The 288358-nt window shown below is 37.8% G+C and overlaps 1 protein-coding gene across 1 annotated transcript; it reads right to left on the reverse strand.

Annotated features, from left to right (window-relative positions):
• Positions 1-58515: 58515 nt before the first annotated feature.
• MLIP (muscular LMNA interacting protein) lies at positions 58516-176617 on the reverse strand. The gene is made up of 15 exons (XM_047103022.1): positions 176522-176617; positions 168897-169052; positions 164768-165160; positions 146728-148293; positions 134512-134583; positions 119101-119166; positions 118934-119017; positions 118767-118826; positions 104579-104623; positions 94074-94118; positions 82351-82479; positions 66261-66486; positions 61209-61287; positions 59199-59646; positions 58516-58674 (listed from the first exon to the last, which is right to left on the reverse strand). The coding sequence occupies exons 1-15, from the start codon at positions 176615-176617 to the stop codon at positions 58516-58518; spliced, it is 3624 nt and encodes a 1207-aa protein (XP_046958978.1).
• Between the last annotated feature and the right edge of the window lie 111741 nt (positions 176618-288358).

Raw genomic sequence — 288358 nt, forward strand, 5'->3', positions numbered from 1 at the left:
GAGGCTTAGTGGAGCCTAATTCAGCTAGAAATTCCCTGAGGGTGACCTTAGTTCTTTCCACCCAGGTTCCTACTTGGCAGTGGTGTAGGAACCTGCAGTACCTGGAAGACGTGTTATAGTCAAGAAAAGTCAATCTCTATGCTGCTTAAAAAAAAAAAGAAAGAAAAAAAAGAAACTGCCAGGGGAGGGAGTCATGAAGGGAACCCAAAGGTCAAGATGTCTTTAGTGTTTCTGTAGAGCTGTGCATTTACAGTGGGTTTTGTTATGCTGTGTTTATTCATTAACTACAATAGCTCTCTTTGGATTTGGGATAAGTAACCAGTGGACGATGATTCAGCACAAGTGGCTGGATGGCCTAGCAGAAAGGACTTGTCTTGACAATCAGGAAACCTGGACTCTGGTCCCTGGCTACTGTTTAATTGGCTTTATGACTTTGGGTTCACAATTTCCTTCTCTGGTCCTCAGTTATTTTCCTATAAAACAAGGATCTTCTCCAAAGCGAATTCATCATTCCAACTCCTCAGACTTGTTCCCTGACTTTGCCCCATAAATTATACAATTCGCACGACATTCACTCATATTTTCTTGCCCCTTCCTCTCTGGCTATAAACTAGTGCAAGTCCCTTTATGTTTTTTGCTTCAAATTTGCATGATCTTGGCATCACTCTCCATAATCACTCTCATATCCCAAAATGAGTCACCAAACTACAGCAAAATTCTGTCAACGTTCTCACCACAAGTGACCAATGGACCCCCTAATTTCCAATTCCCATACACCTGTGCCCATCGTTAGCATACATGAATCTTCTGCAGCATTTGGCACTATATTACAAACTGGAGCCTAAGAGACTAATAATGGAGTTCAAATCTTGTGTCACCACACTAGCAGCATGTCTTTGGCTTCATCTCTCTATGCCTCAGTTTACTCACCTGTAAAATTTGAATTTATTTAAACTGTCATGTGGGTGGCAGATTGAAATGAGGTAATACCCAAAGTACCTGGCACAATCACACATGCTAAATAAATGAAACCCACCATTAATAAGTATATTGTCTGCCTAGGAACTCTTTTCTCCCTTAACCTTATTCTTTCCTGACTCTCCTCCCATTATTTATAAGGCTTTATAGCTGCTTACTCTTGAATTCCCTTTCCTTTTCAGTGATGATATAAATTTATTTTTGAGTGAGACAGCCTAAGTGGGGGAGGGTCAGAGAGAGGGACAGATGATCTGAAGTGGGCTCTGTACTGTCCACACAGAGCGCGATGTGGGGCTCGAACTCACAAATGGTGAGTTCATGACCTGGGCCAAAGTCAGACGCTCAGCTGACTGAGCCACACAGTGCCCCTTCAGTGTTGATTTAAACTATGTGTTCATCAATGTTCTCAATTCTTTTCTTCTCTAGTCCTCATACCTCATCTTCCCTCAAACAATTCCAACACCAAATGAACCTAAAAGCCATGGACTATAAGACCTTCTACAAGATGGACCTCTACGTTTGCTGTCTCTCTGGCTCAATTTAAATCACTTTACCCCTTGTTCATCTTCATCCAAATGATCACACTATCCTTGCCATTCCTCAACATGTGGACCACACTCCTATCTTAGGATTTCTACACTTGTGTTTCTCTCTGCCTGAAACATGCTTAACAGATATCCATTTGGCACCATTGCTCACCTCTTTCAAGTATTTTTTTCAGATGAAGCTTTTCAGAAAAACCTTGTCAACACTGTCTAAAATGACACTTTCTCAAGGCGCCTGAGTGGCTCAGTCGGTTAAGCAATTTTGACTCAGGTAATGATCTCACGGTTGTGGGTTGGAGCCCCTCATTGGACTCTGTGCTGACAGCTCAGAGGCTGGAGCCTGCTTCAGATTCTGTGTGTGTGTGTCTCTCTCTGTCCCTCCCCCACCCATGGTCTCTCACTCTCTGTCTCTCAAAAATGAATAAACATTAAAAAAATAAAATAAAATAAAATAAAATAAAATAAAATAAAATAAAATAAAATAAAATGACACTTTGTCTCCAGCCCTAGCATTCAATATCCCCATTGTCTGTGCTTAACACTAATATACTATAATTTAATTCACTGATCTTATTTTCTGTATTTTCCCTCCAGAATGTTAAGTTCTACAAAATCACAGAATTTTTATTTATCTGTAATTTGCCTGTTAACTGTTTTATCTCTAGCACTTTGTGCTTGACACATATTAGGCACTCAGTAAATATTTATCCAATAAATCAATGAATCCTACAATGTGCTTTTTCTGCCCTTGTCACACATCTACTGAGTATTGTTGGAGATGATCCAAGGGCCCATAGAATTGGTGCCACTACAAATTTTTGTATTCTTGTCTCAGCTAAGCTCTTAAATACTACTCATATTTCTTTAAACTATCTCCCATTTCCCTTAGTGGCCATTACAAACCTTACTTTCCTAACTTACTAGAGATCATCATTTTCTAGGGATGACCTCCTCTCTGAGGTTACCAAGAAAACAAAGAGAAAAAATGTTCATCATACACCTTCCTGTAATCAAACCCATAAACCTATCTATATTTTCAGCCATCTTTCCCATCTTCCTTCCAGACTCATAACATAAAGTATCATCCTGTTCTTAGGCAATTCTTCCACCTATAATTTCTAGTCTGCTGCCTTTATCTTATTCCTTCCCTTATCTCTTGGTTTCTATACATCAACCTCTCTATCATCCAATTCCTTAAATTTGTTAGTAGGATTGTATCATACATTGTTTTCACTCTGCCCATATTCCTACCATCCTTACCATTTTAGGACAAGAGAGCTGACATTCCCACTATATGAGTTAATGGCCAGAGCCCACTCCTTCCCCACCACCCCACTGCATAACAAGTCAGAAGTAACAAAGAATTAATACCCTCGGTGTGACCCAGAAGCAATCTCTAAACAATGCCTAGAGGAGTTGGTGTATAAGCACCCTACTTTCCTCACTCTTTGGAAGAGTTATCTCTGATATCTACATGTATATAGCCCTTCTCGTAAGGCAAGAGTGGGAGTTCCATAATCAGAAGAGATGGATGGTGGCTCCTTAACTTTTTCTTTATAGCATATGGCTAAATAACTGTAGTTTACCACCATCTGGTGAGTGTATCTAACAGAATTATAATATCTTGCTTTTACCAACCCATCTTCTCTATGTTGACAAAAGCTTTAAAATATCTCTGCAAAGTAACTTCACAATGAAAGAACATATTTGACACAAGTTCTATTACCAATGTATTCTTTTAGACCAGTGGTTCCAACAGGGGTAACTTTGCCTCCCAGGAGAAGTTTAACAGTATCTAAAGATAGTTTCTACTGACCTGACTGAAGAGGCTCCACAAACATCCAATGGGTAGAGCCTAGGGATGCTGCTGAACATCTTAGAATGCACAAGACTGAACCCGCAACAAAGAATTGTCTGACCAAAACCATCAGTAATGACACCATTGATAAACACATATTGTTTATCACATTTACACATATTGTTGCAGGATTTTTTTACCTCAATACCCAGGGTTCAGTGTCTTGCCACTTTGGAGAATGGACGCAAAATGAGCAGCAGGCAAAAGTTTATTAGAGTGTAAGATCAGAAAGTAAGAATAGTATGAAGTCTCTTTATAAAGAGGGGGCATTGGAAGGTGAATACCCATGACTATAGGCAAGGGCTTTTGTTTTATAAGATTCTGGTCACCCCTTCATTCCCTTCCCCCTTGATCCTTCTCAGGTTCTACCCTGACTGGATGGATAACTCTGGGTACTGGGTTGTTCCTTCTTGATTGGCTCTACTCCATTGTGTGAGGAGTTAGACTGGTCATTCTGTTCCTCATATAACATAAGTTTTATGGTTTCCTTTTTTTAGTTAGATATTTTGATTGTCAAATTCCTGAGGGTAACCTGAGGGGGAATAGGTGGTGTCTGTTACATTCTTAAGAGGGACTTTATGCCTGAGATGGTTTGTTTTGGTCAGATGCTCCCAGCATTATTCCAAAATATGTGTTTTTCCCCACCCAGGGTCCTCAGGTCCTAACCTTTCCCTCTCTTCCTCCTGAATCCTATATTTTCCTATCATAATATTACAAAAAATTTTCAGAGAACAGGAAATCAGAAAAAATAAAATTATTATGTTTACTTGCAATTTGGATTGATATAAATGTTGATCATTTGGACCTCAAATAAATGGTCACTTTGAGATAACAGCTAACGACAGCAGTATATATATAGAGAGAGCTGTTATATAATATATATATATATATTATATGTTATATAATATATATATATGTTATATTGTGTGTATATATATATATATATATATATACACACACACACAGAGAGGTGTTATTTCAACCTGTATATATATATATATATATATATATATATATATATATACACAGAGAGAGAGAGAGAGAGGTGTTATTTCAACCTGTATATATATATATATATATATATATATATATATATATATATATATATACAGAGAGAGAGAGAGAGAGAGAGAGGTGTTAGAGTACACAATGCCACATCCTCTTCCAACTTGACCATTATCCTTGGATGAACTATATTTTAGATAAGAAAAGTGCCACATTCCTTTCTGTGATTTTTATAACCTCCATTGCACAAAGAAGAATGGAGAGAATCAGAACCTTCTGATTTTTCCTTGGGAATAATGAAGTAAATCAAATAACTTTCTTAACACAAGATATTGGATATTGTGAAAATGGCCTGGACACTGGAAATTTTAGTTATTTTCATAAATGAAAGTTTGCAGGTATGCTTAAATCCATGAAATACAAACTTGAATGGGAGGGGGGAAGAAAGGGGAGGAGAGACAGAGAACAGAAAGGGGGCTTGCTGAAAATAATTTATCCTATTGGCTTAAATTCTATCATTAGATATTTATTCCTGTGAATTACGGAGTCTGCAAAAATGTCCAGTGGTATTAAGTGCTCTTTGGTGAAGTACTTAAGTAACATTAACTCCTCTTTGAGGGTTTGGGGCTTGAACCCTTCACCTTGATAAGAGACTTAGATGGTCTCATGAGGGACTGGTGAGGGTGTAAGAAAGGATAGAGATAAGACTTGCTAAAAATGAAGTGTTCTTTCTTCACACATTGGGCCATCAATTAATTATTTGAAGCTAACATCTTTTTATTTCTACTCCACTGAGTTCATTTAAATTTTAGAATAAAGGATTTCAAAGAAACAGAAAGAAAACTTCTGACCACAAGGTACAGTTGTCTTTGGATCAGGCTGTGAGACATATTGGAGGACTTGACACATTATAATTACCATATACATTTATTATACATATATATGTCTGTATAAAACACAATGCATATGGTATGTTAGTGTATGCACACAATTTCTTTGATCCTTGCAACCATCCTTAATGGCAGCAGTTATAATTATTATCCTTACAATAGTTTATTTTTATTTTTTAGAATGTGAGTGGGGGAGAGGGGCAGAGAGAGAAAGAGAGAGAGAGACAGAGAATCTTAAGCAGGCTCCATGCTCAGTGCAGAGCCTGAAGTGGGGCTCTATCCCACAACTCTGAGATCATGACATGAGTTGAAATTGAGTCTGACAACCAACTGAGCCGCCCAGGCACCCCCCTGCCCCATATTAGTTTTTAATACATGAAGGCCTGAGGCTCAAGTGACTATGCAAGGCACACAGCCAGTGATGGAGTGTTTGACTCCAAGCTCAGTGCATATTTCCCTGCCCCATCCAGCCTTTCTAAATGTTCACCTTGTCTAAATCCTGGAGAAAGTATGTGAGGGAGTAAAGATCTAGGGAAGGATCATAGAGCTTCTCACTGATTTAATATCCATTGTAAAAACACTCAAGTGAAACTCCACTCTTCTGTGAAGTTTACCTATTAATGCAGATTTGGTCTGTAATGATACATTACTAAGAACACTGAAAAGAATGAAAAATGTTGCAGATCCATGAAATGGAAAAGAGGATCTTGCAATAGGTCCCCAACTGACTCTAGGCCCAGGTCCAGGCTTTAGAAATTTTGCTCAAAACCTTCTAACCTTTTACAGTAATTAAATACACTTACTTTTCTCTTGCTTTTTACTTTTTTGAAAAATAGCAATTTTAACATCCTTTTCCGTTTTTTTTTTTTAATTTTCAAACATAGAATTTTATTTGCAGATTAAGATAGCTAGAGAGGATATTTTACGTAGACCATCAGGCACCAAAGGAAACCTCTAATGAGCCATGAGATACATCCATTTGGGCCTGGAAGCAAGAGAGAGAGAAGTCCTGATGAAGGCCTTATTTTACCCCCCACCACGTCTCCACTCTGGTTCAAGACCTCCTACATAGGTTATGTTGCCAGTTCTTTGTCTTGATGTGGACAAGGGAGGAGCCATCCAAACCTTATAATGACCAGACCCAAAAATAAACTTTAAAAAAAAAAGGAAAAATAAAGGAAAATGCATGAAGGCAAAGGGGATAGTAAGAAACTACAATGGAGAAAAAGCTAACAGGGAAAAAAAAGTTATTAGATGAAGAAGTTGTGCATGTGAGTAGAAACAAATTTTTCTTTCACATAAAAACTCTAATTTCAATATATTTAAACAGGAAACAATGGAGAATGCTAAAAACTACCTCCAGAACTAATAAAACATTAAATTTTTATTTCACAATAGGCACTTAAAACACACAGGCCTGATCATTCTCTTAGTGCACTTCTAGCCGTGTAGCTTTGAGGAAAGGCAGTTATATTCACTCACTCTCTTAAAAAAAAATATATGTTGAACTCCAAATGTATTCTAGATATAGCTAAATTCTGCAAATACAGATTAATAAAACCTAATCCCAATACTTAAAGAACAACCCAGTATTGCCAGGGAAGATAACTTGTTCAAACAAACAAACATTTATTGCAGTGAGACTTGTTAAGTGTTATAGGGACATAAAGAGGATTTAATGAGAGTAAAAAGAAGGTAGTGGTCAATCCTTCCAGGTAGAATTAGGCAAGACAATACTGAGGAAATTACAGTTCAGGGGAGTCTTAAAGAGCAAGTAGGGATATTTGTCATGTAAAGTGTTTCAAAATTATAGACTGAGAAACAGAAAACACATGATATATTTGAAAAACTGGTAGGGGCCAGATCATTTTAGACCTTGAATGACAAGAATATACTAAGCATAGACTTGACTTTAAAAATGAAAGGGGATAGGAGTCAGTTGTTTTTGCTCACCCAACAATTCATAAAGTAACAGTATAAACTTTCCTTTGGAGGTCTGCTCTTCTCCCATTCCATGTAGTCCTGGTGAAACAATCAGTCTTTTTTAACTTCACCACCTCCCAAAGGTCTCCAACGATGTAAGCTGAGCCAGTCACTTTCCCCTAAGAATTTGAATTTTGACTGGAGTGGTGGTATATAGATCAGATAGAACTGAGCCATTCAGATACTGAGACTCCCCAAACTGCCCATGAATTACTAAGATCCCTGATCAGTTTTTCCTTAATTTCTGTTAATATCACTATCCTTCAAAAATCCTTTTGGGGGAACTTTAACCAGTCAGTGTCTGATACTTGTAAATAAAGAATCCTTGCAATAGGAAGTTATTCCAGATCCATAACAAGACAAAGATGTAGCCAGGATAGCATTTTTGGTAGATAATTATGTTAGAATAGAAGTTGGATCGGATGAGGGTGGCATTGAAGGCTGGGAGATTAGTCCAGAAACTACCATAGTCATCTAGGCAAAAGATCATGGGAACTTGCCCTTGAGAAATGGTTCTGAAATAGAAAGTAAATAAGAGACATATAAAGGAGCTAATGCTTATAAATTATCTAAATGTATATGGGAATAAAGTAATAGGGGTTGTCTAGCATGAGTTTCAGATTTCTGGTGTAAATGACCAGATAGTAGCATTAGCTATAGAAGAAGCAGTTTCGGGCAAAGTTTAGCTCAGTTTGCAAGTTACTGTTTGATTTTCTGATGAGTTATCCAGATGAAGATGTCTAATGAGGAGCTGGCTTCCGTCTTTGCTAAGTGTCATTTTGGAAGTCATCAACATACAGTTGATGGTCAAAGTCATGAAAGTGAATGACATTACCTATCGTCAGGCAGGGCTGAAGCATGACTCTGTAAGATATTTGAATAGTCTAAATGTGTTTGTAAACAATTTTATTTTAGAATTTCATGGACCCCACTGAAAGTTTCCTTAATTGCTTTTTTTTTCATGAACTGTAAGAAATTCCAAATGTCCCTGATGCATTTTTATGAGAGACATCAAGGTAGATGAGAATGATTCTAAGCTTTGGATTCGAATCAGAATGAAATTGAAATTCCTTACCAGACATTGGTCAAGTTCTTATAATTTTGCTTAACTCAAATATCAAAGTAGTAATCTTACAAAGGTGCTTTGAGGATTAAATAAAATGATCTATAAGAGTAGTGTAATCATGCAGAAGCTCCTTTACTTGCAAAGAATTAGGTTGCACAACGTTGATCTTAGGTCAATGTGTTTAAAATCCAAAGAGACTCCAAGGTTTTAGTTTGCAGTCCTAGACACATTTCCCTAAAATAACTTAAAACTAAACATAATCTTACCTTCTTTGCCAATATATATATTCAGTTGGAAATCTTTTTCAAAATATGACTATTGAATCTATATGAAAATACGTCAATAAGATGAACCACTTTCATGATGATCTGTACACAGGTGAAAGAAAATTTATTAGCATATGGCAATAGTATTTACTGCCTCATCACTGGTTTTAAATTGTGAAATTTGGGGCGCCTCGGTGGCGCAGTCGGTTAAGCGTCCGACTTCAGCCAGGTCACGATCTCGCGGTCCGTGAGTTCGAGCCCCGCGTCAGGCTCTGGGCTGATGGCTCGGAGCCTGGAGCCTGTTTCCGATTCTGTGTCTCCCTCTCTCTCTGCCCCTCCCCCGTTCATGCTCTGTCTCTCTCTGTCCCAAAAATAAATAAACGTTGAAAAAAAAATTTTTAATTGTGAAATTTGAAGGAGCTTCAAGCCTGTAGAATCTCTACCAGCCTGCGGGGATCACCCTAACTTTACAACAGAGCACACTCAATGCTTAAAGCCCTTTCATTTACAAATCCATGGCCTCACTTCTGAACTCCTAACTCAGTAGTTTGCATGTTGGTTGCAGATTACAGTCACCTGGAAAGTAAAAATTATAAAGAATAAAAGCAAGCCAGTCTGAAGGTCTTATCCTGAGAAATTATGATGGGAGATAGGGTCAGGCTGAAAAACAACTGCTGGAGCCATATGCCCAAACACTGTTCCATTTTTTTCAATCACTTTTCCTCATCTCTTGTCTATTAATTTCAATGGTACAGACACAGGGCTTTCAAGTATTTTATGATTTGTGATAGTCCTTTGGATTCATTCTTACTGAAAAATGAGTCATTTCATACACTTATGCAATACTTATCGATCTCTTTATCACTTTTAATTTATAAAAATTATATCTACTTTCCATCCCATCATGAATTTTCTTTTTGGCACTTATTTTGCATTATCTGCTATGATGGGGTTAATCATGATCATAAATTATCTCAAAACTAACACATGCAAGGCAGACTTCCTGTCTAGGATTCAAGAAATACAATGACTAACATGACCTAACATTACTACCTCCCCCATCTATTGGTGGTGGGTGCTTTTAATTGCAGCATAATTTTGTTCACATAATAAGAGCCCATAAATTGAAAATTTATAAGTAGAAAAGTTCTTGTACCAGATACAAACAGGCACTCCATATATATTAGTTTCCTCTCTAAATTATTTTCTTGCTCTGCCCCTCCCTTTCCTATCATTCACTTTTGGATAATAAATGCACAAGGCAGATCTTGTCTAATCTCTGAATTCTAATCTCTGGTGAGCTATTAATATTCAGCAACTGTATTTCTTCCCTTTGTAGAATGGGAGAGAGTTTGCATTCATGAGCGAGGATCCTCAGGGTATTCACATCCCATTTACTCACAGAGACAGCGATAACGACCCATTCAAAAAGCATGATGTTTAATCAGAACAGAATGACAAAAATGACATGAAACATGGAGTGAGATAGATGTGTGTGGGTTGAGAAAGGGATGATGGTTCCAGACAAGGACAGGGCTCCTTTTTTCCCCCCCCATCAGAAAGAGGTAACTTTTGGTGCCTTATTCCAGGGTTGGATCTTTCCTCCACACCATGAGGCAGGAACCACTTCTGACTGGAAGCTGAGTCATTCTGAGCAGCTGCTCTAGCGAAGACCAGAAGAGGGAGAAGGAAAGTGTTTCCATGATCGCAAACAAAAGGGAAAATGGAAACTAACACATCTTTCTAAAATGTTTCAAAGCTCCAAGGATGGGAGGGAGGGAGGGAGGGAGGGAAGGAAGGAAGGAAGGAAGGAAGGAAGGAAGGGAGGGAGGGAGGGGAACACATCTCTTACGACAATACAGAGGGATATACATAACACATGTGAAATGACTTCATTTAAAACAGTGTGGTCAAGAAAAGAAAGTGTGGCATTTGGAATCAAAGAAAACCAAACCTGAGCTTCAGCTTTGGCCGTTATATTTTGTTCCATTCCTTTTACAGGTCACTTAATCTTTCTGTGACTCAATTTTTCAGTGAAATGATAATAAATACAAATATAAAATACAACTATAAAAAACGTAGGTTATCTGTGTCAGGGACATCAACAGTTTAGTCCACATTTAGGGCGAACCAAGCAGAAACGACTTCGTTTCTTCCACTCTTGCAACATGGTGCAAATCTCATGCACGTACATTTTTGCTTCTGAACTCAGAGTCATTTTAGCGTCTAGTGACTAATGTTAAGCAGGAATGAAACGTACATATGAACAATAATAGGCAAGAGTTCAAGAACAGTGCAGGCTGAATTTATAGCAGATCTGGTCTTATATTTCTATCCCCCCAAAGCAAAAAAAAAAAAAAAAAAAAAAAAAAAAAAACAACCAAAAAAAAAAAAACCAAAAAACGGTAGCATTATAAAGCCTATTCCAATCATACAAAATTTACATTACCAAAAACCTCTCATAGCTTCTGTGTCTAAAATAGCAACATTCAGATGAATTTATAGTTGTCAACAGCAATGTATTGGTACTTATTTTACATTTGTGCAACCAAAGGATCCCTTTAGATAATTTTTCAAAACAACTTCTAATTGGACTTTGAGACATAACTTCAAGGAAGATAGAAACTGATTGCAGGTTTTTAATGATAATTGTTTGGCTTGCTTGCTCTGCTATGAAGTTGACTCTTCTACTTACATTCAAGCACGGCACCCTGATGCCTACGGTATGATGAAGTAGGAAAAAAAACAGCTGTATAATGTATGATGATATTGAGATTGGCTTATGTAATATATGTAATTTTAAAAGTAAAGGATAAAGTTTTCTGGAATTCCATTGCTTTCTAAAAGGGACCAAAAAAGACCATGCAGAGGAAAATAATATGCTCAGATCATTTTAGATTGCAGTGTTTAAGAATCTCATCCCTCACATTACTTCATTTATTGGCTATTGTGCCTTTCCAAATCTGTTTCTCCAGCATAGATTTTGCTTCAAATGCCTTGTCCACACTTTAACTGCATATTGGACATGTCTACTTAAATATTTCTCAGTTATCTTGAATCCAACATTGTAATTTTTTAAGTTTATTTATTTTGAGAGAGACAGAGACAGTGCGAGTGGGGGAGGACCAAAGAGAGAGGGAGAGAGAGAGAATCCCAAGCAGGTTTCACCCTGCTAGCACAGAGTTCAATGCGGGGCTCAAACTCATGAAACCGTAAGATCATAACCTGAGCCCAAACCAAGAGTCAGACATTTATCTGACTGAGCTACCCAGTCGCCCCTTGGACTCAACATTTTAAAAACTCAATTTGCATTCTGCCTTTTCCACTCCCCTGTGTGTCCCCTGCCACACACACACACATACACACCATGACACAGGTGAAGTGGGAGTTACAGTATTTGTCAGGACAGACTAGCCTTATTCTGTGAGTACAAACAGCCTCCAAATCTAGAAGCATACCACTGTAAAGTTTATCGCCAGCTCACACAAGATCCTTCTCTCTTGACTGGGCAACAATCCAAAGCAGCTGTCCTCCATGGAGTGATTCGGGGGTCTCAGCTGCGTTGATTATGTGGCTCAATCATCTCAACATATGGCCCTCCTGCTTCTCACCAAAGAGGAATTAAAAGACGAGAGAATGGCACAGGGGTTTCCATTGCCTCATCCCGGAAATAGCATACATCGCTTCCATCCATATTTCCTTAGCCAGAGATAGTTACATGGTCCCTCCTTATCGCGAGGCTGTGGCCAAATATAGATGTTGGCGTGTCAGAAAGAAGGAATAGGGCATGAACACCACATGGCATTGTCTTTAGCCAAATTTCCTAGTTTGGATTCCCAGATCAGAAACTATGGTTTGATCTATCTTTCTCCATCACCCCCACATTCCATCAATCAATAAGTACATACCATTAATTCTGCTTTCTCTTTAATTCTGCTTTCTCTGTATCTCCTGAATCAGTTCACTTTTCTTTATTCCCACCTCCACTTTATAAATCCAAACTCTCCTCAGGTCTCTCTCTGATGACTGCGACAACTTCCTTGCAGACCTCCCCATCTTCAGGATTCTCTCTCAAATCAATTCTCTACACAGCTGCCATAGTGATCTTTTTCAAATGCAAACATGATTGTATACACTTAAGCTCCTGCTTAAAACCTTTCCATAGCTCCCTGTTTCTTTAAAAAAAAAAAAAAGAAAAAAAAAGAAAGAAAGTGCCCAAATCTGTAAACATGATTTCTAAGGCCCTGCATTACCTGGTCAGTGGCTTACTTCTCTAAATTCAGCTTTTGCGAACATGCCCGTTGTAGTGATGTGCCGCCCAGGCTCCCCCTTCAACTCTGAGGCACTTATTTCTCCAAATACTGAAATGTTGCCAACTGATAGCTCACAGCTGAAACCCTTTTCCAGAAATTGCTTTCCACCAAAGGAAGTTGCCTCACCCAAAGTTAAGCCTTCATCTTTGTGGCAACCTTTATCCAAGGTCAATGGAGAATGCAAAAGCCCTCCCCTTGCTTCAATTTGTGACTAATTTAAAGAGCCATCCCAGTTCCAGTAGTCACTAAGGGACAGCCTGAGATTTCTGCCATAACTGCTCATGATTCAGCTTCTCCCACTTCTACCCACCCCTCCCCCAACTCCCTGACAGGTGTTGTGAATTAAAAGCATTGCTCCTTAACCTCCTATGCAGACATCTCTGTCCTAGAGTCTGTTTCCTGCGGAACTTAAAACATGCCTCAAACTCTGTGCGGCAACCATTTGCTATTCAGTACCAGGGCGTCTGGTGGCTCAGTCGTTCAAGCATTCAATTTTAGCTGAGATTATGATCTCAAGGTTTGTGAATTCGAGCCCTACATCAAGCTCTGTGTTGATGGCTCAGAGCCTGGAGCCTGCTTCATATTCTGTGTCTCCCTCTCTCTCTGCTCCTCCCCACTCATGCTCTCTCTGTGTGTGTCTCAAAAATAAATAAATATTGAAATGCAGCACCAAGAATATGTCCTTCCTTGTAGACCTTTGCTCATGTGGTGTCTGAGACCTGGAATGCCAATCCCACCTCCCTAATTTTCCCCAAATAATTCCTACTTATCCTTAAAGACTTGGCCATCACATCGTGTCAACAAAGAACGTTCCATCTACAAAGAAGTCCTCTTGTCAAGTCCATATTAGGGACTACATATGTATCTTCCCTCTGCAAAACCCTACTCTCAGATATAAAATGACATTTAGTTTTAGGCAACGTGATATACCTACCATAAAAACCTGAGATCCCAGTTATTTGGCTCTGGCCTTGAAGCCCAGAATACATAGGTTGTTTGTTTGTTTGTTTTGTTCTGATGTGTCCCTTACAGCTCTCCAGGATCATTAGCACCTCCTATTAATCTGGGAACCTCTGAATCCCCTGAACTCTGCAGTGGAGCCTTGGGGAGATGGAGTTCTGCCTGGATTCCTTCTGCGGCCACCTCCACCCAATCACTTACAGACCATGTGGCAACAAGCTGAAGGCTAGGATTCTTCAGAATCTTCAGCTTCGCCCATGTTACATCTTTTCCTTTTCTTCTCTCACTGACCTCAATGTCAGGGGCTGACTCACTACATCCTCCCAAACATGCTGAGACCTCTCTACCCCTGGCACAGAGAATCTACCTTTTCAATCCAATCTTTCGTTTACCTCTTGGTTCATAAGGAAAGGATAAAGTAATTTAGATAATGATTTCCTCTCTTATGATCTGTTACAGAGCTACTAACTTCCAAAAAGGGTCAAGAAAGTCAACTGTAAAATTTAAGACTAATCAGTGGCCTCTTTTCTAAGCAATACCCTCCTTTTCATTCCCCTGAGCAGGAAGCCTGGTAACTCAGCTTGATGTGGGGGGAGGCTGCAGGAAACACACACACACACACACACACACACACACTTAGAAATAATATGAAAATGTGGGGGTTTAATATTTGCCAAGAATTACCCCCCCCCCATCACATCTATTCATGTGTCTGCCACTCCAGAGTGTTTCCTGTCAGCTGTAAGTATTTTTATTTGTCTTTGCAAATTCAGTGACTAATATAGTGCACAGCACATGGCAGGTGGTCAAACATTATTTGTTGAAAGACATTCAGAGTATCTCTACCTCCAAGTGCGGGTCTATCATGTATGATGCTTCTCTTGTCCCAAAGACCTCCATCTGTTTATCTTTTTAAACTCTTGCCTCTATTCTCTTTTAATTTCAGTAAAATTCATCCTCTGTGGACAACATCTCCTCCGTTTTCACCAGCCATCCACACATTTGAATATACAGTGTAACAAAAGTAGGCTAGATCTTTGTACATATGTAAACACACTGTTAATTTTTAGCACTGGTTTACACTTGTGGCATATATTTTATGTACTTATTTTTGATATTTATTAATTATTTATTTTTTCATCTTCTTCAACTATTGCACCAGAGTTTCCATTCGACTCTAAACTGCTAAAGATAGAAAATTAAATTTTCTTCTTTTGTATCATCTGTCTGTGGTATAAATTTTTTGAAGTTTATTTATTTTGAAAGAGAGCAAGGCAGAGGGAGCAGGGGAGGGGCAGAGAGAGAGGGATAGACAGAATACCAAACAGGCTTCCCACTGCCAGCATGGAGCCCAAAGTGGTGCTCAAACTCACAAATCATGAGTTCACAACCCAAGCTGGAATCAAGAGTGGGACACTTAACCAACTGAGCCACGCAGGTGCACTGGTATAATTTTTTTTAAGTTTATTTATTTATTTTGAGAGAAATACAGAGAGAGAGAGACGACACAAGCAGAGGAGGGACAGAGAGAGAGGGAGTCAGGAAATCCCAAGCAAGCTCCATGCTATCAGCATGGAGCCCGACGTGCAGCTCAATTTCATCAACTATGAGATCATGACCTAAGCCAAAATCAAGAGCTGGAGGCTTAACAGATGGAACCACCCAGGTGACCCTAATTTTTTTTTAAGTTTAAAATCTAATGCTAACCAGCACACAGAAATATATATGTATGGGGATTAGACTTCAGAATTATAAATAACTTCCAGACATTTATTCCAATTAGGTACTGAGGTATGCAAGAATTCTTAACCCTGGCTAAGACTACATAGTTGTAATAATAAAATTAATAGCAAACATTGATTGAGTTATGACTTACTATAAGCCTGTCTACTATTTATTTATTTATCTATGTAGAGCACAAGTAAGCAGAAAAGGGGCAGGGAGAAAGGGAGAAAGAGAATACCAAGCAGGCTCTGTGCTGACAGATGTTTGATGCAGGGCTCAAACTCACAAACCGGGAGATCATGACCTGAGCCGAAACCTAGAGTCAGAAGCTTAACCCACTAAGCCACCCAGGTGCCCTGAGCCACTCTACTTATTAAGAATACTACCTCACAGCATCTTAGAAGATTACTATTGTAGACGGTCCCATTTTACAGGTGAGTTGAAATAACGTGTCCAAAAGAACACAGTTGCTAAGTGTCAAAATCATAATTCAAACTAAGACAGGGTGGTCCAGAATTCATACTTTTACTGCAGTACAACACCAGCTACTTTCTGCATATCTGAGTGACCTGTTATTACTATGAAACACTCTTTCTACTCTTTCTATCATGTTAGTTTTCTAACATGATAGAAGGGTTATGGTTGTCACACACTATGGTTGCTTAAATGGATCCTAAGAATATAGTACTTGAGCTCCATTTAGAGTCTTCTGCTTTAAACCCAGGTGAATTCTTCTTAGGGCATGCTTTAACAGAACTTTCCACAAAGCATTCCAATTTACTCCTAACCTCAATCCTTAATAAGTCTAAGCTAAGCTAAAGTGCACTGGAAAACCTGATTCGAACATCACTAGAACCATACTTACTAGGAGTAAAGAATGATGCTGGAAACAATACACAATGAAATCTACAGAAAGGTACCCTTTGTCTCTAGGTGTGCAGTGGCCACCCAGACTAGCAGGCTGTGTTTTAATATCATATCAGTCAGTTTCACTTCTTTTAGTTACAAGTAACAGAATTCAACTTGAACTAGCTTAAGCAAAAATAAAGACATTCATCAGAAGGGTGCGTGGAGAGTTTATGAAGGCAGGGAGCCAGGTAGCCCTTTGGAAATCAATGGAACCGGTGGCTAGGAGGCTAGAAGCAATTCAGATGAACTATTTTCATCTCTATTTCTTTCCATGCATTGCCTTCTTTCGACTCTCACTGCAAATCACATTTTTGTTGTTTTATTTACCTACATCCACTGTGAGAAACAGCTCGGAAAACTTTTGAGATTGTCCGATATCTAGCCACCACATCTCTGGAGAAGTTGATTGATCTGGCCTGAGACTTGTACACATCACGACCAATTAAATATGGACTGAGCTAGGTTCTTGAGTGGGGGTTTCATTTCTGTACAGTCAAATGGTGACCTGTGGACATCATCATAACACATATATGCACACCACAGCTCCCACAATGACTGTGTAGTGAATCAGTGTACAAGGGTTGGGGAATTCCTAGAAAGGAGGGTATGAGATAGTAAATTAATAGGTGTTCTGCTCAAACAGGGAAAAGGAAAGTACACCTATAATTCTCAAACATGCCTAGGTATGTTGTAGATATTGGAGGCGTAAAAGAAGAATGATATTCTAAAGCACAACTTCAAACACCATTTTCCTGAGCATGAATGAGCATTTACATAGGGTTCCTCTTCCTTCACTTGGGCTACTCTCTTAATGCAGAATTTGGCTGAGTATGAGTAAGGCCCAAATAAAAACAAAGGATAAAGACTTCTACTGGGGCTTGTTCTTAGTAATGTTATTAGTAATATAAAGAAAGGCACAGAAAACCAGTCTTAATCCTCAAACAACACTAAAAAGTATTCTGTAATATCTCCATTTAGTAGATGTGAAAACAGAGACTCAGACACACAGTAACTTCCCCAAAATCTAATAAGTAAAAAAAGAGAATTTAAATGCAGTCCAGACTTAGCCCAAACACTGTCCTTCTGGTTTGATTGTTTTGACCACAGAAATGCACTGTAGAATATAAAAGGGGGGAAAAAAAAAACTCAAGCTCTGAAGAATTTTGGGGAGAAAGTATAAAATACAAATAATATAATAAATCATATGGGGGAAGAAAATATCAGCATCTGAGCAAAGAAGGAGAGGGGGAAAGCTCTGAGGTAATAAGGCTCATGAAGTAGAACTTCAAAAGCAAGAGTGACCAGATGGGTAACTGTGTGTAGTGTTGGAACCTCTAAGACATACTTATTCAAAAATTCCATTAAACAGTGCCTAGGAAAATAATGTAATATAACACAAGACTTGGATAGCTTGGTTAATGAATAGTTTCTAGTGAACTTTGAAGCTTTGACCACAGTTCCCTGAGCCTACTGGACAGGGTTAACAACTTCATACAATCATTTATGTTTAGCAAAATGTAGTTAGTACATATTAATCAGATAATCTCAGAGTATAAATTCCAGGAAGGTTCTGAGGTGTCACTTGATAAGGGAGGGGTGGAATACTCACTTCACAGACAAGGCAACTGAGGCCCAAGTCGAGCCAGTGAGTTGGCCACACTCACACCAAGAATCAGAGGTACAGTGTCCTAACTTCTACCCAGTCCACCAAGAAGACGTCTCTGTGAGAGGACGGAGCCAGGCTGTCAAGTATTCGGAGACAAGCCCAAACCACAATCAGGGCCGAGCCTAAGGCAGGACAAGAGTGTCCCCAAATAGAGGGCAAGACTGTGCCAGCAGGGGTGGGGCCCCTGGACTTGTGAGCCTTCATGTGGCCTGAGGGGACTTCCCTCAAATTAGCCACCTGAGTTTAAGCAAGCTATTAAAATACAACTCAGCCTCTAGATGTACTTAGACTTTATGAAACTGTCATGTTCAACTTTTGTTCAGTTCTGAGAATAGTCTAATGTTCTTATGTTGGTAAAAACAATTGAAACTTTCAATTTACCAAGGGCAATCTTTCTCAATACAAATTGTTGCCATGTACCCATCCAGACTCTCAAGTCCCTCCAGTGGTAAGAACTTGTTACAACAACCCTCACTTTTGAGACGTTTTTAATGTTTGTTTGTTTGTTTGTTTGTTTGTTTTGAGAGAGAGAGAACAAGTGTGGGAGAGATAGAGAGAGAGAGAGGGAGAGAATCCCAAGAAGGTTCCATGCTGTCAGAACGAAGCCAGACACAGGGCTCGATCTTACATGACCTGAGCAGAAATCAAGAGTCAGATTCTTAACGAACTGAGCCACCCAGATGCCCTCTTCTGAACCTCTTAATAATACAATAAAACATGACTGTGTGAACTCCCTCACTCTGGCACTAATCCAGCCCTCTGGTTCCACATTGAACAAGTCTAGATATATAGGTACACCTCAGAGATACTGCAGATTCAATTCCAGACCACTGTTAATAAAGCAAATATCACAATAAAGTGAGTCAAATAAATTTTTTGGCTTCCTAGTGAATATAAAAGTTGTATTTATACGGTATCTATTAAGTATGCAATAGTGTTATATCTGAAAAACAATGTTCATACCTTAATTTAAAAATACCTTATTGCTAAAAAACGCTAACCATAATCTGAGTTTTCAGCAAGTCATATATATATATATATATATATATATATATATATATTTTTTTTTTTTTTTTTTTTGCTGGTGGAGGGTCTTGCCTTGATTTTGATAGCTACTGACTGATCAGGGTTGTGGTTGCTAAAGACTATGATGGCTGCTGTAATTTATTAATATAAAATAACATTGAGTGGGGGTGCCTGGGTGGTTCAGTCGGTTAAGCATCCGACTCCTCTGATTTTGGCTCAGGTCATGATCTCATGGTTGGTGAGACTGAGACCCCCATCGGGCTCTGTGCTGAGTGTAGAGCCTGCTTGGGATTCTCTCTCTCCTCTCACTCTGCCCTTTGCCCACCAGCATTCTTCCTCTGTCTCTCAAAATAAATAAAAAATAAGCATTTTATTTTTAAAAAATAAACAAAATAATAGTGAAGTTTGCCGCATCGACTAACTCTATGTTTCAGGAATGATTTCTCTGTAGCATGTCATGTTGTTTGATAGCATTGTCCCTACAGTGAAAATTATTTTAATATTGGAATCAACCCTGTCAAGCCCCGCCTACTGCTTTATCAACTAAGTTTAGGTACTATTCTAAATACTTAGCTCTCAACTATCTTCTTAGCACCTTCACCAGGAGTATATTCCGTCTCAAGATACCGCTTTCTTTGCTCACCCATAGAAAGCAACTCTGTATCCACTCAAGTTTCATCAAGAGCTTGCAACAATTCAGGCACATCTTCAGGCTCCACTTCCAATCCTAGTTCTCTTGCTGTTTCTACCAAATCTGCACTTACTTCCTCCATAGAAGTCTTGAACCCCTCAAAGGCATCCATGATGGTTGGAATCCACTTTCTCCAAACTCCTGTTAGTTTTGATATTTTTACCTCTGCCCATGAATCACAAATGTTCTTAATGACATCTAGAATGGTGAATCCTTTCCAGAAGTTTTTCAATTAATTTGCCCAGATACATAAGAGAAATCACTATCTATGGCAGCTACATCCTTACAAAATATATTTCTTAAATAATAAGACTTGAGGGGTGCCTGGGTGGCTCAGTCGGTTAAGTGTCCGACTTCGGCTCAGGTCATGATCTTGTGGTCCGTGAGTTCGAGCCCCGCATCAGGCTCTGTGCTGACAGCTCAGAGCCTGGAGCCTGTTTCAGATTCTGTGTCTCCCTCTCTCTCGGACCCTCCCCTGTTCATGCTCTGTCTCTCTCTGTCTCAAAAATAAATAAATGTTAAAAAAAATTAAAAAAAGACTTGAAAGGCAAAATTACTCCTTGATCCATGGGCTGCAGAATGCGGTGTTAGCAGACATGAAAATAGTGTTAATCTCATTGTACATTTTCATAAGAGCTCTTGGATAACCAGGTATATAGTCAATGAGTGGTGATATTTTGAAAGAAATCTTTTTTTTTTCCTTTCTGAGTATTAGTCTCAGTAGTATACTTTCAATATCAAGTAAACCATGTCATAAACACATGTGCTGTCGTTCAGGCTTTGTTGTTCCATTTATAGAGCACAGGAAAAGTAGATCTAGCAGAATTCTTAAGAGCCCTAGGATTTTTGCAAATGGTCAATGAGCACTGACTTCAACCTAAAGTCATCAGCTGCATTAGCTCCTAACAAGGGAGTCGGTCTGTCCTTGGAAGCTTTGAAGCCAGGCATTGACTTCTCCTCTCTAGCTATGTAAGTACTAGATGGAACCTTATTCCAAAATAAGGCTGTTTCATCTACATTGAAAATCTGTTGTTTACTGTAGCCACCACCATTAATTAGGTAGATCTTCTGAACAATTTGCTGCAACATCTACATCACTTGTTGCTTCACCTTGTACTTTGATGTTATGGAGATGGGTTCTTCCCTTACTCCTCATGAACCAACCTCTGATAGCTTTAAACTCTGCTTCTGCAGCTGCCTCATCTCTCTCAGCTTTTACAGAATTTAAGAGGGTTAGGGTCTTGCTCTGAACCTAGGCTTTGGCTTAAGGGAACATTGTGGCTGGATTGATCTTCTATCCAGACCACAAACATGTTCTCTACATCCGCAATAAGGCTGCTTTGCTTTCTTATTATGAGTGTATTTGCTGAAGTAGCACTTTTTATTTCCTTCAAGAACTTTTCCTTTACATTCATTCACAACTTGGCCAACTATTTGGTGCAAGAGACCTAACTTTCAACATATCTTGATTTTTGACATGTCTTACTCATTTCTAGCTTTGATTTAAAGTGAGAGATGTATGACTCTTCCTTTCACCTGAACACTTAGAGGCCAGTGGAGCACTCAGAACACATATAACATTGATTTATTGAGTTTGCCATCTTATTTGGGTGTGGTTCATGGCACCCCAAAACAATTACAAAAGTAACATCAAAGATCACTGATCATAGATAACCATAGTAAATATAAAAATAATGAAACCATTTGAAGTATTGTGAGAATTACCAAAATGCTACACAGAGACACAAAGTGAACAAATGCTGTTAGGAAAATGGTACAAGAGACTTGCTTGATGCAGGGTGGCCACAAGCCTACAATTTTTAAGAAACACAATACCTGTGGAGCACAATAAAGCAAAAAACAATAAAATGAGGTAGGCCTGTACCCATCAACAGTTTTGTTTTTCACTTTTAGTATAGTATTCAATAAATTACATGAGATACTCAGCACTTTACTATAAAACACACAGTGTTAGGTGTTCTTTCCCAATTTTAGGCTAATGTAAGTGTTCAACGCACATTTAAGATAGACTAGGTTAAGCTTTGATGTTTTCTAGATTAGGTGTATTAAATACAATTTCGACGTAGGATGTTTTCAACTAACAAGGGAAGTTGTAACTTGTTTCCCTTTTTAAGAGCTAAAAAATCCTTACTAGAAGGCCCCAAGTAGACTTTTTCCTTAATCTCATTGACCTGAATTAGGTCAATGTCCCTTCTTAAGAAATCAATGATGGTGGATTCCAATAACACCAAGAACTAGGACAAGTAAGTTTTAATTTTGGAAGCAAAAATATTGGGAAAGAATATTTCTTTTCTTTGGTAAAAAGGGGGGGTTAGAAATTAGTAGGAAGGAAAGATGCAGTATAACACAAATGATGTTATTACAGGAAGGCTGTGGGGAAGCCTTCATCTAAATAAGAAACTGGAGTCAGCAAAAATCAGCATCTCAGCACCATGTAAGTGTCCAATCTTGCATGATTCTGTGAAAGAAATAACACATAAGGCAGCCAGAGTGGTCTGCTCACCAGATCACTCTCCTAGAACTAGGGTCTGCCACAGGACCATGAGGCACCCCAGAGTACCTGGTGGACCCAAGCATAAGATAGAGAGTCAAGATACACTGAATGGGGGAAAGAAAAAATAGGGATGAAGGGAATGAAGTTTCTTCTACAAATTTAGGAGGCCTGGTTTGAGTGGTATTGATGACTCTGACTCATTGCAGCAATGAAACAGGAGTTGAGACATTTTTTTTGAGGAAAGGACCCCAAAGCTCATTTTCCTACAGTGCAGAGCCCAAGTCATTAACCCCACTTGCCCAGGGATAAACGGAGTACTGGGGATCTGAGTTGGTTTAGACAAGAAGAGAGAATGACTCGTGAAGAAAAAGAAGAGTACGGAGGAAAGAACTGTCAAAGGGCTAACTTGAGACACTTCAGAGCATGGGCCATAACACATTTCATTTTGAATGTAAACTACCATTTAATTATGGCTTCCTGGAAATCTGAATGGAGATTCTGAAGCCAAATCTAAACTCCATAGCTCAAGACAATGATCTGGAAAGGATTCTTCCATGAGAACAAATGGGAGATGGTGGGGGGAGATTATATCAGAGGTTTACCATTCTGGCAGAAAAGAGTTATCTGAAAACTTTACACCTTGTATATCTTCAAAGACTTACATATACCATCACACTGGTGTTCACTGGTCTGTCCTAAAATATTTGAAAGGAAGTTTGGATTATTCTAGAGCCACCAGAATGAAAAAAAGAGTACTTACAATTCAGCTGCTAGTGATAAAGTATAGGAGTGTGTCTATTTGTGTGTGTGTGTATATGAGGAAAAGAAAGTGTGTGTGTGTGTGTGTGTGTGTGTGTGTGTGTGTGTGTGAACTGGGAAGTAATTTTGGAAGCACTTAGAGACTGGTGGAATATGACTGGATTAAAAATGAAAGTCTCACTTGACAGCCCATCTTCTTTTGTTCCCTTGGCCACTCAACTCCCATCCCTGAATCTGGTGAAGGTGCTAACAGGCCATGACACTGCCAGAGCCCCAGTCATGAGATGACTGACTAATCAGTTCTCAAGCCCTGAGAGGTGGCTGGGAAGTGTTTGCCAGGAAAACCTTCACTGAGCTTGTGTCCGGCTGACCTCAAAGAGAAGTTCTCCTTGTAGGAAATATCTGAAATTCGTTTTCTTGGGTAGTTCAACAAACAGAAGCTTATCAAGTGAACAGAGCACATTTTCTTAGTAAAGTTCTGGCTCTAAGAATAAATGGAAGTCGGATGCAAACTGAAAGGACCATTCAGTCAGCTGCAGGTTTCCATTTATATGTTTTATTAATTGTAGAGATAAAGCATTTACCAAGGAAATGGTCTGACATGTAATATTTTTAATAAGCCTAAAAAGATGTCTTATGAAACAAAAATGACTTTGGGTTGCAGAGCTGATAGGCAAACCTTAGCCTCACATATTCTTTTCCATTTAAATCCTCTAAAGTAGGTACAACTCTCGCGTCGCCAGTCAATAGAAACTGAAAAGTTTTCTGGGCATTTTTCCAGAAAGTCAAGTGCATTTTCACTCAACAGCACTTTTCACTGTTTCTCCCAATATTACTACCTATTTCTAAGATAGAGTGGACAGCATGGGTCACCTTCAACATAGCTTATTATTCATATGTAACTCCAGTTACATATTGCTGTACACAATTGAGACTCCCAAATGGTTCAGGTCTCATGAGGCCCTGCCCCTTTCCTGTGTGGGTTGGTGCTGGGGACTGAATCCCCACAGCTGCATCAGAGACCAGAATATGACAAATTTTCTAGATTATAGGTCCACAGTGTTAAGGGATGAGCACCTGAGGGAAGTGTCAGCTTAGAACCCAGGATGCGATTCAGACCCAAATTGCTATTGGAAGGAAGCCTGACAATGAGAGAGAGTCTGGACATGTCAGTGACCAAGTGGATTAAGAAGGTGGAAGGTTTAAGGGTAAAAGGGCCTGAAGAGCAACTTGTCATGGAAACCCTGTATCCACTTACTGCCTCCTTGGGCAGAGGATGCCCGAACAAACAACTCCAGAGAACACAAACACAGTAGTTTTGTTTTTGTTTTTGTTTTTACTGTGAAGGTTCCAATTCACTTACATTTTGTAATATTTTCACTTTATCTAACGGAAGAAGAAGGGGAAAAAGCTATGGTAGACTTCTGGCTGAAATTTTTGGATGCTACTTTCTTCATACTTATGGTATAAATTATTATTATTATTTTACCTCCGGGAGGGGCTCAGAGGAAAGAAACCGTATTTATTTAAGAAAATCAATAAGTTATTTGGCTGGGTGGGGAGAAGACCTGTAAAAGAGATATTAAAATAGGTGCATAAAAATGAAGAAAAAAATCTGAGCATGGAATGGGGCTAGGGGACAGAAAATAGAAGAAGGACCCCAAACTCCAAGGTAGAAACTGAAGACACCAATTTGGTGTAAGTGGTTTATTCCATTTCAGGAACAGGGAAGTCTAAAATCCAAAATTCAATAGTCTGCCATTTGACAACATGCTATATGTCCTTGTCTCCCCCATCCCTCAACATTAACCCACAAATCTCCAGTAAATGACCACTGCATACCTTGTCGAAGGGGACTTTTTGGCCAGACATTATCAAGTAAATAGATTGTGACCCACACTGAAGACACACTAAGAGCCTAGCAGCAAGATAAAGAGTAGAGCGTGAATATTCCATAGAAGCTGGGAATTTGCTCTAGAGGAGGTTATGAAAAATATATGTCCTTGAGAATTTATAGAAATCTTGGAGAGGGCATTGAATTTCTTTTTTCAAGTAGGTATGTGTTCAAGCCAGGCTTAACTAGAGGTGGCATTCTATATATACTATTGAGATTGACTTTGCAAATGTGTTCTGAAATGGTAAATGAATCACACCAGGCTTTCTTGACTCTTCATGGAACAGTGTAGTGTAACAGCAGTTTTCAACATCAGAGTGGTGAAGCATCTGAGAAAAAGGAGTGAAAGACAGCTGGCACACCACTGAAATATATATAATCTCTAAATCCTCTTCTATCATGATGGAGTACTAAGTGAGGCAGAATTTCTTTAAAAACAAAATGAAATATATTAGTTCTCCATAATTTAAGAAACAAGTCACCATGAGGCAGATTTTGCTAACTGGGGAAGAACTGCTTGATCAAATATTCTGCCCATGAAGATGGGCTTAGAGAAGTGGAAGCTAAGTTCCCAAAGGGGGTTCATCTTACTTGAAGGAGACTGTGGGCAAAGGGAACCAAAGCACAATGTCAAGAAATGGGTATTCAGGTTTTTTACACAGAGGGCAAGTGCAGACTTGAGCTACCAATTGGAAACTATTTGCAACCCAAGCTGGTGGAGAGGTTCCCACCTCTTATGATCTCTATTCAGTAGTTCCTGGTGATGTGTCCTTAAAGAAGGCGGCATGTTTTCCAAAGGAGTATTCTCTGGCATGTAGCAGGGAAAAAAATGCAAAAACATGTATACAATGTAAAGAAATTTGGAGGAACAACCAAAAAAAGACCAAAAGTCAAATCCAATCCTGCCACGTCCTATGTAGCTTTGAGATTTAATTTCACTCAGCTTCAGCTTACTTCTCATTGTTACTGAGGCAATACTGTTCACCTTGTATGATTCTGGGAATGCTTAAACTGAAATGAGGTAAAATATATAGATGAGTCTGTCTCTGATCTTGGGCCTAGATGTTAGTTCTTTCCTTTCTTAGTCCCAATTGGCATATCAAAGGATAATAAAGAACATAAACTGTTCCCTCTAATTATTCCAGGTTTCCATTGTGTATATTTGACTTAAGATCCATTCTGAATTATTAATATTTACAACCCAAACAATGGTGGGTCCTTTTTGCTTCTGCAAAATTCAGTACTACATTGACAGTTTTAGATCACTTATTAGTTCTATCATATACTTAGCATAACTGTACTCAGTTTGACTATATTATTCACCCTTATTTGACTGATGTAAAAACACTTAATATAGGTTCTCTCTTTTTGCCCTCCCGCTGCCAGTAAAACAAACAACGTCCTAACATGCTTACCCTAATCATATGGAACATCCTCATTCTTCCGGCTTACCTATTTACTGATCCAAGAATCTATGGTTATCAGAAGTTTGCCTGCATGATAATAACACATAGATCTTATTTAAAAAGCAAATTTCTGGGCCCCACTTACTATATTCTAATTCAATAGCTATGGAAAAGGAACGGCTTTTTAAAAAAGTACCCTCACTCATTCTGATACAAGTGGTCTTGATCACTCTGAAAGATACAGCTAGGACTGTAACAGACCCATAGAGCTGAAACATAATGCCATGTTCCCCAAATTATTCTGTTCCTCAATTTTAGAATGTAGAGGTGATTTTCCTAAAACTGAGTGACAAATTTGCATACTTATTTTAGTTGAAAGGAAACCAAGAGAAGAAAAAGCTAGTCTGAAACATATTTTGCAGATGGAAAAACAAGGCTCATAAAGACTGATAAGTACCCAAGAAGTCACAGCTAGTTTATCTTGAAAGTTTTCACCTAAGACTGCTCCATTTTCTTTCCTACATGAGCATGGCATCTTAACATCCATGTTTGCAATAAATAGAACCTTAGGAATAATTGTGTGTGCGTGCATGCGTGTGTGTGTGCATGAAAGGTGAAATCTCTAGGCAAGCTCAAAACATTAAAAATAATTAAACATTTTCAACTTAAAATGCACTCTAATACTATAAATATTGGCTGCTCTAAGCTAAATGTTGCTTTCAAATGACTTACTTCACATGCCTTTTCATTGTTTTATCAACATGATGAAGTTATTTTTTTTTTCTTTTCCTCCTTGAGTAAAAGAAAAAACCAAGTGGAACTATAATTTTCAATTTTTGTTTTTAGAAACACTAAAGATGTTGTACTCTAAAACTCCTCCATTTATCCCAGGTCAGGGCAGGTCATTCAACAAAAATTACTGTAGCAGTTCAATACATTTCTATTTAGAGATTCAGCTCTTTTTTTTGCAAGTAAAATCTGTGCTTAGTGGTAGGACTGAAAACTTGGAGGAAACATACATATTTAAATTTTCTCCCCCTTAGGAAAATGTCATTAATTTTGTGCAAAAAAAAAAAAGTGTAGACAAGAAATCTTCCCCTAGGATTACAAACTCAGAATATAATAATTAACAAGAGCTTAAGTTCTTGGTGGTATAACTTCCCCAAATTCTGTTGAATTCACCTATAACTGGAGACCAACTTTACAAAAAAAAAAAAAAAAAATCAGAGCACCGCCTACCACATCCTCTTCCAAATCTCCCTAATTTTCTAATCAAATGACTTAAGTAAAAAGTTTGACATATACTTTATCTGTACATCAGGAAACAACACATGTCATTAAACTATCCTTAATTTCTCCATATTTTCTACAATTTTACCTACACTTGTAACAATTTAAATTTTTAAAATGCTACAGTTTTTACCTAAACTAGTATTGATTTAAATTTTTTAAAAATGCTGAACTATGATCCAAAAACAGAGTTGGCAAAATTGCTGGAATCCCTACACTCTCGAGTAAAATAGTTCAGCTCAAGGTTATTTAAAAATGCTTCCTCCATGGTGAGGAGGGCACCTTTTGGGATGAGCACTGGGTGTTGTATGGAAACCAATTTGTCAATAAATTTCATATATATGTAAAAAAAAAAAACTACCCAAAAAGAAAATAAATAAATAAATAAATAAATAAATAAAATAAAAATGCTTCCTCAACTGTGTGAGCAATAATTTCCAGTCCCAGTCCCATTCCCATTACTATCTCAATTGTTAGCCCTTCTGTTAGTACTATTTCTACTTCCACAAAGCATGTTCTTAGCTAAATATTACATATGGATTTCACTTTTCTTTCTTTCTTCTATTTTTTTCTTAGTTGAATCATCCATTGTTTTTATTTGCTAATTTCTGTTCAATATTTCTGAGTCACCATTGGCAGCCCGCTGGAAATTTTTGTCATTTGTATTTTTTTTAATTTACTAAACTTCCTTGACCTATTGTGCAGTTTCAGTTTTTAAATTTATCCCCAGAGTTTTCAGTTAAGGAAAATCTGGACTTAAGTGCTTAACTGATGCTGAACAATTCCAAATAAATCCATTAGAAAATGTTCATGAGAAATTAAGGTGTACTCATTAAAGTATAAAATAAAGAAAAAAATCAAATTTCTGGTTCAATAAACTGATAATAACATTCTAAAACATGAGGGGAAAATTATGTTTAATTTTACAACATACCACAGAAACATATGGAAAGTCCCCAACATGTAATATATATTTTAAACAAATTCAGTAATATTTCCTAATTACTATTCAATTATTCCAAGACCTCTAGACTTGCTCTAAGCAAAAAAATCTTTTCTTCTTACAAATGAAGTTATCCTCTCACACAGTTGATTTAATTTCTAGGAGATAAATATTCTTTCAAATGTGGAAATACAAGGCAGTCTAGTAAAAGAAGGATTTTTGTTCCTAGTCTTAATTGTAGAAATTTTTGTTTGTCCAATAAATAAAATTCTGAAAATATTCCTTTATTACTTAAGCTTTCAACTAACTCTTCCTTTTTGCACTTTACTTCAGAGACCATAAAGAACAATATTCAATAGACTTTCCATTTTTTCCAAATTAAAATACCACAAGAAAATAATGAGTCCTATTAGGTTTGCACAATGAAAAGTCAAAAAAAAAAAAAAAAGCTTTACAAAGAAATACGTTATGGCTCTGTAAAGGTTGTGAGTCAAACTTTAGAATAATTACCCCAATTTCCTTTCCTCTGAGTTGAATTAACTCGGAGACATGTTCAACATTGTATCTTTGCAGTCCCCATGGGAATGAGCTCCAGTTGCCTTTGCAATAACTGGCTTCATAATGGATTCTGGTTCCTTCTCTTCCCTAACTTACTTCATCATACCCTCCCCAGTATTCCCTGTGATCATCTTCCAAAGAAACTATTTACACTAAATCTTTGTCTCAGAATCTGCTTCCCAGGGAACCCAAATCGACAGCCTCAATATCTGTCCATTCCATATCACTGTTCTCACCCCCTTCCCCCTCACAGACAGCCATTGTGCTCTAAGCAACTCAGGGCACTAAATGCTGGTATTAACTGAACCAAAAAGCACCCAATTAATTCTCCAAGTTCTCTCCACAATCAGCATTTGCCCCTCCTGTACTCATGCTCTTAAGACTGATTTTGCTGAGAAACTGATCAAATAGGTTAGACCATGATGTTCAGTTGCAACTTTTGGCAGAAACAACACAATAGGAAATCAAAAGACTGTGTTCTTTGTTTACCATTCTCTAATTTGGTGACCTCAGTCAAATAACTCTTGGAGTTCAAGTTTTTTGTGAGCACTAGGTGTTGTATGTTAAGCCAATTTGACAATAAATTATATGACAGAAAGAAAGAGAAAGAAAGAAAGAAAGAAAGAAAGAAAGAAAGAAAGAAAGAAAGAAGGAAGGAAGGAAAGAAAGAAATGGAGCCCATATCTGACTGACAACTGCAATGAGTTGGAGTATAAAAAGTCTCTGAGATTTGGAAAACTTAGGATAAAAAGGACATCATTTCAAACCAACCTCCCATCTTAGAGGATGCCTTAGTGATAATATAGCTTATTTCAAAGTTCAGACCTTCACAGGTGGAGAAGAACACAGGGATATAAACAGACCTAATGTATTTTTCCTAGTCCGTACGTCCACTCTAAAGAGCAGCATTCTGAACAGACTTAGTCAAATTAAATACATGTATATTTATGATTAAACAATTCAAGTCCTGGGTATATATTCCAGAGAAATTCTTCACAAAGATCTACAAGGGAGTACATGCAAGGTTGTGCATCACAACCATATCTGGCAGAGGAAAACAACCTGAAAGACCACCAGTGGACAGGTGGGTAGGTGACATGTGATGAAAGCATACCACATTGTTTTCCGGTGGAAAACAATCCACTTGACATTTACAGAGCATTGTGAATAGAGCTTAAAAACCATAGTGCTGGATGAAAAAAAAAAAAAAAAGAAACAGAACATAAACAATATCATTTACATTTCTTATAAATGCAGGCAAAACCAACGCACATCTTCAAAATGTGTAATTAAAGAAGATGAGAATATACATCAAACACATAAGAACATGTGCTTATAGCATGGGAAGGGAAGATAGTTATAAAAAAATAATCGATCATCTGCATAGAAGGACTTGCCCAAACTTATAATAGCAGTCTATCATAAATTTGGGGGGGCAGCTCTACACTGAAAGCACAGAGCCTGCTTGGGATTCTCTCCCTCCCTCTCTGCCCCTTCTCTGCTCATGTTCTCTTTCTCTCAAAATAAAGAAATAAACATTTTTCAAAAATGAATGAATGGAATGAATGGCTCAATAAATGGCTAGTGTTCAAGTCAGAGTATCTGGATTTGAATTCCGCCTCTACCACTTACTAGCTTGATTTAATCTTTTGGAAAACGTTCTCGCAAACATAAAATATGAGTAATAATATTACCTACCTTGCAGGCTCATTGTGAAGGTTAAGTTAAATTCATATGAAGCACTGCGGCACCTGGGAGGCTCAGTCCGTTAAGTGCCTGGCTTTTGGTTTCGGCTCAGGTCGTGATTTCACAGTTTATGAGTTCAAGCCCCATGTCAGGCTCCACGCTGACAGCACAGAGCCGGCTTGAGATTCTCTCTCTCTCTCTCTCTCTCTGCCCCTCCCCTGCTCACACATACACACTCTCTCTCTCTGAAAATAAATAAACTTTAAAAATTCACATGAAGCATTTGGTGTGAGGCTGACACATGATAGAACGCAGTGAATACTAGAGATTTGTTATTAATAATCTAAAGTGATGCCTCACACAGTTTAGCAGGTTGATAGAGAAGTAGTTTTGTTTGCTTGTTTGCTTGTTTGTTTGGGGGAGAGAGATGAGCAGAGACCTTTACTGAAGCTCTCCTGTGCCTCATACACTAATGGAGAAAATATGAGAACTTTATATTTCCAGGTGCCAGTTGATGACTGACAACAGATCATTCCAAAATGGCAGGTGGAGAATGAGAAAGGCCAGTTACTCGTCTGTAAACAACTTTCCCTGCCTTGCCTTATCCCAGGATAATGGGGTAATGAAGCACTTGTCTGAGAGAGCTGTGACTCAAACAGAGCTGGCTACAAGGGAGCAAGGATTACGTGCAAGAAGTAAGTAAAGGAGCCAATAGCAAGGCTCACCTGCTACCAGGAGCTCTCTGTCTAGAATTGCCATGGTTTCTCCATTAGTGTGTTTTGCCCTAGGCTTCCCAGCTGGACAGAAGGCTATAAAAAGGAAACCACGTAGACAAGGCTAGGACAGACTACTTGAGATGAAAGAACTTGAGCACGGCCAATATGGTGAGCACCGGGTTCACAGAAGGGTGGGCTCCCAGGATTGTCATCACAGCGTGGGTTTGTTCTATGGTCTTTACTGCTCCCAAGATTATCAGTAGGAACTGATTCTGAATCACAAGAATCATGTGACAACAAACCAAGAAACCAGAGAGTCGAGGACATCCCCACAACGTGATGCTCAACATCACTGGGCTGCCCGAGCACAGAGTCTGTCCTGAACCCAAACACGACAGGAAACCAGGGTGTGTTATGTGAAATACCAACTTTCTCATGTTCAAGGTCACCCCAATGAACCCCTCAATATCAGTATCTCCTGAAGGCAGGCATGGGCTTATTTTTTTAAGTTGTTCATTTTCTTTACATGTAAAACAAATATATCAAAAGGGAAATAAGACCGGATTCAGTAAGTAATGTGTGCCTTAAATAATACTGGTGTTGAAAAATAGTCACAACCGCTCTTCTATTTACCCATGATTCTTCTTTATTTTGCTGCTAAATATAGGGGCATGTTAGTATTGCTGTCAGCTTAATAGAAGGCATTAAAGGCTCTAACAGTGGTGCGAGAAGCTGTGGATAAATCTTTCCTGTGCTGAAGGTTAGTAGGGTACTGTGATGCTATATGTCTACAGGACCTTTTTTTTTTTTTTTTTTTTACTTCCACTTCTGCACTGCAGTTCATCAAGGAAACAGTCATACTGGAAAAAAGAAATTACACATCAAATCTAGCAAGTGATTAGCACCAGCATTCCAGAAAACTTCAGCTTGGCCTGTGTTTTCAGCTTCTGCTCCAACTTCATTGCTGCAAGATAAGAGAAAATAATAGTCAGCTTAATGAGATAAATAACATGTTAAAAATCTGAAAATTATATATTAATATTAATATATTAATTATATATTATATATTAATATTTGGGCATGGAGTCTCATATTAAAAAATATTTACAGTAGGAATTTTCCCCCCCTTGGGAGCTTTCTTATTCCACAATTAATGGCATAACAAAGACCTGTAGCTGTACAGGTACAGCTGTACCTTCACATCAGACTGATCTCTTGAGAGCTCAGAAGAGCAGCTCTGGCCTCGTTCAAGGGGTTACAATGGCTTTGAGGGGCTGGTGCAGCCTTAAGGTACAGCGTTGCCATATCCCACCCACAAGCTCTCACCTGCCAATCACTTGGCTGCTACCCTTTCCTTTAGCACTGATGACTGCATCATTCCCTAGAATGTAACATCTCAAACAAGGAGGTAAAGTGAAGTGGGATTGGAATAAGTCCCAGCTTTTGCAAAATGGAACACTACAAAAGACAGAGACCGCAAATGAACCTTCTGTTGTTTTCATTTCATATATTGAGTCAGTTGGCTTGATAATGCTGCTGTGTGGCACAGGAGGGATTTTCATAATCTCTTGATCCATCAATCTCTCCATGTTCCTATTTGACAGGGTTAGAGTCTCTCGAACAGGTGACGTAAACTAAACTGAGTGGGCTGGATATCAGTAGATTATACAAGTCAAGAAAGAAAGTTTAAAAGAAAGTATCAGAGATGAGGGCAGAAGAAAAATTTACTTCTCAAACATTACTCTGAACCAACATTGTGACAGAATGGCACCAATGGAGAAAAATGACCATAACTTTATACTTCCAGGTGTCAGTGGAGCATTCCAAAATGGCAGGTGGAGAAGCAAAGAGGTCCACTGCTCTTCTATAAGTAACTCTGCCTGCTATGCTCTGGTCTGGATCATAGGGTGATGACACAGTGGTCTGGGAAAGCTGGCTCCAAGAGAAATGCGAGCTATGTGTAAGAGGTAAGCAAAGCAGATAGAAAATCTCAGTACAATATGGCCAGGCAGCTAGGCAGGATTGGGAAACGTGGTTATAGTCTGTATCATTTAGGAGAAACCACATTTGTTAGATGAGAAGGAGGAGGTAAGGAAAATGCTACTAAAACAAGGGGGTACCTGCACTAATGTACTGATTTGTTCTGGCTACAGAAAATCAGTCATAAAATAAGTAAGTTGTAGCCTTCATCATCTGCGATTCTGTGAAGCTTTAAAATAAAAGGAGAAAATGACTAAATCGCATCTCCTCCTTTTCTTTCTAACAAAGAAAAACTACCATTTTTTTTATTTTCCCGAAAGCACTGACATTTGGTAGCTAATACTACAAGAGATTTAAAGGAATCATCATCCTTTAGCTAATGCTTATGAAGTGTTATGTATTTTATATGCTAAGCACTTTGCATGCATAAATGCAGATCTTCTCCATTATCCCTTGATCTCATTTTACAGAGAATGAAACTGAGGCCCACAAAGATTAAATAGCATGGCCAAGCCACAGCATTTGAAACTAAACCCTAGCCCGTCCAGTGTTTTCTATTTGTCTTTGCTGCTGGTGTAGTTATTAGTGTGTCACAGCCATCTACGGAAACCCACATTATGTTTGGCTTGTAAATGATCAACCGTCTGTCATCAGAAGTATTTAAACAGAAGATGCGTAAGGATATAATTGCAGACAGGATCATAACATTCAGTAAAATATTGGACGAAATGCCCTCGGAATTCTCTTTCCAATATAAGATTCATCATCACATAAATAGTTGAGTCAGATGGAAGAGGAACAGGTAGTCCATCGTCTGTTGTCACACTGGCAAACTCAGCACTATTTCTCAGTTCTTCCTGAACCCACTGGCAGATCAAAGTAACATTTGGCATCACAATCGAGCAGCTGGTTTGAAATGATACATTATCCTATGACAGGCGGAGTCAGGATTTTCAACATTTCATGAAGTTCCTAGTTTCCCTTGCCCATCTCAGTATATAAGGCGTCAAGTAACTTGGGAAAAACAGAGGTCCAACATTTCAGAAAGATGAAGTTCATTAATAAAATAAATCAATCAATCCTTATTTTTCAGACTAGCACTAAGTCTCAGGATTTTTTATCATGCTGCCAGTTGAACAACACACTTATTTTGGAAATAAGAAAATATAAATAAGAGCTGAAGGCATTTTTAAAAATCATAATTCTGAAGGGACTCGAATTCCAATTGTTTTATTTGTTTTGGGTGAACTTTGGATAATAAGTCATGTAGTGCTGTAAAACTTTAAGCCAATGTTACAGAAAGCATTTCTTAGAAGAATGTGCTGTGTAAATTTTTTATTCCCTTTTTATACAAAACCATTCATGTATACTCTTCTCTGCCAAATGAAAGCAAAATGACCTCCATACGTGTCCTTGTAAGTATGAAGCCATATTTCATGTATCCAGAAAAAAAGCCATTTCTGGGAAATGTGTATAATATTATTGCTGCATACTCACTTTTTTTCTGAAAGATTTTAAATGTGTTTTGGACATTGACGTAACTACTAACTCTGGTGTGAGAACACAAGATCTAGTATGAGAATTCATTATCCAGAAGCCAGAAGCTATAAAATGTTCAGTAATTAGCAGTGCTATAAACGTAGCTTGATAGATAGAGAAGGTAGGTATAAGGGAGGCTAGAGAGCAAAACATTGAATCTGAGGTCAAAACACTTAATATCTGGATGACCCTAGCTCCAAATAGTGATTAGCCCGATCTTATTTTGTTTGTTTATCCTGAAAAATTAGCACATGCAGGAATGGAAGTCCAAGGAGTTTCTGACTTGTTCAGCTTTACCATGACTCACTCCTATACAAAACCCAACATGAATATATTGAGACGACTTGGAAGGAGAGCCCCCAAAATTGTCAACCCTGCACCTCTCACATAGTATATTCAACTGCATCCCTAGAGAAGAAATAATAAGTAAGACCTGTGTCTTTTTAATGACTACTTAGAGTAATACTCTCTCAGATTTCAGTTCTGCCCCCTTGTCAACCAAGTGTAAGAACAAAGAGAAATTAAAAAGAAGAGACTTCAGGAATGCCTGGCTGACTTAGTTGGTTAAGCATCCAACTGCAGTTCAGGTCATGATCTCATGGTTCTTGAGTTCAAGGCCCATGTCAGGCTCTGTGCTGACAGTTCAGAGCCTGGAACCTGCCTCAGATTCTGTGTCTCCCTCTCTCTTTGCCCCTCCTCCCTCATACTCTCTCTCTCTCTCTCTCTCTCTCTGTCTCAAAAATAAACATTAAAAAATTTTTTAATAAAAACAAAAAAAAGAAAAAGAAAAGACTTCATTCTCCATGTTGAAAATAAGGGAAGCAATTTCCATCTCTCCTTCATAGAGCATTTACTTTAAAAACTTGTTGCAGGGGCGCCTGGGTGGCTCAGTTGGTTGGGCGGCCAACTACAGCTCAGGTCATGATCTCGCACTCTGAGTTTGAGCCTCATGTCAGGTCTGTTCTGAGCACTCAGAGCCAGGAGCCTGCTTCTGATTCTGTGTCTCCTTCTCTCTCTGCCCCTTCTCTGCTTGCTCTCAGTCTCTCTCTCTCTCTCTCTCTCTCTCTCTCAAAAACAACTAAAAAATCTTTTAAAAAAACCTTGTTGCTGTAAATACATTCTCCTCTTGTTGAAATGTATATAAATTCTTCTGAAATTTAGACAGGAATTCTGTCAGCTTTAAGACCTAGGAATGTCTTTCTCAAGACTTTGAGAACCATGTCCTTTGAATGTAAATGTCCAAGTGAGATAGCACTCACATTTCCTAGTTTCTGAGAGAGGATAAGAGCCTACCCAGCTGATTCCTACCTCCTGTTATAAAGACGTGAAAAGTGTATTGTAGCTTTATGTAAAGCTGATTAACTAACACAGGTAGTAACCCCAATTGCTACTGCCCAATCTTACTTGAGGATGAATTGAATTATGGTTTATCTTGAGAACATATATATAATGGGTTATATCTACTTGGCTGTATGCAGGGTGAGATTTCTTCCTGTCTTTGCAATCTCCGTGTGATTGCGATACATATATCACATTCTGGTTTAATGCTTATTCAATAACAAAATTGTTTCCTTCCTCTACTATCTTTAAGATGATTTCTGGATTGGCAGAATTTTTAAAAATTATGTTTCCCTAAAACAGGCAGGAGGCTTACAACCCAGGAAAGTCATTTTGATGGGTTCCAGTTCTGCCACACCTGGAGGTAGGAATGTCCTTCTGGTTATCACTGCCTTGTCTACCTGGATGCCTGGGCAGGGGGGCTACCCATTCAGGCGTTCACAGTAGGTGTGTTTATAAGATAAATTTACCCTGTCCCTCTAGCCAGCTGTCTTTCAAAGCATAGGAATTTTATTTTAATCAACATTTAATAATATCCAGATTCTGAGTTGTCTGAGATTACAACCTTGAACTCAGCAATCCAAAATTTATCAAAGCCTGATTTTGAGAAATAACATTTATGAGAAATTGCCTGAAGGGAGTAGAGGGGGCCCATTCTTCTTGATAATTTCATTTTTACCCTTGAATCAAACCAGAAAATGAGAGTGGCTTCCATGGACAAGACACTGATTTCCCCTTTTCTATGTTCTCATCTGGAGGATAAAGATAAAGGAACAAGATGTGTGTTCCCTAAGATTAGAACTTTAAACATCAATAGAGGTTCTGGAATTCAAAATAAAATGAACACAAAAAGGCTTATATGCACCACAGCAGCCAGAAAGTCTTAGTCACCTTGCTAGCACTATTGTTATCTTGCTAACTCTTAAATGTCTAAAAAATCTGCAGAGAGAAGGATGAGAAAATAGGAGAAGAATTTGCCTTGTGTGTGTTTATGGGCAGCTGGTGAATGATTAGCTCTCAAGTTGTGTTATTAGCAAGTGGATCCAAAAGGTCAGAATCAACTGCATCTAATCATGTTTTTGGAAATCAATCGACCCTCAAGTTAAAAATAAAATAGGCCTAGGGCTGCATGTAGCAGGCGATGCGAGGAGCAGCAGGTCTCTTTCTATCTCATTCCCCAGTATGACTTTCACAATTAAGCCTGTGGAAGGACAAGTGGGTCATAGAATGGTTGTGGATCAAAGTGTTGCTAAATTCACAAGACATGATGAATACAATCAGAAATAATTGTTGCTACTAGAATTTAATTTCTTTGAAGTAACTCTACTCAGAAATCGTTTACCTCACGCAGGGAGTTTGCTATAAATTAGATGGTGTTATACACCTACTTGGAAACTACTGTATTGGTGTGAACAATTGACGTGTATGAAAGTGACCTCCTTTGCTTGTATAACAGCTCATCATTAGCCAACTATTTTTAAAAGTGCCATATAGAATGCTAAAAAAAAATTCTTTGGAATGTAATACCTCCACCCCACCCTCACACTCAGCTTGTGCCAAATGCTATCCCCTGCCCAGCCTATGGGTTTTCCAAAGCTTGTGGGGACTATCAAAGAAAATAGAAAGAAATATTAGGTTTTACTAAAGAAATTGCAGTGAATCTCAACATAGAGCAGAGCTCTCAAAGTTAATCTACCAGGTTAAAGCACAGGTTAAATCTTTATGACACTAGACAGAAAGATGTGACCAGATTTTTAATTAATTCAAAGCATTCTCCAAAACAAACTTTTGTAATGATTCTCCTGCTTTTACTTTCTTTTTTTTTTAAGTTTATTTATTTTTGGGACAGAGAGAGACAGAGCATGAACGGGTGAGGGGCAGAGAGAGAGGGAGACACAGAATCGGAAACAGGCTCCAGGCTCCGAGCCATCAGCCCAGAGCCTGACGCGGGGCTCGAACTCACAGACCGCGAGATCGTGACCTGGCTGAAGTCGGACGCTTAACCGACTGCGCCACCCAGGCGCCCCTCCTGCTTTTACTTTCAAATGTTGGTTTCCAAGATTGAATAACTTATTCAATTTGCCCTCCTAAACTACCAATAAAGGAGCTAGAATTTGAGGATCTCAACTACTGTTGTTCATTTGAATCACCGGGAGAGATTTTTCAAACAATCAATGTCTTTACCCACCTCCAGAGATCCTTTACTTAATTTGCCTGGAGTGGAACCCTGCTACTGAGGCTTTTAAAAAGTCCCAGTGAATTCTAATGTTCAGACAGAGTTGAGAACCACTGAATTAGATTGTAAGTGAAATGTTGTTTTGAGTTAGTTCTTTTAAAAGTTATTTTATAAATCGTATGATTTATAAAAACAAGGAGCAAATCAAATCAGATATATTTGAGGTCTGTTTGTTTTTAAATGAATTTCAAAGCAAATTTTAAAAACTAGTATCTACAAATAACATGATTGAAAGAAAATACTAGGTGGGATTCTCTGGCAGTAAGAAAGACAAGCCGCTACCTTCAGAAATGAAGGAAAAACCAAGGGGGAAATTCTGAGATCCAGTCAAGGTTCTTCCATAATTCGTTATTTGCACTGCATATATAACTGGAATGGTTTACTCCTTAGGCCATAAAGTCATAAGAATGGAATTGTTTTAGGGGCACCTGAGTGGCTCAGTTGGTTGAGTGACTGTCGTGAGCTCATCTTAGGTCATGTTCTCATGGTTCATGAGAACGAGCCCCATGTTGGGCTCCAGGCTGAGCCCAGAGCCTGCTTGGGATTCCCTCTCTCCTTCTCTCTCTGCCCCTCTTCCCCCTCTCAAAATAAATGAATAAAAACTTTTAAAAGAAGAATGGAATTGTTGTATAAAAACAGATCGTTTTCTTGGTTGATGCTTTGCAGGTAAATAAATAAAAAGAGAGGGTTTGAGGAAAATATATGGGTCAATATTACAGTCTGACCACATATCATAAGGAGTTATAAAAAGTTGTCAAACTGCTTCCAAACATGCCAGTATTACCAACAAGTAAAACACAGCACACTGGGAGCATAAAATGGTCTTTTGCTTAATTATTTACATGTCTTTTAACACCAACAGTAACTATCTCACAAATGTTAAACTTCAAACTTTAGTTTCCTTTATGTTGTTTCCCATATGTTTGAAATCTGAGGTTGAAATCACTTTTGGTTAATCTTATCCACTAGCTTGATTTTAAGTTTGTCCCTAGAATTATGATATTTGATGCAAAAAATACAAATATGATATCGAAGCTATCCTTTTCTGCAACACGTTCAAAGGTTCTTAATTCAGCACTTACTAGCTGAACTGGATGCCTTTGTTATTTAAATAACCAGCTGATTTTTCTACTACTCTGTAGAAACACTCTTATTGCATAGAAACAGGCTATTTGAGTTGAAGCCAAAATTATTATGTTTGAAAGAAAGAAAGAAACCATTTGATTGTCACTATTGTTTTTTACATTCCTCTGAAATGTGCAAAATTTGGGGGCACCTGGCTGGCTCAGTTGGTAGAGTGCATGACTCTGGATCTTGGTGTTGTGAGTTCGAGCCCCACGTTGAATGTAGAGATTATTTTTAAAACTTTTTTTAATGTTTATTTATTTTTGAGGGAGAGAGACAGTGCGAGTGGGTAGGGTCATAGAGAGAGGGATGTAGAGATTACTTAAAAAAGAAAAAAAGATCAGATGACAGAAGGAATGGCTTAAGAGCTGGAGAGAAGCTAAGCCTCTGCAGGTTACTGAAGTCAAGAAGCTAATTAATCAGTGACAAGAAATGCAGAGCAGGCTGTCAACTCAATGGCCGAATGGGAAAGTTATGAAAACACTCACCGAAATCAGTGTAAAATTTATTCAGTCATTCCACCTTTGGACATAATGGTTCGTCTGATTTCTTACTGTTACACAATTTGCCACTATCACCCTAAAAGGGCTAGCACACTGACAAAGAGTGAATATCTTTAATATAAAGGGAGTTCACAAGTCAATAAGAATACCAGTAGATAAACGCATCATGCATAAACAAAACAGACAAAAATCACAGAAAAGTCCAGAATTTTTACAATGCAAATAATGTGATGAAAGATAATTTCTTCTCTTAAATTATTAATATTCTAAAATAGGACTTTAAAAGGAAGCAAGATTTCTATAGGATAGAGAGATTTAGGTAGAGAGCTGGACAGAGTAGTAGAGCACTTAAGAGCTCAGGCTTTAGGCGGTCAGATCTGGATTCAATTCCTGTTGGAGCAGACCCTTCCCAGCTATTTGGTTCTAGGCAATATAATGATTTCCCTCAGCCTCAGTTTCCTCACCTGTAAAATGGGAACAATAATAGTACGTATCTTTGTTTTGTGAAGATTAAGTAAAATAAAGCATGTAAAGTGCATAATACTTTTTAACGTATAGTAAGCTCTCAAGAAATTGCCAATTATGATAATTCTCAATGCTGGCAAGAATATGCGAAAACAGCTATAAAAACAGGCTCCTCCTGGGGTAAATTGTTACAATTTTTTAGGAACGCAATTTGGCTATATGTATTAAAATTTTTCCATATGTCCATAGTCATTGAACCAATAATCCTATTTAAAAATAATCAAAGAAGTGTTCAAGGGTAGAAATCCACACTTATTCATAACACAGTTTTATGTTTTAATGACTAATGTTATAGCAGAGAGCCACATGGTCTCATATGAGAAAAGTTTTCAAATTTGCAGAAATAGGAATTTCAGTTTAAGAAAAGTGGGTAATGTGCCCTAAATTGTACAAAATACGCTTTGGGAAAAGTTACATTTTATTTGCAGTTGTATTATTCATACTTCTCTTTTGTATTATGCTTATTTTTTTCTAAATTTGGCGGCTGCATAAGTCACTATCCAAGGGTATCTGAAATGAGAGCATGAGATATCTCACCCCCTTCTTAAAAGCCCTTTAAAAATTACTTATTTTCCCTCACATTTACCACTTTGAGAGGATGTAGAAGAAGAAAACATTATTCAATTATCCTTGCTCTTGATTAAGAGAAAATTAAAAATTTCTGCACACAATTTTTCCTTGCCTCTTTGGCACAGCATTTATAAAAATACAAAAAAAATTTAAGTTTATTTATTTTGACACACACACACAGAGAGAGAGAGAGAGAGAGAGAGAGTAAGAGAGAACAGGGGAAGGGCAAAGAGAGAGGAGAGACAGAGAATCCCAAGCAGGCTCCACACTGTCAGCCCAGAGCCTGAACCTGGGCTAAAACCCATGAACCGTGACATCATGACCTGAGCTGAAATCAGGAGTCAGACGCTTAACAGACTGAGCCACCCAGGTGCCCCTACGAAGAGGGGCACAAAATGTGAAGTGACTGCACATTTGTATGAAAATTGACAGGTATGTTTCAACTGGTATGCTTTTGCCTATATGCTACCTGCCCTGAGCAGAATTTACCAGGGGATCAGGGGCAGTGTTCAGTGAGCTCACCAGACACCTTCCAATGAGCTATAACTGAGACACCGTGAGACGTTGGGGCTGCTGATTCACAACACCCACCATAAGTATTATGGGCACTCTTTGACGGTCGAGACAGGACAACAGTGTTTCACATATGTATCCGAAGTGGAAATCTCAAAGACAGATATTGGGATAGAAAGAGTTGTTTATGATCAAGGTGCTACACACATGGGGACCTCTAGAACCACCTTTCACATCGACAAGCAGCAAGAATGTACTTACTCAGCTATCAATTGCTTCTGAACAACACAAAGTGGGCCAGTTAGTTTTTTTCTTTTTTAAAAAATGTAAATATTGGGGTGCCTGGGTGGCTCAGTCGGTTAGGCCTCCGACTTTGGCTCAGGTCATGATCTCGTGGTCCGTGAGTTCAAGCCCCGAGTCGGGCTCTGTACTGACAGCTCAGAGCCTGGAGCCTGCTTTGGATTCTGTGTCTCCCTCTCTCTCTGCCCCTCCCCTGCTCATCCTCTGTCTCTCTCTCTCAAAAAAAAATAAACATTTAAAAAATTAAAATTTAGATATTTAAATTTAATATTTAAATAATTTAATAATATTTAAATAATTTCAATATTAAAAATACTTTATTAATATTTTTTAAAATAAGATTTATTTCCACAACCTAATATTACATGGAAATGGATAACTATATCTTTAATCGTATCTTACATTTACCTCTTTGGAATCAAGAATTTCATGTTCAGGAATAGCCACCATTGGATGACTCAGCTTCACAGAAAAGTTGCCCAGGATATGATCAGGGGTAGGAGTAAGGAGAAATAAATGTTTAAATTTCATTTAAATAGATATTTAAGCAATGACATAAGTATATTATCGCTGACCACAGTAGATTCTTCCAAATGTAAACATTTGATTTGAATTTAAATTTGATTTGATTTGTTATTAAAAACATGGGCAGATATTCTTGACATAGAAAAAAAGTGTCAGTGGCGAATACATTGAGCATGAGACCATATCTTATTTATCTTTGTGTCTCACATAAACTCTTAACAGTGTTTGGCATATAGCATAGATAGTTATTAATTATTTATTGAATAAATGAATTGTTAAAACACATGGCAGATTTCACAGAGAGGAAACAAAGTTATATTTATGTCTCAATCCTCACAATAGGCCTCAAACTGAAAAGCTCCAAAAGCGAAAGAAACCAATCATGCTCAGATCCCAGTATATGCAGATGTGTCTACAGAGAGTAAATGCTTCCTCAGAATATAAAGCATTGGTATTGCAAACATTAAGAATCTCAATGTATAGGGACTTCATAAGCATTGCAATCTTACAGGATGAGGGTATTACAATTACTTTACAACACAGTGCCATTTTAATAGGAGAGAGGCTTTTTGCTTATATAGAAATGTTTATTGTTGCAGGGGTCTTCTAAGCATTATACATACATTTAAACCTATTAAGATAGAAAAAGGCAAAGGTAATGCAGGAAAAGAGAGAGGCAGAATGAGGGACCCACATACATGAAGGGCAGGGATGAGCTATCATTCATAATAAATCTGCCCCCCTTTTTTCACCATCTCTCCTCATTTCAACTTCGGGAGAACCACAGTACCTGATTTGCCAGAGCATTCCTTGTTCCTACTATTGTACTGGGCAAATCAGGATTATAAAAATAATTGCCCCCCTTTCACTCTCACTAGGGTCCTGCTTTGGTCAGTAAATCAGTAGAGCAGTGACTAGTTCCTAATCCTCCAGTAAAATTCAGAGGAGCCCAACAATCTGGCCTTGGCCCAGGGAGGGTGCCATCATTGGCTGCTAGGATAGCCAAGGAGGTCCTGTTCCACATCTCCTCAGGCTTCCCTCCCTCTGTTCCAGCAGATTTTCACAAATGGAGCCTGCTTTTATTTAAAGCTATAGTTTCACTAAATCCCAAACATTACATCTGTTCCCAACTATGAAATCCTCTGGGTATCGTAACATCAAGACTCCTAGCTGCCTAAGACCATCGCTTTAAATAGAAGCATGATCTGGTCCCAGAGCCAACTAGAGATCTAAATAGCATTCCAGAAATCATCTGGAAGTGCTTAGTTCTCATTCATTGAGGTCTCCTGAGATCCTAAGTATGGCTCAGGACTGGACTCTATGTACCATTTCAAACCTTCGACCCAGGTAATTGGTCCTGGAGGCAGCAGAATCTTTAGCATACCTAGGCCAAGCTCTAGGGTAATTATATAAATCATTAGAGTTTGCACAATGGCAAATTTTCATTCTCCTAGTCGCTTAAGATATAATAGGATAAATATCCCAAAATTTTAAAATGTTGGAAACCTTCCAATAAAATTTTCAGCTAAGATTACAAAAGTAATTGAATAATTATGTAATACCTATTTTTATACCATTCCTTCTTTCCAATATAGGCACTCATTCATTTATATCCATTTCATTTTAATCTTTAATTTCAGAAACTGTGTGTTAACTACCCTAATCAACAGACGAGAACAGAAAATGACGAATCCAAATTAACTGGTATTTCCCTAATCATTTATGTTTGGCTTTGGAATGCTTTCTTCTCTTTATGATTTTTTTTTTATCACAGTGGGTTTGCCTTTGTATTATCCTCAAGCTGACTAAAAATGTAAAATAAAGTGTGATAATAATATCTTTGAAGGTTAATGGATTTAGCCATAACAATTTATTATGCACTCACATGACGAATTCCTTACACATATTAGTTTACTTTTCACAACACTCTAGTGAGCACTGGTATTACCCTGTTTCACAGATGAGGAAATTAAAGCACTCAGAGACAGAATGACTTAGTCCAGGTCCAGAACTAGAAAGCGGCAGAACCATGACTGGAATCCAGGATGAAAGTTTCAGAGACTGTGCTTTCAAAGCAAGGGTACAGTGGTAATATGCCGGGAAGTTACTCAGGAGACAGGACAGGGTGCCAGGGTAAGGGAGTGGGGTGCATCATTTTGCAAAAGCAACAGCCACATATTGAAGACATGAGTGCCTCATTCAGAGATCAGAAGCAGTCGGGAGTGTCTGGTATAGTTATGAAAGGCCACACCGGAGACATAATACAATGGAGCTTATGTGTCAGATGAGGAGTCTGACTTCATTCTCCAGGCAATGAGAAACCAGTGAAGTACTTTAAGCAAGAAAGGGGCATGTGTGATCAGATTTTCATTAAAAAAAAAAAAAAAGAAGAAGAGAGAAAGTCATTGTGACTGATGTGCAAAATATGGAAGGCTGTGGAAGTGGAGTGAGAGGTCGGGGGGCTTGGAAGATTTATGTAATCCAAGAGAGAATAAAGAAGAAGGTTTATATTAAAGCATTGCCTTACAGTGTGGAACAGACTCAAGATTTTCCTGGGTGACTCTAGACCCCCTATGCCCTAGGATGAGTGAAGAAGCATCAGATAGACACGTTGATATGACTTCCCTACTGATTAGGGAAGACACACTGAAAAGCCTTGGAGAAAATTAATGTTGAGTGTTGATATCTCTGCTGAATAGAGAGACTTTGTACCGCATGAGGGCTAGAGATGCTAAGTGCAGAGGACAATAAAATATTGTGTGAAAATCTTCTCACAATAAGAATGGTAACAATGAAGCTAAACCATTAAAATAAATTCTACAGGGGTACCTGGGCTAGCTCAGTCGGTAGAATGAGTGACTCTTGATCTCAGGGTCATGAGTTTGAGCCCCGTGTTGGGCATAGAACCTACTTAAAAAATAAAACAAAATAAATTCTACATAGGTGAGTGGCTTGCTATGCAGTGAGTAGGTGTATGGTGAAGGACAGAGTCATTCAAGACTGTTTATTTGGTGCTAAGTGTTCTGGAAAGCATATTACTATTATGCCTGAAAAAAAACTGAAAAGTTAGTAATTTTATCATCAGAGCATTATTCAGCATAGAAGGATGAGTGAGATAGAAAGCTCAGGTGAAATGAGACACAACATACTTTTATCCTGGATGCAAACTCATGTCCTGGATATTGTATCACAGATTAATTGGACCTTTGCTCACTCACTACTGTGGGATAATCAACAAGTGGCATTTGAACACAATATTCAGTTGATTTTTATTACACTCTTGATCCCAGCTGCCACCACACTAATATAAAGCCTTATGAAGTGTTTGTTACCAGTGTGGGGCTTTCTCATAAATGTCACTTCTTCTCCCAAGGTAACACGAACTTCTCTAACAAAGACAGATAAGTGAGCTCAAACCAACTGAAGAAATCAGAACCCTGACAACCAGAAAAAAAGAAAACATGCAAAATGTGGTTAAACCACTTCTTTAAGTCTTGACTCCACATGAGAAATGGAATTCAAAGCTCTAACTTTGGTGGCCTCCCACATGAAGATGAAGGTGGTTTTCTTGGCTACCAGAAATTATGAAGCAGAGGAAGATTTGTGAGAAATGTTAACATTTTAAAATTGGCAAGAGTGCTACAAATGCTATTCAGAATTCAGTCCTTTGAGATTGCTTCTTAGCTGAGCTATATCTTCTCCTAAATCTCCTTCTCTCCATTCATCTTTGGTAAACGGTAACTTCCACTTCCGTTTCCTGGTGTAGACTTGTGAACTACTCAAGTTACAGTGTAACCGTCTGAAGAACATCCCTCAAAATAGATGTGACAAACTATTTTAGCAATACCTACAGCAAATCGTGTATTTCATAGGTATATAATGCTGTCATTATGAAAGTGTAAGCCTTTGGGCATCACGTGGATTGTGTCATTCAGTTTTAGGACCTTTACACTTGGCACAGGACCTGCTCAGCACAGAGTACAAGCAAATGATTACTGGGTAAATAAATTAAGGAAAGAAAGAATGAATGAGATGGCTATGGAAAAGAGGATTTTCTGACTTGCAAAATTAAAGAATTCTGAATTAGTGAAGAATTGGGATGCATTTAGTGCATTCCTAAAGAACTCATTTGTATGAAATTTTGCAAGTCAAGGGAATTCTGAGCTGGAACTATCATGCACATGTGTTCTATTTGACCCTCACAATTTTTTCTTTAAATTTTTTCTTATTTTTTTTTAATGTTTATTTATTTTTGAGTGACAGAGAGAGAAAGAGCATGAGCAGAGGAGGGGCAGAGAGAGAGAGAGGAAGACACAGAATCCAAAGCAGGCTCCAGGCTGTGAGCTGTCAACACAGAGACTTATGTGGGGCTCAAACCCATGAACCTTGAGATCATGACGTGATCCAAAGTAGGACACTTGACCGACTGAGCCACTCAGGCACCCTAACACTCACAATTCTTTTGCCCAAAAAGGAAATGAATTTAGTTGTGTTTGAGGCTACCAACTCTACCTGCAGGTTTGTATTTCTAGTTTCTCTTGAACTGCTTAAATGCCTTGCAAACTTCTTCTCAGGCACTACCTCCACTTATGATGTAAAGGTGGAAGTCCTTCAAAATGCTCGGTAAGGGAATGAAGAGTACGAAATATGGGTTTGTCTTATTTCCCATAAAGACTTCGAGCTGCTGGAGGGTAGGACCCATCATACCCTAGCAGTTGTATACCAAACACTGGATCCGCTTTATTGCTCGAGTCTATGCCTTTGGCATCTGCGTGGCTCAGTTGGTTGAGCGTGGTTGGTTGAGCTCAGATCATGATCTCATGGTTCATGGGTCCAAGCCCCACACTGGGCTCTGTGCTGACAGCTCAGAGCCTGGAGCCTGCTTTGGATTCCGTGTCTCCCTCTCTCTCCGCCCCTCCCCCCACTCACGCTTTGTCTTTCTCTCTCAAAAATAAATAAACATTAAAAAATTTTTTAAAAAGTCTATGCCTTGAACAAAACATGGGAGTGATCCAAGTTTTCTGTTACTGAGGGCAGTTTATGACATGTGCTATGAGGAAAAACCTGCTCTCAATGACAGGGAGAAATATACTACTCCTACCCATATGTCTTAAAGAGCTCTTCTGCACTAGCCTGAAAAATTACCTACAGAATATCAGTAATTTAAATATTTATTTTTAGAATTTAAAGATGCAGCATCTCTTTTTTGGTGATGCTGAAAAGTATTAAAAATTTTCCCATGCCAGGGGTGACTGGCTGGCTCAGCTGGTAGACCATGTGACTCTTGATCTTGGGGTAGTAAGTTCAAGTCCCATGCTGGTGTAGAGATTACTCAAAAATAAAATCTTTAATTTTTTTTTTCCTATGCCACTAACCCCTTGTGTGACTTAGGGAACATCACTTTCGCTCTGGGCCTTGGTTTCCTCATCTTTAAACTCTGGGCCCTAACTAGATGAGTTCTGGTACCTCCTCTACTCAGATAACTTGGTGAGTCTGTGACATATAAAAGGATCTCTGTTGATGGATAAATGATGCTGTCTCAGAAAAAAAAAAATTGCTTCTTTCTTGGAATCTCCTGTACTGAGCCACAGCTGAGCTAGAAGCTGTACCTCCATCAATGGTAAAGATGAACTCTCCATAGAATCTCAACTGGAGGGGCACCTGGATGACTCAGTTAGTTAACCGTCCAGCTCTTGATTTCAGCTCACGTCATGATCTTGCAGTTCTTGGGATTGAGCCCCGCATCTGTCTCTGCACTGTCAGATTCTCCCTCTCCCTCTCTCTCTGCCGCTCCCTGCTTGTGCTCTCTCTCTCCCTCTCCCTCCTTCTCTCTCTCTCTCTCTCAAAAATAAATAAACATTAAAAATTAAAACTAAAAAAGAATCTTATCTGGAATCCTTAATATCAGTTCTTAACTGTGCTACTTGCTCCTTGTATGTATGAACTTTTATAAATACTACGAAGTTTCACAACATCCCTCTGTGTATTCCCTGAGTATTGTCATATACTCAGTTGGCATTTGGTATATTTTCATTGTTTTATAAACCCAGAGAAAACTTCCTATTGAGCGTTGATCATTAATATCATTATTTTGGGGTCTAAGTACCAGTAAATCTAATACCAGTAAGAAAACAGGAATTTTCTGCTTTGATCTTTGTAATAAGTCTTTTTAGATACGGTTGAAAATTTCCAAATTAAACTATTTTTATTGTTTGCCTTTTCTCTTTCATCCCAGGAGGGATAGACTTGGGACAGTTAGAATTCCTTCCTCTAAAGACCACTTTCTAAAGGGCAGTTTAATGGAATTTTTTTTTCTCATCTACTCTGTGTTCAACCTGTTTTGAAAACAAATACCACTTCCCTGTGTTTATTCACATTTTTCATCTAGACTTCCTTCTTTCTCAACTAGAAAATGACTTCCCTAAGGGGTTGAACTACACCATTCACTTTTTTCATTGCACAGCTCCCAGGTTGTAATGAAAATGGAACAACATCTATATTCCAACACCATTCAAATTCGGGATTCAAATTTGGGAAACTGAAATACGAATTGACAAGGAAGCATATTTGTTCTCTGTCTTTCCTCTAACCTTCAAGGGCACAATTATTTGCTTAGTACTACAAGCAAAACATTGCTTTCAATTGTTGTTGATATCATACTCATTCTAATACAATCATAAACCAAAAGACTCTTTCTTCACAAAAGATAATGTTGGTGGAATATTTTTCTCCCCTGTTCTTTCTTTTCCATAGAACATAAGGGCTATTAGCTATTATATTCCAATGGGACAAATAATAAAAAATACAGCTCGGTATTAAGGTTCAGCCTCATAAATATTTTTCAGTCCAATTCCAGCTGTTCCTAATTTGCAACTAGTTATTCCCAAGTTGCAAGAAACCTATCCCAGGACCCAGGAGTGTGTCAACAGATGTCAATCGATGTATTACAAAAATTTGGAAAAGTGTTTCTTAGGAGGAACAGTCACAAACATGATGGGGTCAAACTGTGTTCTCCCCGACTTCCAAACACCCCCCTACCAGACCCCATTCTGCTCTCCCCTAACACTCCACTCCCAGCAGCATCTTTGAGAATGTAAGGAGGAGAGGTTGAAGTGGAAGAGAGCAAATGAGCTGAGGACTGTATGACTTAAGATCGGGAGAGCAAGGCTGTCAGAATATGTCGGGAATGGCTGCAATCTAAGACCAAGTTACAATAGGCACTGCAGGATGTAGGTGGGGCAAGATGGGGGACTAGGCAGTGAGTGTAGTGACAGTTTCAAGGTATACGGAAGACAAGGTAAGAGTGTTAGGAGGGGCTCATGTCATTCCTGAAATGTACTGTGAAGCAGTGTATATAAAGATGGAGGAATGGGGTCCACCTCCAAGGAAGTGGGGCAGACAGGCTACATACTGGAAGCAGCCCTCGTCCCTGGAGAATCTCATCTCTAAAATCTCATCCCTGGAGAATCTGTCTCCTTTTACTCCTTGCTATCTTCCCGGCAAAAGCACATTCTAACAGCTATGGTAGTTTTTATTCAAACTTCAAACCATAATGGATGTGGTATTTACTAAGTTAGAAGTCCATAGAAAACCCCTATGTTTGGTTATGTTATGTTAGTAGGTTTTAGCCATTCCAAAGAGTGAGATCTTTTGCAAATTAGGATAAAAATTCTTATAATAACTACATATTTGTCTAATATTTTTATCACCTACAGTTTGATAAACTGTTAAAATGTTATTGAAATTTTGAAGCATAAAATGCATTCTCAGGCATACAAAGCTTCAGAATATTTGCCAAATAAGGACCGCTTTAAAGGCCTTCTTAGATCAAGAAGAGAAACAAATGCAGGAGGGTGAAGTAGGAAATTCAGGAAGGTAGGGTAATAAAGCACTCTGAGTATGGTTTTGCCATTAAAAAAAGAAAATAGAAAAAAGAAAGACCATGTAAAAGACAGAAATTATAACCATAAAATGGCAGAAATAAAAATTGAGAATGAAATATATCAACATGATGAGAGGTAATGGAAGGGGCAAGATGAGACTTGTCTTACTAGAAGATTTAGATATTAATAAGGATATATGAACATGAATGTGGACCCTAAGTTAAGGGTAATCATAACAACAAAATAGAATGAATCACTTTTAAACTAGTAAACTAAAACCAAATCTCTTGGGTGGAAAGCTGGAGAGAAAAGAAATTGTAGTAATGGAAAATGTAAAATAATATGACAATATTAAGGTCATGTAGTGAGATAATCTCATACATTAAGAGAAATCTCTATAGGCACAATTAAAAATCAAGACCAGAGAATATTTGGTCAATAAAAAATACACACACACAAGAAAACGTATAAAAATTGAAAATAAGAGGAAAAGATGAGACAAAATAAAACTGGAATAGCAATGTTATATTTATAAATGGATGCACCTTAAGAAAAAAATTATAAGAGACAAGAAAATACATTATATACTAGTAAACAAAAAACTCAATGGACAAGAAGATCTGACCATCATAAGTATATATTCTTAATAATACAAAGTATTGAGATTAGTGGTTGACCTCTGATTCTTTGAGGGCAAAGGAGAGACCTTATGCTTCATTTTAATGCTTCAATAGAACTAAGATAGTGTTTCAATGACCAATGGGAGCTAAGTAAATATTTTTAAACAACCTGAAGAAGGGTCCAACCCCATGGTCATATCTTCCTTCCACAAAAGGTTTCTACTTGATTCACAGAACATATGGAACATAAGGCTTATTGAGGGCAAATGGGTACTATTATTTGATAGCTGTAAAGGAAATGTTCTGAGTTGTATTGAATCAGTCACACGTGGGTAAACTTCAACAAATTGAAAAATCTGAAAAAATGTTCTGCTTATATTTTAGTGAAAGGAGTAAAACAGTGATCACATTAAGCAAGATGAAGCCACATAGGAACATTCTGCCCTGAAGTTTCAAAATAAGAGACTCCTCCATGATGCACATCCCACATGGTATATGTGGTTTTTGTTACATTGAGTAAAAGAATAATGAAATGAATTAAAGCAATGAGACAAAAAAGTAGGTTGAACCATATCAAACTGATAACATTGATGTTCTTGTAGGTCAAGAACTGTTGGATGTGGATCAACCTCATACAAAAGACATTTGAAAAATAAGTCATAGCATTAAAGGAAGTTTAGACAAACAACTGTGCTCAAAGATAAACATATATATGTATGTGTGTGTGTGTGTATATATATATATATGGAGACTCAATTTATAAAAACTCGGTTTACAAAGATGAATGCCTCCACAAGGGTTTTCATCATTTTTCAGGGCCTACAGCTGCCTCCTTCTATAGACCATTGCCCTCAGTTGAGGATACCAGGCCTTAGCCCTCAGCTGAGTTTCTTGACACTCTCCCACATCATGGTCCACAACCAAAGATTGACTGACAGTGGGGATCAAAGTTCAGCACCTTTTCCACAAGGGTGGATAACTTTGCAATCTATGCTACCCTCCCTATGAGTTAGGCCAAGGCTCACCTCTACCTGAGAACACATTTGCTCTGCTACTTGTCCTTCTCAATGAGGATTCACTCTCTCTTTTACAGGAAATAGCACAAACTCAGTAAATCACAAACACCTGAACCCTTGTCTCAGGCTCTGTTTCCAAGGAAACAGCTCTAGATACCATGCACTGGGGAAGAGGCAGGTGGCAGCTGAGTGCTCTGATATACAAGGAACTCATTTTTCCTTTGTGCCTCTATCTGAACAAGGTGCAACTTGATGGCAGTTTATTTTCTTTATGCCTATAAAACACAAGTATGGTCAATAGATTCTAAGGAGCCAGTATGTTTTTTATAAGAGCGTTAAAAATCATCTTTGTCCAAGTGTACCTTTCCTCACTAAAATTGCCATCCAGCCTGCCTCCTACTGCACAGTTCTTATGAATTAGTAAGTTCTTAATTTTTAAAATGATTTTATTAAAAATGTTACAATGAAAAAATTCAGCTATAGATGACAACAAATGAGCTCAGAGACAGAGGTATAAGAATTGATTGTTCTTGATTTCCTGGAAGAAATTTAAAAGTCAACTGTTTGTGATTACACTAAGTACATTTTAAGAATGAACACTGGCAATTAGATAACCTGAAACATGCCTGGTCTCAAATGCCAGCCTGTCATTAAGGCATCTGTTGTGTTGAAATGTCCTTCTTGCCCTCTAGTGGAGAACCTAACTAAATATGATTGATACTTGATTTTTCAGAACTGTTTCTCTTAAGATACCTGCTCCCTGGCATTCACTTTTAATGTTAAAAGCCCAATTAATTTGCATTTACCCATTTTGAACAGAATGTTCTTTATGAACATATACAGATTCATCCATTCTGAAAACAATTTGGCATAGGCAAACAGTGCCCCTGTTTTGGTTTCCTGAAAAATCTAAAAACATTAAAAACCAATTTTGAGTTGGCTTTTTCTCCTATTCCGCCCACCTCAAAGGTTTTCTATTCTACAGTATCAGAATAGTTATCCAATTCCCAGAAACTCCCAAAGTTTCCAGAAAAGTTTTGGAATTGAGAGCAAGGTGGCTTATCTCTCTGGGATGATAGAAAATAAATTTTCTTGGTTTATTCACACAGAAGGGTTTCTAATTATGTAGATGAAACAAAAACAGATATTATCAAGGAGGAGGATAAAATGAGGTTTTTGCCTCTAAAGTTCAAGATGACTTCTTTTTTTTTAAATTTTTTTAACATTTATTTATTTCTGAGAAAGAGAGAGAGAGCACGAGTTGGGGAGGTACTGCCAGAGGGAGACACAGAATCCGAAGCAGGCTCCAGGCTCTGAGCTGTCAGCACAGAGCCTGATACAGGGCTGGAACCCACAAAATGTGAGATCATGACCTGAGCCAAAGTCAGATGCTTAACCAACCGAGCCACCCAGGGGCCCCTCAAGATGACTTCTTTCAGTAAATATGGCGGCCTCAGTCTGTCAAAGTATGAGATGTACAGTGGTTCTCTTAGGCACTAACCTTTGAGTCTGCTGCAGAAACATGGTTGCAGTCTGGGGTTGTAAGGTGAAAAGCACTGTGGCCTTTCATGATAAACCCAGTCTCTTCCAATAACTCACATCGTCATGGCCTTGGGTGTGTTAGGAGTATTATTCTGCAACATTTGTCTCCAGTTTCCTCATCTGTGAACTGAAGGAAGGCGCATGACCTCAGTGGTTAGTTCCTCTCCTGAGGTAAATGGCTCTGTTATTTGGCCAGACAGAAGTCTATGATTCCAGAGTGGTGGTATTGGTGAAGTTGATGATGCTTTCCTTGATAGTTTTTTGTTTTGTTTTGTTTTGAAGGGGGAGTGTTAAGAAAAATTAGTCAAGTGCCAGCTTTTGAGCTAGTCTGCTGGAATTTTATACAAATTATTTACACTTTCTGAGCCCAGTTTCTTTGTATGTGAAATAAAGGGGATAAAACCTACTTTATTATGCTTTGAAATTTAACTAAAATGCTGTCTATAAAGTGGCATGTTATTTGCAACGACATGGATGGATCTTGAGGGTATAATTCTTAGTAAAATAAGTCAGCCAGAGAAAGGCAAATCCATATGATTTCACTAATATGTGGGTTATAAGAAACAAAACAAAGAAAAACAAAAACTCTAAAAATTAGAGAACTGGTGATTACCAGAGAGGAGGTGGGGTGAAATAGGTGAAAGCAATTAAGCGTGCACTCAGCGTGGTGAGCTCTGAGTACTGTAAGACCTGTTGAATCACTAAAGTGTATACCTGAAACTAATATGACTGTATGTTAACTATACGGAAATTAAAAAGTTAAATTAAAAAATTAAAATAAAATAAAATAAAATAAAATAAAATAAAATAAAATAAACATAAATAAATAAAGTGGAACGTATGCCTACTTTTTCCCAGTATGAATTTCTTTCTTACAAAACTTCAGTGACCCCTCAACTCACTCCCTGCCTTCTGCTCACATATCCAGCTAAGCCAGTGCCCCCAGGGATGCAGAAGCTGTCTGAAAGTCTTACTTCTGGCTAACTTCAAACGATAGGTCTTGGTTGCAGTTGCTTCTTCAATACGCTGGCCTGCTTCCATTTCCTCACGCTTGGCCCTGTTCCTTTTCTTTCCCGCCTGGAAAACTTCCTGCTGTTCCTTCTAACTGGAGTGCCCAGCAGGCCCCCAAATGGCTTCTTTTTAGACCTGGATTCAGACACCGTGGCCTCATTACGTCTTTCTGGATTCATCAGACTAGAGCAGGACTTCTGTAACAGATACTCATAACTACTTGATTGTCTTCTACGTGACACTTGCCACAATGATCATTAAGTAATGGGCTTTTTTTGCATATTTAATTTCTGCTTCTCCCAAGTAGAGAAGAACGTACCTGGCAAAGGCCCCTCACATTTCTCTGACCTTGATCTCCGTGTATGGCCAGCAGAGACACCTAAGGGATACTTAGTAAATCTTTGTGAAATAAGTAATTTGTCAATTTCCTGACTCCAGGGTTCCGAGACCTCATGTTGGAATAAAAAAGCTGCAAAATTTATGCTCCTTATTACCAGTAGGGAGTTAGGCTCTTACTTAAACAAGGTTTTTGTAACCTTGAACCAAATCACTTAACTTAGTGCTCATTTTCTCATTTTGAAGCTAGGTGCAATTGTAAATGGCTTCTCTCAAAGGAGTGTTGCTTTATTCTTAAAATACATCTGGAAAAGACTTTTCACATCTTTAGATCTAAATATTTACAGCTTACCTTAGAAAAACAAATTTTTATTTCAAAGCCCCCTCAGCCTTTGAACCAGTAGGTGAAGGTTAGAATTGCTTTAGATTTTCCCTTCTGTAGCTAAATCACAATCTGCTTTAACTTCTGTTGATTAATTTCTGTTGAAATATCAGAGGAAGTCTCAAAAAAAAATCTCCTTTCAGATGAGCTACTAAAAAATTTAACCCACGTTGGAAACATGCCTATATTAAAATTTTAATTCACTTATCACATGTCTGTAGATTCATAGAGTCAGTTTTCTGAGTAGCCATGCAATGATATCACCAGTTAAGATAGTCTCAATAATGGACACAATAGAAACTTTACAAGTTGACTGAATTTGAAAATAAATAAGTAGGAGAACAAATGGAGGAAAAGAAAGTGAGAAAATTCAACATTTCTAGGATGAATGACCCAACGGGTTTAAAGGAAGCATGCTCTTGACGTAGGAACAAGCTAAAGCCATTTTACGGAGGATCCTTTCCTACCTACCCATTCTGGATATAAAAGTTGCCTTCCTTTCTTCTGTCTTCCTAGTTCATTCACATAGTACAGCACTACCAGGAAACCTCATCAGAGGTTCCAGAGTCCATTGCCAACCCCTAATACTCCATTTTGTGAAAATAAAAGACAATAGAGCTTGAATCTCCTGATAAGTTCACTGTCTATTACATTTAGGTGTAACATTCCTATGCCTATTCCCTAAACTGTGTATTTCTTATCCATAATACATTTGGCTAAAAAGGTTCCCACACCATTCTAATAACTGTCTCTCACTTTCGGCTCATTCTGAGTGATCCTTTATGTAGAAAAAAACAAATAATGAATGGAATTGGACTGAAATATCCCCATTGTGTTCACTCTCCGCTCATTTTGTCATTGCAGACAAGTTATATTTCCTCTTCATTCTTAATCTATAATCTCAAGAGCAGCTGCTTGGAAAAGAGGCTAATAAAAACGGATCAGTAAATACTGTGTTGACACATCATAAAGATAAGATACATTTCAAGTTAAATGTTTCACCTCTCTTAGCAAGAACATAATTCTAATATAAAGGATCGGTATATTCTAAAATCTCATTTTATGAAAAAGGCATTTTAATTTCTTAAAAAGTAAATCATAAAGTACATGTTGGCAGCTACAGTACTTTTTCAAAGAGAAATGACTTTTAATAATTGAGCAGTGTTCTGGGGAAATAAAAAATGTACCTTCTGATTCAGTTAAGCCCATGAATACTGGACGTATAAACACTCAGCCCAATGGTAAATGTTACAAGCACATGGGAGCAATTTTGATTAAGAATTCAACCTAACATTTATGACTTTCTTTAATTAAGGAAAAAAATCCTGTGACCTAAGGTAGTATATATACCATTTAATACTTGTGTCTCCTTTTACTTGATAAAAGTTTTATGTGAAAAATCAACCATTATAATCAAGCACTTTTTAACATGTTGATATAGTTTTTCTTTGTAAATTTATTTCTCATAATGAAGTTTATCTTCTTGCTGAATCATTATAGAATTTAAAAGATGAAAGAGGAATAATTTGCTACCATAGGGAAAGCTCAAAATTTTCAGAAACGTAAAAACTGTTAAGATCATCCAGTCCAGTGGAAGTTATGAGTTTAGGAGTGTTTTGTTGTTTTTTTGGTTTTTTTGTTTTTGCTTTTTGGGTTTTTTTGCTAAGCTTATCCATCTATTTTGGGAAAGAGAGAGAGGGAGAGAGAGAGAGACAGAGAGTGTATGTGCGAGTAGGGGAGAGGCAGAGAGAGAGGGAGAGAGAGAGAATCCCACACAGGCTGTACATTGCCAGCACAGAGTCCAATGAGGGGTTTAAACCATGAGATCATGACCTGAGCCAAAATCAAGAGTCAGAAACTTAACCCACTGAGCCACTCAGGTGCCCCTGAGTTTAGGAGTTTTAAGTAGGTCTCAGGAATCTGCATTCTTCTGAAGCTCCCCATATAATTCTCATGAAATACAGCCCAGTTTTGATCTTAGAGTAAGAGTTTTAGAACCAAACCCAATATCCTACTATTCCAGAGGAAAAAGAAACTCACGGAAAAAGAGTGACCTGTGTCAACAATATCATTTCTGTAAATTAAATGTACACAAAATAATAATGCAATATTCGGAAGAAAATATGCAAACAAATGAAAAATAGTATAGTAGACTATGAAGAAAAAGGAAAGGGGAGTGAGAAATCAGAGGTAAAGCAAATACATATGGGAATAAACTTGAAAGCATTAAAGGAATGAATAGGTTGTAATACAAGGAAAAAACACATTATAGATGAGAGTAATGTCCTCCCAGTTATATCGATGGATTGTTTCTTCACTCCAGCACCAAAATTCCACAAACAACAGGTAGCATGCTGAAAAAATATATAAAACTGAGAACTTAAGTTGGAACATGAAAGTTTCAGGTTGCCACTTGATCTTGGTAAAAATCCTATGATAGAGATTCTATTTTTTTTACATTTTTTTAAATTTCTTTAAGTAATCTCTGCACCCAAAGTGGGGCTTGAACTCATGACCCCGAGATCAACAGCTGCATGTTCTATCTACTATGCCAGCCAGGTGCCGCTAGAGATTCTATTTTTATTGCTATTTTATAAATAAGGAAACTAAAGCAAGAGTGTGGATTACTTTTCTAAACATGGCCATAGAACAATTCATTTATTCAACAAGATTAATTCAGCAACTGATGTCTTACTTGTTTAGAGGCTACAGTTTTGTTGCTCTAGGTCTACTTACTGATCAAACTGGACACTTCTAATAATGACAAGGAGCAAAGAAATAATTGAAATCATATAATATTAAAACTATTTATTAACAAATGGTTTGTTACACTAGTAGATCTATAAGATATTTATTTTCAAAAAAAACTACTTTTAAAAGTATTTTTTTCCAAAACAATAGGAAAAATAGAATAGATACGCTTTTACAAAAATGTCCAGGACGGATCAGGACACGTGTCATCTTCCACAGGAATATATGTTTTCCTCTCTCCATGAAAGATCTTCACATCTTGCCCTGACCCCCAGCAGTCCTGATCACAGCCTGGGGTCTGCAAGCTGGAGTGATCAGGGCTGGGAGGGTCCTGGGCAGGAAGAACAGAGGTAGGAGATGAATAGCTAATGCTCTCCTGCTCTGAAGTAAAAGCTATTTTTCAAGGGGCTACTCCAGAGATAAGTACTGAAATACTCCAATTGAATGTGTTAGAAAAAGCTGGCTCCAACACATGCATAGAAAATATACAGTAGAGGGGCACCTGGGTGGCTCAGTCGGTTGAGCGTCCGACTTCGGCTCAGGTCATGATCTCGCGGTCCTTGAGTTCGAGCCCCGCATCAGGCTCTGTGCTGACAGCTCAGATCCTGGAGCCTGTTTCAGATTCTATGTCTCCCTCTCTCTCTGACCCTACCCCCTTCATGCTCTGTTTCTCTCTGTCTCAAAAATAAATAAATGTTAAAAAAAAAAAAAGAAAGAAAATATACAGTAGAATTTAATAGCAGTGGAACCAATGGGGGGATACCTATGTGAGAAAACCTGCCACACTTATCTCTTTGATGAGACAGAAGCAGACTAGAAATAAAAGAAAATGGTAAATGGCCACAAACAAAGTACAAGGATCATGCGTTTTAGGAAACCAAAAGTGAATAAAATGGCTGCACAGTCACAAATTAGGCCTCCAGATAACACAATTTTTTGAAAACTGAAAGAGAAGAGGTCCTCAGAATGGCTGTCAATGTTCTCCTGAGGCTTCAAAGCTGTCTCTCTGTCTATAAAGATGCTGTTCTCACGGATAAAGCCTTGCAAGCTTTCACTGTAAATAGAGCCTTCCTGAGTAAGAAATCCCAGCCTCACTCCTGCCAGCACATCAGAAAAATCATCCTGACTGTGAAGGTCTAGTTCTCCTTCCCTCCTCTCAGTACTATTCATAGGTCCGCCATGTGTTTTCTTGTTCGTTTCTACTGCAAGTGGGAAGAAGAGCGACCCCGGGGAGATGGCAGTAAGAGAGAACTTCCTGTCCACATGGCCTGTGGTTGTGCTAAAAACAAGGTAGAAAATGGAGCTGGGATAAGAAAAGAGGAAAAAATACAGAAAACTGAGTGCGTAAGTGGGAAAAAGGAAAGTAAGCCAGAAGAATTGGGATTTGGGTTTGACTTAAAAATTAAAAAGTGAGCTGCGCCTCAGAGATAATGGGAATACAACACAGAAGAAATGAGGCAGAGGATGAAGAAAGAATAAAGGTTATGAAGAGTGATCAGCTTTCAGTTACATACCTTATGTGCAGATTAGTTTTCTTACTTGATGGCCAGGAGAGTAGTTGAGACCTCTGTGGTGATGTCTGAGTGGTGCTTAGAAAAAGTAATCTTTCTAAAAGAACTGAATTCTCAAAAATAGAGGGCATGGGTTCCTGACAGCACAGTCAGCTAAGTGACCAGCCCTTGATTTTGGCTCAGGTCATGATCTCATGGTTTGTGAGATCAAGCCCTGTGTCAAGTTCCATGCCGACAGCATGGAGCCTGCTTGGGATTCTTTCTCCCTCTCTCTCTCTGCCTCTCTCTCTCTTTCTCAATCTCTCTCAAAAATAAATAACAAACAAACAAACAAACAAAAAATAGAGGGTGGATCCACTAGGCTGTGAGCTAGACATCAGCAGATATGCTGTGGAAGGTGTTATTAACTTTGAAGATAAACATTTTTATATAAATTACAAAATAGAGGAAAAATTGGTAAAATGACTGGGGATGAGATAGTTGTAAGATAATGACCCTCCACACCCAGACCTATAACTCCTCTGTACCCTTTATTGTATCAGCAATGATATATGGCCCACGGCATAATATGTCAAAATTAAAGAAAATTCTCTTGCATTCTGATAGCCAAAGTTTTGATTTACAGGATCCTGGACCCCACATTTAGAACATAAACATAAGATTTGTGAATATATATAAAATATAAATTACTGTCATACCTATGTCATCTCGGGCCTTAACATTTTATTACCAGACTCTGAACTTCATTTGACTAGTCCCTGCTTTTCTTTTCCTGAGAGCTCTTCTGCGATTAATGCTCCCATCCCATAGGCACAACCCTCAAACAAAGACAAGCAGGATTCCCCACCCTGCCCGCCCTCCCCCCCACACTCCACCTCAGATTGCCTCACTCTGAGTTGTCCACATTGGCTCCTAGAATTCACCAGCAAACTCAAGCTCTAATTCCCACATGGTAACTTGCTTGATGATACACCCTTTATTCGACACCTTCTCCTTGTCTCAGTTCCCTACTTCCTTAACTGGTGTTTCCTAGAACCACCTCCCAAACTAACTACTCATACATGAAACTTCTTCTCAGGGAAACCAAAAAAGACACAATTGATTCTCATTATTCACAATAGTTATGTTGTATTAAGTCACTGCAAATATGGAATTAGCAAATCCTGAACCACTGCTCCAGGATGAAATATAAGATTAAGTTCCTGCGAGTCTGATTACGTTTTCATCAGTCAGTCATATATAGTCTTGTTTAATGTGTCTTTCTGTTTAAAGATATCTTATTTAATATATTATTATTCATTAACATTGAACCTACAGCTAACAGCCCTATAATTCATGCCTAAAGAAAGCTTACCTGACATGTATAGTTTCTCTGCGAGGCACATCATAGCCTTCTAATGTATAGAACGCCAAACAGAACTTCAGCACTATGCCTGAGAGGCCATTTTAAATAGTGAAATCACCAAGAAAAAGCACAGAAATTCAAAATCTGTGGTACTAAGACATGGAGAGAATGATTGCTTATAGCATGAGAGCTAAAACAAGAAAATAGAACATCACCTTGTTCACCCCACTGGGAACATGTGCACAGGCCAATCAAATATTGCATTGTTCTTCACATGTCCACAGATGACCACAAAAGTGCAGTGAGTATTGCTTTCAGGGTTACCAATAAATTCTAGTGGGTAGGCAAATTCTTAAGTACGGACTCCTAGAATTTTCTACAAACAAGGGGGCAGGAAAAGAAGAGTAAAGAAGGATATGTAGATTATCTAAATAGATGATTCTAAGAGGACCTCACAGAATTTACCTGCTCCCAAGATGCGGGTAACTGTGTTTTCCCCGTATACTATAGGGGCTCAGAAGTAACTAATCTAGAACCAATGAGGGCGTGCCATTTAGGTGAAGAAAGGAGGAAACAGCAGTGTATTATATGACTGATGGTCATATACCAGACAGGACTGAAAACACCCCAGTAGATACCAGAGCCCGCATATGGCAAAGAAAGATCAGATGCCCCCTGCCTCCACCTCCCCACCCCACCTATGTTCCTATGTTGAAGCACTCCATAAACACCCTGGAAATTGCACACAACCCAAGAAAAAGGGAGTTCCTCAACTGAGTGAAATTGTATTAAATGTACTGATAAATCCATAAATTGACTCATATTTAGTTTCTACTTAAAATGGAAATAATCCCAAATATTCAAGCATCTTAGGCTCCTAGTGAATAACCTGCATCATTTTAGGATTTGTTCATCATGAACACACATTTATTTATGGCTATACCTACAATGTGAAAAGTATCATATTAAGCATGTCACGCCCTAGATGGACACTAGGACAATCACAACAAATGAATACAAGGTAACTTGTAATATACAGGAGATACGTTGGCACAGGCAAGGATTATAAAAATTAAAAGGAGAAAAACATCCCTGAATGTTGATGAATGGGGAAACTTCACAGAGGAGCAGGGATGGTTTGACTAGTCTCTAAAGGATGAGAATGGTTTGCCTTGCACAAGTAAAGTGAAAAACAGGAAGGTATTTTACATGAGGAGAATGCAGGAGCAAGTTAAACAGTAAGAAATTCCCAAGGCATGCCTGGAGGGAAAGAAGTCGATTGGTTAGGAAAGTAGAATCATAAGAAAGAGTAGGGAGAGATAACAACATGACAGACATAACAAAAGAAGAATCCATTCAATTTGGTGAATGATCAACTATGAGGTCAAAGCAGAAAAAGGATAATGGCTGAATCAAGTTTTGAGTTTGAGGACTGAGTACTGTGTTATGAACGACAGAAGTAAGGAAGCCAGAACAGAACTCGTTCGAGGCATAATGAATGATGAGTTTGAAGTGACAACATGACATCCGAGGGGAACTGACAAGAGAGCAGCTGAAGATATAAAACTAAATCTCAGAGGAGAAACAGAATAGGAAATGTGGATTTGAGAATGATCAGGACTAAGATAATCACAGAAGCCTGTGAGTGGGTGGGTATCTGAAGGGAGGCAATTAGAGAGAAGGGGTAGAGGAAGAAGAAGTGTCCACAAGAAAACAAAGAAGGAGCAGTCAGGGAGTTGGAATGTAGACATGATCCCAAGAGTAGGATGAGGAGGGAGATTCAAAAGGGCATGATCAACTGTGTCAGCTGCTGCAAGGGATAAAAGAGACAGAGGACTGAGGAAATTCAGCTGAGTTTGCTGACAAGCAGTTTATCTCCAGAGAGCAGTTTCAATAGAGTGGTTGAAACAAAAAGACAGAATGCTTTCAAGAGTGGGTTAAAGCGCGAATTTATAGAGGGAGAATGAAGATAATGGCTATTGATCACTTTGAGAGAAAGAAAGTCTTGAAATTACTACGCTTGTGGCACTATCAAGGAAAAGGAGGGAGATGTGTTCATTTTGTCTTTTTTTTTTTTTTTTTTTTTTTAGGTGTCTGCATACAAAAGGGAAAGCGTCCAATGAATACAGGACAAATGAAGATTCAAGAGAATGCTAAGAATGGCACTCCAAGAAGGTGTAATAAAATCTAATTCTTATATGGTTGTTATGTCCCAGATACTACCAGTATCAGTGCTTTGCATCAATTAGTACATCTTAATCTCATAATACTCTAGTAAGGTGTGTACTAGTATCATCCTCATTTTGCAGGTGAGTAAATGGAGGCATGCATAGCCTAAATGACTTAACCAACATCACTCTCTGGAAGGAGTGGGGTCAAGAAATGAACTTAGACAGACGGTCCAGAGACATCTTGCTCTTATCCACTGGGCAATATTACTTTGAGGGATTAAAGAAAGAAGAGTAATAACTCCCTTCATGAGAACTCAAGAAAAAGAGGACCCCCTAATTTATTCCAAGATGAAAAGGAAAGTACCTGAGCATCATCACATGTGATATGACATCATATGATGGAGCTCTGTCTTGAAACTAAGAGAAGATAGGGATTAAGGTAAAGATATAGGACACGCGGAGTGGGATGAAGATTTAGAAGAAAGAAGGTAGTACAGATTCAACAGAAGAATAATAAAACCTGTTAAACACCTTTGGTAGCCCCAGTTGATGAGGGACCATCAAAGGTAGTTAAGTCAAGTTCAGTGTGGCTCTCCAGGGGGATATATGGGAAGATTTGAGTTTGGAGATAAACCTAGTAGTTAATGTTGGGAACCAGGTGTGGCAATGACATTAGGTATTGAAGAGAAGGTAATTTAGATAGCAGATGTTTTACAGTTGCAGGCAAGAAACTATTTCAAGTAAAAAAACCAATTCTTGAAACCTGGTATGCTACTGGCCCAATATTTATGACACAAAATTTGTAAACATGGATATCAAATTGGGTAATCTGTATATTTTGATGGGAACAATTAAAGTATAAGGCTATTAGATGTTCTGAATCTTCCATCAAGAAATATTGTCTTACACTATGATTATATTATTATTATTTCTGATGTTATTGTTTATTCAGTATCAATAAATCTCAGACTCTGAAAGACAAAATCTATTATGAAGATTGTATAAAATGAAAACAGTTGTCCAACCTCATATCACTTTTCTATATTGTTCTTTACAACCTCACTAGTACAGGTTAAAATACGGATGAAATACTGACCCTATCCTTGAACCTCCGTGAATGTTGAATGGTTCTAGAAAACAGCACCAAAATATCAAAAGAATGAGCTACTTAATGCAATTGATATCTATAAAATACAATTATAATCCCATCATAGATGATAATTTATAAGACAATTGTTATGTTATTTTCAGAATCATTAACTCTATAGCTAAAAGGATTTCATAAATGTTGGCAAGGATTAAATCAGGAACAATTTCAAATAATAGAAAATATTTTAAGAATATTATACTTTCCCTGAAATATTTGTTTTTTCTAAACCAAGTGTAAGAAACAAATAAAAGTCATAAAAATGTCATCCTGAACCTCGTCTAAAAACATTCTGTTATCAGAAAATGGATATTTTAAAGTTTAATTCAGGGTTGATCATTCACTAATGATAGATGCTATTAAATATGAAAGATAAAATATTATTCATATAGTAATATTCACTTTTTAGATGACTGACTCTCTTTAGACTGAGTTTATGAACATTTCCTCAAAAAAAATGGGGGCCCAAGGAATATTGTACAACTACACTCTGGAACATATTGATTCTGGCCTTTATTGATTTCCAAGTACAGGGGTATATTCCATTAGATATAGAGAATTTGCAAAATAAATGGTTTTAAACAAGATTTTGAGTTTTACAAAAAAAAATTAATTGCAGGTTAAATTTAACGAATCAATTCTTTCATAAAGTTTTCAGAATCTGAGAGTCTGTAAGTAGCTAGGATGTCCTTACGGTAATGGTCAGAAGAGCAACAGGTACTTTTATATAAAAGCTTTGTGCGGCACCGTTGACTGCTTGCTTCTAATACAACATTTGTGATTGCATTCCAAAGCCAACTATAAATATTTTTCACTTAAAATACATTGTATGTATTTAGGGGCGCCTGGGTGGCTCAGTCGGTTAAGTGTCTGACTTCAGCTCAGGTCATGATCTCACAGCTTGTGGGTTCGAGACCCACGTCAGACTCTGTGCTGACAGCTGAGAGCCTGGAGCCTGCTTCAGATTCTGTGTCTCCCTCTCTCTCTCTGCCCCTCCCCCACTCACACTCTGTCTCTTTCTCTCTCAAAAAATAAATAAACACTTAAAAAATAAATTAAGTATATTATATGTATTTGAGTATATATAGATATATAAAATATTTATATATGTAATATATATACGTGTGTAATATGTATACATATATACATATTTTAAGGTACCAAACACCTCATTTTACATATCCCATCACTATGCGTTGTGAGGCAGATAGACACATTTTAAAATAAAATGTTAATAGCATAAGGTATAAACTTGTTGAAACACTCTGCTGTATACCTGAAATTAATGTAACATTGTGTCAACTATACTCAAATAAAAAATAAAATAAAATAAGATGTTAATATTACTTTACAGATATTCGTAGAAATTCTAATTATTTCATTGCTCATTCGCTGTGATAGTGCCTCCTGATTAAGGCACCGCAATTTAAAGAAGCTTTTTAAAGAACATTGAACTGAGACTATAAGATATATTAATAACGGCACCTTGTAAGGTTCTGGAAAATTTCTCAGGATTTCCACTTTGGGGTTTGCACAAGAGGCAAGGAGGAATACAAAACCAGGAAATGACTTTGAAAGCAAAAATAAATACTTACTAACTTCTCAAGGTTAATTATTATCTTTTTGTAAGGTCGTGGGCTTTAACACAAGTAATTAACAGTCTTAATATATATGTTTCTACACTTAAGTTTTAAAAAGCTAAGCATAAAGAAGTTTCACAGCACAGAACAGAACAGCTCCCACCTTGGCAGGGAATTCTCACCTTATTATATGTGTTGCCACTAAACAGGGTGTGAGAATTCCCCTGTTCATCACTCAGTGAGAAGGAGGACAAATGACTGAAGGGTCCTGGGGTAAGACAGTCAGCGTGTGAGAGAGTCTGTGGAGGCAGCAGGGACTTAGCAGAAGGATAGAGTCTAGTCTGATATAAAGGGTGGAGAGAAACAGGCTTGTGAGGAACTGTCACATCCTGGGAACAAGAAAGGTATAAAGAACATGTTAGTGGACAAAAGTCAAGCTCACTTGGAATTAAGTCTAAGTATATTAGACGTTATGTTAGAATCTCTTACTACTGGGAAGCCTGGGTGGCTCAGCCAGTTAAGCGTCCCAACTCTTAATCCTGGCCCAGGTCATGATCTTACAGTTCGTGGGTTCAAGCCCTGAGTCTGGCTCTGTGCTGACAGCAAAGAGTCTCCTTGGGATTCTCTCCCTCTCCCTCTCTCCCTGCCCCTCCCCTGCTCACTCTCTTTCTCTCTCAAAATAAATAAATAAACTTAAAAAAAAATATCTTACTAGTAAGAAGGAAACCTCTCCTCATAGTTGGACCCTTCTCCAGACACCTGCTTTCATAGTATATGGTTTGTCTCTTTCAATAATTCCTGTCAGTCTCCTCCTCCAGCCTCTTCTGCCAAACTAAACAAGCACCTGTAGTGTCGCCTGAAGGGTGTCAAGGTTGTTATTTTTGAAAGTATCAAGAGGAGAAAAGTTTAAGGAAGGAGAGAGATCCCAGAGGTGATAGGATGAGATTGAAAAAGTCTTCATTGAAGAGGTAGGTAACAGTGGAAGTTATTTTAAGAGGACTTGTGATCTGGTCGGGAAGAAATGGGGGACACAGAGGAGCGCATCGTAGAGGATATCAATGCGCAAGCCGCGGAGCAGAAGTGTTGGTTTAATTCGTGGTACAGTAAGTGGCCAAATTGGGCCGAGGACCGGCAAGGGATCAGGATACGCAAGAATGGAAAGAACCATGAGTTCTATGCCAGGCAGTGTGTTGCTTTGGAGAGAAACTGGAGACTGTGCATGCAGATAAGTTCAAGTGTAGAGAGAGGGAATGGGGTCTTACCTTGGGTGAGTCTTTAACCTGGAAAGGAGATGGATGTGAAAGACTTTGAGGAAGTAGGACCAGAGATAAGACCAGGCATTGTGAAAGGGGCAAGGAAGCCATAAGAGTGGGAAGTCTTGAGCCTACAAAGAAAAGCTGCAGAAAGGGCCCAGATATGTATGTATCTGTGAAAGATAGGGCTGCTTTTTTGCAGATAAATAAGCACCTCTTATATTTCTGAAATTGTTCATGTAAGGAAATAAATTGGCAGTGATTGTTCTATAGTAAAAACCCTCAGGACATGAATTTTATAAAATGAAATCTGCTTTACTCACTTTTGTGGCCTCAGAGTCAAGTACAATGCCTAATACAATAGATGCTTAATGCATTAATGGCTGAAATTTCAGAGGAATGTAATGTTTTCTATGAGTTCAATAATGTATTCAGTTATTTCTCTACTCCATGAGCAATGAATGAGTATATTTGGTTTTGTGTGAAATGGAAATTTGGTACAAAGTAATACACATTGTTCAAAATTATATTTAGCATGCAAGTAAATTCAACTTTAAAACTGTACACTTAATATTTTGTTATGTAGGTTTAGTTCATTTTTTCCAATAATGTATTTTTAAGGCACTGATTGGCTTTCTAAAATGTACCTTGATGTGTTTGCTGCATCAGTAGATGTATTAGTTCTTTTTTTAAGCATTAAATTCAAAACTGACTTTAAAAAACTCAGAAAATTTAAAGTTAGAAAATTATAATTCTAGATCTTTTAACTTTGCAGAAATGAGAGGTTATAACCCTCTGAACCTTGAAATGGTGACTAATTAGTATCTTGTTTGTGCTGCAATATTTATTTTACATATCAAGCCAATACAAATATTTTCACTCATAGACCCTACAAGCATACATAATTATAAAAAAAAGATAGCATCCTATTTACGACATTCTACATATTATTTCTCTGTATTTTCCCCCAACTTAACAACAGCTTTGGTATATTTCTATGTCAGTACGTGAAAGCTTTGGATGTCCTACCAAAACACATTACTGAGTTATCTCACGGATGTAATTGTCACTCAGTGAATTCTCGTGGAAGCTCCAGGTATATTACCCAAAATAGCAAATCACTTAACATTGTGATAAATTTACCACCTCTTTGCCAGGTTTTACACTTGTAATTCCTTTCTTTTGTCTAATTCCATTGGCCAATACTGCTAACATTATTAAATAATAGTCATGTTATTGTGCAACTTTAATGGAATGCTTGTAGTATTCCATTAAAGATGGAATTAGAGATGGCTTTTAGATTGAAATGTATTCTAATTTTGTTTTATTTCTCAATCAACTATTCCATTATTTTATCAACAATTAATTACACTTCTTAATCAGGGTGGGAAGTGATTAATCTGAAAACTGAGTAGCAAACACAAAGACTAGCTGTGTAAAAAAAAAAAAAAAGGTGACATTATTATTGACAGTTGACAGTGCTTAGGAAAAGGTAATCAGAACAGTCTGGTTTATATTCTGGCCTCAACTTTTCTTGGAGGGTTCAAGATCCATTGTGAGGATGTCAGAAGCCACGTCTGTAGTCATGCAGGGGAAGCAGAGGGTTTCTTATATGGGGGAAATCTGGCAGGGCTAAGGCCTAATCAATCAGGCAGCAAACATTTCCTGTTTCTACGCTCACTATGGCCAACCTCCATCTCTCAGGAGTCGGTCAACTCTGCAATTCTGTGGGGTCAGATGATACCAGCTATTTCAGGCCGCTCGGACGGGAGAGGACAGCAGAATTGTATCTGCACTTGGACAGGTCATAGAGAGCTAGGAATCTTGGCCAGGCTCACTTGAGCACTGTCTGGTTGATAATACAGTGCAGAGGAGAAGGGATTCTTGGTGGTGACAGCCTCCACATCTATGTCACCTGAGGCACCAATCTGTGCTAGTTGTCTTCTATGCTTTTCTGAAGTTGTTATCCTGCAATTCTCTTTACCATCACCTTGGAAATGTTCTTTGCCTATCTGTTATGTGCCATCTGCTGTTTCCAGTATGCCAGGCCTTTCTTGCTTTCCTCTCATATTCACTGGGCCCTAAAGGAGCTTCGGGGGGGGGGGGGAATGGAATATTAGAAGAAAAGTTTTGACCTTTGCATGTTGAAAATTTTGTTCTGCCCTTACATTTAATTTTCTGGATATAGGATTCTAAGTTGCAGAATAATTTCTTTCAGAATTTTGAAAGTATTTTTACAATTTCTGTGTTACTCTACTGCTACTATTTTATAGGTATTGTCCCAAAACATTTTATGTTTATGATTTCTATGGCCTTTCTGATTTCCAGTTTTCTTTTGCCAATTCTTATAAATTTATTTCTCTTGTTTTCCTTATGCATAGGAAACTTTATTGTTCTTAAATTCTATACATTGTATACCTTATTGATTTATTTTTATTCTCTTTTTAATTCATTAACCATGTTTAGAGTTGCACGTTTTCTCCCAAGGACTATTTTAACTGTATTCCATAAGTTCTAATAGACAATAGTTTCATTACTTTTTTTTTCATTTCTTCCCAGGTAGGAATTTTATTTTGAATTTCCTCTTTAATCAAAATTTTGTTGAAAAACAAATCTTTCACTATACAGATGGCCAGGAAACCCAAATTGTCATAATGTATCTTGAAGTTTGTTGCTTTTTAAAATACTTTGTCATAAGATAACTTTAGAACCTCCGAATGACTCCAAAGATTTTATTGGAGTCTCATCTCATTATTATAAATATACAATATTATGTATTTAATATATATTACATATATAATCTCCATCTCATTATTATAAAGATATACATACACATAGCTTTATCCCTATGTTTCTATTACTATATATAGGAATCTTGACTATATATTAATGTAACATATATAACAGGCTCTCTGTATTCATAGTGCATGCGTGTGCACATCTACATCATCCTTGTCATCATAACTATCTGTGGATGTTGATGTAACTTCAACTTCATACCTACAATGTTTTCATATACTCTATTGCTGATTATACATTCACAGTTTTCCCATAGAACTGTAATTTTATTATAAAGAAGTCACTCGTTTTAGGGAGTAAATTTTCTCTGACTTATTTCTCTTTTAGGTCCCCAAAGTGTCACTTTCTTTTTATTTTATATCTAGAACACAAATGCTATATAATGAGACTAGTTTTAAATCTATACTTTAATCTAACTGCATCATAAAATTACAATATAGTGTCATTTGCTCACTACTTACTGCTTTAAATATTCAGAGATGTTTTCAAAGCATTTTCAAAGCATTTCTAATGGTATCAAAGGAATGAATTTCAGTGTATCATTCTATAGTTTTCTGTGTATTATTTTACAGTATTTTATGCAGCAGGAAGAACATATATATTTCCAATTAAATTGGGTTTTTAATTTTTCCTTTATGAATATTCCTCAAAAAAGATGCTTATCACTGACTTCCATAAAACTTTAAACATTGTAATATTAAATACCTCATGTCTTTAAACATTACTGAAATTACACAGCTTCTCCATGTCCTGATGCCTACTCTGTAACTATCTTATGATGCCATCATATAATTATTAGTTAAAACTCAAGACAAAACTATAAATGTAGGAATGGGTATATTATTATTAATAATGAATTAATAATATGGCTATTAACAAAGCTTATACTACATATAGATATTATATCATCTCTGCCATGTCTTGCTCTGTATTCCTATATTAGTGGTATATTCAATTTAGATTATTTTGTGGGAGATTTTTTTTTTTAATTTTTTTTTCAACGTTTATTTATTTTTGGGACAGAGAGAGACAGAGCATGAACGGGGGAGGGGCAGAGAGAGAGGGAGACACAGAATCGGAAACAGGCTCCAGGCTCTGAGCCATCAGCCCAGAGCCTGACGCAGGGCTCGAACTCACGGACCGCGAGATCGTGACCTGGCTGAAGTCGGACGCTTAACCGACTGCGCCACCCAGGCGCCCCAATGTGGGAGATTTTTTTTTAAGTAAAGTCACTTGTTAATTTTATGAGGATTCTTTTACTTAAAAATAGTTAATGTGATAAATCATATGTCCAACTGGGCACATGAACTTCCATCAAGGACAAAAGGCTTAAGCAACAGCCAAGTGAGGGCTCTCTGTTCAATGCACCAAACTGGAGAGCTGACACTTTCCCAGAAATCTCACTTTAAAAATGCATACGTTGTGACTATCTGGCTCTCAGGCTTACAAAGGACACCATTGTAAGCCCATATAAATCAGCAAAGCTTAAAATATTTCCTATAATTCTAAGTCAGGAAGTGGCCAACTCTTTCTGTGAAGGTCCACTTAGTATATGTAGTAGGTTTTACAAACCATATATTCTGTCACAATTACCATGGTAGCATGAAAGCATCCTTGGGTAATACATAATGAGTAGACATAGTTGTATGCCAAGAAAATTTTATTTATAGGAACAGGCGGTAGACCAGATCTGGCCCACAGGTAATAGTTTGTGACCCCTGTTTTAGATTGAAAAAGTCAATAAAATCTTTACCATGTCTGACTCATACCCCATCTCCACCCCAATGAATTATCTTGAGGTTGGTAGATACTACTTTGGAGATCACTATTCTAAATGATTCCTGAAAATGAACATCATCTACCCTGCTTTAGCATTCAATAGATGAATCTTTTAATGTTCTAGTTTTTGAGGGAATCACAAAATTTATGACAGGAGTCATAAAATTGTCTCATACGTATTTCTATCAGTGAGATATGTTAACAGTTATTTCTAATAAAATGCTGTAAACTGTTTTTCATTTACTTGCGAATTGTCATTTTCAATATAAAAATAGCACAAATTTTTTCAGAGTAAAATAAGCTTTACTTAGGAGCTTGGTTTTTAAAAAAGGATTAATTATTTTGGTTGATTATATCATATCCTAAAAACCTTAAAGATCACAAGAAGTTATGAAACAATAATACCTTGGTTCATTAGAGAAAAATTTAGCAGACAATATGCAGTGAATACATTAATTTTGCTGTGTCTATTAAGAGAACTGGAGATACTGAAGAATTAAGTATTGACACAGACATCCAAAAATGAATGCTATAGCCATATCGACTGCATTTGCCACTCTAGAAAAAGCCTACTTTCTATTCAGCCATCAAGTCAAACTATTTAACTTCAAAAGCTGTTTTCATTGCAACACCAAAGGGCATTTTTAAGGCACTATGGGCTCTTTTCATTAAAGCCTGCACATCTGAGACTCTTTTGTTCCATCCTGGCATTTGAAAGCTACCCCCTTTTCTGTGGTTCCAAAGTAAAGGGTGAAAATCTACTTTCTCTCTGCTCCTTCTGTCCCCACTTCACACATGCAGCTATTTGTGCCCCTGGAAACTCAGAGCACCACTGGGTGACATTGCTGGAGCCTTTAACCACATCCTCTCTCCCTTCTATCTCTTATTTTTAAATACAGCCCTTGTTTTCAGTTTTCCTTTCCTGCCTGGAGCTTGTAACAATTTAAAAATCAGGATTATAGCATTTCTGCTACAGTTTCGGTTTGAAACAACACCCTCCCCCTTCATAAAGTCAAGAACAGTTACAACGTATTTCGTACCCAGTGACTCCTTCAGCCAAAGGCGTATCAGCATTTTACAGACACTGTCACAGAAACCCCAAATTACCAAGAAGAGACTGTAATTATCTACATTCCCCGAAGATCAAGCCAAGATAAATTAGGTCTCTTAATTTTGAACATATGGCATAACTTCTTGTTTATCAGTCCTAATTCTGAAGAATTCATATGCATTTTAAAAACAGACGTACTTAAAGCCACACTTATCTATTTCAAATCTTCATTTGAACCAAAAAAATGTAAACTTGCGAAGTATGAAAAGACATAGCATATGCTTAGCTTTTTCAAATCCCCTTCACCAAAAAAAGTTTTTAAATGATTAAAATATAATTTTGAAGATAGGCTTTGGATTATTTAGGGCTTAGAGTCTGTGACTGTCTAACAGCAAGCTTCACAGAGCAGATGAACTAGATCAGCGTGAAGATATTTGATGGCGACGTGTTCAAAGGACAAGGAAGAAAATATTCTGTAATCAATCGCAGTGGGCACTAGAGCGTTAAAATGCTGAGTCTTATGTTTTTCTATACACATAGTTTAATTCTTGTCTTAGGTTGCCCGCCTACATGTATTTGGTGGAGAGGAACAACTTATATTGAAGAAGTCAAAAAGCAACATAGAAGAGAGACTTCTGTGACTTCTCCCAACAGTGGGGAGAAGGAGAACCTATTTGGTGACACTTTAGCAAGGAGTCAGTGCCCTTCTTCCAAAATTATAGTGATCTTAAAGGAAACAATAACAATAAATATTTCAAATGTGCACTCCCTTGAAAGTGTCCAGAGCCCTTTTGCAGTGACTATTTCATGGAATCATAAACGGGTATTAATACGCATACCATTACAAATGGAACTTGTAGTCCCATTTTTCTAGGATGAAATTGAAGTTCACAGTTTCTAGGCTCACATAGAATCCATGTTCTTTCCAGTGCATTCTATCATAAAGTTTCCTTTGCAGGAAGCAGAAGAGTCAAGGACTGCAGTTACTAGCAGTCAAGATCAGTCCCTTAATGGATCAGAGGACCAGAGGAGCAGCCCACGGCAGGTGCAGCCTGAGTGCGCAGTGGACAGTTATGAGTGAGGAGGTATGGAGGATTGCAGAGAAGGTTAAGAGTGGCCAAAAGAGGCTGAGGTCAGAGTTCAGAGTATGTAGAATCCCCTAGAATCTAAGCTTCATGCTGCAGGGATATTATCTGCTCCTTTTCCAGTAGAGTCACTCCTATCTATTGCAGAGCCTGGCACAAACATTAAAAGGTTGGATGCAATGAGTAGAGAGAAAGGAATGAGTGTGGAGAGAAGCTGCAACACCATTCATCAGGAAACCATAGCACTGCAGGGACTGCATGCTAGGCAATAAGAACAATTTGTTATGATTTTGACCTAAGCAGGAGAGTAGAAGACTTTCCATCTCTCCAAAGGTATGACCTAAGTAACACTTGCTCTTTTTTTCTTTTCCTTTTTCAAATCACCTAAGGATGAGAAATATCATGTAATAGTATTTAAACAGTATTTAATAATAGTATTTATCATATTATAATAATATTTAAGTAATATTTAATACTATTTACTATATTATAATAATATTTAAGGACATAGACACAGAATTTCAGGGTAAGAGGGCACTGTTGAAAGTATTTTGTACAATGCCCACGTTTTGCAGGTATGTAATGAGGCCCAGGATCAGGAATGACTCCATCCAACAGCATGCATTTTTCATACAGACTGGCTGATATTCAAAAATTTCTCCTTTTGTTTGATTTTCTTGAAATCTAACAAGTGGGGAAATACAAGAATGAGGAATAAATGTCTGGGAAGATGGGGAAGCCATAACGTTGCTGAAATATCTAGAGCCAATGAAAATGTATTCCCTTTATCTAACAGGGCTATCATTACAAGTAGAGGCTACATGGAACGTGGGAGATTCCATAAATGGAGGCTTACTTACCTCCTTTGTACAAATCAAATAGGGAAAAATTCTTAGTTAAGACACAAAAAGAAGACACCTAGTCACTGTCAGTTGAACTGAAATGCCCTTAGTAGGGGTATAATTGAGCTTCATTAGTCATAGTATTCTTGAAGCTGGAAGGGAACCAAGAAATGGTCTGGTCCAGGATTTCTCGATTCCAGCACTACTGACATTTCAGGCAGGAAAATTCTTTGTTGTGGGAGACTGTCCTGTATATTGTAGAATGTTTAATAGCATTTCTGGTCTCTACCCACTAAATGCCAGAGGCATCCCTGGTTGTGACAACCAATAACGTTTAGGGCAATGTCACCCCAGTTGAGAACCACTGGGCTCACCCAATCCCCTTACTTCATGGATGAGTTTCCTGATTCACAAATGCAAAGGGTAGAGCTGGTTAATCACACTTCCACAACTACAAACCAGATTTCAGAACTCTTCCAGCAAAACCAAGCTGTTCTAGTTTTCTTTTGATTCAATTATACATCAGAACGAATAAGGTCATCAGGTCCTGCCTGGATGGGGATTCTAAATTCAGAGGTGAAACTAGCCTGACCCTACAATACCCTGTAAAAGGCCAGTTCTTCTATCAAATGCAATTCGTGAGAACCCAATATTTTCCAGAAATGGATTAGCCAAAGATTGAAAAAAAAAAAAAAAAAAAAAAAAACCTCTATTTTTCCGAACGCACCAAATGCAATGGATATCATATACACTTGGTTTTATTTGAACAGGTAAAGTATGTTAAGCCTCTCAGCTCTACTAGATAAAGATAACCAACAATCCAGCTTCTCATGAGTTGTTTATTTTAAGACCAAATGCAATTTTCTATTTTCAAGAAAGAGTAAAGATTAAAAAAAAAACATATTACATGTCTAAAGGTCCATTAGACAAATTGATATTTGGATGGCCTGGCTACAAGAGATTATATTTCTCTTAGGATGTCCATATTTGGAGATTAGAACATTATTTCAAAAAAGTCAAAAAACCTGTCAGCTCTTTCATCCCTAAGGAATCACCAATTTTGAATTTATAAATTTACTACAGATCTTCCTTTCCATGTAGACTTTGAAATAAAGAAAACTACATTTTTGCATTTGTATAATGTATTCCATTTTCTTTTTCCTATATATTTTTTTGTAAATGACCTGTTTCACCAGCCTGAATTCAATTTTCCATATGCTGGACTTCTCACTCAGGCTGTGTTTGGCTCTTTAATGAAATTCAAAAAGCCATTTTTTTTTTACCACTTTTATCTCTGATTCATTCTCTCCAAACATTCTTTTGGTTGCTCTTCTCATTTGGATTTGTTGTTTTCTCTGCCTAAATTACCCACCTTAAATTATTTTATCTTGGATCACAGAAAAGAGAAGGTTTCCAACTCTCTTCACATAACTCATTTTCAGACTTATATATCTTGCTGTGACCTTTACATTTGTCATCAAAGACTGTCTAATCTCACCCACACTTTAAAATAAGCAACAATGTCCCTAGTGCTTTAGAGAGTATAATGTGTTTCAAACACATCAATCTTAGCATTTATATTTAGATAATACATCCAACTTTTACTAGGTCCCCCTCTATGCTTTCTACCTTGATTCTACTTGTCATGGGTCAAAGAAAATTGTTCAAGAGAGAAAAGAAAATCAAAAGGCTCTCACTCTGATTGCATTTCCTAAGGATATTTATTGTTAAATAACAAAATTCAATCAAGAAAATTTTAAAGATTTGGTTGGCTTTATTAAATGATTCTTGAACCGGGCAGCACTCCATCTAGCAAGTAGAGGGGAGCTCTAAGGAGTTCTACAAAAGGGAAGCCTTTTATAAGAAGGGTGGGGCAAGAACATTACTAGCAAAAGAAAAGGAATGTTCCTTGGAGGTGGCTTTCAAGGGAAAAGCAAGGTATCCTTATCATGCATATTACTTCCCCTTTCACTGGTGGGTGGAAATGATTCCAGAGGCACTCATTGACACAGATTGAAAAATTCTTGACTGGCAAGGTAAGACTACATTTTCCAGGGAGGTTGAAACTACAAATCACTTACATGTTAAGCAGGGGTTTGGAAACTCTAAGTGATACCATTTTGGGCCTCGGGTTTTATTTTTGTTTGTAACACTATTAATAACTACCCTCCAAACCATTTTAAGGCAGTTGTAGAACCGAAAGTTTGTAAGGAGAGAAGGAGGGGAGTATTGTAGACAGTGTCCTGGTTGAGGAGCACTAGTTTTACCAGACTGTCTTGAATGCCAGAAGACAAAACCATGCCAAAGGCCTGTGATTGTTACCATCTAGAGTTCTACCTACAGGCTGACCTTGACTCAAAGCTCAGGGAGTTTACTTCTGTAAAGTAAAGCATAAGAATGTATCTTTTTCCTTGCCAGTAAATACAATTTTCTAATCTCTAACTAACGTTTACTCTGGATATTACTTAAAATATTTTTACACAGCTACCTTCTCTCTTTTGACATTCATCAGAGAAAAATAACACAGAATATTTAATTTGCACAAGACCTTATCTTAAAACTGGAACATGATTTACATGAGAGTTTCTAAATAAGGCAGTGCCATTCCTCTTAAATAAAGATAGATGGGGACATCGTGAATTAACAAAACATCAAAGACCACATTTGCATAAAGCTTTCAGATTGTCTTTGTTTCCCTGGTAGATTAGGGTATGGTCAGATACCCCATATCTACCAATATTTGTTAAGCAACTATTGCCTCAGAGTTTAATTATTAGAATTCAGTTGCTTAACTAATTATTAGAATTATTAGAATAATTCTATCTATTATGATCAAAGTGGCAATGGGTCCTCTTTGTGTGTTTGCTTGTTTTAAAGCAAGTAAGAATCTCTTCTAGACTTTAACCCTACAGAAGGCAAAGGAAGGGGGACAGGAAAATAAGTTTCTCTTAGCTTGTAGACAACTGCAACAGAAAATTGCAACCCTGATTCCAGTCTCCCAACTTCAATAATTACACAAGTTCAAGAGAAAGCTTAAACCAAAAAAAAAAAAAAAGGGAGAGATGAAATTTTTAATTTGAAGAGGTGATCCTATTTGATTACATTCCAGAGAAAAAGCAAATTGTCTCTCTAGAACACTTTTTTAAAAGAAAAGAAAAACAGTTTATTATATTGATAAACTATCTATTACATGCAGTATACTACCTATTTATGATAAATTGTCTATTACCTATTACATATACAGGAAGGAAGGACGGAAGGAAGGAAGGAAGGGAGGGAGGGAGGAAGGGAGGGAGGGAGGGAGGGAGGAAGGAAATAAGAAAGAAAGGGAGGGAGGAAGACAAAACAAAGAAGAAAAAACTCACAAAGATTTCATTACTTGAATAAACTTACTAAAATGTGGAGAAACCAAATCTCTGGTCTTAACCCTTCCAAAAGAAATGTAACACAAGGAATTTCAATTCTCCCTCCCTTAAAACAATTCAGAAAACCACTTAATCACTTCTAGACCTAAATAGGTTAAACATTTTAAATTCAAAAATATTTCTAATTAAAGGTTAGCAAAGATAAAAGATGTTTTTATGACAAAAAAAGCACGCCATCTTGATTGAGAAACAGTTATTGAAAAAGCAGCAATTTATGACAAAGCCAGAAGTCATTTGGAATAAAAGGCGGTATTGTCAGTTTCACCTAGGACAACGGTGAGTACTTGCTCTGTAATATTAACATGTGCATGACACAAGGAAGTGAAAGGGAAGGTCACAGTAGAAATCCAACTTTATGAATAATTAGATAGAAATGTGAAAGTCACCCACATAATCATCAAAGCTGAATGTCAAACAGAGAGTTTGGTAGGGAAGTCAGATGTCTAAGAAAAATCAGAAGAAAAGAAAGACTGAAAATACTGCAAAAAAGAAAATTCCTTATAATTATTCCTTTATGTTCTCTGTGAAGTGGTGTGGAGGAAATTCACTAAATGGTCATTTTCACACAAAACATGTTCTTTTGCTTATTGAAGCAAATTAGAAGGAAAATAAAAATGAAGAGGCACACGTCTGGGAAGTGTTCTTCCTCATTAAAAAGAAAATTTCCAGGAAAATCAGATGAGTTAACAATATTTCCTCCTTAATTCTGTTCAAAGCTTTCTTTTATATAATTCTCTAAGGTTTAAGAAGAAAATGACATATTTAACATTATGGATTCAGTTACTAATTTATATAGAACGCAAGAGAATATTCCATATAACATTCTATACAAGTGAGGTTAGCAATTGCTCTTTATACTAAATTGAGGATCTTAAGTGAAGAAATCACCTTTATCTAATTAGATACACTAAATGACCAGAAAACAATCAATGTATTTTGCCAACTCACAAATAGTCAGACAAACTAAAACTCATTGGTCTCCTTAGTATCTTAATTCTCATCAGTGAATTGATTTTCTAAGCCTCAGTGTCTTCTGGATGCCCATTTGTCCAATCAATTCTGTTAATTACTTTCCAACTCTGACCTTGATCATCCATAGAGTATGCTTCAAAGTACATCACCATAGTTTTAAGTACAAACGTGGAGTGTGAGATATTTTGCAATAAGTCAAAAGGACCACAGATTGATACAATAATGGATTTAAAGGTAATTTCAAAAAAGCATAAGCTTCATTCTGAAGAGTCTTTGTTACAAAACCCATCTAATACAGAATGATGCTTCCTGGCCTATGCCATTTTGATGTAAAAGCTGTTGATTAATAATTCTCAATTATTTGATTATGCATTTGGTTTCAAACTTTGCTTTTAGTACTCAGAGGCTGTCTCCAGGCACATTTTCAGTTCATTATCAGTTCAAAAGGCTGCCTGCTTGTACCTTCTTAAGCTACAGTAAATACATTTCCGTCTGGTCTCATCATCTTTAGTGTCTGACATTTTGTAACAGAGAGTTTTGAAATCATATTTTATGGCAGTGAAGCTGTTAGGGGAAATTTATTGACTTAACAATCCCATCCAGCATCTCCTGTCATGTGGAACTGTCCCCAGTACAAGGCAGATTAGTGAATGTGAGCTGCTTCAATTTGGCCCAACTGTCTGGCTAAAGAATTTTCCATTACATGGGTGGGTGAGATCAACTGAGTTTAGAACCATTCAATTTATTCTGTGGCAGTAGTAAAGGAGAACACAATAGTGACTGGTGAACTTGAGTGCACTGTCTTCTATTCAACTTCTAATGAAGTGGCAATGCTGAGATTATAAATTGCTCTTACTCAATTGATAGTTTAAGTAGATCTAAGCATCTGCGCTTGCGATGTGCCTTTGCTATCTTTCTCCATCGTAGATTCTGGACACACCAAGATGGTAGTTAGAACTCAATATAAAGAGACCAGTTGATAGTACATGTAGTTGCCCAGTATGCAAGGACCCCGAGTTTCTATTATTTTCCCTCTCATACAAGGTTAATGAGTAAGACCAGGCAATGTTTGGAATTCACTTTTAAGTAGTATGCCATACTTCTTTCAATTCTGACAGCCTGCAGATCCCTTTTTATGTTCCACAAAGAGGTTGGGATATAAACAAGAATAAATTGATTGAAAAAATATATATAAATACGATTATGTCTATGGCACCTCCATATTTGCAAAAGAATTCAAATTTTCCACAAATTATCTGGAAATTCATAGGCTTATGTTGTACATAAACAGAGCTTTAAACTTGCTGTATAGTTAGGAAAAGCAATGAAAAGAAATGGCAACTCCTTTTAGTGACAATTTCTTAAACTTGAAAATAGAATTTATCATTTCTGAAGACAGCAAATTGTGATAAATAGATAACCTGATATTCTACAATGAGTTTTGTTTAAAGTAAAATGTATAAATTTGAAATTATACTAAATAAAAGGACAAAATCATTATTTTACAGCATTAGATGGTATTTTGAAGAATGTAAGTTACATGGATAATATGTGAAGTTTATTTTAACTGTTGGCATTTTTGTCATTTGACTACATTATTTTTTATACTTTTTATAATGATCCCATACTGTCTAAAATGTCACATTAAGCCTCTAACATATTTGTGTCATGCAAGCAATAGATATTTAACAAGTGTTTTTGTTAATGATGAATTTTCATTTCTGTTACATGTAGAATTAGTGATAACAATCCTATTTATATCAATAAGATTTCTCTAACTTAAATTGACTACTATATTTGATTCTATATAATGAAAATAACTGCCTTTAATTATCATATTCAATGATATTAGTGCCTTCTAAAATGTTTAATTATCAAATCATATCAGTCTTTACAAAATACATGTAAATAAACAGGAAATATCACCTCCATTTTATAAGTAAAAAGTATAACAATTTATGGTGAATTTTTATAAGGCTACTCAGGGACCTCTGACACAATCAGTGTTAATCTTAGATTTTAAGAAACCCAGATTTTTTAATTTGAAGGATCTTTAAAAAGTACCTGATCTGAATGCCTCATGTTATACACGAAGAAACTGACGGCTAGAGAGATGTTATAGAGCTCGTATGTGGAAGATAAGATATTCCTTATGATTCACAAATATTTCAAGAATATTCTTAATTATCATTTCCAAAGTGAAATTTAAAAGGAGTATATCACCTTATATTCCTTCATAAGTATATTTCATTACACATTACCAAGGGTAGTGTTTTTGCATTCCTTGGTTGTATTGGGAAAGGTTTCTAGATTGCTTCCACTGCTTATCCATAGAATGGTATTTGAGATATAAAATATACAACCCATGCCTATTTGTTGCATTTTAATAGGATAAATAAAGATGCAGAGTTCCTCTCTGAAATAATTTATGGACTTTTATACTACATAAATGTGTATTTTCATATGTTTCCCTAATAGCTTACAAAGTACCATCAAAAATCTTCCATTATACCTCCTCCAACGTATAAGATATATAAGAGGAAGACAATATACCTTTTTTACATATAAACCAAATGACCAAAAAAGCCTTAAAATATATTAAACTCCTATCCCCTATTACTGCTCAATCTAGGGGTTCGTATCATCTCTACTGTGTTACTATGCATCTGTACAATAGATCCTTTGCTAAATATCAAATATTGCAGCTCTTAAAAAAAGATGCAGGAATTTAAAAATAAGAATGCAACACCTATATGACCCATCCAACCAGTGACTTCATGATGCCTTTTTTTTATGGAGAGTGGTTCCCAAAACAATGCCAGCAGTAGGTAGAAAAAACTTTTTTTTTTTAATTTGAAGTACTTCAAGATATAATCCTAGGAATATATGAATTTCTTTTTATTATGCAAAAATTAGAACTTTTCTTATTACTAAGGATACTCCAATCAAATGAACATTTTCTTGCACATACTATACTCAAGAGGCATCTCCATTACTTATACAGTTATTTGTCAAAATATCAAAGACTTTGTCTTATGTATGCTCACCTGCTCAGAAAAGAAGTCGCTATCATCTTCTAGGTATTTACTGAAAGGGTTGGGTTCATAAATTTCCTCCTCTTTTTTCAGTAATATTTTGGATTTTACAGGTACTGGGCGAATCACTCCAGGCTTAGTCTTCATGAATGTCAAATAACATTTTTAAAAAATAAAGAAATAAATACCATTAAAATGAGTGAATATGTATATCATTAAGTTATTCAAACGTTCTCACAAAAAAATGATAATTTTTAAATTTTAAAATGATTTTACCGATACATAGATCAGCTTAGAAATCAAATGATTTTAACTAAAATAACTTTAAAGTTAACCATTACATCAATGAACTCATAAAGATCTATTATCATGACATTCAAAATGCAAAAACCTTCCTCATTTATCTAGCCAAATGTGTTCCGATATCCTCACCAGTTCATTCAGCCAATAAATACTTCATCTGACAAATATTTATGAAGAATGTCCTTAGCACCAGGCAGCATTCTCATTCTGGTAAGGAGAGATGAATTTGGCACAGTCTCAAAGCCTTTAACAATTTATTTTTCTGGAAACTACCCCCCATGCCCCAACATCCACAGAGCTGGGTCCCTGGAAACTATGTTCATTTTATGTATAATGAAACCAGGGATGGCCTTCTGACCTAAAAGGCTAGGGAGGTGAAACCAGATTTTCTCTTCCAAGAATGTGGAAAAGGAATAGACCATTCTGAAATTTCTTGGGAAGGTTGAAATTATAATATGTCAATTTGGGAACTATAAGAAAGACTTAATCTGCCATAAAAAGCATATCAGATGAGATCAAGAAAGAGAGCAAAGTGCATGGAGCCTAGAGAGAAGAGACACTAGGGGGCTTTCCAGAACTGAATTCTAAAACATTCCTGGGGCCCAGCTGAATTTCTTGTCCTGAGGCTCCCTGAGACTTTCCTTTTTTTTTTTTTTTTTTTTTAATTTTTTTTTTCAACGTTTATTTATTTATTTTTGGGACAGAGAGAGACAGAGCATGAACGGGGGAGCGGAAGAGAGAGAGGGAGACACAGAATCGGAAACAGGCTCAAGGCTCCGAGCCATCAGCCCAGAGCCTGACGCGGGGCTCGAACTCATGGACCGCGAGATCGTGACCTGGCTGAAGTCGGACGCTTAACCGACTGTGCCACCCAGGCGCCCCAAGACTTTCCTTTTTTTAACATAAGATTTTCTACTTTTTAAAACTCAAATTTACTTCTGTAACTTGAAACCAAAAGAGTTTTAGCTAGACTAGTCATTCAAGATTCATAAACTTGTACGCAATGTCAGTTTGATGAGAGAGACAGAGAAATCTACTTTGGGGCAATTTCAGAATGATGTTTCACAAACACCAAAACCTTGTTACACTGTAAAATGTCACAAAATGATTGATAAATTTACAAAAACATCCCAAACAACAATTCAATAAAAAGTTGTGACACTTTCTCTGGCTGAGCATTTTGCCGTAATCATTCTTCTCAACACCATTTCCTTTCTGAATATAGTAAATTAGCTCTCCTCAATCAACACTGATGCTCACAATTTAAGCCTTAAGGGACTATGTCTATCTCTCTGCTCTATAAACCACCTGATACATTTTGAGGCTTGAATAAATGCCACTCTGCAATACTTTTTCAATCGATATTTTCCCAGTTGCCTTTCATATTTATGTCAACTAGGGAAGTACAGAGTGAGAAAAGTCTCTATCTTCCCCAGGCTGAGAAATATTTCCCACTTAAGAAACTCTGATTTCTCTCAAGAGGGAAAAAAATGAGCAAGTAACATCCAATTATGCATGAAGTCGCACCGTGGAGTATATGTATGAGAGCAGTATCCCTGCAGTAAACTCAGCATAAGAACAAAGCCTCAGCAGCTACTGATTTCTATAACCACCTATAATGAGGGAGACACCTGATATTTGAGTCATGATCCTAAGTTGTCCAGATTTCTTGTCTCTCTTTTTCACTTGACTTCCTGTTTTATTTCCCCTTCCTTCTCCTACTCTACTTTCTCCTTCTCTTCTGCTCCTTTGCGAGGTAGGAAATCAATGCAACAACTCTAGTACTCGGGGCCCACCAGGTTCTAAAACCAACATGGAGCTTTAGGAACTAAGCGTGGTGGGAGTAGGCAAAAAGATGAAGGCAGAGAGGAGAAATGTCACCAAATTCACTTGATATGCTAAGAGAATCCCTCTGCCAGAGACCCTGACCCTTGTATTGCTGGCAGGATGATAATCTGGGTTATCCTAGCCTGGAGACTTTCACTCAGATCTTCTCTCTTGGGATCATCAACCTCCAGGGTGAGACCAAAAAAGAAACTCCTCTAGATAGCAAGTAGCTTTAGTATCAGAATCATCACCCATGTTTCATATATGTTTCCTTACCAGCCTTTATGCTCCTTAGTTCCTATGAATTTCCTGAATTTGATGGTTGTCTGATAATTTGACAATAATTATTTCCCTATTTCCTCTACTCTATTGGATGTCCCACATGCTCTTTTCTTGGACTCTGTGTCCCTGAAGTCTGAGGCTTCCTCATTCTAGTTTGCCTACTTGGCCTTGGTAGACTTGTCCTGATTCTTACACTGTATTTGTCACTTCTTTCCTCAGTCCTGTTTTTTCTCCTGCATCTTAACTTGGTGTCACTCAGTAGTATTTTATAGAGACGGAAGCCAACTCTGAGCATAAAACTAGACATAGTTTGCCTTGGACATTGTTCACATTTCCCATTCTGTAAATTTTAACCATATCCTCCTCACCCAGAGATCAGTATTTGGTCACTATGGTCAAGTTGGAAATTGAACACTGGTGGCCCAATTCTGAACCTCATGCACTATCCATAAATCATAGTACATGGACAAGTCATATTCATGACAGCCTCTACACCTTGCTCATACCATTTCACATGCTTTGAAATCAATATCAAAATCCTTGAAGACTCATTGCAGATAATGACACCATCATTCTCCCATATATCCAGATTCTATATCTTACCTATATGTGATCAGGCTCTATATTCAGTATTTTAGATAGATTATCTCATCAATTCCCTACAAAAAACCCTGTGAGAGACTTAGAGAAAATAAGTTACATGCCAAAGTCAATCAGTTAATATGTGAAGAAGTCAGATTTAAATCCAGGTCAGATCTAATCATCAAACCCATGATTTTAATTACTCCTATGCCTACTGTAAGACAGAAACATATGGAGAAACAGCATAGACAGAGACTTAAAATCATTTTTAAATACCCACCTCCATAATTTCTTCTGTCCAATCAATAACAAAGTTCCAATATTTTTATATTTTTGATTTCTTTTAAATTTATTGCTTCTGTTTTATTTCTACTGTCCATTGACACATACTTGACTTTGGCCACGATTACTTCATTTGATGTCATTTTACCTTTCTTTTCACTAGTCTTACTAAATCCGGTTTTTCTTTCTTTAAATGTGGCATATAAAAAAGTTCCTGCCAAAAGACCATTCCTAAAATACTGTAGGATATGATGTTTTCTTATTCAATATACACATCCATACATCCTCCTTTCACCCCCCCCACACACACAACACACACACACACACACACACACCCCATACCAAATTGCATTTACTAAAGCACTCTGTAGTTTGCATGGCCAAGACATAAAATTTGTACTGATGTCTCTCTCTGGACTTGGTTAAAAATACATTCACAGAAAACAGCATGATATTGCCAGGAGGAGGGCATCAAGCTTATAGACTTTAATTTTTGCAATAGTGTTCATAGACTGTATGACCTTGAAAAAGCTGTTCGAGGTACCTTCTCCATCCTTTCCCTGTCTGGACCTTCAACTAAAGGATTATAATCATCCATGAGTAGGTCCTTTAATAATGAGTAATGGCACATTTATTATTTACATTCCTGTCCTCTCCGTCATCATACCACATAGAGTTTTTACATAAGTCTTGTCTCTGCATATGCAAACCCATCACCCAAACAAGTGTCTCAAGGTGCCTTTTAGAACATCTATAAAATAGCCTAGGTAAAGCAACCAGTGCTGTTGCTGGCAAGGTAAGGATCTCTTGGAATATTAGTTAATTTCTTCTCTGCACTTCTTGTCTGCTGGTTCCTCAATGTCAAATGCTTATGTAATCTGTATCTGTTGAAGATTAAATTGCCAACACAAAGTAAACTAATGGATCTATCCAAATAAGGTTCTGCTAGCACTGTGCCACTCAAGATGGGGTATTTAAACCAGCAGCATCTGCATCACTTGGGAACCTGTTAGAAGTGCGGGATCTCAGGCACTACCCCAGAACTACTGAATCATAATCTTCATTTTAACAAAATCTCTAGGTGATTCATGTGCCCTCAACTAGAACTCATTCCACTAAAATGTTGTGCAACCCACCTAAAGATAGATCTTCCTTGGTCTGCCATCCCAGAGACATCTGCTTAACTTTGAGCTTTGCCTCCAGACTAAAAGAAAGCCTTTAGAGGAGAATGTCTTTTATTGATTTCTAATCTACATTGCATCCTTGCATAAACCCCCCTGATATCTTTAGACTTCAAGTAGACTTTTGTTCTCTAATTCTGGCATAAGTTTGTGTCCAAACAAAAATAAAGGTAATTACATTAATCAAGTTGGAAGAGTCTGTTAAGGTGAGCTACTATAAGATTGTCATTGCCAGCAACTAAACAAGCCCAAAGTGGCCCTTCTTTCATTTTTCTCTAAATAGAATCCATAGATCCAGCTAGACTCATGACTAATACACGTAACTGTTATTCTTATGATGCCAGGAAAAGCAACTCCATAATTTCCTTACCAGCCTAAGTGGAGAAATAAAAACAGGCAATGACTCCCATAGTTAACAAAAAAGGAACAGAAAGAATAACGAGAAATTTCCCTAAATGGCAAATTTCAATCCTTTATGATGAACCTACTGAGAGAGAACTGATCTACACTGAATATAAGACATTTTTGAAGCACCTCAAAGACAAAATAACCATTGTTTTGGATCTGTGAAGCACACATCTATCAGACGTTCTCTGGAGCCATTTTGCCAACTGCGACCTAATCTATGTCAGGAAGTATAGTGTGTATAACTCTTGTTCTCAGAGGGCTGACAACTCAGTTGAGTAAGCCACCAAATAATCACACTATGAGTCAAGTCGTGTCACTTGACTCCTCTCCAAGCTCTCTAATGCCTCACTTTCTCACATAGAGTGAAAGCCAAAACCCTTGCTATGCCTGTAAGGTAATGCCTACCAAGTGCTATATGACCTAATCGTTCCTATGCCCCACTAGCCTCTCTCTTCCCAATCTTATCTGCTGCTGTGATCCCTCTCACGTCCCCACCACTCTCCCCACTCTAGCACAGACACTATGATACTCTCCCCCCAGAGAGTTTACACTTGGGCTCTTTGCTTTTTCCAGAACTCTTTTCTCCCTGGAATGCCAATTTCCCCTTCCCTCCCTTACTAATTTTATTTTTTTTTCCATAGAACTTATTGTAATATGACATTTGTTTATGTGTCTATTGTTTTCCTTTCTTCGCTAGAATGTAAGCTTTATGAGGACAGAGATGATTACTTTGTTCACTGTGGTATCTCCAACACCTAGAACTGTGCCTGGAACCTAGAAGGAGCTAAATCATTACTTAAAGAATGAATACATTAATTGACAGCCAGAAAAAGCTCAGGATGCTGGCTATTATCCAATATGAAGGCCTCAAGGGGTGTTGGCTGTCAGCTTGGGGTCTCCCATTACTTTTTCTGGATTGACTTTTTGATTTCAGTATAACTCAGGAAGAGAGAAATCCTCAGGCTAGAAGATCCATATGGTCTTTCACCAATAGAGGACCAGAAGAAGGGAAGTGGATTGATGAGTTCCACCGTCAGAGGTAAGAGTAGAGGCTGAAGTTCCCATCTCTGATGGATATGAGAAGTCAAAGCCAGAGATCACTTCTTTGGGAACTTTACAAGATTTTCAACTTCTCCATTTAAAACAATTGTTGTTGTTCCTCCCGTTTGCTTATAGCGATACCGATAAAAGTTTTAATACCAAAAGAGAAAGATATCAGCTCTTTTGAAGAATTTGAGGGTGGGGTACAAGTAAGGAGATCACATTTAAACCTACTGCTAATTTTGAGGGGGAAAAAGTCCAGAGTATGTAGAGTTCCTGGGGCCTGTGAAAGGTTTCAAAGGCCCATGGGACACTGGTCTGAGCCTGCTGTTAATTTGTCTTTATAACTCATCAAGTGTACACTTGTGCTGGAACATTGCTACTCCAGGGCACCATGAAAATAAACATTATTTCTGTCCTTTGGAACTTGAAATCATAATTCTAGGACAACAAGTTGGTACTGCCTCTGGCTGGAGACCAAAGTTGAAAATTAGCTGCCAGCACTGACCTGGAGAATCCATTATTAATATTTTAAAATAATGGCTTCTTAGAGCAAGCTTCTTCTTAAATTAGTAACTTCAACTATTGGACTGTGTTTAATTGCCTTTGATGACAGTATTAAGCCCTGCAGTGGTGTAATGAGGGAAGAACAGAAATAAAGAACAGGGTCTCCATTCTTCTGGGTTTATTTTTATCTTTTAGAAGAAATAAAATGTACAATAAAAAGCAAGAACGTAATAAACACAGCATATAGCAGACTCTGTGAACTGGCTAGAAATTCTACTAATTTGATGGATCCAAAGAGCTAGTGAAAGTACCACAGTGTTTCTTTTACCCATTTGCTTCCGTCTTGTCTTTAGTCCCCAGTGTTTTATACATATGCATATATTCTAGAATTTCTGTGGCAACCAGCTCATAGCAACTCAAAAACATACTACCAGTCAAAACTGTTGACAAAAGCAATATTCTCTAAATGATTTAGCTGGTTCACTCGTTCAATTAATAAATGTTGATTAGCTTTCATTCTTTTAAGATCAATAATATTATATGCTTGAAGCAAACAATTAAGCCTTTTCTACCCCTTGAATAAATATCCCATATTTCAAAACACTATAGTGCAGAGCAAAATTTTCAAGACTGTGGGAAAAAGAAAGATTTTTATAGCACCCATGAGCTATGGGACTACTGACACACAACTGTAGATATGCGGACTTCAGTTTTTTTTCATCAAAATAACGGAATAATAATTCCTGCCAATTGCGAGAATCTAACAGGATAATGTTCATGACAGAATTTTGTCAAGAAAAAAAAACACCAGGGGCGCCTGGGTGGCGCAGTCGGTTAAGCGTCTGACTTCAGCCAGGTCACGATCTCGCGGTCCGTGAGTTCGAGCCCCGCGTCAGGCTCTGTGCTGACAGCTCAGAGCCTGGATCCTGTTTTAGTTTCTGTGTCTCCCTCTCTCTCTGCCCCTCCCCCGTTCATGCTCTGTCTCTCTCTGTCCCAAAAATAAATAAACGTTGAAAAAAAAAATTAAAAAAAAAGAAAAGAAAAAAAAACACCATAAAATAAATTTGAAAGGGAAAAACTTTCCTCTTCTTTTTGCATTTATAATATAAAGTATTGATTCTAAATGGTCTACACCATCCAGCAAAGTACCTACCTAAAATATTTTTTAAAAAATAAAAACATACATAGGACTCCAATTATTGTAAACCACATCCCCTAGCTCAAGAAACATTTGATGGAATGTGTACAACAACACAGATTGGCTGGGTTGAAGTATTCCAATGGTTGAAGAAAAGACAATACCGTGACTCAAAATGTAAGAGGTGTAGATGATAAATGCTGTAGCACTTAAGTGTGTTGTGTCAAGGAAAACTGGTCAAGGACAAACCTCCTTTCAGCTTGAAGAAGACATCAGTTCTACACAAAAGCTTTCAGAGCTGCACTTTCTGAACAACAGTGACCTCAAGGGCCCTCAGAACAATGACTCATGCACCACTAAAGCAGGACACATCAGCTGGCATTCAGAACTGGGAACAAAGTATCTGAAAGCTTAAGCACTCTTCTTTATAATGTTCCAGTAAGCAGCATTTTGCTTTTACCTGTATATAGCCATGTGGCTCATTTTTTTAAACTATTGTTTTGTACTCTCCAGATTCAGTATTCATCTTGGGCAACAATGAACATTTTGTAATGGCATTAAATATCAAAATCAAAAGCCATATGTCTTCTAAACCAAGCTTCCCTACCTACCACCAAAGGAGGCCAGTGTCTTACCCATCCTGGAGAACCTAAACTATTTTCTCATCCAAAGAAAAGGCCCCACTGGCCTCTGTTAATATTGTGAGGACTCAGCTCAGGAATTAGCAAAGCTTTGTATGCTATATCCCTCCTTTCCTTTTGCTCCCATTATTATGCTAGGAGTAGTCTACTTACAGGTGTGAAATATCCACATCCAAATTGACCCCACCCAGTCTCCTCCTCTTTCATAAGTGATCATATCTTTTCAGGCTATGGGAAAATGCTAGAACAGGGCCCACACTGGAAGTGCCCAATGAATTTCATACTTCTGTGGAGGCCAAATTCCCCAATTCCTTCATCAACCTTTCCTTATTCTTTTTTAATTATCTAAAATTCATAATGATTTGTTTGAAAGTCACCCAGAACAAAAATGGTCACTATCGCTGTGATATGAGATAATCCATTTAAACTCTGTGTGAGCCTCTGTTTCTTTATCCATAAAAAATATTATCTTTGAGATCATACTTCAGAGGTCATGTGTGCAATAATAACACCTCTCATAGGTACCAGGCTATATTAGCAACCTCACATATTATGATACATGAGCCTTGCCGTCCCCCTGTGGGTTGACAGAGTAGTTATTCCAACCTCCCATTTTATAGATGGGTGTTTCCAACACCCTCATCTCTAAGCCCCTTTCTTGTTTTCATGCACGGTGATGCTGTTTAACAGAAGAGAAACTGAGGCACAGTTGGTGAACTTTTTCCATATCCATTCCATTCTCCTGAGCTGAATACTAAATAGTTTGGCTTCCAGAGTAAACAATGGGAATATCTTAAGAATAAGGGACACAGGGACATGGTCATTTCTTTTTTTCTTTCAAATGTTGAATTGGCACAATTGCAGTGTAAACAAACAACTAGGTAGCCAAGTTAAAAGAAAAAAGTATGAAAAATTTGCATATCCTGAAAATGCCAAATCTCAAAAGCAAAATGGTTTCTGTATTAAGCTTGTATCACCACAGTGATTTCTCGTATATTTTCACTTCAACCAATTTATTATATTTTTTCCCTAAAATAGGACTAAAATAATTTTAACTAATGGCTTATTTTATATAAAACATATTTACTTACATAATTTAACTATAATCTATCATATGTTCCCCAAAATTTTGTTTTTATGTGCTACATACACACACACATTTTATAAAAAGCAATGTATAATATCAAATTACCTATTATATGGCACCTATATGTGTGATGCTATAAACAAATGCACATATGTGTGTGTGTGTGTGTGTGTGTGTAGTTTTGTTTTCCAAAGGCATTCTCACTTACTCAAATTATTTAGAAGTTAATACTAAAGAGGGTTTGAGATGGCAAATATTGGAAATTCATTCATAAAAATGAAAACTTATAATTTCATTCATATATTACTTAAGAGCAAAAATATCATAAATCCCTAAAGAAACAAATGTCATATGGCATTCCTTGCATACAATTATTTTTATCCTATTCCGTCCCCAAGTAACGAAACACAGGGTTAGTATCATGAAATAGAAGTCAAAGTGATTAAATTGAATGATTATATCAATCCAGATGTTCCTTTTTGTGTGTGATAAGCTTGCTTGATAATAATCCCTTCACAAACAAACCTATATCTCAAGGGAATTTGGGGATTAAAACTTAATTTAAAACTTGGTTAAGAAATTCCTTGAACTCTTTAGAGAAAGAGTCTAAAGCAAATGCAAAGAAATTATCATTAAAGTCAGTCAAAGCAGTGCTTTGTATTTTTCTCCCTAAAGAACACAAACTTAAAATTCACAGAATTATTTTATTAGGCAAGAAACGGTTTATTTATTACATTTACAGTGAGTTGTTTTTATGTGTCTCTTTTCATGAAGTCATTATATATATTTGCCTCTTTGAAATAGTTTCTTATAATATTAAGCCAAGAACTGAGATATATGTGTATGTGTGTATATGTATATATATTTTTCACTCATTTATCTCAAGAAACAAGTATATCATTATTTTAAATATTAAAATAGCTGTGGTAATATTTCCATATATAAACTGGGAAACCATTCAACTTTATTATGTTATTTCAATGCTTGTTTCCATGGCAACTCCTTCACATCACACTGGTAGTAATCATAGACTCACAGTGCTGGAAGGGTTTGGAAAGCAGGTAATAGAATGCTCTTGTTGCTCATTTAGGAAACTGAGGACTAGATTTCAGATTTGTGACTTATCCACTGTCAGCCCAGTAGCTAGTGTCAGAGAAGGAATAAAAGATGGTTCTTCTGGCCCCCATTCCAGCATGCTTTCACCTATACTATGCCGCCAGCCACTCTTCTAAACTAATGGACACTATTTATACACGGACACACACATACACATGCAAACACACCCCGTATATACACCATATGTATAAACATGAATATACTCAAGCAGTTTGTTTAATCAGGCTATTTTTAAGAGTCAAACTATACTTTTTATGGGTTTTCAGTATTACAAATGAAAATAATATCATTTTGGCATAACAATGACAAGATGACTTGTTGGCTATGGATGTAGAACACAAAAACAATTGCTTAAAAAGGGGAAAAATCAGTATTAAACAGTGGTTTTGCCTTCTTAGTATCTCAAACTGCTTTACTAGCAATTTTTGTAATTCTACTGAAGGTGCCTATTGTTCAGGAATTCATAATTATAAATAATAAAGATTAAAAGATATAAAGCAATCTTTAGTAATGTCTAGGCAACTTACTTCATGGTTTCAATTTGCTAACCACTGTAAAAGAATAGAAAATACAAAACCCTATGATGAAAAGTAATTCTATGTAATCAAATTTGCATCTATAAATAACAGATTCTAGAGTTTAGATCAGTACTAACACATTAGCCCGTAGCCCTTTGTTAAGCCAATGAAATATGGTTACTCCAAATTGAGATGTGCTGTACATGTGAAATACATAGCATATTTCAAAGACTTAGCCTCCAAAAAGGAATATAAAATATCTCATTTATACTGATTATTTGGTGAAATGGTATTTGCCTATCACTAAATAAAATACATTATTGAAATAAATGTGGTCTGTGTTTTACTTTTTACTCTTTTAATGTGGCTACTAGAAAATTTTAAATTACATTTGTGGCTTGCCATTGTGGTTCACATGATATTTCTCCTGCTCATTACTGATCTACACCATTTACATGCTAGCCTTCCTGTCTGAAATATCCCATTTCTCATTTCTTGAAGTCCAGAACCTGCCCTACATCATCAAACATGACCTGTCCTTGAATGTTTTTTGCCTCTGTCCTATCAGGAAGTAAGCGCTCTCCCTCTCTAAACTACTAAGATGCAAGTTCCTGGCAAATAAGGTCTATGTATGGTTTTTATATATGTTGGTAAGCTACAAAACAACCACCATGCAACTACAGTAAAGCATCAGTAAAATTTTGTTAGGCAAACAAATATATGCAGTAAATGTATTCTCTGTTCACTTTCACTCAGAAAAATCTGTCTTGAGAGATCAGAATTTTTGAAAGTAGGTCCATGACTTAATAAGAGGATACATACCAGCTGACTCTCAGATACTGTAGAGGATGGGGAGGACAGGTTTGCCTGAAAAATTAGAAACATGGTGTTTATTTAGTGAACTTCATAATTTCACAAAAATCCATATTTTTAAGTTCTTTGAAGTTCTTTTATTATTAAAGAACACATGTCCATTGTAGAATTTTGAAAAGAATAAGGTAAAAGGAAAAGTATCATCACCAGAAAATGTTGAACATTTTTTGTACATTGCCTTACAATATTTTTCCTATGTTTTCTTATGCAGCTCATATAATAGCATGATGTTTTATGTGTTACTTCTCCTTAACATCTTAACATAAGCACTATCACAAGACATCAAAAATTCTTCAAGATGACATAATATTTCAGTCTCTGTATATACTCCACATTTTGCTTAAACATACTAGCATTGGGGCGCCTGGGTGGCTCAGTCGGTTGAGCGTCCCACTTCAGCTCAGGTCACGATCTCGCGGTCCGTGAGTTCGAGCCCCGCGTCAGGCTCTGGGCTGATGGCTCAGAGCCTGGAGCCTGCTTCCGATTCTGTGTCTCCCTCTCTCTCTGCCCCTCCCCCGTTCATGCTTTGTCTCTCTCTGTCTCAAAAATAAATAAATGTTAAAAAAAATTAAAAAAAAAAACATACTAGCATTGTTGGATATTTATATTTGTTTCCAGCAAATCGACACAAATAACAGATGTTCACTTAAAGTATCTTCATATACAAAGGAAAGTTTTCATGCTTTGGAAAAGAAAACAATTTAGTTTTTAAAATTGTTTTCCAGTAAATAGGAGGCTAATATTATTTCTTCAGCCTTGGTTCCTGAATTTCACTCCATCTGGATTTGGTTTCCTTCTTACTGAAGTAAATGCTGTGGTCGTTCTTTCAGACCTTATTGTCCTGACTTTGTCTGAAAATGTTTCTATTTTGTTCTCATTCTTCGACAAGAGTTCTGGACACATTATTTTCGGTGAATAGTTATTATCTCGCAGCATTTTGAAGACACTACCCCACTAGCTCTGGCGTCTGTCACAGCTGTCATTCTAAATGTCATAACTTTGGTGGATCATCTGTCTTCACATTTGGTTAGTGTTTAAGATGTTCCTCCATGACATTCCGCAACTTCACTATGATGTATCTGAGGGTGGATTTCTTTTTAGGTGCCTTTTTTGGGATTTGGTGTAGTCCTTCATTTGGAATATGCATATCCTTCAATTCTGGAAAATCTTCCATGAATACCTCTTCAAATATTGCTTTGCTTACATTATAGCTCATCTCTGTTTATGAAGTTTCTAATAAATATATATGTAGTCTGCTCAATCCATCCCCCATTTCTATAAAATTTCCTTTCATATTTTTTGTTTCTTTATGCTGCATTCTGAATCCTTTCTACATACAAGTTTAACCGTTAACTAATTTCTCTTCCATTGTATATTAACACATTCAACATGACAATTGAATTTTATGTTTTGATGGCTTTATTTTAACTTCTGGAAGTTCTACTTGGTTCTTTTTCAAGTAATTTTGATGGCATCAATAACTCCTTTTAACTCTTTTAGCGTTTTTACTATAGCAATTAATTCATTTCAGATTTACCTATAATTCCTTATTGCTAAATCTCCCGTTTCTTGTATCGGCTGACTCTCCCTCATGCCTCTCCTCCGTGATGTTCTTTAGCCATTTTATGGCTATTTATTTTTGATTTTGAACTCATTTTCAGTCAAGATAATGTTTGTGATGATTTCTATATGTACCTGAGAAGTCCTGGACGGGGAAACCGTGCCTACAGTACATTTTATGTTTGTCTTGTGGGAACTCTAGGACTTTCACTGCTTTCCATTTTATTTCATCATCTTAATATTCCTAAACTTAAAGAGTGGTAGAACCTGACATCTTCATGTTCCAGAAGTTTAGAACCATTTTCTCATTGATGGCTCTTTTACCAACTAAGGGTGTTGGATGAGATGGTGGAAGCATTTATACTTTTTTTTTTTATTCCATGCTTCATGGCCAAAGTGGACTTCTGGGCTCCTGAATGTATACAAAGGATGCATTTACAAGTTTTAGACTTCCTAAATACTGAAAGTTAAAATCTGAGCTCCTGGCTCCTAGCACATAGGTTCTGATGCGCCTACATTCTGCTAGAGCTTTAGCTTCTTCTTAACACCCCCACTTGGAGTTACCATTCCATTTCTGGCATTCAAACATTTCTCTTTCTTTACTTTAGATTGGGTTACATAAACTTGTTTTTTTTCTTTTTTTGAGAGAGAGAGAGAGAGTATGAGTTGGGGAGAGGGGAAGAGGGAGGGAGAGAGAGAATCTTCAGCAGGTTCCACACTCAGCACAGACCCCACTGTGGGGCTCAATCCCATGACCCTGAGATCATGACTTGAGCCGAAATCAAGAGTTAGATGTTCAACAGACTGAGCCACCCAGGCACTCCACATAAACATTTTTAACAATTACATTTTATCAAGCATTTCAGCATTTAAATGGGAGGCTGAGCTTCCACATCAACAGCCTTCAACTTTGACAGGAAATAGTCAACATACAAATGCTTAATTACAAGTATACTTGGCTGAAATATGATAAAGTTGTGTTCCTAAGATATTTACATTCTTGTTGAAATTGCAGATGTTTTCGGGGCGCCTGGGTGGCGCAGTCGGTTAAGCGTCCGACTTCAGCCAGGTCACGATCTCGCGGTCTGTGAGTTCGAGCCCCACGTCAGGCTCTGGGCTGATGGCTCAGAGCCTGGAGCCTGTTTCCGATTCTGCGTCTCCCTCTCTCTCTGCCCCTCCCCCGTTCATGCTCTGTCTCTCTCTGTCCCAAAAATAAATAAACGTTGAAAAAAAAAATTAAAAAAAAAAAAAAAGAAATTGCAAATGTTTTCAAGGTTTGTTAGAGGTGTGTCAATACTGTTTTTACTCTCTGAGATATGAATGATAACAGCAAACTGAGAGCTTAGTGGTTCTTATGGTATTGCCAAGTATATAGAAGTATGAATCACCAAACATACTCACAAGGCACCTGCAGCCCTTCTCACCCTGTGCCTAGCATTGTTTGTTTTCTGCTTTTTCACTCATGCCTTTCTTCATAAGGACTATCATTGTTTGCTGTCATACATGGTTGGTCTATGGCAGCAGGGTATTTTGGCTAAATGTTCCCCATCTCTAATTGCTGGTGACCAGGCAAGTGTACACAGAGGTTTATGGCTATTCTGTGCTGCAGAAAACTGCCTTTTAGAATGCCCATCACATTCAGTTCACCTGGGGATTCGCTTTTAACCTCACGATGCAATATAAGCAATAATTATTTCCTCTAAAGTCTTACTGTTTCCCTATAGCTAATTTTTCATTATTGCAATAATGAGACAATAATCTATGGATCCCCTAAGTTAAATTAGTAGCTCCTGTGAAATATGCTAAATTGAATGTGGGTATCTTGACTAAAGCACAACACAGCTAAATTTTCATCCGATAAATATAGGAAAGAAGAGGTTACACGTTAAAAACAAAATATTTGTACAATTTAACTACATTACTAACATTTAGTAGTATGTGGTGCTAAATAATACCAAGTGATCATAGGGAAAAAATAAAATGCTCAAGAAAAACATTAATTAAATTAGGGGAAAACCCAAATATCTTTGTATTCAGTCTCCATAAGTCCCTCAAATTCCATCATTAGGAATTACAATGTTATAATAAGATGCTTTAGGCATCCCCATTCCATTTTTATTTTATCTAATATAATGGGTTTCACATCACTTTTATGATAAACTATTCCTAGAGAAAGGATAGAATTAAATGTGAACCTCAGGGTGGAGTAAATACTTATAAAGCCACTAGAGATCCTTTATCCAAGAAAAAGAATATTGGCTTATGTGTTTAATGAGTATAACCAGATTCTTTCAACCAACCTAACCATGTCAAGCCCTTTGAGAAGCCTTGCTTTGCTTTCCTAATACAGGTTAGCAGTGTTTATTCAATGCTGCATCTATAACTATGTTATTAATACTGTAGCAAATATTTTCCGAAAAGTGAGGAAAGATTGTCTGGTGAGCTAAGATTAGAGCAGTGAAAGGTGGGAGAAGGCAGCTCTATCTGAACCACTGTTCACAGGTTAGCTAAATGAAGGTAGAGAAGCAACTTGATGTACCTAAAACTAAACTGGAAATTGTATTGGAACAACACTAAAGATTTTAGTTATTCATGTCTATCCACATTAATACTAACTGTGAGGAACTATGATACTGTGGAATGTAAGAATGGCTGTTGTGCGAAACAAAATCCTATAATCTATTCTATGGCCTCTAACATCATTTTAACCATAAAAGGAAAGGAAAGTGTAAGAAAGGAGGATCTATGTTAACCAATGTACCGTCATCTTAAAAACTGAGAAACCAACAGTCAAAAAAATGTGAAAGTCAAAATTTCTTACCTCAAAGAAAATGTATTAAAGAGTTAGATTACATGGAAAGCAAACGAGTTAGACAAAGAAAAGAAAGGAGAATTTGAAGTCCACTGAAAAATAAATTCCTACAGAAGGCCACCACTGTGCCAAGCCAACTTTGGAGAAACCATTTTGCTTTTCCAAAGACTTGATATCGAGGCTCAGGAAGTACAATGAAGCTCCTTTGTCAGTGTCTAGATTGCTTTTGCTTGCAATGTGCAGCTTTTCCCCATTCATGACACATGTCCTTTTGACTGGTATCACACCAGCTCCCTCCCCGGGGTCTGGAACAAGATCAAGTGGTTCCAGTTGCCTTTGCCTTCTGCACTCTACACTTCCACTTTTGGCTTGTTGGGTTTTTTTGTTTGTTTTTTCCCCCCCTGTCAGCAGCCACATCCCTCTCACCTGAATATAACAACCAGTTCAATATCACTAAAATGTCTTTCTTCTACCTTTTCTCTGTTGACTAATTAACCTGTATTTCCTTTTCTCATGGCTCAAAGAACTGTAATTAGTGATAATGTGTTAACTAAATACTTGTCCCAGGCAAGACTACTCTACACATGGGCAGTAAGACAAATTTTAAAATATTAACGGAGCACTTAATAATCACTGAATACTGAGATTGGTATTGAGGAAATATAAAATGATAAAATGATAAAATACTGTCTTTCCCTTCACCTAGCAAGTGTTCCTATTATTTGTACATAAGTCGCGATGGACACAAAAGAATGAATCCAGTGTTATGCATGTTAGGCACCAAGCCCCTAGACATACATTATGAGGCATCATATCTTTCTTGCTTCACATTATTTATTCTAACTATCTATAGACATTACCCTGTATGACTATCTCATTAGAAACCATTTTATAAGTTAGTAATACATTCCTAAAAGACCTACATACAAAAAGTAGATTTGAAAGTGTTTAAAAAGTTTGAGTCTTTATGCTAAGGAATGATGATTCCATCTTATCGTGAACATAATTAATAGGCAGGATAAGTGGGCATAGTGACCAGTGACAGACACTGTTTATATGTGCAAATGAGGAGATAAAAGGTCACATCAAGGGGAAGTTTGGCTGAAATATGGCACCTTTGTGTTTGGTAAAGTCTAAAATGATGATGACAAGGATGCAAGACATAAAGAGTGTCTCGTTAAATCTTCTCTCTTCCTCCTCACTTACTAGAACCCAGATAATTATTTTTAATTCTTTCTTCATCCCTTTTCACATAAGCATACGTTAGAAATATTTCTGAACGAAAAAAAGAAGTAAATGAGAATAATCAGAAGAGTGGAATTTCTTGCTTGAAGTGTTCACAATTCTTCCTGTAACTCATCAAATCTTTGGTCACATCCTACGGAAGCAGATCTGGACTGAGGTCTGGATTGAAATGGACTAGATTGAAGTCTCCTCTTACCTTAAGATCTGTGACTACATTAAGCATGCAGCGCCTGTGGAACACTCCAGCATAGCAACATTTCCAAGTATAGCAACAAAGGGAGTATGTGAGCTGACTAAATTGGAGACTGTGACCTTTATTTGAATACCTGTATATATAGTGGGGAATATTCTCAATAAAGTTTGACACATTTTTAATACATTGTGATATTTTGAAAGCAATATGCTTCCATTGTTATGAATTTTTTCTGTCCCTCAGGCTCATTAAAATGGGATCTTACCTGTTTACCATATAATATTCAATAGACCTATCTCTGTTATTTCTCTGGCTCTTAAAAGTAACTCATGAAATGTAAAGAGTTGATAAAATAAGTTTTTATCTATAGATTTTGATTCCAACTAAGGGTTTTTTGATACACTAGTAATAGGACTAATACTTGCCTTATTTTCTGAGTTTGCTCTTTATTAGGAAAGCATACTGTGACTTTGAATTACTTGAATGAAATAATTTATACCAGTAGTAGTTAATGAAAAATAAATATTTACTAAGACAAATGTAATGCAAAAGCAAAAAGGACATTCCTCTTCAAAGGTGGTAAAGTGAAAACAGAATAAAATAGAAATTCAAATAGAAAATCCATTCTGTTACATAAAGGGAAAGAAATTTTTTTAAAGTGTCATAAAAAACAGTACCTCTTAAACATTATCTGATAAACTATGAATTAATTTATATGAGAGTGATTTAAAACGTTAGAAATATAGTAAACATCATTTTAGATATTGTCACTAAATTTGAAAACATTCAAAGTTTACCCTGAAGATTACTGAACATGAAGAAATAATTTCGACCCAGAATATAAATACTAATGGATAAAATATTTAAGGAAAACAAACTATTCCCATATTCTTGTACTTCTCACACAAGTATTTTTTTAATGTTTTCAATCTTTATTTATTATTGACAAGGCATGAGCAGGGGAAGAACAGAGAGAGTGTGAGACACAGACTCTGAAGCAGGGTCCAGGCTCTGAGCTGTCAGCACAGAGCCTGACGCAGGGCTCAAAGTCATGAACCATGAGATCATGACCTGAAGCAAAGTTGGATGCTCAACTGACTGAGCCATCCAGGGGCCCCAATTCTCACACAAGTGTTAATGGTAAGGGCTTTGACATGAGGGAGACCTGGGTAGGATTTTGCCTACTCTGACTTCTAAGACTTGGTTTCCTCCTTTATAATATGAAGATCTTAAAATAATAATACCCACTTCATAAGACTGGTATAAGGTTAAATGGAATACTTAAACTTCACTTGAAAGATAAGAGCTCAAACCAATTGAAAGTAATATTAATAACAAATTAAGATAATCAATCTTGCAATTGACCTGTGGAGATCACTGTAACTCGACATGTTGTTAACCTAGTTTAAATTCTATTACACTTAAGAAAAGTTCAATTAAATTACTTTAAAATAACTTGCAATTCAAGTACACCATGAATTGAAGAAAGCTTTGACTAATTAGACTGAATTGATGGTGCTTTTCCTGCATCTGTCTCATCCTAGAAAACAGACTATGTGAAATGTAACAGTATGTACAATAAAGAATAAGAAGAGGAAACTAACTGATTTGCATTTTGGTTTCCCCTTCTTCTTCTTTTTTTTTCCCCCATGGAGAAAAGGCACCCTTTCACCAAAAGCCCCAGAAAGAGGAATTAGTCATACAAATTCTCGTTATTTAATAAAGCCATTATAATCTTCCCAGGAAAACTGGAAATCCAATAGGTATACGAATACATTGAAAACTAGTAACTTTGTAAGTCTGCTTTCACACATCAGTCAGTTCTATGGCCAGCTCTTCTCTAATTTCTACAAGAAAGTATCTTGCTCATTTACTATTGTAAGTGTTTACTATCTCCCCCATTATATGCTGCAGAAATGGGGATCTTATTATTGGGTTGCTCCCTCACCCCAGTAACTTCTCAGTGAGTACTAGGACATAGTAGACACTCAGTAACTATTTGTTGAATCAATGAGCAAAAGCTCATTGAATAATAGAGCTGAACAATTCTGACTATATTTTCTACTAGTTATGAATCATAGATTGTATACTATACTTTTAGAGAGCCCCCAGAGGTCAGAATTTTGAGCAGTCTGTGCTAATCTACTTGAGAATACCCTGAAACGTCACAAAACTTTGTTTCTTGGCTTGAATTTAAGTCTTCTCTTTTTTTTCCTCTGTGGTGCAGGAGTTGGTAAACTATGTGATCTCTGTTTTTGAATCTAATCTAAGAATTTCTACAAAGTCAATGACACACCAAGTCCCAGCAGCTACATACTGTGAAGATGTCTAGTTTCTTCAAAGTGTGAAGAGAGACCATGAGATACTGTGAAAAGACCTCTCAGATTTGCTTTCGAGCTTCCACGGGAGAGAAAGAGAAATATATAGGAAAAGATTAATTAATTAATTAATTAATTAAGTCAAATCTTTTCAAGTCACACGTAAGGTGAGGCATCTTGTAGCTCAGCAAATACGAATATTAGAATTTCTAGAAGAAAGAACATATAAAATCAGAACATACTGTATTTAAAATTGATTGTTCACCTAAGACCAACAACACTTAGAGCTGAAATTTCATTTTTTTCTCCTCAAAGTAAATGTATCAGACATCACTTAGTAAATGTAATAACTGCAGCCAAATATTTACAAGTGTGACTTCCTTATGCCTTGGCACCAAAAAACTGGGTTTTACATTCCATTGTAAAATTATCCTTTATCATCTTCCAAAAGAGACAGACATATTTGAGGTGTCACAAAGAACAATTCAAATGTCACATTGTAAGAGAAAGCAAAAAACAAAGCTTATCACTCAAGAAACCAAATTTAATCAAAGCCAAAAATCTTATCTGAATCAGAGTTCATATTTGCTCTAGTCTACACTCAATCTATTTGATGACTCAATGTTAACTTTCAGTGACTCAGATGCTCTCACAAAGTTTGGGGCAAATGTTAACCTATTTTAATTAAGTTTGATAACTGATTGAAGAATAATTTGAAATAAACTCTAACTATGGAGATTGAAGCAGCCCCTCCAACTTTGATTCCAACTGCTATCAAATTAACCACCCCTGGGGAGGGGTGAGAGGAAGTATCAGCCCCTTACCACCTTACTGTAAATGAGTCTCAATCAGAGGCACTTTGGTGACAGATAGGAATAGGTGAGAAAGGAAGATGAGAGAGTAAAACATTTCAGCTATTTTTTCTTAGGTCTGGCTCTTGTAGCATGCGTGAGTCACAAAAAGTATTGAAACATCTTTAGAGAACTTTCTTTTCTTGCACCCAACTTTAGAATCAAGGAAGTCTGCTAAATCATGGTGCTTCTACTCTTCCCAAGATAGGGAGGAAGAAGAGAAAGGGGGAGGCATAGATGCAGAGGAAATCAAAGGAAGAAAAGAGGAAAAAAGGGAAGAACTATTATTTATTCCTGTATGTCAGAACCACATTAAGGGCTTTTCATATACTAACCAATATAAATTGTACATCAGGCAATTATTAGTTTCCCAATTTTATAGATGAAAAAACTAAGGCATAGAAGTTAAGTGACTTTCTAGGATCAGACAGTTAGCAAACAGCCATGCTGTGATTTAAACTTGGTTACAGCCTACCAAATGTCTCTACTCTTATGTTACTCCAAATGGCTTCCAATAAAAACAAAACATAAGAATGAAAATACTCTAAGCAGTGTTCCTATCCATACCTTCTATATGTCATTTCCTGAGTAGGATAAAATTCAGTGATTTCATCCAACTTATTATTTTCCTTAGGGAGACCCAAATAAAGACAGAAATACATAAATTGGAAAGAAGATATATCACAAAATATATAATAAATATTCATTCTTTGACGATGATGATGATGATGATGATGATGATGAAAAAAAGCATAGTAGAAAATTTAAGGCATAACCTAAAAGAAAACATTTACTGGTTTTTTATTTAACTAAAAACTAAACACTTGCTTAGGAGACAATCTTGTTTCTGTTGAATACAGTTGATCAGAAACAGAAGTGGGCCACATGGTGGATCATGAGGTGAATAAAGAGTAGGAATGAAGTGAGGCTACATCTGTATTCCTAAGACATTCAGAGACAGCTCCATATAATTGATCAAGTATGTGAGGCTGTATCTACCCATCTATTAGTCAATTTTTGCTCATAAGTAGAAATTAGTTTATTTGACAATAATTTAAATGCAAGAAAGCAACAAATGAGTCAAAACCAACAAAACTGGCAATCCCATTGGAAATAGACAAATCTTAATGTTTCGAGTATATGTGCTGGCTCATTTATAATAAGCACAATAAACCATTACAAAAATGAAAATGTCGTCTAAGCTTCGATAATTAGAAAGACAGCAAGCAGGTGTTGGAGTTCTGCTTTATTTAGCCAAGCTAATCAAACTAGACCTCACTTAAGATGGAATTTATTCAATAAACTTACCTGACATAACCTGATTTTCCACATCTGGACCAATCACACCATCCTATCCCTTTCCACTTATGAAAAAATCAACTAATTCAATTTTAATGACCGTATAATTGAGTTCCCTTCAAAGCATACACATGTACCATTAAAAAAACAGGATGTATCATTATGAAGGGACTTACATATTTGGTTTCTCGACCAGCTGCTCTCGGAAGAGTTGTAGGCATCTGTAAAAAAATAAAAATAAGTATACTACTGAAGTAACCACAAAAATACTAAAAGTAATTCAACTTCTGGGATAAGCGTTCACCTTTTGTTGCTATTAAGACTTTCTAAACATTCTTGTCTCTTTTCTATACAAAAGCCTTGTCCCTTTGAAAATTGTTTTATTAAACTATGTCACTTCATTATTCTTTTTATTGCCATTATCTATCAGCTTGCTGGTAAATTTTGCCTTATTTATTGATTACATCCATTCATGGATCATAATGGACCCTCATGTGATTTTTGCCATTTTCAAAATGTACACGGAAGTCTCTACCCCTCTCACTTATTTTGAGCTTTCCAACTCCAAATGTATTCTCATCCATTCCATTTCACTCATCCACTCTCAAAGCCATTCCTAGACTTTGCCTTCACAAATAAAATGGGATATCTGTGAAATTTCAATTTTTAGCATCCTACCCTGAGAACTCTAGCTCCTATTCACCATCTTCACTTCTCAAATGTCCCCAGCGCAATGTCCCTCATTGAGACTTCGAAATTAATGAGCTTTACCAGTTCCATTGTGGTGTTATTACCTCTTAGTTTACATATATTTCATATTCTCAGTTGTTTTAACACCTTAATTTCTCTTGCCTCTCTCTCTCCTTGTGACAAACTCACCTTTAAAAGAAAGCAAAAGAAAAGAAAACAACAACCCTGGATAGACTTTATCATCCATTTTCTCTAAACTTGAGAAGCAAAACATTCCTGAGGAAACTCTCTCAACCAAGCTAATTGATTTCATTATAAATTAATGGTCATTAGCCTTAAGTGAGCATTTAATTCTGCCTAGTGAGCCCATAATTTTTCTCTTGTAGGCCCACTTTCTCACTTTTTGACATGAGATGGCCTATTTGATTCATTCATCTCCTTAGTAAATACTTACTGTATATCTACTGTGTGCCAGGAACTATTCTACACCCTGTATCTTATCAGTAAACAAAATAGACAAAGATTCCCTATGCTTGGTAAGCTTACATTCTAGCAGGAGAGAAGACAAACAATATAATAATAAATAAGTACATTGTACCATATGTTAGAAAAAAACATACCGCATATTACATCATATGTTATACAACAACAACAACAAAAGAATAGAAATAATTTGAAGCCTCAGGTAATATATTCTTCCAGAGAAAATCTTCTTTGTTTCTGCCAAATAGCTTACTTCTTTTAGACAACCCAGATATGAAGAAGGTCAAGAGTGCTGAGGGTTTACAATTTCAAATAGGAGGGTCAGTCTAGAGAAGGTGACATTTGGGCTAAGATTTGAAGGAACTGAGGGAGCTGGAGATGTGAACATCTAAACAAAGAGCATTTCAACTAGGTGGAGCAAATTAAAAGTGCTCAAAGATAATTTCCACATCTGAGAATGGTGGCTCAAGAACTCAAAGCAATCCTTCCAAAACGGACAAAAGATGGGTAAAATATTTAAAACAATATTGACATATTATTTATTAAAAATGTCAATGAGCTAACAAGAGAATAAAGAATGTGGGGGCAAGATAAGGAGAAGATGGAAATCCAAAGAGAGGACTCAAGTATTTGAGACCAGCTTTTGACCTAGAGATGTTTGACAATAACGATGAGTTGCTCGAGAAGCTGATCCAAACTTTTGACAATTTCAGAGATATAGGGAGATAAAAGTCAGAATCCATGACCCACCAAAATTAGATTGAGCCCCAGGAGTAAGACTGATCTAGAAGACCTCATATAGTCTTCAGCTTGGCCTCAAACCATTGACAACTGTTGATAAAAAATTAACCCAAAACTTTAAATTAAATTAATTTATCCTTCTTTGCTAGTGCTCCTGGTGTCTAATAGAAGCAAAGAAAAGACTATCCATAGTAAGATAATATCATATTAGCCCTCAAATAATTTATTTAAATAAACTTCCAAGTAGCATATCCAACACACAATCGGATTCAGATACACAAACAGGTAAGACAATGTGAGAATGGGAAGAAGTAAAGAACAACCAAAAAACACCCACAGAGAATCCAGAAATTTGTTTTCTTTGAGCCAGACCAAAAACAACCATACTTAATCGTGCTTCCTTTGAGATAAAAGTTAAGCTTGCGAATGTTTACAAGGAACTAAAAACTATAAAAAGTGACACAACTGATTTGAAGAAAGAACAAAATGTGCCAAGGCAGGAGCATGCCTGGCACATTCGAGGCCACGGCAAGGAATCAGGCAGGGCTGGGGTGTTGTGAGGAAAGCAGGAGAGCAGGGGAGGGGCTGATGGAAGGTTCCAGAGACTAGAGCATAGAGGCCCTTCCAAGAACTTGTAAGGACTCTGGTTTATAGCTACAGGAAATGTGTAGGTACTGCTGGTTTTAAGCCAAGGGGAGCCATAATCTGACTTATGCTTTAAAAGGATCTCACTCTTTGATATGTTCAAAATGAATTATAGTGAGGCAAGGGTCGAAGGGGAAAAACTATTGCACTATCCAGCAAAACATGACAATGGCTCAGCAGTACAGAAGTTATGAAATAATCATATTCTACATGTATTTTTAATCGATGGCAACAGGGTTTCTAATAGAGATGTGGAATATGAGAGAAAGAGAAAATTAGAACTTGACACCAAAGTTTCTGGCCTTGAGCAAATGAAAGATGAGAAGTCTATAGATAGACATGGGTAGGCAGGATATGGAATAGTTGTGTTTTTTTTTAATGTTTGTTTGTTTTTTTTGTTTATTGAGAGAGAGAGAGAGAACACAAGCAGAGGAGACAGAGAGAGAGAGAGAGAGAGAGAGAGAGAGAGAGAGAGAATCCGAAACAGGCTCCAGGCTCTGAGCTGTCAGCACAGAGCCTGACATGGGCTCAAACCCACGAACTGTGACATCATGACCTGAGCCGAAGTCAGATGCTTTACTGACGGAGCCACCCAGGCGCCCCTGGAAGTTTTTGTGGGAAGAAATCTAGACTAAATTTTTCAGATATTGATTAGAAATCTAAATGAAAATGGACAGTGGGTATTTGGGAGCTGGAGTTTGGGAGGTAATCCTGGACTTGAGATATAAAGTTGAGAGTTCTCAGCATACAGTTGATCTTCAGAACACCAAAGGAGTAAATGTAGAGAGGAAGGAGAAGCCCAAAGATAGAGTCCTGGAGCACTCCAGCATTAATAGTTTGGGGAAGAAGAGGAAGAATCTTCAAAGGAGCCTAAGAAATAATACTGACGAGTGAGATAGGACAAAAGCTGAGAGAGCAGGGTGTCCTAGAAGGCACTAGAGGAATGTGTGCCAAAGAGGAGGGAGTATCACCTGTCTCATTTTCTGTGGGTATGACAGCCCGACCAGGGCTGAGTTTATAGTAATGGGAACCTGGGGAAAGTAGTTTGGGTAGTGCAGTAGGGGCAAAGCCTGAATGGAAGGGATTTATGAGGGAATGAGAGAAGAATCGAAAGCAGAACACATAATGGTTTTCAACTTTTCCTTTTTCAAGCTCTTCCCCATCATATGGTTGCTTTTTAATCTCAGTTAATAATCTTAAACCTTTCTTCACTGAAAACTGAGTTGCAAAATTCTTCATTTTGCCATCAGCCACCTACAAACATGCTTTGCACCTGTATCTGACATGTCCTCTGTTTTCTGTCCTATTACAATAGTGGATATTCCCAGCTTTTTTTATTTGAAGTTTATTTATTTATTTATTTTTTATTCAGAGAGAGAGAAAGAAAGAAAGCAGGGGAGGGGCAGAGAGAAAGGGAGATAGAATCCCAAGCAGGCTCAGCACTGTCAGCCCAGAGCCCGATGTGGCACCTAACTCACTCACAAACCATGAGATAATGACCTGAGGTGAAATCAAGAATGGGACGCTTAACCTACGGGGCCACCCAGGTACCCCTCCAGCTTTTTATCAAAGGACATTTATTTTAATCAGGCTGTAAGTTCCGTGTCCTTCTGAGGACTTTTCATCCTTCAGGGTCTCCCTTTCTTTTGCATAATCAGCACCTCCCTCTAGTGCATCTACCCCATTAGCATGCCAACTTGCTCTTGCCATTTTCAGCTTTAAAAAGCAAACCAAAAGTTCTTCTTTGACCCGTTCCCCACCCTCCCAGACCCAATCTCCTTCCCCCTTTCACAGCCCAACCTTTCAAACTGGTTGTTTTTGTCTGTGTGTTTGTTTTACATACTGTGTCTCTGCCTTCTCACTTCACAACACTTTCCAACATCAGAGATGAGGAGAGCAGAGGGGTAATGTGAGGGATCAAAATGTGAGGGTGGTGAAAAGAAGTATCTGTGAGAACAATATCAAGGTGGTCCTTCAGCTTGGCTGGGGAGAAGGGGACAGTTAAGCATAGGTTTGGTCAACTCCTGATGCTTCTCTCAGGGAAGACAATGGGAACAGCTATTTGAAGAAGAGTCTGGAAGGTACGGGGGGGGGGGGGGCAAAGATGAGGGATACTGTGACCAGGGTGGTGGGAGAGCGGTGTGGGAGAAATGGTTGACATCAGATATTTTTTACAGCCTGAGACTCATGTTCCTTCTGTTCTTCATAAAACATAAACAAAAGACAAAACTCAGCAGGACTGGTAAATCCTAGGCACCAAGCTTTAGTATCTGGCATCTCAGACATCAGGCATATTTGCAGCCAAGGTAGCTTATATGCTCAGAGAACTTTGAGTCCCCATGGAAAAACAGTAAGACATCTGAAAAATGGAAATACTGCAGGAAAAAACAATGGTTCAGTCATTCCTCTCCTAGGTTTTTACCCAAGAGAAATGAAAGCACATGTGCGTACAAAACCTTGTTGATAAGTGTTCTTAGCAGCTCTATTCATAACAGAATCTGAGTAGAAATATCCCAGTTGTCCATCACTGGTGAATAGTTAACATATGGTACAACCATACAATGAAATACCACTCAACAGTGGAGTACAAATGAACTATTGATACATGCAAAAACATGGATGAATCTCAACTGCCTTGTCAAAAGACTACACGCTGTATGATTCTATTTATATGACATTCTTGCAAAGGCAAAAGTATAGAAACAGAGAAAAAAATCAGTAGTTGTACAGAATCTGGGTTAGAGGGAGGGATGTACTATAAAGGAGCACAAGAGAACTTTTACATTTGATGGAAGTGTTTTGTACCTCAGACGTGGTAGTTGTTGCACAACTGTATTATGCTTTGTGAAAATGCATAGAACTATACACTGAAAGGGTAAATTTAACAGTGGGTAAACTACACCTCAATAAACATGACTTTTTAAAAAAAAATAATGTTTATTTATTTTTGAGAGAGACAGAGCATGAGCAGAGGAGGGGTAGAGAAAGAGGGAGACACAGAATCTGAAACAGGCCCCAGGCTCTGAGCTGTCAGCACAGAGCCAAATATAGGGCTTAACTCTGGAACGACGAGATCATGACCTAGGCCAAAGTCAGATGCTTAACTGACTGAGCCACCCAGGTGCCCCTAAACATGACTTTAAAAAGGAAAACTATAGGGGCGCCTGGGTGGCTCAGTTGGTTAGTCTGACTCTTGGTTTTGACTCAGGTCATGATCTCAGGGTTTATGAGTTCGAGCCCTACATTGGGCTCCATGCTGACAGTGTGAAGCCTGCTTGGGATTCTCTCTCTCCCTCTGCCTCTGCCCCTCCCTGACTTGTGTTCTCTGCCTCTCTCTCAAAATAAATAAATAAACTTAAAAAAATGGAGAACTATATCCAACATAATAACACAGGGATTAAAGGACAGAAGAGACACTGAACAAATTCTAGAACTGAAATATCACATCAAGGAATCCCCTTGAAGGAATTAGGAAACAATAAATAGAAAAAATATATATAAAGATTCAGATTTAAAGAATACAGAAGCAAAAGTGACAAAATCACTTTATGAGTCCCAAGAGGAAGAAACATTTGAAAAATTAGTGACTAAAATTTATCCTGAATCTGAGGAGCAGAAAAGATTGAAGACTTCATAGGAGAAGTCACAGAGAGTACCAATCCAGATAAACAAGAGAAAAAATGCATCCTTGCATTATAGGAAAAATCAGTAACATTATAAAGATAAAATTCTATAAACCAAGAAACAGACTCTTAATTCCAGAGAACACACTGATGGTTACCAGAGGGGAAGGGAGTGGGGGAATGGGTTAAATAGGTGATGGGGATTAAGGAGGGCACCTGTCATGATGACCACTGAGTAATGTATAGAACTACATTGTATACATATTCAGATTCTGTATCTCCCTCTCTCTTTGTCCCTCTCCTGCTTGCACTCTGTCTCTTTCTCTCTGTCAAAAATAAGGATTAAAAAAAATTAAAAATGGAGCACATGAGTGGCTCAGTCGGTTGGGTGTCCAACTTCAGCTCAGGTCATGAACTCACTGTTGCCGAGTTTGAGCCCTGCTTTGGGATCTGTGCTGACAGCTCTGAGCCTGGAGCCTGCTTTGGATTCTGTGTCTCCCTCTCTCTCTGTTCCTCCCCAGCTTGCACTCTGTCTCTCTCTTTCTCTGTCAAAAATAAATAAAGGTAACAAAAATTAAAAAAAAAAAAACCTACAATGTTTACCTAAAACTAGTATAACACTGTATGTTAACTATAATGGAATTAAAATAAAAAACTTAATAAGAGGTAAGAACTGGATAGCCAAAAAAAAAAAAAAAATTCTAAAAGATTACAGAGCCCCTCTGTAAGCCACCACTCTGTAACAGAGGAGTAAATATCATCCTGGCAAAATACTTTACAAATATGTTGTTGAAGAAAAAGAACCAAGGGAAAAAAAGTGCTGAAGAGATGGGACCTATAGTTTTCTGTTCAACAGAACTATACTTTAAATGAAAGGGCAAAATAAAGATATTCTCAAAAACATAGGCCATAGAATCAACACAAAAATACCTTGTTGTATATAATTTTCAGCAAGATTCTACCAAAGAAAAAAAATAAATCTGGGAGAAAGCTACGCATGTGTGAGAAATCAGGATCTAAATAAAGACGAGATCAAGAAACATAACCATAAAAATTCAGTTAAAAAAGTCAAAACAATACTAACAAATGATGTCTGTGTGTATCTTAATTAAAAATGAATGGAAGGAAAAAGTGCTATAGTATTTTCCTAACTTTAAACAAAGATATTATAAGCTTTAAAATTAATAGGAAAATAAACATAATTATTACCTTTGAAAATTTATGTGTAACTAAGAAAAGTAACAAAAATGTAAGGAAAATAGTCAAAAATTTAAAAAAATTCAAATTAGTAAATGTCAAATATCAGAAGGAAAGCAGGAAAGTAAAAAAAAAAAAATTAAGCTCCCAGGTAAATAGACTTTTGGATTGAACAAACATGAAATCCAGAAATAAGTCGTTCTGAAAATAATAAGATGAAAGGGGACAAGAAGATTTTTAACTAGTAAAAATAGTAAAAAATAAGGAAAAAAGTAATATAAAATGGTGACAAAAGCTATATCTAAGAAAACATGAATTTATATACACTATATATATATATATATATATATATATACACACATATATATGTATATATGTGTGTGTGTGTATATATATATATATATAACCTACAGGGGTCACCATTTTCTTACTGGATGAAGAAGAACAACCTCAGATTCAAAAGGATTATATATGCTGGTAAAGGTAATAAAATCAAAAGGACAAGAATGAACACCAACACATAAGCAACAGCGATGTAGCTTCAGAATATACAAGTCAAACCTAATAAACACTACTCCAGCTTTCTCTTTGTCTTCCTCTTGGCAGAAGTTACCACGATTACATTCTCTTCAGTACTGTCCTCTTGTAGCTTCCATGTTACCACACTGTTCTGATTTTCCTCTTACAACAATGGACATTTCTTTTCATTGTCCCCTATTGGCTCCCCGCCACCTCCTTCATTGGACCTGCCGTGTTTTGCTCCTTGGAGCTCTGCGTAGGGCTCTTGCAACATTGATGTGCACATCATCCTCGGCTCCCTCCTAGCTCCAGACACAAAGTTTAAGTCTCTCTGATACGCATTTCAAAGTCAGCGTGTCCAAAATGAACATAACCCTCTTCCCTCCATCTCACTATGCCCTTCCACATAGTCGTCTACGCTCAAGGCAGAGACCTGGAGCCCATCCACGATTCTCGTCTCATTGACCACTCACATCCAAACCCACAGCAAGTCTAAAATGTCTCTCACAAACCCACATGCTTCTCTCTAGCTCTCCTGGGCCCACCCCATCCAGGCCGTCCTCACTGACAGCCCTCGAACCTCAGTGGCCTATTCACAGTAGCCATCATGATCATTTCCATATGGCCTCATATTATTCCCCCATGTTTTTATATCTTCCCATTTTCCTGGAAATCCAAACTTCACACCATGACAAAAACAAGCATACCTTGTTTTATTGTGCTTTACTTCATTGTTCTTTGTAGATATTGTGTGCTTCACAAATTGAAGGTCTGTGGCAGCTCTGTGAACCCCAAGTCTATCAGCACCATTTTCCAACATTTGCTACTTTGCATCTCTGTGCCACATATTGGTAACTCTTGCAATACTTCAGACTTTTTCATTACGATTATATTTGCTATGGCAATCTGTGATCTATATTTGTTTTGGGGTGCCACGAACAATGCCCATTTAAGATGGCAAACTTAATCTATAAATGTTGAGTGTGTTCTGACCGCTCCACTAACACCCATTCCCCAATACCTCTCTCTCCTCTTGGGCCTCCCTCTTGCACAAGACAAACATTACTGAAATTAGGCCAACCGAAAACCCTACAATGACCTCTATGTGTTCAGGTGAAAGGGAGAGTTGCACATCTCTCACTTTGAATCAAAGCAAGAAATGATTAAGTTTAGTGAGGAAGGCATGTCAAAAGCCAGGATAGGACAAAAGCTAGACCCCTTGTGCCAAACAGCCAAGGTGTGACTGCAAAGGAAAAGTTCTTGAAGGAAGTTAAAAGTGCTGCTCCAGTGAACACATGAGGGATAAGAAAGAGAAACAGCCTTATTGCTGATGTGGAGAAAGAGTTTGAGATCAAACCAGCCATTCACATTCCCTTAAATCATAGCCCAATCCAGAGCAAGGCCCTATCTCTCTTCAATTCTGTGAAGGCTGAGAGAGGTGAGGAAACTGCAGAAGAAAAGTTGGAAGCCAGCAGAGGTTGGTTCATGACATATAAGGAAAGAAGCCAGCTCCATAACACTAAAGTGCCAGGTGAAGCAGCAGGTGCTGATATAGAAGCTGTGGGTCATGCAGAGGCTCCAGCCGAGTTAATTAATGATAGTGGCCATACCAAATCACAGATTTTCAGTGCAGATAAAACAGCTTCTATTGGAAGAAGGTGCCAGTTAGGACTTTCATAGTTGGAGAGGAGAAGTCAGTGTCTGCCTTCAAAGCTTCCAAGGACAGTCCGACTCTTCTGTTAGGGGCCAATGCAGCTGGTGATTTTAAACTGAAGACTATGCTCATGGATGATTCTGAAAATTCTAGGAATAATTCTTGAGAAGTAAATTAGGCTCAATTTACTTTGGCTGTGCTCTATAAACAGAACAACAAGGCCTGGATGATAGCACATCTGTTTATAACATGACTTGCTGCACATTTTAAGCCCACTATTGAGACCCACTGCTTAGGAAGAAAGATTCCTTTCAAAATATCACTACTCATTGACAAAGTACTTGGTCACCCAAGAGCTTTGATGAAGATGTTCAACAAGATGAATGCTGTTGTCATGACTGCTAATATAACATCCATTCTTTAGGTCATGGATCAAGGAGTAATGTTGACTTTGAAGTCTTATGTCATTTGTAACAATATGGATGGACCTAGAGGGTATTATGCTAAGTGAAATAAATGAGACAAAGACAAATACCATATGATTTCATTCATATGTGGAATTTAAAAAACAAATGAACAAACAAACAAAAGCAGTAAAAGACTTTTAAATACAGAGAACAAACGGATGGTTGCCAGAGGAGAGGGGGAAGAGGGAAGGGCAGAATGGGTTAAGGGGCGTGGGAGATACAGGCTTCCAGTTATAGAATGAATAAATCACTGGAAGAAAAGATACAGCACAGGAAATACAGTCAGTGGTACCATAACAGCACTGTATGATGACAGATGGTAGCTACTCTCGTGGTCACAGAGCATAATATCTAGAATTGTCAAATCATGATGTTGTAACCCAAGATTAATGTAATAATATGTATCACCTCTGTTGCAGTTTTTTTTTTTTTTAAGCGGGGGGAAAAGAAAATTTTCCGGAAAGGATTCACCATTCTTGGTATCTTTAAGAATATCCGTGACTCATGGGAAGAGACAAGACTATCAACATTCACAAGAGTTTGGAAGAAGTGGATTCTAACCCTCATAGATGACTTTGAGGGGTTCAAGACTTCCGTGGAGGAAGTAAGTGCAGATGTGGTAGAAACAGCAAGAGAACTAGAATTAGAAGTTGAGCCTGAAGATGTGACTGAAATGCTGCCAGCTCATGATGAAACCTGAGTGGATAAGGAGTTACTTCCTATGGATGAGCAAAGAAAGCAGTTTCTTGAAATGGAATCTACTACTGGTGAAGATGCCAGGAACATTGTTGAAACGAGAATTAAGGAATTAGAATAGGACCTAAACTTAGTTGATAAAGCAGTAGCAGGGCTTGACAGGATTGACTCCAATGTTAAAATATTTCCACTATGGGGACAATGCTGTCAAACAACATCACATGCCACAGAGAAATCATTCCTGAAACATAGACTTAATGGATGTGCCACACTTCACTATTAATTTATTTTATTTTATTTTACTTTAAATGGTTATTTTTTAAATTTATTTTGAGAGAGAGAGGAAGAGTGCTGGTGGGGAGGAGCAGAGAGAGAGGAGAGAGAGAATCCCAAGCAGGCTCTATCTATGCTCAGCCCAGAGCCTGACACGGGGCTCAATCTCATGAACAACGAGATCATGACCTGAGCCGATATCAGAAGTCAGATGCTTAACTGACTGAGCCACCCAGACACCCCAACTCACTATCATTTTACATTAATAAATTGCCACAGCCACCAAAGCCTTCAGCATCCACCAACCTGATCAGTCAGTAGCCATCAACATCAAAGCAAGATCCTCCACCAGCAAAAAGAAGTGACTGCAGACATGGTACAAATAGCAAGAGAATGAGCATTAAAAGTGGAGCCTGAAGATGTGCCTGAATTGCTGCAATCTTATGATCAAACTTGAACAGATGAAGAGCTGCTTCTTATGGATGAGCACGGAAAGTGGTTTCTTGAGATGGAATCTACTCCTGGTGAAGATGCCGGGAAGACTGTTGAAATGACAACAAAGGATTTAGAGTGTGACCTACACTTAGTTGATAAAGCTGTGGCAGGATTTGAGAGGACTGACTCTCATTTTGAAAGAAATTCTACCGTGGGTAAAATGCTATCAAACGGCATCACACGCTACAGAGAAATCATTCGTGAAAGCAAGAGTCTGTTGATGCAGCAAACTTCATTGTTGTCCTATTTTGAGAAATTGCCACAGCCGCCCCAGCCTTCAGCAACCACCACTCTGATCAGTCAGCCACCATGAACATCAAGGCGAGACCCTTTACCCACAAAAAGATTATGACACGCTGAAAGTTCTAAGGATGGTTAGCATTTTTAGCAATAAAGTATTCTTAATTAAGATAGGTACATTGTTTTTTAGACATAATGTTCTTGCACGCTTAGCAGACTATGGTATAGTACGAACATAAATTTTGTATGCATTGGGGAACTAAAAAATTGATTTGATTCACTTTACTGTAATATTCCCTTTATCGCAGTGGTCCAGAGTTGAACCAGCAATATCTCCAAGGTGTGCGTTAACTATCACTATCCCTCGCCCACCCTTCTCATCCGACACACTTCATCCCTGGCTCACTATACTGAAGCCATGCTGGCCTTCACCTTCATGCACACGAAGTTCCTTCCTGTCTCAGGAAATGTGCACATGCTTTACACCTCTGCTTGAGGGCTAATCTCCCTGATCTTTCTATGGAGGATGCTTTCATTTTTGCTGTCAGCTTGAAGTCCACTTTCTGATCACTATAGCCAAAGTATCCCCCTTAGGTTCCCCTTAGGTTACTTTGTCTTGCTCGCCATTATCTCCCCAATGCCTCACGGCACCAGGCCACAGAAGGCACTTAATAAATACTTGTTAGAATGAAATAGTTATCTTAAATTTAGTTACCTAGAATAATTATTTTTAATACCATGAGCATTAAATGTTTGTTAAATAAATCAATAATATATATTATTATTCACATATTACCACTTAAGTCTTATTTTTATTATAAAATATAATATAAAATACTTTTTTCCTTTTTTAAAAAAATGTTTATTTTGGAGAGAGAGAGAGAGAGAGAGGGAGCACATGCAGGGGAGGGGCAGAGACAAAGGGAGGCAGAGAATCAGTGCACATTCAGTGCTGTCAGTGCAGAGCCTGATGCAGGGCTCAAACTCATGAACCATGAGATCATCACCTGAGTTGAAATCCAGAGTCAGATGCTTAACCAACTGAGCCACCCAGGTGCCCCTAATGTACTTTTTATATGTCTAACAAATGGAATAAAAAATACATTTTAAAATTTATATAGTCTCTGGCAAATCAATGTTTCATATTTTTAGATTAAATGATTTAAAGAATACACAATGAAATAGATAAATACAAAACCACAATTCTCCATTTGTAGGTACTCCCCACTAAAATATAATTTCTTAATATTGATGATTATTGGTTACTGAGTTTCTAAGTCATTATTAATGGATAATTGTCTATGATACTCTAATTAAAATTACTCTTTTAGTTATAAGCAATTCTGTATATTTATTTTTTTAAGTTTATTTATTTATTTTGAGAGAGAGAGAGCACAAGCAGGGAAGGGGCAGAGAGAGAGAGGGAGAGGGAGAACCCCAACAGGCTTCATGCTGTCAGCACAGAGCCAGACACGGGGCTTGAACTCATGAACTGTGAGATCATTACCTGAGCCAAAACCAAGTCAGATGCTTAACTGACTGAGCCACCCAGGCACCCCAGCAATTCTGTACATTTAAAACCTGTTTTGGGGGTGCCTGGGTGGCTCAGTCGGTTGAGTGTCCAACTTTGGCTCAGGTCATGATCTCGCGGTCCATGGGTTCAAGCCCTGCATCAGGCTCTGTGCTGACAGCTTAGCGCCTAGAGCCTGCTTCATATTCTGTGTCTCCCTCTCTCTCTGCCCCTCCTTCATTAGTTTTTTTTAAGAAATAAAACCTGCTTTGTATACACAATGTACAAGTTTTAAGAGGAACATGAAAAAAGCATTAATACTAATTCCAAGAGTAAAAATAGGGCTGACAAAAAAGAAAAAAATCCTGACAATTATAAAGAAAAAAAAAAAAACACAGCCATTTTGAAAATTTGATGAGTAGATCTGTATTAAGCATCCAGAAAATAGTAATTTGGGGAAATGTAGTCTTTTATTCCAACAATTGAAAATGGCTACATTACAAGAAGGAAATAATTAAATACTCAATTACAACAATTAATGACTTAGTAGTATCCTAACCATCTAAAGCATCCAGGTTTCTGTCCCTCTGAGTCAAAGAACAATGAATAAACTTAGTCAACAAAAAGAAAAAAAATTCCAGGAATAACAACTGTGTCAAAAGTTCTTAGCCTGATGTAACTTCAGACTACTTCCTTTTCCACTTCTGTAATTCTAAGTGATAATCAATTACTAACTACTGAAAATATGGTATGAGATAAGAATAAGCCACAAATTCTATATGCTGTTCTTAAGATGCTTTCTAAAATGCCAGCAAAAAGGACATAGTCTAATACTTTGACTTTCAAACTGTCTTGAACTTAAGCCATAGTTAGAAATAAATTTACTTTGCAACCCTGTACACACATACTTCTATACGTACACTAAACAAATTGAAACATATGTAAATAATACCCACTCACTACTTGGAACAGAGTCTGGTATTTTACATTCTTACTGTTCTTTTTTTAAAACGCTGGTTGATATTCAACTAAATTAACTTCCCAATTCACTATGGAGCCTCAACCTGCAGTTTAAAACTACTGATCTGCTAACTCTTAAGTTTCAGTAAATTATATTAAATATATACATACTTTCATTGTGTCAGAAACCAACAATGTCTGTGAGGAACTTGAAGGAGAATCAGAAGAATTCTGGAAAAAAAAAAAGGACAAGCCTATGATACAGCTTACTCAAAAAGAGGAAAATGAAGAGAAGCAAAGCAAATGTTTGAATTGCACATTCTAGTCTAAGGCATTACCATAGACAAGGAATCCTGTAAGACCTTATCAATGGTAGCACAGAGCTCTTCAGTTTGCTGTCTGAGCTGTGCAGGGAAACAAAACTGGAAGAATTGAAACCAGTACTGAGTTAGCAATGAGTTTCGGGATCTTTGTTTCAAAAGCATGGGTAGTCTGAAGTCATTACCTCCAGAGGCGGGTCTAATGTGTTGTCCTTGAAGACACTTTCAGTCTTGGCTGGCTCATCGAGTGCCTAGTGATAAATGAAATAGTTCTCATGTGAGGCTTTTAGTCAAATACAGAAGTAGTAGAAAAGTATCTTCAAAGAAAGCCCTGTAGTTCTCAACATCTCAAAAAAGAAAAAAAATATGTTTGAATCATTTGATGAGCTATTATTTGGCATGGAAGCATTTTCCATATTTGTCTAGTTTCTCCAACGTAATTAATATCTCCAATATAAGTTTCTGAAATAAAGAAAGGTGGCTGAGATTTTAAACATACAAACTTGAACTTGGACATCTTGTATATCCAAATGAGCCTGTCCCCTTCAAAGAAGTCACTTTGGGAAGCCACACACAGAAACAATGATGTAGCCGTTTCTTATTATGTTATAAAAACTGTGAGGAAATGCTTCAGAGCCAGTTTACAAAAAACATGCACACACAAGAAAAAAAAACCTGCCTCATTTCTAAAAAATTTTAAATGTTTATTTTTGAAAGGAAGACAGAGCATGAGCAGGGGAGGAGCAGAGAGAGAGGGAGACACAGGATCCAAAGGAGGCTCCAGGCTCTGAGCTGTCAGCACAGAGCCCGACGCGGGACTTGAACTCACAAACTGTGAGATCATGACCTGAGCTGAAGTTGGATGCTCAACCGACTGAGTCACCCAGATGCCCCAAACCTGCCTCATTTTTAATCATTTATATCCAAAAAGTCTTGGTTACCTTATTCACCAGATTTGGACTCAAATGACACTCAAACCTCTTTTGAAACATACTTTTTTATTTATTGTGATGTACTTCAGATATATAAATGGAGAAAATAAGATGGCCCTCTGTATAGTGTACCTACTCCATTGAGAATGAGAAGTAAAGCATTACAAAATATTAGAGGCCATATATATTTACTGGTTATTCATGTTTTCTTTTATATATTTGCTCATTGTTCTGTTGGGTGATCTGATTTTTATTCATTTGTTGGAAAATGTGATATAATCTGCAAAATATTTGTCAATTAGATATCATGGAAACATCTTCAAAGTCTTGGCTCCCCTTTTCATGATTGTCATGATGTCTTTTGTCAACACATGTAAGTTCTCATTGCAGTGTGGTCAAGTTTTCATCATTTTCCTTTGTGGTTGGTGTTTCCTTTCAGAAACTCCTTCCTAATCTAATAAGTCACTCACTCCCTTGGGCGAGAGTCTTAAAAGTAGGGGTGTTAGATATGTGTTCTAAACCCTTCATGCCACAGTGGGGAGGTGGGGGTTCTCTCCCAATTGCATGGAGCTATGCCAGGATTAGAGTTTTTAAGGAGAGTGTGTTTCAGCCTTCTTTCTTTATTTATTTATTTTTACCTGTTTTTGATAGTGTCATTCATCCAGTATGTTGGAGTCACTCACAGAATCGCTGGACTTCTCTCAGAGAAAGTGCTCCATGTATAGCTAGCTGTATATTGGGTGTGTCTGTGGGAGGAGGGAAGTTCAGAAGTCTCCTAGGTCACCATCTTGGCCCCACACCTTTATCATTTCTCATATTTATTTGCATCTACCTACTTTTAAAAAAAATCAATTTCTCCAGAGAATGATCAATTCCTACTCTCTTAGACTAAGTTTTAGCCTTGAATTTCTTTGGCATACTCATATCCCATTTCAGTAATATCTGTTCACATCTTTACTGTTTCCTTCCTTCTATTGTTTTTGGGTTTATCCTGATTTTCCTCATTGTATTCCTTTTGTTTCATATCACAAGTTAAAATATGTAGTGTGATCATTGCCATTCATTCTCAATACATCTTTAAATATTACTGTTAAGATTGCTTAGATTCATGGGTTATTTAAAAGTAGTTTTCCCTTTTAATTTTTAAAAATATGAGGATTTTTTCCAATTTCAGAATTACCTACTAATTTAGTTATGTTATGGCCAAGGAACTTGTTCATAATAGGAAGTTGCTGTGAAGTTTGGGATTTATGGCGTAAGACATAGTGTTTGTAAATATTTCATTTATATTTAAGAAAATATCTATTTTCCAGAGGTTGTCTGTGGGATTCTGTGTGTGTGTGTGTGTGTGTGTGTGTGTGTGTGTGTGATCAAAATTATTCATTGTTCTGTTCAAATTATCTCTAGTTTTACTGGGTTTTCTACATACTTATTCTATCAGTAACTGAAGATGTCATCATCAAATCTCAGGGAATTATAATGGGTCCGTTAATTTCTCCGTGATACCAGCAATTTTTGCTCAACATAGTTTGAAGCCATTTTATTAGCTACATTCATAATTAGAAGTATTCTTCCCTCATGAATTAAATATTTACCATTACGAAGTGACCCTCTATCTCCCCAGTAATGCTTGATGTCTTAATATCTATTTTGCCTGATACAACCAAATGCTTTAATTAGCATTTTACTAGTTTATCAGTTTTTGCCTCTTTATTTTCAACATCCTGCATTCGAACATTAAAAATCAGTGGTTTATAAAAAGCAGATGTCTAGAATTCATTTTTTGATTCAGTCTCATCTCCATTGTTTTTTAATTAAAGAGGTTAACGTTTCTTTTATTACAATTATTTACACATTGGGGCGCCTGGGTGGCGCAGTCGGTTAAGCGGCCGACTTCAGCCAGGTCACGATCTCGCGGTCCACGAGTTCGAGCCCCGCGTCGGGCTCTGGGCTGATGGCTCAGAGCCTGGAGCCTGCTTCCGATTCTGTGTCTCCCTCTCTCTCTGCCCCTCCCCCGTTCATGCTCTGTCTCTCTCTGTCCCAAAAATAAATAAACGTTGAAAAAAAAAAATTTAAAAAAAATAAAAAAAAAAAAAAAAAAAAAAAAAAAAAAAAATTATTTACACATTTAAATGTTTCCAACATATCTGTTTTATTTTTGTTTCACTTTTTCTATTTCATTTTTATTCAATTTTTGAATGTTTTAACTGATTAAATTTTTGGGGTTTTTACTTACTCATTTTTCCCTCCACCAATTTGGACATTGTGGCAGACACTGTTAGGTGTTCACCAAGTACTTTGATTTTTTTCGAACACAGAAATACATTTCCTTGGTCTCAAGAGTTTAGGTATGAGCTTGTAACTAATCCTTGCTAAATAAATGTGAGTAGAAGTCATATATAACCTGTGTTAAGGTTGCATCTACCTACTTACCTCTGGCACAAGGCGGCTAGAAACAGATATGGCTTCTCTCTTTTCACCTTCAGATAACTAAGATGCAAGATGGAAGCAGGTTACATCCCCGAATCACTCAATTACTGAGGCTTATGTGAGAGAGCCAAAATGAACTCTACCAAACTGTGACATGGGAAGGAAATAAGCAATGATTGTGCTAAGCCACTGAAATATCAGGGTCTGTCCACTGTGGCAGTGAGTATGGCTTACATTAAAACTAATACAAATATTATAGGCTGGTTTTTACAAATTAGTCTTGGAAAGTTTTCCATTCGTCCTAAGGTCTAAACCAAGCAATACAAAATCTAGATTTAATTCACATACTATACAAGAATACATGTAGTCTTCACCCCCTACCCTGGTTTTTATGTTCCAATTGCCTTAAATACATTTAATTATGCTACAAACATATCATCATGTTAAAATTTTTGCTTTAAATAGTTATAGGTATTTCAAAGGAATTTTTGAAAATTGTGGTTACCCACATATTTATTATTTCCCATGCTCTGCATTCCTTCCTGCAGTTCTGAGTTTCTATTCAACATTATTTGTCTCCAGCTTGGCAAACTTCCTTCAGCATACTTTGTCATACAAATCTGTATGATTTATTAATAAATTTTACTTATAAAGTTTATAAAATTTATTTAATTTATAAAATTTATTAATAAATTTTCTTAGTTTTCTTTTAGTTGAAAATGTCTTCATTTTGTCTTCATTCTTGAAGGAATTTTCCCTGGCTACACAATTTAGTTTTCTTTTTCTCTCTCAGCATTTAAAGGTGTCATTCTGTTGTCTTCTGGCCTCCACTGTTTCTTAGGAGAAGTTAGCCATCATCGTATTGTTCTTCCTCTGTATGTAATGCATTATTTTCCCCTAATTGCTTCCAAGATCTCCTCTTTATATTTAATTTGTAGAAGTTGAATTGTGATATGCTCAGTCATGGTTTTCTTTGAATCAAACACTTTGGAGACTATCTGAGCTTCTTAAAACTATACATTTATATCTTTTACTAGATTTGGAGAGATTTTGATTATTAGTTATTCAAATATTTTCTCTGCTCCATTCTCTCTCTCATCTCCCTCTGAGACTCTAATTACATTTTGATACCATCCTACAGGTCATTGGAACTCTTTTCATTTACTTAATTGTGTTCCCTTTTTATTCAGATCAGATCATTTCTAGCAATTTATCTTCAGTTTCACCAACACATCTGCTTCTCCAGTTTTATCTTAAACCAATCCAGGGAATTTTCTATTTCCAATATTTCCTTTTTCTTTTTTTCTTTTTTTCTGTTTATTTATTTATTTTGAGAGAGAGAGAGAGAGAGAGCAAGCAGGAGAGGAGCAGAGAGAGAGAGAGAGAGAGAGAGAGAGAGAGAATCTCAATCAGGCTCCACACTGCCAGTACAGAACCCGACTCAGGGCTTGAACTCACGAACTGTGAGATCGTGACCTGAACCAAAACCAAGAGCTAGCTGGACGTTTAAACAACTGAGCCACCCAGTTGCCTCATCAATATTTCATCTTTCAATCCTAGAATTTCCATTTGAGTATATTTTATAGTTTCTAGTTTTGGAAAGTCCTATATAATTCATTATTAACATATTTTCCTTTATACCCTTGAGAATAGCTTTAAAATCCTTGCTAGCTAACTGCAACACCTGGAAGATCTTTGGGTCAATCTTTGTGACTTATACTTTCTCTGTGAGTATAGTTTACATTATCCTGTTCCTTTGTATGTCCAGAGATTAGAAATGTTTGTAGCCTAGCTATCTTGAATGACATGTTATAAAGACTCCAAATTCTATTATGGTACCCTGAAGAGTCTTTTTGTCACTGTTGCTTAGTTTTAGCAGATGGTTAATTTGGCTCCAAATTCTGCCTTCCTGCTGGTGGGCAGCAGCTAGAATCTCCATTCAGGTAATTTATCCTTACCTCGACTTAGCTGGGCTTAACGGGCACATGTGTAACTCAGTGGTCATCCACGGGTATGGGCAGAGTTTATATGCAACATATGGAGCTTCTTTTCTGTGACTCATTCTTTTCCTGGCTTCTCCCCTCACTTTTTAGCTCCTGTGTAACCTTATGTTGTCTTCTCTGATTCCTCGTTCGGTAAGTCTGCTGGTTTCTTGCTGAGTTTTAGTTGCTCCATGGTAGAGCTTCCCTTAGGTGCAAAACTCATAAAATCTCAAAAAACATTCAATTCCATTATGTCTTTACAAGCATGGACTCTACTGCAGTTTCTACTGATCACTTGGTCCAGTACTTTTGAACAATTTTATTTTTTGTATTTTGCCCACAGTTTATCATTGTTATCCACAAGAGTTGGTCCAATTCAAGCTACTCTTCAATTTCTATAAGCATCATGAGATAAACTAATTTTAATTTTTCAGCACAAATTTTCCTTATTAGCAGAGATTATGTAAGTTCAAATCTCAAACCCACTTCGGGGTAGGCTTGGGGTTAAAGATTCCTTTTTCCTACACTGAGTCCAGATGATATAAGAATATTTACTTGTCATTTCCCTTTGCAATTTTCTTCTTATCCATCTTGTAATTTAGAGGGTAACCCTTCAAAGATCCTGGCTTTATGACAAGGAGGCAATTCCAGTCCTCATATCACTCAGCTCCAAATCTTTCTCTCCCTTCACTGAGTTCATAGTAAAACGCAATCCCTGCAGTTAGTGAGCATGATACCGGCAGAATAACCAAACATTCTGAATTTCAGCTTGCTTTTGGTATTCAACCCATGAGGATTTCCCCTAATTTTTGTGAATTCAGCATTATATTTGGGATGAACCACATAAAAATGTTGTATTCAACTGAAAATTATAGGCTGCCCTGTCCTCTTCTTTAGATTTACTTCTGTTCCTCACTTTTTCATTATCAGTCGATATATCCATTTCCTGACCAGAAAGTGTCACATCAGCTGTGGAACCATGGAATCTAAGGCTCAGCAGAATCAATTTTTCCTCTTCTAACAGAGCCAGTGATATAACAGACCCAGAACTATTAATCTTCACCAACAAGAACCATGTCCACATGCTAGTTGTCTTTTTGGCCTAGAATATACCTCCTAAGAATTCAGAAAAGTTACATCTAAAAATAAGAATTTATCATCTTCTTATTTCAATAACTCACAAAGCAAAATATTGTCTGGAACTTTTTTTTTGCAAAATTTACTATTCTGCATTAAATAACAAAATATAAAACATTGTCTATGATAACTTAATAGAAACATGTGAGATTTCCTCTTTCTTATCATAAGAATTTCTATTTCACTTTCCTCCTTTGTCCCCTAAACTTACTAGTCATGAGCAATGAATAGCAGGAACAGAAAATTTTGTAAAGATAACTCCTAGCTGGTGTTCAGATAGTTTAATTTTTCCCTGACACAGCGTTACAATCATCTATTTACCCTGTCAGTGAGTAAGGAGGAAGGGTCCCAACCTTACTGTTATAGGGATGGCCAAATACCTGACCTCTACCACTGGGCAGATAGAATCAACAACAGTTTATTAGTCACATGTACTCACAGCCCAGGGGAAGGGAATGCTGCACAGCACGCTCAGCCACATGAGGGTTGTGCTCAGGAACAAAGTATATAACTAGGGGGAAGCAGGCTTCGTAGTATAAGAGGGTGACATACATGTCCCCTGGTTTGCAGAAGGCTGTGACTGGCTTGTCTGAATCAGCAGGAACTTCACCTGGTCAGCTTGATAAGGAGGGTTAGGGGACCTTATCTGTGGGTGGAAAGTGGGAGGGGAACTTGCAATTAGGCTACTTGAGGCCCCTCTTTCACTATATGTCAAGATGGCACATAAGATGGGGTCTTAATTTTAAACTTCATGTCACACATGGCTTCTAATTATAATGATAATTATGGAGAAGAAAAAAGTCTGAAATTAAGGACAAGGACTAAGAACAAACTCCTCAGGAGAGAAGCTTGATCTAGCCCTTCCTCCCCTTTCCAGCCATGCCTTCCACCTACTCCTCACTTGCATGCTGTCCTTCAATCACAAAAAACCACTGGAGTCCTTTGACCTTGTGGTCACCTTCTAACTTCATGTTACTAACTCCACCTGGATTGTCCTTCCTTCACTCCCAGCTCACTTAGAAAACTCCTATGCATCCTAAAGATCCTAATCAAATTCTCTTTTGATGTATTTTTTGGACTTCATACCAGGAAAAGTCTGTCATTTCCTCCTCAGGCACCATATCATTTCTGACATACTCTAAGCATATAATTGCATAATTACTTTTCAACAGTATCTATACCCAGCTCAACCATTTGTCTCCATCACAGTCAGAAAAATATGGTATTTATCATTGCAGCCCCAGGTTACAGCCAATGAAATGTAATCAATAAAGATTTTAGGATGAATTGAAAGGGTAAACTAACAACTGAATGGAATGAAATGAATAAATGAATCATACAAATAACACGATTTTAATACTCAGCAACATGCTCTAGAGAAATGGCTTAAACTATTTGAATATTTTAAATAACAAATACATTAGTTTTTTTCCTGCATTTCAGTTAAATTTGTTACCATTAAAGATCTGAGCATATGATCCGTGTTAGTGTAATGAGCAGGTATTTTTCCAGCCAAAATCAAATAAGGTTAACATCTTAGTTACTCTGTGAGAACTTACAGTAGGCAAACACAACTTTCAATAGGCTATTTAAAATATTGAAATTTACTCAAAAAATGAAAAAACTACTCAGAGCCCTTGGAAAATCAAGAAAGATAACTGGTATTAGGTGAATAATGCTGCAACTTTGAAATAGAGCAATACTCAGACTGCATTAAAATTTGGATGAAAGGTTATTTCAAGTTTAAATAGCTTAGAAGTTTACTAAAATTGATTTTTTTTAAATTGATGAGTAGTTATTTGTCAAATGTATCATCTTGATTCACTCCTTCTAGCAGCCACAAAGAGTAGGGTTTTTTCTCTGCAATACAAAATATATTTTAATAAAAATATATTAAATCTCCATTAAAAAGAACTGTAACCATAAATTGCTTTTTGACACCTTAGCCAGCAGGAGTGTATTGATGGGGTTTTTTTTAGATTTATTAATTTGAATAAAGTTGTGTCAGAACATTCTCCAATAAAATATTTTTATTAAAAACATATATTTTCTGCCAGATTGGACTACAACCAAGTGAGACATAAATGGCACATGCTTTGAATTCTATTTTTAAAGATTCTTAACTAATGTAAGTTATCAGTAATATTGTCATTAAAAGTCATTATATTTTGTGCAGAATAACCAACCGTGGGGCCCTGTTTTCAAAATGAGAGCTAGTAAATCGCATTTTTGGTAGAAAATAGTTTCTGAGCTCAGCACTACATTACAACTAAGAGCCAAGGACTGTGACCAAGCACTGTAAATCAAAGTTCTTATGGGAATTTATGCCAATAAACTATCATGGGTGTTTCTCACCTGAAAGGAGATCTCTGATGGAACTTTAAGCACTCTTAAGTCAGAGATATCTAATCAGTCTAACCTCCGCTCTGGAAGTAGGATTAAGGTCTAAAAATCTGAAGACAGAATGAATCAGTTGTACTCTAAATGAAGTTAGAAAGTAAACTACTTCTTTTTTTTTTTTTTTTCAACGTTTATTTATTTTTGGGACAGAGAGAGACAGAGCATGAACGGGGGAGGGGCAGAGAGAGAGGGAGACACAGAATCAGAAACAGGCTCCAGGCTCTGAGCCATCAGCCCAGAGCCTGACGCGGGGCTCGAACTCACGGAGCGCGAGATCGTGACCTGGCTGAAGTGGGATGCTTAACTGACTGCGCCACCCAGGCGCCCCGAAAGTAAACTACTTCTAAAGGGAGAATAATCGAACAGGGCTCATAAACTTTTTGTGATGCCTAAACTATCTAATTAGTTTGGATTTCAAAGATTTCATGGGCTGGTGACTCTGTTTTAGTCATGATCAAATTAATCACCCCCAAAATGATTCATGCTAAACCTAAGCACTCCTATACTTTGTTAATCTGACCAGCTATGTATTTGGTAAAATAAATCCTCTGAAGACTACAAAAGCCTTGTTTGATTTTCGATCATTAGTACAAAACCATTTGTAGGATTAGAGATAGTCTCAGGAAAATAAATCTCACTTTGATTATATAGTTGGAGATTCAGATCTGAATAGCATTCAGATCTGAAGAAAAAGGGGAAATGTACACTGTAAGACGAAAGGGCTTTCTATTTATATTTAAAAGCACAGCTTCTTTAAAGATATAGAGATATTTATCATTACATTATTTTCATGAGTGGTGTAAAAGCTTCAACAATTGAGGAAATCTACTTGGCTTTTATAATCCCAAAATCTTTGAAGGGTTGACTGTCTGTCCCTACCAGACAGAAGGAAGGGAGTTTGTGCAAACCATTACAGCCTTTTAAAAACCCATTCATCTAGGCTCAGAGGCAGAAGAATTCATACTTTTCCTTCATTTAATTAAGGATGTAAGAAAGGTGTGCCTGTTTCCAGCCCAAACCTCTTTCACTGGAATGCGCTTCATCTCTTTCAGTAACTCAAGGGATTGAGCTAGTTTGTAAACCTCCCTTACTCAAGTCTCAGAGCTAAGTAATTTCCAAGTCTCTTTAATTGTTCCTCATTAAAAAACAAAGAAGATTTGGTTTCTAATTGGATGAGGATTTAAATATATTTTAGCAAGTAATAAAAGAAAGTATTGTAGACAGAAATCCAAAATCATCGTTTCTTGGTCAATATTTCACTTTAGCTGGTCACTGTCACTGTTGCCTGGTGAACAGGGAAAGGCTGGGAGATAATCACATAAAGTCCAATTCAGTAACTTAAGAGCTCTGCTGCTTTGGGGAATTTACTTGGTATCTTTGAACATCAAAATCTTCACAGAGTTGTGAGGACAGTAAAGTATTTAGCTGAGTGCCAGATTCACTAGAATATTCAATATGGCAAGTATTGTGATTGTATTTCTAATTGTTAAAAGTTATCAAATCTAAAATCAACTCAATTCCCTTATAGAAAAAGGTTCTTTATAGTTTTTCCATGGAAGTAGAATTTATGAAGCTTATTCCACCCTAAAGAAAGATTTTTAATTATCATTGTCTCAGTTATCAAATACTAAGCTCCTTGATTTTTATAATCCTCTGAGTAAAAATTTGCCTTATAATCCTATGAAATAAAATTGGAAATTTTAGAGACCTACCCAGTTGCAAACCAAAGTAATTCATTCAATGGACATTTAACAAAAAACTACTATATTTTCTCAAATAGTTCGTAGTGGGGGAAAAAAAACCACCAACATGCATAATTATGGTTTGGCAAGTGCTTTAAAAGAGATATGTGCATGGTATACAACTGCCTGAGGAGAACCAACTGGAATACTTGTGGGTCCTGGGCACTTTTCCATCAAGTAAGAGATGTCTCTCTAGTATAGGCCATATGCTAAGCTAGCAACCAGATTTTGTTAAATTTTTGAGACATTCAGAGACCTTAAAATATTCTCACCCAAAGACGTATGCTTAATCAGATTAAAGTTTACCAACTCATGTTTAAAAAATTTAAGCTGGCAATTTAGAATAAATTGATTTGAAAACTGACAAGACATCTCAAATCTTTACCTTTCCATTTTTATAGCACAGTTTTTACAATTGTCTTCAAAATGGCTCTCTTTAACTTCCTTCTACCAGGAAAAATAAAATTATTTTTATACCTTAACTTTTATTTAAATAATTAACCCTACAATTTATATGTGCTATTTATAAAATTGAGCTACCCTATCATTCTTCTTTCAAACTCACACAGTTTATGAATTAAATGTGTCTTGAAATTGGCAGATAGTAATGCTATTTGTTGGAAAATTGTACCTAACTCTAACCTTGATTTTATCCTGAGGAATACTTGTGCAGAAAGGAACGGAGAACTTCAACTGCTCTAAAAAAAAAAAAAAAAAGTGCTTTCCTGGAAAAATATTAATCACTTGTGAAACAATAAAGATGCATACTATTTTATTTTGTGTAAATACTCCTTTCTTCATCTTTCCTTAATATATTTTCAGAATAAAAATAAAAAGCCATTAATTAGAATACTAACATGAGTCCTTCAGTTTAATTTTAACTGTTTACCTATTGCTATCAGGCTCAGATGAGAAGAAGAAAAATTAGTCAATAAGAGAAAGACCTTTGACACTCTCTGAACAGAACAATAGTACACATAACAAGACGAAATAGTAATGTATAAAGTTGTTTCCTCTATTATATTGTTGAATATATCGTAATAAGGTTCATGGACAGTCACAAATGTAAGCTGATCTGATTACTTTGTTCCTGCTTTGTAATCACTTGTATTTCATCCTTATCTCAGTCTTGGAGAAGATGATTATTGGCAGGAGATGAAGCCAGAGACTCTGAAGCTAACACGTTAAAATATGTCTTACATTTATCTCTTCTTATAAAGCCTTAGTTAAGCTAAAAATGCTTTCTTCCTAAATGTTCACGAGGAGAAAAATTATAGAATACAGAATAAGCTATAAATTTAAGTTTTGATGCAGACAATAAATTACAAAACAGAAATACCAGAAACCTCAGGTCTGCTGCCAACAAAATGTACTCTTTTGAAAATTATGGATTTCGTCTAGGAGTGATTAAAGCTGAAACCAATCCAGTGATTCCATGAGAATTTAATATCTGATTGAAAAGGATGCCTGTATTTCAATGTGGAGAAAACCTTGCGTTTTAAAAAGATAGCATTAGGGGCGCCTGGGTGGCGCAGTCGGTTAAGCGTCCGACTTCAGCCAGGTCACGATCTCGCGGTCCGTGAGTTCGAGCCCCGCGTCGGGCTCTGGGCTGATGGCTCAGAGCCTGGAGCCTGTTTCCGATTCTGTGTCTCCCTCTCTCTCTGCCCCTCCCCCGTTCATGCTCTGTCTCTCTCTGTCCCAAAAATAAATAAACGTTGAAAAAAAAAAAAATTAAAAAAAAAAAAAAAGATAGCATTATTTTTTAAAGTGATTCTGATTCCTCATTAATTATACCATATACTATGAAACAAAATGTGGTATAAAATATCAACCATGAGTTTAATCTGGTTAGGGGAGAGAATAATTGTTAAACTGAATTAAATACATTGGCTCTATCTTTAAGGCATTCCACCGCGTAAATCCTAACAGAATACTATAATGGGACTGCAGCACCCTTCCTTTTGTGGTACTCTGTGTGATAGTAAAGGGATCTCAGAAAATATTCCAAAGTGTTAATCCTTCCCAAAATAGATGAGTTTCTGCTAAGTATAGTCTTAATTTTCCTACTCAATTCAGAAATAAGTCCCTTTAATTTTAACTGCATAGAAAGAGTTCTATTATATAAACAGATGGATAAAAAGACCTACGTTATCAGATTTATTTATTATTTTTTTAATTTTTTTAATGTCTATTTTTGAGAGAGACAGAGTGTGAGTAGGGAAGGGGCAGAGAGAGAAAGGGAGACACAGACTCTCAAACAGGCTCCAGGTTCTGAGCGGTCAGCACAGAACCGGATGTGGAGCTGGAACTCAAAAGGAGATCATGACTTAGGCTGAAGCTGGATGCTTAACCGACTAAGCCACCCAGGTGACCCCCAGATTTTTTTTTTCTTAAAGCTACAGAACATGAAAGGAGCACCATAATATCATTCAAGAAATATTAGTGAAAATGGAAATAAATGCTGATAAAATATAAAGATAAGACTTTTGTTATTTAAAAATTCTTACAAATTAAAATTCCTCATTAAGGAACACACGTCATGGAAAAGCCAACAATAAATAAATTAAATTATACAAAGGCTCTAAAGAAAAAACAGACATATGCCAAGTTTCATGACCTTTGAACAATTCAAGTATTTATGGTCCAAAACCAACTTATCTTAGCCAAAAGACAATTACCCACACTAGTGTTTCTACACTAGTGTTTCAATTCTCCCTAGAAAAACACTATTTTTAATTAGACATCATGACATTTATATTCTGTTGTGCTAAAAATAAAAAATAAAAATATGCTTCCTAAAAGAGTAGGTCTTTTGGGGAGTGAGGGTGGGGGAGAGGGAAAAACGGGTGATGGACATTGAGGAGGGCACTTGTTAGGATGAGCACTGGGTGTTGTATGTAAGTGATGAACCCCAGGAATCTACCCCCAAAACCAGGAGAACACTTTACACACTGTATATTCGCCAATTTGACAATAAATTATAAAATTTAAAAATTAAATAAATAAATAAATTTTGACTTAAAAATAAATGAAGAAAAATATTATGAAACATAGACTTCTATTTTAAAATGGTATTGCAGTTCTGTTTCATTAAAAAGAATAAATTATGTAGACAATATCCTTAAACATAAATACATACATAAATAAAACACAAAACCTCTCCTATATGAAACTGCATCAGGCTCAATACATAGTGATGCCACAGTACACATTTATGGAATGGGTTTGTGATGAAATTGGAAATTAAACTAATGGTTTTTCATTTTTAATGACCAACTAATAGGTTATAACCCCTAAAATCCATTTAATTGGAAGAAAAGAGAGCTGGTAGACAGAGATTCTGGAACCAATAATGATATCCAGCCTTATCTTACAAAAGTCTTCCAAGAAGAAGTAACTGTTATTTCTCTAAACAGAAAATGGATACAGTGGTAGCACACAGGTACGGGAGAATGTGCTAGGGTAGGTAAGACAAGTATGATGGAGGGACACCGACAGGTGTCTATTCCCTTTGCCTGGCCAGCTGCTGGGAGGAGAGTTTCTCCCATTTCTGTGGAGGGAGACACTGTGACCAGATTTCAGAAACTGTCCATCTAAAATGGGCAGAGGGTCTGCGGTGAGAAAATATTGCCGCTATGACTCAACGTGACAACCTAAGACAATAGGATAAGGGACAACTGGCAAAAGTATCACCTCCTGCATCCTCCTGAGCCTCCTAAAGTCACTGTTTTAGGCCCATCTCATCTTTTCATGAGCTAAGAAAGGTAGAGATTCAGAAGAGAAGCTGGAGAAAATGTTGCAGATCTCTCTGCAGCCCAGCAACTCCTCAACCCCCTAGTTGAAAGCATTCAGACATATAGAGCATAGACTCTGGGCCACACGTGGATAATTGGGAATTAGCTCTCAGAGATATATGACAGCAGAGGTGCTGCCCACCAATGCCCACCTATATGCTACAAAGCATCTCCCACTAACAGTTACTACATTTTAGACAAGAGATCATGCAAAGATTTTATTTCCCAGATCATACTGACATAACAAGAAAGTATATTCATAAATCAGTGGTCAAAATACCACCTGGTTGGCAAGCATTAACATTTTGACAAATGATAATAACAGTATTTGAAATACTATAATTACACCGAAGAAAATAGGCTTAATGCACTGAGAGGTAAATTGCTTAAATAAATATCATAAAAATAACATGGAATGAATAATTTCATACACTTGGTAATTGATTTCACTTCCATTCTGATATAATCCTCCATGTGGCTTTCATTTGAGCATATGTAATGTGCTTATTAAACAAGAGGCTTTAATTTAATTTACCTACTGAAGCAGGAGCCTGTAATTTTATAATTAATGACTTTTAATAGCAAAGCAAAAATGCCCTAAAGGCATGTGAAAGCAGCTGGGTCACTAGAAGTGATCTCAATCCTCCCTCCCGTTCATGGAAGGAGGACCAATGGCTGGTGAGAATGGACAAAGAGGTTTAGCCCATGCCAGGATCAAAGCTGTTACATTGGATACTCAGCTAATACATTTCCACCCTATGGAAGCCACTACCAGTGACCAAGTCTTGACCAAGTCGCCCACATGTAACCCCATTTTACCTCCACTCTTTTGATCAATGTGAAAAGAGGTGGAAGCTCTTAAATACAACAATCGCTTAAAATTCCAAAGGACAGGGATGTATCAAAATCTGCATCAGGTTTTCATGACTGGTTTACAATGAACTGGACAATTCTGGGCTCATATTTAGCCTCTGGTGATAAATTCTAGGCTCATATTTAGCGGCTGGTGATAAAGCAATGATGTGTCAAATTCTATTCACCAAGATGCTTTCATCATGTCACCCTAAACTAAGAGCAAATTTTAGTAAAAGCAGAACTTTAAAACAGACATTTTTAGAACATATAACAAAACTGACACTAGAAACATAAAATTCCCTCTGCTTTTGAACCAACACTGACCTTCTGTTCCAAAAGCAATGTGTTTGTAGGGATTGCTGCAAAAGCCTTGTAGCTTGACTTGGTCTTGTATTGCTAGAATGAGTAACCAGAAAGCAAGAGTGGAGATGAAAAGAGGGAAGAATAGAACATAATTTTAGACTAGTGCTACCAAGTTAAATGACAGGTTATCAAATGAAGAAAACAGTTATTACAACTTGTTTTTGACAGAAAACAAATTAGCTTACCATGTTAATATTTTATTAGAATGAGAAAAAAAGAAACATCACGGTAAAATATCAGCCTAGGGATTATAGGCAATTATGTGCTATACAGTTTCAGAACTTAAAAACATCCATTTCTGCAAAGTTATATATAAATATCTCATGAGCAGTGTGCCCCTCATAGTCTATAAATGTGAGTGGGCTTTTTTTCCTTGATCCTCAAAGGAAATTGGTTCTTTTTTATAGTGCCATAATTAACAAACATTCTTCCAACAAACTTAATTGAACTCTTGATACATTCTCTTGCATCATTCATAAAAACAAGGGTCAGAAGACATAAAATTTACCATCAGTGGTTATTAAGTAGCATATTGTGAATAGAGGTAATATCAGCAATTTAATTCCATAATGAAAAAGCTAAAAGGCCAAACTTCTGATCATAAATTCACCTTTTTATTTTTTTATTAAAAAAATTTTTTAATCTTTTTTTCATTTTTGAGAGAGAAACAGTGTGAGCAGGGAAGGAGCAGAGAGAGAGGGAGACACAGAATCCGAAGCAGGCTCCAGGCCCCGAGCCATCAGCACAGAGCCCAACGCGGGGCTCGAACCCACAAACCGTGAAATCATGACCTGAGCTGAAGTTGGACGCTCAACCAACTGAGCCATTCAGGTACCCCATAAATTCACCTTTTTAAACTTCATCATCTCCTGCTCTTTCTAATACAATTATATTAATGAATCAAATGCTAAAACATCCTGAGCTTTTAATAAAACTCAGAGTAATATAGTTTGGGAGTATTTGAGAGAGAGGGTAGAGCATGAGGAAGTTGTATGCATCAGGATACTATGCATAATCAAAAGCCCAGTTTTAATATTGCTCTGGGTCCCAAGCCGCTTAACTAAGTTCAAGGCTCCTATCACTTCAAAAGCCCCTGTCTCAGGCAGCTTCCCCAGGGGGCCCAGACCCAGCTAGAAATTGGCACGCAGCTCTAAGCTGTCTTAGTCCCCTGGAAAGCAGACCACAGGATCTACAGAAGAAGACATGATAGTCAAATAAAATAAAACCTGTGAGTTTTATAGATATAATTGAAGCAATCTTCCATTAAAATAGTGTGAGGAAGGTAAGAGGCTGGCACATTCATTTTCCTTATAAAGAGGGTGAAGTAGAGAAAAATCAAAATGCCAGACTTGGAGGAAAAAAGTCTCAGGGCCCTTCAAGCCCTGGTCTCTATACTGACCTTGCACTGCTATAATCTACATAGGACATATTTTGGATAAGAACTGAAAATGAAATGCCATCTCTTTGTGCAGAATAACAGCTGGCACTTATTACTAGGCAAATTAATTTTACATTTACTTTTACAGAAGCCCTATAACTACAGAACCATTAGGGAAAGGAGGCATAGTGTGGCTAAGTGACTTGCCTAAGATAGACAGTCCATAAAGAACAGAAACAGGTATGGAACTCAGGCCTTTTTGCCTCCTTTAGAAGATATATTTGCTTCCTCTAGAAGATAACATTTTCTCTCAAAGTATACCTAAGCAGACAAGTAATACATAACATTATAGCATTAATACTCCATGATGGTTTTATGAATACTTAACTCTAATAATAGTTGTAATAATAATAATAATAATAATAATAATAATAGCTAATAATCACTATGAGCCAGGTACCATTCTAAAAGCTTTATGTGTATTATCTCTTTTAATTATCACAACCAAGCTATTAGATTATATTATATCCAGTTTATATATGGAAACTAAAATACACAGATGTTAACTAACTTATTTAAGGTCACTAGGTAGTAAGTCATAGCTGGGATTTGGATGCAGGCACACTAGTCAACAATTGTGCAATTATCTACCATATGCCCTTGCCTCTCATTGCAGGACACACAATAATTTACAATGTTTGTTCTTCTATCCCCAAATGCCCTAAAGTATATAGTTGGACAAGCCTTTACAAAGAGATATATTGTTATCACACACATAATGCCACCGAATCTTAGAATTAGATGTGATCCTGAGGGCCATCTGGCTTAACACCCTCATCTAAGACATGTATCTCTTTGATCAATCCTCTGTTCAGCTACCACATGAACACTTGTCTATCTCCCAAGACAACATGTTTAGGCCTCATTGTTGGAATTGGTACAAAATTCTCCCTTATACTGAGCCAGATGTACTTCCTGCTACCTTACTCCATTGGTCCTTTCTCCCCACCTTAGAATGATGACACATGTGAAGAGCTCCCTTCTGCATGAGAGTGGTAATGCTGTTTCCTCCAACCCATCCTCACTGATCCTCAGTTGAAGATTTCACTATCCTCATCACTTTCTTCTGTCAACATTCCTTTACATTTTGAAAATGTGTGCACTTAGCGAGATGTATTTTTAACACAAAATAGAATATAATCATCACCTCCGTGACATCTATTGATAATAAACTCAGTTAATACAATGAAGATGATAGTAACTGGAACTGTCTCCTTGCTTTTGTCATAAGTGAAGAATATACATACAGGAGAGTGAAGTTGGAGTCATTTCATATTGTTGGATCACACTGAGTATGCTACCACCTAAAATCTCTAATCCTTTCATCTTTTTTGTTTAACATTTGTTGAAATTAAACTCCATCCTGCAGTTATGTTATTCTTCTCTAGATCCCAAAATAGTACTTCAGGCATTATCTCTATCCCATTTCATCTGATCAGTTTTGGTTTGTTATTGTAAACTATGAAGATAAGAATTTTTATAATTATTTCATGAACCATTTTGTCAGGCATGTCATTTTTATTCATTCAAGTCATATACCAAGGATCAGGACCTCTTGCCTCCTGGGTTCTACCAACCTGGTGGACACCAATCTATCCTGTAAATCTATTTGGATATGGCAGTTCAACTAATAGATTCATTCAACAAAATATTAATGATTATCTACTTTGTGACTTATATTGCTCTAAGTACTACAGATTCAGCAGTGAACAAAACATCCAAAGCCTTTGCTCTCTAGAGCTTAACACTAAGCTTACACCCAAAGAGACAAACCATAAGCCAAGAAACAAGAAAGAAAAGAAATATCCTAGCGAGATAAGTAATAACACAGAAAATTAAAATAGGATAATGGCACTGAAAGTAACATGCAGGATGCTTTAGATTGGGCACTCAGAACAAATCTGAGTTTGGAGATGTCATTACACTTCACATATCTCTCTTTATTCATGATATAGTAAAAAAAAAATCACAAAAGCTAGAATTTGGAAGGCAATCCAACAGACATCTGTTGATTGAAAAAAATGTCTGACTTTCAGTCATAACTGCTTCTGTAAACAATCACAAACTAAGAATATAGGCAATCATTTTCAGAATTTACCTTCCTCTTTTTGTGATAAATAGAACATATGGCTCGTTTCTTTTTCTGGCAAATCTCTTATCGCCCATCATTTACAATAGAAGTAGAAATTTGGTTTGTTTGAGATACAGTTTATCTAAACCAGGAGATAGGAACTTAGAGCATATAGATATTTCCTTCTAGTTCCCATCTGTGGGGTTTTATGTGTGCCTAAGACATATGTAGTCTTTCCTTTTCAGTCTGAAAATCATTCTTGTTGCCATTAGAGATACTTTTTGGGTTCACCATATTTCTTCAGGTTTCTCTTAACAATATTCTAATTTGGAATATAGTTTTTCTTTAGCACTCCAAGTCTTCCAGGTGTTAAATTAAATTCACTGGTTCCCTTTCCTTGGTTTAAAATTACAAATTTCTCTAGTTAAGGTAAATATAACTTGAATAGTAAGTTGTAGTAATACCGGCTGGAATCACCATCAGCTAATCGTAGAAAGTAGAACTGACCAGCCTGACCCTGAATCCAGAAAACATTCAGTGATACCTATTGTATCTCTCCAATTTGTAATCTATGTTTTTGGTCAACATTCAATAAATATTTCTTAAATATCTACCACATAAAGGGGCAGAGTAAAGTTTAGGTTTAGAAAAGGAAATGGTATTTTACCCTAGAAGTTTTTTCAGAGCTAATCCTATTTATAAATTCTATTTATCCTAGATAATTACAACATAAATCCCAGGTATGAAAGTGAGAACAGCAAAAACACACCTTTCCCCTTCAGAAAATATTTCTCACCATTATCACATCCACTATTATTGATGGCTAAAATTCCTCCACAGGCTCCAGTAATAAGGACCCATGAGATTTCAAAGCAAACTATATTAGTTGCCTTGAGAATTAGAAATTTGAACTCATGGTTACACTTTAAGTATAGGTGAAGGGCAGAACCTCAGATTACATGAACAAGAGAGAATCCTGAACAAAAGAGCTTCCCTACCACCAGGGCCAACTTCTCTTTCCTGAAGCATTCACAAGTATAAATGAGAGCATCATCATTCTAATTTTTTTTAATTTTTTAATGTTTATTTGTTTTTGAGAGAGAGAGAGAGAGAGAGAGAGAGAGAGAGAGAGAATGAGTGGGGGAAGGGCAGAGAGGGAGGGAGGGAGACACAGAATCCAAAGTAGGCTCCAAGCTCCAAGCTCTCAGCACATAGCCAGACATGGGGCTTGAACACAGAAACTGAACTGTGAGATCATGACCTGAGCAGAAGTTAGACGCTCAACCTACTGAGTCACCCAGGCACTCCAAGAGAGCCCTTCCTGCTCATCAGTGACCATGCATGTACTGCCTGAGTCAGAATCTCCCTGAGACAAAAGCTTAACCCAAGCCCTGATCCAATTGCCCAGAGACCTCCCTTACATCTGGATTACTGGCAGAGTATAATCTCTATGATGATCCTGAGAACTGAAGCAGTGGGGAAGGGGTGGCAGGGCAGGGAGAGGGAGAAATTTCCTTGAACAACACTCTTCCCAGTAGCAGTCTCCATGGCTGACTTATCTGTCTGTGTTTCTAGTACTCTAAATATGCAATATGTTATTGTATTACAATATTTTGCCATCCCTATTAGCCTGATAGGTCTTTTAGAGAAGATATTTTATACAATTTCCAATATCGTATACCAACCTGGCAAAGAACAGATATTCAGCACATATTTGTTGACCTAACCTGAAGTATTTTATTGAAAATTACAGAAAGATTCAGAGGACATGAAAAAACAAAATTTTAGTTCCTCATCTACTGTTCAAGTCTTAGATAAGCCTGGCTGATTAGAGACCCTCTTCCCACTTCAAAGTATGCCCTGAAGGCATTTCTAATATATTAAATTGTCAAAGTCCTTCAATGAAACGAAGTTTCAGGATTTGAACTCTTGACCTTGAATCCCTATTTTATTTATTTATTTTTATTTTTATTTTTTAATGTTTGTTTTTGACAGAGACAGCATGAGTCGGGGAGGGGCAGAGAGACAGGGAGACACAGCATCTAAAACAGGCTCCAGGTCTTAAGCTGTCAACGCAGAACCTGATGCAGGGCTTGAACTCCAGACCAGCAAGATGATGACCTAGGCCTAAGTGGGACACTTAACCCACTGAGCCACCCAGACACCCCATCCCTATGTTTTTTAATACCTTGCTTAAGTTAAACTGCACAAGTCCCTCCCTGAATTAAAATGCAAAAATTCCTAAAGGGATAAAAAAGGTTTTTGTCAATTACTGACACTTGAGTGTGAATCACTGCTAAGCACAATTAATAAAGGCTAGCTGGAGAGAAACAAAGGGAATGGGACCCAGAATTGGTTAGTACAGAAATGTAAGTGACACATAGGAGGGATGGGAGAATCATAGAAAATCTAGAATCTCCACAAAGGCACCAAGAATTCTGTAGAAGAGGTGAAGTAAAGAGGTGGAGGAGGAACAAAAGGAGAAAAGCAAACAAGAAGATACATATACCTAGTTTCAGCTGTTCTATCATTTCACCTATGATTGTGAAGGTTTGTTACCCTACCTACAAAATATATACGGATACATGATCTTCACCTTCACTGCTAGAACCTCACCAGAGCCATCATCGTCGCTTGCCTGGATTGTTCCAACAGACCCCTAAATTCTCCTTCCTTCAGCTTTCACCCTCTTACAGTCTATTCTTAACACGGCCGCAAGATAGACAAGATTGTGCCAATTATCTACTCAAAACCCTCTGATGGCTTCTTACTCAAATTAAAAATCAGTGACTAAGAAGTGGCACACAAGACCTCACAGGACCCAGCTCGCAGTTACATGTCCCTCTGACAATCTCAACCTCCTTATGCTAACTCCACTCTTGTGATACTGGCTCTCCTACCTTTGTACCTGCCAAGCACTCTCTGGCATCAGGTATTTTTCCTGGCTATACTCTCTTAAGGAGCATCACCCCCTTCAATGTCACCTTCCCAAAGGAACCTGTCATGACCGCCAGTATAAATTTGTGACACTACCCCATACCCTGCTATACTTTTCTCCATACCGTGTATGACTATCTAACACACAAGAAAATTTACTTATGGCAGTCGTGGAGGTGGAAGTGGTAATTGCTGACTGTTTCTCTTCTGCCCAAGACCTTTCTGTGAGCAAGCATTTTTGCAATTTTATTTGTTGCAACATCCTCCTGACTTTGTAACGTGTCTTGAACATAATAAGCACTCAGTGCACATCGATTGCTTGAACCAGATTGACCATTTTAGCTCATGAGGGTACATTCCATATTGCTCATGTCTCAGATTACATGTGGATCAGCAGAAATGGAGACAGTCACATGGAGACTATTGTCACCAAGTTTTCAGGGTGATGTAATTGGAAATGTTTTAATGTCTTCAAGGAATGAGGTTTATAAATAAAACACCAACTATAAAAGGTCATGAAACATTTAAAAGCTCCCAATTGATCCCTAAACTATGTGTCCAAATAGCTGTAAGGCCAAGACAGGCACATCACTGGAGCTCTCATAGTCAGAAAAGAGCTTCAAACCATCTTCAGTAAGTGGCAAGATGTTTAAAGTTTTGAGGTAAGGGCCTCAAATCCCCTTAGGGAACACCATGCTAACTCCCTAGGAGAAAACTTTAAATTAGGTTGTAAATGAAGGCCAAATATATTGGGAACCCAAATACAACCCCGGGAATTAATTTTATGATATTCCCTTTCCCAAGGGGCAGAAACGTCTCAAACAATACAGATGTTAATCAAAGAGTGGACTGAACAACATCCAGAGAGATGCTCATCCTGTCTAGGACCATGATTATAATGTGAATTAATATTTTAAAACTGTATCTGAAATTAAAGTATATCAATTATACCATACTAATGTAAACAGATTCAGAACCTTAAGATTCTATCTATAAAAAAGAAATATCAAGCATGCTTTATATCTGAAATTAGCTCAGTATACTCTAGCTGTTCCGTTCTATTTCAATATCAAAGGACAGTAGGGCCCACACTTTGAACTAATACCCTTCAAGCATTCATGTTTTAATTTGATGGCCATTTGTATTCCAGGACCTCTTTGCTTTTGGGATCTGGCGCTGAGTGAAGCTGATCTAAATCTGAAGCTCTTTGACTTCAAAGAGAGCCCTGTGCTTGGATTAGCACCACAGTGGAAGGAACAAGACAAGAAACAATCCATAGGAGCATATGAGTTCTTTGATATCCCAAAGCTTTTGTCTGTTTCCTCTTATCAATCTATAAAATAATCTTAGCAATTCAAGCAAAACTAGTCAAACATCAAAGGAAACTGGGATAAGATTTATCTATTCCAGCATCCATTTTAATGAATTTTTTATACTCAAGTTACAAATCCTGCAAATAATAGTTTGCAATTAAAAAAAAAAAAGGTAGGCTGATTTTTACCTGGAGAGATAAGAGCAAGAAGCAAGGAAGAAATAAATATAACTAAGAACAGCATGTCTCAGGGAGCAACTATTTTTTGCAGAAGTTATCATGAATTTTGCCCATTATAAGAAACATTTTTTTCAATAAAAAGGGTAAAAATAGATAAATTATCATGATTCCTCATATTTTCATGTTCAGCAAATTTATCATGCACTTCTATAAGCATGATGTTTTTAACTTAGGAATTAAAACTAAAAATAAAGCAAATGTTGAAAATTCTTTAATATTGGGAACAGTAAGTGAGCTGTGGGAGAACAGATCTTCAACAAACTTGATTTTAGGACAAAAAAGAACTTGACTTGATCAAAAGCCCTCTGGGCTCACCCTTTTCCAACTCTCCAAAAAAAAAAAAACAAGACAAAACGTGAACTAAGCAGAATAAACCACAAAGAGAAACACTCAGAAGAAGCCTCTCAAGTAAAATCACTTTTCACAAAGGTAATGAATAATTTAAACATATTGGCAGTATGGTTTAAGAAATAATTGTTAATAAATTCAGGAGACAGTACTGTTTACATCACCAGGTTGTTTTTAATATATCACAAATGAATTCCATAGTCACACAAATATATTTTTAGATAATCACCAGGTCATTTTACCTCAAATAAATAAGAAGTTTTGACTCAGAATTATAGAAAATGTTAGATTTTTCTCCATCCCATTTGCTTTGAAAATGTAAAATACAAGGACTAAATAATTTCTAAAAATACATTTTTTAATGTTTTGGGGTTTGGTTTTTTTTTGGTTTTTTGTGTTTTTTTTTTTTTTTTACTATTTATTTTTGAAAGACAGAGACAGAGTACAAGCAGGGGAAGGGCAGAGATAGAGGGAGACACAGAATCTGAAGCAGGTTCCAGGCTCTAAGCTGGAGCACAGAGCCAGACGTGGGGCTTGAACTCATGAAGATCATGACCTCAGCTGAAGCTGGAAACTTAACTGACTGAGCCACCAGGGGCCCTAAAAATACATTTTTAAATGACCCAAACATTATAGAAATTTATAATTCTGATGATTCCATAAATGATGATTTCCTTCATGAGAAATTAAATCAGGCTAAAATGATTATTAATAGGAGTTATTGCTTTGTGTTTGATATATAATATGAAGAACATAGTACTACCAACCTCATATTGTCATAAAAGTTAACTGACATAATTGTTTCCAATTTTTTTAATGTTTATTCTTTTTTGAGAGATAGAGAGAGACAAAGCATGAGTGAGGGAGGGGCAGAGAGAAAGAGACAGACACAGAATCCGAAACAGGCTCCAGGCTCTGAGCTATCAGCACAGAACCCGACATGGGGCTTGAACTCACAAGCCATGAAATCATGACCTGAGCCGAAGTTGGATGCTCAACAGACTGAGCCACCCAGGTGCCCCTGACATAATCTTTTCTAATTAATTTTTAACTGTTTTGTATATTTTATATATAGAAATTTTATATACAGAAAGCATGTGGTAGCTCTTAAAATAATTATTATTACAATTGTCACTGTTTAATAATAAGCCCAATCTTCCTATGTCTTCACATAAACTCCTCTGGGTTCATCTTCTGTATATTTGGTCAGGTTATTTACTATTTCTGAAATGCCAGCTCCTTCCCTCCTCATTAAGCTAAATCCTAAGCATTTCCCACAGGCCTGCCATTTGTTATAAGTTCCCTCACTAACCATACCCCATAATAATAGTTCTATTACATTGAATTCAGTGAGCAATTGTATATAATATGTACTATACTATATTAATATTACCTTATACTTGTTTTCTAGTTTTATTATGGATTTAATAACTCTATATAGCTTCTCCACATCATGTATCTGTATATTTTCTTCTGCTGAATAAAATTTCTTTTTTAAGGACAAAGAATTATCTCTTACTTTTCTTAAAACACACATCCACACAAACACACATCCCCAAAAAAGCTAGTATGGTGGTAGGCATACAGCAGAAGTTTTATGCATGTTTGTTACGTTGAATTGTACCACAACATCATTAATACGATAGATTGGACGTGATAGGATTTGACTTGAGGATTGTTTTATCTTTCCCATCTTAAGTTCATCATTCAAACAATGACAGAGTTGAACACAATCTCCACGGAATTTGGAAGTTCTCGAACTGCTACTTGATTGCACTGCCCTAAAAATTGTAGTCCCCCCCCCCATACAGGCACTTCAGAATTTCATTTGAGTCATACAACAATCCAGTTCTGGTTCTATACAATCCACATCCTAAGTACTTGAGAATAGTTGGGAAGCTGGCACGCTCTAGAGCAGAGTTGCCCTTCTACCAGGAAAAATGAACTCTATGAATTACATCTTCATATGTTTCCCTTCTCATATTAAAACAAATGCCAGTCTTCGGAGTATAGGTTTTTTAAATAAGTTTTTTCATTTGAATAAGGTTGACACACAATGTCACATTAGTGTCAGGTGTACAATATGGTGTCTGAACATCTCTATCTGTTATGCTACACCTACCACGTGTCACCAGCTACCATCTGTCACCAAAAAACACTGTAACAACACTGTGGACTATATTCCCTATGTTGTTCCTTTCATTCTCATAATCTACTCATTCTATAACTGGAAGCCTGTATCTCACCCATTTCACCCAACCTCCTCCCCACTTCCCTCTGACAACCATCAGTTTGTTCTCTGTATTTACAAGTCTGATTCTTCTTTTTAATTTATTTTGTCATTTCTTTTGCTTTTTAGATTCTACATATGAGTGAAATAATTTGGTATTTCTCTTTCTCAGTCTGACTTATTTCACTTAGTATAATACTGTATAGGTCCATTCATGTTGCTGCAAATGGCAAGATCTCCTTTTTTACAACTATATAATGTCCGTGTGTGTGTGTGTGTGTGTGTTGCATCTTCTTTGTACTTTCATCTGTAAATGGACACTTAGCTTGCTTCCATATCTTGGCTACTATAAATAATTCTGTAGCAAACATAGGGGTGCATATATCTTTTCAATTAGCATTTTTGTATTCATTGGGTAAATATCCAGTAGTGGAATTAGTGGATCATATTGTATTGCTATTTTTAATTTTTTGAGGAACTGCCATACTGTTTTTCACAGTGACTGTACCAATTTATATTTCCACAAACAGTGCATGGTACCACATTGTTTCATCTATATGTGGAATCTAAAAACAAAGCAAAAGAAAAGACAAACAAAAAACCAGATTCTTAAATATAGAGAACAGATTGATGGTTGTCGGAGGGGAGGTGAAGTACAAATTTCCGGTTATAAGTTATATAAACCACAGAGATGGAAATACAGCATAGAAAACATAGTAATAGTCTAAGAGCATTGTATGGTAACTACACTTATGTGGTGAGCACTGCACAATGCATAAAACTTTTGAATCAATTTGTTGTACAGCTGAAGCTAATATAACATTGTATGTCAATTACACTTCAATAATAAAAGTAGAAAATAAAAAATAAAAATAATAAATGAATGAACGTATGCCAGTATTCCATTCTTGCTCAACGGGCTGCTTCAGAGCATTTAGAAGTCAGTATTTCTCCTCTCTCAATTCTATTTTCTTATACCCAGCCTACCTACCCTTTCAGTATTTCATAATTACTAAGTATTTAGAGTTCAAAATAAATCAAATATAATATTCACATATAAAGGAAATTTCTATTTCTTTTTGCTCTATATGTATATAGCTAAATCCATACTGGTATGGATTTTAGGTGGTGCTCAGGAGGAGCAAAAAAGAAATCAACCTGATAAAGGGGGAAATTTTTACACTGATCCTGTCTACTATTCTCAGTACAGGATGCTTTGATGGACAATAGGGTCCATGAAATTAAATAATCAGAAATTTATCATAGTCTCAAATTCAAACCAACTGATTTATATCCATCCCATCTTTGTGATCAATGATATAACTCATTATGCCTGAAGAAAAAAAATACCTTGGGGTCATAGATATAAGAAGTTACTGTAACAGGAGGATTTGTAAAATCAAAGAGTTTTATCAAAACATGCACATTTTAGATAGATCATAATTCACCTACACATTAAAATATACCAAATCCTAGCTCTACTTACACTTTCTATAACTCTTGTAAGAGCAGAATGAATATCATAATTATTTTTCCTCTGGAAAAAAAGATTCTCCCATATTTCAAAATAAGCATGCACCATGCAACATGCAAAAGAATACCTTGGGTTTCTTATTTTCAGGGCCTGTTGACATGGACAATGCATAAGGTGAAATCAGCTCCTTGGTTCTTGTTAGAGAGATGGGAGGTGATCGGGTTGAAACAGATGACCTGTGGTTGGATACTGAGCTTTCAGATTTTCCAAGTCTTGAAGGCAAGGTACCACTGCCACAATTTGGGTACAGTGTTGGACTGAGCTGGAGCGCCTGGGTCGGCAGATTAGCACGAGGGAGAGGGGAGGACCCCAGTTTGGGAAGAGAGGCAGAGCTAGCACTGGAGACAGGGGTTGAAAGAGGAGTTGAAAGGTTCTGCCCCTGGCCACCTAGCTGTGGGGCTGCTCTCTTGGATCTGTTTATCAGGTTTGAAAGAGCTGGGGAAGGATGGAAACATTTCTCTGGAGAGGAGAGCATGGCTCTTTGGTTAGTGGGAGGAGATAGAGAAGATAATGCAGAGGAGACTGATGTAGGATGTATGTGAATATTCCTGGGCTTTTCTGGGCCCCTGAGGTCAACATCCTGTTTGCCCTTCAAAGAAACAGGAGGAACACTTGGTGGAACAGGAGGAAGTCTTGCAGAACTGGATGTATCAGTCTGTAGCAGGGAGACTGTTGGGTTGCTCTTCAAAGAAGTGGGTGACACTTTCTCTACATTCAAAGAAATGAGGCTGCTACTGTCATGTTTTGTGGGAGAAAGGGAGCATGCCTGAGAAAGGGGAGTAGATTTGGCCAGAAAAGGTAAGTGGAAGGATTGCTGCCTAAGTTCGGAAACCTGGTGTTCCCTCTGCTCTGGAGACCCTGCTCTCAGGGAGCAACTAGAGAGAGATTTCTTAGGTGTGGGTGGGGTTTGTTTTGCTTTTTGATCCAGAGTGAGTGTGGAAGAAGCCAGAGAGTTAAGAGAGAAAGTGGGACAGGATGCAGGGGAAAAGGGTCTTTGGTGAGAAGGATTTGACTTGAGGATGGCAGTGAGAAGAGAAAGCCGGGAGGGCACTGGGGATTTCACCCCTGACTTTGAGAGATTTCCACTAGATGACACCTGGCTACAGATAGTGGAAGAAGAGCCATGGAAAGAGGAGGTAAATGGTTTTGGACTTGGAGAGAGTGAATGCGTGACAATACGGACTGGTATGTATGAGGCCGAATTTGACTTCAGAGAAGCACTGGAGGATGGTGAAGGAGAAGTGGTTCCTGGGCTTTCTCTGGGGCTAAGGACGTGCGAACTTAAAGTTGTTGTCTTCTTCAGAACTTCAGATGCCAGTCCAGGTTTCTGATCTGCTGCACTCGGACTGGATAAATTAGAACCTGATAACTGAGTGGAATGGGGAAACTGTAACGTCGAGGAGGTGCCCTTCGATGCAAAAAAGGGTGAAGAGTGAGCAGAAGTTTGAAAATACGTAGCTGTTTCTTCCACCAAGGCCCCACTGACATCCAGCCTCCTAGTGTGGAATTCCTCTAGCACAGAGGCTCCGTCGAGGTTAACTGGGTCAGGTGGCGTTTTCTGATTAGTTGGAGAAACAAAGGAGAAAGCAGGTGGTTTACAGGCAAGCTGCTCAGAGGTAGTGGGAGAAGTTAACTAGAGGAAAGAGAAATAGACAGATTGTAATAGGAGATTACTTGTGAAACTATCAAAATATTCTTGTCACTTGTGTGTTTAATGCAAACAGTCCTATTAGTTTACACAAAACAGGCCCCTTAAACCTCCATAAAAATGGAAGAAATTCTGTTTTGCAAATGAGGCATTGCTCATTGCTTTAAATTTGAAATAAAATATAAATAAACTGTGAAGTGTTACATATTATGCCTCATTTATTCCCTGTAAGGACATTAATATAAAATTGTATATGGATGTTTCCATTTGGAAAATAATTCACTGAAAAAATCTAAAATAGTTATCTTGACTCGGAATTGTGTGACTTGAAAAGATTTAAATCACCAAAGTAAGTTTCAAACTTCACTTTGAAAACTGAAATAGATTTTCTTCCATTGTAAAAATATAATAGTATATAATACAATAATATAATAATACAATGACTACAATAATATAATAATGATTACAATCCCTAAAAAGTTTAACATGCTTAAAATGTTTAAAATTCTAAAAACTTGAGGTACTTCTACATGTTGTACAAGTTAAAAAAATGACCAGAACTCAAAAGATGCAGCACCCAACATCAACATGATCAACATCAACAATGCTAAATTGAGATAGTGAAAGCAAGGCTTGAAATAAGAGAGCAAAAAACATGTTCCCTAATTATTTGCCGGAATGAACATTTAAAAAATGATATGGCTTCTACTGGAAACAGATAGGTATGCTTTCATATCAAAAGAAGCCAGAGTACTTTACAAATGTAATCTGCCTTAAACAATGCAACCCACCAATCCCCTGACATATTAAAAACAAAACAAAACAAAACAAAATGAGAAAGAAGAAAGAAAGAAAGAAAGAAAGAAAGAAAGAAAGAAAGAAAGAAAAGAAAGAAAGAAAAGAGAGGGAGGGAGGGAGGAAGGAAGAAACGATCATTTTCAAGAGAGTCTAGTAAGGGCCTGTGAAATAACTGTGTGTATGTATTCTTGTGCTATTTTAAAGATCATCCAGTACTTTAAGACAGTACAAAGACAAATGCTAAAATTATAAATGATTTGAAAGCCAAATCTTTAAACACAGGTCTCCCTGCAAAATTATTTCTTTGATTCTATCAACTTATAAGAGAATTTAGGAAATATCAGTTATTCAAAATGCTAATATTTATTAAATGATATTATACTATATAATATCTTATTGTATATAATATATATTGCCTTACATGGAAAGAAAATATATGACCAAACAATTAAACTTAGCAAAAGCCTGCTTTACAAATTCAGTAAAAGATATTTCTTGATTTTTTTTGTAATATGTTAAGTGTCCATCAGACCTACTGTAAAGATTTTCATATCATATACTTTTGAATCCTAAAAATATTTAAAACTGATAAATGCAAACAACTCACCCTAAACTTCTAAGTTTCAAGTAAACATAATTAAAATAGATCTTTCTTTTTATGTGTACATTCATATGTGTACTTGCAACACAGAATTCTTGTTACACAATTAATATTTGAATACATTGGCATTACCCAGAATATCTGAAAATCAGGGATAATTTGATAATCAAGCAGAATTCAATCAAATTGAGAAAGAAGCTTAACAATTCCCTCACATCAGCTTTACTTAGAAACAATTCTGCTTAGCCAGTGTTCATATAACTGATTCATGTGATTAGACATAAGTGAAAGTTCTTCTGTGATTATTTCCAATGATTGCACTCTTATCACAAAAAGAATGAAGAAATTTCAAGACTGTGTAGGGTGTCCTTGCATGTTATGCTATAGTTTTTGGTAAAGAATTTTGTAAATTAATAACAACAGCCACAAAATTCCATTCCCTTTTCAGTAATATTTCCAGATAACTTCAATTTATACAGCAAATTCATTAATTCATCCAGATTATCCATGAAATTATGATGTTAAAATCATAAGGCTATAATTTTGAAGGTCTCATTCAGAAGAAAAAACTGTTCCCTTCAACTTTCTCAAGACTATGGCTTCTAATTACCAAACATTCTACTGCAGTGAGTCATATTTTACCTAATATAAATAATTCCATTTTGTTGCACTTTTGAATAGTTGATTATTGAGGAACTTCTAAGGAAACGACTCTGAAAAGTCTAAGAATGTTTGTTGTGTTTGTATTAACCTACATACATTTTTATTGTATTCTCCTATTCAACATATTAACAAGTATTTGCAATATATTTGTTTCTAATTTGCAAATACAGCAGATGTTATCCTAATTTACATTAATTAAAAAATACAGCACCATACTTTTATAAAATTCCCAGGAGTGAAGAATTATTTTTTTAATGAAAAAGATTCATTTTCCTAAATTCCTTTCAATGGGTTAAAAAAAAGTAGTTAAAGACATGAATAACTTTGTGCAGAAGGAAAGAATGTATACCTGTCAAATGCTCAGTCAGCTCAGAATAGGTCCTTCATTTACCACTACCCTATAGATCCTTTACCAGTAATAATTAACTTCTCTAATGATGTCTACAAATTTCTATCCCTTCATCCTCTTCCATTATAACATCTTGTTTTGTTTTCTAGGTTTGTTAATGATGCTCTAATTCCTTCTCCTCAAGGCTATTCTCTGTCTTCCTCATCATTTATTTCTAATGTGATCTTTGTTGATCTCTTTGCTTTAAACACCTCTCCAAAGCTACCCTCAACTATGTTCTCCAATTCACAGCCTTCTTCTGATTCCTTGAGTTCCCCTGCCATATACTTCTTCCAAAGTTATTCCTAACTTCTTCTAGAAAGACTATCCTGAATTCTGGAATACATTCACAATAATCTCAGTAAGAGAAGATTCTTGTAGTGTTCTGCTCTCATCAAGTGGATGATATGAATGCTAAATCCACTCTTGGATCCTGTATAACAGAAGCCACAAGTTATTCTAACAACCAATCTCTCTTGTGGAGCTGTTATAATTTTAGTCAACCTAAATTAAGTGCTTCCGTATATATTCAATTTTTTCTAATGAGTCTTAGATTCCAAAGCATCTGAATAAAAGCAAGAGTGATTGATCTGCTGTCTGAATAGTTCCCAAGATTAGGATGGCACAAGAAATTGATCCATATAGTAGAGCTCTTGCTCCTAAATCTGTACAGCCATGCAAGGTAAAAACTTTAGATTCCAGTTTGAGCTTATATGCAGTAATTACATTAAAACACCTTGGCCTCCTAAACACACCTATTTCTGGGTCATCTCACTAATGAACACTCGTAATATCACTGGGCAGATAGATTCTCAGCCTTTCAAACCTTAACAATTTAAATAATATTTCTGGTATTTCTACCTCTAGTTGCACTCCCATTTAACCTAGCATTAGAGCAACTTTTTAAAATCTAATCAGAGCACACCTACACTCAAGATGTCATCAAAACTTTCTCCATGTATAATGTGAACTAAGTAACTTTCCTTCATGACAGAGTTCCTCTCTTGCTATCTCATCTCATCTCTCTCATCTCCTACTATTTTCCATCTCGGGTTTTAGAAATACTTTGTTCAATCTCAGCCTTCCGGCCAGTATTGTCAACATTATAGCTACCTTGTTCTTTTTCTAATCCACTTGCCAAATCTTCAATCTTAAATCAATCCTGCTGCCATTATGCTCCTACACCTAATCTACTTAAAGCGGCTATGAAAATAATAATAATAACAAAGGGCTTCCCGGGAAGATGGTGAAGTAGGAAGATCCTAGGCTCACTTTATCCCAGGGATACACCTAAATAACACCCACATCAGTGTCAATAACCCAGAAAAAGACCCAACGACTGGCAGAACAGACTGTCCACAGCTAATTGTAGAGAACAGGCCACACCAAAAAGAGTAGGGAAAGTAGAGACACAGTTGGGAGCCAAACTGACCCAGGAGACTGTCCTTAGGAGGGAGGGACACCATGAGTGCTGAGAGGGGAAAGGAGCAGACCCCATACCACATGCCCCGGGCACAAGGTACTTGCAGTGGGAAGAAAAATCCCCATAATATCTGGCTTTGAAAACTAGGAAGCCTAACTTCAGGAGTGCTTACAATCAGAGGGGCTTGACACCTGGAAATTTAAGAATCAGCAGGCTCAGCTCTGGGAGAACAGAAAAACAATAGGAAACTGAGTTCCAACCCTTAAAGAGACAGCACATCAAATAGCCCTGCTTAGACACAGCAGAAAAGCAGCAGTTTGAAAAATGCCTGGAGTTGGGATGCCTAGGTGGCTCCCACCTAGTTAGTGTCCCACCTAGGTTAAGTGTCTGACTCTCAATTTTGGCTCAGGTCATGATCTCATGGTTTTGTAAGATTGAGCCCCAAGTCAGGCTCTGCACTGCCAGTACAGAGCCTGCTTGGGATTCTCTTTCCCTCTCTCTCACTGCCCTTCTCCTGCATGCTCTTTCTGAAGATAAACTTTTTTTTAATTTAAAAAAAGAAAAAGAAAGATTCCTGGGGTACACAGATTTGCTTACTAATCTCAGAGCATGTGCTGGAGGGGTAGGTATCTTTAGGAGACACCTCTAAAAACAAAAGAGCCTACCCCCCAGCCTACATACAGGGATATGTGCAGGAACCAGCATAGAACCAACACTATCCACCTAGCTCACTAACAGGATGCCCCACCCTCCTGCTCTTCTGCAAACTCACCTCATCCAACATGCTCTTGGAGGGAGTCCATGCAAAGCCATGTTACAAGCATGGCAGTGTGAAAGCAGCCTTGAAAGGGGCCAGCATCACCTCAAAATGCCTCCTTCCCCAGGGAGGGGGAAGAAAATCACACACAACATTCAACTCTGGCCATAACAATGGGCTGGAGGCAGATATCTTCTCTAAGTGCAGGCAATACCCATCAACAAAGCTTTGCAGAGAATAGCACAGCAAAAGCACTCTGCTATTTAGTACCACCACAGCACTGGCAAGTGTCTTGTCTGACTCAACTCAAGCCCAAGGCAACACCAGACCAACCCACTAACAACATAGGGGCCTAATTCTGTCCACAACAGGCAAAGAGAGCCTTTGAAAATGACTAAGCTGAAGGCTCAGCCACAATAATAGGGGAACATGCAACATATATAAAAGACACTTCTGAATTTCCAGGTTCTGGTGAACAAGGGACACTGCACTGTAGAGCACTGCGGGCCTCTTTTTCTCAAGGCCACTACCTTCAAGACTAGGAGATTTATAGCCAACTTTGCTAACACAGAGAAACAGACAGAGAGACAAAATGAGGAGACAGAGGAATATATCCCAAATGAAAAAAAAAAACAGGACAAAATCACAGCAAGAGAGCTAAATAAAACAGAGATAAATAATATGCTTAACAGAGAATTTAAAGTAATGGTCATAAAGACTGTCACTGAACTTGAGAAAAAAATGGAGGATCTCATTGTGACCATCCACAAAAAGACAGAAAATATAAACAGTAACCAATCAGAGATGAAGAACTCAATAACTATAATTGAAAGTACATTAGAGGGAATAAATAGTGGACAAGAAGAAGTAAGAAGAACAGATCAGCAACCTGGAGGAAGAGTAATGGAAAGCAATCAAGCTGAACAAGAGAGAGAAAAAATAATAATAATAATAAATGAAAATAGATTAAGGGAACTCAGCAACACTATCAAGCATAATAACATTCACATTATAGGGAACCCAGAAGGAGAAGAGAAAGAAAAGAAGAAAGAAAATTAACTTGAAGAAATAACAGCTGAAAACTTCCCAGATCTGGGAGAGGAAACAGAAATTCAGATCAAGGAGATACAGACAGACCCCCAAAAAATTAACCCAAGGAGGTCTACACCAAGACACATAGTAATTAAAATGGCAAAAAGTAGTGATAAAGAGAGAATTTCAAAAGCAGTAAGAGAAAAGAAAACAGTTATGTATGAGAGAGACCCCATAAAGCTATCAGTGGATTTTTCAGCAGAAATGTTTCAGGCCAGAAAGGAGTGGCATGATAGATTCCAAGTGCTGAAAGGAAATAAAACCCTACAACCAACGATATTCTATCCAGCAAAGCTATCATTCAGAATAGATAGAGAGATAGAGTTTCCCAGACAAACAAAAGTTAAAGGAATTCATTACGACTAAACCAGCCTTAGAAGAAATATAAAGGGGACTCTTTGAGTGGAAAGGAAAGATATAAGTAGGAGTAAGAAAAGCTGGAAGCATAAAAGCAGTAAAATTACATATATCTATAAAAAGCAGTCAAGGGATTAACAGAAAAAGGGATGTAAAGTATGACACCATATACCTAAGATGTGGGGGTGGGGGTGGGGAGAGAAGTAGAAATTTAGTGCTTTTGCAATGGGTGCAAACTTAAGCCACCATCAAATTAATACAGACTCTACATGTATTAGATGTTATATATAATTCTAATGGTAACCACAAAGCAAAAACTGGTAATAGATATACAGAAAATAAAGAGAAAGGAATCCAAGCATACCACTAAAGAAAACCAGCAAACCAGGAGAGCAGAGAGCAAGGGAAGAAAGAAACAGAGAAGAATTACGAAAACAACCATAAAACAAGTAACAAATGGCAATGAGTATGAACCTAACGATAATTATTTTGTATGTAAATGGACTAAACACTCCAATCAAAAGACACAGGGTAATGGAATGGATAAAAAAACAAAAATAATAAGATACCTAGGAATAAACCTAACCAAGGAGGTGAAAAACCTGTACTCTGAAAACTGCAAAACAGTGATAAAAGAAACAGATGACCCAAAGAAATGGAAAGACCTTCCACGCTCATGGGTCAGAAGAACAAAAATTGTTAAATGTCTATGCTACCCAAAACAATCTACAGATTTAATGCAATCCCTATCAAAATACCAATAGCATGTTTTACAAAACTAGAGCAAATAATCTTAAAATTTTTATTGAACCACAAAAGACCCTGAATAGCCAAAGCAATATTGAAAAAGAACAAAACTAGAAGTATCACAATCTCAGATATCAAGATATACTACAAAGTAGTAGTACTCAAAACAGTATGGCACTGGCACAAAAATAAACACATGAATCTAAAAGAACAGGATAGAGAGCCCAGAAATAAACTCACAATTATATGACCAGCTAATCTTCAACAAAGGAGGCAAGAATGTGAAATGGGAAAAAGACAGTCTCTTCAACAAATCGTGTTTGTAAAACAGGACAGCTACATGCAAAAGAATGAAACTGGACACTTTCTCACACCTACACAAAAATTAACTCAAAATGGATTAATGACCCAAAACCATGAAAATTCTAGAAGAGAGCACAGGTAGTCATTACTCTGGCATTGGCCATAGCAACATTTTTCTAGAGGTATCTCCTGAGGCAAGGGAAATAAAAGCAAAAATGAACTATTGGGACTACATAAAAATAAAAAGCTTCTGCAAAGGAAAGGAAAGGAAATAATCAACAAAACTAACTTACAGCCTATGGAATGTGAGAAGATAATTGAAAATGACATATCTGATAGGGGGTTATGATCCAGAAAATATATGTAAAGAACTTATACAACTCAACACCAAAAAAAAAAGCCAATTAAAAATGGGCAGAAGACATACACAGATATTTCTCCAACACATCCAGACGTATGAAAAAATGCTCCACATCACTCATCATCATGGAAATTCAAATCAAAACCACCATAACATATCACCTCATACCTGTCAGAATGGCTAAAATCAAAAACACAAGAAAAAAGAAGTGTTGCCGAGGACTGGAAAAAAAGAAACTCTCATGCACTGTCGGTAGGAATGCAAACTGGTACAGTCACTGTGGAAAACAGTATAAAAGTCTCTCAAAAACTTAAAATAAAACCAGCATATGATCCAGTAATTCTACTACTGGTTATTTACCCAGAGAATATGAGAACACTAAATGCAAAAGATAAATGCACGTCTATGTTTATTGCGGCATTATTTATAGTAGCCAAATTACAGAAGCAGCCCAAATGTCCACTGATAGATAGATGAATGGATAGAGAAGAAGTGGTACACACACACACACACACACAAACGAATATTACTCAGCCACAAAAAAGAATGAAATCTTGCCATTTGCAACAACATGGATGGATCCAGAGGGTATAATGCTAAGGGAAATAAGTGATTTCACTCATACGTGGAATTTAAGAAACAAAACAAACCAACAACAAAAAAGAGATAATAAAAAAGAAAAAACAGACTCTGAACTACAGAGAACAAATTTCTCCCAGAGGGGAGAAAGTAAGGCTGGGGTGACTGGGGGATGGGTGAAATAGGTGAAATAGATTAAGAGTACACTTATCATATGAGCTCTGAATAATGTATAGAATTGTAGAATCACTGTACCGCTCGCCCAAAACTAATATAACACTGCACATTAATTATACTGGAATGTAAAAAAAAAAAAAATGGAGAAAAAAAGAAATAAAAAATAACACAGCCCTTTTGATTGGCAGGGCCACTGCACTTGACCTAGGAACTTGTCCCTTATGCAGATATCAGCTGAGAGTGGAACTGAATTCCCTGAACCTGTGCAGAGGAAGGCATCTTTCTCTCACATATGAGCTAGAAGGCACTTTAGACTGGCATCATAAAGTTAAGGTCTTACAGTCTCAACTGGGCCCTGTGCCTCTCAGTATTTTGTTGTTGTTGTTGTTTTCTTTTGTTTTGCCCTCAGCTTCCTATCCTGTCCTGAACAACAGGTCTTCCAAAAGTTAACACTCTCCATAAACCCTGTTCTCACCACTCCTCTTGTTGTACTCAATAGATGACCTAGATTCACTTTCTCCAAGGAAAACTGAGATTAACAGGAAAATCTATTGTTTTCTACACCTATTCTTATTCTTTCTCCTTCCTTCTAAGGGAAAATGTTGACTTTTCAATTGTTTAAAAGGTACATTTTCCCTGTGTACTCTGAATCACAGCAGCTCTTGCCTTCTTTGGAATCTTATTTCATCAGTTATGCCCCTTGTGCTACGTAGCCATCCTTTTTCCTTTTTATTAGCTGTCTCATTTGTCTCATAAATATAAAGCAGAATGCTTCCAAACTTTAAAAACATAGTAATAAATATTATGCGGTAGATTATAAAAATGCCCCAGATTCTCTACTCTTTTCATAAAAAAGGCAAAGTCCTCCTTTCCCACCCGCCTCCATCTCAACTGGCCTTAAGACTTGTTTTGGCCAGTGGGACATTAGCAAATGTGACACAAGAAGCAATGGCTTGAAAGACACAAATGCCTTGGAGCTTACTGGCTTGCTGAGGACAGAACATCACCATGACGTGAATGCGCGCAGGCTGGTCTACCGGAGGATACAAAACCACATCTCAGCTAACCAGCTACCAGCTGACCGAGCAGCCAATTGCAGACAAGTGAACCACAGCAAAGATGAGCTGACCCTATCACAGATAGGCAGAACCACCCACCTGAACACAGCCAAACTTCTGACCTGTAGATATTTGAGCCAAATAAATGTTAGCTGTTTGAAAACACTACATTTTGCTTGGTTAGCTGTTTGAAAACACTACATTTTGCTTGGTTAGCTGTTTGAAAACACTACATTTTGCTTGTTTGTTATGCAGCAAATGCTAACTGATAAAAACATGTGCACACACGTGCACCAAGAGTTTTGTGGATCCTGCAGATCCCTTCATTTCAGACCCATGTTGTTTTCTTCTGACACCTGTACCATACAATCACTGTATTGATTTCCTTACTTCACCCGACACACCTTAAAGAGACTTCCTAACGAGCCCCACCCTTTTATTATCCCCGCCTCTTTTCAAAGGAGCAGAATCCGTGACTTGCTTCTAATAGAATGTGGCAAAGGTGAAGGCATTTTTCAGATGTAATTAAAGTCCCTGGTCAGCTGGCTTTAAGTTAACCAACAGATTATCCTGTGTAAGCATGACCTCATTAAGTGAGCTCTTTAATTTTTTAAGTTTATTAATTTATTTTGAGAGAGACAGAGGCAGTGTAAATGGGAGAGGGGCAGAAGCAGAGGGGGAGACAGAGAAGCCCAAGGAGGCTCCGCACTGTCAGCATGAAGTCCAATGGTGAGACGCGAACTCGGGAAACCATAAGATCACGACCTGTGTTGAAACCAAGAGTCAGACGCTTCACAGATGCGCCCCAAATGAGCTCTTTAAAAGAGGGTCAAAAGTTTAGAGATTACAGTGTCAGAGATTTGCTTTCTCATTGTCAGCTTTAAGAAGTAAGCTGCCATGAGTTCTACAGCCTCTAGGAAAAGAATTCTGCCAATAACAAGAGGGAGTTGAGGAGCAGATCCTTCCCTTGCAGGGCCTCCACATGAGAGGGCAGCCTGATCCCTTAACTTCAAACTCAGGAGGCCCTGAGCAAGGAACCAGTTCAGCTGTGCACAGACTTCTGACTACGGAAACCTTAAGACAATAAATAGGTATTTTATTAAAGCCAAGAAATTTACGGTCATCTGTTATGCAGCAATAGAAAACTAGCACACTTCCCAGTGACCTCTAAAGAGTTTTTATCCCCTACTCTTCCACGGGAACTGTTATCACCAATGTCTACAGTGATTTTTTTTTTCTATGCCCAAGAGGCACTAGGGCAAAACAAATGCCTTATCGTTTCTGATTTCTCTATACAATCTGACCTCCTATCTCTCTCTCCTTTTTAAAGCTGTTTTATCTGTGGCTTTTATTTCATCACTGTCTCCTACTTTATCTCCTGTCTTCTGATGAGTCCTTTTCAGAGTCCTTGTCTTCTTCTACCCGCTTCTTATAAGTTGGCACTTCCCTGGTTGTTCGCACTATCTGAAATGTCCAGGCCCTAGGTATCTGCCAAGAAAACTTGTATTCATCATTCACATTGGGCTTCTACAGTGTGAACCTTCCTGATGGTGTGGGCTGATCTAGGCAGCCTCCCCCTGAATCTCCCCTTGTTCCTAGAACGTGTTCTTTTTCATTGTCATTGTTTTCAGGTGCATCTTTTTCAAATCCCCTGAAGGCAGGTCCTGTCTTTTACAATTAATTCCCTTACTCTCCTGTACCTGGCATATTACCTTCACGCAGGAATGAAGAAACAAAGTGTCTAGTGGATATAAGAACAGAATGACAGACTGCTAGGACCTAGAGTCTCATCACCTTTCTTTGAAGAAAGCCTCATCAGTGACTGTCCCTCCTTGTTCTTTTTTTATTATTTTTTTAATGCTTATTTAATTTTGAGAGAGAATGAGAGAGAGACAGCGTGTGAGCAGGTGAGGGGTAGAGAGAGAGGGAGACACAGAATCCAAGGCAGGGTCCAGCCTCCAAGCTATCAGCACAGAACCCAATGGGGGTTCAAACTCATGAACTGTGAGATCATGACCTGAACCAAAGTCAGGAGCTTAACCGACTGAGCCACCCATGCTGCTCTGCTCTAGACTATGATTAGTGAAGATGAGCAGAGGAAAGGGAGAACAGGGACTCTGACATCCGGTTCAGTCTTTATTTCGCCAACAAGGAAAAAAATTGAATTCTGACATCAACAAGTCAGGAGACACTCCTGTTAATAGGAGCCATCAACTTTCTGCTGGAATCGTCAAAGCAACTTGATTTTCCACTAATGTACTTTCTCTGCCCCTTAGGCTAATGGCACAATTGATCTCATCCAGAGGAAACAACGTGCTACCACTGGGGGATCTCAAGGGTTCTGCCAGCACAGAGCAGATTAAAGCCTCAGGGCATAAGGAAAGCTTCTATGTCTAATGCCCTAGCCAAATAATTTGTTGTAATCTCTTTGCCATGGATGCATAAAATCTAGGTACTTAATAAATATGCATGCCAGTGTCCTAATTTCCCACACTTTTATGTAAGAACAACCTTTATTTAACCCCAGCCAGTTTTTTGACCTCATTTTCCATGTCTTCTCCTTTGTTCTTACGCCCAAGCTACAGTTGAACCAATATAAAACCTCTGCCTCCTTACAAGTTCCTTACCCTGAACCCCCAAACACGCTGCCATCTCAAATTCTTTATTTTTTATTTCTTTTGAGAGAGACGGAGAGAGAGTGCAAAAGAGAGGGGCAGAGAGAGAGGGGGACAGAGGATCAGAAGCAGGCTCTGTGCTGACAGCAGAGAGCCTGACATGGGGCTTGAACTCATGAACCTGCCTGCTAGATCATGACCTGAGCAGAAGTCGAATACTTAACTGACTGCGTCATCCAGGGGCCCCTCTCAAACTTCTTAAATATAGTAAATCACCTGTGGAGAACATACCACAAGCCAGGCACTGTTCTAGGCACATTACATATATTATCTCATTTAATCTTCACAAGGGAGGTTGATATCATTACCCCATTTTACGAATGAGGAAACTAAGGTTTAAGATTCCAAGTAACTGTCCAGAGGAGCATGGCCAGTATGATGCCTCTGTCGTTCCTGCCTTCCCATACCATCTCTCCAGTACATGGTCTCCTTTCCTTACCATCTATCCCTATCTTAGCTGCATTTCTGTCCCTATCACCCCCCTCATACTGCTCTCCTTAAGGTCACCAAATGACCTTCTGATTCCCAGATTTAATAGGCTTTGAGGGTCCTACTTTATCTGACCTTGTTTTGTATTTTATTTTTCTTCATGCATTATTTATAATATTTTATTTTTTTAATTGATTTGATGTTGTTTATAGGCTATTCTTTTTGTTCAACATCCCTCCAGCTTTCATTGCATGAAACCCCTTTCTGCAACTTCCTTTGTCCCCTCAGTCCCTGTCATTGGCTTCTAGTCTTTCATAGACCCTTCACATTTTGCTATTTCCTGGTTTGTATCTTGTTTGTTTTAGAGAGAGAGAGAGAGCACAAGTGGGAAAAAGGGGCAGAGAGAAAGAGAGAGAGAGAGAGAGAGAAAGAGAGAGAGAGAGAGAGAGACAGAGAATATGAAGCAGGCTCCAAGCTCAGAGCAAAGCCCAATGCAGGCCTCAATCCCACAACCCCAGGATCATGACGTGAGCTGAAATCAAGAGTCAGGTGCTCAACTGACTGAATCACCCAGGCACCCCTTTCCTGGTTTGTATGTCTTTTTGTTCTACATTCTTTCCATGAGTAAATACCTCCACCCTCATCAATTTATATAGCAAAAATCTCCAGTCCCGCATTCCTCTTCTGTTTTCCAGATTCATACTTCCAGCTCCTTCCTAGGGAATCATGCTGTGCCACCAAGGCATCACAAACTCTGCATCAGATGTCTTATCTCTTGCTATCCCTTCCCAAGACCTATTACTTTTCCCTTAACTAATGATATCAACATTCATCCAATTTCCCTGGTTATAAATTTCGTTCATCCTTGATTTTTCCCATATATGTCAATGAAAAATGCTTACCCTGTAAGTTCTTTTTTTAATTCCCACTGTTTGCCTCAGCTACGGGCTTTATCATAAGTCTTTCAGCCAAACCACTCTGTTTGTTATGTGTATATTCACTTCTCTGTTAACTCTTAATACTATCCCTAGGTAAGACGATTCTTAGACTTTTATATCATCATTCAAGATGTCAACACTCAAAAATATTACTCTTTCTTTCTGAATTTTATTTGAGAGGCTTTTAATTCAATTGCTTATTTTATACAGCATTTTTACTTTTGACCTACACTTTAAAGTTTTTAATTGTCTAGTGACTTTTTTAAAATAATGTGCTTTTATTTAAACATGCCACTTCAGTGAAAGTATTTGGGATATAAATATATTCAACCCAATATTTATATTGACTATATTCATGATAATATAATAATCACTATAGGGAACAACATGTTTAATAAAAATGGATTTAACATGGACTTTTACCTCTAAAGACTTTACAATCTGCTAGGGGAGATAAGATATGCACCTAAATAGTTATAATACATGCTGAAATAGGATAATTGTTATAAAAGATGTACCAAAAGAAAAAAAGACAAAAAGAAAAAGCTATCAGAATCATATTGAGGGAGAGTTTATTCTGACTCAGAGAACCAAAGCTGACTTCATGAAGGGGTCAATATCTGTGCAAGGACTCCAAAGCTGTGAATACTTAAATATTTATTCCTTTCACACACCTTACTGAACCTCACCTATGTGAAAGACACTGTAGTAAGTGCTGGAAACACAGAAATAAATGAGATAGAGCTTGACTTAAGTTGTTCTCTGCCTACTGAGGAAGAAAAAATGATGTGTCATTACAGCACAGTGAAAAGGAGTTATAATAGAGATTTTCTAAAAAGGCTAAAAATATATATGGAAAGTGGAAGAGGTGCTCCTTCTGCTGAGCTTAGTGTTAAGTAGCCCAGGCCAAAATGGAGATTGGTCTGGGGAAGAAATAAGCTTTACAAAGAGGAATCAGGGGCTCAGGGATGGAAAGCTATGAAATGTGTACTTTTGTGATAGTTCAGAAGAACTGAGGAAGAGAAGTACAAGATATGAACAGAAAATGACATCTAAGCTAGTTTATTGAAAAGTTAAAAGCCAAACCAGAAACTGAAGGCATTTTTTAGGCTAGCTTAATAAATTGTTGCTAATAGTGCTAATTTGTAGACAGTTCTATACATGGATTCGTTTTTACCAGTTAATTCACTTAAATGACTACATTTCTGATTGAAAAATTGACGTTGTTGGCATGAAGTAATCCAATCAGGATATTCTTTAGAGTTGTTGTTCCTACTACTGACTACATTAAAATTCTGAATGCCTTCTTTGGTGCCTGGATCATTGTAAATGATGTAAACATTTGTGGGCAACAGTTACCTTATTTCATCTTATTTTTATTTGATGATGTTCTACTATTCATCACTCAAATGGATTATTATAGGAAATGGAAACAGGAACAATGGCTATTCCCAAACTTTTCAAGGTCTACTATTCCTCCATTAGTGGTAACCATAATTTTCAGCCACTAGTGAATTAGGTTGAATTTGCCTTTTCATTAGGAGCTTTGATAACATGAACTATAACCTACTGAAAAATAATATATTTTGGAAAAAAGATCCCAAGATATGTATCCAGTCTCTAGTTTGACTTATATATATTTGATCACATGAAAACAAGTTAAATGACCAACTCAGGGGGAAAAAACCTAACATCTGGGGGAAGGAGTGAATCAAAAATCCAAAAATTGCTTCATTAAGAATATTTTCTTTGTTTTCTTCTATTTTTTATCATCATGCCTTTATGTTCTTCTTCACAGGGGCCAGATAAAATTACCCTCCCCTGACTATGAGAGCCCCCATGTCTACAACTTGGTGATTCCATCATCTTTCCCGAGGCAAGAAAGAAATGTTTAAGCCTAACGCTGCTTACTGAGAATATGTTTAGTTATATAATTAGAACATTTCCAATCATTGAGAATAAATTTTGAGAGGAAATAAATGTTTTAGTCCAGTAGACCAAGATGGGGGTACCCTAGTGAGAGTCTTCTACCATGAAAGAGTAGCCTAAGGATACTGGATACTTAAAAGTGACATAAATTAAGCATCAGGAAGTCAGTGAAAGCTGCAGAAATGAAGATAGGGTGACACCCAAATAAGATGCCTACTCTACAATTATGCATAGGTCCTATCAGCCCCAAAGGGCCAACTCACCAATAAAAATGTTCTCCCAACTACTTTGAGATGCTTGCAAGTGCCTTGTCTAACAGATCCTAAATAGGACATCATGATACTGACTCCTGCTTTACAAAAGAGAACTTTGCATCCACTATCCACTCCCAAAGCCAGCCTTTGCATTCCTGACATTCTACCTAGGCCTTATCAAAACCATTTTATAATTTCATTATAATAATTAGCCAGCCAATGGCAAATCCTTCATATTTTTCCCTTCAAAATCCCTCTCTATCCACCTCCTTTCTTCCCTGCCCATCACAGAAATGGGTCTTAAATAGGTTCTCCATCTTAAAGGAACTCTTCAATTTTGCTGCTAAGTCTTGGGGTGGAATCTTCTCCCCATTTCGCTGAGGCAAGCCCTGCACTGGTGGGTTCCAGGACTACAACAGATTCTCTCCATAAGACACACAGGTGAGATTTCTTTTTTCTTACACACTCTTGTTTCCTAGCCTGTCCTTTTACTACTCTTTCAGCAGTTTAAAAGTAATGTGTCTACATCTGATATTCAATTGATGTCTTCCCACAGGATCTTTCTCCTATCTGAAGTATGCTTTTGGAGGCAGCCAGCTAACCCAGCACTGTCTCCTAAGAAAGTCCCAATATCAACCTCTTCCAAGAATTATTCAAAAGTAAGAGATAACATTCCCCCAGATCCACTCCAGCTGAATATTTTACATTTTCTCTTCAGCCAACTCGCAGTACAATTATATAATCTTTTTTGTCTTATGAATTAATTATCTATATTTACTCTGATGATTTATGATCTTGGGATTTTGGTTTTTTAGTATCTTTTCTCTTTGAGAGTTTTATTTGCTTCAAACAGGAAGGCCTTTGCAGACAGCCTAGGATAAAGAGTACGTAAACATTTTCTTTTATTCTATGACAAGAAGAAAAACCTACCTGCCCATGCTTTTGCGGAGGGGCAATCCCATGAGACATTTCAGGATGTGATGGGGCCTGGAGGTCTGTCCCCCGTGTTTTGGGACGTACCACATCAGAGGCCAGAGTGGAGGAAATTGCTAGAGACTTGGGCCGAGAAGCTGTGGTGCCCATCCCTCCAGGGGGGCCTTGTTCACCTTTTCCACTGGTAGATTCATCTTCCCCTTCCGAGTCCACAACAAAGACATATTCAGCTTTAAAGAGGTCACTTTGCTGCATTCCTTGAAGTTCGTTTGCTTTGAGTCCCCTTCCTTGTGAAATATTTTCACTGACCTCTGAAGGATAAATCAATGTTCCTTGGTCTCTCTCCCGTTGGCTCCCAGCATTCAAGGTCAAGTACTCATTGGAATCAGACTGTAATTAATGTAGAGACATAAAAGCATTGACATTGGTTTGACACTGGCTTCTGTTTTGCCTGTACTCTTAAAAGTTTAACCTGCTTATGATTTCCAAAGACTAGAATTTTTAGGAATATATTTAAAAATCAGGTTGACTTAGGAGAGACTGGATTGAAATTAATGGCTTACTTTTTTTCAAAAAAAAATGTTAATGTTTATTTTTATTTTTGAGAGAGAGAGACAGAGCACAAACTCAGGAGGGGCCGAGAGGTAGACACAGAATCTGAAGGAGATTCCAGGCTCTGAGTTGTCAGCACAGAGCCCAGTGCGGGGCTTGAGCCACAAACCATGAGATCATGACCCAAGCTGAAGTCGGACACTTAATCAACTGAGCCACCCAGGCACCCCTGAAGTTAATGGCTCACTTTTACTAGCCCGGTTGTCTGTCCTAGTCCAAGCCCAAACAACTTCAAGCTCAGAATCAATATCAAGTAAACCTGCTTTAAAATAAATCATGATATAATTTCTTAAAAAGAAATAGAGATAGCAATGTTTCCCATGAAGGCATTCATGAAACAAATGGGCGTTGGTCAAGTGTTTAGTTAATGGTCAGGCAAAACCTGTATAAGTCAGAGAGAAAGGAAACCCCACTGAAAGTTCCTAAAATAGTACAAATCTCTCTGAAAGTCTGAGAGGAAAAATAAAACTAGAACAAAATACGTAGGTATTCAAACAAAACAATCTAAACTAATTGGGAGGAACTCAAGAATCAGACACCAGGAAAAAAAAGTATTTTTAGTACAAAGTATTTTTCACCACTAGTTTATTTTGTAATTCTAATCTTTTCCCATCCAATTTTTTTATGAGTACAGAGAGGGTTTACAAGACCAAAGTACGATAGCTTTATCAAACTATCAAGCATCTTTTTCTAAAATGATAACTGTACTGTACATTAAGATTGTATTTAAAAGACCCAACGTTTATTTTCTTGGCTTTGATAACCATGCTGTGGTTACTATCCTTTTCTTTGCAACATTTCTTTAGGTCTAAAATTACTGCAGAATAAAAAATAATAAAGAAGATACTAAATAAACTAAAATAAATGAAATTTCAACTGTGGTAGTAAACTTAACATGTGCTATTATATGCATATATATCATATGTGTAAGAATAGAAGTCAAACTACTGATTATATATAACTAAAAAGGTGATTTTATATACCCACTGTACATTTCTTAGCTGATGATGATTTAGTCAAGATAAACGTAAATTGCTTCTGATTAGGATTTCTCTGACAATGGTCATTTCACATATTAAATTATAATGCTATACAATAATAAAAACCCAAATTAGAAAGAAGTTTAAATTAAATATAAAAGGATTCAGGAGCGCCTGGGTGGCTCAGACAGTTAAGCATCTGACTCTTGATTGTCAGCTCAGGTCATGATCTCACGGTTTGTGGGATCGAGCCCCAAGGTGGGCTCCATGCTGACACTGCAGAGCCTGCTTGAGATTCTCTCTCCCTCTCTCTCTGCTCCTCCCCTGCTCGTTCTCTCTCTTTATCACAATAAATAAACTTTTAAGAAAATTAAGGATTCAGAGACAGATTGCTTATTATAAAAAGTAACAATAACTAAAAAGATGGCAAAAATTGAACTAGTCTTCAAAAACCTTATTAGTGATCTAAAATAATTCCCTTCCCCGTAGTCCATCATTCTCTATTCCTTTAGTTTGATGTACTTTTGTACAGCTTTATCATTATCTGAGATTTCATTATATGCTTTTCACTTTGTTTATTGTATGCCTTCCCAATAATGAGTTACAGGAGTTGACTTTATTAATTCAGAATCCACCGCACCAAACACATAATGCATTCAGTAAACAGTGGTTGAATATATAAATTATCAAGGGGTTATTTAGCCTGCCCTATTATAATATTGAACTATTTAAAAATAGGAAGAAAAATCTTGAATATTCTAAAGATATAGTTGTGTGCATTTCAGTGCAATCAGCAAATAAATATCAATGTCTCAGGAAGCTCCGGAAGTTTGAAACCAAGATTAATATATATGTCCACAGTCATCTCATATGCTCATAGCACCTATAACAAAGGACACCATAACTATGTGTGTGTGTGTGTATACATATTTGAGAACTCTTAGAAATTTCCTGGACATTCCAATTGTCGTGTGTAGGATCTCCCTGAAATAATGTGGCCTTAATAGTCTTTGAAATAAGGCAGTAGCATTGAAAAATCTCAGGATCACAGATATATTATAGCTTTCCAGATAAGATGTTTTCATACACCCAAGGTGAATCAGATTATTTTGCCCCTTTTTAGTGAATCAAGAACACCACGAAATCCCCCAGTCACATTTTATTCATAATAAGACAGTATTAAAATACATTTTTTTAAGTAGGTTCCACACCCATCATGGAGCCCAACACAGGGCTTGAAATCAGGACCCTGAGATCAAGACCTGAGGTGAGATCAAGAGTTGAACACTTAACCAACTGAGCCACCCAGGCACCCCTTAAATATATTTTTTAAAGAGAAAGGGTTTTTTAGCCAAACTGTCATTGCGCTAACACAAGTCATTATCAGGGTTTTTTGTCTGTTTTAATTTTATTTCCAGTTTTGGTCTCATTTTGGATAAGCATAATCAGTGTATAAATACAATTTTATAACCTATGTTGTTGCTTACTATTATAAAGTTAATACTTTCCATGGAATTACATAATCACTATAATTATAACCTTGTAAAAGTAATTTATTATCATATTCTTAATTTTATTTTGCTGATTATTAGCTATTAGACTATTTTTATTTTTCCCTAATTGTTTTCCTAAATGACATTTTTCTGCCTTTGTACTATTTCCTTAAAATATATTTCTTTTTTTATGTTTATTTATTTAATTTTTGAGAGAGAGAGAGAGAGAGCAAGCCAGAGATTGGCAGAGAGAGAGAGGAAGAGAGAGAATCCCAACCAGGCTTTGCACTGTCAGCTCAGAACCCAGTGAAGGGATCAAGCTCATGAACTGTGAGATCATGACCTGAGCCGAAACCAAGAGCCAGATGCTCAACCAATTGAGCCACCCAGGCTACCTACAGGTCAGGCTAACTATAGGCTAACTACAGGCTAACTAGCCACCCAGGCTAACTACAGGCTAACTAGCCAGGCCACCAGCTAACTACATTTCTAAGAGTTAGTTATTGAAAATTATGACAGTTTTAAAACTATGGATAAGGGCTTTCCACCAAAGTTGTATAAATTCGTAGAGCTAGCTGCAAAGCATGAGCATGCCAATACCTTCACAACTGTCCCAGTACTGGATATGACACTTTTTAAATTTTGCTAATTTATTGCATGTAAAACAATAATGTCTCACCATTTTATTTTGTATTTTCTATCAAGATAAATTCAAACTTCTCAGGAAATTTTGTTTTCATTATTTTAAGACATATTTGGGAGAAGGGAAAATGCCAGGAGGCAGAATGTGTCATGTGAATAGCAAAGAACAGGGTGTCAACTCATGAGTTGAGAATAGTGTATTAGAAAGAAGCAGGGGTATGATAATGTTTCAGTTTCTATTACACACTTATATTTTTAGTCAACCTTACATTTCACAGACATCTCACTTTATGCAAAGGAAATAAACATTTATACAAATTTCCAAGTCATTATTATGGACAATTGAATGTTTAATATAAAGTTGCTTAATATAAAAAAAAAGAATAAAAGTAATCGTACCCTATTTACAGCTTCTGGATTCTTATCACTTGGTTCCTCAGGAATTTTAACAAGGAATTTAGAGGTGTCAGCCAACTTAGAGTGGGTTGGTAGTCTTCTGACAGTGGGGACAAATGTGAAGATCAGAGGTTTGGCTTCAGAATCACCAGAAGAGACCTACGAGACATGTAATAAATTAGACCTTCAGTCCTGTCAAAGGTTTATCTTGACTTTATTTTCTATACCCCATGATATTTATCTCAGTTATTTTGATAAATTGCCTATTATCCTGTGGTCATGTGTATGGTTGCCAAAAAAAAACAGCTATAAAAACAGTCACAGTGGATCAGATTCCCCCCCCCACTTTTTTTATGATTCCATTTATCAGAGAAAGCAGTACAACCCCAGAAAGATCCTGTTGTAGGGGGATGGCAACAAAACAATAGATTGGCTAGTTGGTCTTTTGGAATATTATAGGGCACTTCTACCTCAGTAGGATCATCACAAACACAGCATCTAGTCTGTTTCAAAATTGACTTTTATTCATTTAACCCTGGGTTAGCAATTTCAATTTGACTCATAATCACAACCATGCAAGAAACTTCCAACATGTATCACTAATGAGAATACTAAAAACTGGATTTAAAATTGAAAGAATGTTTTTTTAGTGATTAGAACACCAATGTTTCCCTTGAGGACACACTTTCTCTTTCATTCATGCTTTAATAATTCAAGAATGATTGTGTTTATTTTTTTAATTTATTTAAATTTTATTTAACATACAGTACTATATTGGTTTTAGAAGTAGTTTTCAGGGATTCATCATTTACAGACAACACCCAGTGCTCATCACAAATTCCCTCCTTAGTACCCATCACCCATCTAGCCCATTTCCCCACCACTTCCCCTCCATCAACCCTCAGTTGTTTCTTAATATCCACATATGAGTGAAATTATATGGTATTTGTCTTTCTCTGATTGACTTATTTTGCTTAGCATAATACATTCTAGCTCTATCCATGTCATTGCAAATGGCAAGATTTCATTCTTTTAGATGGCTGAGTAATATTCCATTGTGTGTGTGTGTGTGTGTGTGTGTGTGTGTGTGTGTGTGTGTGTGTGACTTTTTTTTATCAATTCATCAGTCAATGGACATTTGGGCTTTCTCCATAATTTGGCTATTGTTGACAATGCTGCTGTAACATTAGGGTGCATGTATCCTTTCAAATCTGTATTTTTGTATCCTTTGGGTAATATCTAATAGTGCAATTGCTGGATTGTAGGGTAGTTCTGTCTTTAGTTTTCTGAGGAACCTCTATATTGTTCCCCAGAGTGGCTGCACCAGAATGATCGTGTTTACTATTTGTTGTGTGGCAGGAACTCAAGGAGCTAGGGATGCCATAATGAATAGGAAATAGTCAGTAGACCACACACAAGAAGAAAAAAGGGGATGCACAAACCACTAAGGGAAAAGTGCTGAGTGGTGCCTGCCTACCCAATCCAGGAATGTCTGCAAAAGGCAACACCTGAAATTTGGTCCCAGGGAAGAGGAAGATAAGGATATCCCAGGCTAAGAAAACCAGATGATTGAAATCATGGAAGGGCAGCAGCAGTGGGGGGTACATATCAAACTTGGATTCTGTCTGATTGACAACAGAGAACAATTACAGCACCGTAGATTGGAAATGAAGTAGTCACATTAGAATTTTAGATAGATAACTCTGGGTTTTTGTTCCACATTTTATTTATTTTTGAGAGAGCGCAAGCAGTGGAGAAGCAGAGGATCTGAAGTGGACTCTGTGCTGACAGCAGAGAACCCAATAGGGGGCTTGAACTCATGAACTGCAAGATCATGACCCAAGCCAAAGTCAGACGCACAGCCACCTAGGTGCCCCCGATAACTCTGGTTTTAAAAGACATGTGACTAGTGACAAGCACAGAAAACCAAGAGCAATAGATTGAGGACTAAATGAAAGGGAAAAAGAGAAGATGCAGCTGTAAATTTCTCTTTCTAGAAATCTGGATAAAGGGTAAAGAGGGAGGTTGAGAGGAGTTAGTGAGGGAAGGAGAGTCAAAGAGGTGCCTCTGCTGGCATGTAATAGGGTGGACCTGAACATGTCTGTAGACTTGGGAAAGGAGCCAGAAGAGAAGGAAAGCAAAACAAGGTCCTGGAGGAAGCAGGCAAAATATGTTAAGAGAATGGGAGAAGGAACATGGCCTCCTTTGAGTCCAGAGAAAATGAATGAAGATATAGAAAAGCTCACAAATGTGGTGCAGTGGTGGAAGCAGAAAGGTGGCATAATCAACACTGATGGTAAAATCAACCCCATCTAATCAGAGTAACACTGCCCCTCGGCTACCTCCATGCCTCTGTCACAAGAAATATGATACACCCCGGCAGGACCCTCACTTTCCTCTCCCTTTAAACTGTGCCCACTTTCTGTGCCTTGGACCTCTCAGGCTTCATTGTGGCCTTCCCTTTAACCCCATCCATGTCAGCCCCTATGAGAAACCCAGGCTGGAGTCATCCCGCAATTCCTGTGTGCTATGCACACCCCCTCATTCTTTTCCCATCTGTGCCCCATCCCACTTCATGAAGTATTTCTACCATACACATTCTGAAATTCAGGCAGCCATCATACAATCTCCCATGTCCTTAAGCTCTTCTCCATCCTCACTCTAATCAAACCACTGCTTCCTCTGAAGGGCTCTGTCTCTAAGAAGCTTGTTCAATGGTTGCTATTTTCCCTCACACTGGACCTGGAAGTACAAGAGTGTCCTCCTCACTCCCCTTTACTACTTCCAGACCATTCTTCTTTCCTCCTACCTAGAAACTTCCAGATGTGAATCTCATGTCAAGAGTCTATACCACTCATGACCTCTCATCTTCACTGTCATCTGCCCACACCCAAATTAAGCAAGCTCTTCTTTCTTTGAAGATTTAGTTCGTGGCTCAATTCCACTCCCTTTAACACTCTGCTTTGCTTAATACCCAGTGTCACAGCCCATGGGTAATTTTCCTCATATTGTGTTGACCTGGCCTCTGCTCCTTCTTGCCCCTCAATCCCTAGCCTCAACCAATAGCCACCAGCCCTCTGTAATGTCACATTTTCCATTCTCTGATCTCCGCTTCTTTTCTTTCCACACCTCCCTCTCATACTCCAGCTGCAACATTTCTCAGACCCCACCAGAAGGAAAATCTACTGATCCCTCCAACATTATGTTTTCCCATACTTCTCTTTTATTTTAGCCAGTCTCAGTGACTGCGTTTATCCCATGCATACTCCTCAAGTGCCCTGCCCTCTCTCACATCATCCCTCCCATTTGGACAAATCACAGTCCTCACTAAATCTAACCTCCTACCTAATCTACCCCTTCACCACAAAGGTATGTAATTGGAAGAAATCACACAACTGTGCTTACCGGTTTCACTTCAAATTTATGACTCTGAGACTCAAGCAGGCCCTTCAATGTTGCTCTATAAACATATTATAGTTCTGTAGTCCATTCACTCTCCCACTTGCCTAGAAAACTCACACCCTCTCCTTTTTTCACACCCTCAATATCTTCTTCCATGGTCTTACTCTGACCCGATGACTTGGTTTCTTATTTCACTGAGATAACTAGAGCAGTCAAACAAGAATTTCCAAGGTCCCCATCACTACATCTACTCACCCACCCACATCCTTGTCTTTCGAGTGGCCTTCAGTCCTGCCACTATGATCCCACTAAAATCAACCCTCACTTGAGTATTATGCCTTCTACTTACTTTCAATTTTTCAACAAGGTCTTATTAAATGTCTACTAAATGCTAAGACATCACTCTAGGTGTTGGTGATGTAATGGTGAGCACACTAATAGAGTTTACATTCTGTGGAGAAAGAAGTAAACAAAATAAATATGTAAAAAATATATTACTTTCAATAGGCAGAAGCTATGAAGACTGGCTATAAGGCTATGGCAGTAACCCATGGGAGAGAAAATGGTAGGTTGAACTTGGGTTGTTGCAGTAATCACAATAAGAAATGTTAAGAGTCTGACTATATTTTAGTTTTTTTAATTTTTTGTAATGTTTTATTTATTTTTGAGAGAGAGAGCGTGAGTGGGGCAGGCACAGAGAGAGAGACAGACAGAAGATCTGAAGTGGGATCCGTGCTATCAGCAACAAGTCCACGTGGGGCTCAAACTCAGGAACTGTGAGATCATGACCTAAGCCAAAGTCAGACATTCAACCGACTGAGCCTCCCAGGTACCTTGGTTCTGGCTAGATTTCAAAGGAAAACTTAGAATTATCTTAAAAATTAGATGTGGGATATAAAAGATAGATAAGAATCAAGACATGTACAAAACTTTTGACCTGAATAACCACAAGAAATGAAATTTTATTCACTAAAATGGGGAAAACAACAGGTGAAGCTAGTCTGAGAATAAAGATCAAATGTAATATGCCAAATACAGATCCAAGTGGAATTGTAGGTATGGAAGTCAAGTTTAGAGGAAATTCTGTGCTAAAGATAAAATTATTAGGATTGTTAACTTGTACATGGTATTTAAAACCACAATACCAGAAGAGATCACCAAGGTAGTAAGCACAAATAGGAAAAGAAGAGGTCCAAGGTTGAAGCCTCCAGAGTTGGAACACTAAGTTATCAAGCAGCTAAGGAAGAAATAGAAAAATTGACATGGGATTTTAAGGAAAACAGAAAAGACTAGAACGTCATTGACAGCAATAGGAAAGATGCCTGACTATAAACAAAAGGAGAGACAGAATATGCCGAGGACCCATAATAGTGAAGCAATTTGCTTGGACATTTGATATCTTCTCCAGGGATGTGTCAAACTACCCCTCACAGGAACAGAAGAAAACAATGGTAGCACTTACAGAGCTGGTGTTCAGAAGCAGTTTTGGCAAAAGGATGTTGTGAGCATGAGGAAATTGAGGGCTCTAGTGAGAGTAGAGCAAGCGAACACCATGGAGTGAAGTTTGGAGAGGTACAGAAGAGGAACCCTCAGATTCAGGGGACCAGTGGTCTCTGACGCTCAGAGACCAGATTTGATAACATGGTGAGTGTTGGGGAGAATGACTTGGGGTTAGAGTACGGTATGTGAGAGTTTAAGATTTAGATGTATGGTAATTCTGGATGATTATGTGGTCTAAGGCTTTGACCTTGAGACTGAGTATCTCAGAAGAAAAAAAAAAACAGAAAAGGCACTGAGATTGGGAAGCTCAAGTAACTGTGAGACAAGAAGGTTGACAAAGTCATTCTGGTGAAAATGAAAGCCACCATGGATGACAAGACTGGACTGGACAGAGAGACTGAGAGCATGATGGCACTCAGTGAGCCTGGGGTCAGGAGGTACCTGGATCAGGCTATCTGACACACTAGATTATTAATAGGTATTTTCTTTGTGAGTATGTAATCAAAGAAAGAGAAGTGGATATCCTTACAGGAGATTTCACCCACGTTATATGTTAATGAACTAACTGTAGGCCAGTTTATTATAGGGTACAGCTTTCTGATAACTAAAAATACTAAAACAGCCATGCCTTCTAGAAACAATTCCTTAGGGAATATAAAATACACAGACAAACCTTTCTGAACCATCTCTCACTCTTTAACCTTCTTTTATGCCTTTAAAGATAGTTGTCATTATTCCTTCATTGCAGTCATGTCAAAATTGCCAGGTTGCAACTAATCATCCGAAAATAATAAATCAATGCTCTCCTCTGTAGTGAGGAACATTAGATCCCTTGTGAGATTTGGGAAGCCCATTAGTCTTATCAGCAACAACAATATGACACACTTACTAGATAGATTATTTTCTAGGAAGGCTTCTTTACATGACTAATCTCATAAATATCATGATAGATAGCAGTTTTAGCAACAAAATCATTAGAGGTAGTTCAGATAATTCATCGCAGAATTTCATGTGGGTAGGAAATAAAGACAGTGCTTTAGGAGTCAAAAAAGAAGTGAAACTGCGAACTTATCCCCAGGTTCTATAGGCCCATCATCTCCCCACATGATGACTACAAGTCTGTCTTATGTTCTATCCCCATGAAATTTAAATACCAACGTATGAAAGGGTTCAGTATTAAGTGCCCCATGAGTATGAAATACATACAACCGTTACTAACAGTAAGTGATTTTGCCTTCTAAAACACACACAATGACGAAAATTCATTTCTCCAGCCTTGTACAATTTGTACAATGCTATCCCACTTAAATCTCCAAAATACAAATAGATCTCTACTGTTGATACCCCATAAATTATAGACTTTTTAAAGGGTAATAGCTATAATTTTAGTGAATAAAATGGAAACAAAGTATGAGTGAACACTAACGTTTCAGTGCATAAGGTGTGCTTTTAATGCAATGCCCTCAAATGAATTTCTAAGCATAACCACATGTTGACAATGAAAGCAACAGCAAAATAAAATTATTCCTTTCTATTTTATTGTCATATTTTCCTACAGACACAGCCATATCCTACATAAAATGTCTTTCCCGGTATAGGAGAACAACTTTTTTTTTTTTTTAATTTTAGTTGAACCAATACATGATGTCATTCAAGAATAACATAAAAGGGAAAATCTAATAGGGTAAAGACGTATTCATCTTCCAAGGTTACTGTTGGAGAAAAAGATCAGGGATAAATTCCCGTCTGCACACATATCCTCAGAAGCACAACCACAAAAAGGGCAATGGTTCGGTATCTGCTTTTAAGCTGGGAGTACAGTGTTAGCATGGGGCTCTTTTCATCGCTATTACCTAGCATCCTCTTATCTAACCAATGATGTACAAATTTTTTTTTTGTACAGAATTTAGGTTGGAAAAGGATGTGAAATTATACTATGTAACATTTAGATGTAGAGCCACGTGTTAGTTGATAGACTGCTGAATCCCCGGTTCAGAAAAGGAGAAAAAAATTTTTTTTTTCTGTTTCCTGCACACGGTGGCCAAGTTCCAGGGGAGCCCAGAAATGAATCGCTATGGTGATGAAAAATCATTTTCCACACAAAGCAGAAACAGATGCACGTTAATACCACTGCACTTGTTAAATGCCAGTTAACACTTTCAGTTGCCAATGCCATTTAAAAACGCATCTTAGTTCTTGTTCTTGGGAAACTACTTTAATAATAGAATTAGACCCAGACGGATTAAACTCTCGCCCTAAAAATGGTTTCAAGCACTCGACATCTCTTGAGACTGTCCCCTTCTCCCCGGACAGGCGAATAGGAACTTAGGAAATTGTGTTTTCCCACACCATGCAGGTTAAGTGCTCCGTTGCTCAGTTTCAGGCTGCAATGCCTTCCTGTCTACTATTTCCCTAAAAGTTCTCTTCCTTCCCATGTCAACACCCACACTCACAGATGTCCACCAGCCTCCTGTTGAGCAGAGGCATCCTGGGTGTCAGCTTCAACACTATGCCGAGGGCAGTCCTGAGCATTTTTTTGGTTGGCCAGTGAGCAGTTCGCTTTTATCTGCTGGCCCCTTCCACGAACTGTAGATAACATTTCATTTTGACATACAGTCAAATTTATCTATACCCAGGCAGCTCTCCCTCAAGCCCTCTTGCAGCAAACAACGAAGTGCACAGCCTTTAAAAGTTCCTGAAAACATTAAGGAAAGACTTCCTTTTACCTGGGGTGTGGTCTGAATGCTCCCTGCTAAGACGCACGAGTTCATTTGGAAGTAATTGTTCCCGCAGTCCCTCGGAAGCCCCTGTTCTGGAAGCATTGATTCATCACACAAGGGAGTGAGCAAACCGATGACTGAGGTGTGGGAAGGGAGCCTCTCACTAAAACAACACACACTCACACAGGGAAAAAAAAAATTCTAAAAAGAGGTAAAGTGGAATCCTCCCTGAATTGAAGAATCCTGTCAGCTCCCAAGAGTAGATTTATGTTTAGACAATTTTTAGATTTGGCACTTCATGAGAGGTCATACCGACTGCTGAAATGGAGCCAGTAGAAATTAAAAAAAAAATGCCACCTATATGTGTTTGCCCTCTTTTCACGCAAGTATTCCAATTACATATTCTGCAAAAAGAAGAGAGAAGCCAGATTGTGCCGCGACGAGAAGCTGATTGAAGGGCCCAAGCATCTGCCAATCTCAGGAACCAGGTGGTCACATGCACTGAGAACATTTAGAGACACAAATACATGCAAACACTGTGTCTAAATAAAGAACGACACAACACACAGTGATCATTTCAAAAAAATCAATAATATGATCGGCCGTGGGCATGTAAATGCAAGCAGTGGGAGCATCTGTAGTGACTGAAGTTCTGCTATTAATCAAATTAGCTCTAGAATAAAGCTTGGAATCAAATATTTGTGGGGAAAAAATTCCATTCCAAGGTTCCTGGAAGATGCTGAGTGTCCTGACTGCAGACAAAACTTCACACACGAAACTGATTGGAGTCTTCAGATTTCAGTAGTTCTATATTTTTTATGTATTGATTTTTCTCCAAATCTGTTTGGATTTGGCAATGAAAGCACAAACCTACATTTGTGCTTTGGCAATGAAAGGTGGTGTGGCCCAAGGGCTGATTATAGACCAAAGGCTATGGAAAGCAATGAAGATTTTATTTTCGAGATCTGGATTATATCTCTTAATTTTCAACCTTATCAAAAGTCTGAAGGGTACATGGTCTCATAGTTTGTGAGTTTGAACCATGCATCAGGCTCTGCTCTGAGAGCTTGGAGCCTGCTTTAGACCCTCTGTCTCCCTCTTTCTCTGCCCTTCCCCCACTTGATTGTGGGCTCTTTCCCTCAAAAACAAACATTCAAAAAAGGTTCTAAAAAACACAAAACAAACAAAAAAGCCTGAATTTTTGGAAACATTACAAGTAAGGTAATTGCCAAAAGTGATTCTACTAGCACACTGGCAAAAATTCTTCCAAATAACATAGAACTTTTTGACCTAGAAAGTTATCTAAATTTCCGAATAGAAGTGCTGTTATGTCACTAAACAAATTTATGTGTTCCTCTATGCCAAGTATAATTATGGATACTCAAAAGAAAACATAACACTCTCCTGCCCTCAAAGAGCTTACAGTCCAATTAAGAATATAAGACAGATATACAAATAATAGAAATACAAAGCAAAAAAGAACATAAAAGAAAAGGAGAGAGGAGAAGGGAAGGGAAGGGAAGGGAAGGGAAGGGAAGGGAAGGGAAGGGAAGGGAAGGGAAGGGAAGGGAAGGGATGGGAAGGGGAGGAGAGGGGAGGGGAGGGGAGGGGAAGGGGAGGGAAGAGAAGAGAAGAGAAGAGAAGAGAAGAGAAGAGAAGAGAAGAGAAGAGAAGAGAAGTTCCATATTGAAGTTCTCAAACTTTACACATAAACCACCTAGAGAGCTTGAGGACATCAGGGATGGGCCCCAGATTCTCTATTTCCAACAAGCTCCCAGTTGATGTTTCACTGCTTGTTCATGACACTTTGAGTAGCAGAGACTTGGAGAAACTTTTGGAGGGAGGAGAGATCACAGCCACATGGAGTAATTCAAGGATAAAGTGGCTTTGGGGCCACACTTAGAAGCATTGGGGAGTGGGGGCTTAGGAATGTGGGATAGAATAACAGTTATTTCAAAGCAGAGATAAAAGCTTGAGTGAAGGCACCTATCAGAACAGCAGTAAGCAGCAAGTCTATTCATAAAGGATGAAATCCTAGAGTTAGTCATTCACTGGCTATGGGACCCAGGGGGACCTCTCAAAGGCAGTCCTTTCACTTGTGAAATGAGGATAAGAAGAGTACTTATCTCACAGGGTTCTGGCGAGGATGAAGTTGAAATCATATAAACCCTAAAGGCCACACACCTCAGTTCCAGTGAGTGGTTCCCCAAGGGGAAGTAGCAGTCCAGACCCTTGTCAATATTTCGATCTGTTCATGCCAAGCAGACTCAAACAACTATGGAGCTCTTCTCCCATACCTCATTCTGTCCACCTTCTGGTCTTTTCTCTCTCATTCCCTCCCCCAGCTAAAACAATACTTAAACATGTTGGCAAGTCAACTTTGGAAGAGGAAATAAATATTTTAGCCCCTATCTTTTGCCCTATTTAAACTCTTCCTTGAATCATTTTACAACATGGGAACCAATTAAATTCACCCATTATTTTGCTATTTTGCTCTGTGTCTCCTTGGCAACTTTTCTCTAATCATTTTCTTTCTCTTGTTTTATTAATAATTGTTGGTGTTACAGACTATTTGTTATATTGATAGAAGTAATAATTGTTAGTTAAAAAAACATAATGGTCATGCATTCTAGCAGCATGCTTTAGCCATCTGGTTAGTAACTACATATAGCCTCAAAGAGCACATGTATTTAGGACAATTTCTATAGAAACCATCCTCATTTGAATAGAAAATAATGGCATGGTTCAAAAAACAGGCCCCAGTCTTGGATGATGAAGAGCATGTAAGTTTCTTACACAGGATGGAAGGGTGGGGAGGAGGAGAGAGTCTATTCTCCAATTACAACCACTTTCCTATGTATACAAATGTCAATTAGGGTTTCCCAAAACCCTGAAGCATTTATAAATACAAACTTTTTTTTCACAGCTCTATATAAGCATTTATTCAATTAGGTTAAGCCAGTTGTGCATCACATAAGCATACATGTTTATTTCTCCATCTTGTTGTATAAACACACACTTTTTAATGATCTCTCTTCCACTGCAGAACAAAAAATACTCCATTGAATAATGTTTTTCCAAAACTAAATAAAGTTTGTCAAAGTTTGCAACAGTTTCCAACTTCTCTTTAAGTTTTGGCATTATTGATGGCTGAAGTAGGACCTCTTTCACCTTCTTATTAAACAGATATTACTACAGTAACTTCCAGCCAAAAGACTCTTCAGGTAGTGCTTTTAAAATAGGTAATATGGAATAAATAGTCCCTCTTCTTGATATGGGAAACAAATTTGAGGGGAAAGTAGATTAGCACACAAAAGTTTTCCAAGAAGCATGGGATTAAACAGATCCAGTTGCCAAGGCTAGACACCCATTTGTCTGTTCCTATGCTCTGTGCTTGATAAAAGAAGGTACTAGAAACCCATTTATTTATCTTAATAAATATCTATTGAGTACCAGAGACTAGTCTAAGCTCTGAGGGACATGAAGATAGAGAAGATTTGGACTCTATTCTCAACATGTGTTATAGTCCTATGAAGAGACACAAGTTACACGGGTCATGAGTGAGGTCTGAGGACAGTGCAAGGTGATGTGCTGAAGATAGACTGTATGGGAAAGTGGTGTCAAGCCATTCCCAGGGAGATTTCACTCCTAGCTTCCGCACTCTTACTTCCTATTTCTGGTGACCAATACTAGGACACTTATCCTGTTTTAGCTGTAGGTGGAATTTTTCCTCCACAAATGGGAATCACCAGGGGTTTGGATTCCTGTCTCCAGGGCAATAGGTGATTCCAGGGATGCTAATCAGGGCCATCCCAATTCACAGACTCAGAATTGAGTGTCTTATATTTAAAGGGAATTCTGACCTCTCATCAAAAATATGTGAGTTTCTGGGGAGCCCGGGGAACTCAGTTGGTTGAGCGTCCAAATCCGGCTCAGATAATGATCCCACTGTCCATGGGGTCGAGCCCCGTGACAGGCTCTGTGCTGACAGCTCAGAACCTGGAGCCTGCTTTGGATTTTGTGTCTCCTTCTCTCTCTGCCCCTCCCCCGCCCATGCTCTGTCTCTGTCTCAAAAAATAAATAAACATTAAAAAATTTATATAAAAAATATGTGACATTCCATCACAGCCTAAGTTTGGCTCCATCCATATCAAGCATTTGTATTGGTCTCATCTGGATTGCGTCTATTCCTTGTACTACCGCACTCATAGATTCTCTCCTCTTTGGGGTTTATACTCTTAGTTAATAGGATACTAGTAGCCCTCCTTAATTCAAATACACTAGGAGCTTCAAAGTACTGAGGAAAACTTAGCACCTAAGGGAGACTGTGACATAGTTAAATATTCAGACAAAATGAATAGGCCTTACACGTGGCAGAATTTAAAGGGAAAAGAGACAATGATAAGAAACATTTATCCAACAGGAATAAGAGTTTGGTCACCACTCTCCCCTTGTTGAATCACTTTCTTGACTTGGCTTCGGGCACACCATCTCCTTTTAGTCCTGTTCTCATCCCCTAAAACACTCCCCTGTCTGCTTTGTGCTATTCTACCCTTAAGCTTTGAAGTAGCCCAGAAGTCACTCCTTGGATAATTTCATCCAGTTCTGTAGCTTAAATAACGTTTGTTCCAGATTTGTTTCCCCAGCCTGAATGGCTTCTCTGGGTGATACCCTCATGTATCCAGCTAACATCTTCACTAGGATATCTCATGGACATCTGAAACTGAATTATTTGTTTTTCTCCTGCAACTGTTGCCTGCCACAGCCCCCAAGTTTTCCCTGACTCAGCATATAGCTATTCCTATTCCTCATTGCTTAGGCTAAAAATGATAAGCTTACATCACTTTTCTTGGTTGCTCATTATCCCCCATCAATATATCAGTATTGGTGAATATTCTGATATTCTTGATTTCTCATAATCCCCCACCACCAATTTATCAGTATATCTCCCTTCAAAATAAATCCAGAACCCTACTTCTATTTCTAACATCCTAGTAACAGAACCTACCATCATCTCCTTTCCAAATCACTTCCTCCTAACTAATCTCCCCTGCTTCCTCTTTGCCTCCTGTAGGGATGCTCTGATAAACCATCTAGACCTCCCTTCAGGCTGAAGGACTATTCCCCAGCTGCTGGAGGTGCTGAAACAGTGCTCAGCTGTCTGTCCTCTCCAAGTGTTGCTCTCAGTTGAATAAAGCGTCTTGCCCAAAGCCACTCCCACTTGCCCAAAGCCACTCCCCCTTCTCCGGGGCAGCCTGCGTCCAATGGCTACTTGATACACCCATATAAAGGCCTGCCACTCTCGTTCCAATTTAGGGCAACTCTAAAGAGCGATCTTACGAGGTCGGTTAAGCTTTTGTTCAGTCTGCCTTGCAACCCAATTCTCTCCCTGCCTAATCTTGCTGCCTTCCCACTCCCACAGGTGTGGTAAACTTCTTGCATGCTACTCTCCACCTCAGAGTCTGCTTCCTGGGAATCTAATCTGTTGCCACACCTCCCTGTAGTTATTGTCCACACGGGAGTAAGACTGAGCCTTTAAAACAGAAGTCAGACCATGCCGCTTTTCTATGCAATACCCTCCAATGGCTTCCTTTGTCACCCAGAGGATAAGCCAGTATCCTTGCAATGGCCTACAGCCAACGTGATCTGGCGACTACCACACTCAGCTTGCTCCCTCATGTCTATCTACAGTGATTTCCCTGCATTCCTAGAGCACACTAATCCCATTCCCTGGGATGTTTTTCCCAAGCTCATGAGTTCCTTCACTTCTTCATGTCTTTCCTCAAACATTAGTTAAACTGTAAAACATTCCTCACTAATCTCTGTAATAAATTACCACCCCAATTCTAAGGTCTTGCTAGCACTCTCTGTCCCTGTTAGCCCATGTTATTTTTCTCCAGAGCACTAACCAGCTTTTAATGCTTGCTCATTATCTGATTTCATTATTGGATTTTAAACTCCATGAGAGCAAGGATTTTTGCTTTGATCACTATTATTTTCCTAGCAGCTAGAATAGTATGGGGCACTCATAAGCATTCAATAGATATTTTTCCAATAAACTTATTGACTGAAAGTGATCTCTTTATTTGTGGACATTTCTTATACTTTTCTTCTGATGAGAAGGATAATAATTCTGGTAAACTTGGAATCAGCTGTCCAAAAGTAAACAGAATCAGCCCAATCTCCTCAAGTTTCTCAGTTCCACTGGAACGGTTGTTGCTGGTATTCACAGGTCCTTACTGAGAACCAAAGGTTTAGGGGCTAAAGGAAGAAGCAAGATGGAGATAATTTCAGCCAGTTGCCTCCCCATGACTCTTACATACAAATACCTGTAACAGAAGATAGCAGGATGTTCAAAGCAATGGATTGTCCAAAGTCAGGTCAGAAGCAGACAAAATAGGTTCTGATCTCACATTTTCCACAAAATAGCTGTGAGGTCTTGGGTAAGTCACTTAACTTCTCAGGGACAATTTCCTTATAAAATAAGACCCCCAATTAGTATTGCCTGATGCCCCTTCTTTAGAATACCAGCCTTGAAGATGAAGGGTAACAAAGGGGTTCTGTGGTAAAATAAATTTAGGAATTGGAATATTCTATATCTTCCTTTAGAAGGAGTCTCACAATGAAGAGGCCTTTGAAGCTTGGTTTAGCCCATAGTTTCTCACATTTATTTGGCCACAGAACCTCTTCCTTGCCTGACGTATACCAACATCCCACTCATAGCGTGAACTACTGAACTGGACAATCCATACAGACTTCTTTCTGCTGTGATAGTTAATAAATCTATAAAAAAGAAGGTAGTTTGGGCAAACAAACAAACAAGAGTTTCCACATAGTTACTACATGAAGTGCTACTCATGATCTGGAAGGAGAACACAATGAGCTAGATGGATATCAGCAGATGATCTCTGAGTTACAAAGAAAGAAACAAAAGGCACTGTATATATTCCAGGTCTACCAACTATAAACCCACCTATGCCAAACCCACCTACTTCACTAGCAACATTCAGGGGCACAGGAATATGAATTAAATAAATGATGAATTGACCAGAAGGTCTCAAAATATATTCAAAGAGGGGCGCCTGGGTGGCTCAGTCGACTAAGCGTCTGACTTCAACTCAGGTCACGATCTCGCGGTCTGTGAGTTCGAGCCCCGCGTCGGGCTCTGGGCTGACGGCTCAGTGCCTGGAGCTGCTTCGGATTCCGTGTCTCCCTCTCTCTCTGACCCTCCCCCGTTCATGCTCTGTCTCTCTCTGTCTCAAAAATAAATAAACGTTAAAAAAATTTAAAAAAAAATATATTCAAAGAAGTACTAACAAACTGTGAGGTAAACATTTAGAGATAAGACATATTGTTTAATAGATATACTCAGAGATTCCATAGTGAATCATTTCTGTGTACATCATAAGAGAAACAAATTTTGACTCAGAATATAGCTCATAAAATCTTATTTCTAAGTGCAGAGAGTGACACCAGCATCTTTACATTATAATTTCACAAAGAAACATGACAAAGTAATATTTGTTTTTAATATGACTGTTAGTATAATTTGATTTATACACATTTTCGTTTAAAATAAAAGAGGAAGCAATAGCATTCCATGTTTCAGGTATCTTTATGTATGAAGAACGCTCTCAAAAGCCTTCATCATATGCTACAGATGAAAATTTTATCTGTATTCCTCAGTTTAGACAGTGAGGAAAACTGTGTTCCAAAGTGTTATTAAAATGGCTCAACCATAAAAGGATTTGATTGATTATTTTAAAAACTCTACGATCTTTACAGTTAGGCGCTACCCACCAGGGCAAGTCATGGACTGCACCCCCCTCACCACCCACAGGGTATCTTGTTGGAGAAAAGATCAATTACCAATGTTTTGTCATTAGAGTCACATGTTGACTTTCAGAAGCAATTGAATTTTTTTGAAAGAGAAAGAGAGCATGCGTGTGCATATGCTCAGGGGAGGGGCATAGGAAGAGGGAGAGAAAGAATCTTAAGCAGGCTCCATGCCCGAGGCAGAGCTCAATCCCACGACCCTGGGATCATGACATGAGCCAAAATCAAGAGTCAGAGGCTCAACCAACTGAGCCACCCAGGCACCCCAGCTTTTTAAATTAGCTTTCTCATACTTGAGCAATGTAAAGAATAGGCTTAATACAAGTATAAAGACAAGCACATCACAACAATAACTACAACTTACTACTCGTATTTTATAGTTTATCTTGATACACCATTTCCTCTCCTATAAACTCTATAGAAATACATGACTCTTAGCAGAATCACTGCACAAAGATGTCAGCCAGTTTCTGTTAGTTTTGTCGTGGGCTACCTACCACTGATTGGAAGAATAAAACAGAGAACAATGTAAGTGTAGAAGTAACTAATTGCATTTGCAATACAGTAGTGAGAACATGAGCTTTAAGTAAGAGTACTGGTGTGGTATCCCCCTCCCCACTTACTAGCTATGACCCAAAGTAGATCCTTGATCTTCCTGACCTTCATTTATTTATGACCATAGAACTTATCACACAAAGTGGGACTCCCTTGAGCCTGAAGGGTAAGGGGGAGGGCATTATTAGTAATTACTTTAGGACAACAGGCATAAATGGGACTATTGTGGGCAAACCAAACATAATCGGCCTACTTATTTGCAATATTGAGATATAATACCTCAGTACTGTTGTGAGGTTAAAGTGGCATGATATAATATGATATACAGGAAATTTGTCAATTCATGTGTTCAGTAAGTTATTCCTTCTTTTTCGTAAATAGCAATTGGGCACTGGTTGAGGGTAGGGGTGATATGAAGGGCTTATTGTATTATCTTTGAAAAAATGGAGCATGGTGACTGACCGGTGCTCCCGACTTTGCTTGGAACACTCTCTAGCAATCTCCTCCCTAGTTAACCACTCTGTACCACACTGAGTCCTAGGAAACTCAGAGATTCCAAGATGAATCATTCTAATTTGCATCATGAGGGCCACACAATTTCTGAAACACAATATACTTCATAAAATCACTACCTAAAGACTCCTTTCCTGACTGCAGAGTTTAGATACAGCCTCCTGTCGCACGCTTTCTTAGCAACTTGTACTTTTCCATGGCATTTGCTGCTGTTAAAATTACAGGATTATATAGTGAATTCTTTAGTATCCAATTCCCCATTTGAAACATAAGCACCAGGACAATGGGAATTTTCTATTTTGTTCCTTGCTGTACCCAAAGTATCTCATGTAGTGCCTAACACATAAGAGGGGATCAATAAATGTCCATTAAACAATTAAAATTATTATGTGCATTCATGATAGTTGTATGGAAGATTTGCAGAAGGCAAGACATATTTCTGTCTTCAAGGAACATACAGTGTCAGGACCCATAGAGAAATAAGAGTCAACTTATCCAAATCACTGGATAATTTTGTTGCTTTGAAGATAGAGCACGTATAAAAATAGCAACCCACACTGGATGTCAAAGCTGTGACTGTTTTGGGGAGCCTGGGTGGCTCAGTCGGTTAAGCATCTGACTCTTGATTTCAGTTCAGGTCACGATCTCAGAATTCATGAGATCGAACCCCACCTCAGGCTCCATGCTGACAGCACACAGCTTGCTTGGGATTCTCGCTCTCCCTCTCACTCTGCCTCTCTCTCTCTCTCTCTCTCTCTCTCTCTCTCTCTCTCTCAACATGAATAAATAAATAAACTTTAAAAAAAGAACTGTGACCGTTTTAGGAGCACATGGAAGGAATCAGCATTATCAGGGTGTGTGAAGGGCCAGGGCGCATGAAGAAAAATAGGGAAAAGTATCTCTGGTCCAGATTTCCCCTCCCACCCCTGGCAGCCATGGACTGTCACCTTGGCTACCTCACACACTTCACCCACTCATCCGGAGCACAGATTTTTATCCTTCCTCCAATACATGTAAATACCACTGAACAAGTTTGATGTGATGCTGCTCTTGACACTAAATATACACCATCGCTCGTATTTCCCACGGCAAACCAGAAAAAGAATTATTATGTCCATTAGACAAGAAAAATGAGACTAAGGGAGATCAAATTATTTGCTCAACCCAGCACGTGATGCAGCTGGATTTGAACTTGGGTCTGCCTGGCTAGAACCCAGGGTAATATTGGCTCTTATTTGCTGACTGCTCTGCCAGCCTTACCTTAGAAACACTCGTTCATAGAAAAGTCATAAGGAAGGCGATAGGACAGAACAGTACAATGCAGTAGCCAGCAAGGATTGTGTTTTTAACATCGTTTCTACCCAGAAGAACTGGGCAACGGTGAACATTTTCTCCAAGCCTCCAGTATTCATTTTCCAAATGTGGCTACATACTCTGACTTTTCTGCTTTTCATAGCTGTTATTCTCTTACGATGTCTATGTCAGTTCTAACAATAAAAGCAATGCATACTTACTTTGCAACATAACTTTAAAATGGAAATGAGATATCACCAGAAAATACAATTATACTGTCATCAGTATAAGTGCTAAAGCTACATAAATTTCAATATGGATAGTAAAATATGGACACAGAAAAATATTGTTGAATATTTAAATATGGCAAATTGTGTTTATGATAAGTATTTCAATATATTTATTAGACAATAGTTATCTTCAAAAACATCTAAAACAATGTTTGAGCTACTAACTTATTAGAATTGATTAATTCTACTAATAGAAACAATAGAGTTTGGAGCCAGAATCAGATTCAAATAATAAATCTACCTATAATTAACCGATGATATTATATAAGGTACTTCAGTTTTTTTCATCTATAAAATAGGAATGATGAAAGCATCCAAATCTCAGAGTGAATGTGAAAATGAGATGACACGTTACAACCCTAGTGTATGGCTCTCCACACAGGAGACATACAATGTGTATGATTTCTTTCTGTCTTTTTAGGATAGATAAAATGGATGAGGTTTAACAAAGATTTCTAAGTGATGCAAGTGTCATAATACTATCACATTTACTTGCACAGTCTTGTCCTCCTCCTCCCCTTAACTCCAAAACAATACAGAAAGCTGGATTTTAACCATCTTGACCCTCGTCTACCATCATCCTAAAGATATTCTACAAACCCTGTGGCTTGCCCACAAATGCTCAAAACCAGCTTCATCAGGAGTTACACAACAGTCAACAAGCAAGTTAATAGACCCAAAATTACCTCCATAGCCTCCAGAATCAATCACCACTTAGAGACTTAAGGATTATCTTGAAAGAAGGTGCATATGCATTTGTAGAAAATTAATTTAGTGGGTGAAGAGTTGCATATGAGTCAAATTATATTAGGATGGTCTTTCCTTTTGATTTCAGGGTTGACACTTAGTAATTTTCAACCAAGGGAAAAGCAGTTGATGATTACAATGTATTCCCACGAGATGAGAGATGTCCTGGGCCCCATGCTCCTATGCAGTCTTCCATGAAGACAGGAGTTAATGAGGTCTTGGATCACCAGTGCATCCCTGGTGCTTAACATTTGGTAGGTACTATTATGTAATTGTTGAAAGAATTAATTAATAGTATATGCTTACCCTCACAAAAGTAAGAGGTAAGAAATAAAGGTGTATGGGTCAAGTATAAAGAAATAGAAGACAGAACACAAAGTTTTTCTCCCCATGACTCACATTACTTAATGGTAATGCAACTGAAATTTAACCTTCCACTGGCACTTCTCTGACTAAACCCCATTAGATGATAGGAACCTTCCTAGGTCAGAAATGGCTACCATCTCAAAGTTGAGATATTAAGAGGCAGTAGAGAAGACAACATGAAGAAAAAACTCTTTCTTATTTACTTGTCACAGTGTGTGATGGAAAAATACGCAGGATATAAGAAGGAAAAATTTCAAGTCACTAACATAGATCATTTAAAGGTATTTTATACATTGTGAAAAGGAAACTGAAATAACAACCTTCTTACATGAAAAAAGCACTTTACCTACTTACCAAATTTGCCAACAGATTAAAAAAGACTATTAAAAAATTTACAATGAAAAATAGCCCCCTCATTTCCATAAAGAAGCTAGATTATCTAACTCTTAGGGATTTTGTGATAATTAACTAAAACTATACATGGAATATTTCCAACATGATACCAACAGATACCATCTGATAAAATCTCAATAACAACTAGTTATTGTAGTAGTTGTATGGTGTAATATTCAGTTGCACAAAGTAACTAGCAATCTAACATTAGTTATATATTTAAAACCAATAATGCCAGTTACATAATCATCATTTTTAAGTTTCATAAAATTATTACTGCTGAATATATACTCCAAAGTACTTTTCATTAAAATCAGTACTTTTATTTTTTCTGATCAATTTTTTTTGCCTTTATAGTTTACATCTCTGTAGACAATGAAACTATCTTTACTTATGATTTTGTTAATTGGCAAGTCTACATAGATAGAAAGGCAAACCTATTCCCTTCAGATCTGCCTGTTCTAAATATCAATACATTCTACACAGAATCCCTTTTCAAGAGTCTTTGTTTGTTGATATCACAGTATTATTTTATCCAAAAATCTAACTACAGTGTTGCTGGCAAATATACTCCGGAATCATTTCTCAGTCTTTTGAAAGCACGTATTGACGTGAACAAGTCTGGTTACCTGAAAAGGGTTAGGGACGCTGAGCAGGGGACGATCTGTGAGTCTTAGCTCCCGAGATGCCACCCATACTGCATTATGCACAGATGTGTATACATACTTTTTTTTTTCAAATAAACATGTGACTGTGTAGGAGATGCGTAAAGCTTCAAACTATGCAAAAATAAGTTCTAAAGGTTCTAATGACATTCAGTTGAGCAGTCCGTAGGCATAGAGGAATTTGAGACACACAAAAAAATCATTGTTCCAGTGCACAGTTACTAAAATGTTTTCCTGTAAAGATAGAATGCCCCCTTTCTTTCTGAAGACATTTACTAAGGTCCATAATGTATCATTTCAATTCTCTCAATAGGCTTACTAGAAAAATACAACATGTTTTCCCTTAGGATTTCAAATTTCACTAAAATTATTTTTAAAAATATTTTCCTTTAGAGACTGACATCAGAAAAAATAAAGCAAAACTGCTTCCTTTACAAAACAGTTTTTTTTTTTTTGAGGAAAGAAAAATGAATAATCACTAAGTACACTTAACGTTTCCTTTGAAAATAAACATGAAAAAAAAATAATAACCTGTGGCCTTTTGCCAATTCTTACTTTTGATAGAAACCTTTGGCCTTTCTAGAGTAGTAACCATGAGCTTGCAGCCAGAAAGATTATGTAACTTCTTGCTGCCTCAATTTTCTCATCTGTAAAATAGGAATAATGAGAATAGCTGCCTCATAGGGCTGTGGTTACATGAATTCGTAAACCCTGGGAACAGTAGCTGGCAGAGAGTAATCATTCTATAAATATTAAGTGTTGTTATCAGCTAGTACTAACAATAGGGTGACCATGGATGTTTAAACAGTCATTCATTATTTCCAACCTTCCTCCACCCATTCTTGCATCCCACTTAAAACACTCTTTTTTTTTTAATATATTTTTTTATTTTTTTTTAACGTTTATTTATTTTTGAGACAGAGAGAGACAGAGCATGAACAGGGGAGGGGCAGAGAGAGAGGGAGACACAGAATCCGAAACAGGCTCCAGGCTCTGAGCTGTCAGCACAGAGCCTGACGTGGGGCTCGAACTCACGGACTGCGAGATCATGACCTGAGCTGAAGTCAGACTCTTAACCGACCAAGCCACCCAGGCGCCCCAAAACACTCTTTTTTTAATGTTTACTTTTTTGAGAGAGAGAGAGAGAGAGAGAGAGAGAAAGAGAGAGAGAGAGAGAGAGGCAGAGCATGAGTGGGGGAGGGGCAGAGAGAGAGGGAGACACAGAATCTGAACCAGGCTCCAGGCTCTGAGCTGTCTGCACAGAGCTCAATATGGTATTCAAACCCACGAACCATAAACCTGAGCCAAAGTCAAGCCCTTAACTAACTGAGCCACCCAGTTGCCCCCTCTTACAGATAATCTTAAAGATAATCAATGAATGACCTCTTGCTTCTCAAATCATTGACTTTTTTCTGAATATCTGTGGTATACACATTGTTGGCTCTTTTCAACATTAAGAGAGTTTTTCTCTTGGCCTTCTCTGAGCACTCCTTGCCCTGGTTCTTCTCCAGTCACTCCTTTGCTTCTCCTACCCTTCGTCCTCCAAGAGAAAGAGCTCAAAGACTCAGCACCTAATGCCTCTTCTCCTTGGCCTGAGTTCTCTCCTCCCTGATGGTTGTCCTGTATTCTGTCCTTTCAACACTCCAGAGAGCTGGTTGGCTCTCCAAGTTCACTCCCACTTCTCTCTCTCCCCCTAGCTTCAGCTTCCTCTCTTTGGGGTTTCACTTGCTGGCTCTAATACAAGCAAGTAGTTGGACTGAGGAGCTTGACGAACAAGGGTTTGAGTCCTGGCTCTGCCATTTACAAGTTGCATGACCTTGATCCGTTTTCTTAATTTCCCAAAATCTTCATTCCCTCATTTGTAATGGATCATGTAGAAAATTTACCTCATTGCCTCCGTTAAGTAATACAACAGATATAAAGCATTTGACATAGTTCCTGGGACAGAGAAAAGACTTGGCATGTTAGACGATTGATTATTAATATTAATGTCCAATTGAATACATCCAAAATATTTTGACATTCCATACACATACAGAAAATAATTCCTTCTCCATAAATTCTAGAAATGTTTTACTGCCACCATCACTTTCAAGACACACATAGTTTAGCCTTTTGATTATTTTATCTCAGTTGTTTCCATCATCTGAAGGAAAATATGTCTTCCTCAACTATAATTATTGTCTTCCTCATCTGTAATTTAAAAAGTTTTTTTAGCCATATACATTGCTGCCTAGTTTAAAGATTATATTCTGCAGCCTTCCTTATGGGTAGGTGTGGCCATGTGACTAAGCTATGGCCAATGAAATGTAATTACAAGTAAATCTCTTTTAAAAAGTGTGGCATTTCCTTCTTGATTTCAGTCTCCATCATGTTCTCTATAATTTGGGTGTGATGGCTGGATCTCTAGAGCCATATTAGACCCTCACCGCTTTACATTGGAGATGATAGAATGGCAGAAGGAGCCCCAAATAGAGATCAGGACTGGCAACCTCGTAACTATTTTGTTTGTTTGTTTGTTACGCAAGACAGAAGTAAGTATCTATTGTGAAATTTCTTTCTGGTCTACAGGAAGCTCTAACCTTAAGTGAATTAACATTTCAATGTCTAACTCTTACCTCACATGCATCCTTCATTGTAGCCAGACCAGCGGTTCCTGCACGGTCTGCCTGAGCTGCTTTGGTCAGACTCTTCCTCTTACCTGGTTCTCTTCTCACCCTCAAGTATCTTGGCTTTGCTGAACCTATGAGGTTCCAACCTACCAGGAACCTATATCTGATTTTTGAGGCGCTCAACCCTCTCCCTCTCATCTGAAGGTTGTAGCATTTATATTCTGTTCCATGTTATCAGTTGTGCCCATCAGATAATCTCATCTTTTGAATTCTTTGTAAGATCATTCTTAACCAGGTGTTGCAGGCTGGGTTCTCCAGAAACAGATCCCCAGACAAAGTTTGGGGTGCCAGTTATTTGTGAGGGATGAACACTGGTGAGAGGAAAGGGGCAGAAACAGGACCTGGCAGTGGAAGAAATTGAACCATGATATAAATCCGACAGAGCCCTGGCTGCTTGGTAGGGAGCTGGGGAATGAGTATTACCAAGAGCATCCCACATCCAGCCCAAGAAGCCAGGTCTTCACCCTGAGAGGCCTGAGAAAATTGAAACTTAAAAGCTTAAGTTATGGGAAACTGAAACCTAACCAAGCTTAACCAGCTTGTTCCGCTTCTGTACAATTGCTTGGCACGCCCATGTATTCCTGATCAATCATTATTGCCTGCACATCCGTATATTCTTGATCAACCATTGTTACTTGGCACATCCGTGTACTCCTGATCAATCATTGTTGCTTGGCACATCCGTGTATTCCTGATCAATCATTGTGATACCCGTACCCCCGGTTGTGGTCTGACCTAAAGGCAGGAACCAATCGAATACTGTTAAGTGTCCAACTTTAAACACCAACCAATCGCAGCTCTGTAACTGTGGAAAATTCCTGATTTCCCCATGACTTGTTTGTACCTGTCTATAAAAGGGGTGTAAAAACCTCTCTCAGGGCCTCTTGGCGTCACCGGCAACGGGGGCGCAGAGGTCCAGGTTCGAACCTGCAATAAATGACCCTTGCTGCTTAGCTTTGACTCTGGACTCTGGTGGTTCGTTTTTGGGGGTCTCTTAGACTCTGGGCGTTTCAACCCCATGAATGCTACCTTAGTGAGGTGTGACCTCAGTGAAGCATCCCCCCAGGAGGAGGTGGCCTGGGAGGAGGTCACAGCCGCAGGCCATCTGCCAGCCACAATTTCTACTGCTTGGCAACAAGACCTGCCTCAAAGGGCAAGCAGGATGCCACATCTCTGTGTCTACCACCCTGGGTCTAGACTTTATGCTTCTCTTCCCCCAATACCACTTTTAATATTAAACCTACAAGAGGTGTGATAAATATTTGTAGAATACTTTATACAACCTATTCATTGCCTAACCTAAAAAATATAATCTGTATGACATTCTTAAAATGCATCCACTCATGCCTTAGAAAGGTACTCAGAAGTTGCTTTGAATCGGCACTGATGTTACAAAAGATTTAAGTCCCTTGTTTTGCAGAACATGCCTTTTTCATTGAACTCCATATAATGAATCCCCAAGATCTCAGTGGACAATCTTCCAAGGAAGAAAACCTGCCATTCATCTTGAGATCAGGAAAGCAAGTTCATTGTGAGGAAACTAAGCTTCCACTTTTTCACCCTCCTCTCATATGTCCCAATTCTCTTTCACTCCAAGCTCAGCTGGTGGACTCCAGAAGTCTCATACATTTTTATGTGTCTCATAAGTTTTGAGACAAAGTTTTGCAAAGGAGTAAGTAGAAAATGACAAAAAAAAAAAAAGGCAACTTTTCTGTTTACTCCCCGCTTCTGCCCCAAACACTGTTCACCCCCCAATGCACTCTAGTTACATTAGATACAGGACCTGAAAGAAGACGGTGGAGGAGAAGGAGACCTGGAATTGCATGAGGTGCTGACTCTGGTCACTGGCATGCAGGACAGCAGCAAGAGGGCAAGTAACCAAGGCTAACTAATAAAAGTAATAAATGAAAAGCCAGTTGAGCCTTAGCCAAGATCCACCACCCTCTTGTTCTGTCCATACCCTTTACTGGCAGAGGGTGCAAAAGTCTGTGTTCCAAGGATGTAGCTGAGCTGTGACCGCTACTTTTATTTTATCCTTGAGATAAGAATGATTGAACAATCACAAGGTGAGTTCACTTTGTGTGGCTGCCTGCTGCAAATCTTCCCCTATCTTGGTCTACCCGCTGTTTCCCAGAATATATCTTTATGGTAATTTAGCCACTTTAAGAATCACTCCCATCTGTTTCTCTATTACAAAGATAGCTACTTCAAGAGATCGCTATCTTCACTGGTCGCTTAGGGAGGGTGCTGGTGTTGGGGACTGACACACAGTCTACAGAAAAGTCACCTACATGCAGTTGCCATTTGTAATTCCCCACGTGAGTGTTTTTGAAATGTTTGTGTTTGGATGTTGTATTCTTCACCCCCCTGAGCCAGAAGGCCTTGACAGAAAGTCAAACTTCAAAAGTGACAAACTGCTCTGATCATGTAAGGGTGGTTTAGTTGCTAGGGAAACTGCTTTCAAAAGAGAGACAGATCCTATTTCTGAATGTATAACTGGGAGAAGAAACAGATGCTGAGTTTCTGAGTGAGTCTAATTTACTTTGAGACATAGCTGGGATCCATAGGTGGTAAGAAAGGGTTACATTTTTTAGGCCAAAGAGATAGCAAAAGTATCCACTTTATAGGAAACTTACCATAGCTCAGAAATTATGAATAAAAACCAAAAATTATTTCTTCCCCTTTCTTTAGGCTTGTAAATCTAACAAAAAAATTTTTTTCAGACAAGGGAAACATATTTTTCCCAAGAAATCAATGGGGAAAAGGAAAATGACTTGGACTCATCCCAGAGACCCACCCAGGTGAAGGTGTCTGGCCCACAGTGATAATGTGTTCTTAGGAAAAAGCAAAAATCCCTCAGGAACACTCCACAGATACTTTCAAAGGGGTTTGAGGAAGGAAAAAATGAAGGATGAAGAGATTAGTGGTCACTTTTGCAGAAATGGACAAAGAGCAAGTCTGATTTGCCCTTCAAATACCTCCCTCCACCTGTTGATTAAGCCTAAAACACCTTGAGGTTCATTCTTTTATCTTATAGCAAGTTTCAGGTACTTTCCTGAGAATTAATTTTGATACCAAGGAAAAAAAAATTTAGGTCATCGATATAATAAAATTATCCAGGCTCATTTACCATGTGGCAGAAATGGTACGTTTCTTATCAGATAACCGTCAGGAGTTGGCAAAGTTGTTCTATAAGGAGCCAGAGAGCAAATATTTTAAGCTTTCTGGATCATACCATCTCTGTCACAACCACTGACCTCTGCCATTGAAGGTAAAGGCAGCCATAAAAAATGTGCAAGTCAGTGGGCATGCTGATGTTCTCATTCAATTTTATTTACAAAATCGGATGGTGGGCCAGGTGCGGCCTAGTAGAGCTGGTCTACCAACCCCTGCATTACATCCTAAACATCCTTACAACACTGTGAAGATGGCAGGAGCGTCCTCATTTCTCCAGTGAGGAAACCAGGCCTGTCTGAGATGGAGCTATTTATTTCTGCATGTTCACACAGGGAGCAGGCGGAGGGCGGGGCTAGATCCTAGTTTCCCATCTGCTGTTCACCGCCACCACCTTCAGTGCAATAGGTGTACCCCTGGCTGTTATCAAGATACTTTTAGGAGACATACATAAAAACATCTTAGTAGCTCCATTTATTTTGGTATGTATGGAAAAATACAACTAGCAAACCCAACTTTTGATTTTACTAATGTCATTTCTTCAGATACAAGAACAATCACAAATAATCATTTTCATGCCTATTTTTCTTTTTTTTTTATTATTTTTTTTAATTTTTTTTTTCAACGTTTATTTATTTTTGGGACAGAGAGAGACAGAGCATGAACGGGGGAGGGGCAGAGAGAGAGGGAGACACAGAATCGGAAGCAGGCTCCAGGCTCTGAGCCATCAGCCCAGAGCCTGACGCGGGGCTCGAACTCACGGAGCGCGAGATCGTGACCTGGCTGAAGTCGGACGCTTAACCGACTGCGCCACCCAGGCGCCCCTATTTTTCTAAAAATAAAGGAAAAATTATACTGCATTTTGGCAAGTAGTAAATTTTTTTTAATCTTCTTTTTTGTAGGTATCATTTTGGTCTTTGAAAAAGCTTCCATTCTCTTCTCTCATTTGGTCCTCAAAATAAAAGCTGAGGAGGAAGAATGATGTGATACTACTAGCCCCATATTGCAGATGAAAAAAATTAAGGTACAAAATGTTAAAAGACTTGCTCAAAGTCACACCCTGTGACAGTGGCCTGGAGCAGAGCCAGAAGTTCACCTGGCACCTGCTCTTGAAACTTCTCCGGCCTTGGAGTCCATGAAGGTTCTCCAAGTCTTAGAGTTAGAAATACAGCCAAACGCAGGAATTTGTTTCTCCCACAGCTGTACTAAAGATCCAAAGGTAACCAAAAGCCAACAATATGGGTCAGGTTTTCCAGACCTGGGGTGCCACAGGGCCTGTAACAGAGATCAGGAAGTGTGTGAGCGCATGCGCAGTGGTACTAGGCAATGCCCGCCCCCTGACTTCCAGCACAGCAGTTTGGAAGTACTTTCTGGATTCGCCATAAAGCGTTGCGTAAGCGCCAAATGCTGAATGACTTGAATCTGAAATTCCATATGTGTTTTTAAATGAACAGTCAGTCACGTTAGCTGCTAATGAGCTGTTTGACCTTAGACAAGTCACTTCATGTTTGAGGACCCCAGATTCCTTATCTGTAAAACACAGCTGCTAGATTATTAGATCTGTGTTTTTCAAGCTGCATGGTGGGGCTATGAATGAATTCTGCTTTGCATTGTTTAAATGAAGTAGAAAAGAGAATGGAACAAAATCGAATTTAATAGAAAATATCCCAGTAAGCACTATTTCAGAGACCGTTTCAGATTTATATGAACACACACACACACATACACACACACACACACACACACACACACACACACAGTAGATTTGTAGTTCACAAACTTAAATACCATTAGACAAGGTGATCTGAGGGCTTTGCACAGCTCTAAGATTCAATAATTCTGTAACCTGTTCTACAGTAAAACTGCTCAAACCATACACTGAAGCACTGTAAAATCAATAGAACTGTAATTCTTACAAACCCTCTCAGCACCTTAAATTTCTGCAATTGTTAAGAAACTGTTTAAAACCATTCTATTCTTGTATTATGAATTCTTCGGTGCTAGGATACTATGAATGCATGATAATGCTATTTATATCATTATTATAACACTATTAGTATATTAATAAATATTAATGATACATTAACTATATTTTGATGGGGAAAATACGATCCATAAAGAAATAAGTTCTCAAAAACTGCCTGATTTTCTTGGTACTATTTGCCTACACATAAATAAAACAGTATATGCTATGGCTGGCTAGGCCAATATATTATGATCTGCACTGAAACAGCAAATCACCAGTCTGCAGAAAAAAAAAATCCAGCCAAAAGAATTCAGCCCTTTTGGTTCCATTGCAATCTGGAAGTCCCAGAGGAAACCCTCCCTCATTTGCAGAAATAGTAGTGCCAGGGTGTGTGATAGATTGAATGAAAAGGACAGGAAAGACACTTCAAGAATTCACTTTCTGAAACTGAAACCCATTCTATTTTTAATCCTCTCTCCCAGGTATTTAATTTCGGATCTGAGTCAAGTCACGTTGTAAAAAGTATCCCGGTTGACAAATTATCAGCCCTTCACTTAGCTGCAATTTCCCGTCTGAAAACCATCTTCATGGATTAGTATTCAGAAACACAATTTGTGTGTAGTGCCAATGTTGCTCAATATGGATATGGCTCTGAAAACTGAAGAATTAAAAGTAGGAGTCATGAAGTTAGTTAAGCATGAAGAAGTAGGAGAGTAAATACGAATTTTTGAACGTGCTGAATGTTTTCAAGTTCTCAAATAACACGTGTGAGTATAATTAAAAGGATCTGTATAACTGGAGGCCTCGGGTTTAGAAGGACCACGAGCATTGATCTGAGGAGGAGATGATTGAAGATGACGTCATGACTCCACAACTGGACACCTCGGGATTCCTTGAGAATTTTAAAGTCATGAACACCAAAATCTGCCATACTGCCACCCACGTGTGTGGTGTATTTGTGATCCTCTCTCCCTCTCTCTCTCTCTCTTTCTCACGCACACACACGCACACACACACACACAAACGCTTAGCCCAGATAGAGTGCCCTGTATACAAGTGGTGCTTATTCCATTATGAAGACTGATTCCCATTCCAGCCAGCTGCTCAGATAGAGAGGGTTAAAATGACTGACTTGGAGTCAGAAGTATTAATGGTCAAAGAAAGTTGTTCTGTACATAAAGTGAATATAAAAACAAATTATAGTGAAAAACAAGAACGTCAAACGTGCGGAAAATGGAGGCAGTAGTATGTTCCCGGAAGGGACTGAGTAATTTTTTTTAAGTCTAGTTTATTCCTACAGAGAATAGACATCCTTGATGTAACTCTTGGGCATATCTTTGGTATCTTAAGATGGTTTCTGAGCTGGCGGGCACACTTAATACAGCTGTCTGAGCACTTCCTGCCAGCAGAGACATGCTACAGGGATTATTGCCGATGGAAGAGTTGAGGAGAAAATTTAAATCCCTCAAGGATCAGATTGCCTCTGATGATGGGAAGTCAAAATGCGAGCACTGCCTTCATGTTTCTTCACACATTCAGCGTGCAAAAGCACAAGGAAAGAATAATCAGAAAACAAAGAAGAACCGACAGATTATTGGACTCATTTTCATCCCTCTGTGAATGCTGCTTCTGAAATAGAGACAAGGTTATTTAAAATGGGGAGAGGTTTGGGGTACCTGGGTGGCTCAGTCGGTTGGGCTTCCGACTTCAGCTCAGGTCATGATCTCACAGTCCATGAATTCGAGGTCTAGAAATTCGAGGTCCATGGGTTCGAGCCCCGCGTCAGGCTCTGTGCTGACAGCTCAGAGCCTGGAGCCTGCTTGGGATTCTGTGTCTCCCTCTCTCTGGCCCTCCCCCACTCACACTCTGTCTCACTCTCTCCCTCTCAAAAATAAATAAACATTAAACAATTTTTTTTTTAGTGGGGAGAGGTGCTATCAGTATAGATTAATGAGAAAATCAAATGTGGTAGTATGGGCACCATGAGGACCTTAGTGCTATTTAATTCAGAGACTTAAGACAAATGTACTGGGTCAAGTCCAATTACATTGGGAGAAAATATTGATGGCTTGTTCTGTTGCAGTTCCATCGTTTTGCTTTGTTTTGCTTTGTTTTTCCCATAAGAAAGTTCTCATTTTACTGCAGTCTTATAGCTTTTAAAACTGTTTGACAGCAGTACAAACTAAATGTTTTTTTTTAATAAGTTTGTTCAATAGAAATTGGAATTTAAAAAATAAACTCAAGTATGTGGGTTTCATTTAGGCTTTTAGCAAATTCTTCAAGTATATTTGGTGTTATGGGACATAATGTTTTGTTTTGTTTTGTTTTGTTGAGATGTTGTTTTAAGAGGATTCTGAGTCTGGTTCCTGAAAGATTCAAATGGTCAGGGATGAACATTCTATAGAAGGGACAGTCTCCAAATTAGACCTGTGTTGTATACACTGTCCATCAGAGGTAGTTAGTCCTGGAATCCAGGGACTTGAGCTAACCTGTAACTGCTCACAACTGAAATGTATATTCAGTCACATCCTGCACACCATTAAGAGACAAAGTAAGGCTTTGAACCCCTGGAGTAAAATTATGTGGACTTGGAATACAAAACTAATCTGGCAATATAAAATTCAAGCTCAGCTAAGGTAGTTCCCCATAGTATTTATGTCCTGAAAATAGGCATTTTTGCTGTGTTGAAATGTTATTGTTGTGAAAAGACTTCTGTTTAATAATTAAAGTTATATAACTCCGTGTTGGTAATGGTGTAGACAATCTCTGCAAATTCGTAGATGCCTCTTAAATCCTGAGTCAATTTATTATTAATCCAACTAAAACCATTAGAGACACTCAGCTGTCTTTGAAAAGAAAGGTGGCCACATTACACTTCTGAATATACTTTTATCTTTGAAATCACCATAGTTTTGTCTAAATATTTTATTTCCTTTCTTTTTTTTTTCTTTCTGGGTTCCACTAGAAACAATTCCGATTCTTTGCCATGGGCCTCAAAAATAAATGTTTATTTTGGCGACAAGGGGGAACTCTTAATGCAAATATTTTGAGGAAATGTATTGAGTTGCCACCCATAAGAATGAGCATGCCCATTTAAAAAAATAAATGAAGAGGGGCACCTGGGTGGTGCAGTTGGTTAAGCGTCCAACTTCGGCTCTGGTCATGATCTCATGATTTTTGAGTTCAAGCCCTGCGCCAGGCTCTGCGCTGACAGTTCAGAGCCTGGAACCTGCTTCAGATTCTGTGTCTCTCTCTCTCTCTGCCCCTCCCCGCTCACGCTCTGTCAAAAAATGAATAAACATCAAAAAAAAATTAAAATAAATATATAAATAAATGAAGAAAATCCCTCCCAGTGAGTCAGCATCCTTGGCCATGTTAAGGATACAAAAAGCACTTAAGTGTTTGTTAAACACTTACTGAAGGGGAAGTCTCAGTCTCAAGGTGTCAGTACATAAAGGTTACTTAAATTGAGGTAGTCTATCATTACTGACACAGTGGTCTCCAAGATTTCCACAGTATGCACGCATTAAAAAAATTAATTTGGGCACATACATGCATATTTTGTTGGTTGTTGATCATCTTGTGCCTGTACCCCTGTCTGTACCCCTGCACGGATGTATCACGTAAAACATGTACCTAAGTGGGTACTGAAGTGGTGAAAATTAAAATTATTACAGATTAATAATTTCTTCTGATGCCCTAATGGTTAACCGGGCAACACCATTGAGATGTGCTTACCCAGTTAGAAACCACTGCAATAGGTACAATTAGCTATTCAAGCATGGCAGCGGATTTTAATGCCACACGTTTTTTGAGCTTAACAGGGATGGGTACACAATACCCAAGTTGAGAAGCAGGTTTGCCTAACATCAGAGAGCCAGATGTGCTTCAGGAGGCATTCTCTGATGCCCTGTGATTTAGAAAAAGAGGCTAGAGAGGCAGGGAGGATGGATGAGTGGCATTTATCTTCATGTATAAGGTTAAATCATGACACAGTCTTTATGGCTGGTCACGCTCTTTGGCCTCATCCAATTCTGGCTTCAAGATTGTGTCATCTGCCCCAAAACCCCAGGGGAAGCAAAGAAGGGTAAAATAAGTCAACACTTTGCCAGTCCTATATGGATGTGCCTTGCCCTGTCTCTCAGATCTCCTACGCAGGCCATATGCTCATCTCTTTCTTCCCTGAACCTTCAGCGTCTGACCTTTGACATATTCAGGGAAATTGATGCCTCAGAGACTGCACAGAAGTTTCTCTCTTTTCCTTGGATTTTCTTCAGAAAAAATAAGCTATTTTACTTCAATTCTAAAACCACCTGCTATAAACTAAATGAGTGGAGTTTGGGAAACACATGAGCATGAGCATATGAACATTTCCTCTTTGGAACAAGAGCTAAAGTGAAAATAATACCCTGGCCCTTTCTGACAATTCCCAAAGAGAGCTGCTCAGCTCAAGAAGTTGAGTTCAATAAAGAGTAAGTTCAGCCCACCCAGGTGTTTTCTCTTTAGACACGTTCCCCAAGGAGAGTTTAGGCTCTATAGAAAGTCTGGCTGCCATTTGGCAGATGGGCCTTCTGGCAAAGGGCAAGGATCTCACACTGCAGAAGAGTCCAAAAAAGGAATTTCTGTCATAAGCATCTGAATATATCGTGTGCTTTTTAAAGTTTTCTTAATCAGTTCAGTAAATAACAGCATCACCCAGGCCAAATCTGCTTTCTTTTATTGAAGGTGAGGTAATGTTCTTCCAACAAATGTACCCATGTGGGTTGAGAGCTTGGATTCTCTTCCTTCTCACTGTCACACACTCCAGAGAGCAGTTGCCCCGTGTTGAAGAAGCAGGTGCACTCAGGGGAAGCCACCAAGAGCTTTCAAGGGTGTCCCAACTTATTTGAAATGCCTTGGCTCCTTTTACTGCATTTATTCCCCCTTTGCCCTATCTTTCCTTCCTGATTTCCTTCCTTTCTATTTCTTTTTTTCTTCAAGTAACCCTTCCTTTTCTTGAAACAATAAATAATACAAATAAGTTACGTATTAGACTGCGATCGTGCTGAGAAAAAAAATAAGCGTGAAGATGCATATGGGGTGCCAGAATGGAGAGGTGGGAGTACAATAGATTTAAATAAACTGGACAGGAAAGCCACCCAGGTGACTTTTAAGAAGAGACTTGAAGGAAGTGAGAAAAGTCATGCATTTATCTAGGGGGAAATATTCAATGAAGAAAGGGTAGCAAAAGGCAGGACCCAAGGTTGAGAGAATATCTGGGTGAAGAGCAGAGCTTGGTGGCTTAGGATGAGTGATCCTGGGGAAGAGCTGTAGAGAGATGAGGACTGTGGCGCTTGAAGATAGGGGCCAGACTGCTTGGGTCATTTTAGCCACTGTAAAGGCTTTAATCTTCACTCCGAGAGGCATGGGAAACTATTGGAATATTGGGAACAACGCTGTAACATGATCTCGCTGTTCTTTGAAAGAATCATTCTGGCTGCTATATTAGGAACAGAAAACAGAAAATGATAAAACACAAATGAACAAATTGATTACTGAGGAGGGGAAGGAAAAGCAGGAGGGATACTGGAGGAAGGGTACTTCTCCAAGTACACATTTTTATAGAGCTTTGACTTTTGAAATCATGCTAATGTTGTACGTGTCTGAAAAAATAAAATTAAGTTAACAATAATGGGAAAGGACTCAAAAAATGAATATAAACAACGACAAATTTAACCTAATCAGAAATAGAACTGACAACATAATCACACGAAGGAAAACAAAAGAAAGCAATCCAAGTAATTTTTGAGGTTGAATTTAGATATCAAAAAATGCAGGAAATATAAGTGTACAACTCAAAGAATTTATAAAATTGAACATACCCTTACAATCATCTCCCAGCTCAAGAAACAGAACCTCACCAGGACCCCAAAACCTTCATCCTCCTTTCAGTTACCATCTCTTTGCTAAGGCTAATTGCTATTCTGACTTCTAAGAGCATAGATTTGTGTCACATGTGTTTTTTTTTACTCTATAAATGGATGCAGTACAAACTTTTAAAATGTTTTATTCGTAAAATTAATCCATAGTGATGCATGCAGTTGTAAACCCTTCACTGTGAGAGAAAACAGATACAAATATGAAGAGGAACAATAAGAAAGAACCCTGATCTGTTGGCTATTAGGGATAGCGTTAAAGACATTTGTTTTTCCTAGCTTTGTCTGTTCAAAGGATCTAGAAACAATGACACCCAAGAAGCAGTAAACACACAAGGCACCCAAATCTTGATTCCTCTATGCCATATCCCCCTAGAACTAACCAAATCTGGAAAAATGACTGATTCCAAAGTTGAGTCAAGAGAGGTGCAAAATGATACTAAAAATTACACATGCATACATAACTAGATGGGGTAGGGAGTAGTTCTGTACTCCCTAGCAGCAGATCACTAACAAAAGTAGAAGCAATGTTACAGTTACAAAAATCACAACTTTAGAGCTCTCACTATAAGAAATGATTCAGGAAAGACTCTTCAATGAATGCCAAAGCCACCAAGTGAAAGTTTATTTAAGAACAGATGTATGTCTCAAAGTATCTCCTCACAGATCACTTATTAATTACAAAAAAAATAATAATACCTTTACAATAGACAAATATGGTAGACATCACCTTAACCAAGTGATCAATGTTAACATTAAGTGAACAAACTAAAACCATGTGTCTTCCAATGTGATACGGTAAGAAGAATATATCACTTACATTTCATTCTGGACAAAAATAACAGCCTCAATCTAATCATGAGGAAACAATCCAAAAAAACCACACCTCAAATCAAAGGACTGCAAAAAGAATTCTGTACTCTTCAAAATATCAATGCCAGAAAAGCTGATAAAATGTCCTGTATAAAGGAAACAAAAAAAGACATCTAAACATAACAGAGGACCCTGGATTGCATTCTGGAGTGGCTCAGTCGGTTAAACACCCGACTTTGGCTCAGGTCATGATCTCACGGTTCATGGGTTTGAGCCCTGCATCAGGCTCTGTGCTGACAGCTCAGAGCCTGGAGTCTGCTTCAGATTCTGTGTCTCCCTCTCTCTCTGCCCCTCCCCCACTCACACTCTGTCTTTGTCTCTCAAAAATAAATAACTTTAAAAAAAAAACTTTTTAAAAAGAAAAGAAAAGAAACAATGCTAGAAAGCACAATACACTACTTTTGCACTAATCCAGGCAAGAAAGGATGATTTTTGGGAGCAGGGTACCAGCTGTGGAGGAAGTTAATATAGAAAATATGTTGGAAAACAGTATTGTATCTATGCTAAATTTCCTAAATTTGACAACTATGCTGGGGTTATACAAAAAAATATTATTTTTTAATGTTTATTTCTTTATTTTGAGACAGAAAGAGAGCAGGGGAGGGGCAGAGAGAGGGGAGGAGAGAGAATCCCAAGCAGGCTTTGCACTATCAGTGCAGAGACTGATGCAGGGTTCAAACTCACAAACCATGAGATCATGACCTGAGCCAAGACCAAGAGTCAGACGCTTAACCATCTGAGCCACCCAGGTGCCACAAGAAAATATTCTTAAAAGATCCATGATGAAGTATTCAAGGATCAAATATCACGATGTCCACTGCTTACTCTCAACTGGTTAAAAAAAAAATGAACAAGAAGATGATGGTAGGTAGATAGGTAGGTAGGTAGATAGATAGACAGACAGAGATATAAAGCAACTTGGCAAAATGTTTAAAGAACTGGTGAATCTAGATGAAAGGTCTTTTGTCTCCATTTTACTTTTCTCGGAACTTCTCTGAAGCTTTGACTTTTTTAATAAAAAGATAAAAATATGAAAAGAATATATACATTAAAAATTTTGTACAAAATATATTAGTTCTAACAAATCACAAATATCACTTCTTACTGTGCTGTAATGAATTCTTCGTTAGCCTGAAACAAAAATGCACCTGAATTATCACTACTTTCTTATTTTGTTTTTTTTTTTAATTTTTTTTTTCCACGTTTATTTTTGGGACAGAGAGAGACAGAGCATGAACGGGGGAGGAGCAGAGAGAGAGGGAGACACAGAATCAGAAACAGGCTCCAGGCTCTGAGCCATCAGCCCAGAGCCTGAAGCGGGGCTCGAACTCACGGACTGCGAGATCGTGACCTGGCTGAAGTCGGACGCTTAACCGACTGCGCCACCCAGGCGCCCTCTACTTTCTTATTTTGAACGTACAACAGATTACTTGGCAACAGATATTAACTGCATTGACTTATTTTAACTGATTTGTTATGATTCAATATTCTGGGAAAGGAGAAGAATGGAGAAATCTGAAGCTTTGCAAGAGAATAAAAGTTTACATTTAAAAAAACAAAAGAAGAAAATACTCCAAAAGGGGACAAAGGTGGAAGCAAGGAGAGTAGGCAATGATTTTGCACTAATCCAGGCAAGAAAGCATGAGTTTGGGACCAGGAGAGTAGTTATAGAGGAAGTGAGAACTGGGCAGAGACTGGATATATTCTGAGAATAGAGCCATGATGAGGCTTATAAACTGTACTTGGAGTATGAAAGAGAAAGAGGAGTCAGAGGTTGTTCCAAAGTTTTAAACCTAATAAGAAAGTGTATTCTTGTATAAGGCCAACCACTGGTAAGCAGCTCCATACACAATGACCTCTTCAAAGGCAAGGGGAATAAGGGTTTTCTGGGGTGTTAGTGAGGTTCTATTGCTTGATCTAGGAGATGGTTTATGGTGACATCACTAAAGATCCTATGGACATTAAAAGAATAATAAAGGAATATTATGAATACCTATATGCCCACAAATTTGATAATGTAGATTAAATGGACTAATTCCTGGATAGAAAATTTGCCAAAATTTACATTAAAAGAAACAGATGATCTGAATAGGCCTATATCTATTAAAGGAATTGAATCATTAATAACCTAAAACAGAAATCCCAGGTATGTTCACTAATGAATTCTATCAAACACTTAAAGAATAAATTATACCAATTCTCTATAATCTCTTTCAGAAGATATAAGTAGGGGGAATACTTGCTACCTCAGTCTGTGAGGCCAGCATTATATTAATACCAAGACTAGGTAAAGAGATTACAAAAAAAGAAATGAAGAGAAAGGAAAGGAAAGGAAAGGAAAGGAAAGGAAAGGAAAGGAAAGGAAAGGGAAGGGAAGGGAAGGGAAGGGAAGGGAAGGGAAGGGAAGGGAAGGGAAGGGAAGGGAAGGGAAAGGAAGGGAAGGGAAGGGAAGGAAACTACAGACCAAGATCTCTCATGAATATGGATACAAGAATCCTTAACAAAATTTAGCAAATTGAATCTAAAATTGTATAAAAATAATGATACACAATGACCAAATGGGATTCATCCCACTTATGCAAGGCTAGTTCAACATCCAAAAATCAATTAATGTAACCCATCATACCAATAGGCTGAAAAAGAAAAATCACAAGATTAATAATAGATGCAGAAAAAGCATTTGACAAAATCCAACACCCATTCATGATAAAAAAAAAAAAAACTCTCAGTAAACTAGGAATAGAGGGGAATTTCCTCAACTTGATAAATAATATCTACAAAATACTCTACAGCTCATATCATACTTAATGGTGAGAAACTCAGTTTTCCAACTAAGTACAAGGTACAAGGTAAGGATGTCCTTTCTCACTACACCTTTTCAACATTGTACTGGAAGTTCTAGTTAATGCAATTTAAGAGGAAAAGGAACTAGAAGGTATACAGATTGAGAAGGAAAAAATAAAACTGTCTTTGTTCACAGGTGCCATGAATGTCTATATAGAAAGTCAGAAAAAAATCAATCAAAAAAAAAAATCCTGGCACTAATAAGCAATTATAGCAAGGTGGCAGGATAAAAGATTAATATACAAAACTCAATTGTTTTCTTATATAACAGCAATGAACAGAAGAATTTGAAATTAAAAACACAATACCATGTACATTAGCACCCCTCAAAATGAAATATATACATATATATATATATATATATATATATATATATATATATATAAATCCAGTGAAATATGCATAAGATCTATATGAGAAAATCTACAAATTCTGATGAACAAAATCAAAGAACTAAATAAATGGAGAGATATTCTATGTTCATAGAAGGAAGACTCGATATTGTAAAGAGGTCAGTTCTTGCAAACTTGATTTAGAGATTCAGTGTGATACCAATCAAAATCCAAGGCAGTTATTTTGTAGACATCAACAAACTCACTCCAAAGTTCACATGGGGAGGCAAAGACCCAGAATAGCCAACACAATATTGAAGAAGAAGCAAGTTGGAGGACTACCTGACTTCAAGACTTACCACAAAGCTTTAGTAATCAATTGGTATGGTATTGATGGAAGATTAGAGAAATAGATCAGTATAGCAGAATAAAGATCCCAGAAATAGACCCACATAAATACAGCCAACTGTTCTCTAACAAAGGAGCAAAGGCAATAGAGTAAAGATGGTCTTTTCAACAAATGGTGCTGGAACAACTGGACATGCACATCCAAACAAACAAACAGAAAATCTAGACCCAGACCTTGCACCCTTCACAAAAATGAACTCAAAATGAATCATAAAGCTAAATGTAGAACTCAAATCTATAAAACTCCTAAACAATGAATGACATAGGAGAAAATCCAGATGACCTCAAATATGGTAAGCAATTTTTAGATACAATAGCAAATACATTACCCATGAAAGAAATAACTGCTATGTCTGACAATTAAAATTAAAAACCTCTGTTCTGCAAAAGACAAGGTCAAGGAGATGAGAAGATAAGCCACAGACTGAAAGAAAATATTTGCAAAAGACACATCTGATAAAGCACAGTTACTCAAAATAAACAAAGAACACTGAAAACTCAAAAATTAAAAAACAAACACCCAAATTTTAAAATGGGCCAAACACATGGGGTGCCTGGGTGACTCAGTCGGTTGAGCGTCTGACTTTGGCTCACATCAGATCTCCCAGTTCGTGGGTTGGAGCCCTGCGTCTGTCTCTGTGCTGACAGCTCAGAGCCTGGAGCCTACTTTGAATTCTGGGTCTCCCTCTCTCTCTGTTCCTTCCCCATTCATGCTCTCCCTTTCTCTCCTTCAAAAATAAATAAACATTAAAAAAAAATGTAAAAAAAACGGGCCGAGCACCTTAACAGACATCTCAGCAAAAGAGATACAGATGGCAAATAAGCATATGAAAAGATACTCCACATCATATGTCATCAGGAAAATTCAAATTAAGACAATGAGAGACTACTACATACCTATTACAATGGTCAAAATACAAAACAAACAAACAACAACCAAAACAAAACAAAAATACACACACACACACACACACATATATATGAATACACACACACACACACATACTGGCAACACCAAATGCTGGCAAAGATGAAGAGCAACAGATATGCTCATTTATCACTGGTATGAATGAAAAATGGCATGGCCACTTAAGAAGATACTCTGGTGGTTTCTTACAAAACTGAACATACTCTGCTATGATCCAGCAATTGCAGGCTGAGGTATTTACGCAAAGGAGTTAAAAACTTACATTTGATGACAAAATCTCATTTGTTTATGAGTGAGTAATATTCCATTGTATATATATACACCACCTCTTTCTTATCCATTCATCTAACAATGGAAACCAAGGTTGTTCCATATTTTGGCTATTGAAAATAATGTTGCAGTAAACATAGGGGTGCATATATTTTTTGAATTAGTATTTTCATTTTCTTTGGGTAAATACCCATTAGTGGAATCACTGGATAATATTTGGAGGAACCTCCAAATGCAGTACTGCTTTCCACAGTAGCTGTGCCAATTTACATTCCACAATAATAGTGCACAAGTGTTCCTTTTTCTCCACATCCTCACCAACACTTGCCATTTCTTGTCTTTTTGATTCTAGCCGTTCTGATAGGTACAAGATAAAATCTCGTGGTTTTGATTTGCATTTGTGAAATAAGTGGGAAAAAGACAAATACTGTATGATTTCACTTGCATGTGTTATCTAAATAACAAAACAAATGAATAAATAAACAAAAAGCAGAAATAGACTGATAAGTACGAGAATAAACTGATGGTTGCCAGAGGAAAGGGCGGTTAGGATGATGGCTAAAATGATCAAAGGTGAGTGGGAGATATAGGCTTCCAGTTATGGGATGTATAAGTCACAGGGATAAAAGGTACAGCATACGGAATATAGTCAATGGTATTATAATAGCGTTGTACGGTAACAGACGATAGCTACACTTGTGATGAGCATAACATAGCATATAAGTTTGTTGAATCATTATGTTGTACACCTGAAACCAATGTAACATTTTGTGTCGACTATATGTCAATAAAAAAAAGTCTACACAGAAACCTGCACACAGATGTTTATAGCAGCTTTCTTCACAATTGCTGACACTTGGAAGCAACAAAAATGGAATATTATTATTCAGTGCCAAAAAGGAATGAACTATCAAGCCATGAAGAAACATGGAGGAAACTTAAATGTATATTACAAAGTGAAAGAATCCAATCTGAAAAGGCTATATACTGTATAATTCCACCTATATGACATTCTAGAAAATGCAAAACTATGGACACAGTAAAAAGATCTGTAGTTGCCAGGGGTTGATGGAGAAGGAGGGGATGAATAGATAGAACAAAGAGGCTTTTAAAGGCAGTAAAAGTACTCTGTATGACACAGTAGTGATTGATACATTCATTACATATTTGTCCAAACCCCTAGAATGTACAGCACCAAGAGTGAACCCTTAGGTAATCTATTGATTTGAGTGATTATAACCTCTCCATATAGATTAATCAAGTATAACAAATGTACCACTGTGGTGAGGAATGTAAAAAATGGGAGAAGCTATGGATATGTGAGGGCAGTGGGTATGTGGGAAATGTCTGTAGCTTCCCTCAATTTTTCTGTGTGCCTTAAATTGCTCTAAAAAATAAAGTCTTTGTAATTTTGAGAAATGGTTAAATAACCTCTCACAAGGTCATACACCAAGTAAATGACAGATCTAGAACTCAAATCCAGGTCTTTCTGGCACTGTAATCTTAACCATTATCCTACAATGCTTCTCAGAGATGCCACTTGGGACAGGAGCCAGTAGAAACTGTGAGGCTGGAATCTAGAGAAAGGAGGGAGGTAAAGATGAACCTGACTCTCAGTTAGCCTGCCCATGTCCTTCTACCATCCATTTAAGGAACTTGCATTTGGAGCTTGGGATTTACTAACAATGAAAAGTCTCCCATGGATGAAATGCCTTGTCAATCGTTATCTTCAGGAGAAGTACAGCGGATTTGAAATCAGATCTATCCATGCTATTGCATCTTCAGGAAGTGGGTGTTGGCTACAGAATCTGAACACAGTTCTGGAGTAACTTCTGGCATCATCTTAAATAAGCTTCAAGTCTTAACATATAACTTTTATACAGAAAAGAAGTAAGGGGCGCCTGGGTGGCGCAGTCGGTTAAGCGTCCGACTTCAGCCAGGTCACGATCTCGCGGTCCGTGAGTTCGAGCCCCGCGTCAGGCTCTGGGCTGATGGCTCGGAGCCTGGAGCCTGTTTCCGATTCTGTGTCTCCCTCTCTCTCTGCCCCTCCCCCGTTCATGCTCTGTCTCTCTCTGTCCCAAAAATAAATAAAAACGTTGAAAAAAAAATTAAAAAAAAAAAAAGAAAAGAAGTAAGACAGAGACAAAATTTTACAGAAATTCACGATGGCTGAACTTGTGGACTAAAAATTCCCTATTCAACTGCCCCATGACTCTGAGATAAAAAAAAAAAGGCTTTTTCAATGGCCAGGATATATTGGGAGTGGTTATGGCTGTGCTACCCTGGGGGGAATACACTGAAAAAGCAATCAAAAGTGGGCTAATCTTCCTGATTTGAGAAATTCTAGAAGAAGAAAAAAAAATGCCTGAATTTGCAAGACAAAGAGTACTTTTCTCCCCTTCTTAACCAAATAAAAAAAAAGGTTCTTAGCTATGTACAGGCACAAACATCCACCTGCTGGAAGGCATAGAGAAACAATCAAATCACTCAGGAATGCATTCATGGTAGATTAGATAAATCCTCTTCTCCCTGTCTTACTTCACTTACATCTAGGTAATGTGACCCTGACTGCATGAGCAATGCCTCACAAATAAAAGCTGCAGGAACATTCAGTACCCATTTATTAGTCCGTCATCAAGGCTTGCCACACCCAACAGTAAACATAATTATGTAGAGCACCATAAACAGCAATGCTATTTCCAGTTAGTACTGTGGATAACCCTTAGTTTCAAAGGACATTATTGGGGGGTTGGGGGGTGCAGAACAAGGAATGAAACTTTATAATTGGAGCACTAAGTTTCACCTGAAGAATGTAAGGATGTTTGGATGCCAAGTTAGGAAAGAGGGATAGGAAGGGGGGCCAGAAGAGAGAGAGAGAAAGTTCAAGGAAGGACAAAGGGAGAAAACTGAGAACTATGACTTCGGTATTTCGTAATCCCAACATATAACTAAGAACATGTTAAGAAGTTAGAAAAGCATTTTCAAATGTATTTCAATAGCAAAGCATTCAAATCATGATACATTTTTACATTCCCAAGTTCTTCCTACTTATAACTCTTAAAAATTTTTAAAGTTTATAATCCCAAATTTAATCTTAAGAAATAGTTACGACCTAAATGCAAAGCAATTCTTCGAATTCATAATGCTCACTCCAGCGTACAATTTACATTTTTTTTTTTTTATCATTTAAGTTACAGTAAAACCAACTTTTCCTGGGACAAATCCAAATTTGAGCATGCATCAGCCCATAGCTAATTTAACATCTGTTGTCTGCTTCCATTAAAAACAGTCACCTCAACTAAAACATAGCTACTGCAATACAAAACAAGAAACACAGATACAGTACACAGCTCTCATTGATGTCAAAGGTGTGACATGGTGACAAAAGCAAGGAATTGCACTAACAATGCCAGAGAACTCACAGTACATTCAAGTCCAAGATACCAGCTGCACACAGAGTCTGGGGCCACGTGTCAAACTAGCAGATGTCAAGAAAGCAGTGGTTGTAACGGCGAGGTCGGCGTCAGCCAATAGAACTCATTGACAAACACTTGCCTGTGTCAGCTGCTGATATTGATGAGCTGCAAAGATGACAAGGCATTGTGCAAATACGCCCTCCTTAGTCTCTACTTCTGCAACAATGCTGGACTAGAAATAGCAATGCGTCTGTTATTTCAATCCCATGTGAATATATTTCCCTATCTTGACCTGAGCAGTGTTCTAAGAGATTATTTGCCTGGAAATTGAGGGACGCCCTATTTTTAAGGTTAATTAAAGAGACTAATCTGACTTGGTTGCAAAAGTGCTGCGCTTTCAAGTGGTATTAATGTATGTATGTGTGTACGTGTGTGTTATGTATATGTGTATATGTATATGAACAAGCATCTGTATATATCACATGCCAATGTTGACATAAATGCCCTCAGATTGAAAGCCTTAAGTAAAAAACTCAAATCTAAAATAGCATCTAAATTAAGTTAAGCAGCACTCTCATGTAAATTCAAGCAATTTTACTGGGTGTTATCTATGCTAGGGACTAAGGAAATAAAAATGAAAAAGTCTGTCCCTGCTCTCACTTGCCTTCATAGCATTATGAGAGAGACAGGCAAACACCAAATATTACACAATGAGTTAACTGCTATGAAAATCAGTAGATGGCAAAACTACTATGCTAACCCATAGATGGGAAAAGGATATTTGCAAAACACAAAATCAAAAAAAGGTTTTGTAAGTCAAAAATATATTTTAAGGGCTCTACAAATCATCTTTTAAAAATGGAATAATTAGCAAATTATAGGAGTAGGAAATTCACAGAACAAGAAACATGACTGCCAAAAAAAACAAAACATAAAAAGGCATTCATTCTTACTAGTAATCAGGAAAAAGCAAATTAAAATCATAATGAAGTATCATTTCCTATCCACTAAAGTGGCAATACCAAATGCTGGCAAGGATGTGGAACAACAGGTAATGTCATATATAGCTAATAGAAGAGCAAATTGGTAAGTCCACTTTGGAAAGTAATTTGGCAATATCCCAGAAAAGGAGAATATGAATATACTCTTTAACCTAGCAACCCCATCCCTAGGTACATACCCAGAGAAACTCTTGCACCTGGCCCAAGAAATCATGTACATAAATATGTTACTGATGCTTTACGTTACAGGAAAACAAGAAGAAAATAATCTAAATGCCTATCAACTTGGGGTGCCTAGGTGTCTCAGTCATTTAAGAGTCCAACTCTTGATTTCAGCTCAGGTCATGATCTCACCATTCATGATTTCAAGCCCTGCATCATGCTCTGTGCTGACACTGCAGAGCTTGCTTGGGATTCTCTCTCTCTCTCTCCCTTTCTGTTCCTCCCCTACTTGTGCTTGTTTTCTCCTCTCTCTCTGTCTCTCTCTCTCTCTCTCAAAATAAATAAATAAACTTTAAAAAATAATTTAATAGGGTAAAATAAAATAATAAAATAAAATAAAATAAATGCCCATCATCCTAAGAATAAATAGATAAGACACATCTCTCCATTGAAATAGTACAAAGCAATGTTACCAAAATTATACATATCAACATAACTATCTCTTAGATATATAATATTGTGAAAATAAACAAATTATAAAAATTAACTCCCATGATAAAATTTGTGTAATATTTTTAATGCAAAACCAATTGTATATAATTGTATAGATTATATGCAGTGTTATCACAAAATTCTTATGAGAATTATAAACACTAAATCCAGGACAGTAATCTCTGGCCAAGAGTGAGAAGAATAAGGTAGAATGGGGTAGATAAGAAGTTTCCATTAATACGGAAAGTTCATTATTTCTCTTTGTCATATGTCCAAACTACATTAACATATTAATAATAAGCTCGAAGACACAGGTGAAGGACCAAACAGCTTTGCTTCAAGATAAATAACACTGGAACCATTGTGACTCATTATGGGTATCAAAAAAAAAAAAAAAAATCTATCATGGAGAAGTCAGAGTGTCTTAAATTTTCTTGTAAAAACATTTTGACCACAACAGTGATTTAGAGCTTCCACTGCTTTCTACTCTTTTGTTTACAATTGAAACTCTAAACACAGGTGCTAATATCAAATACTCCATGTAATTTTCACAAGCATGGAAGGTTCTCCTTCTCACTGCTACCAATGAAAATCTAGGAGTGTTTTCAGATTATGAAGACAGCACCTCCCCCAGAATCCTCCTCCTCAAAATTAAACAGCAACTTGCTTTCAGGACAAAATCTTTCCTGTGATACTAAGCAATGCTTGATCACATCAGTAGGTAGTCAAGGAGAGAGGTTGCAAGACAGAGATTTTATCTGTCTGTTGACTCCTCCATATAGTGGTTCACCAATGCAGTCAAGTTATTTACTGAGGACCTACTGTTTTCTAGACACTGTGGTGAGCAAACGGAGAGAGTTGAGTTAAACGTAACCCTTGCTTGCAGGAAGACCCCAGAAAGACTAGTAAATAAATAAGGCCACCACATAGTGATGTGCCAGTGCCAGAGGGGATCAGGGCAGTGGGGAGACTGATCCCCAAAATAAAGTAAAATAAGACTCACTTGAGTCTTGAAGGGCACTTTAGACAGAATCATAATACCATGAATCTGACAGTTGAAATATAGCTCATTTGCAACAGATTCTGTGAGACTGGGGTGAGCAAGATCAGGGAAAGCAGGGCATAAAAGGAAGAGAATAAATGTTCTTTCACCCGTAAGTATGACTGGCATGAAGAGGGTCTTCAAGAATAATTAGTTTGGCTCAAGTTAAAGAAAAAGCATACTTTCAAAGTTTTCTCTTGTTCTTTGGGTAGCTGGCATACACATACACACACACACACACACACACACACACAGATGTGTGTGTGTGTATATATATTTATATATAATTAAGTTATATGTAATTTATACCTACATAAATATAATAAATTATGTATAAATAACTTATACAAAATTAAATTTTTCTCAAAAATTTATGTATCTATCTCTAGAGATAGGTAGATATTTAAAGGTTAATAAAAGGAACTAATCTGACTTGGTTGTAAAAGTCAGAATATAAAGGTACGAAAAGTATAAATTTAAAATGTAAATATAAGAAAATAGAATCTTTTTTTGAGAAAGTCTGAGCACTGAGAAAGACCAGGGAGGGAGAAGATAAACAAAGAATCTACTAGGTGTTCTGCATAATAAAGTAACGAGAATTTTCAGGTTTCCAATCTAAAGGGAAAGGAAGCAGACAGTCTGGGGAAGGGTATGTCAGGGCTCCAGAACGATAATGACAAAGCAGAAGGAGGCTATGGGAAGGGGGCAATGGGTTAGGAATTATAATAAGGCAGGTGGCCAGAGCCCAAGTTAAAAAGCCCCACAGCTGGTGATGGCAGAGAAACTTCTAAGAACAGGATGTCTAGTAGTCAGTATTAAGTTACCTGCCATCCTGTGCTATGTTGTATAATTCACCTCCAGTAACTTTCTAACCTTCTGTACAAGTCAATAATAATTATAAAAAATTTTTTTATATGCATCCAACATCTTTGTGTTAACGTTATTCAGAGGAAGGCTGTCAAGGGACAGTTTTTAATGGTAATAAACAACGTGAAAAGAGGAGGTGTGACAGCTAGAGGGATGGATGAGAGTCCCTTGAAAGGAGAAACAGGGAGCAAGAGGTTCCATGAAACCGAGGTTACATGCTCTGGGTGAATCTTTTCAAAGATTCTGGGTGCCCTGGACTTCCCACAATATGGGGGAAGGAGAATCAAACCTACTTATTTGGAAATCAAAGGTAAAGGTGAAATTTCAGAGCTGAAGTACTTTTGAATATTCAAGATATCTTAACTGCCCTACTTATTATGTACATTACATGCAAAAGGCTGTGCTGATAAACCCCAATTGTTTACAGTGGTTTATGTTGGTTTTCTCTGGATAGTCACAGTATGGATGAGTATAAGTGTCCTTTGTTCTTTCGTTGATTTGTTCTTTTTTTTTTCTTATATCTAATTTCCAAAAAAACAAAAAAAAAATGCCATAAGTCTTAGAATGAAAAAGAAAATCTATCATTAAGACAGAGAGTATACTCAATCATTTTAAACTTTTCTGGCCCATCCTGAATTATGGAAAAATATTCCCACAGTAAAAGCCTTCTTCCCATTGTTGCATTCAAAAGGTGTTTTAGAGGTAGACATTCAACTAAGGTAGATTCACCATCAAGGTATTAAGAATTGTCTGCTAGATTTGGGGCGCCTGGGTGGCGCAGTCGGTTAAGCGTCCGACTTCAGCCAGGTCACGATCTCGCGGTCCGTGAGTTCGAGCCCCGCGTTGGGCTCTGGGCTGATGGCTCGGAGCCTGGAGCCTGTTTCCGATTCTGTGTCTCCCTCTCTCTCTGCCCCTCCCCCGTTCATGCTCTGTCTCTCTCTGTCCTAAAAAACGTTGAAAAAAAAAAAAAAAAAAAAAAGAATTGTCTGCTAGATTAAGGAAGACACTTGCTGGGATGAGCACTGTGTGTTATACATAGGGGATGAACCACTGGAATCTCCTCCTGAAATCATTGTTGCAGTATGTACTAACTTGTATGCAAATTTTAAAAAAATAATAAAAATAATTAAAACTAAATGAAATAAATTTTAAAATTCCATCATCCTAAAAAAAAGAGAGAATGCAACTTATGTGTTATACACGACAGAGGTAGTGATCCTTTGTAATGTATTACTTTGTATCCTCTGAAATTTGTGATTTTTATACATGTATTTTAAATTTAAGACAATAAATATCCAGACTGTAGTCAAGTTTCAGTTTATAATGTTTTACTATGATTTAGATTTCTTCCAAAAAGAACAAAATTATATACACAGCATAAACATTCATGTTCAGAATGGAAGGAAAAAAAAGAATTGTCTGTTAGAAGCACTTGCATTTTAAATTGTAGCAGTCCCCAGTATAAACCCTGGTATGGGCTAAAACTCCATTTACTTGAACATGCCTCAGTATGTTAGTATGCCTGATTAAATTTGAACTTCAGATAAATGCCAAGTAAGTTTTTGGTATAATTATGTCCCAACAAACATTTAGTATAATATTTTTAGTATAAGTATGTCCCAAGTATTTCATTGGCCATAAATACCTATACTAAAAAAAAAATTTATTTGTCACTTATCTGCAATTCACACCCCACTGGGCCTCCCGTGTTTCTAGTTGCTAAATTTGGAAACACTATTTCTATGCGTGGTGCCAAGACTATAACAAATGCTAGGGAACTGCTTCCACTGCTTAGAACCTGTGTGGCATTTTATGAGCACAAATTTTTAGGGAGAAAATAGAGAAAATGACTTGATTACAAATCCATTTTCAAGCACCGGTAACCTAATCTGTGAAAGTCAGAAGGAGTGGGTGTCTCAAAGGCCATAGCACCTACACTCACAAGGAACCCCCTGCCGGTCAGGACCTCAGATGGAGCTGGTTGCAACATTTCTGCCAAAATGACAGTGGGTCATGTGGGCACACAACCTATTCAGGTCACGATTGCATTTTTCTGTTAAATGGCTGAGAGAAAACGAGAACAACCTAGACCACAGCAAAGTGGATTCCAGATAGAGAAAACTATTCATTTTGACCCACACGTAAAGCTATTTTCTCATTAATGGAAAAATGCTCCATAATAGTTTAAACAATCCAACTATATGTCTGGCAGGAAAACATATGTCCTGAGCCATGTATTTCGAAGACAAATGCTCTTGATTGAGCTTGATCCATCTGTTCCTTAAAGCATTCTCTTGCGCGCAAACTTTAGAAATGCTGTGCCAAGATCCGTCAGTGTTCTAAGTTTAAGGAGAGATTGGCCTTTCTCATCAATGTGTATTGATGTATGGCATTCGCCTTTCCCTAATATTAATAAGACACACAGTCTCTGGCTGCTGTAGACAATGTGGTTTTAAAAGCCTCCTACTCTTTTTAATTTAAAAAATTTTTTTTCTTATTTATTTTTGAGCAAGAGAGAGACACGTGTGACTGGGGAGGGGGCCGAGAGAGAAGGAGAACAGAATCAGAAGCAGGCTCCAGGCTCTGAGCTGTCAGCACAGAGCCTGATGTAGGGCTCGAACCCACGAACTACAAGATCATGAACAGCAGTAGGCCGCTTAACCAACGGAGCTACCCAGGCGCCCCCTTTTTAATTTTTTTAAGGAAAAGTTGAGCTTGCTATGCATTTCAAGCACTATTACCCCTAATAATTATTTTGAGTATTGAAGCTTTTAAGATAACCTACTTTTTTATAGACTCGCCGGTAATGGTTTAAATCAGTGATCTACAACTAAGGCCCACAGACCGATTCTGACCTGCCACCTACTTGGGAAAATGAAATGTAATTGGAACACAGTCGGACTTACTCATTTACATATTGTCTTTCACTATGACCACAGGATTGAGCGGTGATGACCTACAAAGTCTAAAATATTGACTACCTGGCTCTTTACACAAGAGATTTGCCAACCTCTGGTATAAATAGACAATTACAAACAGTCAAGAGGATTGATCATTTTTCTGGAGCTGATTAGGATATGTACAGGATAATATCACAGCTTTGATCATTTGGGCTTTGTATAGCAGAGAGAGACAAAGTCTGAAATATGGTCAGTGTAAAAGTGCCTGGCAAATCAACATGAAGAGTAAGTCTGATGAAAGGGGCTCTTTCCTCACTCAGGCTAATGCAAAAGGCACTCTGAGTAGATCATAAACTTCAGCCCTTTGCTCCTCATAAATAGAAGAGCTAGGAAATAGTAATCCAGTTGCTATAAGAAGCAGGTTTCAGTTTGATTTTCTTTCTCCTTTTATCCTTTTAAAACTAAAAATCCATTAAAGTTCTTGTCTCTGACAAATCCCAACCTCCCCCCAGAAAATAGTAGCCTAAACCAAGCCTAGAGACAATACTAACCAGTCCTGATGATTGGTTGTTTTACCTCATTTGGGGAATACACATGATGGACATTTTTCATGCAGGGCTATATTAGATGAACTTGTATTCCAGCTTCGATCTTGGCAATACCTCCAGGATGCTATGCAAAATGTACTTTTTGAAGCTTGGAAAAGACCACCTAGAGACAATCTATTGGCCTGTTTTTCATTTCCAGCAGGAGATCTTCCAAACATCAGTTACAGACATGCCTTATTTCAGAAAATGTGTGTGTGACATTGCATTTCTATTAATTAAATCCCACTTGCAGTGCCCTAGAGATGATTTCCTCCAAAAAGCTGGTCCAGGAGACTTTCTAAATTATAGATCCAAAATTCCTCCACTGCAGTTGTAGAGGGAGGAGCAGTGTAAGGTACCAAATGCTGCTCTGTTTGGACAAAGCCCAGAGACACCAACCTGACTTAAACTGAGTAGAAAAACACATTGTCCCCGCATTGCAAATAAGTGCACATTCAGCATGATTTTCAGTGATATTTCCAATTATTTGGGGAAGGCTAATGGGGATTATAGTGAAGAGCCTTGGGGCTCTCCACCCTAAGTCACCCCTCTTGGTTACCTCCAATGCATTGTGAGCTCATGGAGGGAGGAAGGATAGGCGGGTGCATGGAGCTAAGTGTTTCTTTCGAGAAGTCAGAAACGTATCATTCTGAGGCTCACCAGAGCAGGAGGCTTGAGTAGGCTAAAAACCAGTGAAATAATGTACCCTATTGTTGAACAACATTCTTAACTGGGATCCGTGTTAATTTCTTCCTGTCCTTTGTACCATTTGTCAGCTATAAATAATAATATTAATAATAATAATAATAATAATAATAATAATAAAATGGCTCTGTCAGGGTTAAATGTCCATATTCAAATTTCTTCTTTTAATTTTTTTTTACATTTATTTATTTTTGAGAAACAGAGTGAGACAAAGTGTGAGTGGGGGAGGGGCAGAGAGAGAAGGAGACACAGAATCTGAAGCAGGCTCCAGGCTCTGAGCAAGCGGTCAGCACAGAGCCTGATGCAGGGCTCGAACCCACTGTCTGCGAGATAATGACCTGAGCTGAAGTCGGACACTCAACCGACTGAGCCACCCAGGCGCCCCATCAAATTTCTTCTTTTAAGTATAGTGAAACTTGAGTGATAAATGCAGCTCTTCAGTGGACTTTGCAGACTGGCCTCTGGGAGGGATTACCCGGCAGACTAGAGAGTTACCTGTGAGGCAGCTGTTTCGGTGGTGACTCTCACAGTCACTGGGAAAACCACCTTCATGGGCCAGGAGGCCAGGGAGCCATAAGGAATAAGAGGAAACAGCTCTTTGGGAGATCTCTCTGAAGTGGTATCCTTATCTTGCATCCTGACTCTGGACCCATATTAGAATTGGTCAGAAAAAAATAGCACTCTAACTTTTTTAAAACATCTTCAGTCTGGAAGCATGTATGATGGAACCTCTAAATATTACAGTCACAAATGATAATCACTATTTATTGGGTAAATGGTATGTGCTACGCATCACGGTAGGGATTTTCAACATATACCAGACTCCTAATAGCAATTCCCTTTATAACTGTCATGTCATTAAAAGTTGCTTTAAAGAATTCAAACTGGCGAAAGTTCTAATGTGCTTATTAAAATTCCACAAACCAATCACAAATCCGTCTGTACACAATAGATGAGAGTAAGGAAAAACAAGCATAAATTATCTTGAAAAAACTCAGCAGGCAGCACATAGGTATTTCTCTGATTATCATTCAGGGACTAGGAAATTTTTTTCTCAATTAATACAGCAGCTGTGCGTTTGCAAATGAAGAAGTCAGAAAATTTGAAATTTATGAGCAAATTTAAGAATTTCTGTCTATAATAATAAGTTCCATCTATTGGCTGCTTTACTGTGCACCAGGTGTTTTACACCAAGAGTTTCTAATCCCTCAGAGCTGTAGGTTGTATATTATTTGACAGACAAGGAAACTGAATACCTGCCCAAGGTAGCATTGCTAACAAATGACACAGTTGGCCTTTGAACCCAAGACCGTTGTCCCCAAGGTTGGGCTCATTCATAGATGCCACTCTGCTTTCCCAGCTGTGTGAATACTTTACAGCATGCAGAAGTTTCCAGTATGAACACTGGAACAAAGAGACATACTCATTGGGGCAGGTGGATGGCTCAGTCTGTTAAGCGTCCAACTTGGGCTCAGGTTATGGGCTCATGGTTCATGTGTTCAAGCACCTCACCTGGCTCTCTACTCTCAGCACAGAGCTTGCTTCAGATCCTCTGTCTTCCTCTCTCTTTGCCCCTCCTCCCCTATCAAAAGTAAATAACCATTAAAAAAAAGAGAGACACATACTCATTACTTTGCATGAATTAGGCCTAACCCAGGCTACTTTCACTTACGTGCAAACCTCCTCAACCCAAAAGCATTAATCTTTCAGGAAGACAACTGAACTAAGATACCTGCACAGTGATCAAAAGGTATGTGTTTTTTAAAGTGAGAGAACATGAGAGCCAACATAAAAAAAAAAAAAAAAACATGTTATGGCTTTGATTTCATTTTTCCTCCAGAATGCAAAGCAATCCCAGGTCCATTCACTTCCCAAACCAAGTCTGGAGGCTTGTGGTGATTAGCAACAGAACTTTTCATTCTGATTCAATTCACACATCTGCAAAGTGTAAGCAGGTCCCAGAGCTGAGCACTCAACACTACTATAAAATCAATTATGTTTTCTACCCATCACAGCAGGTACATCTTGGGAGCCATTTATCAATAGTGCTTCAAAAAAAAAAAAACTTATCAACTTCAAACTAACAAGATAACAAACTTGGTGGAAATTGAGATTTTACAACTGCTGAAAAACATTACCTACAAGAGTGTGGCTCAAAAGCAAAAGGAATGGCTGTGAGGAGGGGCACCTGGGTGACTCAGTCAGTTGAGCACCTGACTTCCGGCTCAGGTCATGATCTCACACTCTGTGAGTTCAAGCCCCACGTCTATGCTGACAGCTCAGAGGCCGGAGCCTGCTTTGGATTCTGTGTCTCCCTCTCTGTCTGGCCCTCTCCCCCTCACACTCTGTCTCTCTCTGTCTCTGAAAAATGCATAAACCTTAAAAAAAATTAGAAAAAAAAAGTAATGGCTGTGAGGAAGTTGACTTTGGTTGGTTTAGCACAGATTAAAAATGTGAATTCATGAACACTCGCCCACTTATTGCCAGTTTGTAAAAATGTTTCATTATATATCATGGAGTTGGGGCACCTGGGTGGCTCAGTTGGTTGAGCATCCAACTTCAGCTCAGGTCATGATCTCACAGTTCATGGGTTCAAGCCCCGCATCGGACTCTGTGCTGACAGCCCAGAGCCTAGAGCCTGTTTCGGGTTCTGTGTGTGTGTGTGTGTGTGTGTGTGTGTGTGTGTGTGTGTCTCTCTCTGCCCCTCCCCCACTCACGCTCTGTCTCCCTCTGTCTCAAAAATAAATAAACATTAAAAAAAATTTTTTAAATAAATCATGGAGTTAATATCTGATAGCAAGCCTGAAAATTAGTAATGAAATATAAATTGTAAGTGGACGCATCCACATTCAGTTGTGTCTTTGCTAGAAGAATTTCGAATTTATACTCCTGGGGTGCCTGGGTGGCTCAGTCAGTTGAGAAGCAGACTTAGGCTCAGGTCATGATCTCACAGTTCGTGAGTTCAAGCCCACGTGAATCAAGCTTTGGATTTTGTGTCTCCCTCTATCTCTCTCTCTCTCTGCCCCTCCCCTGCTCATGTTCTGTCTCTGTCTCTCAAAAATAAATAAATGTTAAAAAATTTTTTAAAATAAGATAAAAAATAAAATTTATACTCTGTGAAAATTAGAGGTTCAAATTATATTAGAGTTTAACAGTAATTCTAGATCTGTGGCCCATCCTCCAGGCCAGTGGTTCTCAAAATCTGCTTCCTGACCAGCAGCACGACATCATGCAAATTCTCAGGCCCTGCCACAGACTTGTTAAATCAGAAACTCTAGGGGTGCAGCCCAGCAGTGGATGTTTTAACAAATTTTTAGGAAATTCTAAAATTTGAGAATCACTATTCTAGGGCCCACAAACTCAGTGATCTGGTTTACAAAAATTGATTAAAATATGTGCTTTCAGGGCTAACCAGAGAAAAAGTAAACTACAGCAATTCTCAACTTGGAGAAACTAAAAGTTTACTTGCCAATTACTTTGTTGTTGTTTTCCATAATAATACACTAATATTCTCAGTCAAATCCACAAAGCCAATTTGCCTTTTGAAATTAGAGGTATCTGGGTGTGTGGGTGGCTCAGTAGGTTAAGCATCTGACTTCGGCCCAGGTCATGATCTCACAGTCTGTGAGTTTGAGCCCCATGTCAGGCTCTGTGCTGACAGCTCAGTGCCTGGAGCCTGTTTCAGATTCTGTAACTCTCTCTCTCTCTCTCTTTCTGCTCCTCCCCTGCTCACGCTCTCTCTCTCTCTCGCTCGCTCTCGCACTCGCTCTCTCTCTCTCTCAAAAATAAATAAATATTTAAAATTTTTTAAAAAATAATAAAATTAGAGCTATCGTACTGAAAATTCAACTTAACAGGCATGTAATAGAATATTCTTGCAGAAGCAACTGTGCAAAGCAGAAAGCTGACACATGAGAAGGGTCCACTTGCTACTTCAACAAGACACTCCAAGTCCACTCCCACGGCACTCCTACCCCTTCTTGTGGGCTGACCACACTGGAAGAGGAAGACAGATCAGAAACTGGGCAAGGTTGCGGAGGAGTGTCTTGAGTCCTCTCTGGCAGAAGAAGGGAGAGTGACCGCTACCTCTGATAATCTGCAGCAAGTTTGAGGGAGGGATGTCAAAAATTTCCAGAGATTTCAAGGCTGTCAGTGTCCACCAAAAGCTGACAAATCATCAGTACCCCCTGGGGCAGGAGAGAAAGGAATGGTTGGAGAGACGTCTGTTTGCCTCTATGGGCTGTTTGTCACTCAGGCATTTGGAAGCAGAGAGGAATGAAATCCATCACTCAATACACCTACACAAAATACTCAAGGAGGGAAGGAGAGCATGATTACTTCTGATCACCAATTTAGACAAGATTTTGTTTCTGTTCTGCTAAAGACTTCTCAAACAATACCACAGTGGCATCTCAATGTAAATCACAGTACACTTCAAGCATCAGAATCCCAGAAAATTCTGAAACACAGTTCCTAACTAATGGACATGACCATAAATTGTGACTCATTTCATTTGGAATTTGGCAGAATTTACGTAACCGGAACTAATTTAATGTTGAAGCCAAAAAGACAGATGCCTAAACCATGGAATTTAAATTCCGTGGGAGGGTCTCTCTGCTCCCACATTATAACACACGGCCTGTGAGGTCAGATGAATGTTATCTACAAAGAAGTTACCTTGGAGAGTCCATATGTTTATTTAATGTTTCTGCCAGTCTTCAAATATTTTGGAAATCTCTTTTAGAATTAACTTAAAAATAAATTTATAGGGGGCCCTAGGTGGCTCAGTCATCTAAACGTCCAACTCTTGATATCAACTTAGGTTATGATCTCACCAGTGGTGAGATTGAGCCCTGCATCAGGCTCTGTGCTGACAAGTCTGGTTGGGATTCTCTCTCTCCTCTCTCTCTGCCCCTCCCCTGCTCATGCACGCATTCACATGCTTGCTCTCTCTCTCTCTCTCTGTCTCAAAATAAATAAACATTTATATATTAAAAAGTTACACCCTTTTAATTTTAATCCTAAACAGTTTACTTCATCATGACTTGGACTCTTCCTAAAAATAAAATCTGTTATTGAAAGAAAATTTATCATGGACTCAAAAGATTAGGACTCTCTCTACAAAGAAAGTTGAGAAAGAATTTTTCCCAAAGAGGTTCTGGAGTTAGAAATATTACACAACTGTGATTATAGCCCATGGAGGTGCAACTTTGATAAAAACAGCATTCATGTGTGTTTCAGTTTGTCATGTTTGTTAAGACATGTACCACTGATGGGGCGCCTAGGTGGCTCAGTGGGTTGGGCGTCCGACTTCAGCTCAGGTCATGATCTCACAGTTGGTGGGTTCGAGCCCCACATCAGGCTCTGTGCTGACAGCTCAGAGCCTGGAGCCTGCTTCAAATTCTGTGTCTCCTCCTCTGTCTGCCCCTCCCATGCTCATGCTCTGGCTCATTCTGTCTCTCAATAATAAACATTAAAAAAAAAAATGTACCACTGTTACAGAAAAAAAAAAAGGTCCTGCCCATAAAAAAAAAGACTATACAATGCTTGAAGTTCTATTATTATACATTTATTATTTTTTGTAAGGAATTTTTCTTGTCCTGGCCTTATTTTAAGACGCAAATTCCTGAGAGAGAAGTAAAACACTAAGACACCTACAATTTGTAACAGTTCTTAAGTCTATCCAAAGTGTTCATCTTAACTCCATTCAAGAGATCCATGGATAGAATTCAAGGTATCCATCATGGGGAAAATATTACATTTTGTTTTAATTAATCTCTAAGTGCATTTCCTTCAATTATGAATGCAATCAATTAACCACTACCTGTGATTTGAATACCTATAAAAATTAGAGGTATTTTTATATCACAAGTATTACAGATATAAAGTATCACTGTTCACTGCTTTGAAATTACAATGGGTATTAGACCTATCTCCAAATCTTGTTATTTAATGAATAAAGAGGAATATAAAAATATTTTGATGCCTGTATTTCAATATAAGTGGTTTCCTTTATTGGATGTATTTTATAGTATGCACACGAAAACAATATGCTAAGAGGGGGACCATCAGTTTTCTCAAACTGACTAATGGGTACATGGCTCAAAAAAGATTAGAAATCACTACCTTATACATTGAATTCATTTATTATATTTATTTTCTCTTTGAGCAGGGCAGCAAAAGATTACAAGATACCATAATAACTGTGTAAAGGGTGCCTCAAGGTTAGAAGGCAAATTTTACATGCGGTAAACTTGACCTTTTCCAGAAACAAAAGCAGCAACATGGCCCTAGAAGCCTATTACATAAACTGTCAACCTGGAAATCATTCGTTTGATATACCTACTATGTCTTTGTCACCAAAAAGTTAGCAGAGAATCTCTGCTTAAAGAAATGTAATTAGCAACTACCATTACCTAGAATATCAACCATGGAGGAGGTGGAGAAAGAAAGAAATGGAAATCTGACATGTTGAGCTGAGTCTCGACATGATACTAAGTAAATGAGAAAACTGAAGAAGAAACAACAGACAACCTACTGAATGAGAGAAGATATTTGCAAATGATATTTCTGATAAGGGATTAGGATCCAAAATATATAAAGAACTTATACAACTCAACACCAAAAAACAAATAATCCAATTAAAATATAGACATTTCTCCAAAGAAGACCTCCAGATGAACAACAGACACATGAAAAGATGCTCAACATCACTCATCATCAAGGATATGCAAATCAAAACTACAAGATGCCACTTCACACCTGTCAGAATGGCTTAAATCAAAAACACAAGAAACAAGTGTTGGCAAGGATATGGAGAAAAAGGAACCCTCTTGCACTGTTGGTAGGAATACAAACTGGTAGTGCAGCCACTGTGGAAAACAGTATGGAGGTTCCTCAAAATACTAAATATAGAATTACTATATGTTCGAGTAATTCCACTGCTGGGTATCTACCCAAAGAATAAGAAAACACTAATTCAAAAAGATATATGCACCTCTATGTTGATTGCAGCATAATTCACAATAACGACAAAAAAGAATGAAATCTTGTCATTTGCAACAACATGGATAGATCTAGAAGAGAAAATGCTAAGTGAGAAAAATCAGTCAGAGAAAGACAAATACCGTATGATTTCATTCACAAGTGGAATTTAAGAAACAGAATAAACAAGGGGAAAAACAAGGAGACAAACAAAAAACAGACTCTTAAACACAGAGAACAAAGTTGTGGTTACTGGAGGGGAGGGAGGGGGTGGGTGAAATAGGTGAAGGGGATTAAGAGTACACTTACCATGATGAGAACTGAGTAGTATATAGAATTGTCGAATCACTAGATTGTACCCCTGAAACTAACATAACACTGCATGCTAACCATACTGGAATTAAAAATCAACCAGTCAATAAATAAATAGGAAGAAACAGCAAAGATAATGAATGAGGCAGGGCAATTGACTTGGGATGAGTTGAATAGCTGTCTTTGGTAAAACAGGAAAGCAATTGTACAAAAATGTCAGGAATGGTCCACCTGTAAATAGTTAACATTAAAGAGTAAAAATAATCATTTGGTGTTATTTACCTCTAAAAGGTACAGAGAGGGGGAAAAATGGAACAAAATGAGGAACTGTATAGTGGCAGACACACTGCCACAGAGATTTAAAAAATAGCAAAATAGACTGTTGAGTAAGCCAAAACTTTGAATTCAACCGCTCCACATTTTGCCAGTGTTTTTTTCTGCAACAGTTTTTCAAAGAATTATATTGATGAAACAGTGGTAGCTCCCCTTGTAGCTTAGTCTCTTATGCTTGAAATATAAATATAGCTGATTTCAGTCTTTTTTCATGTTTATTTTTTTATGTAGGCAACATTAGCCCTCCATAGTTTTTAAATGTTTATTTATTTATTTTTGAGAGAGAAAGAGAGCCCAAGTTGGAAAGAGGCAGAGAGAGAGAGGAAGACAGAGAATGTGAAGCAGGTTCCAGGCTCTGGGCTGTCAGCACAGGACCCAACACCAGGCTTGAACTCATGAACCGTGAGATCATGACCTGAGCCGAAGTTACATGTTAACCAACTGAGCCACCCAGGCACCCTTGAGTCTTTTTTAAAAGACAAATTTTCTGAAATCTTTTAGTATTTTAATAAATTTTGAAACAAGAAGCATTATTTTGATCAGCAAGCAATTGTAAAGGTCACTACCTAGACACGTATATATAAATATATTTGGATTATTTATCTGTAAATATCCCAATGAGAATGATTAATTCACTTAATTGAGAAGGAAAGGATAACATTCACGAGTAACTCTGAAATTATCTCGAGAAGAAACAAACATATCTCCTAGTTCTTTTTAAACGTTTTTATTTATTTTTGGGACAGAGAGAGACAGAGCATGAATTGGGGAGGGGCAGAGAGAGAGGGAGACACAGAATCGGAAACGGGCTCCAGGCTCCGAGCCATCAGCCCAGAGCCTGACGCGGGGCTCGAACTCACGGACCGCGAGATCGTGACCTGGCTGAAGTCGGACGCCCAACCGACTGCGCCACCCAGGCGCCCCACATATCTCCTAGTTCTAATACGTAAGTAAATGAAATGATAAAGAAAATAAAACTTAGGTGAAATTGTGATCTCTGGGCTGCAGACCTGGGGACACAATAAGGATTCTTACTGTTAAACGTAAAGGGACTCATCAAGTATGTTCCTGTATTAATAAGGGCATCAACACCAGCTGGGGTAACAAATGCCACCTGAATCTCCGCAGGTGATGGTAGGAATATAGAGGACATCTGTAATATTGTCCTTTCTCTCTCGTGTCTTCACCTCCAACTCCCTCCACCTCGACTACTCTGGGAGTTGATGTGTTCTTTCATCATCCCTCCACCTGGCAATGGATGAGGAGGAGCGCACCTGACCCAGAGGGGGTTAACCACAGATGCAATGGAGGCCAATTTGGGCTCAAGACCCAGGAACAAATCCTGAACCCAAATCCTGGCTGTGAGATTTAGGCAAGTCACATAACTCTTTCTACCTCAATTACATCATGTATCAAATAAAAAATTATAATAATTCCTGACTCATAGAGTTATTATGAGAAACAAAGTTAAAAAGTCATTTAAAGTGTTTGACATTGCTTCTGATAGAAAGTGGTCCATTAATTATGTCACTGGAGCATTTTCAGTACTAACAGATGACCTAAGCTAGATCACAACGAGAGCTTTCTTCTGGATTTGTCTAACTGGGGAATGGATTGTTGAAACCCATCCCCACCTTGGATGGCAGAGTTTTAAGACATAAAATTCAGAAGCCACTGGTGGCCTGCTTCTAGCCACGTGGGAACCTCAGTCTGTGGTGGGAAAGAAAGACACTGACAGGAATAAAGAACCAGAGATGAGTACCCAGAGAATAACCTGGCTGCTATAAATCCCAGCTTCAGGTGTATCCCAATCGCAGCTGAAATCTAGGTTTTCAACATTGGTTTGGATGACTGAGTCAACAAATACTGTTTTGATCCAAACTGTACGAAGGTTTTTTCCCCACCCCTTACATCTATCCTGATTATTACAGTGAAATAGTCAAAGTCTGCTTTGCATCCTGGATTTCCTCAGTCTCTGCCTACAACTTTAAGGTATATGCTACGTGTGGGACAGCTTTTAATTCCGTGACTTGAGTATTAAAATATAGAATCCACTTAAGGCAATTAGCCCTTCAACCTAAGAGAATACCAAAATGCTGATTACCATTTAGAACAGCAAAAGTTAGCCTGGAACTTGGAAAAAAAGATCAAATTCTAGGGATTGAACTGGAATGAGCCAGTGATTTTAAAGAAGGAAAACGTTTATGTCTATTTCTAAAGAACCCTCCACTTTAAGGATTCTGCAGTAGCTACTGAAGATTAATTAGGGGTGGTTCTAAGAGAAAGAATTAAAGTGCCAGTTTCAAATTGCCCCCTTTGTTTTATTCCTTAATAAACTGTGTACGGTTTTGGCTCCACATTTAATGTCATGACAACTATCAAACAGGATGTCCATATCTTTTTATTAATTTCAGTACATTTGATTAATTCATCTACAAATACATACTATATACTGAATTAATCTTAATGACACGCTAAAAATCAAATGAACTTTAAAATTCATGAGCAGTTCTCCCATTAATCTCAGCCCTCCTCTTCCCCGGAAGAGATCATGCCTTGATAAATAAATGTGTTTGGTAAATTATAGTGTGTTCACTTTCCACAAGGATGTTGGAATTTCATAAGGGTTCCAAAATATTTTCATGTGTCAATGCCACTGATAAAGGCAAAAAAAAAAACAAACTTTATATAATGAGTTTTGAAAATAAATCTCATTGGCATTAAAATGGAAATGAATATGGAATTTTCTTCCTCTGTATATCACTCACATTGAATATTTAGGTTTAAGATAAATTACCACTTCATCGAAGTAATCTCTTTCTCCACTTACCTCCCACATTATTTTTTGGATGAGACGTCATTTTGTAATTAGTACTATATTGATTTGTGGCCATGTGGTATCTCCCTTATCTGACTAAAAAGTCGTGAAAGGCTGAGGGTGTGATTTTTACATTTTTGCAGCTGTCACAGCACCTGGCTCAGTGCTGCTGACACATAAAAGGCTCCATAAGTGTTTGCAACTAACAGATCACCTGCAAAACCAGTGTATTTCTCATTACATTATAATATAACCCTGGAAGAAACATTGATTGCCTTCCCTTGGTAAGTATCTACTGAAACTCTGCTTTAAATTGGCCTCCCTGACAAACCATAAAAGACTCTTACATACAGAGAACAAACTGACGGTTGATGGGGGGGGGGCGGTGGGGAGGAGGGGAAAATGGGTGATGAGCATTGAGGAGGGCACTTGTTGGGATGAGCACTGGGTGTTGTGTGGAAGCGATGAACCACGGGAATCTACCCCAAAAACCAAGAGCACACTTTACACATTGAATGTTAGCCAATTGGACAATAAATTATCTTAAAAAAATAAAAATATAAAATAAACTGGCCTCCCTAAGTGAGCCAATTTGGCACTCTGCTATGTGATGTGATTTGAATACCCAGGAAAGTTTCTTGCCTCTAAATATTCAGAGGGTTGTACATCCGTGTGCACACACATGTTGCTTACATTTTTTTTTCTAAAATGAGGGAAGAAAAGACCATCAGTCATTCATACATTAATTTGAGTTAGTCAAATTACTTATTTCCTAAAACCACAGGTACTAGGCTAATGAGGGTTTATGAGACAAATATGTTGTACACATTTAATGCTAATAAATAGAAGTTTGCTTGTTACTTTTAGAAGGATGCCTGGCTAATGTGTATATCCATGCATGCTGATACATAACAGCGTTTATCCTTTTGACGTGATACGTAAAAAAACACGTATGTCTTTGTTCTAATAATAACTTCTGGAATTTGTTCTAAGAAAATAATCTGCAAGTAAAAAAAAAAAAGAGCAAAGACATTTATAAGAGCACTTTAAGCGAAAATATAAAAACAACCCAAATAATCAAGAATAGGAAAATTGTTCAAGATGTGTATAGAAATTTAATGACTGACTCCACAGTCAAATGTAGAAAGGATACAGAGAATGATACTGAATGGACAAAGTAAAATACAAAATTATATATATAATAACTATATATATAATTAATATATATTAATAATATATAATATATATGTTATATATATAATCAAAAGATATCTTTTGATTATAACTGTATATGATTTAGTGTATATGGAAACTGGAAAAGAGCATCAAAAAATGATTACATATAAAGTTATCAGAATCGGAAATCAATTTTGTTATTATCGAAAAGATTATTTAAATAGGTAAAAATATTAAATTCTCAGAAAGTTTGACATGAGGACAAGGAGGGGTGAAAAATGTATACTGATGGGGTAAGTCAGAGGTGGTCTGGATGATGTTCCGGGGGGGTTGGGCAACCCGTGGAAAGAACAGCTGGAAACCCAGGAGAATGGAGGGCACCCAAATCTCCATCTGTCTCAAATGCTATCTAAGATTGACCTGCCTGGAGCATCCCACATTTATAACTTCACTTAGAATTAATCTGTCTCGGGGCGCCTGGGTGGCGCAGTCGGTTAAGCGTCCGACTTCAGCCAGGTCACGATCTCGCGGTCCGTGAGTTCGAGCCCCGCGTCAGGCTCTGGGCTGATGGCTCGGAGCCTAGAGCCTGTTTCCGATTCTGTGTCTCCCTCTCTCTCTGCCCCTCCCCCATTCATGCTCTGTCTCTCTCTGTCCCAAAAATAAATAAACATTGGAAAAAAAAAAAAAAAAGAATCTGTCTCACTAGCACATCCTTATAGATCCTCTAACGTCATTATGCTAAGGTTTAGGATTTTTGTGATTGCTTTTCTCTGGGAAGAAATAATGATTCAGAGTAAGCATCCACCCTTTGCACTATTCTCTTTATATATTTAGTAGTTATCTTTCAATATGCATCTAGATTCTCTTCAAAAGAAATGGGAGAACTCTACCCTCGATTCTTTTTAACTAGAGGCAGCTTTGACGTAAGAAGAAATGATTTTTTTTTTTAATTTAGTCCTAATAACAATAGCAAACACACAATGAGTATTGGCCACAAGCTGGCCTTAACTCAACACAAGAGACAAATGTATAACTTGCAGTTACTAAAGTTTGAGAGTTTTGAAAGAAACTAGGGAGTCTAAAGATTCTTGTAGCACACACCCTTCCTTCTCATCCAGATAAAATAAAAACCCACATGCTATCAGGCAAAGATGGTATGCGGGAACAAGTTGAAGGGAGACAAACTGCAGGCTGCTTTATTTTAGCCGTCAGCAGCCAGTGGCCTCATACTATGAAAACCTTCAAACTCCTAATGCTCCTTTTCACAGAATCGAATAAACACAATTACATGCCCCGGGCTCCACACAAATGTGTACCTTGTTAACTTTGGCCCTGGGAATCGATTGGAGCTAACATGCAAAAATAGATGAGTAAAAATTAGGCAGGATCCACCATAATTTCTCAGGCTTCCATTTTTATGATCTTCTAGTATTTTTTTTTTAATTTTATTTAAATCCAAGTTAGTTAGCATATAGTGTAATAATGATTTCAGGAGTAGAATTTCGTGATTCACCACTTACATACAACACCCAGAGCTCATCCCAACAAGCGCCCTCCTTAATGTCCATCACCCATTTAGTAAGCCCCCCATTCACCTCCCCTCCAGCACCCCTCAGTTTGTTTTCTGTATTTAAGAGGGTCTTATGGTTTGCCTCCCTCTTGTTTTTTATCTTTTCTTTCCAGTCTTTTAAGTCAAAATTATCTCCACACATTTGAGTTATTTCCAAACTAAAAACAGTTTTTAGTAGTTGGAAAATCAGAACTTATTAGTACTATAACTTCCAGCAAGCATGCCCAAATGGAACAATTGCAGAAGTAAATTTAACTTGTTTCCATTGAAACACTAATCAGAAGTTCTGATAAAAACGAATTATTTAATTTAAACCTATGAACGTCTTTTCTAACTCTGTACTAATTAAGTTCAGTGTGGAATTCTAAAAATGGATTCTCTAAGCACAAATACCTGCCTTGGACAATAAAATTTGGACCAAGATTTTCAGTCTCTGTACTAAGAAAGCTCGCGCTCTCTCTCTCTCTCTCTCTCTCTCTCTCTCTCACACACACACACACACACACACATCACTGCCCTACATCTGCCTCCTCCAGCCATCTGATCATGTATGTTTTTAAAAGGTTTTGATTTTTAGAGTGAGTCTATATTGAGCAATTTTTCACAATATCTGACTACATAAATCCAAATAATTCAAATTGCTTAATTCCTATTTGCAGTACATTTACACCAAAATGATAAGAAAATTAACTATATGTACAGAGTTAACACACCATTGTTAAATATGCCAAAGTCATAATATCTTTATCATATGCAAAATATTTCCTATAAATATTACAAAATTAGCAAGCTTTATTTTTTTAAAAAAATTAATGTTTATTTACTTTTTGAGAGACAGAGACAGAGTGTGAGTGGAGGAGGGGCAGAGAGAGAAGGAGACAGAATCTGAAGCAGGCTCCAGGCTCTGAGCTATCAGCACAGAGCCCAATGCAGGGCTCAAACTCACAGACTGAGAGATCATGACCTGAGCCGAAGTCGGTTGCTTAACTGACCGAGCCACCCAGGCACCCCACAAAATCAGTAAGCTTTAAATGTAATTTTTTTCTCCGATTAACTTTTAAAAGTGCACATGCCCACACACAAGTGCGTACACATTGATGCAGACAGCGTCAGGAGTTCTCAGGATAAAGGAGAAACAAGGTGATGGGGAAAGGTAGAGGAACTGAGTGATCAGGGAAAGAAGGAAAAAAACTCACAATTTCACCCATTTCAATTCTGGTCCTGAACATTCATTTATTTACTCCACAAATATTTATTGAGCACCCACTATGTGGCAGGCACAGGATCTGATACCTATACACAAAGCTACTCTAAACTTGACTTTCTCTACTTTCATTTATTTCCTTTAGTATTTTTTTTCCACTTAAAAAAAAAAAACGAGAAATAGATATTAAAGTTAAGCCAGGAACAACCGTGGCTTGGAGCAGAATTCTTTTGAGGGATGGTAAGTACCACCTCTGTTTTTTCGTCCTCACCTCTCCCTTCCCTCCCCTTCATCCTAGGACACTCCTGGGAAGGAAAATGAGAAGGCCTGCCTCTCTCTCTCTCTCTCTCTCTCTCTCTCTCTCTCTCTCCCAGCCCCTGCCTTTTAGGGAAAGTGTGTAAATCAGATTACAGTAGAGGCTTCAGAAAGGTGAGTGACTGGTGACTAGTCTAGATCATAGATCATCTTAAAGTCTACAGTAATTCTGACTTAACCATGGAGGAAAACCATCAAGTTTTTAAATAAGTAAATAGCCTGATTGATTGACCTGGCTGTGATATGCATGATGGAATGGAGAGAGAGATTTGCAAAAGCCCCTTAAAATATCCCAAAAATAGGAACTGTGGAGAATAGATGGATTGAAATAAAAAATATTTAAAACAAAGCTTTAGTCAGAATTTGACAATAGAAAGGAGTAAGGGTTGTAAAAAAAAGGAAGTGAAATTTGTGATTGGAATAAGAATATCCTTAATAGAAAAAGAGAACCAGGAAGAACAGCTTGTGGGGGAGAACTAACACATTAGGATAGCACTGGGGTTAGAAGTAAGAAACATTACAAAAAAGTCCACACAGTTCTAATATTGAAAGTAATTTGTTCTCTGCTTTGGTTCATTTGTCCCTGTTATTCAGACAGGGAAGGATTGGAATTTATGTCTATGTATGCCATTACCTTTTTGATCACAAAGGTGTCTAATGTAAAATCAGGTCAGCTGGAAAAGATTTCAGAAATCTCCTAAAATGAAATGTTTAAAATGTGTAGAGCAAAAGTAAGTACATTTCAAAGGAGAGAGTTTTAAAAGGCAGTGGTTTAAAAAATATAGAACCAACTTGAGCAAGTAATGGGATTGTCACAAATCCCGAGGCAATCCTTGTGCTATAACCTAACTACACTTCTAAACTGACTTTTTCTTTAACTTCCACGTCCCTTAAGATTTTCCTGTTTAACCCTGGAACACTCTGATCACTTCTCTTTGGCCTTCACATCCACATTAATATCATTAAAATAGAACGTGTATTTATTTTATTTTTACACTAATTCCCCAATCTAAACGCCCTGAGGGCAAAGGTGATGTCTTATTTATTCCTGTATCCTGACGCTAGACATAAAGGTCTCATTTATGCAATGCCATTTGAATTCAGTTTGCAGGTTTTGTCTCTGGAATTACATAAACTCTTCAAAAGTTGGAGCCTGATGCCCAGTTTATACTAGGCCCTAGGCCAGTGGAATAATAGTGACAGTGGTGACTTTCTTATGTTGTGCACTTTACAATTAGGAAAAAAATACACTGCTACATTTGATTTTCAAGGCAAGCCAGTAAAGCAAGGTTTTACCCTCCCTTATGGATAAGGGAATAAACTCACATTTTAAGTAACCGACTATACAGCTGGCAGGTACAGTCTAGAAGTCAGCCCTCCTGATAACGTTTGGTCTATTGTTTCTCTGGTCCTTGTCTTCCGTTAACTGAAACATCTCTTTGTCCCTGCCTCCATCTTCTTCCTGAGTCAGCCATTTTCCACTAATATGGTAAGGTATTTGCAAAACAAAACCAAGTCAGGAAAGCTGCTTAGATGAGTGAAGCTAACAAATTGTGGGTGACTATTCCTCGTATCCCAGATACTTCTCCCAGAGATCCCAACCCCTTTCGATACTTTGTAAACATTCCACCACTGTCACCATTGTCCCCTATGGCTAGAAATGTGAAACACAACACAGACTTAAAATCCCTTACCCAAAGAATGGATAAAAGTCTAAACCTCAGTCCATGTCCCCAGTGAACGTCACTAGCGCTCTTTCCTCTCTGCCCACCAACTTTCCTCCCCAGAGCATTACTGCTAAATATGCATTGGTTTGTGTCTTCTTTCTTTACCAAGCATATGTTGTATTTTTTCTCGATGTGTCTTTCTTTCTATCCTCATACTGTGATTGATCCTCTTTCTTTTGCTTTTTTTCCCTCTCCTCTTTTCTAAGTCCCTTCCTGCTAATGTACTGCCCTAGTGAAATGACTTTTGTTCTCTATTCTCTTTGGCAGCTATCTAGTTCCGAAAGTAAGAAATTAGAATAATTGTTACTCACATTGCCCTTGACTAATATATTGCCCTTGATAGTAAAAATGTTTCCCACCTCTATCCCTTAGATTTCATTTTCAACTAAAGATATCAGGGCGCCTGGGTGGTTCAGTTAGTTGAGCATCCAACTTCACTCAGGTTTGTGACCTTGTGGTTTGTGAGTTTGAGCCCCACATGGGGCTCTCTGCTGTCAGCAGGGTCCGCTTCAGATCCTCTATCCCCCCCCACCCCCGCTCTCTGCCCCTCCTCCACTTGCATGCGTGCACTCTCTCTCTCTCAAAAGTAAATAAAACATTAAAATATCATCTAAAGATATCTACACGATATTAAAATATGTATTCGCTGAATGACTGGAGGCAGAGTAAAAGAGGTAGCATGGCTCAGGTCAGAATTCAAAGTGGGAGTCACATCTGACAAGTTTGACCTCCACACATAATCACTAAACATGTAGCCCACGAACATTCTCCTTCAGCTGAGATTTGCTTCCTGTTTTTTCTGACCTGGCCCTTTGGAGACATTTATGAATATTGGCTTTAACAGTGAAAGGTCAAATTACAATCAGGTAAATAAATTCTCTCAAGATTTCTTACATCTCAGTTGAACTTGTTAAGAAGAAAGAGTTGCTAAAATAACTGTGATTCAAGAAAATGTCATTTAAGCATGAAGTACTTTATAATTTTGGCAATAGTGCCATATATTTAAGACATAATATTGTCATCTTTAAAAAGCAGAGTAGATAACTATAGCTTTCAGTGTTTCTGGAGGTATCTAGGCATTTCTGGGAGAATATTTGAAGCTACCCAAGATTTCTCCAGACACATAGTAATTTCATATGTCATTTAAATTTTTCCACTACTCTAATTCCCTACGTTTATGAAGTGAGTGTAATAGTATTGGAAAAGAGCATTAAAAAGTCTTAAAAACCTTTTAACCAAAGTCTACTCTTTCAACAGATCTTTCACAGAAATCAATACATACCATTATGAATGTATGTATCTCATTTTCTATCAAGTTTCAAAATATTTTGAGAACAAGGAAACACATATTGAAGACAAGAAACTAAATTTGACCAGTTTAACAGAATGATCACTCCATTCATGAAGCAAAGTAATAAAGAACAAAGTTAGGCATAGGCTACCATTCTCTTTTACTTTCTTTTTTTTTTTTAATGTTTATTTATTTTTGAGACAGAGAGAGACAGAGCATGAACGGGGGAGGGGCAGAGAGAGAGGGAGACACAGAATCGGAAACAGGCTCCAGGCTCTGAGCTATCAGCCCAGAGCCCAACGCGGGGCTCGAACTCGCGGACCCGCGAGATCGTGACCTGAGCTGAAGTCGGACGCCTAACCGACTGTGCCACCCAGGCGCCCTCTTTTACTTTCTAAACAACCATTAACGTCAATAAACCAATCACCATAAATAAATGCTAGCCTTTAAACATGCCAATAATCCTAAAAATAACTATGACCGTAGTTATTTATGGTCAGCAAGATGTTTAAACCCATATGTACTGGTGAATCCAGGGTCACTGGCTCACTAATTGTACAACTTTGTACCTTCGTATCTATAACAATTCCATAAAATGAAAATGTTGCAGATTATGATTTCCCTTCTGACACTCACATTCCAAAGTTCTAATAACTTCTATCAAGTTTTAATCCATATCCTATTTACTCAAGTATTTTTCCTCCTCATGCATTAGTCTCCTTTCAATTTTGAGAATAAAGACGGGGTATGAGCAGGACTCAGTAGCAGTGTTTTGTTAGTATTTGGCAAAAATGCCTGAGTTTTGCCAGTCACCTCAACTCCAAGGAATTCCAAGGGAGCGTCACGCACAAAGATAAATCAAAATGCCATTTTATTAATAACTGTCCAACTACCAGATTCCCCACTGACAGGTTTCGATTAAAAGCGTGCATTGATTTGAGGCCTAAATACGGTCTTGGACTCTATCCAAAAAAGTAGAAGTAGCACATTTGGGTAGAAAGGAATAGAGGAAGGGAAGGAGAGAAAGCAAGTTAGGTCCCTGGAGAAAGGTGTCTGAGAACATTGCTGCATATCTTTGAAGATACAGTAGTCAACATGTTCTTCTGTCTTTCTTTCTCTCTCTCTCTCTCTCCCTCCCTCCCTCCCCCTCTCCCTCTTATTCTTTTTCCTCCCTGCCTTAAAAAAAGTATACCCAACCGGGGTGCCTGGCTGACTCTTAATCTCAAGGTCATGAGTTCAAACTCCAAACTGGGCATGGAGCTTATTTAAAATAAAAAAAAGTAGGGGTGCCTGGGTGGCTCAGTCGGTTAAGCGGCTGAATTCGGCTCAGGTCATGATCTCGCGGTCCGTGAGTTCGAGCCCTGCGTCGGGCTCTGTGCTGACAACTCAGAGCCTGGAGCATTTTTCAGATTCTGTGTCTCCCTCTCTCCGCTGTTCATGCTCTGTCTCTCCCTGTCTCAAAAAGAAATAAAACGTTAAAATAAAAAAAGTATACCCAACCAAACATCAGTTTCTAAATAATAATAATAATAATAATAATAATAATAATAATAATACTATTACTGACTGGTAGAACTTTCCCTGTTTGTTGTTATTGTTGTTGTTGTTGTTGTTATTGTTGAAACCAGCCAGGTTCAGCTATAGGGTTTAAAGCTCCTATTTGCTGCAGTGAAAGAAGTAGGTAAGTCAATGTTCATGTAACTTTTTCTTTAGTCCCTCCTTTTTCTCCTTCTATCTTTCTTTGTCCTCCCCTTGATATCCGGTTCCTACCCTAACTCACTGTGAATTACAATTGTCTTTAAGCCAATATTTGATATTTGTTTGAAGGGCCAGTGCCACCAACAACTTTCTATATGAGGTATGGAGAAGGGAGCTGGCTATTTTTATCTAAACCAATGTGGCTTCAATTCCTACTCATATTCTTTAGTAGTCATCTTAAATGTCACTTTCTGCAGGGGGCTTTCCCTGGCCTTTTGACCTCAGGTAAATAACTCTGTGTCTTATGCTTCTCTTTTGTAACTAATCACATAGTTATTTGTTTAAAGACTGCCTCTCTTGTTAGAATGTAAGCCCTATAAAGGCAGGCAGGTGGCCATCAACCCATACCGCACATCTGAGCTGCTTAGATAAAGGTCCCCTTTTCCCTGAGCAGGTGTGGCCCCATGCCAAGGCACAAGCTTATCAAGCGGAATGTTGCCAGCACTTCAGTCCCACTAACGCCCTTGGCAGGCACATGCGCAAGCACAATGAATGCCCTAAAGACAGAGAACAGAGAACGTATCTGTGTTTTTACCACTGTATTCCCAGTACCTAACACAAAGTCTGACACCTGGAAGATGCTTGATAATTACTTATCAACCTGAATTTTAATACTTGAAATTTTGGCATTTGAAAAGAAAGACCCAGTTATAAATATAGCCTTTCAATTAATTTGTGCAATTAACGTTCCTACATCTTTCTCTTTTCATTCCCCTTACACACACACACACACACACACACACATTTTTACATACAGTGCAAATTTCTTTTTGTTTCAAGCCTGTAAGCCAAAATTGTTGCTTACGTTAGTCTGATTTCTATAACCTAGCTTTATAGCGAAAGTTTCAGAGATAAAGTGGAAGTAACTATGGAAGTTAACAGTGTATTGTGACAGGTCAGATTTTTCTCTCCTGTTAATAACTATTAGTACATTTGTTGATCATTTTGTTTCTATTTTTACTTCCCTGTCTCAAACAGTGTGTGAAGATCTCCTAAACCCTCTTGATAAAACCGGAGCAACTGGAGCTCTATTTAATTGCAGAGATTACAAACTGTGTCTTGGAACCCTTAAAGCAAAACATTTTGCTAAATTCAGGACGTAAATTTTGACCCTATGTGCGTGTGTGTGTGTGTGTGTGTGTGCGTGCGTGTGCGTGTGTTGGGAGATATAGATATATATGAAATTCCCAACAACTAGTTATCCCTAAATAGAACAAAATGCTTCAAAAGTAAGGGACTTGCCATGACTGATCAAGCAGAAATAAGTTTCTATCTGTCATGGCTGTCATAAAGAGATTCCTGCAGGAAGGAGGAAATTTTGAGGAAATCTGCATCCTCAACATTTCCTAAGAATGTTGGTCTTACTACCAAAAAACAACTACTATTCCTGTGAATGCGCATTTACAGGTATTTCATTAATTCATTATCCTTTATGGATAACAGAATGTAATAGAGTAGCTACGAATACATTTTATGGTGAGTTTACTGTAATAGTTATAAAAATACCAAAATTAATTTGGCTTCCTTATGAATCCCAAGGCAGTACCCATGCCAGGGATAACAACTCCAGAGCTTAGAGACCTTCTAAGACTCATGATCATAGATAGACCCAGTCTCCCATCAACTCCAGTGGAGCAGCCGTACTAAATAGTTCCCAGTGTTCTGGGTTAGAACCAGAATTCTGCAGGGGTAAACGTCATCTCTGCCACTAACCAGCTGTGCATGCCCTGGGCCAAGTCATTTAATTCCTCAATGCCTCATTTCCTGATCTATAAAATGAGAATAGAAATAATACCAAAAGCATCTGGGTTATTGTGAGAAGTAAATGAATAAATACATATAAAGTCCTCAGAATCTTACCTGATACAGGAAAGTACTCAATAAATGTTAACCTTATGCCTTTAAGCACTTCTCTTATCTTTATAGTATCTCAGTTTTCTCATTTATAGAGCATATACAAAAATAACATGCCTACCTTAGACCATTGTGAAAATCACAGGAGAGATGTAAAATTGATTTGGAATCTATCAGCTTCTATGCAAATCCCAGGAGTGAATAAAACTCATACATATTATGAACTGCTAAGCAAATTCTTTCCTTTCTTCCTTCCTTAAAAGTACTTTTTAAACTTGCTTCTTCACTCTGCAAGAGAAATATTTCACTAAAAAGAACTAGGAATTTTATATCAAAGTTAAACAATGCCTATAGAAATAAAGGCATTCTTACTGGTAAGCTTCCAGAGACGGGGTTTAGAGTCTTTTTTACATAGAGGAGATTTGGGCTTTTTCAGTATAACAGAGTGAACTAAAAACACACTACCCAAAAATATAAAAGCATTCTCTCAGAAGCAGAATGGGTCTCTCACTCGTGGGTCTCCCATTGTTTACTTCCACAAGTACTCTCTGGCACACGGGTTCCTAGAGCAGCCTGTCAGAGATGCAGGGAGCAGAATGACCTCCAACAACGGGAGAAAGCAGCGTCCTCCCAAAGTGGGGAGAAAAGATAAAAGAGACGAGCAAAAGCCTCTGTGAATTTCTCCCCAAGGTCTGCTTGACCTTTCACGTTCAAGCTGCCGTGCAGTGAGTCCTGCTTCAGTTTTTCTCACGAAATCGTACAATTTCCCAAACTTGTCAACCGAGGGCCCAAACTTAAAGATGCAAATGCAGAGTCTTGCACGTAGAGCGAAGACAGGATTGCCTGTGCGTGTGACGGATGAGCCTCAGCACAACAGCAGTTCAGGTGAATAAGGCTCAGGGAGGAGGTGGCTTCCAGTCCTGGCTTGTGTCTACAGTGTGACATGCTAACAAACTAATTTAAGGAGGCGTTTTTTTTTTTTTTAAGATGTCATTTTTCTTCTTATAAAAGTGGCATGTGGTTATTGTAGAAAAATTTTTAAATATTTATATGTTTATATTTATGCACACACACACACACACACACACACACACACACACACACACAATACAGAAATCATCCTAAATCTCACCACTTGGAAATAACCCAGATCACATGAGACCTTAGATTCTAAGCTTCATGAGAGCAGGGGTCGCCACATAAGGATGAGCAAGACACATGATCCCTGCCCTTAAGGTGCTCTCTCCTTCAAGTGTCAGGCTGTCCCTGAACACTCTATTTAAAATATCTTGCCAACACTCTGTGTTTAACTTTCTCCATAGTACTGATCACATTTGAACATTTCTTTATGTATGTTTAATAATTACATTTATTCATGTGTCATACTAAGAAAACTAGCAGCTCGTGATTAGCTTGATTCCATATTATGTATTCTTCTTACTTATTTTCTTTACTATCTCTCTACTCTCACCAAGATGTTGGTTTGCTACGATATTCCCAGAGTTTAAATAGGGTCTAGCCTAAAGAAGGTAACTGGTAAATGTTTGCCAACTGACTTAATGAGTAAAGAAAGCCTGCAGTGTAACTTTTTTCTAATAATTATAAACTCCCTGTCCAAGAGAAAGGACTGGATAAATAAATTATGATTCTGCTGTGAAGTGATACATACTAAAAATATGTATCCCTACAATTAATAGATGTAAACATCATGTTCCATGATGTTTATTAGATTTTGAAAGCCAGATTATAAAGGAACATACATAATATGATCCCATTTTCCATTGATACACACTTATTTGAATATTCGTACGGATACATAGTACCTGCTATATGTCTGGCATATGTGCTAGAGTCATATAGATGAAAAAAGTGTACTCAAGAAACAGACATAAAAACGTAATGAAGGAGGGGCACCTGGGTGGCTCAGTCGGTTCAGCCTCCAACTTCGGTTGAGCCTTCAACTTCGGCTTTGGCTCAAGTCAAGATCTCGGGCTCTGCGCTGACTGGCTCAGAGCCTGCTTCCCATTCTGTGTCTCCCCCTCTCTCTGCCCCTCCCCCGAGCTCATGCTCTGTCTCTGTCTCTGTCAAAAATAAACATTAAAAAAAAAAAGATAACAAAGGAATATATGTGCATTCCTTCTGCTAAATTTAGGAAAGGTCTGGATTCTTGGGAAAATGGGTAGGGTACAGTTATCTCCTTAGAGAATAGGCAGTTTATACGTGTGTGTTGACTTTAATGGCCAAACTGCCAGGGAAAATGTTATCTTGTTGATGCATGTGGTGATGTAATCTTCTAATCTACTTACCATTCAAAAGCACCGCCACTATTTCTATCAAAATTATTCCCAATCACAATGAGATCTTGCAAATGAAATACAGATTATAACTGCTTTGGAATCTGCAATTTAGTGCTCATTATAGGTAAAGAATGGTGGCATGGAAATCCAAAGGATTGCAAAGAAGCATGTTTCGACTTTGAGTGCACATTCCCTCACATGGTGCTGTGTCGGCGAAGGTACTGGATTGCAAGAAGACTTTGTTGTTGTTTTTTTCTTTTTCCTTCCCCCCACCCCACCCTCCTTAATCACACCAAGGAAAACAGAGACTTGGTAACTCAAGCTGACACAGTCCACCCTGGTTGTCTTCATTACAACGTGTCATTCACAAGTTCATCCAGTGTCTTGCATTACAGGGTGGGGAACAGCTAAGAATAGCTTGCAGAACTTGACTCTTCCGCTTGCCGGGAAGCATGGAACTTAACAGCCTGACTCACTGTGGATGTAAATTCTAGTGAGAGCCCTGATAAAGAAGGAGCCTTTCAGCAAGGGAAGGAGAGAGCACCTTTTAACTTTTAAAGTCGCTATGCCTGCTACAAACTTTCACATCTTGGGTCTTTTTTAGGAGAAAGAGCAAACATGCAGATAGGCAACACTTCAGAGCATCATTGAATGGCACGGGCCTAAATTTCTCACGTGCAGGTCAGGTAACAAAGTTGGATGCTTTCCATTAAATTAAATTTAAACTCTGAAAGAAGCTTTGATCATAAACAGCACCACCGGCTTAAGTATCAGAACCAAGCTTCAACAGCCTGGGAGTGCTTATGCGCTCATTCCTATGTTGTTTTTATATTAGCCCCTAGCTGACATGTATCAGCAAACCATCGCAGAATATCCCAAATACACACTTAAAAACGGATACAATTCCCAAATGCACACTTAAAAATCTGGAAATAAAATGACAACAATAATAGGGAAAATTTATTCAGCTACTATACTAAGTCCTTTACCTCAATTTTCTAATTTCATTTTCACAGGAACTCTACAAACCATATTAAATTGGTGTGACTGAATTAAGTTCAGTTACTTGCCCACAGTCACAAAACAAGGAATCATGATAGCATTCTATAATTTGGCATTACTTTCTTCCATTTAATTTCACAACCAACTGCTATGGTAAATCAAGAAATTAATATCATGTCACTTGAACTTTATAATGAGATTTTTGCGCAATTCCCTGCTTACGATAAGTAAGACTATTAATTCAAACTTTATATTGCATTCACCTAGAATGAAAATTAGGAGAAAAGAAAGATTTTTTTCTCTGAACTATGAAAGAAGAGACTTTTTGAATGTTTACCCTTCTCACATGAGGTTTTAAAGGGAGAAAATATAAAGATCATCTCTTTAACATTTAAAAGTTCTAGTGCCATGCACATTCTTTCGTCGTATGAAGTCATTGATACATAACTATTTTAAACCACAAAAAAAAAAAAAAAAAAAAAAAAGGAAATTCTGCCTGGTTCAACCCACTAGATAACACAGTGATGCTTAAGGATGTGGGCTCAGGGCCAGGCAGACCTAGGTTCAAGTCCTACTACTGCCACTCTCTAGCTCTGTGACACATTATTGCTCTGAGTCATAGGTCCTTTCATTGCAAAAAGGAGTAACTCAAAGTGCTCACCTTTGTGAGAAGCTGATGAATACAAAGCACTTACCAAGAACCCCTCCTATAGCTGCTAGTCAATGATGTTCTGGAGGGACCATTCATTGCATATGGCACCCACTTACATTTTAACCAAGCATACAAGCCCCCGGTCCATGTACCTTCCTCTTGGATCAAAATAAGCTGGCATATTAATGAGGTCTCATCTATAAACCTATCCCTTTTTCTGTAAAATATATGTCAAATTCATCTTAGAACCCAATAAAAATTCAGCTCTGTACTCTATTCTCTCATTCCAGAACTATATACTTAAAACTTTGTCACAATATTTTTTCACATTTCTATTTTGAACCATCATTCTCTCCTTTTCAAGAAGAACAAGTTTTTCTTTTACTTTCTTTGTAAAGCAGCAAGAGAAGAGCATTCGTGAATGTGTGGTAAGACTAGTGATTATAACTCAAGCGATTTTTAACACATTATATAAATATTCCTGACTATGTGAATTCATTTTTACATAGATAAGTATTTACTGTTTCAGTTATTTCATATAAAATAAATATCTGTGTCTTTTAAAAGCAAAACTTCTGATTAACCCTCTGAAATCAAGGTTATTACACGTAGCCTAATTTTTTTTTGCCAGATTTGCAGAAAAAGTATAGATGTTCTCAATGGATGGTTAAACAATAGATAGATGAACTTTAAGTTTTCTTCTGCCCCAGGAGTGTCATGATTTTGAGAGGAGATTAATATACTATCCTGACTCTATTGTTCCTGTACACCTCATTGGTTCTGGTATGACTATTTATCACAGTTGTCCCAGGACCACCCCATTTGACATGCATCACAGCCTAGGACAATCGTATATTTCTTTCCCAGGATCCAGTGATTGGGCACAGGGTTATGTCTCAGATCTAAACTTGGTAATTTAGAATCTTCACTCATAATTTTCCAGCTTGAGACTGTCACCATCCACCTTTCATATCATATCCCATGAGCCTACCTAAGAGTGAAGCCACCTCAGAAAAGCCAGAAGATGAAGAAAGAACAGCAATGAGGGAGAAAGTCAAAACACGGAACATACCATTTGAACTCCTGAATTCAGCTGTGCCTGAAGCCCATATACCTGTGGTCTCCCCAATGAATTCCTTTTAATAAATCAATGAATTCCTTTTATTAAAAGCAAGTTCAGTTGGGTTTCTGTCACCAACAATTAAAAACAAACATGTAAAATGCTTGGCATTGTGCCTAGTCCATGTTAAGTGCTCATTAAATATAGATACATAAAGAAATGGGTATGGAAACCAATTTGTCAATAAACTTCATATAAAAAAAAAAGAAATGGGTATAGAAATCAACAACATTAAAAACTTATAGACTTTTATAATTAGATCAAACCATAAAGATCTATTCTTGGTCCCTTAGTTTCTAGAGAAACTGAGATTTAGGGCAGTTAAAGTGTCTCTCATGATTAAACTCTTCTTCATTTATGTATCTGAGATCAGAATTCAGGTTTTCTTTCTCCTGCATGTTATACTCCCCCCCAAATTATCTACAAAATGGGTGACACTATCAGGAATAATTAAGGCCTAAGAGAGGCATTGGAAGATCTCAGGAATAGGTAAAGAGAAACAAAAATGAATAGGCTGCTCTCAAGGTGAGTTTGAGTGCTTTGTATGTTTTGGGTTTTATAGTTTGTTCAGACAAGATTAAGGTAACTCACAAATTAGGATTTTTCCATTTCTGTTATTACCACCCGTTCCCTTCTTTTGTGTTTCAATGAAGAAAGAAGAAAAAAATTGATATTTGAAATGGCTTATTTTAAATTAAATTATTAATTCAATACAAAGAACATACCTTGAGGGTCACCTGGGCAGCTCAGTCAGCTAAGCGTCAGACTTTGGTTCAGGTTGTGATCTCATGGCTAGTGGGTTCAAGCCCCATGTAGCCTCTGTGCTGACATTTGGGATGCTGTGTCTCCTTCTCTCTCTGCCCTCCCCCACTCATGCGCTCTCTCTCTCTCTCTCTCTCTCTCTCTCTCTCAAAAATAAATAAACAGTAAAAAATTTAAAACAATGAACATACATTGATCTCAAGCATCCGAAAAGTGGAAAAGTGCTATACAATGTATAATAGACCAAAAAAAAAAAAAAAGGATGACTAAAACATATTTACTGTAGGATATATCTCTTCAAATGTCAATACTACACATTAGCTATTAAACTAGTTATAACTTCAAATGTTAATACTACATATTAATACTGGACTGTGCTAGGTCCAATAAGGAGACTGGGGTGTGGATGTGGGGGGATATTAGTGAAGCCAGGAGCACAAAGGAGATAGAGATGAATTCCTCCTGAAGGATTTGGGGAGACCTTCCTGAAAAAGTGACCTTTGAGCTGGCTTTACTGATGGGCTGACTTTCAAAAGCCTGAGTTGGAAATATGGCAGAACCAAAGCGTTCAGGTGTAGTCAACAGCATGAGTACAGAAACGTGGAAGTTCGGGGTATGTTAGCAAACACAGCAGTCACAGATCCATAAGCATTCATGTGAAAGATAAGTCATAAAAATAGTGTGAGGCAAAGAATACCAGGGGTTCTTACTGTCTTCAGTAGGCTTTTGGAATTCTTAGACTCTCAGAGTTTAGGGGACTGATACCATGATGCTCATGCAACCAGACAGAATAGAAAAAATGTACTCCATTGCCTACTGTAACCATGTTGGGGCAAAAGACAACTTTCTCTACTACCATTTTATGTTCTGGCATAAAATGGTAGAACTTGGAGCTGGACCACAAAGATATTCAATCCAGTGCTGTTTATATTAGCAAAATCAACAACAAACAAAATTATAAACAATCTAGATGTCAAGCAGCAGATTATCAAGTAAGTTATAACATCCAGGGGCTTCTGGGTAGCTCAGTGGAGTAAGTGTCTGGCTCTTGATTTCCACTCAGGTCATGGTCTCACAGTTTGTGAGATCAAGCCCTGCATCAGGTTCTGTGCTGACAGCACCGAGTTCACTAGGAATCTCTGTCTCCATCTCTCTCTGCCCCTCACCCACTTGTGCTCTTTCCTCTCTCTTTCAAAATAATTATTTTTTTTAAACCTACATTATTAAAAAAAGATTCTAATATCCAAACCATGGAATTCTATACTTACAAATTCATATTATAAAAGAATACTTAATGACAAGAGTGTTCAAATATGTTAAGTGGGGGAAAAAACAGGTTAGTAAACACTATATACAGAATTAATACGTATGCATGTATATGTATGTGTGCATGTGTGTATAAAGCAAGAAGACTGTACTCAAGGCATTAGCAGCGGTTATTTCTAGATGGTGAGGTAAAAAAATTTACAGTGTTTTTATTTTCTTTCTTTTGATTATTTGTGCTTTAAACCTTTACTACAGAGTTCTCTGTATGTTACTATATGTTACTTTTGTAAAGTAAAAATACATGTATGTACTTAGGTATGTACAGGGCTTAATTCTTTAAATGCAGAAAGTGAATTTCATGTGGACACCAGGATTCAGATATTTACTCAGAACAAAAATGAGTAAATGAATGAATAAATGCTCTCTTGTTCTAAAACAAAACTTCCCGTTGTGAAAAACCGTACCTACTATACAATTTAGTCACACTCTCCAGAAACCAAGAGTCAAATGTAAATTCATTTAATTCCGAGACAATTCTTATGCAATCATCAACATTCCAGTGAGAATACATGCAATGTTGAACTTGAGCATAATAAAATTTCATATAATATACATTTTAAATAACTGGAGGAAAAAGAATTTTCATTTCTTTTGGACATTACCTCACAAGGACTCTTCAAAATGAATGGTCACTTCATTGCAATCACAGCCAGTTTATATCAGGCTATCAGTTGTATGCAAGGTATAACTGACATGAGAGCTGAATTTACACAATTCTGAATAACAGCTTAAAGACAACCTGGAGGTAGTGTTGGGGGTGGGTGGTGCTATGCAGCTGAGCACCATAGGGTAAGGAAGCTTCTCTCCGTGCTAAGCCTGTACCTTAATCATGCTTTACCCTCTCCCTACAAGTAAACAGGGCGTTGCCCGATTTGTTTCCTTTCATCTAACATTTATTTTTGTGGGAGATGAAGGTTAGAGTAATACTGACATAAAAACAAATACCATCAGCACCAATCCAGCAGAAATGTGTGTTAACACTTATGCAGTTTAATAATGAGCCAATGATACCAGCCAACAAATGATACTTGGACTTACTGACACTAGACCTCTGACCCAGCAGAAGTGTGAGCACACACACATGGGTTCACATTTATAAAAGGCGTGTTCAGTTACGTTCCTGGTTCCCTGCTCTTTTGAGAAGGCAGACGCTTTCAGCCTTCACAGTACATTAGAACCACTTGAAGAGGACTGTTAAAATGCCAATGCCATAGCCCCATACACAGGGATTCTCTGTCCACTGGTCTTTGGTGGTACCAGGCATTTCTTTTCTTTTCTTTTAAGTTTCTTTCTTTATTTGGAGACAGAGAGAGAGAAAGACTGAGAGAGAGAATCCCAAGGGGGCCCGTGCTAATAGAGCAGAGCTCGAAGCAGGGCTTGAACTCACAAACCATGCAAACGTGACCTGAGGCGAAATGAAGAGTTGGACACTTAACCGACTGAGCCACCCAGGCGCTCAGGTGTCAGATATTTTCTGAATGCCCCAGAAGATTATAACTCATAGCCAAGGTTGAGAACCCTGATTCCATGTTAGGACCATGTCTACTCATATTCAAGCCATTGATGTCTAATTCTTTTTAAACAAATTTTGTAGTTTTATTCCATGCATCTTCAAGGAGAGTCTAAAAGTATCCAGATGACCCAGGGCAATGTCAGCATTTCCTTTTCAAGCATGACATTCCAGCCTTCCTCGCTGTCCCTATTCTCTCCAGGAGCGGCTCTCAATACTGAGTCTTGGCTGTTGAAGAGCAGACTGCCAATTTCAGAGAGAAAGGTATCATCTAAAACTCAGACAATTCAGGACTCCTCTTCCATCCTGCCCTTTTCCTATAACTAACAGGTACAGCAGCTCCCCATACCCCACAGAGGATCTGTTCCAAGACCCCCTGTGGATGCCTGAAAACACAGTGAGTGTTTCCTCCCTACACAAACATACTTATGAGAAAGTTTAATTTATAAATTAGGCACAGTAAGAGATTAACAAGAACCAATAATACAATTATAACAATACATTGTGATAAAACTCATGTGAATGGGGTATCTCTCAAAATATCTTACTGTGCTATACTCACCCTTCTTGTGATGTCGTGAGATGACAAAATGCCTACGTGATGAGATGAAGTGAATGAGGTAGGCACTGTGACACAGCATTAGGCTGCCATTAACCTTCTGACAGTACATCAGAAGGAGGATCATCTGCTTCCCGCCTGCAGTTGACCACAGCTAACTGAAAGTGTGGAAAGCGAAACCATGGGTAAGGGGGAACTCGTACCAGCCTATACTTGACACAGAGCAATGCCACTGGAGGCTCAGCCTGGCACCTTCATCTGTGCCCTGTGGAAACTCTCTTCTCTTGAGGAGAAACATGTTTACCTTGTGCCTTGATCATTCCTTTGACCTCTTCTGCAATAACTGAAAGCTGCCCTGTGTTCTCTCCTGGCCCCCTTCCCCTTAAATATCTCTCTGATAGAGTGATGGAACACAGCAGCTCTTACACTTTGCCATCACCCTCTTTCGTGAACACCCACCTACTGGAAGCTGGGGGCATGTCAAGGCATCCCTCAGTTGCTGATTGATGATCATTGTTCTCTGCCATCTCTTAAAAAATACTCTGTTTTCTCAAAATCTACATTCACCACAAGCATCACCTCCTCCCAGCCTATGACAGATGGTACAGATCTGTCATCTTCTGGCTACAGGACCATTGCCTGCCATCCTTGATGATTTGGGCATCTTTAAGCTAGTCTCTTCTGTGTCCTAAAGGGGGACATATATAATGTAACCTTTTCAGAACCCTGACCTCAAGTTAGAACCTGATCTTTTCAGTCAAGATCACTTTTATTTCCACTGTACTTCTACTACCTACTGACAGATGTCACCATCTTGGACTCTCACTGGGAATGAATGATTCCTCTTTCAATGCCTAACTCTGGAAGTACCTCTTTTTTACATTATCATCTTCTTTATTCCTACAGAACTGGCATGGTTTTCTTCAGTAATGAGCTAAGCTTCTGCAAAAGGAGTCCGATCATCCGCCCCCACTTTCTCACCAGCTGTTTATTGTATAATCCTTGGAGGATGTATAGCTAATCAATACAGTCACTAGAGAAGTTCGGAGCACAGTCCTGAGTTTGTATCTTATGTGTGGCATATGTTGTGACCTTAGGAAAAATATTTATCTCTGTCGACTGGTTTTCCTCTATAAAAGGGGGACCATGACAATCTCTTCTTCTTCATAACTATTGCTGATAGGATTAAATGATCTAATGCGATTGACATGCTTATCACAGTAGCTGTCCCACAGTAAATTCTCCACACGTGCTATACTTTCCTTTTGTTGTTGGTATTACTTTCTTATTATTCTCTGTTTCTATACCCACATTCCCTTGGAAGGCCTTTGCTGGAGTTCAGCATTGACAGCAAGTCAATATGCCAGCAAGTTTTAATCCTCACCAATTTCCAGGCCTCTGTCCTTGGGCTCCCCTCTTATTTCCTCCCTGCTATGGGCCATCTTTTTTTTTTTTTTTTTTTACTTCAGCCATCAAATATAGGCATTCTTTCTCTATGGAAGTACTTATTCCCTGTATGGGTAAAAATTATTACTTATTGTTCTACCTCCCATTTTGTATTTCCAACTCCCTGCTGGGATATCTTCACATAGCTAATTTGGCAGACTCAGGCTAACTGCCTGCAGCAGAAATGGTCTCAGATCCACACATCTTGCTCTCCTTCAATGAATGAGACAGCCCTCGTCTTGTCTCCGGGCTCATATCGTGCCTCCTCTATCCTATCCTAGTGGCCAATGATGTGTCAAATCTCACAGGTCATGCCTCTGTAAGACCCCTCTCCTTTCCATTCACAGACCATTTCTCTTGTTCAGTTCCCTCGCACATGCCTCAAGTAAAGTTTCTGATCCACCCACTATCTAACTTTGATACCAATCATGAATTACAGCTTCAAAGAAATAGTCTACAAGCATGGATGTTTCATCCGTGAGTAACTTTCATGTGAATGACTCTGCATCTAATTCCACATTCTATAAAGTCATTTTATTGCATTATTTCCAAACATCATAGTTATTTGGGTTGAACATGGATCAGTTAATTTACTTTTTTTGTTTTCAATCTAACATAAGGCACTTCCAACCATTTGCTATTCCTGTTCTCTCTCAATGCATGCCAAATTAGCTCAATTTTAGTTAATTTTCAAGAGTGGACAAAGTCTATCATCTGCAACAAGCAGATATGATTTCATGGGTAAAGAAATTTCTCTGTCCCTGACTCACTGACAATGAGGTATCATATCCAAGGTGTTCCCTCATATGATCATTTGAAAACACAGGCAAAAGAGTGTTAATTTTGGCAACTTATAATAGTGAAATAATGGACACAATCTTAACGTCAAATAATAGTGGATTGTTTAAATAACTTAGAATATAGTCATGTAGTAGAAAATCATGAAAATATTAAATACAGCTTATCAACATGTTTGAAAATATAGAAAATATCAAAAATTAAGAGAAAACTACACTTTAAAGCTTGCAAACAAGATGATTCTATTTTTTTACAGGAAGAATAGATATCAAGGTTAGCAGAAGTCGTCTCAGAAAGATGAGATAATGTGAATTTTTCTTTTTGTTTGGCTGTATTTTCCATAGTGACAGTTATTAACTTTTAGGAAAGGAAAAAAAAGTTTTTTGTCTTAGAAATGATAGCCACTCCTCGGGGCGCCTGGGTGGCGCAGTCGGTTAAGCATCCGACTTCAGCCAGGTCACGATCTCGCGGTCCGTGAGTTCGAGCCCCGCGTCAGGCTCTGGGCTGATGGCTCGGAGCCTGGAGCCTGTTTCCGATTCTGTGTCTCCCTCTCTCTGCCCCTCCCTCGTTCATGCTCTGTCTCTCTCTGTCCCAAAAATAAATAAACGTTGAAAAAAAAAAAAATTTAAAAAAAAAAAAAAGAAATGATAGCCACTCCTCCCAAAAGAATAATGCCTATCCCTTAAGAATAGCATTCTATTGGTCAACATTTAAAGCTAATATAAATTAAGTTATCCAACATTTGTGAAAAGCATATGTTGATGGACTCTTGGGAAAAAGAAGATATGAGTTTCTGAAGACACTGGAAATAAGGGAAATATAGGTCCCAATGATTGGGCTGGTCAAAGAAAGAATAAAAATACCAGCTTCCTCATTTAATAATCTTGCCTAGATAGAGCCTGCCACCAAATACAGCTGACCTTAAAAAAAAATGCAAAGTTAGAGGTCTCTGCTAAATATGCTATTATTCTCTCAACATCCACGGCAACTCTAACTGCATAATAAAAATAGGTCATGATGATTCATTGGGAAATCAAATTTATATGTTTGCCATGAACATACTCCTTGAGAAATTTAAAGCTCTCAAAATTTGGTCATGGATACTGTGATACCATGCCTCATGAATTTCTAATGAGGAAAGTATAACTGAACAATTTGAAGCCAAGTTTAAAATAACGGTTTAAAATAAATATAACATTTTTAAATAAAAATCCAGAATTTCCTACAGGTCAAATTTTGTGAATAATTCCACAAATGATTTCCTGTTATATAACCTCAACAGGAAATTTTATTCTACTGTTTCCCATTGCAGATTGGAAGAAAATTAATGCACCTTAAGCAGTGCTAGAGAAAAGATTTTAAAGGAGTTTTCAAATAGAAATTCTTGGTTCCTAAGTCCTTTCCCCGGTCAGGTCTGGTTATTTCTTTCTAATATATGTGGCATTCATTTCACTGGCTCAATACCCCCTAAAGTCTTCATAACGGAAGTGCAAATTAATTAATGGTTTTAGAATGAAACTTAAGGTCATTTTTGGAAATAATGTTATGTTGGGGGAAAAAAAAGCCTACCGCTCACTAATGGAAAAGATTGCTTTCAAACATCCAAAACTTAGTTGGCAAAAGCAGCCATGCATTTAACCTACATATTTGAACAATAACCAGCAAGGGGCCACTGGCTTGAATTACTTCATAAACATTGCCATTTTTCAAAAAAACACAAAAAAACAACAACCTGAAGTGTACACTTTAAACAATACTGAGAGATCCTGGGACACACAGTGTCCTATTTGCGCCAGAGAGATCACGCTTAATTGGAAAGAAATAGAGCTCCACGTCTCATCAATAACACACATCATGTTTACGGACAACAACTCAAGGCAAGGCATTGAAGGACAGCTAGTTGGCATTCTGTTTTCATTTGCTGCTAAAGAATTGTGGCAGGATTTAAAATTGACTGTGGCTTTTAATTCTTGAACAAGGAACCACCGAGGTAATTGACACGTTTGTCAAATTTAAGGACTAAATGCTTAAAATGACCAGACTGTTTACTGTGTTGGCTGTCAATTGCTAAATCTGTACTAGCAACATAATGATAATGTAAGTGCTCTTTCTAAAAATTCCAAGAAATTTGGCTTGTGTTCTACTCGGAAAGGAAGAAAGAAGCACTAATGTCATCGTCGATTTGGTAACTCTTCAAGATTAAATAGCAAAACACATAACTTCTCAGAGATCTGAATCTCCTTGATGCCACAGCCAATACCCCATTCCAGTCCACCTTGACTTCACAGTCTTGAGGTAAGTGAGGCTCTACACGGCTCTCTGCTTCCAGTTTCTCTTTATCCTCTTCCATTCCACACAGTTTCCATACTAGGTTTTCTATAATGCTATCTTTAGCATTTTTGTCATCTGACTTTCCCTTAAATTAGTTAAGACTGGGGGCACCTGGGTGACTCAGTCGGTTAAGCATCTGACTTTGGCTTGACTCTGGCCCAGGTCATGATCTCACAGTTCGTGGGTTCAAACCCCACATCGGGCTCTGTGCTGACAGCTCAGAACCTGGAGTCTGCTTCTGATTCTGTGTCTCCCTCTCTCTCTCTGCCCCTTCCCCACTCGCACTCTGTGTCTGTCTGTCTGTCTCCCTCTCTCTCTCTCTCTCATACACACACACACACACACACACACACACACACACACAAATAAATAAATTTTAAAAAATAGTTAAGACTGGATTTCCACTGCTTGCTCAAGGTTTGGTCTCCCATAGAACTCCTTCACTTCTTTCTACATGGTAGCTTATCCCAAACTAGCATCCTAGTCCCTAATACTAAGAGTGAACCCAGCCCACATCTGTGCTGGCTCTGAGTTGGCTGGGTCCCCTGGATCAGTTTGCTTTACATAGAGATGGTTGGAGAATATCCTTTGCACAAAACACTAAAGTCATAGAGCTGTGAGTAGAGCAGCTATCCTTAGAGAGGGTTGACGGTAAGCAAGAATAAAAATATCTGGAATAAATTCAAACACCAAAAAGAGAAATTCTACAGACACCAGGCCTGACATGCTATGCTGAACTTTTTCAATTCAGCTCAGTTTTTCAAAACTGATCTTTTTGATTCATTACAGTTAAACTAATCACAAGGGAGATAGGTAAAAACCCTTATTAATTTAAAACATGACTTTCACTTTAAAACTAATACAAACATGCCATGTAGTAAAATGAAAAATGTACATGCCTTCTTTTTAAAAGATAAAGCTAAGATATTTTCTAAAAAGGTCCAGCTTGGAGGAGACAGCATTGGGCTACACAAAGCATTTGGGAGTACATGTTCCCACTCTTCTGACTGAGGCTACCTCAAAGGAAGCAGCCCTGGGTCTAAAGAAGGTTTAAGAGTATTGTAGAAAAAGGGATGTGGTGAGGTGCTGTGCTGGCAGAAATCTCAGAGCACACTGGTAGAAAATCTCTCAGTGTCTTGAGGCTTTTGCCTACAGTTTATACCAAACATGCATAACCAGCTCTAAATCTTTCCAGATGATACTTTACTCCCTGTTATATTTTATGTCTCTTTTCCCATTCATTATCTTTTTCCTACCTCCCAAGCCAGACAAACATCCACTATTAAGGGTTGATGAGGATGAGGATGATAATGATGATTCCTTTATATGTCAGCTTAACTGGATTAAGGAATGTCTAGGTAGCCAGCAAAACGTTACTCGTTGGTGTGTCTGTGAGGGTGTTTCTGAAGGAAACTAGCATATGAATCAGTAGACTGAGGAAAGAAGATCCACCCTCACCAAGGTAGGCATGCATCATCCAATCCTTTGACTGCTGAATAGCACAAAAAAGCAGAGGAAGGGAGAATTCTCTCCCTCTTCTCAGGCTAGGATGCCTATCTTCTTCTGCCCTCAGACATTAGAGCTCCCAGCTCTTCGGCCTTTAGACTTGGACTGAATTCTACCACTGCCTTTCCTGGTTCTCCAGCCTGCGGATGGCATACTGTGGCATATCTCAGCCTCCATAATCATGTGAGCCAATCCCCATAATACATTTCTGCTTATGAAGACAGGCAGATAGGTAGGGTGACTAGATAGACTAGATAGATAATAAGTAGAAGATAGATAGATAGATAATAGATAATTTTCCTATTGGTTCTATTTCTCTGGAGAACACTAATAAAATTATGATGATGATAATGATGATGATGCTGGTAATGGATAGATTCCTACCTTTCCAACTTTTAAGACATTGTGATATATATTACCAGTTTATGTGTAGATTTATATATACACATGCACATACCTATATACATATATACATTTATGCAGTACATATATATAACCTATATTCACATGTCTCTGTAAATTGTATATAGATATTACCATGGTGCCTTAGCAGGCATCATGTCAGGTTTATAGGAGAAGGAACTTCATTCCTAATTTATAAGTGAGGAAGTGGAGGGAGAGAGGTTCAGTAAGCTGCCCCTTGTCAGGACAGAGCCTGTGACCCTCGGTCTGCTGACCCTGCACTTTGTCTACAATTCCTCTGCTCTGTGTTTCCCCAACATATTTAGCTTTTATCACAGAATATTCATTTGTAGACATTTTTCTAAATGTTCCTATGTAATTTCATATTTTATCCCCAACTAGACTACAATTTTCTAATGATAACTTCAGTTATTATACTGTTCAATTCTCTGCCTACTATTAAGAGTCATGACTTTAAAAAGAATAATTTGTTTGGGATCCTAAAATCGGTTACTAGGGAAATAAGTGAAAATGGAAAATGCAGCCATAAATAAGTAAATATATTTATTGAAGGCAAAAAGAAGAAGAAATAAAAGGGGAGGAAGAGGAGGAAGAGAAAGACAACAGGGGCTGGTCGACCCTTCTCATACCTCTCCTAGCTATAAAATCACACACATACACACACACACACACACACACACACACACACACACACACACTGCCTGAGGTAATGGGTAATGAGAAGAAATTGATCCAGACAATGTTTGGACCATCCAGAGAGGTTGTTGTCAATTGTTTATTCACAGAAAGGATGTGAGTAAAAACCACAGACACAGAGAAAGTTGAGAAAGAAGTTGAGTTAAATCACAGTGGACAATGTTGGTTGTCTGATCAGCATTCATACCCTTTCTTCCCTAGAAGAATGCTGATAGTGTTAAGGTACCCACTCTTTCCCCACAAACTCCATGTGAATTGGAGAAAATTGACCTGATTCCAAGAACAGTGAAAAAAATCTTAATTTCTACACTAGTGGTTTTCACAAAGATGCTGCCATTTTCCTAGTGGAGTTTTGGAAATGTGAAAGCATTTTTTGGTCATCACAATAGCATGTGCCTTGAGGATTTTGTGTCCCAACTCTGGGGAATCTACATGAGCTGCAATGAGTAGGACAGCCTATAAAACTAGGAATTAACCACTCAAAATGCCAATAGTGAGCCTTTGAAAAACACTAGTCTAAACTAATCAATGGCCCAATCCTTTGGCAATGGCAAAACTACCTGAAGAGACACTTAAGCAATGATACACAAATGTCAAATCTGCACAGGAAATTATCAACATCATTAGCTATTAGGCATGCAAGTTAGAACCATGATGAGATACCATCACACACTTGTTAGAATGGCTATAATAAAAAATTCTGAAAATATCAAGTGCAGGTAGGGATAAAGAGCAACCAGAACTCTCACACATTGCCGGTGGGAGGCAAAATGGTTTTTCCACTATGAGAAACCAGTTTGACAGTTTCCTATAAAGGTATGCATACACTTCTCGGACCCAGAAAGTCCTCTCCTAGTTATTTACCCTGGAGAAATAAGGGCTTACATTCACACAAAAATCTGTACACTACTGTTTGTAACAGCCCTATCCATAATAACCCCAAATTGGAAACAACCCAAATGCCCTTCAGTAGGTGAATGGTTAAGCAAACTGAAACACCTGTACAATGTTATCTTACCTAACAGTAAGGGAACAAAGTATTGATCTCTTGAGGCATGCAACCACTTGCATGGATCTCCAAGGTATTATGCTGAGTGGAAGAAGCCAGTATCAAAATGTTATATACTATTCCATTCTATTGACAGGACATTGTCATAAAGATAGAACTATGGTTTCAGAGAATAGACCCACAGATTTATTTTGTTGCCAGGGTTGAGAGGAAGAGGAAGATGTAACTACAAAAGGGCAATCTGAAATTTCATACCGTATCCCCAACAAGGGAGTTTTTTAAAGAGATTGAATTGCTCTGTTGCAATGTATACAGTTGCAGTGTATACAACTCTAGAGATCTATTATATTCATAGAACTGCATACAAAAGTCAATTATACTGTATGCTAATTTAAGATAAAATTAAGAGTAAGAAAAATAATTACTAGATATATTTATTCAATAACTTTTCACTCTGCAGCAGGGTTCTCAGGAACAAATTAAGGTTATTTAGCAAAGGATAAATGCATGTGTTAGGAAGGAATGGCATAAAAGAGAGACAGAAAAATCCACTGGGAGAGTTTAGTGGGGAGAAATCATTTCTGGATAAGAATGAGGACACAGTTAAAAGGAGCTTGGATCTTGGAAGATTGGTATATTTTTTAATTTTTTGTAATTTTTATAGCGTTATTAGTATTTCAGAAGTAATATATGCCATGCAATACAGTCCCACAACACAGAAGTATGTAACTAAGTGGTGAAAGCCACACAAACCCACACATACATACACACAATTCCTCATGGTAACCATTGTTGCTAACCAATTCCTCATGGTAACCATTGTTAACTTGGACATAGCTTGGTTTATATCCTCCCAAATAGTTTTCAATGCATATACAAATGCTAAATAACAGTTTATTGACCAGACTGAGCTCAGTGAAAATGATTTTGTTTTACAGGCGTGAAATGATTTTATTTTTCTCTGTCTATAATCATTCTCCATCAGATTTCTCTATATTACCCCTAAAAAACAGCTTGAGAAGATTCCATAATTTGGGGTGATCTTCAGCCACTGTAACTAACTCACTAAGTTTGTTTAGAGGCAGTTTTTAGGGAAAGCCTGAAATGATCTCAAGTAATTCCTAACATGTCAAAAATAAAATAATATATAGTTGAAACTAATGTAACATTGTATGATAATTATTATTCAATGAAAAATAATTAAAATTTTAAAAATAAAAATTGAAAAGAAATGCAAGATTAGAAAAAACAAATCTGTCTAGGTTAATATTATCTTTTTTAAGTTTATTTATTTAGAGAGAGAGAGAGAGAGAGCATGAGCAGGGGAGGAGCAGAGGGAGAGGGACAGAGAATCCCAAGCAGGCTCTGCACTGTCAGTCCAGAGCCAGATGCAGGGCTCGAACTGATGAACCATGGGATCATGACCTGAGCTGAAGTCAAGAGTCAGATGCGTAAACAACTGAGCCACCCAGGGACCTGTGTCTAGGTTAATATTATCTTATGTATGTGCTGTCAAAAAGGTACGTTTACCTAAATTAATAATGTATGCATAGACTTTTGATATTTCATCTATATCCCTAAAGATTTACATACTCATGTTAGCCCCAAAATTCTGGTGTCCCTATCAGAAAAATGGAGAATCACCTCACATTCAGGGCCACTTTATGTCAAATGTATATTCAAACACAGTGCTTTGGTTTTATTTAACAAAAATGAAATATACATAGTTGTGTTATTTTCACATCTTTCTTAACAATACATTATTGATGAGTTACCAATATAACTAGATTTTATTTTTTTAATGACCTATAGTTAACGTTCCACACAATAACAAGCATTTAGATTGTTTCCAGTTTTTGCCATTACAATGCTATTACATGAAAGGCTCATATATTTTGTGAATTAGTTTCACAGGGCTGCCATAAAGCAAACTTGGTCTTAAAACAATAGGTGTATATGTTCCCTCACATTTCTGGAAGCCAGAATTCCAAAATGAAGCTGTTGGCCGGGCTATGCTCTCTCTGAAGGCTCTAGGGGGAAAGCCTTGCCTCTTCCAGTTCCAGGTGGCTCCAGGTACTTGGTTTGTGGCAACAGAACCCAACCTCTGCCTCCATCATCAGATGGCTTTCTTTCATGTCTGTCTTCCCCATCTCTCTTAGGACACTCTAAGAGTGTCCTTTAGAGTCCACCCTAATCCAGGATGATCTCATCTGAAATTCCTTGACTTAATTACACCCACAAAGACCTTTATTTCAAATAAGGTCAAATTACCAGGTTCGGGCTCGTCCTATCTTTTGGGAGCACGAGGCACCATTCAACTCGCTACATATGAACAAGGAGCCTACCACATTTTGTTGAAAGTGGCCTCACTAGACTATAAAACACTTACATTCAAATTGTGATAGATACTTCACCAACTCTGGATAATTCATTTACTTATTTTGAGAGAGAGAGTAGCCACCATCTACCCTCTCACTTCTAACAATCTCTATTCCTTCATCCTGTTTTCTTTTTCCATTATTGTTAATTAAAATTACCTTGTCTATTTTTTTTAATGGATTACCGCCAGCCCTATCATTGCCCTCTTCTGTAATGCTGGTCCCGCGAAGGCTGTGACCTAGTTGGTCACTTCCACTCTATGTGCTCAGGACCAAGAACACAGTAGATGCCCAAAACATATTTTTAAACAGATGAATGCACTACTAATGAATGAAAGTAAATAGCCTTATACACTGTAAGTGTTCAAAAATGATAATGAGAGGCAATATCTAAATGTCAATGATTTTACTTGTTCAATCAATTAACAAGAAGGCCATTAGACTCAGGTGGCTGACATGCATTAGCCCATGTAAGCAAACCAAAACCTAAGCCTGTCATGCCTTGAGGCGAAGAAATCTAAAGCTAAGGACAACCCCTCACATAGAGCCAACTAGATTTTCTCATGTAAGGCAACTCTTTACGCTTTAACCGATAAAATAATTTCCTTGCTTTGCTTCCGCCTCACTCTATAAAAGTCTCCCCAGATGAGCACTTGGTGTTGTATGGAAACCAGTTTGACAATAAATTTCATAATAAAAAAAAAAGTCTCCCCAGCTCCTGTAGGTGGGGCACCACTAACCACTTCCACTTTAGCACTGCCAAACTCAAACCAATGTCTGCTCAAACCCTTATGCCTCAGTTTAACTTTTAACATACTATATTCTATACTGGATTAATATATCAATATATAGAGACAGAGTTAGATATAGATGTATAGATAGATATCAATGCACAAAATGTAACTTGCTATCAAGTGTCTGTGCTTTCAAACCCTCTTTCAGGTCAAATGTATGATGTTTGCATTGTCATAGTCACTGCTGAGCAGGTATTTTCTTATTTGTAAACGTTCTAGCTATCTTCAAGTGAAGAAATCTGTGGTTATTGTTCAGTTTTGGGCTAAAGATGGTTAGCATTTTATCATGACTGACCAGTCAACATATAACTCACTATAGCACAGCACTCGTGGGGTATATATTACATTACCTCTATCCTTTTCAATTTCATTTTATAGTTCATTCTAGAGGGTGTGGGCTGGAGGAAAGGAGTCAAGGCGGTCAAAAGGTACAAATTTCCAGTTATAAGATTAATAAGCTCTAAGGATGTAATGTGCAGCCTGGTGACTATAAGATAAATCAAAAGGGACTGGGAGATTTAAGGACAGAATTAAAATATTATGCTCTTAATTATAATATCTTGCTTGTTTAGGTCACTGAGTAAACCAACATCACTCAGTTTCGTATAGGCAGCTAACATCCATTCCCTCATATGAAACCAAATTCACAGTTCAGCACCAGGCCAAAGAAAATTTTCTAATTTGTGTTTTTGTTACTAGTATTCATTTCTTTTCATCTTTAAACCTGAGAGACACAATTGCCTCCACTCACACCATGTCAGAAGGCTTTTCATTTGGAAAGACAGGTAAAATTCTGGCTTTAATATCAGTCTGGGCCATTAATACAATTCAATAACATTCACTCATTTTAAATCCAACATATTTATTCCTCTTGAGCTATTTTATTTGTGTTTGTTTGTTTTTAAATGGCAGCTCCCAGCATGATTTTCAGAGGAGAATGATTTAAAGTTCATAAAATGTCATCACACAGTACCACTTTCTCTAACAAATTACCCAGGAAACAAAGATGAAAGTCAAACATAAACCACTTAATTTTTTATATAACATGATCTAAAATTACTAGAAACATCAATTTCCAAAGATCTCATACAATTTTGCTCACATCCATTATTAGTGATATTTTTATTGTTCAAAGGTCCAAAGCATGTCAATCTTTAAAAATTATTCAAATCGGTTTTATAGATTTTTATGATTATTATGCATCTTCTACACCAACCAGAGGTAAATTTTCCAAAAGTAACTCTACTTTTATTAACTTACATGATGGGACTGTGGTCTTTTTGAGATTCTCTTTGAGTTGAGTTCTGATAAAACACACATCTTAATTCTAACCAGAAGTTCCACTAATAAGAATTCCTCCAGGGGCACCTGGCTGGCTCAGTTGGTTAAGCATCTGACTATTGATTTGGGCTCAGGTCATGATCTCATTGTTCATGATGTCGAGCCCCATGTCAAGCTCCACACTGACAGCACAGAGCCTTCCTGAGATTCCCTTTCTCCCTTTCTCTCTGTCCCTCTTGCACTTGTGCAAACATGCACTTTCTCTCTCAAAATAAATATTTTTTAAAAAATAAGAATTCCTCTTTAAAAAATTCTAAACACCTCATATATTACAATTTCTCAGGTACCACTTAACAACACATCCAGTTCTGTAAGAGAAAAAGAAATTTCAGAGTCTTAGGGAACATGAAGCAAGGCTATGATGACGTAAAAATGAGACAATGCATATACAAATCCCAAGGACTGTGCCTATCTACAGAATATGTGCTCAAAACCTTTGTTAGTGTTAAGTCTAAGTTCTTAATGTGAAAAGTAAATGTGACTACTTACTTACACATGGGACAAGAATTATAAGATAGAAAAAAAATTTAATTTTAGTGTTTGCATATGACAAAGATCAATTTGTTTGCTAGATGAGAAAATGAGGACTCTGAAAGAAGCAAAAGAAAATGGGATATGATACATGGTAAGAAGTCACAGTTTGGTAATAACAAAAAAAAAAAATCCAGCAGACCTTTCTAAAGACATCTGAAAGCAGAGACAAAAATGTTAGAAAAAGTGGTTTTCCAGACTTTTGTAATTCATGGATTAGTAACTTTTTTAAGGATTCATAATCATTTCATAAATATAAAGAAAATTTTAAAAGCAAAACAGGAAGAGCACAATATCAAAAAAGGATAAGTCATTAAATATACTTAATAAACAAATTATTTACAGAGATTGCATTGTTTTCCTTCTTCTCATTTATAGTATGTGAAATCTTGTCACAGAGAAACAGTAACCCACAAACCATTTTTGGCATTCAGTCCTCTAGAAACCATTATGAATGAATGAGGTGCCCCCATGGCATGCCCTCCTTGACTTGAAGGATCATGCTCAATTTTCCTGACCATACAGAAGAGAAGTCCTCACTATGAAACCAACAGCCTTAACTCAGACTGGAGCCATATCAGAGAACAAATGTGTACTGATGAGTTATCAGAGGACATATTCAGTACTCTAGTATGTTCTTTTACTCTCGCTCATTTTATGGGTACTCATGCCACATGTTAGGACCACATCTGACCCTTGGCAGAATTCTGAGGGATTCAGGGAGTGAAGGGAGTTGTGAACAAGCATTTTCTGAATACCGTATGCATTAATCTAGGTGCTGTAATTATTAATGTCACACTAAATCATAAAAATATTAGCAAATATTAGTAACAACACTTAGAAAGAACAAAGATTCACTAAAGAGAAGTTGCCAAAGACAAGTCCACAGCTGGAAGTCACTGGAATCATGATTCTATCTCTGAATCCAACATGACATCACGACATTTTAAGTACTCTGCACTGGCAACTTTGTCTCGACCATTACCCACAATTCTTCTCTATGATATCCTTCAATCTCTTTTTCAGAATGATCTTTCCCCTTTCAAAATGTATCCCCAGGCTGCTGACTTTTGCTTTCTCAACAAATCTGATAAACTTAAGCCCCCCAAGGACTAACATACTATCCTTCCCCTTTAATTAAACATTTCCATTTACAACATCATCTTTATTCAAAATCATGACAGAGAACAATATTATTGTTAGAAGCACCAACAAATCTCTTTCTCTCTCACACACACGCGCACACACACACAAAAGCATCTACTCAGTTTTAGTGGCTTACAAATGTCCTTTGAGAAGAAATCCTCTATATGAACCCACTTAATCACGTTGGGCTATAGAGTTAATCCAGGAGAGACATGGAAGATTGGCAAGATTCCAGACACCAAACATGTAGGATTAATGCTGCTGGAACTACAGCTGCGTGACATGCCCCCAGCATAGAAACATGGTGAATATTATCACTAGTCCTTTGCAGAGTACACATTGCATTGCCAGTCAAATAAAAACAAAAGCAGAACACGGTGTGGGAAAAAAATAATGCGACCTATTAGAGACCCCCTTTCACTGCCCAAGTCCTTTGATTACTCATCATCTCAAGGGTCAACCAAAATTAAGATCAATAAGTATTACAAGCACTTACTATGCCCCTGTGACTCTCACAAGGTATTATGAGAGATGTCTTTTCCTATTTTGTGGTAAAACTGACCAATAAAACTATATGGTGTTTAAAGTCCACACATCAAGTTTATGATTTAATATACATACATATTGTGTAAGGTATCCCCCCATCCAGTTAATGAGCCCATCCATCACCTCTCATATTTACCTTTTTTTTCCCCTTTGGTGAGAACATTTAAGTCCTACCCCTTTAGCACATTTCAATCATCCAATATAGTGTTAGCTAGTCACCATGTTATAAATTAGATCCCCAGAACATATTCATCTTGTAACCAAAAGTTTGTTTCCCTCCTATTAACCAACCTTTCCTATTTCACCTGTGTCCCCACCCCACTCCTTGGCAACTAGCTTTCTACTCTGTTAAATGAACATTTTTTAAGTCCTGGCATTATCCACAAGTTCTCAAGGATGTCTGTGTGCCCCTCCCCCATTCCTCACCCCCCAGTTGACAAAGTTGAGATTTCTACTCTGTAGTTACTGGGCAGAACATATTTGAGGCCTCACTTCCCTCATCCCTCCATCCAGGGCTGGCCTGGAACCTCCCAGAGCTGTTGTGTCAGAAGAAAGTAAGTTTTTACTGTGTTAAGTCAATATATTTGGGTTTATTTGTAACAGCTCTACAAATTCACATGAATTAGGCTAATCATTTTCCCTTTAAAACTTTGGTGACTGGTTGGAATTTCAGGGAAAGAAATTATCAAAATTATTCCATGTGTCATTTCTCACAATAACCCCTTGATATGGTCACTACTGTTATCTTCATTTTAGAGTCAAAAACTCTGATATTTAGAGAAGTGAATAGACTTGCCAAGATTACATAGCTGGTGAGTGGTGGGAGCCAGGAATTGTGCAGATCATAATTTTCAGGCTATTGTTTTTCGCCACTATATAATTCCTTTGTCCTTAAGTATGCCAGGCTAAACCAACTCAAATATTTTGAGAGAGATACTGGCATTTCTTAAATTAACGAACTGTTCCTTTTTACATTTTTTTTTATCTTTGCTCAATACTTATCTATATTGTCCATGGTAATAGACTTCAGTTTGGGGGCCCCCATAACATGGCTTACTATATACTGACTTATGCTTTTAAAGGTACACCTTTAGGGTGGCTGGGTGACTCAGTTTGTTGAGCATCCGACTTCGGCTCAGGCCATGATCTCACAATTTGTGAGTTTGAGCCCTGCATCGGACACTGTGATAACAGCTCAGATCCTAGAGTCAGCTCCAGATTCTGTATCTCCTTCCTGTCTCTCTCTCTCTCTCTCTCTCTCTCTCTCTCAAAAATAAATACACATTTAAAAAAAATAAAAAAGAAGGTACAGCTTCAATAACTAAATACATTTATACTAGGGTAATTCCCCATGGAAAAAATTCCAGAATTATTCCAGACTGGCCTTTTTCTGTCAGTGAAGCATGAAACCTAGGGATGTTGCCGTCCATCAGAACTTTCAAGAGGCTATGCTCCACTCTCCTAGGAGATTTATAGAATTACATAAATTAAGACTGGAAGAAACTTCAGATTATCTGGTTTAATATTTTCTTTTTCATAGGGGTTAAAAGAAGACATTTAGACCCAGGGAGGTTAAGCTTGTCTCAGCCATGCTTAAACTGATGGCCAAATCATCCTCAATGCTTCCACAGTACCATGCTGCTCTACTCTAAGAATGACAATGAGAGACCAAGGGTAAGAGCAACCTTTAATCTTCCCTAAGCTCATAAGATTTATGATGTTAGAAAAAGAAGGAGAAGAAGATGAAGAAGAGGAAGGAGGAGGAGGAGGAGGAGAAAGTGGAAGGGGAGGGGGAGGAGGAGGAGGAGGGGGAAGAAGAAAAGCTACAAACTAACAGAAAACATTTCTAAGCCATATACCCAACAAAAGACATGTATCTACAATGTATTGAAGAAATTCTCAAAAGTCAGCAGTAAGAGGGGCGCCTGGGTGGCTCAGTCGGTTAAGTGTTCAACTCTTGATTTCAGCTCAGGCCATGATCTCATGGTTTGTGGGTTCAAGCTCCACATCAGGCTCCACGCTGAGAGCAAGGAGCCGGCTTGGGATTCTCTCTCTCTCTGCCCCTCTCCACTCACTCTCATTGTCTCTCTCAAAAATAAATAAACTTTTTTAAAAAGTCAGCAGTAAGAAAACAAACAACCTAATTAAAACATGGGTACAAGATCTGAACAGACACACCACAAAAAAGAGATATATTTGGCAAATAGGCACATGAAAAGATGTTCAACACTATTGGCTATCAAGGAAATGCAAATTAAAAATTCAATGGGATACTACCATACAACCTTTAGAATAACTAAAGTAAAATATAATGACAACACCAAATGCTGGCAAGAGTATAGTGAAAATGGGACTCTTATGTATTACCAATGCGAATGTAAAATGACATAGCTGCTCTGGAAAATAGTTTGGCAGCTCTTTCCAAAACACAAAGTTGGCTTACCATATGATTCAGGAGTTGCACTCTTAGGGACTTACCCCAAAGAAATTAAAATCTATTTTCACACAGAAATGTGTACATAAATGTTCACAGCAGCTTTATTTTTAATATCTAAAAATTGAAAACCACCCAAATGTCCCTCAATAGGTGAATGGTTAAAAAAATGTGGTATATCCTTACAATGGAATATTACTAAGCAACAAAAAGGAACAGATTGTAGACATGCTACTTGAATGAACCTCAAAGAAGTTACACTAAATGAAAAAAAAAACCCTCAAAAGGTTACATACTGCAAAATTCCATTTATTTAACAGTAGTGAAATAACATAATTACAGTTAATCCTTGAACAGGGGTTTGAACGGCTCATGTCCACTTATATGTGAATTTTTTACAGCACAGTACTGTAAATGTATTTTCTTAATAACATTTTTTCTCTAGCTTACTTTATTGTAAGAATACAGTATATAATACATGTAACACATAAAATACATGTTAACTGTTTATGTTATCAGTAAGCCTCCAATCAGCAGCAGACTATTAATAATTATGGTTTTGGGGAGTCAAAAGTCATACGTGGATTTTCAATTGGGGGAAATTGGCATTCCAACCCCTGTATTGTTCAAGGGTCAACTGTGTAGATATGAAGAATAGATTAGAGATTGCTAGGGATTTCATGTTTTAAAGAAACTTCAAAATGATTCTCTGAGCTTACACACTAATAGAAATATGAAGGAATAATTGTACTTTAGTTGAAAACAAATTATATTAGATATCCTCTTTCTCTTGTTTTTGATTCACAATGTGATATCATGATTTATACTAAGAAATGTTTGGTCTCTATCCCACTTCTGGCATGGTTTTAGAGCTCCTAGAACCATTGGAGCTTCCTAAGTGATGAGAGTAATCAGGGTGTCTTTTATCATGTTAATGAGGTGACTTTGGAAAGCCCCAGGTACCCTAAGGATGGGGACTGGTTGCCCAGATAACCAATCATGTAATTAGAGGGTTAGTACTTTCAGACCCATCCCCAAGACCTGGGGGTTGGGGGGTGGGGGCAGGGGAGGAAGGAAGGGGGCTGGAGATTGGGCTCAGTAGGCAATGGTCAATGATTTAATCAATTGTGCCTACATAAGGAAGCCTCCATAAAACTCAAAAAGGATGGGGTTTGAGAATTTCAGGGTTGATGAACCAGTAGAGCTATGGGGAAAGGGATGTTCTGGGAGAGGGCAAGAAAGCACCTGGCCCTTCCCCCACACCTTGTCCTATGCAGCTCTTCATCTGGCTGTTGACTCATGTCTTTTAGTATCCTTTATAACAAACTGGTAATCTAGTGAGTAAATAGGTTTCTTGGGTTCTCTGAGCCACTCTAGCAAATTAGTTGAACCCAATGAGGAGGTTGTAGGAACCTCAGATTTTCAGTCAGCTGGATTGTAGGACACTCATCTGGTGTCCAAGAATTGCTTGATAGTGTAGGGAAATCACCCCACCTTCACTGAAATTGGAATCCGAAATCTTTAGCTTTGACTGAGAATTTAGATCTCAAAATAGTAATCAAGATTTTGAAAGCTCACTCCTTATATAATGTAAAAGTTATCACTTACCCGACTATATTTCTAGTGACAATTCAATATGTTATCAAAATGCATTTCCCTATTTAAAGGGACATTGTTTTAACAGATGCCAAGTGAATTTAGAAGGAGACTACCAAAGTACTATTACTTATTTAGAGTCCACTGTAGTAACATCCTACGTCATTCCACAATGGCTAAGCATTAATCTAATTTTTCAAGAACAAAGAATTAAAAAACTCCCTTGAGGTAAATATCAGTTTTTATTATTTTATTGTTGGACACTGGAATAAACCCCAAGTGTGTGTTTGTTTGCTCTGAGGAAAACAGGAAATCACCACACAGGGGGAGCCGAGGTTCTGGAGCTGTCAATGAGAGGGGTATAGGTGCAGTTAGGAGAGCAGGTTCTAAACCCAGATTATCCTGAGGTGAAACTCCTCCACTGGCTTTGTTATGTGTCCTGGAAAACTGACTTAAGACTTAGTTATTTCAACTGTGAAATGGGAACAATATCATTTACCTTCTAGAGTTGCAGTGCTGACTGCAAGTTAAGTGCTTTGTCTACTTCTTGGAATGTGAAACATGCTCCAGCTATTATCACAATCATCACCTGGGCCAGATTATCCCATTTATCTTAAACTATCAGTCAAAAGATACTTGGTTTTCAAGCTGGGTGTCACATTAAAAATTCAACTTGAAATCCTCTGGAAGAATAAAGTCTTAACATATATTAGACTACTGGATTAAACCACCAATAGCTGTCTCATTATCAATGGTGAAACATCAACAAAAACAGAGTAATGAGAAAAATGTCAGCATGTTTAGTGCCTTTAGAATGACAATAAGCTCATTTCTTCCTACAATTATTATTAAGTATCAACCTAAAAGTGTACCTGGGGAATTTAAATATACTGGGAAGCAAAAAATAATCCCCTTTACATCTCAAGTATTGTAAAAACAAACCCAAACCAAATGCACAAAAATTCCACCTATCTGGAAATACTCCACTCTATTATACTCCATACTCTGCAGCTACCATTGCAGAGTATGACTGAGGAGAATCTACCCCTCAGCATTGGAATTTGGTAGGATAAGAAAAAAGGTCTAAGCAAAGTATAAGCTCCTCAAAAATAAACATGAAAATCCTCAAAGGAAAATGCAGATTCTCTCAATTTCCTAAGTATCTCATTAATCCTAACTGCCAGTGGTAAAGAATTTCCAGGTATCTGAAAATACCTAATACTTAAACACCATTTTTTGGTAGTACTTAATTTTCACAAGGGAATTGGTAATATAACCTGTTTGGGGGGGAGGCTAAAATGAGGTCAAATTCATCATTATAAATGGTATTAAAATAGTATCTCTATGGCTGGACTTCTACCCACTCTGAAAAAGTTCCACAACCTCTGTCATAGCTTCATGAACTAGTGCTTTGGCTAACATATGGAGTCTGCCATTTTCCTCCTGTCACATTCTGGCTGTCACACTGTTCAGTGCTATTGCCAATGGAAAAATCTACAATTCTGCCACCAATGTCTTGGACGTCTATGGCCACACCAAAGTCTGGGACTCTGAGTGGAGGGTGCTGATGCCTCTGCCAAAAGTGTGAGCGCCCAGCATCCTGAGATTTAATGTTCCTCACATTGCACAGAGATTTCATGGAAGACAATACTTTCCATTTTTACTCACAAGCAAAACTGATAAGGTTGAGTTACAAGTCCATCAGAAGTGACTGACATGGGGGCACCTGGGTCGCTCTGTAGGTTAAGCGTCTGACTCTTAATTTCAGCTCAGGTAATGATCTCACAGTTCATAGGATCAAGCCCCATGATGGGCTCTGTGCTACAGCATGGAGTCTGCTTGGGATTCTGTCTCTCCCTCTCTCTCTCTCTCTCTGCCCCTCCCCCGGCTCTGGAGCACGCGTTCACATTCTCTCCAAAATAAATAAATAAACATTAAAAAAAAAAAGTGATTAACTTGATTGATCAGTTTGGGATCCCTGTCACTTACCAAATCAGATAAAGCGAATGACATATGCACACACAGAGACATGTCACGATCATGCCAATGCAGTTCATCCATGAACACCACTTCCCATGTATCAGACACTGTTCTAAGTACCAGGAAAATACAGCTCCTGACCTAGAGGACTTTACAGTCTGCTGGTGGCCAAAGCTGTTCAGGCAAAAGGACAAAAGCACTCAAGGTTTCTATAAATCTGCTCTCAAATGAAGAATAGAGCACCAAATGCGACATACCTTGAATTCTTCTCTGATACAATCTCATCAATTCAGCAGAGTCATAAATATGTGAGATTATTGTGAAGAAAAATACCACGCTGTTTGAAATTTCAGTAAAACTGAAAAATTCAATTCAACCCGTGGTATTGTAGCCTTTATTTGGATTATTAAGATTCTATGCTTTAGCTCCAAGAGATGTGCTGTGCAAATATATTCACTGATTGCATGTTGGTGGGTCTGCCAACATGGAGGGTCCATAAAAGAATCATTCATAACAACTGTATCCTTGTAGGAAGAAAGTGATATATATTCCACTATACCACTATTCCTAAATTTTCTTGTATTCTATAATAGATTAGTACCTAATTCCCCTACTGTGCCCAGCATTTTAACTTTTGTACATAATGTTGTAATAATTATCATAACTAAATATTTGTATAGTTCTTCACTTCAAACAGATTTCTAGAGTAAAATTATCTGGCTAGTATGTAACTATTCAATACCTCTGTATTATGCTCCAGAAAAGTGGTACTAATTTACAGTGCTACGTGTAGTGTATGAAACTGTATGTTGTATAGAAAATTTCTTAAATAAAAAATTAACTAATTGTCGGAAGTGTTGCTTTCCTGGGAAAATATCTTACGTGCAGATGAAGGTAAGAGATACAAACTATGATATCCTGAATGAAATAGTTTCTAGATTTACAACTGTTTTGAATCAGACAGCACTGTCAACCATATTTATGTTCTTCTTTTGAACATTTTACACATGCACACACACAGGCATCAGGATGCCTTCCTCAACTCTCCTTCTACTTACCTATATGCTTCCCCTCCTGCAAGTATCCTGACTTGGTAAGTCTAGTGTTACTAGTATAATTTTTATTAATTATATGAGCCACATATTAGGTTTGATCCTAATTATTTGCAACTCACAATGTAGCCATTTATTCCTATGTTTATATAGTACTTACATTCATATAACATAATTATTCCCCATGGAAAGTGGGCCATAATGTCTTTCACAAAGGGCACCGCGTATTTTTGAATCTTTGTCAGTCTTCACAGGACAGACATAAAATTGAAACTTAAAGTTTGGGGCATCTCCATGGTTCAGCTGATTAAGCACCTAACTCTTCAGTCCAGGTGGTGATTTCACGGTTTGTGAGTTTAAGCCCCACATCAGGCTCTGCACTGACAGCGTGGAGCCTACTTGGGATTCTGTCTCCCTCTCTCTCTGCCCCTCCCATGCTTGTTCTCTATCTCCCTCTCAAAATACATAAACTTAAAAAAAAAATTAAAACTTGGATGATAACACCCTTCCTTGTGGGAAAGTAAGCATGGCCTCTAGCCTGAGAGTGAGTTTGAAATCACACGTGGTCTGTCTAAAGAAAACAAACTACAATCATAACCTAGGGTTTCCCAGACACAAGGGATAACTTGGGCACCACTATGATTCTATCTCTAACGACCACCAGTTACTGAGTGTGTATTACTCACAGCACTTTCCACATATTTCCTCATTTTCAGTCCCTATAACAGCTCCAGGAGGTAAGTCATATCCCATTTCACAGATGAGGGAACTGTAGCTCACATAGTTTGAGCACATGAGAGCCCAGATATGAATTCTTACCCCAGAGTCCTCGCATTTAACCACCAAAATCACTATGGCACAAAGAAGAGTAAAAACTAGAAACTTCTTAATTTTCAACACTCAAACTTTTAGAAATGGCATAAAATACTTTTAGTTATATGCTCAGAATATTTTTTGGCATTCCGTTTAACATAGTCTATGTTAAATAGTTCCACATAATGCCATGTATCTCTCAATAAAGAATAAAGGTATTCCACAACACTCATCACCTACTGAAAACACAAAGCATTGAGGACGAGCTTTCAAAAGAAATCCAGGGGCTTCTGGTTCAAGATGGCTGATGGAATACGTCAGTTTCTCTCAAATCCTTTTCTTGACTCCATTAAAATAAAAGGAATTTAAAAGAATAAACCCACAACAGTAAAAGATTTGGAAGGGGAGAGCAGTCAGCACAAAAAAATACCTCGTAAATTTCTGGAAGATGAAAAGGAGATGAAGGTATATGGCTATGCTATGAAACAGAGCTACAGTCAGGAAGGAACCCTAATAAATATCGTTCCAAACCCTGCAGGATGCACCAGACTCAAGGCAGGCAAATTCCACTAGGGTCATGACTTTAATAGGGTTGCAAAGAAGAGAATTCATTGCAAATCTCCAAGACCAACTCCCTCTTCTCCTTCCATACACCATGCAGAGGAGTCCCGGCCACCAGGAGGTCAGCAAGCTGCAAGCAGAGGACCCCCAGGATGGATGGATGGATGGATGGATGGATGGATGGATGAATCGATAAGCAAAAGCAGATAAAACAACAAAACATGCAGGAATTTCCAGATTGAAAGCTGAGCTCAACTGGAACAAAAACAAAATTGGAACAAAACTACTTTATTTCCCATGTTTCCTTCACATATTCTAAAAGAACTCCCCACTCTCTGTGATAAGCTTATTAATTCATGCTGACATTTCCTCCTTCGGTCTCCCACTATGACATGATATCCCAGAGAAATTATTACAGGTTTAGGAAAGCAACCTTAGGGGCTCTCTCATCTGCTCCTGAGATGAATGTCATCAAGTTAGTATTTAAAAGCATGAGGTGGTCTCTGAATTGCTGCCTTCTGACATCCACAAGGGCAGGAGGCCTATTTTGAAGAACAAACTGGGGGTGACGTCTTCCCCAGAAGCTACATACACAAGGCAACACCCATTAGCTGAGAAGAAAATTGAGGAAAGTACCCTTGAGAAATGTTTAGATTGTAAATAAAGGAGAAAGCTGGCAATTAAACCACAGACACCCTCTCACCATTTAAAAAATCACCTCCTTATTTTTATGAAGATCATGTAGCAAAATAAAGCCCATAACTCTGTAATGTAATTACATCACTAATACAACAGTCTATTTGTCATTCCCTGAGGGGAGCTGTAGTTGGGGCAGAACAACTAGGTATGTAAGTTATTGTAATTCCCACAATGAGAACCTAGAAAATATTTCGCCGCACGTACAGTGTGTTATAAATGTCAGTGTGAAAGCACAGTTCGCTTAAAGCCTGCAATCCATCTCCCTTCTGTTATTCACCAACACACAGAGCTGCATCAAAAGATCCATTCAAACAGTGCATCTCAGACTTACATTATCAGCAGACACTGCTTTAATTAGCAGTGGTTTTCAAAGGACTGGATGGCTTCAAGAACTTCATTTGAACCATAAAGTAGAAATCTGGCTCCTTATCAGTTTCACTTTGCTCTCCCCTCCCGTCCCTGGGTGTTAACTGACACAGCCCTCATTTTTCTTAAAGGAAAAAGAAAAATGGAAACGGTGGTGAGGATTTTGCCATTCGGTGCAGTCTACTTTTTCCCTCAACCTTCAGCAGTGCAAAGGGACTAAAATTAGAATTGCACAGGGACCAAGATATCTGTGTCAGGCACACTGCCGAGAGAGGTAAGAACTACAAAAGGGAATGAGTAAGAGCTAAAGAAACCCATCTTAGAAATAACATTTAAAACACAGACTTTATGTATTCTAAAATTTTGTTCCCGATGAAAACACAGCATCTACTTTATTTTATGTAGTATCATGAGAACATACAATGCTTTATTCTGACAATATTTTGGTATTAATATTAAGCCACTTGTATGCTACTTTCTTAATCTATTCCATAAGGTTCACACATGATCCCATTCTCAAATCTTTGTGGCTTCTTCGCGTAAACATAAAAAATCTGTGCAATTCAACTCATGAGTTCTGAACTGTGAACTTTTTATACCACAGTCTAAATAAACTAATAACAAGGACTTCGACTTTACATTTGGTCAGTGAGGACATAAAAATATAATATTTTTCAAGGTTTATAATGTTTGTGTAAATAGGCATTGTTTGGTATGGAAAGGATTTAATAACCACACAGCCAGTGGGTACTTCCTACAGACTTATAAAAGGCTACAGAATATATGCTAATCCAACCCAATCTCTCAGGCTGTAGAGAAGGAAACTAACGGTTATGTGATTGAAGTAAAGTCACACAAACACAACTTGAACACCAATAATGGTCTCCTCGACTCAGATACGACACACTTTTTACCACACTAGATGGCACTTAGAAAAAGAGAGAAGACCCCTTCTTTGGAGTCAGAAGTACACACACACACACACACACACACACACACACACACACACAAAGACACAGGTTCTGTGTTTCGATTTTCATAGATGTTAAGATGGTACTCAGAACACATGCATGTGCTCACCTACCCTAACTCATCATTTTTCCAGTCTTCTTTCTGCAATTATACCCATTAAGACTTCAATTCCTATTGCTTAGTAATTTCCTATGGATCCCAATGGTCCATGGCATCTTGTCTCCTCCCTCCTTTTTTCTTTTTTTTATTCCAAGCTACAGAGTCTTCAAGTATTATTAAAATTTTGTTACTAGCTTTATGAAAAGGAGGCCAGAGAGAAGTTAGGGTGGAATTACTTCTTATGCCAAATGAGACTTAAGAGCAATTATTTAGGCTTTTACTTTGATCTGCCAAATGATTAGATTTAATGGTTATTCTTTGCAATTATACTTCACCTGGGGTAAAATCAAAATCCTCTTATCCTTCATAATGCTGGAGGGATGTCTCAGTTCTTTGGAGAACATTATCTTAACCTGTGAACTCTCTAATATCTGGTGCTGACTGATCAATCCTACAACCGCTTTACTGACTTCTCAGGGAGTCCTTATCTCCATGAGAAAGGGGAATAAATTAATCTTACTAAAAATTCAGAAGTGACACTGAGTTCAGAAACGCAGAGAATCCTAGTCCTGGATTTCCTGCATTTGCCTTCCAGTTGAAGGATACTCACTGAGACACTATAAAATGTTGCTTATTAATGCCCATCTGTTTTCTCCTTTTTTTAGATAATTATTTCCAGAGTATTTTGGATGTCATCTTATTACAGAACTCTAGCCCTCTCTGGAGAGAAAGGATTAATCAATGCAAAATATACTTTTCATGAATGGGCCATCCTGGGAGAGGTGCCACACAGAGACACAGAATGTACTGTAGGCACCACAAACATGTTAAGGAGACCAGCAGCATTCTTAAAGATGCCCAGATGCCTACCATTCTCCATGATGGTGTCACACATACAAACAAACATGAGCCAGCATCATAGAGGAGTTAAGATTTGGGGACAAATTAACTTATATCCTCTACCATCAAAATGATCCTTCCAACAAAATGGGCACCCAAAGCAACTTTATCAGTAAAATCCAGAACATAGCAAGAGTCATTGGTCTACTAGTACAAATGGTGGAAAAATGGAAAGAGTTTTCTAAAATAAATAATCAGATGCCAAAGAGAAGGAGATGTAGCTGTTCATTTGTTTGTTTACATCTTTCCTTCCTTTTCGTCACTATAAAAATTAGCATAAAAGGATCCAGGGCAATCCATTATGATAAAGATACATAGATCCAGGACCTGACCACAAGAGGATTATGAATCTAAATTTACCACTTATTTTATTATATGATGTTGTCTTGTCAGGAATTAGGTATGGATCAAAATCAACACTCAAGTTGTACTAAAAATCAGCTCTGAATGACACATCAGAAACATCCATAGTCTAAAGTTTTTTTTCAAGTATGTCAGCACCTACTGAGTATCTGTTACCCATGACTCTAGTTAGACAAAATTAGAAAAATAAGTAGATAAGTGGTGTTGATTCAAAATCTTGAGAGCTTCCCATGTGAAATTTGAAATTGGTCCCCCACACATGGAGAGCTAGGAGAGACCAAATGGGCAGACTGCTCCAGACTGCTAGGTGGCAGGTTTAATAGGCAAGGAACTTACTTGTTAAACTTGTCTTAGGTGTCACAAAATGAGTAGATCTCCACACCCAACTGGCATAATCATAAAAATTTGCATAGGGGCCTTAACCGGGTTCAGACACGATCATCCAGGTGGTCTCAACAACACCTTACTCTCTCAAGGCTACCTCCTTAAAAACAGCTCCCATGTGGAATGATAGGCAGAACGTATATTCCAAGGAAAGTGGTGGTAGGAGGGGGAGGAGCCTCCAATTGCTGGGGTCCAGATTGTGGGTCAACCAGGGGTCACGTCCTTTGAGTGACCGCTAATAGTCAATATTATGACAGAATAAAATGTTACTATATAAAATGATTTACAATAACTCCACTGTTAAGACATTCTGATGAATAATTACAGACTTGCTGTCTCAAGTCTATGTGAGAAAAGAGAATTGGGATGTTTATGTTTTCTCTACTTAAAATATTTCCAAGCTACTAAAATTTACCATTATTATTTCATAACCTACTAAAAAAATGATAAAATATAATAATCTCTTCAGTGGCCAAGACTCTATCATGTCCACTACAGTCCATAGGACCCTGTCTTGTTCAACACAGGCATTCAGAAATGTCCACTGATTTGAAAGGCTCATTCTCCTTTTGCTGAGGACATTTCTACCTAATAGACACAAGCTTGCACCTATGAAGATGTCCCCAAACAAAAGCCACATTTGTCATCAGATACTAACATTGGGAACTATCACCAAAGTGCCAGCCCCATGTTTTTTGTTTGCTAACAAATTTCTTCATAGAAAATAATTAATTTTATTTGTGTTAATGAAGCTATAAATAACTAATTGCACCTTACTTTAAAAGTACACTCCCTGAATTGTCACAGAATTTCAGAACGCATAGTTTTCTGTGTTTTTTCTTCAGTTTCTTTTCTTTCATTGTCTCAAAAAGAAATGGTGTGATCTCTTTTTTCATGAAACTGAAAATAATGTTTGTTGTGAGATCACAGGTAAATTTACACGTCACTGGATAAACTTTTCCCCAAAAAATTCAAAATAAGTTGAAAAATTTTAAATATAAAAAGTAAAATTTCAATTATTAAAAATTTAAGTTTCATCTCCTTATAATTAGATACATCCTGTTAAAAAATCTGTCAGATGGGGCGCCTGGGTGGCGCAGTCGGTTAAGCATCCGACTTCAGCCAGGTCACGATCTCACGGTCCGTGAGTTCGAGCCCCGCATCGGGCTCTGGGCTGATGGCTCAGAACCTGGAGCCTGTTTCCAATTCTGTGTCTCCCTCTCTCTCTGCCCCTCCCCCGTTCATGCTCTGTCTCTCTCTGTCCTAAAAATAAATAAACGTTGAAAAAAAAAAAAAAAAATTTAAAAAAAAATCTGTCAGATGACATAATTTCTCAGTATCCATATTTTTTTTTACTCAAAAAAGCAATATTTATGACATTCAGAAGTTGAGTACTATGTTACTTTGCTTCTACGAAGCTTCAACATATAATGAATTGGATGACTTACCCTTCTTATTATCATTATATTTGTCATACTTAGTGAGCATTTATTACTTGGAAACATACAATTGTCTCGAGACATATTATACTTATGGGATAGAAATTATTAGATTTATGCGTAAAGTCTATTTGTGCTTTCATCTGTTAGAGAAAGAGCCATCATTATTTCAGAATACCCTGAAGTGCATGACTATTTTTACTATGTTAATACATGAATTGTTCCTTTTCATTAAGAAATTTTAGTTGAAGTTAAATGCTTCGTTGATTTGTTTAATAATCTAAAAGAAAAAGATTTGAGGAAATAGTCAGGATGTCCTTCCTTAATTTTACTTATTTATTAAAATGTACTAAACAGAAATTATTTACTTTCAACACTATTCCAGAAATAACCTCATGTTATAGATATAAATGATACCCAGCTTAAATTTATTATTTTGTGTATCATTACTCTGAAAATGAAACTCATAAATAAAATCAGACAATTAATATTGACACACCACTTCCTAAACTAGAGAACACTAGTTAGAATATTCATTGTCATGGTAAACACATTAAAATGCATTACACTGGTAGGGAGTTTAAGAAATACTAGATTAACCTCCAGAGTGTCTCATGGCCTTCAGTGTGTTAAAATACATTAGGAGTCTCCAAAAGGAAATACTGTGCAGTTCATTCTGTACACAGTGTTGCATGAATATTCTTAAGCATAGATTAGAACCTCTTTTCATGGAGCAGTATGGAAAATCGGAATTTTAAGGAATGTACTTTGGGGAACTCACGATACAATAGTTACTCAAGCCTCATCAGAAAAAACAAAAGATCCATTCAGTTCCAACATCAGTTATTGTGGAACCAAGCAAACAAAACTGTATTGTTACAAAATAGTTCCCTCCCTCCCTGCACCCCCACAAAAACTACCTTCAGAATAATTTGGATTTTGCAGAATCAGGGATGACTAAAATATCTGCCACAGCTTACTATGTTGTTGGTTTATCAATGGATGGAAATGTCCTTTTAAGCCCATGGTAATTGATTTTTCTTTTCATGAGTCAAAAAATGGAACAGTATCAGGGGCACCTGGGTGGCTCAGTCAGTTAAGTGTCCAACTTCAGCTCTGGTCATGATCTCGCGGTTGGTGGGTTCAAACCCCACGTGGGGCTCTGTGCTGACAGCTTGGAGCCTGGAGCCTGCTTCCATTTCTGTGTCTCCCTCTCTTTCTGCCCCTCCCCGACTCGTACTCTGTCTCTTTCTTTCTCAAAAATAAATAAATATTAAAAAATTATTTTAAAAATTGGGAGGGGCGCCTGGGTGGCGCAGTCGGTTAAGCGTCCGACTTCAGCCAGGTCACGATCTCGCGGTCCGGGAGTTCGAGCCCCGCGTCGGGCTCTGGGCTGATGGCTCAGAGTCTGGAGCCTGTTTCCGATTCTGTGTCTCCCTCTCTCTCTGCCCCTCCCCCGTTCATGCTCTGTCTCTCTCTGTCCCAAAAATAAATTAAAAAAAGTTGAAAAAAAAAATTAAAAAAAAAAAATTGGGATAATATCAACCAATTGTGAAAAATAGATTGGTTTGGTAAATTTAGGACATTTTGAAGGATTTGAGTATCATATTTCTTATCTGATTATTTATTGATACACCTTTAATTGCCAAGCTCCCAGGAATCTTTATTTTAATCACCAAAGAGCAACAAATTCAGGGCAAAAAAAAAAGTCAATAGCTAAAGGTAGCAATTCTCTCCCCCCTATAAGGCGAGATCCATATTGGATATGTAGTAAAGAATCCTATTTTATTTTTGTGTAGATCCTTCAGTAGAATAAACTGATGAATTTTAAAAATCTGTAAGACCAGGGGCGCCTGGGTGGCTCAGTTGGTTGGGCATCCAACTTGAGCTCAGGTCATGATCTTATAGTTTGTGAGTTCGAGATCCACATCAGGCTCCGTGCTGACAGCTCAGAGCCTGGAGCCTTCCTTGGATTCTGTGTCTCCGCCTCTCTCTGCCCCTCCCATGTTCAGGCTCTGTCTCTGTCTCTCAATAATAAATAAACATTAAAAAATTTTGTTTAAAAAAATCTGTAAGACTTTTGATTTTCTTATTTGCTATAGATCTCACCTTGGAAATTTTTTTCAAATTCAGCCAATCATGTAAATGTCTTAATTGTGTCATATATTTCATAACATTGTTCATAATACAGATCTTTATGAGAAGTACACCTTTCATTTAAAAGAAGACGCATATTATAATTCAGCAATATTATACTGGGCCCATGTTTAAATATTTTAATAGAAAAATATTCTCTCCTTTTAAAGCCATATTTTTACAAACTTTACTGTTTGTAATAAATTTAATAATTTTCAGAACCTAGTGAACTCTACAAAAACATACATTTATTTATTTATTTATTTATTTATTTATTTATTTATTATTTATTATTTATTTATAGTGTGTGGGCAGAGAAAGAGGAAGAGAGAGAGAATCCCAAGCAGGCTCTATACCATCAGCACAGAGCCCAACACGGGACTCAAACTCACAAAAAGTGAGATCATGACCTGAGCTAAAATGAAGAGTCAGACGCCCAACTGACTGAGCCACCCAGGCACCCCTCAAAAATACATTTTTAACTATATCTGGCAACCTAGCCAGTCATACTATATTATACCAGGATTAACCACATTTCTATAGTAAACTTTCAAAGATATGTTACATATTTTCCTGCTCTCTTAGAGACACTGAATATAAGGTAACCTTTTCTTGCTAACAGTGGCAGAATTCCTTTATCTGAAAGACATCTGAGTTACAGATGTAGCTCTGTGTGCTTATAGAGACTATTGTCCATACGACGAAACTTTCATGTGTTCCCCCTTCTGCAAGAACCATCTCTTCTCAGTACAGATTAGATATTCCCATGCCTTCTGATGTGTCCCGTGTTTCCCTCCACTCTTCTTGAACTTAATCAGAGGCTGGTCCTAGATCTCTCCTCCAGGGAAATGTTCATAAACTTTGTGATAGCTGCTTCCTCTAAGGAGAGGTTTTTGCTCACTTTTAGATTTATACCTGCATTCAAGATAGAGTCCTGAATCCAGAATGTCTGACCCTCCAGAAAGTAAAATGTGAAATAAGAGACCATTCTCACTTTTGTTCACTTGTCCCACATCCACCGTATTTGCAAAACTTCCCATAAAAGATTGCCAAAAACCTCTGGGTCAAATTTCACAATAATTCATAGCAACTCTTACTCATGTATTTATTTACTCTCTTTCTGGTTGCATAATGGGTTTACAGCCACTAAGCCTTGATGGTTAGCATATCTGAGTTTTCCTTTTACTTTGAATCACATTTCAGATTTCTCTTTCCATAGTAATAAACTTTGGGTATGTACTTTCTAAGCAAGTCAAGCCTACACCAGTTTGAAAATAACAGTTCAGAGCAGGGAATCCACATACATTATAGTTTTTCATCTTCACGACACCCTTCAAATCAGTATGATGTCTCGCCATCTTACTAGTGAGTTAACAGAGACTCAGAAGCCTCAACAAAATCCCACAGTCCTACATTTTGAAGTTGTGGTGTAAGAACTATCACCCAGAACTTTTTCTCTCAAAACCCCAGTTAGTTCATAATAAACCATAGTTTTCCAAAATAGTCAAAAAGCCAAATAGTGGCCATTACTTGTTTAGACAACCACTAGAACAGAGATCCGCTGCTAATATTTAACATGATGATCTGAATCCTTTCAGTTATATTGTAGTCAATATATTTCTTCAAAGCTTTGAAATTCTAATGTACTTCAAGAATTTTCAAACCTCCGGTTTATTTCTTCCTCTTTCAAGATTTAACATCATTAAGAGCACATAAATCTCTATTTCAAACATCCAGAACAATGCATTCTCATGACTTTCAGAAGTCCCGGTCTTAAAGTTGACATAGTTTTACATTTTGCTAGTTGTACTGTTGTTAAAATTAGCCATGCCCTGTTGTAACGTTAACTCCGTAGCCACAGTAAACTTACAAGCATAATTAGCCTCCTACACCCTGCACATCAGGTGAGCCATGAACAGCACATTCTACTATTGAAGTTTATGGTGTATTTTGTGTTTGAGCAAAAACAGGTGAACACTACTGTTCATTGACATGTAATTTCTTAGCATCAAGGTAAACTTGTTTTATAACTTTCATAACAAAAAAATTAAAACTTTCAGAGACTTTACCCTTACACTAGAAGTTTGTTAACTTATTTGATAAAACATTAAAATAGACTAGAATATTTATATATTTTTCTTTACACATATTCCTAATATCTCTGGGAGAAACTGGACTTTGCTCAGCTTCATCTCAATTAATGAAATAATCTTCCAGTATTGAACAATCACAACAAGGGCTCAAAATAAATAGATTCTGGTTTTAAAAAGGAAGGTAAACCACATCGTTCAACTAAAATCCATTTTGCCCACATTGTAGTACTGAAATTTTATTAATAATTTTATCACACTGTGTTCAGCAAAACCCATGAATTCATTAATTTTAAGACGGTTGACCAGAAAAAACAAAAAACAAAAAAACAAAAAAAAAAACACATGGAAATACAAGCTAGTTAGTACAACTTTTTCAATCTGTGATAGTTGCTTTTTTACTGTCAATTACATTATAAATCTGTGATAAATCTCACACATCTTACCGTCAGTTTCTCCTCTAAATTCTCATTTAATAAGCTTCCTTTTTCATGCTTTTCAAATTCCATGTTGCAAGAGAATGAGAGAGACAGAGAGACAGTGGGAGAGAGAGAGAGAGAGAGAGAAACAGAAAAAGAGGTTCAGATTCTGTCTAGAAAATGATTTGACGTGCTTACATGTTAGATATTGCAGGACATTCCAAGTTGTGAGAGCTCAGGACACTATCAGAAAGCCCTGGCGATAATTTCTGGTTAGCTAGTGTTTCCATTTATAGATGTTCAAACCCCATAAACAGAGCACTGAAGAGAAGTCAGGCAGCTGGCCTTAGATAATGATAAATGTCACTAGATATAAAAGCAAACTCTTCAACAGGAGAATATTCCAACAGGTTAGGTTCCTTGAACCATGAAAGATGCATGTGACAAAAAGCCACTATCAAAGAATTCATTCATAGCGTTGGAGCACAATAAAATACACTCTAGAACACAGACCTAATAAATCAGTTTACAAAGGACAAATGTAATCATCATGTAGCCAATATGAATCAGCCAGCCTAGTTCTTCCAAATTCCAGTTTGGGTCCTCGTAGTCCAGATATTTACGTATTATTTTGTAGCTCAAAAGTTTAAAAAGCTACTTATAGGGGGAAAAAATAGCTAGTTAACACTATTAACACACAGCATATATATTCAAGGGGTATTGCTGATGTTATTCTGAAAAGTTGTCAAATGATGTTTAGAAACACCGTAAAATAAAAGTGGTGTTTCCCTTCATTTAAAAAAAAAAAAAAAAGATTATTCTCTTCATTATCTTGGCTTTTCTACTGGGAACAAAGTCAGGACATAGGAGATGAAATTCATTTTTCCAATGTAACAAATGTTTACAGAATTCTTTGAAAATTGTTACATGTCTTAAAGAAAATTAATTATGTAACTCGATGGTAATTGCCTCTCCATATTTTTTGCAGCAAACCAGATATGTGGATGAAAATAAAAAATAAAAATGGCTTTGGGAGTAAGCTAACACTGATCTCTATGGTAGTCTAATCCCTCGGCCTCTTTGAAACATTTTAACACCTGTTTCTGACCTTAACTCAAATTTCCTATCAGTTTTTCCTTTACTTTTTAAGAAAACATTTTAGGAAAAATATTGTGAGGCTCCACCCTTTAGAGTGATTACAGTCGGTTCTCTGTTGCCAGGCAGAGTTGCTCTGGAGTTTATTCTGCATCTTGATGAAAGGGCTGAGGATCTCATAAGTGAAACATTTAGGAAGAAATAAGCCTAGCTAGCCCTGCCTCAGAATGATGACTTCAGAAACACTGTATCAGACTCACGGGCAACCGAGACTTCCCTCTTGGCTCAACTCTGCATTCCAGAAAAAGAAACATACATGCCTGTTGCCCTAACAAGTTTGAAAACTGATGTCTTAGAAGTTTACTAGCATTCAAGATTGGTATGTGTCAAAAGCAAGGCAATCATTGAAATTTTATGTAAATGCAACTTCCAAAATCTCTCTAGGAAAATAAAAAAGCATGCTATGGCTGCAAAAGGAAACTCCACTTTGCTAGTTTTATGCCTGAAGGTGAAATTTGGTATCCAGTTAGAAGCAGAGGAATGGTGGGGTGCAGAACTGGTTGGGGAAGAACAGTGATAATTAGAGGGATGTGCCAGTGATTTCCCCCAATGGGGATGAAAATTTTCACTTCAGCAAACATGTCCTGAGAACCTGTAACAGGTGAAGATTATTCCAGGTGCAGACAGATTCTTTTAAATAATAAATAAAAATAATAGGATTAAAAGATATAATTTCTACTTTTCTTTCCTCAACAAACTTGCAATGTAGGCATGACTGGATATAACTAGTATAATAATACTTTTACTTACTCACCTTGTGCCAGGAACTCCTTTAAGGCTCTATATGTATTATCTCAATTAATTCTCAAAACAATTCTAGATAGTATATACTATTATCTTCACCATTGTGATGGGCTGAATTGTACCCCCACACACACACATTCGTGTTGAAGTCCTGTTACTCAGCATTTCAGAATAAGGCTATATTTGGAAATAGACTATTTAAAGAGATAATGAAGGTAAAATGAAGTCATCAGGGTAGGCACTAATCCAGTGTGACTCGTGTCCTTATAAGAAGAGGAGATTAAGACAAAAATACAAAAAAAATAGAGAAGACCAGGTAAAGACACAGAGAGAAGGCAGCTATTCTACAGGCCAAGGAGAGAGGCCTTCAGAGGAAACCAATGCTGCCAGCACCTTGACCTTGGACTTCCAACCTCCAGGATAGGAGGAAAGATATTTCTAGTAAGTCACCCAGCTTATGGTATTTGTTGAGTTAAAAATATATAATAATAAGACAGGGGCACCCGGGTGGCTCAGTCAGTTAAGTGTCTAACTTGGGCTCAGGTCAGGATCTCACAGCTTGTGAATTCAAGCCCCATGTCAGGCTCTGTGCTGACATCTCAGAGCCTGGAGCCTGCTTCAGATTCTGTGCCTCCCTCTCTCTCTGCCCCTCTCCCACTCATGCTCGCTCTCTCTCTCTCTCAAAAATAAATAAACATTTAAAAAATTTAAAAAAAATAAGACAATTACACAACTAACAGGTGACACTCAAGTTCCCTGGCCCAAGCTCCTAACCACTGTGCGCATCAGCACCTCTGAACAAGTAGGTCCGTCCCAGCCATGACAGGGAAAGTGGGTGAATAACACCAGCACTCTATGGTGAATGCTATCTACTCCATCCATTTACAGAGGTAGGCTTAAAGATATTCTCTCTTTTTTTATGCTTATTTATTTTGATAGAGAGCAGGCACACGTCGGGGAGGGGCAGAGAAAGAGGGAGAGAGAGAATCCCAAGAAGGCTTAGCACCATCAGTGCAGAGCCGCAATTCCAGGGCTTGAACCCACGAACCCTGGGATCATGACCTGAGCCGAAACCAAGAGTTGGACACTTAACTGACTGAGCCACTCAGGTATCCCTAAAAATATTCTAGATATGTGTTAGAAACAAGGGCTTTTTTTCTTTTTTCTTTTTTAGGTGAAAGTATGCCTATGCTAAAGCTAGCACTTGTCCATTTACTGGTCAAATAGCCCAGACTAGACCACACTGGTCTCCTTTCCGCTTGTCTGTCACTACCAGTATTTTCCTTCCTCTGACAGGAATGCTCTCTCCCCAGACAGTCATGTGGCTCCCTTCTCACTTGAGCTAGATCCTCCCCAGGGACCTCATCTAAAATAGCAAACTCTCTGTCCACTCACTTGCTGTGTTCTTCATAGCTCTTATCACCTCTGGCATTATATTATTTCACATGATACTTTAAGTGTATCCATAACTCTTTGTCATTTGTCTCTTCCAGTAGAGTATAAGCACCAGAGGGCGCTTTATATAACACTTTACCCAGGCACTTAGAACATAGTAGGGACCAAATAAACTTTTGTAAAGGAAAGAGGACAGGAGGGAGAGGAAGGAAAGAAAAAAAGCAAACAAGGAAAGAGGGAGGAGGGATGGAGGGAGGAAAGGAAATGCAGGGAGGAAAATATCAAATGGATGTGACTTAAGACATTTCATACACTGTTATTTATATAATTTTGGGTAGGGAACAAAGGAACAAAATGCATTTATCCAACACAAATCATGTTACAGATGAACACAATATTGACTGTTCACTTGTCTTATTCAAATGACTAACTATTGGAGCAAAGGAGAAATAAACAGACTTAAGAAGCAGGAAGCCTTCGACTCTGGAAAGAACTCTTACAAGTCAACAGTACAAAGTACAAACAACTCAGTTTAAAAATAGTTGAAGGATTTGAATAGGCATGTCTCCAAAGAAGACAAATGGCCAACAAGCATATCGAAAGATGTTGTGATTAGGGAACACAAATCAAAACCACAGCGAGAGAACACTTCACACCCACGAGGATGGCTAAAATCAAATAACAGACAGTAACAAGCACTAGTTACAAGTGGATAAGCTGGAACCCTCCTACGTTGCTGGTAGGACTATAAAGTTGAGCAGCCACTTAAAATTATTTTTAATGTTTATTTTTGAGACAGAAAGCGAGCACAAGTGGGTGAGGGGCAGAGAGAGAGAGAGAGAGAGAGGGAGACAGAAAATCCAAAGCAGGCTCTACACTGTCAGTGCAGAGTCTAACTTTTGACTTCAACTCATGGGTTCATGAGATCGTGACCTGGGTAGCAATCAAGAGTCAGATGCTTTCCTGACTGAACCACTCAGGCGCCCCACAAACAGCCATTTCAGAAAACAGTGTGGCAGTTCCCCAACATTTTATACAGTTATGTGACCCAGCATTTTCACTTATAGGCATACACACAAGAACTAATAACATGTGTCCACACAAAAACTTGCACACACATGTTCATGACAGCATTACTTATAACAGAAAATGGAAACAACACCTGAACGGTGAAATAATGTGAAATGCCATATGTGGCATATTATTCATCAATAAAAAGGAATGAAGTATTGACACACACACAACATGGATGAACCTTGAAAATATAAGCGAAAGAAGCCAGTCACATATTATGCGATTATTTATATGAACCATCTGGAATGATCGGCAAGTCCATAGGAACAGAAAGATAACTGGTGTTTGCCAGGGGTTGGGGGGGACCAGAGTGAGGAGTGACTGCTAACAGACATGGGGCTTCCTCTTGAGGTGATGAAAATATCCTGAAATCAGATAGTCAGGATGACTACACAACTCTGAATATACTAAAAACCACTGAACTGTGTATGTGCTTTAAAAGAGT

This window comes from Lynx rufus, unplaced genomic scaffold (genome assembly GCF_022079265.1).
Source record: "Lynx rufus isolate CCGP_SWC_20201006 ecotype Redwood Valley unplaced genomic scaffold, mLynRuf1.p SCAF_6, whole genome shotgun sequence".
Lineage (NCBI taxonomy): Eukaryota > Metazoa > Chordata > Mammalia > Carnivora > Felidae > Lynx > Lynx rufus.

Coding starts and splice junctions, on each gene's coding strand:
- MLIP (XM_047103022.1), bottom strand. CDS start 176,617: ATGCTTCCAGAACAGGGGCTTCCGAGGGACTGCGGGAACAATTACTTC. Junction 148,294..164,767: donor CTCCGCAAAAGCATGGGCAG/GTAGGTTTTTCT, acceptor TCTTTCCTCTAG/TTAACTTCTCCCACTACCTC. Junction 118,827..118,933: donor TACAGGATTCCTTGTCTATG/GTAATGCCTTAG, acceptor TTTTTTTTCCAG/AATTCTTCTGATTCTCCTTC.